General features: G+C 34.8%; 14 protein-coding genes and 1 pseudogene across 19 annotated transcripts; 6 read left to right on the plus strand and 9 right to left on the minus strand.

The window, feature by feature from the left end:
- Positions 1 to 29,957: 29,957 nt before the first annotated feature.
- On the minus strand, positions 29,958 to 44,232 carry LOC138316615 (sodium- and chloride-dependent glycine transporter 1-like; annotated as a pseudogene).
- A 3,449-nt stretch (positions 44,233 to 47,681) lies between these two features.
- On the minus strand, positions 47,682 to 51,200 carry LOC138316616 (uncharacterized). Its single transcript, XM_069258291.1, has 3 exons — positions 51,176 to 51,200; positions 49,178 to 49,468; positions 47,682 to 48,685 (listed from the first exon to the last, which is right to left on the minus strand). The coding sequence occupies exons 1-3, from the start codon at positions 51,198 to 51,200 to the stop codon at positions 48,255 to 48,257; spliced, it is 747 nt and encodes a 248-aa protein (XP_069114392.1). The 3' UTR covers positions 47,682 to 48,254.
- A 1,244-nt stretch (positions 51,201 to 52,444) lies between these two features.
- LOC138315260 (carboxypeptidase B-like) lies at positions 52,445 to 54,387 on the minus strand. Of its 2 annotated transcripts, XR_011207479.1 has the most exons (3): positions 54,308 to 54,387; positions 53,543 to 53,627; positions 52,445 to 52,906 (listed from the first exon to the last, which is right to left on the minus strand). XR_011207479.1 is itself a non-coding variant. In XM_069256145.1 (2 exons), the coding sequence occupies exons 1-2, from the start codon at positions 53,622 to 53,624 to the stop codon at positions 52,719 to 52,721; spliced, it is 270 nt and encodes an 89-aa protein (XP_069112246.1). In that variant the 5' UTR covers positions 53,625 to 53,733; the 3' UTR covers positions 52,445 to 52,718. The 2 variants fall into 2 exon arrangements, 1 of the variants encoding a protein (XP_069112246.1); XM_069256145.1 differs by lacking the exon at positions 54,308 to 54,387 and having other exon boundaries at positions 53,543 to 53,733.
- Positions 54,388 to 54,609: 222 nt separating this feature from the next.
- Positions 54,610 to 58,742, minus strand: LOC138316617 (zinc carboxypeptidase A 1-like). Its single transcript, XM_069258292.1, has 6 exons — positions 58,663 to 58,742; positions 57,732 to 57,881; positions 57,246 to 57,408; positions 56,661 to 56,762; positions 55,755 to 55,891; positions 54,610 to 55,141 (listed from the first exon to the last, which is right to left on the minus strand). The coding sequence occupies exons 1-6, from the start codon at positions 58,740 to 58,742 to the stop codon at positions 55,051 to 55,053; spliced, it is 723 nt and encodes a 240-aa protein (XP_069114393.1). The 3' UTR covers positions 54,610 to 55,050.
- Positions 58,743 to 59,243: 501 nt separating this feature from the next.
- On the minus strand, positions 59,244 to 66,805 carry LOC138315259 (carboxypeptidase B-like). Its single transcript, XM_069256144.1, has 10 exons — positions 66,690 to 66,805; positions 64,343 to 64,431; positions 63,439 to 63,656; positions 62,633 to 62,734; positions 61,975 to 62,076; positions 61,498 to 61,608; positions 61,147 to 61,231; positions 60,539 to 60,738; positions 59,979 to 60,063; positions 59,244 to 59,656 (listed from the first exon to the last, which is right to left on the minus strand). Exons 1-10 carry the CDS (start codon positions 66,767 to 66,769, stop codon positions 59,472 to 59,474), a joined length of 1,257 nt encoding a protein of 418 aa, XP_069112245.1. The 5' UTR covers positions 66,770 to 66,805; the 3' UTR covers positions 59,244 to 59,471.
- Positions 66,806 to 72,731: 5,926 nt separating this feature from the next.
- On the minus strand, positions 72,732 to 73,674 carry LOC138316618 (uncharacterized). Its single transcript, XM_069258293.1, has 2 exons — positions 73,288 to 73,674; positions 72,732 to 73,079 (listed from the first exon to the last, which is right to left on the minus strand). Exons 1-2 carry the CDS (start codon positions 73,672 to 73,674, stop codon positions 72,732 to 72,734), a joined length of 735 nt encoding a protein of 244 aa, XP_069114394.1.
- Positions 73,675 to 73,684: 10 nt separating this feature from the next.
- Positions 73,685 to 74,866, minus strand: LOC138316620 (uncharacterized). The gene has a single exon (XM_069258294.1). The coding sequence runs from the start codon at positions 74,864 to 74,866 to the stop codon at positions 73,685 to 73,687; it is 1,182 nt and encodes a 393-aa protein (XP_069114395.1).
- A 1,721-nt stretch (positions 74,867 to 76,587) lies between these two features.
- Positions 76,588 to 93,396, plus strand: LOC138315261 (ubiquinone biosynthesis protein COQ9, mitochondrial-like). Of its 4 annotated transcripts, XM_069256149.1 has the most exons (9): positions 76,588 to 76,688; positions 89,146 to 89,266; positions 89,741 to 89,886; positions 90,404 to 90,551; positions 90,972 to 91,056; positions 91,478 to 91,582; positions 91,699 to 91,854; positions 92,811 to 92,864; positions 93,148 to 93,396. In XM_069256149.1, the coding sequence occupies exons 1-9, from the start codon at positions 76,643 to 76,645 to the stop codon at positions 93,190 to 93,192; spliced, it is 906 nt and encodes a 301-aa protein (XP_069112250.1). In that variant the 5' UTR covers positions 76,588 to 76,642; the 3' UTR covers positions 93,193 to 93,396. The 4 variants fall into 4 exon arrangements, with proteins under 4 accessions (XP_069112250.1, XP_069112247.1, XP_069112248.1 ...); XM_069256146.1 differs by lacking the exons at positions 89,146 to 89,266; positions 89,741 to 89,886; positions 90,404 to 90,551; ... (3 more) ...; positions 92,811 to 92,864; positions 93,148 to 93,396 and adding an exon at positions 80,630 to 83,723 and having other exon boundaries at positions 76,603 to 76,688; XM_069256147.1 differs by lacking the exons at positions 76,588 to 76,688; positions 89,146 to 89,266; positions 89,741 to 89,886; ... (4 more) ...; positions 92,811 to 92,864; positions 93,148 to 93,396 and adding exons at positions 78,424 to 78,601; positions 80,630 to 83,723.
- A 5,112-nt stretch (positions 93,397 to 98,508) lies between these two features.
- Positions 98,509 to 118,171, plus strand: LOC138315262 (SUMO-activating enzyme subunit 2-like). Its single transcript, XM_069256150.1, has 18 exons — positions 98,509 to 98,687; positions 99,964 to 100,047; positions 100,746 to 100,816; positions 101,515 to 101,579; positions 101,855 to 101,955; positions 102,569 to 102,690; positions 103,370 to 103,437; positions 103,834 to 103,958; positions 109,585 to 109,684; positions 110,272 to 110,414; positions 110,910 to 111,003; positions 112,368 to 112,480; positions 113,176 to 113,331; positions 113,666 to 113,723; positions 114,133 to 114,171; positions 114,680 to 114,785; positions 115,791 to 115,912; positions 116,691 to 118,171. Exons 1-18 carry the CDS (start codon positions 98,544 to 98,546, stop codon positions 116,870 to 116,872), a joined length of 1,893 nt encoding a protein of 630 aa, XP_069112251.1. The 5' UTR covers positions 98,509 to 98,543; the 3' UTR covers positions 116,873 to 118,171.
- A 1,721-nt stretch (positions 118,172 to 119,892) lies between these two features.
- Positions 119,893 to 134,845, minus strand: LOC138315263 (diacylglycerol O-acyltransferase 1-like). 2 transcript variants are annotated; one of them, XM_069256152.1, is made up of 16 exons: positions 134,714 to 134,845; positions 132,395 to 132,482; positions 130,386 to 130,426; positions 130,059 to 130,144; positions 129,611 to 129,663; positions 128,122 to 128,224; positions 127,384 to 127,524; positions 126,771 to 126,836; positions 126,030 to 126,133; positions 125,804 to 125,842; positions 125,482 to 125,568; positions 125,173 to 125,285; positions 124,771 to 124,836; positions 124,259 to 124,346; positions 123,705 to 123,767; positions 119,893 to 123,462 (listed from the first exon to the last, which is right to left on the minus strand). In XM_069256152.1, exons 1-16 carry the CDS (start codon positions 134,818 to 134,820, stop codon positions 123,304 to 123,306), a joined length of 1,404 nt encoding a protein of 467 aa, XP_069112253.1. In that variant the 5' UTR covers positions 134,821 to 134,845; the 3' UTR covers positions 119,893 to 123,303. The 2 variants fall into 2 exon arrangements, with proteins under 2 accessions (XP_069112253.1, XP_069112252.1); XM_069256151.1 differs by lacking the exon at positions 134,714 to 134,845 and adding an exon at positions 133,683 to 134,509.
- A 197-nt stretch (positions 134,846 to 135,042) lies between these two features.
- LOC138315265 (TBC1 domain family member 20-like) lies at positions 135,043 to 157,308 on the plus strand. The gene is made up of 9 exons (XM_069256153.1): positions 135,043 to 135,226; positions 136,177 to 136,356; positions 136,770 to 136,850; positions 146,565 to 146,659; positions 147,070 to 147,161; positions 150,223 to 150,324; positions 150,881 to 151,022; positions 152,764 to 152,951; positions 153,419 to 157,308. Exons 1-9 carry the CDS (start codon positions 135,157 to 135,159, stop codon positions 153,600 to 153,602), a joined length of 1,134 nt encoding a protein of 377 aa, XP_069112254.1. The 5' UTR covers positions 135,043 to 135,156; the 3' UTR covers positions 153,603 to 157,308.
- A 41,965-nt stretch (positions 157,309 to 199,273) lies between these two features.
- LOC138315266 (inositol 1,4,5-trisphosphate-gated calcium channel ITPR2-like) lies at positions 199,274 to 260,764 on the plus strand. The gene is made up of 67 exons (XM_069256154.1): positions 199,274 to 199,385; positions 203,128 to 203,201; positions 203,412 to 203,536; positions 204,122 to 204,208; positions 208,264 to 208,341; positions 214,884 to 214,964; positions 215,301 to 215,398; positions 215,582 to 215,669; positions 215,807 to 215,894; positions 216,021 to 216,128; positions 218,300 to 218,445; positions 219,498 to 219,576; positions 220,003 to 220,097; positions 221,849 to 221,974; positions 222,453 to 222,503; positions 222,770 to 222,850; positions 223,084 to 223,269; positions 223,445 to 223,567; positions 224,033 to 224,137; positions 224,242 to 224,355; positions 224,678 to 224,755; positions 225,034 to 225,166; positions 225,739 to 225,848; positions 226,368 to 226,484; positions 226,915 to 227,050; positions 227,265 to 227,364; positions 227,682 to 227,736; positions 229,176 to 229,285; positions 229,747 to 229,846; positions 230,025 to 230,132; positions 230,440 to 230,576; positions 231,163 to 231,230; positions 231,408 to 231,463; positions 231,828 to 231,989; positions 232,792 to 233,030; positions 233,952 to 234,036; positions 234,905 to 235,092; positions 236,689 to 236,802; positions 237,095 to 237,266; positions 237,556 to 237,660; positions 239,866 to 239,937; positions 240,076 to 240,205; positions 240,382 to 240,520; positions 241,360 to 241,518; positions 241,829 to 241,985; positions 242,601 to 242,698; positions 246,592 to 246,694; positions 247,048 to 247,098; positions 247,697 to 247,915; positions 248,248 to 248,376; positions 248,516 to 248,665; positions 249,159 to 249,260; positions 249,603 to 249,686; positions 249,927 to 250,112; positions 250,348 to 250,453; positions 250,757 to 250,872; positions 251,006 to 251,175; positions 251,465 to 251,605; positions 252,085 to 252,246; positions 252,432 to 252,543; positions 252,819 to 252,942; positions 253,228 to 253,403; positions 253,782 to 253,934; positions 254,957 to 255,034; positions 255,208 to 255,327; positions 255,586 to 255,723; positions 255,982 to 260,764. The coding sequence occupies exons 1-67, from the start codon at positions 199,279 to 199,281 to the stop codon at positions 256,813 to 256,815; spliced, it is 8,622 nt and encodes a 2,873-aa protein (XP_069112255.1). The 5' UTR covers positions 199,274 to 199,278; the 3' UTR covers positions 256,816 to 260,764.
- A 2,093-nt stretch (positions 260,765 to 262,857) lies between these two features.
- Positions 262,858 to 267,045, plus strand: LOC138315268 (myb/SANT-like DNA-binding domain-containing protein 4). Its single transcript, XM_069256157.1, has 3 exons — positions 262,858 to 263,415; positions 264,417 to 264,609; positions 265,073 to 267,045. Exons 1-3 carry the CDS (start codon positions 263,091 to 263,093, stop codon positions 265,722 to 265,724), a joined length of 1,170 nt encoding a protein of 389 aa, XP_069112258.1. The 5' UTR covers positions 262,858 to 263,090; the 3' UTR covers positions 265,725 to 267,045.
- Positions 267,046 to 267,229: 184 nt separating this feature from the next.
- Positions 267,230 to 286,265, minus strand: LOC138315267 (sodium- and chloride-dependent glycine transporter 1-like). The gene is made up of 16 exons (XM_069256156.1): positions 286,188 to 286,265; positions 281,812 to 281,890; positions 280,591 to 280,753; positions 280,053 to 280,184; positions 279,479 to 279,643; positions 276,929 to 276,989; positions 276,395 to 276,527; positions 275,694 to 275,828; positions 275,372 to 275,475; positions 270,591 to 270,715; positions 270,105 to 270,217; positions 269,545 to 269,685; positions 269,208 to 269,307; positions 268,863 to 268,967; positions 268,322 to 268,479; positions 267,230 to 267,833 (listed from the first exon to the last, which is right to left on the minus strand). Exons 2-16 carry the CDS (start codon positions 281,848 to 281,850, stop codon positions 267,621 to 267,623), a joined length of 1,887 nt encoding a protein of 628 aa, XP_069112257.1. The 5' UTR covers positions 281,851 to 281,890; positions 286,188 to 286,265; the 3' UTR covers positions 267,230 to 267,620.
- Positions 272,240 to 273,809, plus strand: LOC138315269 (protein-tyrosine sulfotransferase 1-like). The gene is made up of 2 exons (XM_069256158.1): positions 272,240 to 273,036; positions 273,620 to 273,809. Exons 1-2 carry the CDS (start codon positions 272,240 to 272,242, stop codon positions 273,807 to 273,809), a joined length of 987 nt encoding a protein of 328 aa, XP_069112259.1.
- Positions 286,266 to 288,358: the final 2,093 nt, after the last annotated feature.

The following is a 288,358-nucleotide window of genomic DNA, read 5'->3' on the forward strand; positions in this document are numbered from 1 at the left end:
GGATCACCACCTATCGTATAAAACAGAGCGGATCACCACCTATCGTATAAAACAGAACGGATCACCACCTATCATATAAAACTGAACGGATTACCACCTATCGTATAAAACAGAATGGATCACCACCCATCGTATAAAACAGAACGGATCACCACCTATCGTATTAAACTGAACGGATTACCGCCTATCGTATAAAATAGAACGGATCACCACCTATCGTATAAAACAGAACGGATCACCACCTATCGTATAAAACAGAACGGATCACCACCTATCGTATAAAATAGAACGGATCACCACCTATCGTATAAAACAGAACGGATCACCACCTATCGTATAAAACAGAACGGATCACCACCTATCGTATAAAACAGAACGGATCACCACCTATCGTATAAAACAGAACGGATCACCACCTATCGTATAAAACAGAGCGGATCACCACCTATCGTATAAAACAGAACGGATCACCACCTATCGTATTAAACTGAACGGATTACCACCTATCGTATAAAACAGAATGGATCACCACCCATCGTATAAAACAGAACGGATCACCACCTATCGTATTAAACTGAACGGATTACCACCTATCGTATAAAATAGAACGGATCACCACCTATCGTATAAAATAGAACGGATCACCACCTATCGTATAAAACAGAACGGATCACCACCTATCGTATAAAACAGAGCGGATCACTGCGTATTGTGTGAAACTATCATTATGTTCAGTGAACGGGTCACTAGATGTAAAAAGACGAATTATTAAACTACATGTATATTTTACTTATAAAGAAGATCTCAACACAAGGTTGAATCAGCAAATCCCTATATTTCAAAGATTCTAATTTTTTAAAGATCATCGTCGGTAGTCGAGTTTACTTTCTAAATTCTAATTCTGATGTATGTAAACAGAAACAGCTACAGTTGTATAAATACATGAATATGGTCACAAGGACTTCGTTGGTGAAGAATCAACAAACTTATTTAAACTATATGATCTTCATCATTCAAAAAACTAATGCATGATACAAATTCATGGATCTATGAGAATGGAATATCTAGACATATTGTTTTTTATGTACATTTTGTGGTTTGGTTTGAATCGCATCAGTAGTTCAGGAGAATGACTCACCAACATGGCTGACGTAGTAACTATACACAAGGAGACCCGTATAAAAACAGGGATAGTGTTTCATCATTTCTACATCCCTACTGAACCGCTCAGCTCTTAAAAAATAGTGTTAATATTATATCACAATATTAACTTGGATTGGCATTTTCATTAAGTGAAAATATAACATATCTCACCAGGTCATTTGTTTGGTACATCATTAAGTGTAGCCTTATTTTTACGGTTTGGGTTTTTTATAACGTCCTATTAACAGTCAAGCATGTTGTTTAATGATATGGCAGGTCTGTTGGTGGTAAAAAGCCTGAGTACCCGTAGAAGAAAAAACACTGGATCAGTGGTCAGTCCCTGGCAACTGCCTTACATGGGATTTCAAACCCAGAAGTGGATGGGGGTTGTGGCAATATGTCCGAACATCTTAAAGACTCGGCTACCGCAGCCCCCAGAAAAAATAGAAAGAAATATAAATCGCCTTAATATTAATTAATGTGATATCCAAAGACAATAAAACCAGGACTGTATGTTATATTTATATTTGTTGTTTCATTTTGCTCGATGATAGTTCTTAAACATATTCGTAATACATACAGCAGAAAGCATTTTCCCGGTACGCACATGTGTGTGTTTTAATTATACCTGTTACAATTCTACAAGGTGTTCATTAAAATACCATTACCCCCTAAAGCGAAAATGAACGTCTTTTTAATAAACGCCATGACTTCTGTGTTTTTTTACAACAGCGGTTATCCCCTTAGATAAATCTAAATTAATATCTAAGCTCAAATGCTTTCTTACTTACCTATATCTTTAGAAGTATAAGACAGTCTCCAAATAATTGACCATGATAATTTTATCTTTTTAAATAATAATGTCAAACATAACAGACAAGCGAATTCATTGCTATTGAGAGAACTCAAATCATATATCCACAATATAATCAGAAATTACTTTGGATAACAGAAAACTGATCTGTCAAATTTATATGGTCAAGTGGAACAGTCTTTTTTTTTTTTTTTTTTTTTTGCCCCCTTTCTTCATCTTAATGTACTTTAATATGTTGTTTTTCATGTTGATGTTGATGTTTTGTTTTGTGTGTGTTAATGTATGTATGGGCATCTTAGATGCAGAAAACTTTTCCAGTCTGTTCACTCATTAGCCTGTTCATTAAGAAAAATGTTGCCTTTTTTATTCAATGCTTAACTAAGTGGAAAATAGTGGACCAATATCAATTTAAGATATCTTTATTCATTAAATGTCAAATAGTATAAGAATATTATCTGCGAACTGCCAGGGTTTAGGTCAGTTAGAAAAACGTTATGACTTCTTTAATTTCTTAAAATCAAACTACAGTAACTGTGGTATTTTTTGTCTGCAAGACACTCACTTTACTGCAGATCAAGAGAAGAAAATATCAGATCAATGGGGCTTTAAATGTTTATTCAGTTCCTATAGGACAAATGCTAGGGGTGTATGCATTTTATTTCAAAATAATTTTGAATTCAATATACATGATACACAGTGTGATAACCAAGGAAACTTATTAGCAGTAGATCTAACAATGGAAAAAAATAGATATACTCTCTTAAACATATATGGTCCTAATAACGACGAACCAACATTCTTTGACTCAGTACAAAACATAATAGACAAATTTAATAACCCACGTACCATCATTTGTGGTGACTTTAATCTAGTCCTAAACCCTGATACTGATACATCAAATTATAAACATACAAACAACCCTAGAGCACGTAACAGAATAATTAAACTGATAGAAGACTATAATTTGATTGATATTTATCGTAACCTCCATCCTACACAAAAAAAGATATACATGGCGAAGGAAAAACCCAATAAAACAGGCTAGACTAGACTTCTTTCTTATTTCAGAAAATCTTTTAAATCAATCAGAAAAAGCAAATATACACTCTAGTTACAGAAGTGATCATTCAATTATATCTCTAGATTTAAAAACTTCAAATTTTGTTAAAGGTAAAGGTCTTTGGAAATTTAACAACAGTCTGCTTTATGACAAAGAATATATTAACAAAATAAAAAAATACTATTGCTAGAGTTAAACAACAATATGCTTCACCAATTAATAACAACATCACTGATATATTAGATAAAGATTTATTATTTGACATTAATGATCAATTGTTTTTAGAAACACTTTTAATGGAAATTAGAGGTGCTACAATAACATATTCTTCACACCTTAAAAAAGAAAAAGACAAGAAAGAAAAACAACTTCTGTTAGATATAGAAAATATGGAGAAAAATGACGCATGAAAACTAAATGTACAAGATTATGAAACTAAAAAAAATGAACTCACAAATATCAGAAAATTAAAAATGAGTGGGGAAATGATAAGATCAAAAGCACAACTATTAGACGAGGGTGAAAAACCAACAAGATACTTTTGTAATCTAGAATCACAAAATTTCATAAATAAAACTATTAACAGAATAGAAAGAGAAAATGGAGAACTCATCATTGAACAGGAAAGCATTCTAACAGAGGTTGAAAATTTTTACAAAAATCTATACAAAGACCGTTCTGACTCTCTCCAAAATGTAAATTTAGATGAACTTCTTCAAGGATGTAATATTGATAGACTTTCAGACCAACAAAGTAAACAACTTGATGGAAAAAATAACAGAACAAGAACTTTTAATTGCACTTAAAAAAATGAAAAACTTCAAATCTCCTGGATCAGATGGCTTCACTTGTGAATTTTTTAAAATTTTTTGGATAGACATAAAAGCATTTTTAGTTCGATCTTTAAATTATGGATATGAAATTGGACAGATGTCAATTACACAGCGACAAGGTATCATTACATGCATCCCAAAAGGTGATAAACCACGACAATATTTAAAAAATTGGCGACCTATAACCTTATTGAATGTTACATACAAACTAGCCTCAGCATGCATAGCAAACAGACTAAAACAAGTTCTAGACACAATTATTTCAAAAACACAAACAGGTTTTATTAAAGGTAGATATATTGGAGAAAATACTAGATTAATTTATGACTTAATGAATTTTACAGTTATTAATAATATACCAGGGCTACTCATATTTATAGATTTCGAAAAAGCTTTTGACTCGGTATCTTGGAATTTTCTCGAAAAAGTCATGGATTTTTTTAACTTTGGAGATAGTTTTAAAAAATGGGTACAGACATTTAATAAAAACACATTTTCTGCCATAACTCAAAATTGTATTCTATCCAAACCTTTTAATATTGGCCGAGGCTGCCGCCAAGGCGACCCCATATCACCATATTTATTTCTCCTAGTCGCAGAAATCCTAGCAATTATGATTAAAAATAACAAAAATATAAGCGGTATAGGTATTGGAGAGAAAAACCATAAACTTTCGCAGTTCGCAGACGACACATCTCTCATCTTAGATGGATCAGAGAAATCATTTAATGAAGCCTTGCAGGTTTTAGACACTTTTGGACAAATATCAGGCCTGAAAATAAATAATGATAAAACAAATGTCATATGGATTGGAAGTAAGAAATTCAGTAAAGATGTCTACCACCATAGATGGAAACTAGTGTGGGGGGGGGGGGAACAAAATTCACCTTATTAGGTATTGACTTTTCTATAAATTTAGATGAAATTAGTAATATGAATTATGATAAGGCAATTAATACAATAGATAAAAATATTGTGCAATGGTCAAAAAGGGTGTTCACACCCATAGGAAGAATTGTAGTAATAAAATCCATTTTATTACCTAAATTAAATCACCTATTTATGTCTATTCCTAACCCAAATATAGATAAAATGAATACGCTGAATAAAAACTTCTTTCACTTTGTTTGGCAATCATCAATTGATCGAATAAAACGGGATACATTGATTAAAAATTATGAGGACGGGGGTTTTAAAAATGATTGACCTCCAGAAATTTATAATAAGTTTAAAATCAACTTGGCTACGAAGACTAATAGTGGCTGAAGAAAAAGAATGGATAAGTATATTTGAAACAGAACATTTTAAAATTTCAAAGTTAATAGATATGGGATCAGATTTTTTGAAAAAAGTTAAAACTAATAATAAATTTTGGGAAAATGTTTTCCAAGCATGGTCAAACATATCTGATTCTGACTTCATCACAACACTTGAAGAATTTATAAAATCTCCTGTATGGTATAATCCTCTTCTTAAAATAGATAATGTATCCTTTCTCAATAAAGAATGGTACGAAAAAGGTATAAAATTTATATCAGACTTTATGGATTCAAATCAAATGTTTTTGAATTTTGAAAGCTTCAAACAAAAATTTAATTTAGAATCTTCCAATTTTTTGTTCTATAGAGGAATTTGCGAATCAATCAAAACTGCGCTAAGATCGAACCAAATAGAAAAGGGAAAAAATTTTGATATAACTAGACCTTTTATTCCAAATCATATAAATATTCTGATAAAAAATAAGAAAGGATGTAAAGACATGTACAATTCACTTATAAATTCCGTACAAAATACAAATACAGCTGAATTGAAATGGACTTCAAACTTAAATATTGATATTGAAAATTGGAAGCAAGTTTATGAAAATACCTTTAAACTGTCAAAAGACACTACAATACAATGGTTCCAATACAGACTACAACATAGAATTTTGCCTGTAAACACTTATCTAAAAAACATAGGAATAAAAAACTGTAATAAATGTAATATATGCAAAACTGAAATTGAAAGTATTCAACATCTATTTTGGGAGTGTGATGAAATTAAAAGGATTTGGCAGATGCTTATAGAGTGGATACAAAATAAAATAAATAAAACTATTCAATTAAATTTAACTTCTATTCTTTTTGGTAAAAGTGAAAATTTGCAAACTTCTTATCCTCTCAATTTCATAATCCTCCACACAAAGTACTCTATTTATTGCTCATCCAGGAAAAATGATAAAATAACGTTAAATGAAATAAAAAACTTCCTTTTGTATAGATTTAATATTGAAAAAAACATTAGCCCAGAAAAACATGACTATTGACAAATTTAACAAACTGTGGGAAAATTGGCAAAATATTTTCAGCTAATGATTTCTCTGGAATAAAATCAATCACTTATACTGGTCCAACCATTTGATTTTCTTTATTTTATTAAGAAACCAACTACAATACTCTGTATTACTCAATCATAGTTTCTTATCCATAACTTAGTCCTGTATTATTTAAAAAAAATAAATGGCAACAAAAATGTTTATGTTTTTTCGCGTATCATGTAAATGTAATATATCATTATGCACATCCGTGATTACTGTGTGTGGGTGTATGCGCTTGAGGCAGAGAATATGTGTGAGAGTACAATGATACATGTACATTTGAGTATTAGAAATGTGTTTTTCATTAGATATTTACCAAGTCATTTGAGTAAAATATATAAGATATTTCAAGATAAATCATTATTATCTTTTTATTACTGGATAACTGATTTTGTAAGTTGTGATTGAAAATACATTGCCTGTTCAAATACGTATTTTAAACTAGTACAACAATACACTTGATATTAATATTGTGCTATTTATAACAATTATAAAATTCAATTCTAAAATCTTCCCTTAAAATGAAATATTTGTGTGTACATTCTTGCACGAATGTGGGTGTGTGTAAGGGTGAGTGTGTGGGTGGGAGTGTGTGGGTGTAAGGATGTGTGGGTGTGTGTATGTGTGTTTTTATGTGTGCTCGCGAGTGATATGTGATTGTGAATACATATATATGTGTACCTGTATATTGTTTTTTGTGACTGTGTACATTGTGTTGTAATGTAATTATGCAAAAAGAAAAAAAAAGAAAAAAAAATATATAAAAAAAAATAAAACCAGGACTCCAACCCGGAACCTCAGAACAATAGCCGAATGTTTTACATATTGAGGTAATTGATCACCGACGAATGGTCCAATTCAAGCAGAAAATTCTTGCGAGAGATTTTGCCCATCCATGGGTTCTTCAAGCAATGCTTTTACATTATTATAAATATCAGACATATACACTATCACTAGTTTTTACAATTATACACTCATTTGATGTTACAGTGACTGAACATTTAAAAGAGAATTTAATATGCTTCTTCTCTTTCTTACCATATATCCATCCAATTATGATACATTCTAGAGTGGCCACCATAAACAAACAGAAAGTCGACTCGTACAAGTCGATTAGTTGGAAGATACTCCGGCCTACGAACAACTAAATAATAATTTGAAATTCCTTACTAACACTGTCCAGTACGTGTCCATGTCTAAAACCTTTATAACACCATTTTAAACCATTTCTGAGATTTAGAAATATCAGCTTCACAGTGTATGAACGGAAGTGTATAGTATGATCATTAGTTGCTTTTTGTATGGTCACTTGTGAGTATCAAAGCGGGATGGTATACAAATATCGGCATTATTCGTAACTACAAATATGTGTAACATTATAGACGACCTCATAACATATATATTAACAAATTCATGAACATGATTTTGAAAATAATGTTAGCAATATATAAGAATCAAAGTGTAATCACTGAATTACGATCAAACCTGCGATGTGTTTTCGGAGGAAATTGCGTTTCCCCCCGTTTTTCCTGAAATATTAGTTATAATTGTAACTTATATGAGTAATTTGATTATTTATTTATTTACCGTTTCTTTATTTTACATCATTCGTAATTAGAAAGCGGCTAAAACATATCTTAAAATATGCATTCACGAAATAGTTTTGTAAAGTCGCTTGTTACTTTACTGTATAGTCCCTTGTTTTAATTTTTAAAAATTACTGTATAGTCACGTGCGGAGATCTCTCATTACAAATCGCTAATATTTCTAATTTAAGTAATTTTCAAGCCAAAGGAACTTACATATGATATCGTATAGGCCGCAGGATGTGTTCAGAATTGAGAAACATATAAACAAAAAGTGGAAAGTTGAGTAAATCTAGTTTTTTATGATTTGATTCATGAAAAGCTCGCTTTTTTGATCACGTGGTTCACAGGGGTGACAACGATATTAAATATGTACACACCAATCGATACAGACGGACGAGAGTAGATTAGATGCTCATCACTATCATCACTAATATTAATCAGCCTATATATGTTATTGGTTTTTTAATATGTGAGTATGTGTGCATTTTGACCACGACGTTATTAACAGGAAATTTGTTTGTTCTTCTTGTGCCTTGATAATGTGACAGATCGTCTCGAAAAATTGACATTATTTTCGTCCATACTAATGGAATTATTCTTTTCCCTATACGGTATATTTGAACCCAACATATATTTACGCGTGCGATTAGATTTTACTTATTTCGCTGGTGATAAGAAATTGTGAAAATCAATCGCTGCAACAATGGCATAACAGTAAAAAACAAAAGTTTAAATCGCGAAATTGAATCCCCGTGGAACAACGTTAGACACGAAAATATGAAAATAATTTTGTAAGTGAACAGCCATAAGAAATATGGAAATGACGTAAGTCATTTTCATTTATGATTCTAGAAGGATATTCTTTTAAAGTAATGACTGGTCCATGGAAATCCAAGTTATACCTGAAGTATCAACGTGGTGCATTCTATTGTATTTTTGTTGCATTTACTCCATCTAAATTGTAAATGACTATATCTTATCTGTTTGATAGTGTATTTGATAACTCTGTTAGACTGATTTGTTTAATTTGTTAGCTTCAGAGCCTTTTATCACTGAATATACATGTATATCTTCTTTATAAACAAGCGACTATACAAGTGTCCTCGCAAGCAACTATACATCGCAGTTTCAAAACAATGCAAGTGACTATACAATTTTAACTGATCATCCTGAAACTTCAAAATACGATTAAGTAAACGATATTGTGTCCATTAATATGTATTTATGTGTGTTTTATATTGTTGGATTCATTTATAAACCTGTGATGGTGCTTGGAATAATGAAAGCCAGAATACCTTAAAATAGTGCAAAATATTAGGCGAGTGTCTCAATTCTTCGATGATGAACAGCATATCAAATCACGAAAAGTGTCTGAAATGTTAATGCTGGTTAACATTCAAAACTTCATTAGGCACTGGTAGTTCAAATTGCTATCCATGACGCCGTTCGTAACTTTAGATCACAACAAAAACGTATTGAATAAATAAAATTGGCAAAAAATATCCAATATCCATCGTTTCATTTGTCTTAGCAAGTGACCGAGTACCACTATACAGACTCGCAACTACAAAATTTAAAAGATACTATACACTTCCGTTCATACACTGTGAGCTTTCTTATCATAGACTTGGTATTCGATTAACTATTTAAAGCTCATGCCACTTTTTATCACTCAAATATCAAATAGTGAAAATGGATAAAATGTGTTAATGAGTAATACATTTAACAAATACCTGTGTTGCAAATATGATGCTTGTCAGGAAAAAGAGAAAGAAGACTGCGATTAAGACGTACGTCTTACGTTTTCGTAATATTTTTAATGTAATTTATCTGTCAGTCCGCTGATAACTAATAAATATAAATAAATAATTTATTGGTATATGATAGATATAAGTAAAGAATTTATTCGTCAATCTATGGTTAACTGACTTCAAAATATCGGCGTACGTCAGAAGCAGGTATGTTTCATATCCGTAAATGACTTCATTTAGGTAGGTATATATGGTTTTTGTAAGGTTCGATATAACGCACTATATAGAACTGTTTTACTAGGATGACAATTATTAGGTTATAGATACTGGCCCGAACTATTAGTTGTAACCTTAACCTGGCTGTCGAGTCCCACCGTAAATAACATGACGAAGAACAATACAGCCCACAGGTGTGGAGCAGGTAGGCGGGTAAGAGCTTCAGGGTAGACCAGGAATACTAGGCCAGGACCTGGAGACAAAGTGATGTATAGTTATCGTCACACCCCAATAGTGGTGTCCCTTAACAATGGAATGCTAATCGTCAGCATATTTACATCACCGAATTTCCAGGAGTTAGGGTTACTATCACTCTCGTGTTATGAACCCCTGGACTATTAATTAGTAAAACTAAAGACATTTCAGGAGAAAACAACTGACCAAACACAGGTCTGGAGAGACTTCCTTTGAATATTTCAGAGAATGATGCCAAACTGCAAAGCCATATTCTGAAAAAGTGAACCTTTATCCGAGTATGGTGATGTGCAGCAAAGGACAAAATTACCTGTCTCCGTTTTGCTATGACTTAGTCCTGTGATACTAAGCCCTGGAGTATCGAGAATGACATATATATATACCTTACTTTAAAAATCTTAATTATAATTACTCTTTTTAAATAAAATAAACGTACATCAATAGAAGAAACAATATTTGTGTTATACATAAATACAATGTGTCAAATACTGGGAGTATCATAGAATTTTGCTATCATACAGGTGACGTAAGTGTTTGATGACGTCGCGACAAAATGGCGGCTTCCGTTATCACAAGATATTTTGAAGTTGAGGTTCCTTAAATTGTAGGTTGTGATAAAAAGTATTTTATATTCGTGGCCAGTCTCACACAAATAAAAGACACTTTTTATAAATTCTCATAAGAACTGAATTCTCATTTAAAATCCTATATTTTTATGTGAAATACAAACTTCAACAAGCCCAATGTTCACTTAATTAATCGAAATAACTTGAAGAATTAACGTGCACGTTGATCGTCATTTATAAACTGAAGGCGTTCATTATCTTGAAACTCGTGGTCTTAGTTTCCTAACGGAGGTTATACTTGCCTGATTCCGCAAGCTGCTGTATAGATACGTTCGCCTCACGTGCCAGAAATCCTAGGACTGAGAACACGACGAGACCACAAAGGAAGTTGGAGAATGTATCTACAGCTACGGTTACCATGGCGTCCCTAACAACAAAACAACCTCTTTTAATGGCACGTTGTAGAAAAAGATTATAAGGTATGGTGAAATTGGAAGTGACCAGATGATCATTCTGATTTACCATTTACTTCCTTTCATTTACACTCTGACAGTATTGAAGAAGTGTAAACAGAAGGAGATAGATCAGAATACCACAGGATATGCTCTGTTTCCTGTATATTTCATAAAATACACCAACACGTAAGACATGGATTAACATGTATCATTGTATTTTTACCTGAGAACATTGCCATGGAATTTATGAAAACTTCCCATCGTGACGATGCCACCCCATGCTGGTCCTAGGGAGTAGAAGACTTGTAAAGCTGCCTCCAACCATACCTACACAATATATAGGTATATATATGTGCCTTGCTTCGACTCCCTTTTGGTCTACAATGGTTGGTGTATTTAACAGAGAGACCTGCATCTTTGCTGAGCCGTGACATGAAATTGTTCAAAGTATTTTTACCTACAGCGCAATTATCCTACACATACAATCCATGGCTCAGATCTGAACAGTTTTTACTTCGGCTCATTGCCAGAATTATGAGTCCATTGTTAAGGATTTAATTTGTGCTTATGTATTTCTCAATAGTAGCCACAGGACAATTAGGATTGCCTGAAAAATATGAAGAGGAAGGAAAATGAATGCATTATTTACTTGACTCATACAAATGACAAAAGTCAATCCTAATGAAAAATGAACACGACGTAACATTGTAAACGAATTTGGTATTGTTTGTTATAAGCTACACCTTTAAATACGCTTTTTCAAATTTGAAATATTAAAACTATCAATAAAATCAACGTTACAGTACCTGGTTGATCATACATGCGTCCCTCCTTGTCATTGTCTCTTAAATCGTCGCCTCGATGGTTTTTTGTTTGCTGACTGGTGACGGTGACGTATCGTCTCCCTGTAGCATCAGTATTGATGTTGAAATCATTTTTCTGAATATCTCTCAGGTTCTCACGGCCTCTATTACAGAAATAGTATAGATATTCAAATATTGTCCGGTTTTGTAATCCCTCCGAGGTATTTGTAGAAAAGATTTCACTTGCGTAAAGCTTCTCCATGTCTTTTGCATCAATTGGAACTTTGTGTTTCGTATCCCCTAATCCCGCCTTTTTTAGGTTCACCAACACCGACTTGAACATTTCATTTGCTTTCTTAAATGCGTCGGCGTTTATAATATCCTCATCGCGCTTCTTTAAAAAGTACTTTTACAATCCATACCTGATTGCAATCATGGATTTTTTAGTGTATCGGGATCCATCAACTTTTTTCAACTCCGCGTTAAACTTTCGAAGAATACCGTTCACATGTTCGCTTGTTTCACCCTCAAGTTCACTGATCGTTCCAAGTGATTTTTCTCGGAGGTAATCCTCCAAGATGTTTACCGCAGTTTTGATATTCTGTTGGGTATTTGCACTGTCTCTTTCGTTTACCAACTTTGTTAGTGTTTCCTCGTCAAAGTTGTCAAATCGTGTTCCGTTTACAGCCATTCTACCAAATACCAGCCTTGTCGCTTTGCGATGGAACGTCAATGACGTCACATAAGCGTCATCTGACGTCATGAAACGTCGTCAGATGACGTCCAATCAAAATCGCTATAGAGGAAAAGTCCGCCAAATTTGAATGCAGGTAAATAGCCTTTTCCCACGGTAAATAGTCCAAATGACTATTTACCGGGGAATAGCTTTTTATGACATAGAAAATTTTAATAGCATTTCTATTGACTACTTTTTATATAGCTAAAAAGAAGTAAAGGTATAATAATATAAATAAAAGCGTGTTGTAACACATATGAAAAGGTATGAAATTAGAATCATATCTATATATAGAGGGTCTCTCTTATATGTATCTTGCGGATGATTGGTATAACAAGATCTACATAATGTCTCGCTACGGTCTTGCATTTTAACAAAAAATATGTGAATATACATTATGTTTAATATGTACATATATGTGACTTTCAATTATATTTTTCTTGTAACATGTTAAAATGCAAAGAGAAAACGGTTTTCTCACAATCATTCAATTCTTTAGACATTTATGTAATAATATTATATACTGTAATAAAAAGCGCGGGAAATGTTACATTCCTGTCGCTTTTTGTTTATCCCGATATCGTCAGTGGTACATTAGTGCGACCTCGTCGCTTCACTTCGGCCTGTTGTGAGTTTTTATGAAAATAAGAAAGGTACTAATCTGAACATGAAGTTCCTTCTGAATGTATTACACTTTTTCCCCTTTAATATCATATAAATTTTTCATATATACCGCACCAATACACAAAGTCCGCATAGCGTAAAATATACTGGTAGATCTGTTGGTTTTTTTTGTATCCGTAAAATTAAGTCCTATTCGTAAATTAGTCTCGCCCTATGTTGCCCTCCGGTTTTCTTAGATCTCGGCAGACAACGATACCCATGATAAGGCTAGGCCATCGATATTAAAGCGAATTGTCGGGCAAGTGACTGTAAAATCGGTAAAAATGGTATTAATATATCCGGTATAATTTCTTATGGATTAGAAAAATAAAACTTTCCGTCAAAATCGCTGTACATGCGAAGAAAATGATAATATCTATGGGAATCCTAAAAGTCCTCCCGACCGGCTATGAGTGCAGTTCAATCTTAACGCATGCGCAACATCCACCACTCTCCGTAGTGAACCAAAATGTTTCCGCCAAAACAACCAACTGACTCACCTAAATTGCGAAAGGAAAGGTAATGGAGCAGCGACAATCCCAACAACTGACTCGGTAAACATTACGACGCATGGAGAGTGTTAATACACACTTGTTATAGTGAAGAGAACAGTTCAAACGAGCACGCGGCTCCGGACCGCTACTGTACGTACCTAGGCCTACTACCCGGTACTCCCTGCTCAGCTGATAGTGAGTGAGTCTTCGTATTTTGATCATTATGTAAATAGTCCCTAGCAGTATTTTTTCATAAATGAGTGGTCACATATGGTCACATGTTTCATATCTGTTCCCCAATCGCGTAAAACGTAACCCTGGGGTAAATAGCGGTTCTTTCGTGGGGCCTCTTTAGGGGTAATGAATGCCCTGTATATATTTATAAAATGTACCGTTGTAATGCATGTACAGTTAGAATGTAACCGCTAGTGCATTATCAAGCTAAGATTTGTTTCAATTAATCTATAATATTATGCTACCGGCCAATTCATACAGTTCTGATGTATATATATTTATAGATTTTTAATTTGTAAATTTTTGTTCTGTACATGTTCTGGTAGTGTTATACACATACATTGTATGTAGGATTTACATTGTAGGTTAATTGGTAAAAATGTATTGTATATGTTCTGATATACACATATACATATGTACATGTAGGTTTTAGCTTGTTCTTTAGATATATTTGGAGGACACATACAGTATTATTTCTGGTCATAATGATAAATAGTGTTTGTATATTTATTACAACTGTACCTGGTTCATGTGTATATGACAAACTTTACAGAGTTGAAATGTACTGCAGCCATGTATCATTTATAATTATTCTGAATTTTTGTTGGAACTATAGATAATGAATTTTGTATCTTTTTTGAAACAATATTTGATTCTGTTAAATGCATCAGTGACACATTCACAACTTATAAAATGTTTTCTCTAAAATAAAAAAAAACCTGTAGAATGAACCTACATTTATTCATTTATATATATTTGAAATTGATCATTTCAATTTTTGTCATATTTAACAGATATAAAAAATTGTTGGTTCTTTTTTTCAGGCACCATGCATGCATAGTGACATGAATACAGAAAGTTCATCCCTTGGACCTGTATACAAGTGTATGTATACATATACATACAATTAGCATCATATGAAGACTGAAGAATGTTGATATAAGTGCTCTTGAAAGTAAACTTTTCCAATATGGACCTATAAGATCATGAACAGAACATTTAAACAGTATTAATTTATTAAATGTTCCTTTCAACTGTAATCATTAAATAAAATTATGATGCAATACTTTTTCATTGTTTAACTTTGTAGAAATATTTGTTTATATTAGTCCTCTAGATCCAGTGATTATAATTCTTGCATCCATATGCCGGCCCATTTGTTTGTCAGGGCTTGTGAGATAGCTTTTCAATTACTTTTAAAATATAAGGATTTTTTTTACATATAGCAATATAGATACCATTGTCTTAGGATTTCTAAATTCTACTTTACAAGAGAGTAGACTCAACATATAAATAAAACCATAAAAACTAGCAAGTTATCTGAAATGTTAAAAATCTTTTTGTCTGAACCAAAATTTCACATTTATTGTCTATGTGTAACTTGTACATAGACAATTTATGTATTAATACTGTAGTAACAGTGATTACAAACACATAGACTAAAATGTAGTATGTAGTACTATGTACATCTGTCTTTGATTTGAGTTCTAAACAAAAAAGTGGTACCTATTGGAAAGTTGTGACTTGGGCGGAGGGTGAAATACAGAAGAAATAGCTACACATGGAAAAAAGAAAGATATACAGTACCATATGGATTCAAAGTTGCTCCAAAATCAATGAGACTAAATAACCAAAAAAAAGCCATGTACACCCCAAATATGCAATGACCAGATCAGTGAAAAAGCACCCTTCCACTTCCAGTTATCTGTAGCTTTTTCTTCTATATTTCAACCCCCCCACTCAAGTTACAACTTCCCAACCTCATGATTCTTCTGTCTTTTAGCCCAACCCCCCCCCCCCCCCCCCCCCCCCCCCCCCCCAACACACACATACCTGATTGATTGTCATGTTATTTCAGGTTCCTATTCAGGTATTATTCCTAAAAACCAAAAAGGGTATACACACTGTGTACTCTCAAAGGAGGGGAACCACTTCATTCAAAAATGGAATTTACAATTTCATCTTAATTTTGAAATTTTCAATTTAATTATTAATTACTGGACTATTAAAACAGTATAGAACCCCTCGGCTACAGACAAAGTACTGTGGTACACATTTCTCTTAATTAATTACTTTTCTTCAACTCAATTATCTTTTTCTCCAGAGCACAAAAAGAACAGGAAACAACAGAAAAGTAAAGTAACATACATGTAGGCCTATATGTTTTCTGGAAATATATATGATGTGTTAATTCTCACAGCATAGGCCTACATGAATGTGAAGAATTAAATATTATCTATTTTTGAGAGAATTTCCTAGTTGTAATTCTATAGCAGCTACATGGAATGTACGTTTACATATATACATTGTACGATACATACATCATAAAAGTTTCTTTCCTCCCAGCTGGACATTCATGTCATCTCTCTCCAGAACTCAAATGTTGTTTACAAAAAAAAACCAACCAGAGACATAGATAATTTAATTAAATCTCTGCAAAAAACTACACGAATAATTGAACACATATATTGTACTTGTAAAATATCTATGTATAAGCTAATTTATTTTCACATCTTTGACAGCTACATGCATGGACGTTCTATGGAACGTTTTCGTGTGGTTTTTAAATGGGAAATTATGTTACGATTATTTGTATTTAACCTTCATGATTCGGTTCATGTAAAATACGACGAATGCGATGCTGCAATAATTGCCCCTTGCCGGGGCCCCATCTCTGCATCGGCCGAATATTTGTGTCGATTTCCATGTACAAGATGCTTTTATCGAAAAATGATTACAAAACATTGTCATTAATGTAAGAACACTTCATTTGCATCAAATGTATCATCTCAAAACAACAATTTGCATACCGCATTAGTGGTTTATCACACGAAACGAAACCGACACGACTGAGAAACACATGTCCATGTTGACATTTCCACGCAGCCTCGTTTTCAAAGAGTTTGGCGAATTTATATTTAGAACTGTGCTAAATTTACACGGGGCTTCCCCAAAATTTCAATGGTCAAAACTGGACACCGTAAGCAGAACTTGACCATCATTGTGGTATACAATGACTTTTGGAAGGCCAAAGAACGCATTTAGACTGGTTTCCTTTGCCCGACTATTCACTTTAAAGTAAGTGTTTGATTTTGGATAAACTGTCTGTTCTGTTTTACAACTTCTTTTAGAATGTATTAAAACACTCAAGATAACTGTTCAATTGTTTTTAAGTTACAATAGAGTGTATCACACTCAATGTGATATTGTCCGATTGAAAATTATTGTTATCATCTCCTGTTCTGTAGATACTGCACATGCATAAGTTATAGTACGGGTATACTTAAAGCAAATAGTCGGGCAAAGAAGGGCTAAAATCGGTAAAATGGTGTTAATATATCCAGTATATATTTCTTATGAAACAGAAAAATAAAATCTCCCATCAAAATTGCTCTGTATGCGAAGAAATTAATATTTATTATGGGAATCCTAATGCGTCCTCCCGACCGGCTATCAGTGCAGTTCAATCTTAACGCATGCGCAACATCCACCACTCTCCGTAGTAAACAAAACATGGCTACCGTAGTTTTGAACCAAAAGGTTTCCGCCAAAACAACCAACTGACTCACCTAAAATGCGAAAGGAAAGGCAATGGAGCAGCGACAATCCCAACAAATGACTCGGTAAACATTACGACGCATGGAGAGTGTTAATACAACTTGTTATAGTGAAGAGAACAGTTCAAACGAGCACGCGGCTCCGGACCGCTACTGTACGTACCTAGGCCTACTACCCGGTACTCCCTGCTCAGCTGATAGTGAGTGAGTCTTCGTATTTTGATCATTATGTAAATAGTCCCTAGCGGTATTTTTTCATGAATGAGTGGTCACATGTTTCATACCGGTTTCCCAATCGCGTAAAACGTAACCCTGGGGTAAATAGCGGTTCTTTCGTGGGGCCTCTTTAGGGGTAATGAATGCCCTGTATATTTATAAAATGTACCGTTGTGGTGCATGTACAGTTAGAATGTAACCGCTAGTGCATTATCAAGCTAAGATTTGTTTTAATTAATCTATAATATTATGCTACCGGTCAATTCATACAGTTCTGATGTATATATTTATAGATTTTTAATTTGTAAATTATTGTTCTGTATATGTTCTGGTAGTGTTATACACATACATTGTATGTAGGATTTACATTGTAGGTTAATTGGTAAAATTGTATTGTATATGTTCTGATATACACATATACATATGTACATGTAGGTTTTAGCTTGTTCTTTAGATATATTTGGAGGACACATACAGTATTATTTCTGGTATAATAATAAATAGTGTTTGTATATTTATTACAACTGTACCTGGTTTATGTGTATATGACAAACTTTACAGAGTTGAAATGTACTGCAGCCATGTATCATTTATAATTATTCTGAATTTTTGTTGGAACTATAGATAATGAATTTTGTATCTTTTTTGAAACAATATTTGATTCTGTTAAATGCATCAGTGACACATTCACAACTTATAAAATGTTTTCTCTAAAATAAAAAAAAAACCTGTAGAATGAACCTACATTCATTCATTTATATATACATGTATTTGAAATTGATCATTTCAATTTTTGTCATATTCAACAGATATAAAAAATTGTTGGTTCTTTTTTTTCAGGCACCATGCATGCATAGTGACATGAATACAGAAAGTTCATCCCTTGGACCTGTATACAAGTGTATGTATACATATACATACAATTAGCATTATATGAAGACTGAAGAATGTTGATTTGAGTGCTCTTGAAGGTAAACTTTACCAATATGGACCTATAAGATCATGAACAGAACATTTAAACAGTATTAAGTTATCAAATGTTTCTTTCAACTGTAATCATTAAATAAAATTATGATGCAATACTTTTTCATTGTTTAACTTTGTAGAAATATTTGTTTATATTAGTCCTCTAGATCCAGTGATTATAATTCTTGCATCCATATGCCTGCCCATTTGTTTGTCAGGGCTTGTGAGATAGCTTTTCAATTACTTTTAAAGTGAATAGTCGGGCAAAGAAAACCAGTCTAAATGCGTTCATTGGCCTTCCTAAAGTTCTCACATATTAATACGACAGCCAAGTTCTGCTTACGTTTCCCAGTTCTGACCATTAAAGTAAAGGAAAGTTGAAAGCATTGAAAGCGAGGCTGCGTGGAAATGTAACCACGGACATAGTCAGCTGGGAGGACGTTTTAGGATTCCTATACTTTAAATTAATTTCTTCGTACGCAGACAGATTTTGACGAGAGATTTTATTTTTCTATTTCATAAGAAATTATACTGGATACATTCACATCATTTTTACCGACTTTAGCCATCCTTGCCCGACTATTCACTTTAAAATATAAGGATTTTTTTACATATAGCAATATAGATACCATTGTCTTAGGATTTCTAAATTCTACCTTACAAGAGAGTAGACTCAACATATAAATAAAACCATAAAACTAGCAAGTTATCTGAAATGTTACAAATCTTTTTGTCTGAACCAAATTTCACATTTATTGTCTATGTGTAACTTGTACATAGACCATTTATGTATTAATACTGTAGTAACAGTGATTACAAACACATAGACTAAAATGTAGTATGTAGTACTATGTACATCTGTCTTTGATTTGAGTTCTAAACAAAACAGTGGTACCTATTGGGAAGTTATTACTTGGGCGGGGGGTGAAATACAGAAGAAATAGCTACAGATGGAAAAAAGAAAGATATACAGTACCATATGGATTCAAAGTTACTCCAAAATCAATGAGACTAAATAACCAAAAAAAAGCTATGTAAACCCCAAATATGCAATGACCAGATCAATGATAAAGCACCCTTCCACTTCCAGCTATCTGTAGCTATTTCTTCTATATTTCAACCCCCCACCCAAGTTACAACTTCCCAACCTCATGATTCTTCTGTCTTTTAGCCCCCACCCCCCAACACACACATACCTGATTGATTGTCATGTTATTTCAGGTTCCTATTCAGGTATTATTCCTAAAAACCAAAAAGGGTATACACACTGTGTACACTCAAAGGAGGGGAACCACTTCATTCAAAAATGGAATTTACAATTTCATCTTAATTTTGAAATTTTCAATTTGATTATTAATTACTGGACTATTAAAACAGTATAGAACCCCTCGGTTACAGACAAAGTACTGTGGTACACATTTCTCTTAATTAATTACGTGTACTTTTCCAACTCAATTATCTTTTTCTCCAGAGCACAAAAAAGAACTGGAAACAACAGAAAAGGAAAGTAACATACATGTAGGCCTATATGTTTTCTGGAAATATATATGATGTGTTAATTCTCACAGCATAGGCCTACATGAATGTGAAGAATTAAATATTATCTAATGTTTGAGAGAATTTCCTAGTTGTAATTCTATAGCAGCTATTGTTTACAAAAAAAAAAAACAGAGACATATAGATAATTTAATTAAATCTCTGCAAAAAACTATATATACACGAATAATTGAACACAAATATTGTACGTGTAAAATATCTATGTATGAGCTAATTTATTTTCACATCTTTGACAGCTACATGCATGGACGTTGTATGGAGCGTTTTCGTGTGGTTTTAAATGGGAAATTATGTTACGATTATTTGTATTTAACCTTCATGATTCGGTTGATGTAAAATACGACGAATGCGATGCTGCAATAATTGCCCCTTGCCGGGGCCCCATCTCTGCATCGGCCGAATATTTGTGTCGATTTCCATGTATAAAGATGCTTTTATCGAAAAATGATTACAAAGCATTGTCATTAATGTAAGAATACTTCATTTGCATCAAATGTATCATCTCAAAACAACAATTTACATACCGCATTAGTGGTTTATCACACGAAACGAAACCGACACGACTGAGAAACACATGTCCATGTTGAAATTTCCACGCAGCCTCGTTTTCAAAGAGTTTGGCGAATTTATATTTAGAACTGTGCTAAATTTACACGGGCTTCCCCAAAATTTCAATGGTCAAAACTGGACACCGTAAGCAGAACTTGACCATCATTATGGTATGCAATGACTTTTGGAAGGCCAAAGAACGCATTTAGACTGGTTTCCTTTGCCCGACTATTCACTTTAAGGGTTTGTCTCAAACTGTCTTGTCGTGGCGTAGTAAAATTTTTGTTCATTTCCTGACTGGGGTAAAAAGTAGGGCTTAAAAAATAGAAAAAAAAACTTTATCAATCACTTGGTTTTGTTTTTGTTCGTTTGTTTTGTGTTGTTTTTGTTTGTTTTGGGTTGGGTTTTTTTACTTCTTTTTTTATACATATACTGGATACCTAAAATGCACATGTACAAATATTATTGCATATTTATAAGAAGCGTTTTCCCTTTGCATATTATTTTCCCTCAAAGTCTTATTTTTTATTGACTTTTTTTGTATGGAGCAAGGTGATTAAACCGGTTTTATGTTTAGTGAAAAGGAGACAGAAATACTAAAGCAATATTATATTTTCTTTATTGGGTGGGAAATGGGTTGCTTTTCATATGTAAAATTAGTCATATTCTATGTTTCTGTCATGCCAATGAAAGATTGTTATACATAATGTCTACATCAAACTGTAGGAGGTCTGAAATACACACTGAATTAATGTATATTTTTGAAAACAATATTTATTACCTATTGTTAATGATTTGCAGGTGAGGGTTTGAAAATATGTAGTGTAAATTGTAGGGGTTTATCTTCAGATCCAGTAAAAAGACGTGACATTTTCGAAAAGTATAAAAATACTTACGATATCATTTTTTTATTGATACTCATTCAAAAACAGAAATAGAGAAAAAAAATGGAAATCTGAATGGGGTTATGAAGCTTGGTTCAACTCATACACATCAATGAGCCGCGGTGTTGCTATACTTTTTAATAATACATTTAGTTATAAACTTTTATCAATAACAAAAGATAGGACAGGTAATACTATTATGTTAGATATAAACATCACCTCAAGTAATAAAAATTTGACTCTAGTGGCAGTCTATGGCCCCAACGAAACAGATAGTGAATTCTATACTTTTCTATTAGAGCAACTTCTTCTTCGTGAAAATACATCTGTAATTTTAGGAGGGGACTGGAATGTACCACAGAATTATACAACTGACACAAAAAATTATTTAAATAGGAATAATGAAAAAAAAAACCAAAAGGAAATTGTATCAATGTATTGAGGGAGCATAATCACGATAAAAAATTATTTACATGGCACGGTCCCCACAGAAAACAAGCTAGGCTTGATTATTTTTTAATTACATCAGATTTAATTCCTTTTGTATGTAAAGCTGATATTGGTACAAGTTAAAGATCTGATCACTCGCCAATTTCTTTAATCATAAAATTCATTGACCAGCCTAAAGGAAAAGGAACATGGAAGTTCAATAACAGTTTACTAAATGATATTGAATATGTAAATCTTGTCAAAAATTGTATTAGGGATACTGTCGAACAATATGCTATTAATCTTGAAGAAGAAAACATTAACAATGTATCTTTATCGATAAGTGATCAATTATTTTGGGAAACTTTAAAATTAATGATTAGAGGAAAAACTATTGCCTACTCAACATTCAAAAAGCGTGAAAGGGATAAATTAGAAAATGAACTAGAGTTAAAATTAGGGAAATTACAGCAAGAGGAAAATAGGAACCTAAATGAAATTGAAGAAGTAGAAAATGAGTTGAAATTAATAAGAGAAAACAAAATTAAGGGCATTATACTGATAGCAAAATCAAGATGGAAAATTGAAGGTGAGAGAAGTTCCAGTTTTTTTGCAATTTAGAAAAAAGGCATTATCAAGAAAAGTTAATCCCGAAGCTAATTATAGAAACAGGTGAGGAAATTACAAACATACAAGATATTTTAGAAGAGCAAAAAATTTTTATCAATCACTTTATTCCAGTTCATATGTCAGTGATAATACTGTTAATGAAACATTTTTTGATGATGAAAATCCTTTCATAAATAAATTAACCAATGAACATAGTAATAAATTAGAGGGGAAAATAAATTACCAGGAATGTCTGAAATCACTAAAAAAATATGAATAACAATAAGGCACCTGGAATAGATGGATTTACTGTTGAATTTTACAAATTCTTTTGGGCTGATATCAACAGTTTTTTAATTAATTCTCTTAATCAAGCTTATGATGAGGGAATACTTTCTATATTACAACGCCAAGGTCTGATTACATGTATTCCAAAAGAAGGTAAATCTAAATTATATGTAAAAAATTGGAGGCCTATAACTTTATTGAATGTAGATTATAAAATAGCTTCCTCAGTTATTTCGAATAGAGTTAAAACAGTTTTAGGCAGTATCATAAGTGAAACACAAAAGGGCTTTCTCAAAGATAGGTATATTGGAGAATGTACACGACTAATATATGATATGATAGAAAATACAGAGAAGGACAATATTCCAGGTTTATTGTTACTAATTGATTTTGAGAAGGCCTTTGATTCTTTATAGTTTAATTTTATTTTTAAAACACTAACTTTTATGGGTTTGGTCCATCTTTTATAAAATGTTCCAATTTTTTAATGTTTGCCGTGGAGTTAGACAAGGTGACCCTATTAGTCCATATATTTTCATCATATGTGTTGAAATTTTAAGTTCAGCAATTAAAATGAATCCGAACATAAATTGTATCAAAATAAATAACTCAGAATACTTGATAAACCAATTTGCAGATGACACGTCTTTTACTTTATCTGAAGATCCAAACTCCTTAAATTGTCTACTTGAAATTTTGAATGATTTTGGTAATATTTCTGGTCTTAGAATAAATGTTGAAAAAACACAAGCAATTTGGATTGGGGCAAAACGGGGTTGTGGTGAGGAAATCCTTGCAGAAAGGAGTTTGAGTTGGAACCATTCAGTTAAATTCAAACTATTAGGTATATCTTGTAACCTTCAGTCGGTAAATATTTTTGAAGATAATTTTAGACAAAAGTTAACAGCTGTTAAAAAACTTTTACATGATTGGTCATTCAGAAACCTCACGTATATAGGGAGGGTAACTATTATAAAATCATTAGCATTACCCATTTTTATTCAAACTTTTACTGTCTTACCAGATCCTCCCAAAGAAATTATCAGTGAATTACAAAAATGCTTTTTTGAATTTTTATGCAATGAAAAGACTGATAAAGTAAAGCGCACTGTTATGTATGGCGATTATGATGAAGGAGGTCTTCGAGTACCACATATTGTGTCTTTTTGTCATGCTTTAAAAATGTGTTGGATCAAAAAATTACTTGATCCATTGAATTCCTCCCCTTGGAAAACTCTGTTTTTGGATAAAATTGAAACTTATGGTGAAGATAAAATTTTCAAAATGAAGAGAGAAGGTCTTTTAAGAATTTCAAATTCCCTAAACATTTTCTGGAAAGAGATTATAAACATTTGGGCAGATCTGTCTGGTGATGAACTCCCCACAACCCCTGACAAAGTTGCATCTCAGCCGATCTGGTATAATAATTACATAGAAATTGATAACAAGATAATATTATATAAACAATGGTGTGAAAAAGGTGTATATTTTATTGGAGACCTTGTTGAAAATAATGAATTTCTGTCATACAATAACTTTTGTATGAAATTTAATTTGAATATTAATTTTATTGAATTTTATGGAATTTTGAATGCAATACCTAGATCTTGGAAACATATTTTGTACCAAAATAATACACCACTGGACATAAAACCATGTAAACATATTCAATACTTAAAAAGTCATGAAAAGGTTACAAAATTTTTTTTATAAATGTTTACTGACAAAAGTTACAGAAGTACCAAAAAAGAGTCAAGATTCCTGGCAGGACATGTTACATGTCAATATTCCCAAAGAGTCTTGGTCTAAGTTTTACCTTATTCCAAGATATATTACAGATGACATAATATTGCAAAATTTTCAATTTAAACTTCTTCATAGAATAGTATATACAAATAACAAATTAATCCAAATTAAAATGAGCGAGACGGAAAGGTGCACGTTTTGCGAAGAGGGAAGAGAAACTTTAATGCACCTGTTTTGGGAATGCTGTCATGTACAATCTTTTTTATCATCTTTTTTATACCTTTTAAGAACAAAATACCAATTAGAAGTGCCTAGGACTCCAATTATTATGTTTCTTGGAATTATGGACAATGAATATGAAAATGTGATCATTTTTTTTATTCCTAATGATGAAATATTATGTATACATGTGTAAATTGAAAAAGAAAATCCCTACAATTAGAGATTGGAAAACACATATTTTTCATTAACCCTAGAGAATAGTGTCAATAAATTACCGTAAATAATAAGTGTTCTCCTTTAACTATATTGCTAACTAAGACCGTTTTTTTGTTTTTCAACCAATTTTGCTTACATTGCTATATCTTTCATGAAAATAATGTAGACCTCTTGTGTACAAATCAGCTCACTCTATAGATACAGCTCTTTTTATTGTAATTAAAATTGTGTATGACATGAAGGTGACATCAAAAAATTGAAAATAAAAAAAAATTTAAAAAAAAATTCAGAATCCAAGATTCTTATGCACTCTTGACAATAAATATTGTCATTAATAATATTAATACACATAAAATACTGCCATTTACATTAAAAATGCACTTTTTACATCTCCCCTCACTTAAATTTTTGTGTCCCTACAAAACACAACTGTACAGAATATAATAATCTTACACAAGGGTTTTCACACAAAAGATTCACACTCTCATATATATGGGATCTCTTTCTCTCCCTATTTAAAGAATAAATACAGCTAAAATTGTAACAGTTTCAAAATTCATAAATTATATCACAGTCTGATACCTTAAGTATCAGTGTAGTACAATAACTCACTGATATGTTTATGCTTTCCAGCTGACAGTTAATAAATAGTTAATAAATAATTTAAGTGTAATATTTCTCTACCATAAATTTAAAATGAACTTTTAAAGTTTCAATTGTTTACAAAGTTAGATAATTTTACCATTTTCTAATATAATCTTGTATCTTAATAGTGTTATCTGGACTTGGTCTAAAATATTCAGCAGAAACAATGTATCCTAGGAAGTTAACTTCAGCTTGAAATAGATGACATTCTTCGCCTTTGAGTTTTAATCCTGCCTCCTGTATCCTGGTTAGAACCTAATCTAATCTTTCCATTTGTTCTTCAAAGTTCTTCCCAAAGATAACTATATCATCCAAGTATATAAGACAACTTTTCCATTGTAGTCCATGTAACACATTCCATTAGTCCCTGGAATGTAGCAGAAGCAGTTGAGAGTCCGAACGGTATTGCTTTGAATTCATACAACCCGTACTTTGTGGCAAATGCTGTTTTTGGTATATCTTCTTCTCGGACTGGAACTTGGTGATATCCCGAAGTTAGATCTAAAGTACTAAAGAATGTTGCACCAGTTATGGAGTCTAAACAGTCTCGGACTCTTGGTAAAGGAAAAGCATCATTAGTGGTTACAGCGTTAAGCTGTCTGTAATCAACACAAGGTCTGACTTTACCATTCTTCTTCTTTACAAGCACAATAGGACTTGCCCATGGTGATGTTGATTTTCTGTTTATTCCTTGTGATTCCATCTGTTGAATAGCTTCCTGCTCTTTGTCTGCATACGCATGAGGGACTCGACGAGGACGTTCCTTTATCGGTCTAGCACTGCCTGTCTCTATAGTGTGTTCTATCATATGTGTAATACCCAGATCTGTCTCGTCTTTTGAGAAACTATCTTTACACTTATTTAGGAAGCTGGCTATTTGTTTTTTTTTCTTCTGGCGGTCGTCCGTTACTGGCTGACTGATAGAGTTCTTCTAGATGTGTTGGTACAGCCGTTGGTGTTCGTTCTACTGTCATCATCTTGACTTGCCTTAGCTTCTCGAGTTTCTGATCTCGTCTAGGCTGTGTAAGTTTAATTCTCCTAATTACCGTAAAGTTTTTTCTTTGTTCTACATCTTCCTCCTTCAGCACTTCACAACAGTCGTCTTATAAGCTCTGCTTGACCTATTACAGCATTCTGTTTAATCTCCACTGTTTCATCAAAAGGATTCATAAGGCGTACTTTAGAGGTAACATTTTCTTTTAAATCGGCTAGAGAGGCTGACATCAATAATGGATATCTTTCTGAAAAGTCTTCAGATTGCTCGATTATACAGTCTTGATTAGATAATTCATTATCTGTTTCAAATCTGTCTACATAAACATTAATGATCCTCTCACAACCTCCAGGCACTTCATAATCTTCAGCAGATGTAACCTTTCGCAGCGGCTGTGGACATCCAACCTGAATGCAGGCTATTTCTTCACCATTCATTTTTAGGATACCTTCACTGAGTTTAATATCTGCTGGTCCTTCCTCTCCTTTCATAAGAACATCCAGCTCCAGTAAACCCTCATCCTCTATTTCAGCTACAACTAATTCTTTCCTGAATTTAAGTTGGCCTAATTGAATGTCAAATTCTGCTCTGCCCTGCTCTCTAGTGGTTCTCCACTGACACCTGTCAACATGTCCGAAGGAATCAGGGTAGGTTTCCTCTCATCTGGTATCTTCTCATATACCCTATTTGAATGTACAGTTCGAGCAGCACCGGTGTCTGCTGTGAACATCACCTTGGTCCCCTGGACCTTACCCCTAACATACACGCCATCACTCCTTAGTACTTGACGCCCAATTATGTTTGATTCCCCATGTTTTCTCTTTAGTGTTGTCTCACAAGTTTTTTTCAGGTCGTCAATTGATGGTCTTCACTTTTCTGGTGGGTCTCCTCCTGGCCTATTGAGTCAACCCTCTCTAGTTTAAAGCTTCTTGTCGACTGTGCTGTTGATGTGATGATCTCTCTGAAGCAACTTTTCCGTCTGTTTCTCTCGGTAATTATAGTTTAGCCCTAGGATTAAGATTTGTGTGAGTCCTGAATCCTGGTCTACTTCTGTTGTCACTGACAGGACAATTCCTTGACCTCCACATGCATAGCATTTGATATATCTAGGTTGATCACCATCAATTTCTTTTGTTATATTCTTGAGCTTGAGTGGTTTTCTTCATCTCCTGTATTAGATTATGTATGTCTTCCTTTGTCATCGTTATCAATTCACAATAACCTTGTTTGACCTTGGCTTTTGACCTTAAGATTGACATGTATTTTCTTTATCTGTTTTAGGTGCTTGCTGAACCTGCCTGGTCGGTTTCTTCCGTCCATCTCTTCCTTTAGGATATTGCACGGTCTCCTCATATTGAATTACGAGAGCCACTGCCTCATCGATAATACGGGGATCTTTGTTGAGTTCTACATGAATTCTTGCCTTGTCATTCAGCAACCCAATGTAAAATCTCCGAAGTAAATCTTCACGTCTAGTTTCAGGTGATCGGTGCTTATACCCTTTATCATAAAATCTTTTCAATTCACTGGCATATCTTTCTACAGTTTCTTCATTGTTCTGTACTCTGTTTTCAAATTTGGTTTTGTAGACTTTGGTTGTCTCTACCACATCAAAACGGCTCTTAAGTTCTCTAGTAAGCTGATGATAGCTTCCTAAAGTCTAGCTGTCCAAGTGCAAAATCCCCTGCATCTCCCTGGAGTCTTGGTAAGAGTTCTTCTAATTTATCTGCGTTAGACCATCCCCGGAGTGAAGATACAGCTTCAAACCGGTTAAACCACACTTCCCATTTTTCTTTCCCAGTGAAAACTGGTAGCTTCACATTAGCTCTGAAATTTCTTCGCCTATGTCTTTTGGGTTCTTGTTCAACCTCAGATTCGCTACTACTGCTTGATGAAGAGGCGGTAGGTATTTTTCTGTTTATTCCCCACTGATTGGAACGTCGTCTTGGTGCTGATTCTTTTGTTGAAGAGTTACGCCTGGATATTCATTACTTGAACCAGATTGTAAAGCTGGTGTTTCTGGTCTCCCATTAATAGCTTCTCTAACTGCGGTCACTAGAGTTGATGTCATGTCCTGGAAAGCTCCCTTCATTATACTGATGAAACTGGAGGATACTGTTGCCTGATCACCGTGTACAGTATTTTGATTGACATCCTTTGGGACTGGAGTTGTCCTTGATCGGCTGCCTCTAGAGCGAAGTGGAGTAGACTGTCTAACTATGGTAACATCAGCTCTGTCAGTAGTGGAGGAGTGATCCAATCTACTGTTATTCTGTGCTTCATGAAGATGTACATTTTCAACTGTGTCTAGATACAAGTGTTATCCATCAACGTCGCTATCTGTCTCTGTCGCTCAGACTCTGAGTGAGTATCTTCAATTGATGAATCTCGTGCTCTCAGTTGTTGTCTAGTTCTGCCTGGCATCTTGATGCTGGACTACGGTTCGAATCACTGGACTCAATGGATGTTAAAATATTGAATCCCGGACAAGCCCCCAAAAATATGTAACGGTTTTCGCCCCTGGCTCAACCTCTTTACAATATAACATAGCTCTGATAGCTTACTACCCGCCAGATAATTAAACGTTTTTGTTTTGTGTTGTGTTACGTTGTAGTTGTAGAACAGAAGTTATTTATTATCACTTAAAGTAAAGTTTGTTTTTCTTCTAATTACGACTGAAAGGAATATAAATTATCACTTGATTACAAAACCGAATATCTATGTTCCTCTGTGTATATTATGTAATCGGCACTCATCATGTTTTCAAAAGAGACATAATAAATTGAGTTTGAGCCAACCAGATGAGCCGGTGCTGTTTCATCGCTAGGAATTCTTTCTCTATGCTCCAATTATTTACCAAACACAATAATTGAGATTATCAATGGATCTTTCTCTTTTAAAAGAAAATAATGTTATTTATAAGGATCAAGGAACATAATTTCATTATTCTTATATAACCCAGAGTAGAGCCGCCATTGCATGAAACATTAAGAAAACATACTTATCATCTATCAATCGCCATGAGTATATACGAAAACAAAAAGAGCGTAAGAGGTCGTGGAAAACGGTCTACAAGGTTGCTGGTATGACTTGAGGACATTGGGCTGATCTGACGAAAATCATAAACGTTTTTATAGTTTTATAGCCATGTGGTAAAATTTAAAAATGAAATATATTAGTGTCAGCTTAGACAACCCCTCACAAAAACCACGGTTTTAGACATTGAGACAGGTATAGCCTATAAAACTTATATAAAAAGTGTAAAGACGAGGTTGGTTTTATTTTTCATTCCAAATATATTTCTTTCAGTAGCAAACAGTTTCTAAAATATGATATAAAGTCTGTCAATAGAACAACATCCACACATAATTTCGTTGTCTCACAAACCACAACTTTTGCGCGATTTCGGTCCCTTCATTAAAAGGTCTTTTGATTAGAGGAAAATAGGCTACAAAATAGTTTAAGTTTGTTGCATATGTACAGGGATATTATATGTATATCCCTACATTTTGGATGAAAAAAATGCAATGCAATACAGTGAATTGAAAATAGATAGAAATAATTATGTCTCATTTTGTAGAGTTCCTGTTATATTGACTTTAGCCCTCTGGCAGACCGATTGTCTATATGTGTACACCGTATATGTATGACGCACATGCTCGTTGTTTGGACCCCAATCTGAAGATGGCTTTATTGCTCTTTTCAGTTTCTGAAACAAAACTTTTTTATGTTAAGCCTACGTCAATAACATTATCACAATCTATCTCAAAACAAATGACAATTTTTATTGTCATTGCAGTTTTATGATGATAGAAAAGAAATTGATTGAATATGATTTGAAAATTGCTAAATAAAGTGTAAATTGAACAAATGAAAATGAGAAAATATAAAACATTATAATATTTAACAAACACAAAAACAAACGTGGAGATGTGAAGTTATGGTCCAATCAGCCATACTAGATGAGTTCATGCTTACCTGTGAAAGTATTCCTTGTTGTGATATTAATTTCCACAGGAAGACGGCCGGTGTTGGTACGATGGAGACAAGACCTATAAGGATTCCTATGATACCAGTATAATCTGGGTATCTGTAACCTTTGTATACCGGCCGGTCAAAGTTCACCAACACAGCTATGAACGCAACCTGTAATGTCAATATCCATTAATAAAAGCATCGAACTCATTTAATGAATACAATGTATACCCCTAAGCTTTTAATTAATGCAAGATTAAGGTTTGCCAAATTAACAAGAATTCTTTTGTACAATATATGAAATCTTGCTTAAGCGGCTATGAACATTCAGTATTCAAATATAATACCAAAATTTAGCAAATAACATATTCCGTCTTTATATATTACAAAGATGTTGGTATTTTCGGCTAGGTTTTGATTGTGACGTCATTATTTCGTGAGGAAAACAAACGTCATTTTTATTCTCTGAATGTGTACTAAATGTGTGACGACATAATCCATATCTACCAGCACGGGGAGAAAACTATGTAATATGCAAGTACGAAATAAGTGAATTGATATTATTCATATATAAGATAATAAACCAATTATATAACACTATGAATCATTGTCTTACCTTTGATTAATACTAAGAAACATCTTAAAACATAAGATAATAAACCAATTCAAGATGTTTCTTAGTGTTAATCAAAGGTAAGACAATGATTCAAAGTGTTAAATTGTTAATAGATTCAGTAAGTCTTCGATAGATCGAAGTTGGATTGACCATCCTTCTCTCGTCGTAAGATTCTAAATTGTAGACAATGACCCGTTCCGATAAACTAGGCCTGGGAAATTCACATACCTGTGGTTAAGTTGATATTATCATATGCCTGGTTTTTAAACTTTGCCTTTTGTACATGTTTTCTTTGTTTGTTTGTTTGATTTTTTAACGTCCTATTAACAGCTATGGTCATGTAAGGACGGCCTCTCATGTATGCGGTGTGTTGCATGTATGTTGTGCGAGGTGTGTGTTTTGGGAGAATGCGGTATATTCATGTTGTGTCTTCTTGTATAGTGGAACTGTGTCTTCTTGTTTAGTGGAACTGTTGCCCTTTTTATAGTGCTATAACACTGAAGTATGCCGCCGAAGACACCAAGCAACACATCCCACCCGGTCACGTAATACCGACAACGGGCGAACCAGTCGTCCCACTCCCTGTATGCTGAACGTTAAGCAGGAGCAGAAACTACCACTTCTATAGACTTTGGTGTGTCTCGACCAGGGGACAGAACTCAGAGCCTTCCTCACAGGGGCGAACGCTCAACTCAAGGCCAAAAGTGAGGCGATGTCAAGGAAGGCATTAGGAAAGATAAAGTCAGTTAGGAAGAGGAGAAAACATAAGATCCTAAATTTAGTCGCCTTTTACGATCACGCAATAGGGACAGCAGGTACAATTCTAAGACCCTACCTGCAGGGCATGTACATGTTTTCAAGATTATATAAAGATCCTATTTATTCTTATTACGTTTTAGTCTAAATGCTGCAATAAAATCAACTGAACGGATCACTACCTATCGTATAAAACAGACCCGATAACTGCATATTTTGTGAAACTATAACTATGTTCATTGAACGGATCGCTGGTTAAGATGTAATAAGACGAATTATTAAATTACATTTTACTTATAAAGAAGAATTCAACACAAGGATGAATCAGCAAATCCCTATTTCAAAGATTCTAATTTTCTAAAGATCATCATCGGTAGTCGAGATTACTTTCTAAATTTAGGATTGATGCAAAAAGAAACAGCTACAGTTGTATAAATACATGTATATGGTCACAGGGATTTCGTTGGTGAAGAATCAACAAAATTATTTAAACTATACGATCTTCATCATTCAGCAAACTCATACATGATACAAATTTATGGATCTAAGAGAATGGAATATCTAGACATATTGTTCTGAATGTAGTTTGGTTAGAATCGCATTAGTAGTTGAGGAGAATAACTCACCAACATGGCTGACGGAGTAACAATACACAAGGAGACCCGTATAAACACAGGGATAGGCGATCCTGTCATCATTTCTACATCCCTACTGAACCGCTCAGCTCCTGTAACGGACGTATGTTCAATATAACAAGGAAAAATATATTGATTTTTAATTGTTATAATTATTGACAATTTTGAATAGAAACAATAAGTAATTTGAAATCATCAATTAAGAAATGCAACTTAAAATACATGTGCATCTGCTTTGTATGGTAATTCTATATTCACAATTTAAGCAATCAACTATATTCATACCATTGAACTATTGTTTCTATTCCCCTCATCTATGTTTTGTTTTGTTTTGATACTCAACAGATTAAAAAAAATATGACGAGGGGAAATTGTAATTTTAAAAAATAGTGTTAATATTATGTTACAATATTAACTTGGATTGTCATTTTCATTAAGTGAAAATATAACATATCTCATCAGGTCATTTTTTTGGTGCATCATTAAATGTAGCCTTATTTTTACGGTTTCGGTTTTTATAACGTCCTATTAACAGTCAAGCATATTGTTTAAGGATATGGCAGGTCTGTTGATGGTAAAAAGCCTGAGTACCCGTAGAAGAACTGCCTTACATGGGATTCAAACCCAGAAGTGGAGGGGTTGTGGTAATATGTCGGAACATCTTAAAGACTCGGCTACTGCAGTACCCAGAAAAATAGAAAGAAATATAAATCGCCTTAACATTAATTAATGTGATATCTAAAGACAATAAAACCAGGACTCCAACCCGGAACCTCTGAACACTAGCCGAATGTTTTACCGATTGAGGTACTTGATCACCGACGAATGTCCAGTCCAAGCAGAAAATTCTTGCGAGCGATTTTCCCATCCATGGGTTCTTCAAGCAATGCTTTTACATTATTATAAATATCAGATATATACACTATCAATAGTTTTTACAATTATACAAGCATTTGATGTTAAAGTGACTGAACATATAAAAGTGATTTTAACATATTTCTTCTTTTTCTTACCATATATCCATCCAATTATGATACATTCTAGTGTGGCCACCATAAACAAACAGAAAGTCGACTCGTACCAGTCGATTAGTTGGAAGATGTAAACTCCCGCCTACGAACAAAGAAAACATAATTTGAAATTCCTTACTAACACTGTCCAGTTCGTGTCCATGTCTTAAACCTTTATAACATCATTTAAAACCATTATTGATAACGAGATTTAGAAATATCTGCTTTTTTATAATAGAATTAATGATTAAACTAGACTTGGTATTCGATTACTATTTAAGGGTCATGCCACTTTTTATCACTCAAATATCAAATAGTGAAAATGGATAAAATGTGTTAATGAGTAATACATTTAACAAATACCTGTGTTGCAAATATGATGCTTGTCAGGAAAAAGAGAAAGAAGACTGCGATTAGGACGTACGTCTTACGTTTTCGTAATATTTTTAATGTAATTTATCTGTCAGTCCGCTGATAACTAATAAATATAAATAAATAATTTATTGGTATATGATATAAATAAATAATTTATTGGTATATGATAGATATAAGTAAAGAATTTATTCGTCAATCTATGGTTAACTGACTTCAAAATATCGGCGTACGTCAGAAGCAGGTATGTTTCATATCCGTAAATGACTTCATTTAGGTAGGTATATATGGTTTTTGTAAGGTTCGATATAACGCACTATATAGAACTGTTTTACTAGGATGACAATTATTAGGTTATAGATACTGGCCCGAACTATTAGTTGTAACCTTAACCTGGCTGTCGAGTCCCACCGTAAATAACATGACGAAGAACAATACAGCCCACAGGTGTGGAGCAGGTAGGCGGGTAAGAGCTTCAGGGTAGACCAGGAATACTAGGCCAAGACCTGGAGACAAAGTGATGTATAGTTATCGTCACACCCCAGTAGTGGTGTCCCTTAACAATGGAATGCTAATCGTCAGCATATTTACATCACCGAATTTCCAGGGGTTAGGGTTACTATCACTCTCGTGTTATGAACCCCTGGACTATTAATTAGTAAAACTAAAGACATTTCAGGAGAAAACAACTGACCAAACACAGGTCTGGAGAGACTTCCTTTGAATATTTCAGAGAATGATGCCAAACTGCAAAGCCATATTCTGAAAAAGTGAACCTTTATCCGAGTATGGTGATGTGCAGCAAAGGACAAAATTACCTGTCTCCGTTTTGCTATGACTTAGTCCTGTGATACTAAGCCCTGGAGTATCGAGAATGACATATATATATACATTACTTTAAAAATCTTAATTATAATTACTCTTTTTAAATAAAATAAACGTACATCAATAGAAGAAACAATATTTGTGTTATACATAAATACAATGAGTCAAATACTGGGAGTATCATAGATTTTTGCTATCATACAGGTGACGTAAGTGTTTGATGACGTCGCGACAAAATGGCGGCTTCCGTTATCACAAGATATTTTGAAGTTGAGGTTCCTTAAATTGTAGGTTGTGATAAAAAGTATTTTATATTCGTGGCCAGTCTCACACAAATAAAAGACACTTTTTATAAATTCTCATAAGAACTGAATTCTCATTTAAAATCCTATATTTTTATGTGAAATACAAACTTCAACAAGCCCAATGTTCACTTTATTAAGCGAAATAACTTGAAGAATTAACGTGCACGTTGATCGTCATTTATAAACAGAAGGCGTTCATTATCTTGAAACTCGTGGTCTTAGTTTCCTAACGGAGGTTATACTTGCCTGATTCCGCAAGCTGCTGTATAGATACGTTCGCCTCACGTGCCAGAAATCCTAGGACTGAGAACACGACGAGACCACAAAGGAAGTTGGAGAATGTATCTACAGCTACGGTTACCATGGCGTCCCTAACAACAAAACAACCTCTTTTAATGGCACGTTGTAGAAAAAGATTATAAGGTATGGTGAAATTGGAAGTGACCAGATGATCATTCTGATTTACCATTTACTTCCTTTCATTTACACTCTGACAGTATTGAAGAAGTGTAAACAGAAGGAGATAGATCAGAATACCACAGGATATGCTCTGTTTCCTGTATATTTCATAAAATACACCAACACGTAAGACATGGATTAACATGTATCATTGTATTTTTACCTGAGAACATTGCCATGGAATTTATGAAAACTTCCCATCGTGACGATGCCACCCCATGCTGATCCTAGGGAGTAGAAGACTTGTAAAGCTGCCTCCAACCATACCTACACAATATAATAACCATGTCCTACCATATTAATTATGGTTATCTGTGATGTAATTGGGAGTAATTTTTACATTCATTTTTTTCTCTGGTAATCTATTGAAAACTATTAGTTTTATGAATTGACTGTGAAAAACATTCAAAGGCACGGAGAAACATGCATGATGCTTTGTAAGCATTGGCATCAACACATAATGTATCTACTGTGTACAGTTCTTGTTTTTAAGCTATATGTATGTTTAGATGAAAACATATCTGAAGAGGTTTCTTAAAATATGTCGTAAACATGTTAATTAAATGTCACGGGTTTTTCGGTGATACAGAAGGTAGAGATGGGTAGGAGGTTTTTAAAGTCATAACACATGCGCATCAGAGCTGCTATAGAGAAACAAAGAAGCGTATGACGATTTTCAATAGTAATATTTTCAAGTCCATCGTTTATATAATAAACAACCAATCTCAATCATAACAAGTCTTTTTGTTTTTGAATGCATTTGGTTCAACAAGCCCACCCTCACGACCGTCACGTATAAATAAAATGATTTTTGGCAGTAATGCCTAAATTCATTTTGAGCACTTAGTTGACTTAATTTGTAAAATCGAAACTTATGCATTGTAAGTATTGTAATTCTCGAAATGTTGGTAAATTTTGGCGTGGAAAACATATTATAGGCTCTTTTTTCATTAGTATGGAAATTACGGCAAATATGTTTTAAGTGAACGTCGCATTGTTATGCAAATTTTATACAATTATGCATATTTTTCATAAAGGTATTAAGGCCTTTATTATCTCTGCGTTATATTACCTGGCTGTGAAGTAGTCTAGAGAAGTCTGGTGACAGGTAGAGAAGTACTCCGTCTAAAGAACCTTCAAGACACAGGCTTCGGATCAAGATCACCAGGAGGAGAATGAACGGAGTTGTGGCCTACATAAAACACAAGGCACTACGTAAGTATTACCTCAGACAAATATCATCTTCCACTGTATACTGTAAACGTGAATATTATCGCAAGTGATTCATTCCGCGATTTCACACATAAAACTTTTACTGTTTCGTGATAGATACACTTTCAGACTTTTAACAGCAAAGTTTATACATGTAAAAATGTTACGCTTGGGAGGAACTTTCGCGACAAAGCGACCTTCGCGTAATTAGCGAAAATGTTCCCCTCGCGTAAATGTTCATGTTTACAGTATTGGCCAAGAAAACTACGAAAGAATAAGGGTAATTGTTGTTCTGAATCAATAGCATCACAAACAACAACGAAATAAACATACATTCCAGTCTCAGGTAGCGGTAAAGATTAGGCACAAAAAACTACGAAATCATGGATATGCCACCGTTTTGTGGTGTGATGCCATCTACACTATAGTACCACTGCCTTAGATTATATTTATCCAGCATGGTGATATATTTCTTGTATGGAATGAAAACATGTACCTTTCCAGATGAAGTAACCCCCTTCACGATACAAAGGAACATGATGGTATACGAGAAGAATAAAGCCAAAACAATGTGCCATTGTGGAGCTCCTCAGACGTCGATTCCAGAGGATGATTTCAATAACTTGTACCTTGAATATATTTGAAATACATTTGCAAATATTAATAAGTAAGTAATAATACTTTAAGAATACCTTAACATTGTATATATTGTTATTTCCTTTTTGGTACTTACTTTAACTATTAAAAAACAACTGATATTTTGAAGTCAAAGTCGTGATGGCACTCCTCTTTATAGAGAAAATGGTAAGGATATTTCATCGATTATCTTCAAGGTTTCTAGTCTACTTTGTCAGAGCCAGAGGATGTGTTCAAAATACATATTCGTAAGACTTTTGGAATAAATTTCGGAAATGTTATTACAAGCCCATATATAAGCATATTTTGATGTACGCCTCTGATCATTGCTGGAAACCAACCTCTCCCTAGATCTAGCCTGTAACATGGCATGTTTACCTCCAGAACTCTGTCGCCGCTGTAGGGTAAAAGTCCAACTTTTCTTCCGATGTATTGTATGAGAACGAAGTGTTCCACTGACTCTTGTTGGACACCCCCGACCTCAATACCACACATTCGTCTGTATTCCAGTCGTTATCGCAGCTAGCCCAGGGGTGAGTTGGGTAGAAGGAATAGCCCAGGTATAACAACACCCAGGCCACGATCAATCCGTAGTACCACGAACATATGGCCGTCATCAGCACCATGGAATAGCCAATACCTACGTCATACATGTAATTATGTTATGGGGCATATTGATATTGTCCCCTTATTGAAACAAGAGAAAAAAGAATGAAGAGGCTAGACCTGGGTTCGAGCCTCCGAACACTATCCGGACGCTTTTCAGACTGAGCTACCTGGTCACCGATCATCGGCCCAGTTTAATCCAGTCACAGTACATCCTCCCTTTTTACAGTCTTCGCTTTCAAAGACAGATAAGACCCTCATAACATCACCGTGGGTATTTAGTTGGGTGGTAAATTTGTAACAGGAGTGAGGAAATGTAGCGACAAGACCGGGGCTCGAACCCGGGACATCCGAACGCTAGCCGGATGCTCTACCGATTGAGCTGGCCGGTCGCTGATGATCGACTTAGTTCAGTCCCGACACAATATATCATTAAACGTTTCTGATAATGCTAAACTACAGTTCCACAAAGTACATAAAGCCCACATTCATTATTTTGGTATCAAGTAAACGTTTTCCTAGCCGTATAGTGTACAAATGGAAATTTTAACCTGCCAAATATTAACACAATCAATGTAAAAGACGCTACTTATTATACAGGTTTCGGGATCAACAAGTTATAATTCGAAATGTACTATGGATCTGATGGTAGAAACATCGAATGACGACTGTTTATTTAATTATTTATTTTAAGTTTTACGTAGGTATCTACTTTATACATGTATGCATAGCCAAATATATATAACAAATTTCACGAGTTAAAATAACCGACCTGTGTTCATTTATTTATTCATGTCTTTCTATGAAATCAATAATGCGTATAAAATTCGATACTTTACCTGAAGTAATTTATCTTATTTTCCTATAAGTCAATGTTAAATTAGTTGTCAAATCATTAACATTACATAAACATGTTTGACATAATTATGTGTGTTGGCAATATGTTGATCTCCAAATAAAATTAAAACATTTTATTTGAGTCGATCGCCTAAATAGCTAGGATTTAACTTTCAAATTCTACGGCCAAATCGTTAAACAGTGCAACGGCGCAGCTATTCCGCTATATAGTATGCAAGCTTTGCACTTTTTCAAATATGGCATCACAGAAGATTATTGTAAAAAATAAAATTCTGGGTTTAAAGATCGTATACGTGTAAATACTTACCCTCGAGAAGTGGACAGAGTGACCAGGAGACTAGGGCACTTTTCCCAGAAAACTGACCAAGGCAAAGCTCCATATAGTACATAGGAAATCCGCATAACAGCGTAAATGTGAAGAAAGGAATGAGGAATGCACCTATTAAATAGACATATAATGCTTGCTTGTTACACCTATTTATTTTCGCGGAGAATGAATTTCGCGTTTTAATGCTTTTTTGCGACGTTTATATTTCGCGATTTATGGTCATCAGGGTCTTCTATTTAAGCAATAAACTGTTACCAGATTGGACATCCAGTTGATATGAAGCCCATCCGGAAGGAAGATAAATAGAATGGTGCCCGATATGAATATTTATCTTTCGGACGGATGGGCTTCATATCAACTGTATGTACAATCTGGTAACAGTTTATTACTTATGTTTCCATTACGATCATTCAAATTCAAAACTATGCACGTATATATCCTTTACGGAACAGCCATTTCATAGACCGCAAAATTTTAAAACCTTTTTTTAAATTATGACCCGCATAACAGTTTGACGCGTCATCGTCATAACAGTTAGGAAACTACAGGATGACTCGTACCGAAAATGCGTCTTGTATACAAAAAAGCTTTATTTTGCAACAAACTAACTTATCTATAGTACATGTTGGTTGTTAACGGGCATATATCTATATATTACAACATTTCGGTAAAATATACGTTTTAAACTCATAAAAAAATATTACAATACTGTTCCATGTCTAGTTTTTATGAGGAATCGCTCGCAAGTGACAGTCCACAGAATATAAGTGCGTTGAAACAACCCAACGGTACTTATGAAAAATGTTCAGTTCACACTTTCAAGTAGAGGCTTCAAGTGTATGATCTGCAGCGTGTTTCCATTTAGTCCGCTAACTACTTCTGTAGTGTTTGCCCGTTTGTCAGTATAAAAAAACCGTCTACTTTATGAAACTTCTAGGAATAAAGAATATAATCCTCGAATCTGAAATCTTTCTTTGTCTAGAAAATTTATGTCGAGGAACAGAATCAAAGAGCAAGACAAAAACATCCACCACACCAAGTTTTAGACACAGGGACCTGGCACGATTTTAGGTACTATAATATATATATGTATACTGTTAAAAAAATCGTTCCAGGTCCGTGGTTTTAGCGGCTAAATAATAATTTTTCGAGTGGGTATTATTACAATTCAATTAAATTCAACTTTTTTAAACACTTTTACTATTACACATGTAATTCGATAGCTAAACAAATAACAACAACATGAACACAATAAACATACAATAAGTGTCAAAATGGTACTACCGTTGGAAAGAGGAGTGATAATTTTCCATTCAAGATCATCCTTCATAACTAATATACAAAGTGCGTCACTAAGATGACACCATGTATGATGTCTATAAATGTTTTGTATGTAAATATCCCGTGCGGGACCTTGATTGGTTTAATAAAGATTGTCTATTGTCTATTGTCTGTATAGGCGTAAGTATACACTGCATACATTGTCAGTGACGCGGCGGAAACGTTAAATATTCATACGCTTGACCAGATTGGAGTTCATAGCGTGATATTGTCAATTTGGTTTTACATAGATCAAACGGGAAACTGTAGTAGAATGGAAATATAACCTATGGAGGAGAATTTCTCTTGGCTATAATTTCTGCTAGCCCGCGAAATTTAATCGCGCATTAAAAAATTGAGAAAATATAAAGAGGCTAAAACATTACATGAGACTATTTAATGCAGATACCAAATGTGGCAATTTCACAGCATTCTGCATTTGCATATTACAGCGTTATCGGCATTTGCGGGTCAATCTCTCCCAGAGTGCATTACGGTCCCCACAATTTGAAAAATGAAATTGTGGGGACCACAATGCACCCTGGGAGAGATTGTTTGCGGGTTGGTATTGATTGTGACGTCAAGTGTCTGCAAGCGTAACGTCATAGTTTTCGGAGAAAACGACGTGAATTGCACTCACAAAATAATGACGTCACAATGGATACCTACCCTCAGGGGAGCTAACTCTGAAATATGCAAAGACTGGGTATCATTGGAAATAAGGTCTAGGCTTACAAAACAACCTGTTACAGATATGAAATCGATTTCCTTAATTAGATTAAATATTGATTATACTGGATGATACTGCAGTATAACACATAATTCTTTTTTTAAACTTACACATTTTAATGCAACATCTGATGCCTTATAGACGACATACAATCGTCAAATTCTAAAGGTGACATCTGTCTAAGAAAATATGTGACGTCAGAAACAAAGTGTAAATGACTTAGTTGAGAATTTGTTTAGAAACGAACGTTAAATCTTGTAATTATTTAGATATTCAATATTACTATATATAGAGTCGAATCCCTTGTGGTAAGTGTAAAAAACGTTTACGACTAAGTATGATAAAGTCGAAAGTGTTACTATCTAGAAATGGTTTATAAACAACAACATCATAAAAGAAATCTTATAACGTCAGTAACAGTACATATTCTGGGATGAGCCTTCGCGAAGAATTTTGCTTACACCCTTGTATAGTGAATGGTAATTCTAATGAATTTATTTGAATTTTACAAACATTAATATTTTCATCGACTGATTAGAAAAAAATAAAACCTCTTGTATGAAGTTAATTTACGGTACGCCATTTTCAGATACGTGTATACACATGAGAGTGTTAAGCCTTGCTTATAACACAATGTCTTCGCCGAGATGTTGAAAGGGCAGGGGAACATGTCTTTTTGCCCCCACTCATTTTCGCCGACTGAAATTTTCTAAAAGGGTCCTCCTGCATATTTTACGTACTTCATTTTAGAATTTTTTCCGCTGCGCGGCGCTTTTTCTAAAACGTTTAAGCACATAATGTCACACCTTAAATAGTAAAAATTCATTACACACGAACTAGACTAAAAATGTTCATGAAGGGATTCTATGTACTATTTAAAAAACTGTCTCTTAAAAGATCAATTTGTTTATATGTCTTAGCGAGACAATTAATTCATTTTTTATGTTACACAACAATGTGCCGATAGTGTGAAGCCGGTATATTCAGATCGAGTAGGGTTGCATAATGTTATGACAGTTATCATTTCTAAATGCAGGTAGCTTTAAATCGAAAAACTACCATGTTAAGAACGCTTTATAATCATTAAAACACATCGTAAAACTCATCTTAGCCATTTTAAATCGTAATTTTTTTCCCGGGGGAGACCCCCAGACCCCCCTAACACCATAATCTCGCGATTTCGGGCTCTCGCAAAATCATCAAAATACACTGTAAAAATCATCTCAGCCATTCTAACTTACAATTTTTTTCCGAGGGTCACCCTAAGACCCCTAAAACACCAAAATCTCGCGCCTTGGCCAATTTGCGTATTCGCTAATTTCCTTTTAGCGACCCCACTGTCTATAAATGTGTACAAGGATTAAATTTAATGATATATGAAAAAAAAGTATATAAAGTATATATGGTTGTGTGTTGAATTAATCTCCTCCACTAGGTGCGGGGCGGGGGTGTTACAAAATATTAAGGGCCTTTGTCCCCCCCCCCCCCCATTACGTTTCATCTTCCTACGTCACTGAAGTGTATATAGCCGATTATTCATAGGCAGATGTATAAACGGAATGCGAAATTATTGTTAAACTAGCCTGCAGTGCTGTGAGTGTAACATATAACAGAGGTAATTATCATTTGAAAGACACCGCAATGATTTCCTAGCTTACATAGTATGCACAGCACTAAAAAAGAACTCATTAAAACTCATTATATATTGATCATATCACAAGATACAGGCAACAATTTAAATCACATATATGTTTAAAGACCCATTACCTTCCCGAAACGGCTTTTAATTTCTAAAATGCGAATGTAAAATAAAATACATCAAATGTTACTTTTCATAGCGCGGGTCTTATATTTCCCGCGTCGTCCTAATTACTGCGCGTTATATTAGCTGACTATCACACCGCCAAACGACAAAAAAAGCGAAATGAATTATTCACTGTTAACAAAAATTACGCATTTGTTTTTGTTGCAACTACATTTTAGGTCATCGATATATATTTTCTTGTGTTTCTTTTTTTTTTTTTTTTTTTTACTTTTATGATACTATATTTTTTATCGAAAAGGTAATGGGCCTTTATATCTTATGAAATTAATTAAAATGTTCAGACATTTTAATTAAAGATGCTCCATCGCCGATAGAGCATGAACGATACACATCATTTGAACAAAATCTGGTGTTTTTTCGTGTATATATGTGTCTAATTCGCACAAAAATACATATAAAATGATTAAGTTTGCTTAAATTAAGTGCATGCGCAACTAGAATTTTATTTCATAAAGATCATAATAACACGGAGTTTTTTACGGGACACAATTAATCATTTTTAATATCTTTATCTTGAAGTAAAATAAAAGCTCATACTTTTCAATGGTGGTAATGGTGTAAATTAAGTAACTTTTGTAACTGAAGAAAAATACTAATTCTTCCGCTACTGTTTTTGATTGGAGAAAAATACTATTCGTCGGCGGTGTAGCATGTATAAACTGCTGGCTCCATCTAGAAACCAGATTTGACATTATATCTGTATCTTGCTCGTAATACTAATTTTAAAATACCTCCTCCATTCTTCATACACACATACGGGAACCTCCAGACACTTCCAAGTCCGACGCTGTATCCGATCAATCCCAAGCTATATTCTACGTTGTTTTTCCATACCTCCCTTTGTGGCAGTTCCTTATCGACATCTGTTTTACCTGATAGCAAATCAAGTTGTACTTCCTCGACTTTTGTCGTCATTGTTATATATTCCGCATTCAAACACTGAATCGTGTCGCTGGATGTCATGTGTCTGCAAGCGTAATGTCATAGTTTTCGGAGAAAACGACGTGAATTGCACTCATTAAATAATGACGTCACACTGGATACCTACCCTCAGGGGAGCTAACTCTGAAATATGCAAAGACTGGATATTATTGGAAATAAGGTCTAGGCTTACAAAACAATAAGTGATAATCAGTAACAAAACTGAAGTAATTTCCTGTTCTTCATCTAACAATATTTCCTATTTGTCGCTGTGTCACTTATCAAACACTCCCAAACTGTTACAGATATGAAATCGACTTCCTTAATTAGATTAAATATTGATTATACTGGATGATACTGCAGTATCATGCACCAACCAATGATCTTGTAACACATAATTCTTTTTTTAAACTTACACATTTTAATGCAACATCTGATGCCTTATAGACGACATACAATCGTCAAATTCTAAAGGTGACATCTGTCAAAGAAAATATGTGACGTCAGAAACAAAGTGTAAATGACTTAGTTGAGAACTTGTTTAGAAACGAACGTTAAATCTTCTAATTATTTAGATATTCAATATTACTATATATAGAGTCGAATCCCTTGTGGTAAGTGTAAAAAACGTTTACGACTAAGTATGATAAAGTCGAAAGTGTTACTATCTAGAAATGGTTTATAAACAACAACATCCTAAAAGAAATCTCATACGTCAGTAACAGTACATATTCTGGGATGAGCCTTCGCTCAGAATTTTGCTAACACCCTTGTATAGTGAATGGTAATTCTACTGAATTTATTTGAATTTTACAAACATCAATATTTTCATCGACTGATTAGAAAAAAATAATCTATATTACGTAACCTCTTGTATGAAGCTAATTTACGGTACGCCATTTTCAGATACATGTATACACATGAGAGTGGTAAGCCTCGCTTAACACAATGTCTTCGTCGAGATGTTGAAAGGGTATATAACCGATTATTCACTTGATACAAATTTCTGTTTTCTTTATTCATTTATTCATATGCAGATGTATAAACGGAATGCGAAATTATTGTTAAACTAGCCTGCAGTGCTGTGAGTGTAACATATAACAGAGGTAATTATATGCTGTGAGTAAAACATATAACAGAGGTAATTATCATTTGAAAGACACCGCAATGATTTCCTAGCTTACAAAGTATGCATATCACTAATAAAGAACTCATTAAAACTCAATATATCTTGATCATATCACAACAGGATACAGGCAACAATTTAAATCACATATATGTTTAAAGACCCATTACCTTCCCGAAACGGCTTTTAATTTCTAAAATGTGAATGTAAAATAAAATACATCAAATGTTACGTTTCATAGCGCGGGTCTTATATTTCCCGCGTCGTCCTAATTACTGCGCGTTATATTAGTTGACAATCACATCGCCAAATAAAGCGAAATGAAATTTTCACTGTTAACAAAAATTACGCATTTGTTTTTGTTGCAATTACATTTTAGGTCATCGATATATATTTTCTTGTGTTTTTTTTTCTTTTAAGATACTATATTTTTCACAGGGGGCCAACTCAATGAAAATGGATATTGTCATACATGTTTTGTATTTGGTGGATGGACTGATGTATATATATAACAGTCATGTGATTTTTTTTTCAGAAAATACGAGATTTAAAAATTTATGAAAAAATCTGGATATTTACTATAAAACAGAGATAAAATTAATTAAAATGTTCAGACATTTTAATTAAAGATGCTCCACCGCCGACAGAGCATGAACGATACACTTCATTTGAACAATATCTGATGTTTTTTTCGTGTATATATGTGTCTAATTAGCACATATACATATAAAATGATTAAGTTTGTTTAAATTAAGTGCATGCGCAATTAGAACTTTATTTCATAAAGATCATAATAACACGGAGTTTTTTTCGAGACACAATTAGTCATTTTTAATATCTTTATCTTGAAGTAAAATAAAAGCTTAAACTTTTCAATGGTGGTAATGGTGTAAATTAAGTAACTTTTGTAACTGAAGAAAAATACTAGTTCTTCCGCTACTGTTTTTGATTGGAGAAAAATACTATTCGTCGGCGGTGTAGCATGTATAAACTGCTGGCTCCATCTAGAAACCAGATTTGACATTATATCTGTATCTTGCTCGTAATAATAATTTTAAAATACCTCCTCCATTCTTCATACACACATACGGGAACCTCCAGACAATTCCAAGTCGACGCTGTATCCGATCAATCCCAAGCTATATTCTACGTTGTTTTTCCATACCTCCCTTTGTGGCAGTTCCTTATCGGCATCTGTTTTACCTGATAGCAAATCAGGTTGTACTTCCTCGACTTCTGTTGTCATTGTTATATATTCCGCATTCACACACTGAATGGTGTCGCTGAACTCCAGTCGTCTAAATATGCGGAATAAAGTCACGCCTTATATACCGTAGAAAAATGAGCTGATAATCGGACAAATTAATTGAATTTGTAATAGTTATGCATGTGTGACATAATGACAAAACAGTTCATTTGATAGTTCATAAAAGGCGGGACCTTGAAGTGTTAAATAGCGATGTAACTGCACTATTTTTTTAGAATTTCAGTTATAATATGAATACATATACGTATACATTGTATAGTTACGTAACCATAACATGATAGAAATTATAAAAATATATGCATAAAAGTAAGTTTCCATATACAATATTACAAAAAGTATAAATAACATTCGGTAAATACTAAAAACATTATTCAACATTAATATGGATCAGCTATATCGGTGACTAATTACGAAATACAGAGATAATGCATAGCAATATTGGAAGTTCGCTTTTTGTTCAAAATGCTTCCAGAAACTTCCACGAATAAGATGCTAAAATTTAAGAACCTTATTGGGGTTTTTTAAGTTAAGAAGAGATTTATTCGCAAATCTCTATTGATCAACAGATAGTTGGTTCACAGTGTTAACTACTGGTCTTTACTTCGGTTAAGTATTATTTCTGTATAATAACCAACAGGACTGCTCCCCAAAATTATCCTTCTAAACTATGAACAATACACAGATCCATATATCTGACTATTAATCTACGTGTTTAGAGTATAAAACATTTTCACATATACTGGTTATTTATCGACTTTTGATGTAAAGGATATAACTTATAATTACCTACCAGAATGGCTATACATATCATATAATCTAAAACCCTTCATGTTATACTTCAAACAAATATGTAGTTAGTCTGCCGGTGTATGTGCGCTGGTATATCTGTTGAAATTTAACTCACCACGTGCAACACGAGTCGGAATTAGGACGAGTTCCGCTTGAGATGTGGCTTCTGTTAACTTCATTCCCTAGAGATATCCTAGGGTGCTACCGACTCCATTTTAATTTCCTCCTCTTTGTTGCCCATATATATATATATGGTTTTTTTCTCACGCTTTCTTTTAGCCATTTTGTTTACTTTTAGTGCGTAACGATGTGCATGCAATCTATTTTCAATTTTAAAATGGTCTAACACCATTGAGAGCTCTGCATTTTCACACAATTAATTGTTCCCTCTGTTTTTCTTGGCGTGTTTCTTTTCAATGAGAGTGTTCCCATTCAAAGAACGCTTCAGGAGTTTAAGTAAGGAAAAATAACACAAGACCTCAAATTTAAAGGTTCAAAATTAATTTAAATGTATATGTTAATAGGAAAATCTATCAAATAATGAAAACATTGTAAGAAAAGTTAATTGTCAAGATTCTGGCTTAAATATAACATAAAAACATTAAGATCACGAAAAAGAACAATTTCCCCGGAAGATGGAAAAGTCAGCTTGCTGTGGCACAAAAATGTAAAATCGCTTGTCAATTTTCCTCTCAATGAGGATGAACTTACAAGCACACGCGTGGTTCATTGGTCTCGGACACACAAAACATTCATGTGGAACATAGATATAGCAGTGATAGTTCACATCAAGTATTACCAATGATTGGAATCATGGCGTGAAGGCCTTGTTGACTAGATCTCACGTTCATATAGAAGTGTCCGTTGACCACGGATACACGGTATGACAATGTTGACGACGTCAGTGAAGACAATAAGCCCGAATACTACCGTCAGTACTGCGACTCCTATGTATCCCATGAACGTGGCCGTGACTCTGTCGTCGCGGGCGGATATAGACCGTCTTATTGTAGAAGACAATGTCTTTTTGTCGATCTTCAGTTCTGCTGTGATATTTTTGGTAATTGCTTCCACTATTTCCGGGTTGACTGTTAGGTCTACAGATGGCGGCCGGTTGAGTTTCCAGCACTCTGCACACGAGCATGTCGTTTGTGCAGGCGCTGTATAAAGTTGTGAGGTAATTTCCGATGTTGAAATCGGATATGGTGACGTAATATCCGGTGTTGTGGTGTGATCTGGTGTTGTGATCGATTCTTTCGTTGTCCCTGAAAAAAAAAATGTAAAATGCTGTAACCCTAACTGTAAACTTTTTAATCATATTTAGGATTACTCTCCTGGTATATACTTTCTAATATTCAGTATTTAATTAGGGAAACGATCGAATGAATGAATGGAATTTGTAATAAGCTATATATATTGTATTAACACATAGCCAAATTTCTAAATTATTTTTGAAGTTTGGAATTTTATGAAACAGAGAATGCTCACACTTCCGTTTACTAAATCCAAATTTTCTTCTATTTCCATTGCTTGATTTTTCTGAGGTTATGAATTACCAGCATTTCATTTCATATGTTTTACTTGATTTACTTGGAAAATATTAGGTGTTTCAGGCGTATATCACCTTTCCTCTATCATATCTAGAGAAGTTGAGAAGTGACGAAATGCTGCTATTATTGGTTATGATGAAATATGTACTCTGGTTACACCTATCACAGATCGGAAATACGATCTGTGATGTCCCTTATACAACTTACCTCCTACACACTCAAACGATACATTGAGGTACTTGGTAATATTTGGGCAAGGGTCTTCGAACACAGTAGCTGATGACAGTATTTTACAAGTATACGACGTTTCACAGAACACTTTTACGATATCTTGTGCTCCTGGCATAACACATGACGTCACAGATGAATTTCCGCCACAGGGTTCAACCTCCGTTCGACCGAAATTTGCATCAAGGATATGAATCCTGAGTCCGTCCGAACAATCCAAAGAAAGATATTCACCGTCACAGGCGATTCTAGTAAATGTTGAGTCTGTACCTGAGCAAAACCAGTAACAAAGTTTGAATATATCCCACACTTTTCAACGGATTGTGTTTATTGGGTTGCATTTGAATTTGTTTTTCACCAATTAATTACAAATAAGAGCTGAAATAATTTTAGCAGAACTGCCAAAGATCATATTCAATAATCGTAAAGTAAAGCAAAGGTATGTTTCCATCTAAACATAAATATTATCTTAATACAAGAATTTTATAGTGCATAAATCTGTGTTGTAACTAATTGTTCATGGTATCATTTATGTTTGTCCATTTGAATGATTTTCACATTTTGATTTACCAAACTTGATAAAAAAAATTAATAGATTACTGAAGAAAAAATAATATGTCGAAATTTGACAGTTTACAGAAAATGTCAAAAGCATTCTGTGTAGTTGTTCTACTCGCGATAGATTAAATCTCACTATAGTTGCGACCAAACTTACGCAAATTTAGATATTCACGATCACCAGAGAATGATAAGTATGATAACATTGACCAATGTGCGAACATATCTCCTCGCAAATTAGCACCAAAGAGGAGATAGCGGCTAATACATTACTTTATTGCAGATGGGCTAATAAAGAAACCCCGTTTAATATTATTTTATGATTCTTCAGCTTAAAATGTAAAACAAAATGACAACAGCTGGTTTGAACTTACTTAACATTCACCATGAGAGGAGAAAGACGACTGATTTACCCGTTGTTAAAGTGAAGGACCGGATGTACAAGATGGAACAACTTATTATTTTGCATGACTATGATTGTCGTAGCAGCATCATGAATCTTTATTTAATTATGCCATAGAAATACTCAAATTTAAAAAAATATACAGAGTAAAACATTTAGATAACACAATTAATGCTTTATTAGTCAATTTAAAAATCTTCAGGATCTTTTCATAAAATGTGTTACAGACAAAGTAGCATTTCCATAATTTGTCTGGAACACGATAACATTGGTTCATTAGAAAATAATGCTGTTTGCAAACTGGCAGCAGTAAACCTTTTCTCACAACATTCAACTACATAGCAGAGCATGATAAAGTCTCAAGACCTAATGAGAGTTAATCCTCCATTAACCGTTTCATAATTAACCAGATATAGGACTTTCTAGTATATATATTAAATATGATCAACTGTCGACAGAGCATATATAATATTTATCATTTGGAGAAAATTGCATTGTAATCGTGTACAAGTATGTATATGCATAAATAAGATATTTACCTTTACAGTGGTACATGATGATAAGGAACACTGTTATGATAATACAGAATGGTTCCATCACTAAGTTCTAGGCATGGCGTTCATGTAAGTATAATTTAACATCCAAACAGGTGAGATTAGGTCTCATTATAAATTCATTCACACTGACTGCATATTCCTTCTTTGATTACACACTTTATACCAAGAATGTGAATGCTCGCAAATCAATGTACCATATACACTGAAAGTTTCGATTTTATGTTGATTGTCATTGGTCCGACTTACAAACGAACACCAAGTACCCATGTGATTATCATATCAGCCTGCGTGTGGGTATGCTTGTATCTGCTTTTGCATTTCCATACGACAAGAGACGAACCCTCGGCATCAATTCTAATGATGTATGCGATTATTTGTGTTCAGTCTATTGAATAAGACTTTTAACACCAGCCTCGCTACAGCTGTTTCCTGTAATCACATGTTTGTGTTCTTTTTTACCTTTCAGTGAGTCTCTCAGCTTCATCCGACAGCCGTCAATAACAATTGACCTTAATTACACAAGATGGATATCAATCTTTCCTGATCCCGGTCTCAGAATGCAGTAGCACAGCCATATATCAACAATTGGGTATTGACATCAAACAATGGAATGCAATTCATTGTTATTCGCCTATTATAAAACAGTGACGAGCTGGAAGAATGTTTTGATTACAGGGGACTTGAAACGAATGGAACTCCCCTGGAACATCAGGTATATCAACTTTTTATTGTGAGTCGCTGGTAGAGAAATCACGGACATGGTAATTGACAATTGATAAGGTTAGATCACATCTATAGTGGTCATTGTCATGAATAATTCATATGTACTTCTGGTTGTTGTTGTTTTTTTTTGGGTTTTTTTTTGTAACAGGTGACGTATCATTCAACAGACTATTTATTTCGGGAACAATTTACTTTTTAGCACAGTATCAAACTGAGTTCTTTCTATTTTCTAGAATCAAAACAGTGAGATCGTTATAAATGATGACGGTAAGGAAAGGTGCAGAACAGCTGATACAGTCTCTACTTTATATTTACCTTATACTTCGTCTCCCTTTTAGAGGAGCAAAGGAGTCTTGATTAATTACATATACATGTACTAAGTGATAATATTCTATCGAGGTGGTAAGTAAAATGTATATGGTATTCAAATTGATATCAGTAAAACCATCCGAAAGCATTGTGGTCAATATGCGTGAGGGAGCAGTTGTAACCGTGGTCACTGTGCGTGAAGTAACTGTGTTCGAAATGAAAAAGGTTGTTTTGTACTTAAATACCATTCAAACTAAGAAAAAAAGGACGGATAAGAATAATAAACAAACAGATATGTCCGAAAAATTGCATAAACTTGTGTTTATACAATGCATCTATATTTTACGTTTCTATTTTGAAAATGTTCGGAAGCAAAAGTGTATGTTTGTCCCACACTCACACCCACGCCTTGCCCTTAACATTGCGCGCCAGTTAGTTGGTTGTCGTATTTCTAGAGAAGGAAATCAGGATGTGATTTCGTCATTGAAAAGCGCGAAGCTAGAAGGCAACTGTATCACTATGTACAATTAAAACCTGCATCACTTCAATGCACAAATCACAAGTTATTGTAACGAATAACATGATAACTAAATATAACATGACGTTATCTTCTCAGTTTATTATATCACAAAGCAAACTCTTATTGCATTTAAAACATTTTATTATGTTATTATAAACTTTAATAATCTGCTCAGGTAACAAAATATTAAACTAGGATGAAATAACTGTACAATGGGAATTTCTTTATACGCCACATAGTAATGACTTTTAATTATTATATCAATGTTTTGCTTTACCTCCGTGAAATCTAAAACAAAGGTTAAATTGCTCTTTTGCTTTATGATAAGTACATGTACTTCTATTCACATTAACTTTCAACCAACCAAACATAGCATCACTGTAACTTATCGTTTTGTGAAGCATTTATAAATTGTATGAATATTTCAGCATTTTGTGCCGTTTTGTTTATCTATGGACTCTCGGATATAGATTTAGCCAATGCTTTAACAGCCTGTAGAGTTTCCTCATCAGAGAGGATGATTTGATCTGCCGGTAACAGAAACCCGTACTGTCTCTCATCTCGGAGCTCAACTCCATAGGAGTAAACGGTACCCAATTCTCCATATACCCAATCTGCACTGCTACTACTAGCTTCATCTGCAAACAAAGTGCACATATTGAATACTGATGTTGATGATGACGATGATGACGATAACGATAATGATGATGATGATGAATGATAATGAATGAAGAAGATGATGATGGTGATGGTGATGATGATTGATAATGATGTTGAATGATCATGAATGAAGATGATGATAATGATGATGATGATGATAAAAAATGTTAAAATTTGTTTAGCAAAAAGGGATAGCGAAATAGCTATTGCAAAAACCATACCGGAACAATAATACATTAACAAAAGTCAACAACACAAAAGTTATCGAGAGTGTGTATGTGAACGTACGCAATGCAGAAAAACCTCAACATTGTGCAAATTTCTTAACGTCACCAATGAAATGCCAACACTTGAAGATGTTAGCATTACAAACGCTATTCTAGAACCACAACATACAAATCATATTTCAATACCCCAATGTTGTATTTTTTTTAATTTTCAAAAATCTGAAAAACGAATGGTGGGCCGACGCACGGACGCACGGACGTACGAACGAACGCACGGTGATTACCGTGGTACCTTAGTGTTCTTGGTTCTCCCATGTTGAGTATTTATAACCACTTTGACAAAATCACACTATTGATAATTACAGTAATATACAGTAATATACTCACAGATTATATTTGCGATACTGCCGTGTGTGTACGTGGTACCGTGAACGATGCTCAGTGCATCGCAAGCTCTCGTTGTCGCCATATCCTACAAAGATTAAGAAATAGTGAAAAAAAATCACAATAGAAAATCTGTGAATTTTTGATTTGTTGTTTATTCCAAGTGAGATTTTACAAAAACGAGTTTTGTAAGTTTTAACTTTTCCTTGCTTTAGAAAAATATTTCTTCTTCTCATTTCATAAAAAAAATTATTATAATTCCTCAGCATTTGATAACTTAAGTAAGCCAATAGTGTTTTATTTCAATATGCACCACCGCTGACAAATGGTATTTTTTCACTATCAAAAACAGGAGCAGACGACTTAGTATTTTTCTTCAGTTACAAAAGTTACTTACTTTACACCATTGCCATCATTGAAACGTTTGAGCTTCTAATTTTACATTAACTTAAAAAAATTTTTTTTAAATAATTGCATTCCGAAAAAAATCCGTGGCACTATATCCTATATGGAATGAAGTACTGATTGCGCATGCACCAAAGGAAAAATAAATTATTTTATATTAGCTTTTTGTTTTAATTAGACATATATATACACGATTCAACACCAACTATTGTTCAAATGATGAATATCATTTCTGCTTTGCTAGCGGTGGAGCGGTGAAGCATCTTTAAATATATTTGAATGGCGTTTTGGCTTGATCTTCTACCAAAAATACAAAGCGCCATTCACAGTAATTCCATAGGATAAAACAATAACAGAATATACCATTTCAGAAAATTGATTCTGAAGTATATCCCCATGGAGACATCCAATACTGGAAGTAACTATGGAAATCTATGAATCCTATTCAAAAATATCGAAAAAGATACGTTTCAGAAAAAGATTGGAGTAAGTTCGATCATATTTCTTGTACCAAATCACCATATAATCATGCCTATAAAACCTAATGGATAAAAGGAATTCTTGTTGTTAAGGAGCTATCTCTAACAAAATGAAACAAACCAATCGGATTTGGTGTTAATGGATAACACATACATAGAGATAAAAATATACTTACTACACCACTCCTTATCCCAGTTACGGTTCGGATCCAATCCCACACACACTCGCCTTGATCAGACCTTGTCTTTCTCCACAGTCGATCATGCAACAATATATTGATATTATAAAGATTTGAATTTTCAGTTATATTAATGTTCATTTATTTTATTCTTCTGGTTATCAAACTGAAAAACACTAGTATTTAACGATTTCATAGATTAACTATACATTTCTACGAATGATAGTAAAAACAATGATGTGTATATCTAACTCGAACTCAATTTTCTTGACTATCCCTTCAAAACGCATTAAAAGGAAAATAAATCATCAATCGTGTCTTGAAGCACATTTCCAGAAATAAAAAAAAACCTAAACTGTGCACCAATGCCTTGTCATTGAAACTATGTTAAATATAGCTGATGCGATGAGATCAGTACATACATTGCATCACTAGCATATAAAAAGTATTAAAACAGCATTACGTTCGTCCAGGTGTATACGTATCCGTCCACATTGAACACCGGAAGTATGTACCACTCAAAGCTGTCAATAAAATGTCTTTATTACTGTCGTAGGTGTCCAACATCTGTACAAAGAGGAGCGAAAACTATTAAAACGAAATGTTTTTACTTTTTTAACCAATCAAAGCAAAGCATCATTTTGATTGAATCTTCTTATAACACACCGGTACATAAGGAATCTAGGAATGTCCTTCAAGAGATCAGGTCTTCGACCGCTGGTCTTCACTAGATTTAAATGAGAGTACTGTCTAATTGATCATACAATACATAAATACCTTTATTCAATAAAAAAGCAAAATAGATGAATGGTTACTGTTATGAAATGGTTAAGGTATGCTGCATATCTTATCATGGAATTTTAAAGGCAATGATTTAATTGTAAAAGTAAATTAGCCGGACCGTATCCATGTTGGAAATTCATGTCCTTTACGACATAGGATCCATACTTTGATCGCAAAACAAGGATTTAAAGTGTTAAGATAAATATATGTCTTTGGAAAGCAGGATATCAGTCTATATATGGACTTTAAATGAAATACACATTACTTCGAAATACGAGCATATAGCATAATGAAATCGTAATAGGAAACATGGTAATTATTGAAAGAAAAGCCTTTTACACAGGTGTCAGAGAATACGTTTCCAGAGACTCAGAGACTCCTGATGCAATCAGAGAAAGTGTTAACTGTGCTGTCATATAGATAACGGTGGCTGGTGATATCCATTCCCTGGAGTGAATCTCTCCCTCCACCCAGAACGCTGGTTTAGACTCTATGGTAGTCTTGGTCTATAATAACATATTACATGTTGACAGATGTACATTTTATCATGTTTTGTGGAATTGCTTGATTTCATTAGTGCTAAAGGATTAATTTAATACTGAAATAAGAACATTTTTGTGGACATATTTGAAATTTCATTGTAAGATGCTTTATTTAAAAATAGTTCATGCACAAAAATGGTAATTAGGTAGTCAAGCACACCTTGAAACTTTCATTGAGAAGTCCATAAGGGTGATTTAACCTTGATTTCTTGATCGGGTGTAATTTTTTGCATTTTATCTTCTCATATTATCTAGTATACTACCTTTAAAACCGTCATTCATAAGACATACATGTACTATAATATGTTAATTCACGATTTTGATCATTTTTGCGAGATATCAAATTTGGCGAATTATGACGTGAATTTATTGAAATTAAAACCCCCGCGAATATCTGTAACTATACAGTATAACTTTAATTCACATGAAGAACTTGATAATTGACTTTGAGAAAGCAACTTTATGTTGTTTCGTTTTACTGATAGAAGTAGTTGGAAACTGTCCTTTAGACATCCATGTCACATTGACAGAAACACCGTGCATAAGCTGCTCATATGAAGGCATCGTGTTGAGAAACTGGCCTTTTGGTCGTATCATTCTGTGAAAATGTCCTCGTGATCTATGAGAATGCCAAATAACGTCCAATAAAACATTTTATAACACTTTGTCGTATTCTAAAATCTACTTTGGGATTTATGACATCACGTAATTATCTTAATCTGATAAATAATACCGTTATGCCATTGATTGAACGGCCCTCGTAGGATTTCGTTATTTCAAACATTGATGCTTTGTCGCTGTATTTTTCGGTGATACTCTTCATCCAGGATTCGATCTAACAATATAAATGTGTATCAATTAAAATGTTTAATCATGTATTTTTTAAAGATATGTATATAGTGAATACTTAATATAAAGCAATAAAAACGAGTCTAAAGCTTGTATTTTGTATAAGTATTCGGACTTATATCTAGTCAGAATACAATATTGAAGATGGAGCCAAATAACATGTCACGGCGCGCTTCTGTTGTAGATAGATATCGTATTATTCATGACAGTAAAACTAATTGCTAAGTTGTCATACACCATTAACTACAAAATACCTTTAAGACCGCAAGTCAACAATAACGGTATTAGCTTAATGTGTAATGGAAAGTTTTCTAAATCTAAATTGAGTATGAATATATTTTGAAAGGCATGGTTTTTGTGTAAAAGCCATATTTTGGAGGCTGAAGAAAGCGAGAATAAACCACTGACTTACAATAATTTTCTTAAATTTATATGAATAAGATTTGTCACTTAATCTCAGCCATTTTACCTCGCTAAGATTTTGATAGTTTCCGTAATCGAAGTCGGCGCCCACCCCCGCGTCTAGGTGAGGCTGTGTCTGGGCGTCGATCTTCTCCTGTACATCGTGGGTGAGGATAACAGGATGGATGCCCCACAACGTGAAGGAAGCATAGACATGCTGAAACACTGATGTTTAAAATACGACGATGTTTGAATACTGGGCACTACAACTGACGAAACAATGGAATATACCTATTTAACAGCTGGGTATACAGAAGTGCATTGTTTTTATTTCGTACATGAGACTTTTCCAATCTTTGAAAATTGCCGAGGCTCTGTCTAACAAATATACAGTTGAGACAGACACAAACCATCTTATTGTGGGTTCTGACGGTGAGGTAAAGAAATGCATTAAATTCTACTATCCAGCAAAGTTTAAATGAATGTTATATCAAATAAATAGATATTCTGTACATGGAAAATAAACGAGGAATTTGGAAACTGTATGTAGAATGTAGCTTTGGACCTGATCGCCAATAAATTAATTAATGATTGATTGATATATAGATCAATTAGATAAAAGTAATGGCCTGTATTTCCTTGTAGTGATTTCAGAGCTACAACATGTTCAGCCTTCTGAGGAATAACTCTAACTAACTTGTAGCTTAAAGGAAATTCAGTGTTATGTTGATATCATTTGGCATTTTTGAATTCTGCACTAAATCGTGGCCTAGTTATCCAATGCACAATTGTGATGTTATTATGAGCACTTCTCATGTGATATCTCTTAATTTAATTAATACTATCTTATTTACTTTTTCCTGCTTATCGCCTATGATCATGTGCAATGTTTGTCCACATTTTGTAAGCTGATAAGCTCCGTTCATAACAATGTAATCAGCTACCATCAGCAAGTTACATATATAGACCCTTATATTGCTTTCCAACCACCCTAAAAGCTTGTTACAAGCATCTGGTAACGAATTTTTATTTCACTCAGGTGTTGAATCATAGATAGTACAGTTGAATTTATTTTTTAAATGTTGAACTTCTGATTAAAGTCATTGCTGCGTGTAACATATCAAGAACGCACTTACCAATACATATCTTCAGTGTTATAATGTTATGAACCCTCCTTTTCTTGGCAGGTTAAAATGAACAAGATCAAATCAAGAAAATAAGATCAGAAAAAAATAAGACGTGTACGGAGCTATTTTAAAGTGTCCGATATTTCAGTACATTTACCTTCTCGGTACCTATGTCGGACATATGTCTGATACTGGCGATATGCCGGTGGTGATTGTTTTAGAATATCCGTCTGCCTCAATCAGCAAAACGTTCGCAGGAGATATATCAAAATGAGAGTAATGGGAAGTATCATTCTGTCAGGAAATTTGATTAGAGTTTCTGAACTGTATTTCATTTTGATAAAAAAGTTGGCTAACCCATCATATCGGACCTTTGAGCTGTGAACAAGGGCAAACACTGCCAGGAAATTTAGCACTAGTGAGTGTACCCTCATCATGGTGGACGTCTAGTCATGTTATAAATTTATTTTGTACTTATATACAGCACAGATAACATGTATTATAGACAAATAATATCATGTACATATATAAAGATAACAAATAAGTTTAATCATATTCCTGATATGAAATCGTTCGTAACGACTGGTTCACTAACGTCATGTGATATAATCATTCGCAATCGAAATATATTCCTGTAAATTCTGATTTGTTACATCCTTCAGGTGTAGAAAGAATCTCAAATTATTATTTGATTTACTTGGATTGGTTATTTTCATATATATATATGTATATCTAACAACTGCTAGACGTAGATATTCAAAACACGTGTCGCAGATATGAAGACCTATTGTCATAAAGTGTGACACCATCTAAACCAGCAGGCCAATGTTCTTGATATATTGATGTAAATTATTAAATTATATCAGCTGTTACACATGTCATATCGATTCCGCCTCTTAACATAAAGAATATTCAGCGTATTATATCACAAAGCAAACTCACATTCATCTATTTTTTTATTTTGTAATTATAAAAGACATTATACCCGTATGATCTGTCCACATTTATTCGAAGGTAAAATTCATTAATCACTTCATGATATACCTTTCCTTTTTAATTCAAGTTCAACCTATCAAATTCAATGGCCGTAGTTATGTCGTCATTTTTGTTCTTACATCGTAAAACCAATACTAAATAATTCGTCTGCTGTTTCTCTTGCGTATTTATTAGTGTTCGGTAATATATTTAGCCAATGCTATAACAGCCTGCATGGTTTCTTCACCAGAGGGGATGATCTGGTCTGCCGGTAACAGGAATCCGTGCAGACCCTTGTCTCGGAGCTCGACGCCATAGGAGTAAACAATATCCAATTTACCATATGTCCAGTCTGCACTGCTACCACTAGCCACATCTGCAAACATAGAAAGCAAAATGGATAATAGACCAAAGAGCAACAAAGATATACATCAAGAAAGAAAGAAAGAAAATAAGAAAGAAAGCGGCAACATATCCACGTAACCATAACGACGACAAAGCAGTATCTACATCACTTCGCATAAGATATTATATGCATCGAATGGACAAGGAATTTCTATCATTGCTTGCTATGCCTCTAATTTTGCGCTATATGCTAAAAATACAAAGTGATTTAGAGGCAGATTTTATTATAAGCAATACAGGAGATATGATAACATTCATTTAAACCAATACAATATACATGTTGCTATACTCACAGATTATGTTAGCAATACTGCCATGGTCGTACTTGGTACCATGAACGGCCTTCAAAGCGTCACAAGCTGCCTTCCCCGCAGCATCCTATGAAAGAGTCAGAAACAATATGAATGGCATGTTTGACATTTTTTGTTTCTTTGGTATTTATTTATACCAAATTCATGTATGTGATAACGCGTGCATTCCTTTGTGAACTTGGACAGCTAAAGGTAAATTATTGAAATTAATGGGAAATTACGGAAAGTTCACTGAAATTACCGTGATAAATATGTATCAAAATAAAAACGGACCTTTTGGGTTATAGAAGAGATTGGCATGAATCGCAAGTGCACCATAATAAAACTTACTGACCCCTATATATAGTGTTAGGGGGTCACCACGTGACGGCTCTACTCAATGTGCAATCGAATGAAAATAAAGTTCATTATTACTATATCATCATTATTATTATTCAGGTTGATAATAGCTGAAATAGCATAACGGCTTAAGTTTGTACTATGTATTACAGAATTTCGATAGCATGCATTGATTGTTCATTAAATAAAAGCCTTCAATGTACCATATTCGAGTAATCTTTTGGTAGCTCCTTAGTGTACCCCCAGGGACTCATCCAAAGCTCGGAATAACTATGGAAATCAATAAATCCTCTAACGTTTGGAATTCCTTTGATGTAGTCTGCTACCCCTTTAACCTCTACCTCTGAAAATGCCGAAGGACCACAGTACGTGTCGGTACACGGATTTTTACTGGCCCCTTCCTCTGAAGAAAAAGATAAAGAATGAGCACGAGACACTTTCGAATATTTTGCAATACATCCAAACAATAAAAAAAGGTTGGGAAACTATATTTGGTATAAGAGAATAAAAAACTTTAAATCTGATATCCGTAAAAAAAGTCTGCTACTACTATGTAGACTCTTAGCTACATTGTTTTCAGTATCCTTGAAATGAAAACCCCTACCATGTTTTTGCTTCAATATAAACATATATAAAAATATATATTCATGCCATCGTGACAACATCCCGGTTTCCAAAAAACCAAAGTGGTTACTCTTTGTAACTAAAGCCGAAAAGAAGAATAAGAAAACATATCCCAAGGAAATTTCTACAAGATAAAATGGTTTGGTGCTTACACACACACGTACAAGAGAGATATAGATCTACTTACTACACCATTCCATATCCCAGTTACGGTTCGGATCCACCCCCACACACTCGCCTTGCTTAGACCTGGTCTTTCTCCACATCCGATCCTGCAACAGCATAGTGTTATTACAAGTTATGAAAGTTTTTTTTTTGTTTTTTTTTTTCAATTTATATCAATTTTATTTTACACTATACAACATAAGCTTATACATGGCTTTGAGACGATTTTATAGATACATTTGTAAATAATGGTTCAACTGACATCGTTAAGAACATACTTTGTCGTGTTAAAATGAAATGTCTCCTTGTCTCCCTGACAGATCCATGTCAACAAATCGTCAAGTTAAAGAGAAAAGAAACTTGATAACAGTACCGTAGTCCAGGTGTATTCGTATCCGTCCACATTGAATACCGGAAGTATGTACCACTCAAAGCTGTCAACAAAATCCTTCATGTCTTTATTACTGTCGTAGGTTTCTAACATCTGTATAAAAAATTGGACAGACAATTTTGTCATTTATTTATTTAACGAAAGCAATACATCAAACATAAAAGCTTTTTCTCAGACCAATTTATAAGGAACAGTGGCCCTCATTCATCCAGAAAAGCGAAAATGTATTATTACTATATTAATCATTTAAACAGTCGGAAAGTAGTCCTTTGTAAAACGAAAGTTTCGATAAAGTACAATTAACTACATAAAGAGATCATATGCTATAACAAAATCGTTAGAGGAAACTGTAAAACATAATTAGATAAGTCACTGCCATCGGTAGAAAATATAAGCAATGACGCCAGAATCAGTCAGAGAAGAGCGGTACCTTTCTATAGACTCCTGATTCAGCCTTACCTGTGCTGTCATATAGATAACGGTGGCTGGTGATATCCATTCCCTGGAGTGAATCCCTCCCTCCATCCAGAACGCTGGTTTAGACTCTGTGGTAGTCTTGATCTATAAACATATTTATGATAACATATTACATGTTGATGTCATGTTATGCCAATTCATTTGCCATATTTGCATTCACCAATTTTAGGAATAAACCATTTATAAAAACGCCTTTCCTTATGTACTCTGTTCCAATTATAGTTCAGACACTTAAGTAGTGGTAATCAGGGACCAATGTTATACACTACAAGACACTGTCATTGAGATATTCAGAAAACTGTGTGACATTTGTAATCTAGCCTATTTCTGAGATTACATCAAACTAAGAAAGTGTCAAAGCATGAATTTACAATATCAAGATTTTTGTAAGAAAACATTGTATAATTATCTAACGTATCTATTTCGGAAGCCATGCCACAATGATTTAAATCTACATATTTCAATAAGAACTCGTCTGTTTAAAACTTTTTGGAATCAACATAATGCTTATATTTCACACGACGAAATTGTCACTGAAAAGCTCATGTTTTGCTTAATAATTGTCTTTGGGAAATTCATTTGATGATTATTTTTAATTTTGAAAGAAGACCTGTTGTGTTAGAAGCCACTGTCACAATACCTTTATGCCATTGATCGTACGGCCCTCGTAAGATTTCGTAATCTCAAACAATGAGGCTTTGTCGCTGTATTGTTCGGTAATACTTTTCATCCAGGATTCGATCTAACAACAAATATCCATTAAAACGTATGTTTTCAATCACAGAAACTCGGAGTAACTTAAATCGTACTGAGTTTTAACAATATTCATATATGTTCATCGTTTACATTATAAATACAAAGTGAATGTCAATTACATAAATATGCATGCATGCGTATTGAACGGGTACGGATATTTGGTGTGTCCAAGTCAGAATCCAATAGTTCCATATGTTTGGACTAGATGTAGGGCTTACACCGCTACTATTACAATGCAGATAGCAAGTTCATAATGAGCTGATAAATGCTGATTTGCTGATGGAAATGTTTATTCAATCACAAAATATGGATAATGGTGCCATTCAATGAGATTGTAGACGTCAGAGTTTGGTAATGGAAGAAAACAGAAAAACTGGAAACTGTTTCACATGGATTCGAACTCGCAACCCCAATGTGGAAGACAGGTTGCATAATATCGGTTTGTTTAAAAAAAATGGGAAAAGCAGTAACGACACACTTCATATTGTGATATTATTATTGGTGAAAAAACAGTTTGATTCTATGTTTATATTTTACATAATTATGAAGAATATTAGTAATAGACTGTTAACTTTTTTGCTTAAATTGCTAACGCAATCTGGGTTACCAATATGTTTTACGAAAGTACACATTTGTTATAGACGCATTATGTGAAAAATGTAGGTGTCAAGAGCAATTCAATAAACCTACCTCGCTAAGAGAGTGATACTTTCCATAATCGAAATCCACGTCCACTCCCACGTTTAGGCGAGGCTGTGTCTGGGCGTCGATCTTCTCCTGTACATCATGGGTGAGGATAACGGGATGGATGCCCCACAACGTGAAGGAAGCATAGAGGTGCTGAAACAGTGCTGGAGCTATACTGATGTCCACGGGTACACCGACTTGACGAGGTGGGATCCAGAAATCTACCTGGTAAAATCAACCAGACGATATTGTATACGTGGTCTACTAAAAGTAGTCTGAAGAACATAATTTCTAATCAACAGTTTTCACAGGAATGATATTGTCACGATTTCGCGGGACATTGATTTGATCACGAAATAACAAAAAAAATGTGCGTCCGTTTTTGTCTATAACTTCATAAACCCAAAATATATTGAAAATAACGCTTATGATTTAATTTAGATAACTCAATGAGGTACTAATTGGACTTTAATTTCCGTGTTTTTACTTATTTTTACAATAAAATAGATCATATGTGGTGCATTGATATCCAAATCAATAGTTTAGTTTGGCAAATTGGCTGTGCCGCTTTAAAAACGTTCTCCGTGTATGACGTCATAATACTCGACGAACAAATCTCAGTCTATACAAAAATAACCTAAAACATGTAACCAATAGAAATGAGTTTAGCATGTGAAATTAGATAATTGAGAAATAAATGAAGCACAATACACTTAATGTCATCACGCAAAAATCCTAAAATTGGATTTCTCCTTTTTAGTTAAAAACCTGAAAAATTGACCCGAAAAAATAACCTGTTACACGATACCAATTGACTAATGCATCAGACTCCTTTCCATAATTCTCCGGAAGTCCCTTTGACTAACGAATGATTTAAAAATGTTTAAGAAAACGAAGAAGATGAGACCTACCTTATCATGACCTGTCTGCCCCTGTAGAGATTTCAGAGCTACAACATGTTCAGCCTTCTGAGGAACAACTCTTACCACCTTGTAGCTGAAAAGAAAGAAAAAATGTATAATTTGTTACCGGTAACCATTTCCACTACAACCCCGGCACTATGTAGCCTTACCAAACACAGTTGATATTATTCAGTTCATGACTGCCAGTTGCTTATTTTGAAGTCATTAGCATTCGCGATCACCAGAGATGTCTGTTGAAAAGGCTGTTCCGTTTACGGTAAATACATTTTTCCATTACAGGAGAAAATTATTTTGGTATGTTCTTAAACTTCTTTATCAAATGTAAATATAAGCAAAGGGGAGAAATATGATGATATACATATTTGGGTGTTTTTCATTGTTTAGAATTCATTATTCAGGGTAAAATTATAAAAAAAAAAAACAGATGGAAGATGTAAACTAACATTTCAATGTTTGTTTAAAAGAAACCGCGACAAAAATGGAATCGACAAAACAACATACTACAAAACAGTAATGTAGATCAAGATATCTGTAAAAAATCTAGGTCACCTGCACATAATGCTAGGTCAAATTCTGTATGCACTCAATGTACAATTTATGTGTTATCACACCTATATAGCTTCGTGTTATCTTATTAACCTTTTCCTATCTATGTATAGCCTACACCAGGTAATGTATATATATATATATATATATCTACACCAGGTAATGTTTATATATATATATATATATAATAGCTTACACCATGAATGTTTACATATATACAAAAACTTACACTATGTAATGTTTACATATATACAATAGCTTACACCATGTAATGTTTACATATATACAATAGCTTACACCATGTAATGTTTACATATATACAATAGCTTACACCATGAATGTTTACATATATACAAAAACTTACACTATGTAATGTTTACATATATACAAAAGCTTACACCATGTAATGTTTACATACAATGTATATACAATAGCTTACACCATGTAATGTTTACATACAATGTATATACAATAACTTACACCATGTAATGTTTACATATATACAATAGCTTACACCATGTAATGTTTACATATATACAATAGCTTACACCATGTAATGTTTACATATATACAATAGCTTACACCATGTAATGTTTACATATATACAATAGCTTACACCATGTAATGTTTACATATATACAATAGCTTACACCATGCAATGTTTACATATATACAATAGCTTACACCATGTAATGTTTACATATATACAATAGCTTACACCATGCAATGTTTACATATATACAAAAGCTTACACCATATAATGTTTACATATATACAATAGCTTACACCGTGTAATGTTTACATATATACAATAGCTTACACCATGTAATTGTTACAAGTATATATACATAGCAATTTTTTATTTTCGCCGCATACATACCCATATATTGTTTATAGATAACTTAAAGTTTATTAAAAAATGCACATTTGAAATTATAGGTTGTAGAAATTTTGATCATATTATCAATGTCAATACATTTGTTTGTTGTGAGAGTAAAATAATAAAGGCACACTTATGAATAGATTTAACTTAGTATTTTGTATTACCTTGGAATGTCCAATACCGTATAAGATAAAACGTGTGTTAACAAATAACACACAAAATTCATATCCTAATGATTACTGTAAATATTACTACACACAAACATGATATGGCCAATACTCACGTTGGCGTTATCTCTATGATATTTGAAAACCTTGCAGTATCAAATTTTAAGATTTTAGCAAAATTTCCGATATTAATCTAAAGTGATACTTTCCGGTTTAAATGACTCAAAAGGTAATCCGAGAGCCTCTTTTTTGGAAGCTACTTATTTCAAGAAAAAACACCTAATTCGACAATTTTGATCTTTATTATACAACAAGTAACACTTTTTCATAACGAAGTGTATGGTGAAGATTTGTATTTTCATCAGATTGACTTATTCAACAATTTGAAATGATTTGTTTTCCAAAAGTATGGAACTATTTTAAAACTGTCCGACTTCCTAGCAAAAGTCATTCGCCTCTTCATGACCTATATATGAATTATAAGAGACTGTTGCCCATATACTGGCAATATGCCGATGATTTTTACTGGCTCTCCGCCTTCCTGCATTACTAAACCCGTCCAATATTTTTTTTCCAAATGTCTGAACAAGGTTTAGAGCAAAAAACAGACATCTATAGTAAGACACAACACATATCAATTAGAAAATCAAAGCAAAGTTGTGTTTACTCCCTCTCTTCCAGAACTTAAAAGAAAACATTTAATCGTATTTCATTTTGATTCGGAAATAGGCTTACCCATCATATCGGACCTGTGAGCTGTGAACAAGGGCAAGCACTGCCAGGAAACTTAACACTAGTGAATGAACCCTCATCATTGTGGACGTCTAGTCCTGTTAATAATCTATTTTGTACTTATATACAGTGAAGATAACATTATCATCGATAGATATTGCCAAGTAGATAAATAAAGATAACAAATAAACTTGGTCACATGTCTGATATCACATGGTTCAAAACGACTCGTGCTCTAACGCCATTTTGTCCGTCATATGATACTAATCGAACGTATGATAGTTCCTGTTATAATCAGTTTTACTCACTTGGAACTAATTATCATGATATAATAATACCACTACATTGAGGAATGTGATGGTCCGGAAAGAAACTAATAATAAAACCCTGAGCCCTTCAAGGTGCCGTCATTTGGCAATTGTTCTTTTTGTAATTATCATACTCATCAAATATCTTTTTGAAATGTCAATAAACTACATATCTAATATAAAAATTACGGACCTTTTATTCCGTCTACCCTGGTCAAATCTAGAAAAATGACATCTGACTACGCCCTCGGTCATTTTTTAATTTTAATAGTTATGGAACCTCAACAAAATTCATAATTGATAAATATGTATGTAACGTTACTGAAAACATTGACATGATGAAAATACCACTCGAAAGTTCGACATTTTCATTACAGGTTTTTTTTTCAAATGTAGGTACAATTCTATTTGTTACATTGTATGCAGTTAATCAGGCAATGTGTTTAATATTTTCTTTGTACAATTTTCTCATAAACGCATTTTTTTTAGTTTTCTTGTACGCCGCAATCAACCGTCAAATATAATAAATTTTGATGAAAAATCAACAACATAACTGATCCATAAGCAGATATGTAATACATCCATTTTTGTATTGCAGGGAAAAATATATATTAACATATCTACTGAATATCTGACAAACGTAAAATCGTCTAAAATATAATCATAAAAATCCAAGGATAATTTAGAAGATCCCACCACTAATCATAGTTTTGTAACACTATCCACTGGTACTCGGAAGTGAACACCACATAGTACAAACTTTGCATGCAGTTGACAACAACAATTCCTTTTTGTTTACTACGTTACCTCAGTGTTATATAGCAATTCCTCAGTTTGAGAACAATTAAATTAACATTATCTACACGGACGAACAAAATGACTATAGAAAAAATGAAAGTTTTGTAGTGCTGTATTCTCCATAATAAACATACAAGCACCTTAAATATTTAAATGAGGTATTTGTTACGATGATAACAATACCAAATTTCAATTCAAATCGAGGTGATTACGTAATGTAAATACCAGCACAGAAGGGTCGCTTATATTAGGAATGGCGATAACAGAATTCGAGAATTATGTTTGTGCAACAGTTATATATGTGAATGTACTTGGGTCATATTTCAACAGACCATCCGTTGACAGTTTGCCAAGGTCATTTTTCAACGGTCATTTTTCAACAGACCTGCCGTTGAGAATTGACCCTACGCACTGTCAATTTTCAACGGCATGTTCAATTTTCAACGGCATTCGGGGTCCGTTTTCAACGTTGAAAACTGACCCGAGGTCAATTTTCAACGGAGGTCCATTTTCAACGTTACACCGTCATTTGGCAATTGTTCTTCTTGTAATTATCATACACATCAAATATCTTTTTGAAATGTCAATAAACCACATATCTAATATAAAAATTACGGACCTTTTATTCCGTCTAACCTGGTGAAATCTAGAAAAATGACATCTGACTACGCCCTCGGTCATTTTTTTAATTCTACTAGTTATGGAACCTCAACAAAGTTCATAATTGATAAATATATATATGTAACGTTACTGAAAACATTGATATGATGAAAATACCACTCGAAAGTTCGACATTGCATTACAGGTTTTTTTTTCAAATGTAGGTACAATTGTATTTGTTACATTGTATGCAGTTAATCAGGCAATGTGTTTAATATCTTTGTACAATTTTCTCATTAACGCATTTTTTGGTTTTCTTGTACGCCGCAATCAACCGTCAAATATCATAAATTTTGATGAAAATCAAAATTAAAATTGTATGTTAATTGTTCAGAAGGTGATGATATGTATAATATTAACAATAAGCTAATATAGATTGCTTCTCTGAAAATTAATAAACTCGTTTTATATTCCTACTTCAAGGCCGTTGTTTATTTAATGATAACTTATTTCATTGTTTCTATCTACTGGGTTTATCCTTGATGTCGATAGGTGATTGAGCGTATAACATCTAGTTTATAACATTATCTATGATTTCTGAATCACTTACATATGAGTCGATTGGCGGGATATCGTTTTCCTCTATAATATTCGCCAATCCTTTACGCAACAAGGATAATTTAGAAGATATGTGCACATGTATATAAGTTTGGGTTAGTTTTAGGACATCTATATTTGAAATGTTATGGATTGAAGAAGCCTTTAGTTTTATCGAAGACGTTAATTTAACTAAATCCAAAACTTTGTCAGAAATGCAAACAACATTTCAGAACTGATCATCTTGACACATTTTATAGCTAGGCTAATCCGAAGATTTCTTATTTTACACCGGCCTTAACAAAATCTTACAATATGGGCCGATTGGTTCAGATTTTTAAAAATGTTGATTTAAAGTGAACAGTCGTGCAAGGATGGCTAAAGTCGGTAAAAACGGTGTAATCCAGTATAATTTCTTATGAAATGGAAAAATAAAATCTCTCGTCAAAATCTGTCTGCGTACGAAGAAATTAATTAAAAGTATGGAAATTCTAAAACGTCCTCCCGGCTCACTATGTCCGTGGTTACACAGAACTGGGAAACTAAGCAGAACTTGACCGTCGTATTAATATGTGAGAACTTTTGGAAGGCCAATGAACGCATTTAGACTGGTTTTCTTTGCCCGTCTATTCACTTTAACATTAGAAACCTTTGGATTATTAATCATTTATGGCTAAAATTAACTACATGTTCCAAGTAAACCTCGCTTGATTTTGTTATTGTAACAATTCTGTAGATGATGAAATGAAAAGGGAGGTAGTGACTAGAATATACATGTATTACTGCAACTTCTTTTCTAGCATAAACATGTATTACTGTAACTTCTTTTCTAGCTGTAAAATAAAATTGAACACCGGGTACATGTGCACGGAACAGTCGGATTAGCTATTTACAAAAGAACCATGTAACGTTCCTGAAAACATTGATATGATGAAAATACCACTCGAAAGTTCGACATTGCATTACAGGTTTTTTTTTTCAAATGTAGGTACAATTGTATTTGTTACATTGTATGCAGTTAATCAGGCAATGTGTTTAATATTGTCTTTGTACAATTTTCTCATTAACGCATTTTTTGGTTTTCTTGTACGCCGCAATCAACCGTCAAATATCATAAATTTTGATGAAAATCAAAATTAAAATTGTATGTTAATTGTTCAGAAGGTGATGATATGTATAATATTAACAATAAGCTAATATAGATTGCTTCTCTGAAAATTAATAAACTCGTTTTATATTCCTACTTCAAGGCCGTTGTTTATTTAATGATAACTTATTTCATTGTTTCTATCTACTGGGTTTATCCTTGATGTCGATAGGTGATTGAGCGTATAACATCTAGTTTATAACATTATCTATGATTTCTGAATCACTTACATATGAGTCGATTGGCCGGGATATCGTTTTCCTCTATAATATTCGCCAATCCTTTACCGCAACAAGGATAATTTAGAAGATATGTGTACATGTATATAAGTTTGGGTTAGTTTTTAGGACATCTATATTTGAAATGTTATGGATTGAAAGAAGCTTTAGTTTTATCGAAGACGTTAATTTTAACTAAATCCAAAACTTTTGTCAGAAATGCAAACAACATTTCAGAACTGATTCATCTTGACACATTTTATAGCTAGGCTAATCCGAAGATTTCTTATTTTACACCGGCCTTAACAAAATCTTACAATATGGGCCGATTGGTTCAGATTTTTAAAAAATGTTGATTTAAAGTGAACAGTCGGGCAAGGATGGCTAAAGTCGGTAAAAACGGTGTGAATGTATCCAGTATAATTTCTTATGAAATGGAAAAATAAAATCTCTCGTCAAAATCTGTCTGCGTACGAAGAAATTAATTAAAAGTATGGAAATTCTAAAACGTCCTCCCGGCTCACTATGTCCGTGGTTACATTTCCACGCAGCCTCGCTTTCAATGCTTTCAACTTTTCTTTACTTTAATTGTCAGAACTGGGAAACTAAGCAGAACTTGACCGTCGTATTAATATGTGAGAACTTTTGGAAGGCCAATGAACGCATTTAGACTGGTTTTCTTTGCCCGACTATTCACTTTAACATTAGAAACCTTTGGATTATTAATCATTTATGGCTAAAATTAACTACATGTTCCAAGTAAACCTCGCTTGATTTTGTTATTGTAACAATTATGTAGATGATGAAATGAAAAGGGAGGTAGTTGGCTAGAATAACTTCTTTTCTAGCGGTAAAATAAAATTGAACACCGGGTACATGTGCACGGAACAGTCGGATTAGCTATTTACAAAAGAACCCATCAGCCGGCAATATCGCTATTGATAATTAAAAATAATAATAATAATAATAATAATAAAACAATAAAATAAAAGCATTTAACGACATAAAACATTAGTTTGATACATAATTATATTTGGGATGAAAACGGAACCTTGTCAAACACCTCTAATAATGAGCAATTTTAATTTGAAATTGATCATTTATATGAAGCATTTCTGGACCATTTTGTTTTCAAATGTACTGCATGGGTTGAATTTGATATTGCTATAACGTACATGTACATATTATATTGCGTTTGAATTATATTGTTCGTGGAACACGACAATATTAATTTTTTTTCAACTTTTTCTTTTGTCTATTTCGAACGCGCCTGTAATGTATGGATAGTGATAAGATACATATATACTTCGCTGATACTTCGCTGATGGCGGCCTCGTTGAAAGTGTACACACTTGTAGAGAGGCATTGATGGTATTATTGATCTTGGTGGAGATAGGGGTTTTTCCCCCTCCTACACCGACTTTTGAGTTCCGGCTACGCACGCACAGATATTATAGAGTTATTTACAAAAATTTTAAAAGTATCACTATTAACAAAAAAAAAAAAAAAATATCTATAAATTCCAGTCATAGGGACTGAAAATATGTATCATTTTAAAATATTGGTGTCAAATGAATTGAGGGTACCCTATGTGTATACGTACTAGTTAATAGATTTAGTTTCATAAAATTATGATCTATCTATAGGGTAGATTGATACAATGATATATAATGGGGAACACTGATACAAGTGGCGGGGCAATCCCCAAACAACTTGTACTACTTAATGGTAAATGAGTATATAAACCTGAGTAGACTGGCGATCAGAATTGGTCTATAGGCTGCATATGTGTTTAATAGAGTCTCTTTTGCAGTTTCCTTAGACCAAATCTATTTTAAAGTTACACTACCGGCCTCACTAAGGATGTTCACTTAGGACAAACTTGTTGTTGGTCTTCCAATATTTGTTTAGCTGAGTCTTAAAGCTGTTGATTGACTTGGCGTTTACTACCTCGTTTGGTAATGCATTCCAGTGGTTGACGACTCTATTGGAGAAGGCATTTTTTGTTGTATTCAGCCTGACCTGTCTCTTGAACAGTTTGTGGGTATTTCCTCGGGTTGACTGGTATGGTCGACTACTAAACATTGTGTCTGAGACTATTTTATCATGCTTATTAATAATCTTGTATAGTTGAATCAAATCACAACGTTTTCGTCTATACTCCAGTGTAGGGAGACCCAATGTTCTAAGTCTGTCTTCGTAGGACAAGTCTTTGATATTTTTAATCCTCTTTGTAGCTCTCCGTTGGACATTTTCGATTTTGATGATATCTTTTTGTAGGAATGGTGACCAGATGGTAGTGGCATATTCTAAGTGCGGTCGTACCAGGGATTTGTAAAGAGTTCTGAATATATGTTGGTCCATGTATGTAAATGACTTAAAAATTACTCCCATGATACGATTTCCTTTTTGTGCTGCTATGTTTAGCTTGTTCCGAGAAGTTCAGCTTCTCATCTATGATCACACCTAGATCCTTTTCTGTTGAGACTTTCTGGATAGTTATGTTTGAGGATTCGTTCCGGATGTTGTATTGGGATGTTTTCTCGTTGTTACCAATCTCCATATGTTTACATTTGGTAAGATTGAGAGTCATCAGCCAGTTCTCTGCCCACTTTACCATTTTATCTATGCTATTTTGTAGTTCTTGTTCTGCTACCCGGAGTAGATATTTGTTTGTAAAGTTTGGTGTCGTCAGCAAACATTTTAACGAGGCATGGCACAACTTCTGGAATATCATTTACATAGATCAGAAACAGTACAGGTCCCAGAACACTTCCTTGGGGAACTCCACTTGTTACAGGTAGACTATGGGAACATGTTCCGTTAACAATTACTCGTTGTTCCATGTCCGTGAGAAAATTTCTTATCCATTGGAGTACTCTCCCTTTAATACCATATTGTTCCAGTTTGTGTAGCAGTAAGCTGTGACATACCTTGTCAAACGCCTTGCTGAAGTCCAGGTATATCACATCGGTATTGTGCCCTTCATCCATTGATATTGTCCAGTCTTCCAGGCATTCCAGTAATTGAGTGGTGCATGAACGTCCCTGTCTGAAACCGTGTTGCTCTTTTGTGAATAGGTTGTTGGTATCCATATGTTTGACAATTTCGTCTCTCACTATTCTTTGTAAAATCTTGCTAGGTACTGAGGTCAGGCTGATTGGTCTGTAGTTACTTGGGTCTTTCCTTGAACCTTTTTTGAATATTGGGCAGACGTTGGCTTTTTTCCATGGGTCTGGGAGTGTCCCTTCTTGGATTGATTTGTTGAATATAATAGTTAGTACACTTTTTATTTCATTAACTGTTTTTGCCAGCAGCATTGGATGGATATTATCTGGATCTGGTGATTTTGTTAGGGTTGATTTTATTGATGGCTTTTTCAACTTGTGTGACAGTCACAGTAATCGTCTCAAGGGGTTCAGCATAATTTCTGGTTGAAAGGTGTGGTCTTTCTCTGATTCTTTCCTCTGCAGTAAACACACTGGCGAAGTATTTATTCATAGTGTTGGCTATTTCTTCGGAGGTCGATGTTAGCTCTCCTGATGGCATTGTAACATTTCCAATCGTTGTAGCTGTGTTAGTTTTAGTTCGAACATATTTCCAGAAAAGCTTCGGATTAGTTTTTATTTTGTCAGCCAGGTCTTTTTCGTAGTAGTATTTGGAATGCCTCAGAGTTTGTGTAGCTCGGTTCCTAGCCATTTTATATTCAGCAAAATTGTGAGCAGATTTACAATGTAGGTATTTGGTCCAGCATTTCCGTTTTCGTCTAACTGCATCCTTTGCTGTTTTGGATATGTATGGTTTTGAATTTCTTTGGCTGTAAGTTTGATGTAGTGGAATGTTCTCCCTAATATCCCTATCGAGTTGTTGACTGAAGACTTCCCAGGCTTCCGATGCATTAGAACAGTTCTCAATGTCTTGTAGTTGGATGTTTGTAAGATTTTGCCTGATAGTTTCATAGTCTCCTTTATGAAAGTTGTATCTTGTTTTAGTGTTGTCTTTAGGGTTGCTATCAACATACACGATTAGGTCAAATGCTAGTACTAGGTGGTCACTGGAACCTAGACTTGGATTATACTCAAGATTTTCCACCATTCCTTCCTCATTTGTGATGATCAGGTCCAGGATATTACTTACTTGGCCTTCTCTATATCTAGTCGGATCCTTTACGTGTTGAAACATGTAGCAGTCCTCGATAGTAGACAAAAATTTGTTAGCAGGGTGGTTGTTTCCGACTGTTGTTGACATAGTCTCCCAGTTGATCTGTTTGAAGTTCAAATCTCCTACTACTAATATATGTGTAAAGTTCATAGTATACAGCCTGTCAAAGATTTCTAGTATTTTATTGTTGTTCTCTTCTGTGTTATTTGGGCTCCTATAGATATTCCAAATAAGGAGTTGGTCTCTATTTCGTAGATTAATGGTGCAGGATACTTGATCTTCTAGAGGGTCTAGCTCAACGTATTCCGAGTTGATGTTACTCTTAATGTAGATCACTACTCCTCTCTTCATGTTGCTAGCTACATAGTGGTGGTAGTTTTCTATCTTGTAGTGGCGATCATCATAAGTATATGATGGTGTTTTTTGAAGAATCTCGGTTAGACATATTATGTCAGGGTGACTAATCCGTATAATGTCTTCTAATTCAGCTTTTTTGGTTTGTGTTAGTGTATCACAGTTTCGAGTACATAGTAGTTAGTTTCCCACATACTTCATTTTGAACATCATCTTGGGTAAAACTGGTAAAACAGGTATCCTATAATATGGTCTTTTGGGAACCTGATTCGGTAATGGTATCGTTGACCGGGTCATCGTCCGAATCAATTGCATATGCTAGTGTTTCCTCTTGGTCGTCCATGATGGATATTTGGGAAGAGTTGAGAGTTGTATCATTATATACACTAGCTGTAACCATTCTCAACTTGGCTGACCTTTGGCTGGGCCTTATAGGACTTATAAAGTCTACTGATTGTAGTGACCTAACGTCATCCACGGTTGTTGATTTCTGGATGGTTGAAGGGGTTTTGATGACTAGGGTTTCGGATAGGACCTGTGGCGGGGCTATCCCCAGACAGCAGGTCTTTCTCCTTAGATTTTTTGTTTATCTTAGTTCCAGAGGAGCTTGAGCTTGAGGAGGACTCCTTTAAGTTTTCCACAGTCTTTCTTGCTTTGAATTTTGCCTTTCTTTCCTCACGTTAGATACCTAATCCACCTCAATGCTGTGAAGCTCTGTTTGCTAGTATAAATAATAAAATCAAACACTTATATGGCGGAAATTGGCACACTTAAAGTGGCCTTTATGATTTATTTTTCATTAAGATATGGTTTTTTAAAAATTCCAGAATACTTATTAGAAAATACATGATGTGGACCGCAAAGGTGAGCGGCCAAATTAAGCTTTACATACATAAACATGTAATTATAAAAATATGAGTACGAATTAAAAGAAATGTCAAGGTGAGTCAAGGTGAACAAGAATAAATTTGACAACGGGTGGGAAAGGGAAGGGATTTTCATTTTTGGTGGTACTGCACGTGCAGATGTGTTTTACTTTCACTTTCAGTTTGAAGCAATTCAAATTGAATTTTTACTACTGATTAGAAATTATAACAATTCTTTTCCTTAAAATCAATATGGCGTCGTCAAGATGGGTTCTCAGGAGGAAATGTGCTGTGGGGTTCAAGGGATGCTGAACAGGGGCCAAACTTTATCCTGCGTTGACCAATGACATTTGACCTCTCACATATGCCCGGATGTACAGTGTCCCTTATCAGGGAATGGGGCGGAGCCTACTGATCTATATATATATAATATATATACACGTATGACGTCATTATCATGTTTCATAACAAGACAAACAAACATAATAAAACACATATAAAATTAACAATTCAATAAAATTATGCAATCTTTACAAAAATCTGTTTGTTCACAAACTTTTATTTTTGCCTTGTTTGCATGACACAGAAGATACCTAATCCACCTCAATGCTGTGAAGCTCTGTTTGCGAGTATAAATAATAAAAATCAAACACTTATATGGCGGAAATTGGCACACTTAAAGTGGCCTTTATGATTTATTTTTCATTAAGATATGTTTTTTTTTTAAATTCCAGAATACTTATTAGAAAATACATGATGTGGACCGCAAAGGTGAGCGGCCAAATTAAGCCAAAATGTAAATTTTTTCAACTTTTTCTTTTGTCTATTTCGAACGCGCCGGTATTTCGGTTACCCTCTGACACTTCCGGAAGTATCTGGAGTTTTCCTATACATCCGCTTTGAGAAGATGGCCGCACCATGCTCAAGATGCAGAGCTGTAATTTCGAGTTTGTGTAGGTATTACCAAAATGTCTCTTTGTAAGCATTAATAATCAAGTTAACTTTCATATGTATTGCAGCTAATTCCGTACGGATAGTTTTTTCGTACGTTTCAGTTGTCATCCAAAAGTGATGAAATAATAATATGCCACTAAAATCCTCGTCTCTCGTCTCGTCTCGGTATCAACAAAAAGGGAAATATAGATCTGTGTCTTCACTAATTATATTCTTCCATGCTCCGATCTATCAAAGTCAGAAAAGAGCATATTATCTTAGCTACTCATTAGTGCTTACATGAAAAGGAAGACGATAGAAGGCTTTTCGGTTATTTATGTAACATACACATAGGTCCTATGTAATTAACAATATGTAGTACACGCGCCGTTAGTCACGTAATCATTAGAAAGCTCTATTGAAGATGGATGAGTGATCTGTTTTCTTCACTTTTGATGTAAGACTTGAATTCCAAGGGGCACCAATAGGTACATCCTCGATATTCCAGACTTGAGGGGTTACTATCACTGTCATAATAACTCATATGCACACATGGCTTATCTCATTGTTTAAACTGAAGGCAGTTCATGAGATAAAAAGCGGACCAATCATAAGCCTGCAGGGATTTTCTTTGAACATTATGGAGAGAGTGACGCCCAATTTTGTAGCAACATAGTCATCCACAGTGTATTGTTATTCTTTTGACACATCAAAGGACGAGTCTTCAGTTTTGCGATGACATTGCTATATTTTCCGGAAATTATATTAACCGAGACTTTGGCGGGAATTTGCTGGGCACGAGATCTCGGTACTGCGCCGAGACTTTCAGTTTTCTACCGGGCCTTGAGAGGTGAGGGTTTTGTTTTTGAATCCTATGTAATTTTTATATATATGTCGCCCATCCTTTCCCTAATTTGCTGTTATCGTATAGTATGGAAATGCATTAACATTACTGTGTGTGTATTTTTCGCTGTCAGTCGATATTTTTGCTATATTTTTGAGTTTGAAATACATGTCTCGATTTTAGATGGGTTTCGATAGTAATTAAAAGTCTTCACTCTTGTGTTGAGAGACGTTGGTAGGCTGGAAAAGAGTGGGAGCCTCCTGTGTTGAGTTTCGGGGTTAACCGTTAAGGAGATATTTTGAGAATCTTCGCTGGAGAACGGTGTTTGTGAAATTGGAGGTTAAACTATCGATAATCGGCCTGGTGTGTAGCGCCACATGCTCGGTCTTTCATTGATGGGTAAGTGTTAATTCTGATAGCGAAAATGTGAGAATATTAGCAGCAAAACTGTCCATTACACACTACTTCCCACTGAGCCACGCGGGTATTTTCTTGTTGTCGCCTTTACACATGTTAAATATTAATAAACTGTAAAATGAATTTGATGTCGTCCATTGTCCATACTCACTAGTATCTTTGAATATTGTAGCGACATAGGAATATGCAAGCTAACATTGGGCGCCAAATTGTAACGACTTGTTTTGCTACGACCGTAGTCATTAGCATAGAGTAAGAATGATACAATTAATTTGTTTTGCTCTGGGTTCGACTGCCATGTTAGCTTGCAAATTCCTATGTCTCGCTACAATATTCAAAGGTACTAGTGAGTATGGACAATGGACAAACTCAAAAATATAGCAAAAATATCGACTGACAGCGAAAAATACACACACAGTAATGTTAATGCATTTCGATACTATACGATAACAGCAAATTAGGGAAAGGATGGGTGACAAATATATAATAATTACATAGGATTCAAAAACACAACCCTCACCTCTCAAGGACCGGTAGAAAACTGAAAGTCTCTGCGCAGTACCGAGATCTCGTGCCCAGCAAATTCCCGCCAAAGTCTCGGTTAATATAATTTCCGGAATATATAGCAACGAAGCGCACCGCAGCTTCGTTACAATCTTATGTAATTATAAGGTATTTTAGGACCAATTTAGAATCGGTAATAATATAATGATAGGTGAATTAAAACAACTTTACAAGATAAACAATTAATGTATTTTGTATTAATCTATAATATATAAATTAAGTTGGTCTATATTTTGCCATACCTCTATAGATTAATGGCATGAAAAACAGTTACTGTGTATCATAATGTCAAGATATAGACAATGAGGTTGCATGTTGATTTGAAAATTTTATGACAAATCAACGAAACCATGAAACATAATTATATGTAGTCTGAAATATTAGTTATAAGCATTATATGTAGCCTGAAATATTAGTTATAAACATTGATTGACACAACGTTTTTAAATATCATCAAGGTTATGAAGAATACGTATTTGCAAACTTTTGTGAGAATCTGCCATGCACATTGCAAATAAAATTTGTTTGTCCATCAGTTCTATGAAATAAAAAAAATAGTGACATCAATTCTTAAAAATCATTAGATACTTTGTGGTATCTCAGTATATACCATGTAGACTCTGTACACAGACAAAAGAACAACTGCTCTTTTGCTTGCAGTTTTGTGGCTTTAACAAATTTAAGTGAGCATCTTCTGGAAGTATAATCCGATAATATATAATTATAACCGTTCCTTCAAGTTTCGTTATCATAGAGCATGATGATCAATGTCCATTTGGCCTATTACTAGTACATCATGTCATGAAATTCACAATAAAATGCATTTTGAACTGAATTAGTATAGTTACAATAAAGTTCTATTTCAAATAGGAAGAATACAATCCTACTACTAGTTTATTAAACTGACTTTTAACTGAGTTATATACTTTAAGAGAATTTAACGTCAGACTGATTGAACCATCTTTGAACCATTATCATATTTAAAATTATGACACCCATATAAGACGAGAAACAAGATTAATGGATCAGCTGGATGACAAAGTCGTTCCACAAAGTCGCGTTTTCAAGCTTCCGCCTTCCAGTCGACCTTTTTTTGCAAATGACAAACGATAACCAAAAATTTTATAGTTAAAATCAAATTTAATTGACTTACTACAGTAAACCTTAGTTGATTCTACATCAAGATACAACACATTGAAGATTATACATTAAAATATTGTGGGGGGACTATTTTTTATTGATTTGAAATCTGCTGATCAATGCGCGAGAATTGTTGTATTCATAATACCGGTATATTCATAATATATTCATAGTGTTTTCATAGACAAATATTTGTTTCCGTCAGTTGGTTGATTCATATCATGACGAAACACTCAGAATGCAAATATAATTTATTGTTGGTCTGGAGTATACATGATAGCGATCACTCAGGTAGTCAGTAGTCTACAACTCTTCATTTAGGTACTCAGGATCATCATTTCTGAGAAATTCAGTTATTCACTGATATTCATAACTATTGATAAGCTATTGACAATTAAGCTTCAAATTCACATTTTACTTAAAATAAATGTTAAGGACTGATATTGACATTAACTTTAATGGCAAATGCTGTTAATGACTGCACCAGCACTACAAAAAGAACTGTCTGGAGGAAGACATGTACCCAACTTTTCAATGCAAATACATGAAACTTATTGTTATTTGTGGACAACTTTAATTTTAAGACATTTTGCTAATACTCGTACATTCAATCATCTACATAAATATTTGCAGTGCAAAAATAATGTGTTAGCCATATTTGATTCACATGCAGTTCAATGAAAAAATCTTGCTGAGATGCTTTTACAAATTTGTATTAAATTTAATAGTTAAATGAAGTGTATAGTGGATACTGCATACTGTTAACTAATTTCACTAATTTTAACTTTTTGAAATTGATCAATCCATATTACATATTTTAGTACAGAACAGGGAAAACATCCTGTTTTAACTATACTTTTTTTTCAAATTCTAAATTAATGTTATATTATCCAATTTATATTTTGTACTCCATATTGAAATTTGACCTATATAATTGTACCCATGTGTTAGTGTAAATATTGCATCCAGCAAGTTTTTTTTAATTTTCTTTTGCAGTTTGAAAATTGTTTGAGGAAGACAGATCATTCTGATTGAGACGGTTTAAAACAAATTAACAAAATGGCTGAAGAATGTGAGATGGAACACACTCCGGGAAGTATTGACGACCAAGCTCAGGCTGCTGAGGAAACACTGCGTCTCATCAAAGAAAGTCTCAAATTCTATGACTCTAAAGGTTTGAAGAAACTTATCCTTGAAGAAAAATTGTCTGATCAGTCAATATACTGGGAAGTAGCCACAGAGCTAACTAAACATCTAACTGCAGAAAATCTTGAAAATTATACTGTGTTCTTCGAGTCTTGCCAGAGATGTTTGAATTACCTTATCCGCACTGGAAATGCTAAAGAACTGTTGTTAGCATTGCTTGAGCAGACTGATACTTTCAATGACGACGTTAAGTGGAAGGCTCTTCTCGAAGGTATACAGCAGACACTTCTTAAGCTACCATCCAAGAGATATCATTCACTGGACATTGCCCTGTCAACAGTTCATGCACATATAAAGAGTCTGCCAGAACCGTCAGACCATGAATTAGAAGGAGAGGAAAACAAATTGCTAGAACTTGACCCAGAGGTTCAGCGAATCACTGATGTGTTGCTAGGCTTCTTGGTCTTTGTGGAACCGTTTGTGTCAGAAGTGTCCCTGAACAAAGCAAATGTAGACAGAGAGAAAAGCAAGCATCAGATTGCAATGTTAAGGAAGTATCTTCTTTTAACACTTAACCATCCTCTTGTCTTCCTTGATCTTGCTTTCTGTGAAAAGCAACAGGAAAGGAAAGCTAAGGGATATGCTCGAATGTGTGTTGAAAAGACAGTAAACTTTCTTTGTGAACTCTGTCCTGATTTTTTCAAGACAATTATGCAATGTTTGGAAGAAATACAGCTTTCAAAATTGAATGCAAAGAAGAGTATAGAGAAAAAAGAAGAGGATGGAGAGGAGACGACTGATTTTATAGACAACTGGGCTGAGTGTAAGGATGAGGGATTAATTCCACTTCCCAGTCTTGCCTGCCTGTCCTATCTGATACTGGCAGAGGGACTGGGCCAGGAACGCTTCCCAGCTGTATACACTCACAAGTACATTCTTGAGTTCAATTTACAGTTTGTGTTACTACTGTTCCAGAAGCAGGAGTCTTTGATTGTCAGTAAGGGTGTAAGACTCCTGGAAGTCCTTATCCGAGGGATAGCTCCTGCCACATTCACAGTGGAAGATCTGGACAATCCCAACTACACCAAGACGCTAAACTGTCTCATCAATGTCATGATCCGCTGCCCAGTGAAGGAGGTCAGGGGTTCAGCTGTTCAGATATTCTCAAATTACATCAAAATGTTTACTCTACCGGCCCGTGTTCAGATTTATGAAATGATTTTCAACACTTGCAGACATGCGGGTGTTGTTGGATATAGTATCCAACTAGTTAAGGACCAAATAGACGCCACTCTAAAACAGGAGCACCCTGATACAGATTTCCTTGGATTAAATCTGAAAAGGATGTTAATGTTTGTGTCACAACTTCCGGAAGGAGCAGAGTCAGATCTGCTGGAAACATCTGATCGAGTCATTCCCACGCTAAATCTAATACGGTACTTAATTCTCCGTGATCCAATCTCGTCTAACATTACAGGGATTTGGTCATACTATGAGGAGTTGGAGAAGAACTTTTTCGGTTCACTGAGACTTGCATTGGATTTCTCAAAAAGTCATTATAAGTTAGAGTTACAGAACTTCAAGAAGGGAAAAGCATCGGTGGAGAAAGGAATGGAACTGGGTGTTAATATCAGTGTGGCAGGGATGCCAATGCCGAAGGTCCCTCGTAGTCAGCAAATCCAGATAGTAGAATCAGCACTCAATACATTCGACCTGATTGACAGTCTGCTCAGTAGGATTGTGGAGCTGGCTGACAGTCAACTGAAGGCTTCGAAAACAGACACTAAAGCCTAGAACAGCTATCATTTCTCATAAACAAAATTATGAATATAATAGAGACTGCTCATCAGTTGCTTATTTTTAGACCGAACATGTCAATTAATTACCAAGTCTACTAGATTAGGCATGCAGAAATTTCTATTTAGCCTATTAAAATCTGTTAGAAAGATGTTTTATGTAGTAAGTGAATGGTCACTAGCACACAACGTACATATAGCCTATTGTTCACTCCTCAATCATATTTTATATTAGGAATGTTGCAGGTCATAGAGGACTGCCTATATAAAAATGAAATATAGAACATGGGTCACATGTAATCCTGAGAATGATGTACTTAGTAATTTTGGCTCTTTGAAAATGAGCAAGAAGTGATTGAATACGTGTAAGATACTGTTTGACAATAATACCGCTTGATCCATGCAAAATAATCACTTAAATTGACAAAAATCGGTTTTAATCGTACCGATAGGTTAAAGAATATTGTGCTTCAGTTTAGGACTGTTTAGTACTATTTTTACATTTTCCGTAATTACTTATCAAAGATAAATATAATTAAATTCCAGATACCTGGCTCTAGGATCTTGAAACGATCTTAGACTTAAAATTAGACATAGCCAATCAAATATGATGTAATGTTTTGTGACATCTGTTTTGATTTGCTAAGTCTTTACTTAATGACTGTTTCAGACTGAAGTCCATTTCGTGAACATGGGGCCTGGTACTAGTGTTATTAATATATCTGGATTTAGAATCTTTTTTCGTGGTAATAAAGAACACAAGACATAAGTTTTGAAAAAAATGAAGGGAATTGAATAAGAGAACATGAAAAACAACCTTGATTTGTTGATTAGAAACCTAACAATACTGTTAAGAGGTCTTGTATCAGAATCATGTTGTATTTGACTGAGGAAGTTTAATTTCATACAGTACCAGTTATATTTACAAGCAATACCACTTGATAAAAAGTCAAATGTGATTGAAAATCAAATCACTAGAATTTGTTTCCAGTTAAAACAAATTCAATGTACAATGAAACACACGAAACATGATGGTAATCATGATTTAGTGGAGTTCTTAACGTTAAGATAAAACATGCATTTCCTGAATTTCTATACTGTGTAATACTATGTACATTTTGCATGGTCATTAAAAGAGCTAAAATTTACTTCTGCTGTTTATCTTTCTATGTAATGTCATCCATTTGGAACAACGCATATTTCAATCGCAGTTTGCTTCATAGTAATACATTTGTCTATGTTGCCACATGTGTCAAATTAGGTTGCAGAAACCTTCAACCACTTCTATGTAACCATAAAGAGACCCGATACTTGATCAACGTATACGTAATGGTAAATAAGGTCACAATGTGTCAAACTCTCTTATGGACTAAGAGGATATTTTGATATTTGGTCTATAATATACTACAGCAAATGGCTATAAAGTGATTGGCTATTACCTGATATGTTTTAAAGTCTAAATGATCAAAAGTGTAAATCAGCTTTCTGCTTCGTACGTTTTTTTTTTGCGAATTTCGCGAATGTTTATCTCCGCGAATTGATATCCCTCTTAATTATTTTGAAAGGCAATTTCATTAGATTACATTCCGTGAAACTTATTCTTCTTTCAAATGAAAATCGCGACATCGAGTAGTCGCGAAAGTAAGTTGATTTGCAGAACACCTTAATGGAAGAATCTAAATGGCATTTTGTTCTACTTTTTAAGAGGTCAAGAAGCGCAATTCTTTACATAGAGACTGCTTTTAGAATGTTTTATGAAACATACTACTTGCATACTAGGTCAGTTTTGCTCTTGACTTTACTTGATTGCATATTAATTATTAACCTTTGTCAATAGACTGGAGTTAAAATAAAGAATCATCAAAAAAGGGGAAAATGTCTAGAAAAATGGAAATCCAGCCGATAAAGACACTAAATATACTGTATATATTTGGTAATATTTGCGGGACTTTTAATTTCGCAGAATAAATTTGCGCAAGTAAGTACCTGGCGATTGTTTTTCAAACGCCATGGTCTTGAATATTGCATCCTGTCATATGAATGCCTCTTTCAAATAGCCGCGAATAAGTTCTACACTGTTAAAAGCGAAATTTTACACTGGCGAAATTATAACAAATATACAGTACATTATGTACTTATAATTCATATAAAAGGAGTACTGCTTTAACAATCACTTAACTATTCAAATAGACTATTCAAATATACAAAAGACAGCCATACACTTTTAAAAGCAAGCAGCTTTTTAGCCCACCATCATCAGATGGTGGGCTATTCAAATCGCCTTTCGTCCGTGGTCCGTCGTCCGTCCGTCCGTCCGTCCGTCCGTCCTTCGTCCGTCCGTCGTCCTTCCGTCCGTCCGTCCTTCCGTCCGTCCGTCCGTTAACAATTCTTGTTACCGCTATTTCTCAGAAAGTACTAAAGGGATCTTTTTCAAATTTCATATGTAGGTTCCCCTATGGCCCTAGTTGTGCATATTGCATTTTGGGACCGATCGGTCAACAAGATGGCCGACAGGCGGCCATCTTGGATTTTGATAGTTAAAGTTTGTTACCGCTATTTCTCAGAAAGTACAGAAGGGATCTTTCTCAAATTTCATATGTAGGTTCCCCTAGGACCCTAGTTGTGCATATTGCATTTTGGGACCGATCGGCGAACAAGATGGCCAACAGGCGGCCATCTTGGATTTTGATAGTTAAAGTTTGTTACCGCTATTTCTCAGAAAGTACTGAAGGGATCTTTCTCACATTTCATATGTAGGTTCCCCTCGGACCCTAGTTGTGCATATTGCGTTTTGGGACCGATCGGTCAACAAGATGGCCGACAGGCGGCCATCTTGGATTTTGATAGTTAAAGTTTGTTACCGCTATTTCTCAGAAAGCACTAAAGGGATCTTTCTCAAATTTCATATGCAGGTTCCCCTAGGGCCCTAGTTGTGCATATTGCATTTTGGGACCGATCGGTCAACAAGATGGCGGACACGTGGCCATCTTGGATTTTGATAATTAAAGTTTGTTACCGCTATTTCTCAGAAAGTACTGAAGGGATCTTTCTCAAATTTCATATGTAGGTTCCCCTAGGGCCCTAGTTGTGCATATTGCATTTTGGGACTGATCGGTCAACAAGATGGCTGCCAGGCGACCATCTTGTATTTTGATAGTTAAAGTTTGTTACCGCTATTTCTCAGAAAGTACTGAAGGGATCTATCTCAAATGTCATATATAGGTTCCCCTAGGGCCCTAGTTGTGCATATTGCATTTTGGGACCGATCGGTGAACAAGATGGCTGCCAGGCGGCCATCTTGTATTTTGATAGTTAAAGTTTGTTACCGCAATTTCTGAGAAAGTACAAAAGGGATCTTTCTCAAATTTCACATTTAGGTTCCCCTAGGGACCTAGTTGTGCATATTGTGTTTTGATACTGATTTGTCAACAAGACAGACGGCCATCTTGGATTTTGGTAGTGGAAGTTTGTTACCACTATTTCTCAGAAATTATTGAAGAGATCTCAAGCAAATTCCATACATAGGTTCCCCTAGGGCCCTAGTTATGCATATTGCGTTTTGGGACCAATCAGTCAACAAGATGGCCGTCTGGCAGCCATCTTGGATTTTGATAGTTAAAGTTTGTTATTGCTATTTCTAAAAAAGGTACTGAAAGGATGTCTCTCAAATTTTATATGTAGGTTCCCTTAGGGCCTTAGTTGTGCATATTGCATTTTGTAACTGATAGGTCAACAAGATGGCTGCACGGCCGCCATCTTGGATTTCATTGTTGAAGTTTGTTACCACTATTTCTTAGAAAGTACTGCAGCGATCTGTCTCAAATTTTATGTGTAGTCGTGTTTGAAAAAGTTTGAAAAGCAGGGAAAAGATCCCTCTTTCCATTGTCAGACATAGATCATTCTTTGGTGGGCGCCAAGATCCCTTTAAAAGCAAGCAGCTTTTTGGTTTTGATTGCTGATTGAAAAGCGACTATATTTGAATTGCACGAAATAAAACAAACCCTAGGGTTAAAAAATGATCCCAAAATCCCAGAATTTTCAAAGTTTATGGGATATACCTCCTTTGTACTATTCAGCAGATAGTGCAGTTGATAGTTTGCTAAAGAGGTTCTCTTCTTATCGTAATTTGCTAACATTACTTAATGATAGCTGATAGTAGTTGTTCTGAATGTTTGATGAAAAAAGGTAATCTGCTTAATGATAGCTGATAGTAGTTGTGAATGTTTGATGAAAAAAGGTAATCTGCTTAATGATAGCTGATAGTAGTTGTTCTGAATGTTTGATGAAAAAAGGTAATCTGCTTAATGATAGCTGATAGTAGTTGTTCTGAATGTTTGATGAAAAAAGGTAATCTGCTTAATGATAGCTGATAGTAGTTGTTCTGAATGTTTGATGAAAAAAGGTAATCTGCTTAATGATAGCTGATAGTAGTTGTTCTGAATGTTTGATGAAAAAGGTAATCTGCTTAATGATAGCTGATAGTAGTTGTTCTGAATGTTTGATGAAAAAAGGTAATCTGCTTAATGATAGCTGATAGTAGTTGTTCTGAATGTTTGATGAAAAAAGGTAATCTGCTTAATGATAGGGCCAGAGTATCTCGGGCTAATGAAAAAGGTAATCTGCTTAATGATAGCTGATAGTAGTTGTTCTGAATGTTTGATGAAAAAAGGTAATCTGCTTAATGATAGCTGATAGTAGTTGTTCTGAATGTTTGATGAAAAAAGGTAATCTGCTTAATGATAGCTGATAGTAGTTGTTCTGAATGTTTGATGAAAAAAGGTAATCTGCTTAATGATAGCTGATAGTAGTTGTTCTGAATGTTTGATGAAAAAAGGTAATCTGCTTAATGATAGCTGATAGTAGTTGTTCTGAATGTTTGATGAAAAAAGGTAATCTGCTTAATGATAGCTGATAGTAGTTGTTCTGAATTTTTGATGAAAAAAGGTAATCTGCGGAACTAAACTGAAAAAGATGCCTAGTATGAATTCCTACAAAATGTTTTCAAAAACTCAGTTTGGTGAAATCGATTAACTTCAATTAATTGTTTTTAGCTTCACAAATAAATAAATTATGTAATCACACGGGACACAAATTATGTAGATGGAGAGATTTTATATCCATACACTCGTTTTGGTTCTCAAAAACATACTGTCTTGTATAATTTCTTTAGGATCATCGATCAGAACCGGTGTAATATCAAACGTAATGTCAAAGTCCATTGTGCTTGTGCAAATATTGGTGAATTAAAAGACCGGCGCATTAGAAGGCACTTCAGCAAACCGGAAAGCTGAAAAAGACATGTGTACAGTTACCAAACATAATTCCTGTGAAGGCGACTTGTAGTCAACCCAGTAAATGTAGGCCAGGTTCTTGGGACACCTTCTTAGATGCTACTTTTAGTTTAATTTGAGCCTTAGTTTTGTCTGCACAGGACAAGCATGTTCTTTTACTGTATCTCTGCATTATGTTTTTAGCTCACCTGGCCCAAAGGGCCGGTCAGCTAATGTCATTTATGTCCTTTAAAACGCTACTAGTCCTAGAGTTCTGCATGGATTCAAACCAAATTTGGCCAGAAGCATCATTGGGGAAAGGGAAAGGAGTATGTATATTTTGGCTCTGACCCCCCAGGGGCAGGAGGGGCGGGGCCCAATAGGGGAAATAGAGGTAAATCCTTTAAATCGCAACTAGTCATAGAGTTCTGCTTGGAATATAACCAAATTTGGCCAGAAACATCCTTGGCGAAAGGAGAACAGAGTTTGTATAAATTTTGGCTCTAACCCCCCAGGGGCAGGAGGGGCGGAGCCCAATAGGGGAAATAGAGGTAACTCCTTTAAATCGCTACTAGTCATAGAGTTTTGCTTGGAATGTAACCAAATTTGGCCAGAAAAATCATTGGGGGAAGGGAAACAGATTTTGTATAAATTTTGGCTCTGATCCCCCAGGGGCAGGAGGGGTGGGGCCCAATAGCGGAAATAGAGGTGAATCCTTTAAATCGCAACTAGTCATAGAGTTCTGCTTGGAATATAACCAAATTTGGTCTGAAACATCCTTGGGGAAAGGAGAACAGAGTTTGTATAAATTTTGGCTCTGACCCGATTGGCAGGAGGGTCGGGGCCCAATAGGGAAAATAAGGTAAATCCTTGAAATCGCTACTAGTCATAGAGTTCTGCATGGAATGTAACCAAATTTGGTCAGAAACATCCTTGGGGGGAGGGGAACAGAGTTTGTATAAATTTTGGCTCTGACCCGCCGGGGGCAGGAGGGGTGGGGTCCAACAGGGAATTAGAGGTAAATCTTTAAATTCCTTCAGAAAAGAAACAATGATCCTATATTCAGAACATTACTTGGCATTACAAACCAGGTGATCGATACAGGCCCTAACGGCCTCTTGTTTAGATAATGCACGTGTTCAGCTAAATGAACGCTGCAAATGGCACTATCCGTATACAATATTGTATAGGAAGAAAATTGTCGCGATACATATGAATCCGAGCCTTTGCTTTTTGTTGGATAAGTCATTGTTGTTCTGTTTCTAAATGCTATTTATTATTGAGCTAATTACCGTTTCAGTGTTCCGAAGACTGACAGCGGTAAACTCACGTTACCTGTCGACACTGTCAGGTACCGACACAGAGGGCAAATCCTTTAGTGGGAGTCGAACAGAGGAGCCTAATAGGGATAATGACAACGGGTAAGCGTGATCATGTTGAAATCGAAAGCATTTGCTGGATATCTCTTAGTTCGTCTATATGCTCTTTTACCTAGTTTGCCTAATATGATTTATATCACCTTAGATAAGAATACAATTGCTTGAATAACCATTCTGGTATACACTATTTAATGCACTATAAATCACTTCATTTTCGCGTATACACTACAAATATTCATTATTTCCGGTAAGCGTTATCTTTTACATATTCGTGAATATATAAGTTCGATCAGGGGTTCCTACTAACAGTGGTGTAATTATATAAAATTATTCGTGTATTATTTGAATTCACGTTAGAACTATTGCGAACGTTTATTTCCCAACATTGATTCCATAGCTGTGTGTATTACAATACATTATTTGATAATTTGCCAATTTTAAAGTAAATGACAAAATAATATTTTTGAAAGAAATGTCGTGTTTAAAATCTGGTCTATTCTGGATTGCAATTTCCAGTGAACCATTCAACACGACCCTTGAAGATGATTACCATAGCGAACAAGAGGAGAGTGAGAATGAGGCAGATATCAAAAACAGAATTCTGACGGCTTCCATGGCTTTTGTGCCGGAGCATGGCTGGACGAAAACAGCTTTAGCAGCAGGTAAGAAGGTTAGAGGAATTCGTCAACTTTGATGAAACTTGCCTCTTTAGTTGATCATGTTCGCGCTTCCACTGACTTTGATACTGAACATATCTGTCAGTTGGGATCGGTGAAAGTGACAACAGAGACTAGGGACACCTGGCACGTAAGTTGCTGATTGGTGCGCCTTCATGAAAGAGTACCAATTAGTACACTTTTGTCATAGTTGATATTAATCCAGTATCAAAATCAATTTATAGCAAGAACACAAATATAATGTAGCTGAAAAACGGATTGATGTGAAAACGCTTAAAAAAGAAATGGTAAGACCAGATGTCCATAAAGAGTTACTAAGAGAGTACTTAGTGTACTAAACAAAAACAGATGATCACTCATTATGTTACACAAACCAAATTATCCTGACATGTTTACTTCTTGTTCTTGTTGCACTCCTTGCTTTGAAAACTCAATTTGCACACGTAAGCCAGTGTACAAGTGCTTTATACAAGTGCTTTACTAATGCTGGTTTCTTCCATAGGTGCGGCAGCGGAGGGTTTGCCGTCAGTTGCCCACGGGATGTTCCCCCGGGGAGGGGCCCACCTAGCTTCCTTCTTCTACCAGAACTGTAACAAGGAGCTGGCAGCCAACTTAAAACAGGAGGTGGAGGGTCGGACGGAAGAGGATGAGTAAGTACGGAGAAGTGTTTGTTATTAAGAACTAACAAAAGGTACATTGTATATAGAAATCAGAAAAGAAAAATTCTTTATCGTTGTTTGAGAGCTCGGTCATCGATTGTGTAATAATACTTCTACTGTAAACGGTGATATCTTCGGATTGTTCGCGATTTGTATGAGTAAACATTTCACGTCGGTGCTATTTTCATGATAATATAACTTCGGGCCTTTGGAAATACAGTTTAAAAATTCACAAAATTTTAAGAGCGGTTGATTTGTTTACGATGAAAAAGCCTTCTCGTGGATATTCGTTTATGATTGTCTTTAAAGTCAAGTAACGTTGATAATACTTGAGCTTGTAACTCAAATTGATTACGTAAAATACCAAAACTGTCTAATTACGGTGATGTGAGTGTTACGTCTTTTGATCAGGAAACCATCGACAAGAATCTTTATTACTAACGCCGTGGAGACCAGATTGAGGATGAACATACCTTACTTGGACAACTGGCACCAGGTACGTACTATGCTGATTTATACTATATACAATGTACATGGAAATGGCTATAATCAATACAACGTACCGAGGTAAATATGACAAACCCATCACTTAAGTAATATTTTGCGTATATTATTTTCGTTCACCGCGATTTCATTTCGCGTTTTCGTGTCTTCGGGAAGATTCAATTTCGAGGTTTACACTTAATTTACTGTATTGTGCTTGTAGTTAGCAATCTTTCTCGGCTATTGATTTTCTAGAATCTTAATCGCCCGCGAAATTTATTTGAACACAAAAATATGTTTGTTTACAAAACATGTATACGATACTTATGATATGTCTCAAGTAGTATTCTGTATTTAGTAATTATAAACACGATTTTTTTAAATGCTGCTATGCTTTACATCGTACATTGTTACAGTAGCTCTCTTGCTTTCAGGCGATGGCAATACAGGCCCTACCTGAGAACCTACCATATGCTTGGTCAAACTTGCTCCAGCTTACCGATGATATCTGGTATTACGCTGGAGACCGATCACATGACGTAAGTAATTAGCGATACTTCAATCAAGGTTATTTTCTCCAATTTCATTTAATAATTACAATAGTGCATCAGTACTGTCAGCAAATATGCTTAATTCGTCTGGTTTACATTTCTAGTTTAACTGGTACACGAAGCGTGTGAGTCTTGCTGGTGTTTACAAGTCGACAGAGGTCTACATGATACAGGACAAATCCGCCAATCTTCAGGACACGTGGCAGTTTCTGGATAACAGAATCGACAACCTGGTTACAGCTGGTGAATGTGTCCGGAGTGTGAGTACCACAATTTATTCATTCTACACCATAGATTCTTGGAAGAGAATAACTTTTTTTCTTTTGGAGAAACTTAACATAACCTTCATCATTTAGTAATCAATGCCAGTAAATTTTAGTTCTTTCGGAAAATTTTGAGTTTATAAACTTTACTATCGTGTGTTTTTCTTGCCTTGCTGGCTGGTAGATTCAGAAACAGAAAAATAAAAGGACGTAAAACAAACAATAACACAACTGTGGTCTAATATATGAAAAATTAATACTACATGAGAATATTTTTTGTCCAATTATCAAAAATGGGTATATTAAATTTTGACCAAGTTATCTGGTTAGCTCCTGCTAATTGTTTCAGCAATTTCTATTAGTCAGCATTACCCCGTCGCACTCTTCTGATCATACTCCTGTTACATTATCTGGCCTGGGCTAGTATGTTGGTTATTTTAATCGTTCAAATTCACTGGTGTTGTTATGTGTTGACTTGGTCATTCGGAATGCATGACGTAATTATTTCAGGAGGATATTGTATCTGTATCTTTTCCGTACAAATCACAATATGGATGTCTTCAAAAAGCAACCGCATGACTTCTTTCTAATTTAAAAGTATCTGTTTACACACTTTACGTTCTCCATTCATGCTCCATTGTTGTCGATGGCGATTGGTTCATCTACTGTTTTAAGCCATTAAAAGAAATACTTTTCTCTGCAAACAATCAAACATTGTTTCTCCATTTCCATTAATGATGATTGGTGGTCTTCAATCTTCGGAACAACTCGTTGAGGCACTTTATCAGCTTTCAGGTTGAATGAAACAGATATTGATACACGTATTCATGTACATTTGTGTAATATGTTCAGTATAATAATTAGCATATGAAGATGCAGACCACTGCATTGTTAATTTACCAACAGTGATCCATAACTGAACAGTTTTTTATGAACTATATTTTACTTCACAGGCAAAGAGTGTAACTGGGATGACGGCAGAAGGTCTGACAGGAATTTTTAAAATGGTAAGATGTTCATTAGATTTAATTTGATAGAGATTGAAATGTATTTCCCGAAAGCTAACACCTAAGCTCAAAACTGTTTGGTATATTTCAATGAAAATCTCCTGCGTCTGAAAATATCTGTTGGGCAATAATGCATTGGTTTTGCCACTGTAGTTGTATGATTAAGTTGGGTTTTTCGGGGTTATCTGAAAATATGGTTGATTTGCTTTGCCGATCACATACTCTTTGTTGTGGATTTAATCCATGTAAAAAGATTAAAGACAGATTTTATTGTCAATTTCAGGGACAGAATATCCTGGGTATGAACATCAAATCCAAATCTCGCTGAAGCTGATCTGTGTATATTTTGTTTCAAGAAACGTGTGTGTTGCAACAAATGTATAAACTTCTATCACTATTGAGACATAATGTGTATGTTGTGTATAGGAACTCTCACTTGGAATGTGCTTATCCTTGTAAAGACAGTTTTCTTTAAATATATCCTGTGACATTTAATTATTATTGTTGAATAAAAATCAAAAGTGAACAAACATATTGTCATTTAGTATATTTTAATAAATATGATAACAAAGTGTTTAGTAAGTATCACAAAAGAATATGCGTTTGATATGGATGAAAACTTATATACAGAAATGTTACATACATTTATGATTTAGAAATTTGCGATGTAGTCAAATAATAATACATTTTGTCTAGATCAAAGACCTGGCCATAAGAATACGGTACCAAAAGTGAAAATTTTGATATATTATTCTAAGTAATTTAACATGATTTCAATTTTTACTTGTATTCCTAATGTCATTTTGCATCCAATTGTAACAAGATTGCATGCACTGTCTAAGAAATATTTATTCATCCTACTTAAATAAGCGCTAGATAACTAGCTTTCGTGTTGCCAACTTATACGTTTTTGCGTGTGCAATTGATTTCTGGAAAAGAATTTTAAGAATTTTGAAAATACTAAGAACTTAGTCTTATAATAAAAATATTTTGTGTGCTGTATTATGGCCACTGACTGTAGATTTCGTTTTTTTATGAGCCCTTCTACAGTTGTTCCTCCTTCGATTCTGCTACATCACAATCCAAACAATGGATATTTTGAAAAATCGACGGATATCGTTATTTGTATGACTTCAAGATGCATCATCTAGAAGTCTTTAGTTCAAAGTTGATGCTTAAAATGGTGTTTTTGTCCGCATTTATGAACTGGTCTACCGTTAGTTCAAAGTTGATGCTTAAAATGGTGTTTTTGTCCGCATTTATGAACTGGTCTACCTTTAGTTCAAAGTTGATGCTTAAAATGGTGTTTTTGTCCGCATTGATGAACTGGTCTTCAGATTCCATAAACATATCATTCCTACATTTCCCTAATGTACAAAAGTCCAATGAAAACGTTCTAGCTTACCAACTTCTAAATGTAAGTATCACTCGGGACGCCCATAGCCTCCCAGTAGTAATAACTTTTCATATCTCAGCTCAGAGTTCCGAGAGTTTACATCTACTGTGAGCATTTGCATTACAAGCAACACGTTTGCTTCTTTTTTTAAATTGTTGACTTAATAACCAGTTAAAAAGTATAAATGACTTACCAGTAAAAGCAAACATATGATCACATCGTGTTAAATTTCAAGTATTTAGTTCTGTTTAACTTACAGATATATAGGCTTGCATGAACACAAGCAGAGATATCCTAGTAGATTGAGATGCTAAGGCATGTCTTACTTGGCTCTTACCTGAAGCTTATAGTTGTCAAAAGACGATCGTAGCGATCACAACGATTACAGGCAACTCCTCATTGGCCATTGTGGTATATCTCATTGTCTACCCTCAAGTGCAGACGATGACACACGTGTTTTACAACATTAATGCTTAAACATTGTCAGAGATATGGATTTAACTTGTATGACGAAAATCGTACTGAATGTTATAGGCCTAACAATGTGTTCTTGAAATGGCATACATTTCTTTATGTTTTTAAGAAAAAACACATAATCTTTTTGGACGTTTTCCAATTTTGCGAATTCACACATGACGAACCTTAAAACTTCTTCATACGGTGATCAAATGTGGGGAGACAGAAGCCCCTCTTACGTAAGGGGGTCAGGGTGTCTCACCTAGAACATTAGGATATTCTAGATACATTAAGGCACTTTTGAATATTAAAATTAGCTATTTCTTAGATAAAAATGGCAAAATATCCATTCAAAATTATGAAAAGAAATGTGATTGGATTGATTTAGTTTATTAAGGACGGTAGTGCAAGTATGTGGTGTCTGGTGAGTGTGAAGTGAGTTGTGTGTGTGTGTGTTTGGGACACTGTGGTATATGTTGTGTCCTCTTGTATAGCGGAACTCTTGTTCTTTTTATAGTGCTAACCAAACACTTTTGACAACGGGTGAAACATTCGTCCCGCTCCATTAATACTGAAAGCTAAGCAGAAGCAGAAACTACCACTTTTATAGACTATGATGTGTCTTGACCAGGGCAAGAACCAAGATCCTTCCTCACAGGCGTGAGCGCTCTTCGAACTGTAGACCAAACGTGAGGCAGTGTCATGGGAGACGTTAGGAAGAATAAAGTAAATTACGAAGAAGAGAAAATGTTCCCCAATTTAGTTGCCTTTTACGATCATGAAATAGGGGTAGCAGGTTCATGCGATCACTCGTTGCTCTTCTCAGGTGGGCTTAGTATGTCAATTCTGCACCACCCAGCAATGGTTTGAATTCAATACAGCATGAAAACAAAAATCGTTGCAATGGTAATTGTAATCAAAATCCTTTGACAGTCTCATTACTACGGAAGCCCATTGGTGCCAAATTATATATGAAAAAATAAAAAGGAATTGCAAATAAGCGCAAGTCACTACCTGATGTTATAAAGACTGATGTGGAGTCAATCACTCAATTAAATATTTCGCCAGAAAGGCGCACAGAAGAAGCTGATGTAATTGAAAATTTCAAAATCACCTTGACCGGATATGATACATTATAGAGTTCTTAAAGAGACATGCGATGTTATATGTTATCTTTTATCATTTATATTTTAAACTTCTATCGCCACTAGGAAATTACCGGTGGACTTGAAATGTGCTAATTTTTGTTTGTTTGTTTGATTAATTAACGTCCTATTAACAGCTATGATCATGTAAGGACGGCCTCCCGTGTATGCGGTGTGCTGCGTGTATGTTGTGCGAGGTGTGTGTTTCGGAAGACTGCGGTATATTCATGTTGTGTCTTCTTGTATAGTGGAACTTTTGCCCTTTTTATAGTGCTATATCACTTGAGCATGCCGCCGAAGACACCAAGCAACACACCCCACCCGGTCACATTATACTGACAACGGGCGAACCAGTCGTCCCACTCCATTTTTGCTGAGCGCTAAGCAGGAGCAGAAACTACCACTTTTATAGACTTTGGTGTGTCTCGGCCAGGGGACAGAACCCAGAGCCTTCCTCACAGGGGCGAACGCTCAACTAAAGGCCAAAAGTGAGGCGGTGCCAAGGGAGGCATTAGGAAGGATAAAGTCAGTTAGGAAGAATAGAAAAGATAAGATCCTAAATTTAGTCGCCTTATACGATCATGCAAATGTGCTAATGTAACGGCAATATTCAAAAAAGGGGATCGAAAGGAGGCTTAAAATTACAGACCAGTAAGTCTGACCAGTGTGTGTCTGTAAGATATCATAGGGAATAAATTAATGAATCATATGAATAGGAATAATTGAATTTATTTAGGAAAGCTTAACTTGGCTTCACAGACATTAGATCCACGGTTTCCCAATGTCGTGGATAGATGGACAGATATTTCGGATAAAGGTGCATGCGTTGATATCACATGCTGTGACTTTATGAAAGCGTTTGATAAAGTCCTTCGTGGCCGACTAGTACATAAAGTCGGAAAATATGGCATTGGTGGTCAGTTTTCCTCCTGGAGTCCAAGCTTTTCTGTTTAGAAGAAAGCAGAGAATCGTAGGGAATGGCAAAACGTTGGAGTGGAATCCAGTTTTAATTAAGCTGCATATCTATATAAATGATATGCCCGATGTAACAAGTACCGGAACAGACACCTATCTTTATGAGAATGACACGAAAGCTTTTAGAGTAACAAAAATGAAGAGGATTGCAAAATATTACAACAAGATATATTTTTATGAAGTCAATGGTCAGATATTTGACAACCCAGACAAATGTAAACTGATGATAGGTTTGTAGATAGAGACTGGAGGATAATACCCAAATTTTAAAACGTGTTGACTCGGAGAAGGATAATGGTGTTACGGTCCATAGATGATAAACTTACTTTTGATAAACATAGATCTGTGAAAAGGCCAACAAAAGAAAATTATGCCATAAGAGTATTGCAGAGGAACATGGAATATATGGAACAACACAGTTTCAAACTTTTATACACGGCATTAGTTAGACCTTATATTGAATAATATGTTTTTCCAAATAAGGACACCAGTCTTGAGCAACATATAATATGCTGCTCAAGACTGGTGTCCTTATTTGGAAAAGCATGTATTACAACAATCGAAAACGTTCAACTTCGAGCAACGAAGCAAATACCAGTTTGTTATATACGTAACGTTTGCGTAAACTCCAACTAGTCTACCATCGTTAGTGTTACGTAGGTGGTCACGTGCACGTGGCGACATGATTGACGTGTATAAAAAAATTCTGGGAAATAAGACAGGGAAGTAGCAGAATTGTTTTCGATTAACCAGGGATCATGTATAAAGAACATTCACGGTTGTGTGTGAGAAAGCCGGACTCGTTTACACTGAGAGCCATATATACTTGGAATAGTCTCCCATCAAATGTTGTTCACTCTAGGAGTCTGGACAATTTGAATATGAACTTGATAAAAATCAGCCACAAAAGTATTTTTAAAAGATTTTACAGAAAAAATAATTCTGTAAACTAAGAACTGACTATTTAGGTTTATAGATCCTGTACATGCTTCAAGTAGGTTATCAGAATAAATCTTTTAATGAAGGGATAGATGTTTATTTTACAAAATAAACATCTATTCCTCATATTTACAGTTTTTCAAGTAAATGAATATTGTCAATTCCCGCGGCAGTTGCATATTTTTTTTTATTAAAATACACATATTTTTTCTCTTCCGTCATCGTCAACGAATTCGATTGAACAGCTGATTGGAATCGAGTCATTCATATGTTCCCGTCAAAAGTGGGGTCATGCTCCCACGTTGCTACGCCATCAACTATTCACGTAACAATAGAATCGCCGCGCGTGTTGTGCTAACATTATACACTGATAATGATAATACTACAAAGCATGGCTATTGAGTCCATCCATGTCAGTGCAAACTATAAATATTGTATTATAGAGATATGATACTGTACTCAGAGACATGGATAATTTAATATTACTATCTGTCTCTGCTGTTGTATATGTTTTCTATAAACTTGGGATACAAAAAATATCAAATCAAATTTAATGATGCCATTTATAATTAAGATGCTACGCTGCCGACGAATGATATTTTTGTCTGTCAAAAACATGAGTAGAAGACTGAGTATTTTTCTTCGGTGACAAAAGTTTCTTACTTTACAATTGTAAATCCGGAATGTTTGAATCCGTCATATTAAGCCTATTAGTTTGTGTGAAAAAAGCGTTTCGAAGACCGAGACTGGGTTTTGAAAACCGAGAAAATGGCGGCAGCTATGCCTCACGTTTTGTCTGCTGAACTTCAAAAGCGAGTAAACGAATGCAAACTCTTGGTTGTTGGAGCCGGTGGTATTGGTTGTGAACTTTTGAAAAACCTTGTCCTCACAGGATTCAAAAACATTGAACTTGTAAGGAAGCAAACCTTGTATTCGTCCGTTGTTACCAACCTCGTTCACAGTTGTTTTGCATCATTCAATAATTCATGGTCTAACTTTACGCTGTATCGAAAATGCAAAATTGTACTTAAATGTATATTTTTATTTTAGACATAAAAATATATTGATCCCATGAGTAGATTTTCACCTAAAACAAAATAAGTGTTTGCGTTGATCACTCAGTGATTTCTTTGGGTGCATTTGAGGCCGAATAAACTGGCAGATCTAGGTGAATTTTGCTGTATTTTGACTATTTTCATAATTTCATGTGATCATATTCCCGTAGAAAGAGAAACCTCAATAAAATGAATATATTTCAGCGAAGAAAAATAGAGTATATTCCCTATTCAAAAGGTGTCATCATTGAATAAAAGTGTAGTGAAACATTGAACCTCTTACAGAAGCATTATGCTTCTTGTGCACTAAAAGCATTAGTGAACCATGGGATCGTGTAACAGTTTTGTAGTGTGGGTTTACTCAGAATCACTCCTGGGTTCAGTAATATGATAAGTACAGTAATTATGTTACAATGATAAATCTGATTTATTTCAATCTGTTCTACAACTACCCATTCTTGGTAAAGCTTACTACATGCATATACTTTCTTTAATAATTTGACACATTACAATTACATCAACTGAAATCCCTTTAGAAATATAGAACATTTGCTAAATCATTTATTTTTATAATTATTTATGACCATATGTAAAGACGCAAACAGTTATGACTGGTATATATATAGAGATTATATAAATCTTACATGAGTGGCTTTTTGTTATAGGACATTTTGTCAAACAAGTTCAATAATTTGCCTAAAGGCTCGTAGCATAGCAAATTATTCAATGAGTTTGATAAATTTCATACCACATTGTCACAAGTGTAAGGTTCTATTTATTTTATCACATAACCTTTAGTAATAGAAATATAAAGTAAATATTAAAATTTTGTCTCAATATAAAGCATTAGAAATCTGTCTCTGGATTTGACGTTTCAGTTTACTGAAATAATATTGCGATGTCATATATATATATTATGATGTCAAAAACTTGACGTCATGTCACATAATAATGGAGTTATTACATGTGTCTAACAATATTTATGACATGCTCGTATATGACATGGCTGGACAGGCCAGTTATATGATAAGTAGTGTTTAGTAGGACGTATGATATATAAAATATTTAATTTGAAATAATTGTGGGTTTTTAATGTCATTTGAAGTCAATTTTTCCCTGTTCTGTGATTTCAGATAGATTTGGATACCATTGATGTTAGCAACCTCAACAGACAATTCTTATTTCGGAAAGAACATGTCGGGAAATCAAAATCTCAGGTATGAGGAAAATGTTATAGTATATATGGAAAGGGGTTGGCAAAATGTCTGTATGATGTCAAGTTGACATTTGAATATTTCTTTTCTTCTTTCAAAATAGTGCAAAATGGACATGTTTTTCATATATATAACTTTTTCCTTTTCAATTTGCAATTTATTATAGAAGAAAAAATCAAGACATATTCAGATTTTTCTTATACATTATATACATACATTACATTATATCCATGGCAACCAGTTGACCCTTTAATTTTAGTAGATTCTTCTGAAGCCAAATCATTATTTTTTAGAAAGGAGAGACAAAACAGAACCTATACACAAACAACATGTGCTCCAAATCCAGGAGTCAAACATAATTTCTGGGAGTCAAAAACATACTCTCAGTGGTCTATACTGGATGTGCTGAACGTGTATATTTATGTGCTCTAGTCTAGGCAGTATAATATCATTGTGTTGAATAATATTAATGCCTTGGAAAATTTAGCTGAAAGACTAAGAAATTATATTAAAAAAGGAAAGTAAAACATGATATTATAATTACTTATTTTTCATCATTTCTTATAACCCATGTAATGTTTATAGCGTATAACTTAGCAAAATTTGAAGAAAGATTTTGAATGACCTGCTGATGAATAAAAAAATATAAGGCCCCAAAAGATTTGATACATAACAACTTTATGTTTCTTACTATGAATTAGGTGGCAAAGAACAGTGTTTTAACCTTTAATCCAGACACCAACATTGTAGCCTATCATGACAACATCACAAGGTATGTACCCACACATTGGATAATCCTGTATTCTGTGTTAACATATTTGCTCTTTATGGCAGATATTGATTTTTTCATCGTTACCATAAAAACTTGTTAGTTTGTAAAATTATATTTTTTTCTATTAAAAAAATCTGACAATAACAATTAATAATCAATACCTACCTCCAACAGCAGATATCTCGGCAATATGCAAATACAGAATAACAATTTACTATCTGTTCATGCCAAATGCTATTAGGTGAAGGACAACTGGTTCACTGTAGTCAACTGATTATATACATGTATGGAGTGTTCTGCTGATTGTCTTTGTCGGGTCAAAAATAAAATATTGTTTTTGGAACTGACCATTCCCCACCCACAACCAGCTCTTAGAAATTTTGCAGATCTAAATTTGAAAATCAAAATTTAATGTTTGTTAGTTTTGCTTTGAGAAGGTTTCCGATTCAAAAGTTAGCTGTTCATTAAATGTTTTAAATTGCAGTTGCTGTTGATAATGTTTGACATTCAGTACAGTGTGGATTATTGAACTTTTCTAGAAAAAAAAATTATTTTGGAAATAAAACTTCCACTAATGGTTATAGGCTGCAAATGCAATATATTCCATTTTATATTTACCTCTATATAGTCTCAATATTTTAATGTAGATTGGTAAATTCAGTAATTTTGTTAATTCTTCACTTTTGTTTTATTTACAGCTCAGATTATGGAGCAAATTTCTTCAGAAAGTTTGACATTGTCATGAATGCTTTGGACAACAGAGGTAGGTTGATTGATTTGATATGTGTTTAACATATTTCAAGGCATTCATTTTATAGCTAGAGCTAACTACTCTTGTATCTTCTATTGTGAATTCCATATAATGTGACTGTGTTTGTTTCGTGTGTGTCTTGATAAAGCGGCAGACTACCTTGAAAATTTGACAATCAATGTTGTCTACACAGTTGGAATTACTTTCTTGTCCTATACAAAGTATCATTCATTGTGATACAATATAAGGAAGGCTATCATTAATTTCCTGTTGTGTTCTACTTAAAGCTGCGCGGAACCATGTGAACAGAATGTGTCTGGCTGCTGATGTCCCCTTGGTGGAGAGTGGTACAGCAGGCTATCTTGGCCAAGTTACCGTCATCAAAAAGGTCAGCATGATAGAACTCCAGTGCTAACTTTGGGGAAAATTGGGTCTGTTTCATTTTGGGACAAAGATTGATAGTAGACAGATATTATGGTAGGAGGTATTGGTCAAAGTATAGGAAAAGGTTCAGTACTTGTACTATAAAATGTCTTTAGAAGCTGATCTACTGTATCTTTTATTTGCTTTCATGACCAGTCTTTAGAAGTGATTGTTTTATAATTGTAAGTGCGACCTCCAGATTTTTTTCGTGGAAATAAAAGTTGATACTGATGAAAAGTGAAGATAGCTCTGCAGTATTTTCTAATGATGAGATACAGATGCAGGGATCATAACAATTTTTCTTGGTATATTTATGGATTTTATCCATGGATACTTTTGGAAAATCTAGTCGTCTTAAAACAAAATTTTGGACTGTCTGTTGAAAAAAACTGATTTGTAATTTGCTTTCCACCTTATTTGTCAGGAATTATTTTTGTAACGAAGTAACCATATCCATTTAGTATGGTTTTACGAACAATAAAGAAATATACTAAATTTTCAAGAGTATTTGTGTGTAATTTGGTTATACAAACTGCTTGGTTTTGACTGTTTAGGCTAAATGTTACTGTCTATTGTAGAGTTTAACAGAATGCTACGAGTGTCAGCCTAAACCACGACAGAAAACATTCCCAGGATGCACCATTCGGAACACTCCCTCTGAACCAATCCACTGTATTGTATGGTCCAAACATTTATTCAAGTAAGACATTCTGATCTCATAACCTGTGTTCTGTTTTCCTCAGGTCAAGAATTCAGTGATTTTCACCTTGAATGAGAGAATTTTAACATATCTAAATTCCATAATTACATGGAAGGCCGTCCTTACGTGACCCTAGCTGTTAATATTACCCACTGTTGGTACTGATTGCAAATTTCTTGAATTTTCCCCTAGTTCAAAAATACATATTTATTACCTTAATATGAATATAATATTATTCATCATATCTAGAATATTTGCGATCATGGATAATTCTTGAAAATTGCATACTGCAGAATTATCTGCCCTTATTACATGGATAGGTATTTAATGTAATGTCACGTGTTTGTGATTGTAACATCTTTCTTTTCAGAGAAAATTATGTGAGTTTTGCTTTATAACATGTAATGACATCATAATGGATACCTACCAGCAAGGGCATTTGAAAAGCTGGTACATGTATGATGTGTTTCACATTGTGACATTCTTCTCTCTCCACATTGATAATGAAGTTGAAGTTTTGATATAGAGAAGTGTTTGTCCAGAGTAGGTAAATAATAGTAACATTTTAATATGTTTAAAATCTTCTACAGTACAGTATTATACCTTGAATGTTTTCCCACATAACTTTGAAAAACGTTTATGCATAAATGTAATGAAATGTTTGTTTTCTGATTATCAGTCAGCTTTTTGGTGAGGAGGATCCCGACCAAGATGTCTCCCCTGACACTGAAGATCCAGAGTTGGCAGGTGGGTCTTTAGATCTGTCAGTATTCTAGTGTTTAATTTCATTATTTCTTTGTTGTCAGAAATGTTCAAATATGTTTCTTGTTTAATTCTATTTATAATACATGTATCTTTATTGTCAGAAATGTTCAGATGTGTTTCTTGAAACATTATCAGTACACAGCGTTTTTAAATCCAGTACTGATCCACAAGTTACTTTTAATAGCCTAATTCATTATCAATTTACTAAGAATTTTTTATATTTGGATCTTTGACCTTCACAAAATTTGCTCGGGCACAAATTTGACATCCAATTAAGGACTGCTTCATCTGCATGTTTTAAGTATAGATTCTACACTAGTCACCGTGATAGCTGATTGGTAATGGGCATGCATTTATACATGGATACATTGATTTTAGGTGATGCAGGGGAGAGTGCTTTACAACAGAAATCCAATTCTGATGCAGTGGGTTCCATAGAGAGGAAGTCTACGCGCACATGGGCCATGGAGTCAGGATATGACCCACATAAACTCTTCAATAAGGTACCTTGTATAGAGAATGAGTTTCAGGGAGAGAAAAAAACGTTCTTTATTGTCCTGTTGTTAGCTAGATACATTACCTCATGGCAAAAGAGTGTTTCTCATTCCATCATACATAATTCTGTCTTTGTATGTTACAGAGTTATGTCCCTTAGGGATAGAATTCATTGTGACGTCATTAAATTCTTTATCACATCATTTTTTCCGAAAAGTATGATGTTATGCTTGCAAACACATGACCTCACAACTAATTGCTTGTTCAATTTTCAGCTCAATAATCAGAGAGTTGTCTTATTATGTCTCATTTATATAGAAAACATTAAACATTAAACTTGATCCTCAGTCTTTCAGATTAATATAGACTGACATACGTTATCAGAATTTCTTGTGTGGGTAATATAATGGACCACTGCCCTAATGCAAGTTAAATACATTGGTTCCCGTGTTTGTATTATAATCATCATGTACCAATTGATCCATCCACTCAGATTTATCTGAATTAATTGACCAATCACCAGGTGTAATACAATGTCGGAGCAAACATTGTAGCAAACACACTACAAAATGCAACGTCACATGCGCTTTGATTGACACCTAACGATCTGTCAATCTGGATCTGACTATAAATAAATTCATTATGCCAAAAGAAGTATACTTACAATAATATTTTACTTGTTGGTTTATCCGGATTACCCGGCACCGGATCCTCAGATATAACTATTATATGTTACATCCGGGCATGTATCGCGGCTTCCTGTGAATACAGTAATGGACGACAGCATGGTTCGTTGGTCTCATTTATAAACAACAACAAGAACATCACAATGGCGACGAGGAGTGTAAGAAATATGAATCAATTTGAATTGTAATAACTTCAAAAGAATATCACGCCGGTCAAAACCCCGTGTGATTTCTTGTATTGACAATTATCGAACGTAATATTTGTAACCACGTGCGTACACTTTTCCCCCCCTATTTACACATGGCGACCAGTTTACCTCAATTCCCGTCCTTTATAGTACATGGGGAAGTTTCGACATCGGTAAGATGGAAAAATGGAAGGAGAGACTAGACATCCTTCTGGTTGCAATGGACGTCATTGAAAATAAAGAAAGAAAAAAGGCATTATTGTTGCATTACGCAGGGGAGGAAGTACAAGATGATTTTAGTACGCTACCACTCTTAGATCCCCCAGAAGGCGGGGACCTAGACGTATATAAACAAGCTACAGAAGCCCTGCAGGCCTACTTCACGCCGAAAAAAAACCGCGAATATGAAAGATATAAATTTCGCCAGGCTAAACAAAAGGAGGGAGAAGATATTATGACTTATAATACTAGACTACGAAAACTTGGGGAGAATTGTGAATTTCTTGACCTTGAAGAAGAAATAAAATCCCAAATAATTCAGTCCTGTTCTTCCACACGTTTAAGAAGACGTGTCCTAAGAGATGATGATATGACACTGGGTGATATTTTGAAATTAGCACGGTCACTAGAATTGAGTGATGAGCAGACAAAAGAAATAGAAAACAAGCCTGAACAGATCAACACTATAAGAAGGAACCAAGGCAGAACCAGAGATACAAAAAGGGGTAATAAAGAAAAAGGATTCACGAAGCAAAATCAAAGACATGGTAATGGATATCAGAAGACAAAAGATAAGTCAGCAGAATGTTATCGGTGTGGAGGAAGCTATCCCCATCAAGGACAATGTCCAGCAAAGGGTAAGAAATGTAACAATTGCCAAAAACTGAACCATTTCAGTAAAATGTGTAGATCTAAGAAGAAAGAGTTGGTTCACAAGGTAGAAAAAGGTGCAAACCACCAATATGACAGTTCAGGATCTGATGATGAATATGTATTCCATGTCAACAAGAGGAATGCTGGACAACCAAAAGCTGCTGTTATCATACACGGTATGCCGATGGACATTATAGTAGACACAGGTGCCACTGTCAACATTCTGGATGAAAAAACATTCCAGTCAATGAAGAGTAAGCCTAAACTACAGAAATCAAACACAAATTTATACCCATATGGATCTGGTGAGCCTATCGATATAGTTGGAACATTTGAAACAGAAATAAAGTCCAAAGCACAGAAGACAAGCACACAAACTACAATTTATGTCGCAAGAGGAAACTTTGGTTCACTTTTGAGTTACCACACAGCCATAGCCCTATCAATAATTCCAACCATTCGTGTTGTTTCAAAGTCTGAGACTGACTCAATTATAGACGAATACAAGGATCGGTTCGAAGGGATTGGCAAGATAAAAGATGTCCAAGTAAAGATACACGTTAATGAAGAGATGCAACCAAAAAACACAACCTCACAGAAGAATTCCCTTTCACATGAGAAAAAAGGTTGAGGCTGAAATTAAGCGCTTAGAGGACCTGGATATTATCGAAACTGTTGATGGCCCCACCCCATGGGTCTCACCAATTGTCGTGGCCCCTAAACCCAAAAATCCAGAAGAAATAAGGATATGCGTTGATATGAGGTTGCCAAATGAAGCCGTACAGAGAGAACGACATATAACCCCAACCATCGATGACATACTGGTTGATTTGAATGGGGCAACAGTCTTTTCAAAACTTGATTTAAACTCAGGCTATCATCAGATTGAGCTTGCTCCGGAATCAAGATATCTCACAACTTTCACCACGCATGTAGGCCTACGCAGATATAAACGTTTGATTTTTGGCATATCATCAGCGTCAGAGAAATTCCAAGCTACACTTCGTGACTGCCTCAACGGAATTGATGGTGCTAGGAACATCAGTGACGACATCATCATTTTTGGGAAAGACCAAGAGTCACATGACAAACGTTTGCGCAGTGTCATGCAGAGATTGAGGGAAAAGAATATAACTCTCAACAGGTCGAAGTGCGATAAAAGCGAAATTGAATTTTTCGGCTATGTCTTCTCAAGTAAAGGAATCTCAGCAGACCCAAAAAAAGTGGAAGCTATCCTCAACGCTGAATCACCAAATAATGAAGCAGAAGTTCGTAGTCTCCTTGGACTCGCAAATTATGTCTCAAGATTTATACCTAACTTTGCGACAATCACCGCTCCTCTACGCGCACTTACCCACAAAACAGTAAAATGGAACTGGGGAAAGGCAGAGGAAGAATCTTTGGAAATGTTGAAGGAGAAACTAATTGGTGAGGCCATGACCTATTTTGATCCAAAGAAGGATACCAAGATATTTGTTGATGCAAGTCCCGTAGGACTAGGAGCCATATTAACCCAGGATAACAAGGTCATACAGTATGCAAGCAAAGCATTGACTGACGTGGAGAAAAGGTATTCACAGACAGAAAAAGAGGCCCTAGCGATTGTATGGGGATGCGAGCATTTCCATCTCTCCCTCCTTGGCTCACCGTTTGTGCTGGTTACTGATCAAAAACCTCTTGAGGTGATTTTCAATAACGCCAGCAGCAAGCCTCCTGCTCGTATTGAAAGATGGAGACTAAGACTACAACCATATGATTTCAAAGTAGAATATAGGCCAGGAAAAGATAATCCTGCAGACTACATGTCGCGACACCCCACGGACACATTCAACGCAGCTCGACACTCAAAGGTTGCTGAGGAATATCTTAATTTCATTGTGAACCATGCAGTGCCAAGGGCAATGACTCTGAAAGAAATTGCTGAGGCAACTAGCAAGGATGATACTATCCAGGAAGTGATTGAGAAAATTGTGTCTGGCAGATGGAAAGAAGATTTTCGGAACTCTGCTGCAAGACAATTTGTGAGGGTGCGCGAGGAACTCACCGTTACTTCTACATGTCATGGAAGTATACTGCTACACCAGTCGCGAATAGTAATTCCAACAACACTTCAGCAACGTGTAATTGACATTGCTCATGAAGGTCACCAAGGAGTGGTAAAAACTAAACAACTCCTAAGAGAGAAAGTTTGGTTTCCAGGAATTAACGACATGGTAGAAAATCTATGTAAATCATGTATTCCCTGTCTAGCCAGTACCCGATGTGACAAACGCGAACCGTTAAACATGACGTCACTACCTGCAAGTCCGTGGACACACGTTTCAGCCGATTTCAGTGGACCGTATCCAAGCGGTGAATATCTACTGGTAATCATAGATGACTATTCACGTTTCCCTATTGTCGAAATAATTGGATCGACGTCAGCAAGGTGTGTCATTCCAAAATTTGACAAAGTTTTCTCAGAGTATGGAATACCAGAGTGTTTGAAAACCGACAATGGACCACCTTTTCAAAGTGATGAATTTAAAACATATGCACAGAACACTGGTTTTTACCATCATCGTATAACACCACTATGGCCAAGGGCAAACGGTGAAGCTGAATGTTTTATGCGCACAATAGGAAAGGCGATCAAAGCTGCACGAACTGAAGGACGCAACTGGAAGCAGGAGATGTACAAATTTCTCCGAAATTACCGCGCTACGCCGCATTCTTCAACAGGAATTTCTCCCGCACAGGCACTGTTCGGACGAAAGATGCGAACTAAGCTTCCAGAGCTAGCAACAAAACTACCAAAGGTTTTAGACATTCGTCTTCATGATGAACAATCAAAACAAAAGATGAAACTGTATGCTGATCAAAGAGCAAGTCACTCAAAGATAGAACCCGGAGACCATGTATTAGTGAAAACAAAGCGAGAAAACAAATTTTCTACGCCATACGATCCTACTCCATATGAGGTAGTAAACAAAAAGGGTACACAAATCACTGCACGGAGAGGTACTGGTAATGAACATAAGATCACAAGGAATTCGTCTTTCTTTAAGAAAATTGAAGGAGGAAGAGGAGTTATTGCTGTTCCGGAGGATTTGGATACAAATCAGAACATGGATGAAATGTTTGAGAACAACAGACTTGATGATGAACATGCTGAGCAGGCTGAAGATTTAAAATCTAAGACACAAATTGACATTCCCAGGTGTTCCCAAAGACGTAGATTTCAGCCGCAGCACCTGAAAGACTTTATTACTAATTGATGATGTTTTTGTAGTAATAATAATGTAGGAATAATCCTCGGTATTTACCTATAGGCAGGTAGAATACCTAAGCCTATTAGATTAGAATTTAGAGTTAGTTTTTACAGTTTAGTTTATTTGTGTTTTGCTACAATTCGGTGTTTAAAGTGTTAGAGACTGAGTTCAAGTGACATTTACCTGTTATAGTGATCTATATAGTTTCAGTAGTTATATTTCAGTACATGTATATTTAAGTTCAAGATAATTTGAGAACTTTCAAGTGACATTTCAAGTGAAATTTCTAGTCATAATTCGTAAAGTCAATTAATGTCCATCCTGTTCGTTATAGTTTCTAATATAGAAAAAGGAGGGATGTAATGTCCATATCCGGATTACCCGGCACCGGATCCTCAGATATAACTATTATATGTTACATCCGGGCATGTATCGCGGCTTCCTGTGAATACATTAATGGACGACAGCATGGTTCGTTGGTCTCATTTATAAACAACAACAAGAACATCACAACAATAATATTTTACTTGTTGGTTTAGTTCCATAATAAAAAGGAAAGAGATAGTCAATGTGTATTTATTTCATGCAGATGAGAGTTGTGTAAGTATTATTTTATTCGTATTTTTCTTTCTATAGCTGTTCCGAGACGATATTAAATACTTGTTATCAATGGAGACACTGTGGAAAAAGAGAAAACCGCCAACTCCTCTAGACTGGGAGAACCTTCCCGATACAGGTATTTCTTATTAAGTATTACAAGGATGGTAATCAAGTTGATATTGAAAAAAAAAATAGTTTTTGAAATCTCTACAAAGCATATCAATGTTAATATGAACTCTGGATTTTATTTACCAATATGCAGTTTTAATATGTAAAACAAATTCTTCCGAGTGTCCTAGCTCTTCAAATATCAAGCATCATGCAAGACATCAGTTGACTCACTGACTACCGAGTGCAGATTTGAATTAATCTGTGCTCAGTACTCAATTAGAGATAAACAAAATCAAAATGATATCAAGTTTGTAAACATCCTAATTATAAAAATGTGTCTTATTATATTCTGTCTATAACTCATCATTGCTGCAAGACCCCTTATTTACTACAATCAACTATGGTTCCCCACTTTATCACAATTTCATAGTCATAAATTTTGATGATATTTCAATATCATTATGTCTATATAGAAAATTGCTTCTTAGGATTTGTTATTGACCTCTGTGTTGTGACACACAGATATATGAAACAGGCATCAATGAGAAGTTGTTTTGAGTTAATATCTGGTAAATTCTCTGAGATTAAGCAATTGTGCTTTTGCTTTGACAGTTGTCAGCGCAGAAGAGGCTGGAATCCGGGACCAGAGGCTCTGGACTCTAAAGGAATGCTGTTCTGTCTTCTCAAACTGTCTCAGTGGCCTGAAGGAAGAGCTGGCCAAACAGGGGGAAGGGGGCATGCTGGTCTGGGATAAGGTAAATAGAGGAAATCAGTGGAAGGGGCATGCTATTGGGGAATAAGGTGTCATAGGGAAAACTTGGTGGGGGAGGGGCTTACTAGACGGGTATAAGCTAAATATAGAGACAAACTTGCATGAGGAATGTGCTGCATTAGTCTTGCATAAGGTAAATATTGGGCTTATAACAATGGAAACGAGACATGCTTCCCAGCAACAAAAGTGTAAATATTCTTTACTGACATGCACATATATAATTAAAATGACACCCAGAATTTGATTCATCAATTGATTGCACATAGGTACGGGGAACTTATCTGAGAGACTAACAAATGTATATTTTTCCTGTGGAGTTTGGTTTTCTCTCATAAATCCTCAATTGTTTCCATCCTGACCTAGTGTAATAAATTATTATGTCTGACTGTTTTTCCAATAATGAAATGTAGTGAAATGAAGGGAAATGTTCTTCCTTTGTTCAGGTATGATTGAAGTTATCGTTTTGTTTTTTTTTCAGGATGATGTCCTAGCCATGGACTTTGTGACTTGTACAGCAAACATCAGGGCATATATATTTGGTATTGCACAGAAGACCAGATTTGATATTAAATGTAAGTAGTTGAAGCAGTTGAATCCTGGTTCTGATAGCTATTCATTAAAAACAACCCATAAACATTGTTGTTTCCATGGTAACACAGGGCTCAACATTAACCATTGCCTGACTGCCCGGGTCAGGTCAGACCTCCTGTTGGGCAGGTCAGTTACGTCTGTGACTTGCCGGACTGGGCAGGTGGAGATTTTAGTGCCATTGATACTTGTTTAGGCTGATAGGTTGATATCCCAGTCATTAAGATAAAATTACCATGCAACAAAACCTGAGCTATGAAGCTGTCTGCACAGATTTATCGGTATAATAAGTCATGGTCAAACAGATGTTTTACACTCATATAGTGTAGACGACAGGATAATTCAAACGCTTTGATGACTTAGTCATAATAGAATTTGATAGAAAGCATGGCAAAGATATTGATAACAAATGGTAGCTCGAAAGCAACGATATGGCAATGGTAGAAATCAAAAGTTTACCATTATATGTAAGATTAATTATGCATTACCAACTTTTGACTGAAAATCAAGAAACTTATATGTTCTGTTCCCTGTGCCGGCTACATGCAACCTAGTGAGCACATCAAATCGATCTTCCATATTTTTCTCAATGGCTCATTTTTTACCCCTAGAATATTGTAGCTTAGACACCTATTCATCTTGTAAAGTATCACTGATACTGTGTGGACTAAGAATAAAATATATCAAAGCAAATTAGTAGTCTCAGGGGAGTTATTAGGTCTGGATGGTTCCTGATAACTATCACAAGGCTGAATGAACGGTAGGAACAATTTATCTTAACATGACATATTTTGTTATAAACTTTAAAGTTGCAATTTACTACAATGTATCATTAATTCTTCAATATGCTCATAGAAAACTCAGAAATTAAGAAAATCAAAAGGAATGGTAAATTAATCATAAAAATAGAGAAATTTTATGAGTTTTCATTAAATTTTATTGGGCAACTCAAATTTCCAGTCGGGCAGGTAGGTTTATGTGGTCACCTGCCCGACAGGACAAGTCCTTAAAAAAGTTAATGTCGATCCCTGTAACAAAGTGACACAATACATGTATTCATACTCTACTGAGTTGCATTACACAACTTTAGATCTGTTATAGTTTTGAATCAAATGCAATTGTTCTGGTATGTTTATTTGAAGATGAAACACCAGTTATTGCAGAAAATGACAGAAAATACTTTTATAAGCTATTGGGTCTATAGCTGTTTAGCTAATATGAGAGCCTCTGGATGACAAAGAATAAAATAAAAAAAAAAGTGTTATTGTCACCCATTACTTAGGACATGTAAAAACTCTTTGTTTAATTTATGGAACTGTTGTTCTATATTTGATGATATTTCCTGTAGCTATGGCTGGTAACATCATCCCCGCCATCGCCACAACGAACGCTGTGATAGCTGGTTTAATAGTAATGGAGGGACTGAAAATCCTCAAGGGAGATATAGAAAAATGTAAAACGGTAAGTGCTGTCTGTGAATGTACAGTAAAACCTGCCTTAACAACCACCTCTGTATAAAGACCACCTGCTTAATAAAACCTTTTTTCTAGCATTCCAGGCGCCCAATTTCAACACAATTCAATCTGTTTATAAAGACCACCTGGCTTATAAAGACCATTTTCCTTTGTCTCTTGGGTGGTCTTTATAGAAAGGTTTGACTAGACCTAGTTTAGCAGAAACTTATTTTTATTAATGCTTTTCATGCCAAATGTTTTGTACTAAAATATTGCACTGATCTCATATCTGATGTCATAGTATAGGCCAAGAATTACTTTGAATGTGTAAATTTATCTAAAAAGAAATGTTAATCTATTAATAAAACTATGTTGAATGCTCCTCTAAAAACACATTGAATGCTATGTTGGTATACATTATTTAGATATTTGATAAGAATACCATTAACAAACTTACTTTCATGATGATTCGATATTGTGTTTCTATACCGAAAGACATTTGATTTTGTCATTGACAAAATCCAAATATAATTAAATCTGTATTAATTTACTTGTAGATAATACGTTGTTGTGAAGATCAAATATCATGAATTCTTATTGCTCACAAAACAAATTAATTAAAAGTGATTTGCATACGAAAATAAGTTGGTGTACCATACCATCAAACTAAAACATAAATAATTTTGTTTAATTTTTATGAAGGTTTACCTGAACAGACAGCCTAACCCCAGGAAGAAGTTATTAGTGCCGTGTACCCTAGATAAGCCTAACCCTAAGTGTTATGTGTGTGTGGCCAAACCTGAGGCCACAGTCGTGTTAAACACAGAGAAAATCATAGTCAGGACTCTTGAGGAAAAGGTAGGAGTTAATGGCTCATTGCTATAGAACATAACACATTTTGGATTTGAACACCTTAAAACATTGAAAATAAATATAAAGGGTGCTTATAAAGATCAAATTTTGGCTAATATTTCACCAAATTATTGCACAGAGTAATTCGTTAATCACTTTGCAAAAGAAACCAAATAAAGAAATCTGACGGTTCTTCTTTTATATATTTTTTAAAGAGAAGACTATCCCTTGTTGTGAATCTGATGTTCTCTAAACATAATTGCTTTACTTGATCATGAGACTCTATCAGACATGGTAATTGATACATTGTAGATGTTTGCAATTTACTGTTTTGTTTCAGGTATTAAAAGCAGCTCTGGGTATGGTGGCTCCTGATGTAGAAATTGATGATGGTAAAGGTAAGTTTTAAATGTTTGACATATTGTGCTATTACCTAGAAACTATAGTCACTGTAAACCAGATATTACAGGGACCAGTGTATACAGGTTTCCACACTATATAGGTTTTGATTACTATAGATTAAGAAAAAAATGTCATGCAATTACCCTAGGACAAGGGCTGGTTTTGTTATACTGCAGAAATAATATTAATCCATTAACATCTGGAATGAAATTGTAACTGTGCATTGTAGAGTAAATCAACAAACTTCTGCTAAGGATTAAATCTATGCTCAACCCTTCAAGCTTCAGCTGTATTGCAGATGGTATTTATTGTGGTTGCAAAATGAACACACATTTCAGATTTTGAATTAACCATGTCTATTCTTGAAATTATAGAAATAAGCGTACATCTTCTTTTTTTCTTCAGGAACCATTTTAATATCAAGTGAAGAAGGAGAAACAGAAGGTAAGCCTTTTTTGTCAATGGTAAAAAAACAAGATGAAAAACATTTTTATCTTTTGAACAAAAATATCAACAAACAGTATTAAATATGATACTTGTGTAAAAAAAAAAACCAATTAGTATAATAACTGTAATATCAGTATTTACTTCAGCATTAAAATATTTTCCTATGGCATCTATGGTCTATATAGATGCCAGAGGTTTGCAGACAATCTTCATAATGCACGCTAGCGTCAACATAAGTGACGCCGTAATGATCACGTTTGGGGTGTCAGTTATACCCTCATATACTTCACTTGGCTTTGGTTAGTTTATATAGTAGAAGTGACAAGTAAATGTAAATATAATACATGTACTTAACATTTTAATATTGTATGCTTGACTTGAACAAACTATTCCAAAGAAACAAAATTCAGGAAATGAAGAAAAAAAGTCCAACATTATGTAGGGCCAAGAGATTTTAATATGATTACTTCACGTATCTGATATTGGTGTCTTTGCCTCTCAACAGAAACTGCTGACAAATTGCTAAGTGACTTTGGTATAAACAATGGTAGCCGACTAAAATGTGATGATTTCCTACAGAACTACAGCCTTGTTCTCAATGTGGTTCACAGGTAAGCACTGAGAAAGCTAACAGGATAGTAAGATTTGTTAGCTTTCATATGAAAACAAAATAGTTTTTTTTTTCTGCTGTCATCTGAAATGATGTGTTGTACAATGTAGATATTGGACAAATTAATTACTGGGAAGAACAAATGTCCTAATGGTGAAAGTTGTATTGGTAGATAAAATTTGCTGAAAGACACAGTTACTATTACATCTATCTGTATTTGGTAGATAACATTTAGTAAAAGCCAGAATATTTCTTATATTTCCTTTATGTCATGCAGAACTTGCTATTTCATTGATATTATTTAATTTACAAAATGTATGCGGTTTTTGAGAAAAACTAGATTTGTATTATCATTTTTAGCACACCATCATCAGATCAAATTGTCTGGCCATCCACTCGCCATCTTTAATTTTAGTAGTTATAGTTTGTTACCACTATTTTATCAGAAAGTACTTTAGGGATCTTTCTCAAATTTCATATGTATGTTCCCCCTAGGACACTAGTTGTGCATATTGCATTTAGGGACCAATCGGTCAACAAGATGGCCGGCCGGCCTCCATCTTTTATTTTAATAGTTAAAGTTTGTTACCGCTATTTCTCAGAAAGTCCTAAAGGGATCTGTCTCAAATTTCATTTGTAGGTTCCACTAGGACCCTAGTTTTGCATTTTGGGACCAATTGGTCAACAAGATGGCCAACCAGCCACCATCTTGGATTTTGATACTTGAAGGTTGCTATTTCTCAGAAAGTACTGAAGGTCATTCTTAAATTTCATATGTAGAGAATCCACATAAGCCCTAGGTTTGCATAATACATTTTTGGAGCGATTGGTCAACAAGATGGCTGACAGACCGCCATCTTGGGTTTAGATAGTTGAAATTTAAAAACCAGAGAAAAGATCCGTCTTTCAATTGTGAAACATAGATAATTTTTTGGTGGGCTCCAAGATCCCACTGGGATCTCTTTTGAAAGAAGATAGACATAGTATGTTGCAATATTTGTTATAGAGAAAAGCTTGATGAGGAAAAAGAGTTTGAAATAGTGGGTGATATGTCTGAACTACAAGCAAAAGAGGAAGAGAAGAAAGCAGACAATGAGAACAAAGAGGAGAACCAATCAAAGACAAATGGTAACAATTATCTATTTTCCATGAAAAGCTCTACTGTAGACAGACTTGATTCAGTTTGTTTGTTTTACAGCTGAGGTCGCGGTTAAGGTCAAACTGTCATCTTAAAACAATCGGCTGTCATGGGCAACTTTAATACAATTTCTTGAATCAGAATATATTCTTGCTATGATATAACTGATTAATCTACTGAGTGTTGTATTCAATTGTTAGTGTTGTGGTCAATTTAATTCTCATGTCTGTTTATACCGTACACAACAATTATTCCTATTCTAATTTGAAAAAAATTAAGTATTGCCATTCATACCTCAAAATCAAGCAAAATTGCCTACAAAATGAAGGAAAACCAGACATCAAAGAAAACCCAGATGATTCTTGACTTTGTGTTATTATCGCAAATCATGAGTTACCTAGGTACTTTCAAACAAACATCACTAAATTTACAAACTCATTTACCATATTTGACCTTACAAGTGCCTTCATCCCTATTTGCACCAACTCCCCCATTTTGAGGCCTCGATTTCACTTACCTCAAGTTAAATTCAGACTGATAATATGAAAAACAATAGTTTTTTTGTTGGAATTCTTTTCCAAAAAGTTGTATTACTGGTACTTGTGAAGTAATTTATGAAAGGCTAGTCCAAAGGTTCTATTAATCGCCCGTTATTTTTTATTTATCTTATCAAATTAAGGATCCTGCTTAAAGAGTTGACTGAAGTAATTTGAATTCTATGATATCATGAAGTTCCACCACTAATCATTGACAATTAATTTCTTTTAGATGTGAGTGATGACGAAGACTTGATGGTCGTCGATGGACCAGAAGATGAGGAAATGACCAGTAAACAGATGATGAACAGGAAGAGGAAAGCTGAGGACGACCTAACAGAAACAGGCACACCCAAAAAAATCAAGGTTTCCAACAACCAGGAGGCAGAGGACGATGATATTGTGGTTTTGTGATAAACGTGATCCTATATCTCTAGAACAAGTGATAAGGAAGGCAGCAGTGACGGTGATGCTAATATTGGCACCGTTACATTGCGGTCAGACCAATTATTGGACTTCTACTGTAAACCAACAACTAAACCACATGTGAAAATCTAATAATGTCATGGTTACATTGATGTGGTCAGACCAATTATTGGACTTCTCCAGTAAACCAACAACTAAACCACATGTGAAAATAAGTTGGATTACCCAGAACAGTATCTAATATTGTCATGGTTACATTGCTGTGGTCGGACCAATTGTATTTCAGTAACAATGAAAAGATGATCAATTTTCAGGGACAGACTCTTTCATTACTTCATTTTCACATCACTTTCATCAATTTTGCCATAGTATACACTGTATTTTTAAATTATTCCTGACTTAAGTTATGTAAGTACTGAATTCCTGTATGATAATAATACGAATAATCACTTGTCTGACTATCATTTGCTATGTATACAGCTGAAATTCATAATTACCGGTTTTATGTTGTTATTGACATACCCTTGCCATATCAAAATTGTTTTTGTTAATGTAGACAAACTATTTGTTTTTTAATTGCATTAATACTGGTATCTTAAGAGGTGTTGCTTGATAAATGTACAATTGCTTGAAATTAAACAAACGTTATGAATTTGAGACACACTTCAGAGACCAAATTTGAATTTTATTAGTTATGCTATAAGAACTTGTATTACGTTAACCTCTGTAAATTTTATGGTAATCATATCTCTACATAATCATATGCATTGAACTGCATTCAGTTGGCAATTATTGGAGAAAGAATGCCGACTGGACAGCGGCAAATTTAATGAAGCACACTAGTGCTTTGTGTTCAATTTGCCACTGTGCAGTTGGCATTCGTACTCCCTTTAATTGCCAGCTGATTGCAGTTAAATGCTTATATTTACATTTGATAACAATTTTATGACAAAATAGATTTTGCATCTATAGACTATAATGAATAAAAAATTCATTATCGTCAAAGCAGTCATTTGAACAGCTCATAGACTGAAGAATGCCAACTGTGCATGGTAAGGTTACATAGTAGGACTGCAGTGACAATTTAAGTACCCGATACAATGTACATGTATATGATTCTGGTTCCTGCTTCAGACCATACTACTGTATTTTTTTGTAGTGCTGTAGAATAGTTCTATAGATTATGGTGAGTCCTGTATATTTGTTACATTGTAATGAAGTCACTGAGGTCACCTTTTGGTGCAATAATTTGATACTGCAAAATAAATATGAATTTTTCTACAATAATTCTTATTTCTGTATTATATACCAGTATATTACAGTCTATATATATGCCATCTTAGACTTGGCAACACTGCATGTACTGTTTGTAGTGTTTTCTAAGTCCATTTATATACTGTAGTTCATCTGATTCCATGCTTAATTTATCTATTTTACAGACATTGAAGGTCAAATTTTACTAGCATATATTTATTTGGACCAGGATTAATCTTTTGCAAATTTGTTATATTAGTTCCCTTATTGTTTGCCTATTGATTTATCTCCTCTTTGATCAGGAATCAATTTCACTTACATTTCTCCTTTAATTTACCTATAGATTAAAAATGACTTGTCATGTATTTCTATTAATTGATAACTACCTGGTGTATGTACCCCTAGTTAAATTCAAGTTTCATCTGGCCAGTTTTTGAACTTTACAATCATGCTTTGATGCCTGTATTTCAATTCTTGCATCCAATTTCACACGTTTCTCCATTTAATGTTTCATCATAAGGGTGGACTAGAAAGAAATGTATTAACTTGTATACAAAAACAGTGGTGCCATGAATAGGGGAAATTGAAAAAAGATTTGGAGTCAATCCCCATTGAAAACAATATAGATGAAGTAGTAACAAGAGAAAAGAGTATTATAAAATTGTCCCATATCAACAAATCACCCATCGGATCAAGGAACACATGATTATCACTAGGATTACTGAAAATGAAGCGATTCACAAGCTCATACATTTGGGTTGCACTCGAGTGTCGAGTAAGTGTGGTGTGTGATTAATCTATATTAGAAATGAAATACTGAGAACAACACACCAGTGTTAACAAATATGGTGGCTTTGGTATTATGTATCGGTGAATTTCAAGAAGCGATTCATTCTAGAGTTATTTGCCGAAACTTTATTAAAATTTCTGTTAGCATGTTTCTACTTCTGTGAAAGTTTCATATTCTGCGTGTTACCTCAACATATTTATATATCGAAAGTAATTTTCATCATTTAAACACTTTACTTATGGGTTTAATTTGCCTCTATCAACCATCTTTGTGACGTCATGATGTTCATTCCCAGCAAAGTGGCGAGTGTGTTCAAGACCCAATTACACAACACTATGGTCGCATTTGGGTCATTTGATTTGCCAATCCCACACAAGGGTTGCAACACCTAGTCAAATGCAGCATCCTTAATATTTCAAAAGTTACTATTACTGTCGCCAATGAAACTACCGGTAGACGGATTAGCGGAAGGAAGCATGTTTTTTTAGAAGAGATGAGTGGGCCCAGCCGAGTTGATATCTTCGCAGTCAGTACCAGTATGCCATCAATTTAAACTGTACTTCCATTTGTCATGTCGTCATGGTATTTGTTACCTTATTCTCACGTACCAGTGAATCGGATACTGACACATCCTTTGACAGTCATTCATGGCAAATCTTATGTACTGATCCATTTTGAATCTTAAACAATTCCATGTACTGTAAACCAACTTTCTGGTGTGGCTACTAAATTTCGACATTTCCATTTCAAAACAGGTTTGCAAAATTAACATTCCCAAATTAAACAATTGTCTGGAAATTCCAATCAGAAACAATGATGTAAATCTTAATTCGTGTAGATAAATTTTTCGCAAATTTATTTGGATCGCAAAATTCACAAAAGTAAATCACACACTACAGAAAGTCTGTCTACAGTATCATAATTGTTATGTTGATGTTTGTGTGATGAAAATAACACCAATATCTCTAGGTTGTTTCAACCAATATTATTTTAATGAAATTACACCATCACATAAAGCTGACAGAATCTAGCTAAATAATACAATGTGAAGGTCATGGCAAATCTTAGAAATTATGTCGCACGATTTGAGTAGAATTTAATACCTACATAAAAGAGTTACTACAAAAATAGCACCTTCTTACAAAAATATTTCAGCATTTAAATGTTTTCATTCAATAAATGCATAAAATATCATTAATAAATGTATATTATGATTTATAATAGATGAATGTTTACAAATACAGTAGCTGACATAACAAAAATACAACCAAAAAGGTCATCTAATTACCTTTTTGTTTACAACAAATTATATCAATAGTTTATGCTAAAGCAATTAATTTTTAATTGACGTACGGAATGTAAACTATTATGATAATCATGAGAGAAAACCAGTGTAATATGTTCACTATAAACAACCCCTGTGACAAACTAACAACAGATGTACAGGGTTTTGAGTTAGCTTTTATACTAGAAAGAGTTGATCTAGTTTCACATTTTGTCTCTGAACATCTATAGCTACAAGATTAATATATAGTTGGAGACAAAATAACAAACGTGGATTTATTTGTATATACATAAATGTGATATCACAGTAAGTAAGAAAATATTTACAAGTTTTAAGTAAACTATGTATTGTTACGCAATGTACGGAATTTCCATCATGGTATTGATAGTTGCGTATGATGAACAGTTTAATTTTGTTCAATTAAGTAGCATGAGGTTCATCAAAAAAGGACCACGGGAGGCCCAGATGAAAAATCTGAAAGATGAACAAATAAATCTTTATACACATGATTATCAAAATGATAATGAAACAATTGAATTCGGACTGCATACTTTATGAATTTGATTTTCAGCAAAATTTGATACAAGTGTATATTTTGTAAGTAATTTACATAAATGCCTAAACAGTAAAATTATTTAAATTAAAGCACAACAAAGTCATAAAAAATTCCTTGCAAATTTCACTCTTTACACATTTTTATTATTGTATATTACTGAGTTCTTGCAGTAAGGTAAATGTGAATTGATAATTGTTTGATCATTATGTCATATTCCTCAGAGAAAACAAAATTATTCATGCACACAAAACTACTCTCAAGAGAAGATATTTATGTAATATGCAGAGAAAGCTGTTAATTTTAAATAAGAATTAACCATAGCAGTCACATGGTACTGTTCATCAAATTAATTTAATGATCTGTGTAATTTATTTGTGAGGTCAGAGGAATTTCAGCAAAATGTGTCACCACATATTTGAAAGCAGCTGGAAAAATTAATTCAATAAATCAGAACTCATAAAAATCAAATATCCACGAATTTGTAGTACTTATCGCAAGTCACAGCAAAATACAAGTTCAAACAACAGAATATACCACATACCAGTAATATTAAATGTACCCCAGTAGACAGAAAAAAATTAGCAGGTAATATACACACAAAATTGTTAAGTATACAAGTTATATATTGATTAATATATATAATACAATTATCTTATTTCAAACAAATTGAATAATCATTGATATTGATATATTATGATGAAAGATTGAAAAGATAAAACATTTTTACAAAATCACATTTCTACTGTCAATACTATACACATAAATACTAAAAATATACAAAATTCAATAGTAGATATATATTTATATATATTTAACAGGAACATGATAAATTCTATGTACAAGTAGAATTATAGAAAATCTGTTCCTAAACCTGAGTATCGTACAAGCTAGATAAACACAAGGCCTAATTAATTCTCATATACCTTTATTATTAAATTACTTGATTACTGCATTGAAATAAAAAAAAAATACAGTTTTAATTTGTTAATTAATCATGCTTCTAAGTCTGAATGCATTTTAGATTAATGAATACTCCTTCTGCTGCTTAGACAATTTAGTCAAACCTATAGATGCTCTCTATGCATACAGTATTTCTTAATATTTGCAAAACAAAGTTGTTTATTTACACAAGTGTTGTTAACCTTAACCACTATCAACAACCTTTCCCTTGGGGATGACTTTTTTAAAGCTATTTACTGTTTCATGGAAGATTGAAATTATGAAAATCGTACTTTGCATTCCCTTCGAAAGTTTTGACACACATGATAACTATTTAGGAAATCATTAAGTTTCATTTTAGAAAGACCTCATGATTGCACGATGTCACTTGATTGTCTTATAAATCAATATCATATCAATAACAACTAAAAAACATTATCCAGGCCCAGTCAAACTTTCACCTGTTGGACAGCAACATTGTAAAAAATTGTCCAGCTAACTAAAGAAAATTTACATAGAAACCTTACACCAATAAATAATTGTTTTGTTTTGTCATTATAATTTTTCTCAGACTACCAGTTAAATTTATTATACCTGTAAAGTTTTGAAGCAGTTGTTCCCAATGTTTGTTTCAGGAATTAACACAAACAACACGAAAAATGAATTAACAGAGCCGAAATCCTACTACCAAATATATAAAAAATTGTTCTAGTTTATAGCTAATAAATGTTCCTCTTCAAATTAGATTTCTAATATTCTGTTCTCTGGGACAGAAGTCAAACTTAAATGGAGATACAGTATATGAGATCTTCATGCATTTGCATTGTTAGTGTCTTAGCAATAAATCAACATTCATTAGATAAACACTAAATTATGTAATATCTCGGACTATTTTTCTTTCATTCTTCTCTACTAGTGTACAGCAGTCAGATGCACTTTATATGATAACTTTCAAAACAACTCTTATTATACGTCATAGTCCAGAAGCAGTGTTCACTTTTATTGTAATTGATTTTCCTTCTTCAATTGCTGGTTCAGTCACAAAGACATATTTAGTGGGTGTTCTAAAGTTATGCATGATCTCAACATTTTGTAAGGACATGAATGGCCGAATGACCTAGTTGTATAATATTCAACCAAATACATGTATGCTTAACTTTATTTTTATTTTTTCAAATTTTTCTTTACCACAAGAACATAGCATATCACTTACGGTAATGAAGAAATATAATCAAGATTTCAACATGGAAGAAAAGAGCAAAGAGAACACCAAACCTAGGCTATCATGGATATGTTGAATGAACTCACACATACGAATACATAACTAAGTTATAAAGTACCTTACAGTTGGTAACAGCAGGTTTTCTCTCACATACATTATGTAAAGCTATAATGTTGACTGTCTTACAGACATTGAATAATAATTATAATAATCAGCACTCTTCAGACAGAACCAAGTCTGTGGTCAAATTGTCTCGCATTCTGAATAAACAGCAGTTAATTCTTTACAAATCACATTAACTCAGGTCTCATTCATACAATTGATAAAGGAATATTTGTCTTTTTTTACATTCAGACAGTTTCCAAAAGTCAAGCTAAACAGTCTGATTTGCTACCGGGGCAAAGTGTATCATATAGTAATCATGGACGTAGCAGAAAATGGCGATAGGCTGGCCTAGGATTAAAGACAGCCATACCACCATATTGGCATATTTCCCATGGATGTATTTGTTCACAAACTGTGCCAAGGGGACCTACAAAAGAACATAATTTCTTACAAATCTTTTTCTCATCATGCGATAATATCAAAGCTATTAATAAATTCCACATTTAATGTAACATCATACACAAATCCTAGGTAGTCGATCTGCGTAAATGTGTTATCAGAAATTATCAGAAAATATTGTATTTGTGCCTGAATACAAGACTTAATGCTTACCTACATTTGTTATAATAATAACTTTCATCTCTATTGAGTATAACAAGGATGACTTACCTGTCCTAACATGGCGAGAAAAGCCCAGACCCGAAACATTCTCAGAGGGACGCTAACAAGGTACTGTAAAGATTGACATACATTTTTACAATATGCGCCATATATATCCTATTCTACTCGATAATTAAGCACCCATGGCCCTTAAAAAAACAAAGAAATGAAAGGGCCCTACCAAATTTGGGCTAACATATCACAAAATCTTATTGTACAGAGACATTAATCAATTTGCATAAGAAATCAAATAGTCAAAGAGAAATCTACACTGTTTTCACAGTTTCAGTCTGTATTTAAATCAAGGTAAATAAAATTGAGGCCTCAAAAAAGGGGAGTGGCGCTTATAGGGACATGGGCGCTTATTGGTTTGAATGCAGTATCATGTAATAGTTACTGTTTGCATAATATATAAGATAACAATTTTAATAATTCTTATTGCTGAACATATATCCCAAATGAAAGATACTGTAAGTACAGTTAATTTCACCAAACTTTGTCTCTTTACAAGCTATCTAAACTCTACATTGTGTCATCGAATATTAAAATTATGTCATATTTACCTCATGGAAAAATGCGGACATAGCGAAAACCAAAACAGAAGCCAGCTGTTTTGAATATCCTCTCTTTACCAGGGGTTTGTACAGGTGTCTGTAAGACAAATAATTCTTATTTAAAACTTACAAACGTAAGTTGTTTTTCGGTTTCTATGATAGATCTATGAGACATGTGCTGTCTAAACTGGACGTCTGTCAGATTTTGATCTCCAAATAAAGGATTTAATGCATATTTTCTAGAGAAAAGCTTGAAACATTGACCACAATCTTCAGAGTCAGTTGAATAGGTAATTTTTTGTAAATCAACTTCAATTTCACACTATTATATTGCTTATCTGGATTCTGTTACACAATTGTAAAGTTGACAACTCGAGCTGAATTAGTCCAGTAGAAGTCCATTCAAGACCGAGTCGACTGTATTGTTGTTTAACAAATAATCTTTTGACATCAGATGTCCAGTGTAGTGGAAATGTGTTGCTTATTTGTGTGGGCACCAGATTTTAGAGCAGTTTAATTACCTGACACACCAACGGTGTACTGGAATGTTCCAAGTCTGCCAGAACTCTGTAACGGACTCTGCATTCCTGTTACAGAGACACAATGCATTGCTCTTAGACTAAAATTTTCAGTAATTACAGTAATATTTATATAACAGATCCCTGTTTTACATAGTTGTAGAATATGAAAGACAATATTTATGGTTACCATAATTCATTTGAATAACTACCCAAAGTCCTATAGCACTGTAAGTAGAATCTATTCATCTTACAACAAAAATCTGTCATCCAAACATTCTTTACCATTTTAACCATTACACAATCATAAATTCTTAATAAATTCAAGAGAAACTATTGACTGAATATCAAATCAGCAGTTCATGGGTTTGGTTACCCAGATAGATGGTAGCCATGACAACTTACCACCAATCCTTGTAGAACTCTCTGTCACCGAATTTCAGCAGCTCTGCTGACACGTTCAGACAGGAATGAAAGCCCCAGTAGAAAAATATCAACCAAATCAGGTGGTTAGGTACCTACAAAACAAAAACACTAAATCCTAACTTCTAACTAGGATTTGATAAAGTTTCCACATGATTTCTACATAGATTTATCCCTTGTTATGGATTATACAAGAAACATTGAAAATCTTTTGCATAAACTAGGTATGGAAAGAAATGTTTAAACAATTAAGATCTATTGCAACTTCGAATAAAATATTTTTGTACTTACTGCCAGTTTTAGTAGTCTTTCAAGGACACGAGACATTTCCATGTCATGTAATGGCCGCATTGAATTTTGTACGGTAGGTACAATCCACTGCAAAACATTTAAATTTCATTTGTTATCTCTAACTAAACAAAATGCATTGTAGTCCTATTACTTCAAAAAGATTTTATCAACTCACACTTCTTAAAAGCTACTTATCATAATTACAAATTATCTCCACCTGCTTTGAAATTCCATACTTGGAGATTATCTCACCTTACTTTGAAATTCTAGAATTAAAGATTATCTCCCCTTAACAAAACTAAAACATCTTTTTAACGCTTACCTGTTGGATTAGGCCGAGCATCAACTGTGACAAAAATAGCTGGAAAATAAAATAAATATAAATTAATAATATTTAAACAACCATACTTATTCTAACTATTATAAATCTACCATACTTGAATGTCTTTCCTACCCACAATCTATTAATTATTGTTTGTTCCTGTTTACATTTTGATCATCTTGTAGCAGGAGTACTAGTTCATATAGAAATTTTATGAAAAGCTTACCATTTCAACAATTCTTTTGATGAGGAAACGTTTCCTTATTCTCAGCGAACGGGGAAAGTTCAGCTCATAGCACAATGTAGGGGCCACCATAAAGTACCACAAATCTGAAACAAAGTCATGTCTCTATCTATATTATCAATGTTTTATCTACTTATAAAAAAAAGTTGGTAAAAAATTGCTGGAATTTAATGTACATTTATTTTTTTACATACTTTGGAATATTTACAGTTTACGCTGACATGGACTCAAAAACCATGCTTTCTAGTATTATCATTATCAGTGTATAATGATAATACAACACCTGCGGTGATTCTATTGTTATGGGAATAGTCATTGGCGTAGCAATGTGGGGTCATGACCTCACATTTGGTGGGAACATATCAATGACTCGATTCCAATCAGCTGTTCAATCGAATTCGTTGATGATGATGGGAGAGTAAAAAATATGGGTATTTTAATAAAAATTATGCAACTGTCGCGAGAATAAATAATATTCATTTATGTTAAAAACTGTAAATACAAGGAATGGATTTTTATTTTGTTGAGGTTATTAGGGTATAATGATAATGGAGCACGTGTAAATTATGTAACCCCGGCAATTATCACGGTAGAACAAATAAATAACCATTAAAGGGATTTTTATATACTCCATAAAATACTTGACCTTGGAAAACAAGTTAGATTTGACCTTGACCTACACTCTACATATTTTCAGATGACCTTGATTTTAAGAGTACTTACCACTTTGTGTAAGGTTGTCGGGGTATGACTTGATGATGGTAGCCACATGTCCATTGACACCAAACTCTGTAAATGAAATTAAGTATTTTTATTGATCTAACTCAAAATAAACAATGCCTATACCATTATCAAGAATATCTCACAAGAAACGCAGCAAAAATGTCAAAAGCACAAAATGCCAATGAAATTCACATAATAAACTTTTGATATAATTTTAGCTTTTTAATTATCTTAATAACATTATGTAGAAAACCAATTAAACACATGGGAATAGCAACTCCTGGAATCTACCAATCCAGGTTATCGCCTTTTAAAAACTATTTCATCAGCTAAACCCATTCACCCCTACAATTTCTTATTCTATCTAGTCTATTTTGTGTTTCAGAAGATCTAAACGTGTCTTTAGGGGTAGATATGTTAAAGGACCTTTATCTTTTAATCATTGTAACATCATGAAATTATGGATATACATATTTGCTGCCATGGATTATGACAAAACTATGAGGATAAGAAATGTCCTGGCCACACCAATACTACTTGATTAGTTTAAGTCGGTTTGTACACTGCTATATCAAGAAAATGGAAGATTTTGACCAACAAATATTAGACTTACTTGGACTTTCTGACATAGACCTGCTACGTCTCATTTTCTTTCCGTCTCCCTTTTTCTGGCGGCACCATTTGTTGACACTTGCATAGGACACCAGTTTGAGGAAGGAAATTGTGTATATTGCACATGTTACACACGAAAATGCTGCAAAGAAAACAAGACTGGTCACTACGCGAGAATCAGATTTTGAAAGAATTACACAGAGCTTCAACCAGATGTACAAACCAACAGACCACATACTAGCTGGTTATTCACACCGGGTGATATTTTCACGATTTCATGTGTCATTACTACTGTGACATCACGAAAATTGATTGAATCAAAGATACCATAAGCCAGATTGCAAAAGTTAAGAATGGCTTCATTTTCTCATTTCATGATCAAATTGCAAAAAAATGGCCTGCAAATTAAGGATAAATGAAACATACTGAAGTCAAGGAGAGAAAAGACATATCCGTACCATTATAAAGAGACCAGGGTTGTAAAAATATTTAAAATGGGGTCTGGCATTGATAGAATTCATGTATCTGAGAATTGTACGGCAGTCAATTGGTAACCGTGGCAAACAGTGTGGTTACAGAAATTTATTTTACTTGGGGACATCACTATGCATAATCATAACAGACAAGAATAGTTACCGGGCATTTACTTGACTTTTGGCATTGTTATTATGGATACAAAGATAACCAGGTATAGAGTTTAAAATCTTAACATAAATTGTTACCATGGTAACGATCGTACCTGGGAATGGGTGGAGATAGAGGATCACACCGGCCGGGATGATCAGCAGCAGACTTAGATTGGTGGCGTGTACAAGGAAGCCAAACCTCTCCGAGATATAATCCTATCAAATACAACACAAAGAAATGTACATAGTGTCATGTATTGTAATAGTAGAGGTGCCTGTCATTCTATCAATGTGACCATTTCATTTCATCAATATTTTATGCTCTAAGTTAAAGAAAATAATTGCTGAATCAAACATTTAATCATAATGACAAACGTCCTACTGCTCCTTTTACTAAGAACCAATAGCTCAACCAACTGTCAAATAAGAACACAAGCTTTTTATTTCATTTGCTTTTAAATCAATGAATATATTTTTTTGTCATTTAATTTTCCACACTGCATATTCTTTTAGTTAAGTTCAATGCATGCAAATAAACTTTAATGATATTTAAAAAAAAATAACTATTCAGACTACAAACCCTATCACTGATAATCATGTACACTATGAAATACTTGTGATAGCTTTGAATAAATCTGGCTTCACATCAAGTGACTGTCTATCTTTATCATACATCATATCTGTCTATGGTACCTATCTTGATCATGCATAATCTATCTATATCATATTAAGTACATAAGTATTTGTTACTTAACTAAAGATCAAGAGACCAGGAAGCAAAATACTAGTGAGAGACAAAACCTGGCAATAGATGGAGTCATGTAGGCAATAAAACTGGTACATGATTGTCTAACCAATAATCCCTGGTATATCTGCCAGATACCTTAGGATTATCGGTAATCAGATAAATACCTTTATTTGAAGATAAGTTGAAAAGGTTTTATACAAAAATCTTTCAACAGCTTATAACTCAGGCATCTAAAGCAACATATTTTTTAAGCCAGATTATAGGGATAACAAAAAGGCTTCCTATTGATAAGATATCATCTTAACTATTTCTAGGGTAATACATTCTGTAATAGTTGTTGATGTGACTCTTGAATGGAACCAGATTTATAAAGATAAAATCATATATTGCTTGTCATCTTTTACGGTACATCTTTCAGTCACCAAGTTCATATTTTGAATTTCCTTGAAATAAAAACATATATAGAAATCAAAGCTATTTCTGTTGCCCTCAGTCCATTTACATGTAATAATCATATCTGCACTACTCTAGATATTTCTATATATATTATACAATAACCAAATATGGAAGACAATCAACAGTATGTCATATGTATGCTGATAGTAAAATTGTAGTATACAAAGTATAGTAGTTTACAAATAGGTCATACCGCTGCAGGGTTGATTTATACAGCTCAGATATGTGTATAAGTACTTGTATATCTACCTGGTCGGATTGAGTCTGAAGGATAGACAGGAAGACAATCACCTGAGGTGAACTTTATGAGGCTGTCTACCTTCGGGTTCAGAAAAACCAGATAGAAGGTCAAGGTCAATTCAGATAGATAATAAATCAAGTGCCACTTATATGCTTACCTTAGATAGCAAGCATTCTGTGTAGAAAGCTACTAATGTAAAGACCCCAGCACCTACAAATCAAATATCTCATTATATATTTCTCAACACAAATATACATGAAACTGCAAAAATAAAAAAAATTGCATGGATTTCCAACAACAATATGACTGTTATCCTAATTGCATTGCATGCTCTAATTTATATTTTTCATTTCTTTAATTTGATTATTAGTTAAAAAATATCAATTCAGTGATTTTGATTTTTTTTTTCAACATTGTTATATTGTATCTACCTGTATGTGTGGCATGAAATATTGATTTCTCTTGAATAAAGCATATAAATATAGCACACCAAAATATCTTAAGCCTTGGCAAAAATTCAGCAAACTGGTAAGTATCCTTACTATCAGTGAATTATACATATTGTTTGGTGTGAAATGATTGACATTTTAAAGAGATCTACTTACCTAGGACAAGACAGATATTTGGCCAGCTGTATGGCTGAGACAGGAACAACTGTATGACCTTTAATGGATCTATCAGTATACCATATCTGTTTAAAAATAAATTATATTCAAATACTCTTCAGTCATTCGATAATATAACCACTAAAATTCTAATTTTCTTCAGTGTAATTTAATCTAACACTAGTAACAGTAAAGCAAATGAGTACTTGGGTAGCATATACAATGTATCTCGATTTAGGTTAATTGTTCCTATTTTTGGGTTAATTGTTACTATTTTAGGATATTTTCATTAACTATTTCCTGCACTCCTAGCATTTTTGTACTTACTTTAAAATATTTTCCAAGAAGAGTCTTGTATTAGCCAAAACCTATGAAGAAAAAGGAAATAATCAATAGCGTAATTTTATGGATAAGTGTGATCAAATGACAACAGACTTATTTTGATAATTAGTTTACTGTACATTAATTTTGTCTTATTTTGAAATAGATCCTATGATTCCCCCCCCCCCCCCCAAAAAAAATAAAATAGTTAAATATTCCATGATGATGTATTATATCAATTAAGTGGACAAAGTATTGTCGAGTGGTAATCGGATATGCTATCACTACATATAGTTCACCAAATTATATCTACATAAATATTTGAGTTTGATGTCCATATGTATGCAAGTGCATGACAGTCTGCGTTAATTGGTTGATAGTTCTATCCAGAAACACCAATCACCAAAATCTGACATATCTTAATTAAACAACCACAGCTTTATTAATCATAAAGAGTTAAAATCTAAACACAAAGTCAGGTATATTGTTATTCTTTATTTGAATTGACAAATCCACAATTTTGAATTAAGTTTTTTTTAATTATATTTCACAACTAGTAACATTACGATTCAATTATTTCTAAATGCATTGGATATGGATCTAGATAACAGGAACTGTTTTGATGCATAAACTATTACTAGATTCTACATAATGTTACGAAACAGGGAAATTTCCTGTCAGCTGATCCTTTGTATGTACATGCGTCTTTGAAACTAAGTTCAAGGACAACATTGTAAAATACCCAGCATTAACACTGATATATCAACCCTGCAGTATTGGCACTATCCAGGGTATTGTGGGTGATAAAGGTAATACATTTCAAGTTCAAGTTCAATGAGATAAAAGAGAACTTGAATGTTGGCCAGGGGTTCAATGTCTAGTCACATATTTGAAATTTGAAATGATGATGCAAGCTTTTCATTTATGAAAAACTTAAACAACAAAAATCAACATTTTAATTAAATCAGTATCGAGAATTGCTTTTAATAATTGTTAGTGATAGATAATATTTTGAAAATTCTAATGGATTTATAAACAAAAGTTCTTAACATTATATCAATTTAAGTTCTATTTTAGCTTAGCAAGTTGACAATACATGCAGAGATTATGTCCGATGTATAGACACAATTTTAAAATATATACACAGCACTTTAGCCACAACCTTCACCTTGGCAGTGACACATATGCATTATTAGTTATGATAATTCATACAGGGCCTTTACCTTGATACTTTTATAAATATATAAATGCTTAATGCATGGTTATTTAGTTATGGTTCACCCATACATTTATATATCACCTGTAGTTTATTGAAAAAATATCAATTTGTCTGCCAACTTTTGTGATCTTTTGGTAATGAGATCGCGACCACCATGTGTTTCCAGTAAAATATTAATTTAGTACAGAGAGGACATGCATGACCCATGCAAAACTGGTATGTTAATTTGAGGTTAATGTTAGACTTTTCACTCTCAACTTCCTACTTATTATCCCTATTTTCTGTGATTTAAAATAATCATACCACCAAAGCTTTATATTAAAAGGCAAAATGTTATTTTCTCTATTTTAATATTGAAACTTTGGGTAAATTCCCTCCCAAACAATAATGAGAGTAATCCGCGATGCAGAATAAAACTTTAATACTTCACCTAGTTGCAATTCATTCATATCTATATTATGATTTATATTCAAGGATAAAACACCCCTCACTTTGCAGATATCTGCATGGTGTTAAAATCACAGTCCTTCATATGATTTTTAGTTTGCACTATATACACTGTATATCCTATTGTGAGTGGCAATTTCAATCAGAAGGGGAGATAATTTAGGGATCCAACATTTAAAACAAACTATTGGTAATTATATCTTTTTATGTCTAATCTAAACAGAAAATGAAATTATAATTACAAATTCAATGAAATTGATAAATAAGTAACCAATTCATATTAATTAATAGTATTTAATACCTCATAATACATATTCTTTAAACAAATAGTAGAAATTCTGCAACTTACCAGCAACAAAATACAAAGGTTCAAGAGGCCTCGGTAATTGGTAAAGCCACTGGCAGTACTAAACAGAGAGTCAGCATGTCTGTGAATTCTGTTGAGGAAAAAAAATCATATTTAAGAATAAAGTAGATAATCAATTTTGTGATTAGTACTTAATTTCATATGTTGCATTGCTCATGATACAAAACATTAATTTATAAAGGTTTTTTTCTATAGCAATAACAGTTATTAGTATGCATTGTGATTAATTACATTTTTGTGCAATACTATTAGATATAATAATGCAACAATTAAGTGTCACAATCATCTAAATATTCACTGGTATATAGCCCATGCCGAACTTCTTATTGAGGTTCTGTAGGTTATAGTGGCCTAGAAATCTCCAAATATGTGGGGAGTGATCAAATTTTCATCTTTAATATTCAAATTGCACTGTAAAAAAAGGGTTTAAAACTTTCATTTTATAAGGTATTATAAGGTCATACAAAATGACAATTATTTTAAGCTAATAATCTAACTAGATAGCAAACACCCTTGACCTCTGACTAATTAAACAGGATGCACATGAAAAGGATGAATATCCTAAATTCAAGGAGCTGTAGGGATGCACATACGTGTACTTATATGTTATAATACAATACATAGTGAATTTAATACTAAATAATATGTAAGTAAGTCTACTTTGTTTCATAAGTTACAACCTAAAGTAGTCTAGTATATAGGACATTTTTCTGTGTTTTTCAATCAGACTTATTGATCATCCCTCACCAGGTTAATCATGAATACAAAAGTCTAATTTGAATTTGATTTTGATTTGTGTCATAAAAAGTTGTCAGTAGGGTTTGGATATACAAGTTTTACAACCTTGTGATGCCCTCTCCCCTTAGCAATGTAAGCTTACCTCAGTAATTTTTTATTGAATATAAATGTTGATAATACAGATTTGGAATTCAACTCCACTTTTTTTTCTTTAAGCTCTTACTTAAGCAACTTAATCTTTTGTTTAATAAATTTTCTTGATCGTAAATGAGACTTATTTATTTATTCTCAAGCACGCTTTTCAGAAGATGCCGAGCATTAATGTACTAAATTAAAACTTGTTAATGACAATTAAGCTACAATCAATGTATATGAACAATACAATATTTTGTCCATATCTTCAATCGATACAGCTCCAATTGCATGCATGCTATTTTTAAATACCAGTAAAGAAAAAATATTCATGAGCTTTCATTCTTACAAGAATGCAATTAACACTTTATTATAATTTACAGTACTTAGTAAAACTTACTGATCTTTTTTAGATTTATCTTTAGTGTCCATTGTATATTCAGGCTCTTCAAGAATTTCTGATAACCAGATTGGCATAAAATGCTTGAAGACAGATGGAGAATATTGAATGTCTGAACATTTCTGTTCATCTGTAACACTTTGTTCACTGATAGCACTACTACTTGTGCTAATGTCAGAAATGGCAGAATCACTAGAATGTTTTCTTGGTCTATTCTTTCTTTGATTTAACTGGCATTTACTACAACAGCCAGTTTCCTCATTCTCTGATTCATATTGCGCACTTTTTTTCGAACAGACCATTTCAGTTCTCTCATAGTTTTCATGAATTAATTTCTGAATTTCAATGCAGTCTTTAGATTTCCTGAAATGAATTGGGCCACCGATGGCTTCAGGTTCAGAGTGCCCCGAGTCCGATTCCACTGAAGCCTCATCTGCAATAGGCTGAGCTTCATCTCCTTCGATTAACATAATGATAAAATATGTTTTCTCTAAATTCACAACAAAATCCTTCTGTAGTGTTGATGATTAACACTAGTATAAATCCATATACCAATCAGATTTGGGATAAAAATCCAGAATCAAAGTCACAATGGTTTTAACCAAGTACAGATTTGACTGTATACTTGTCACACTGAGCTATGTGAAGAGTGAAGAGTTTTACTTTACTGAGCTATGTCAAAGCAACAGACTTATATATGAGACCAACTACAGCAACAGCTGCATGCTTTCAGACTATGCTATTCCGTGAACAGGTAATGCAGGTTTTGTGGGAAGCACTCAACAGTGAGTACGTACCTGTATACCCTTTGACCTCTTAAGTTACTTAACATATAAATGGCATGTAAACACTTCGATCACATGCCACAGAACGGCTAGCCAATGAAACGACGGCATTGTACTAAGAATTTCCAAAACACGACTAAACGTCATGCTATATCACGTGGAACACGCATGAACTCACACGATAACAACACGTCGATATGCAGACACTGTATGCATAGATTACAGAAATAAACAGGGAAAACTCACGGTTTGTCAGGCTGGTTCGATCTTCTTTCTTTAACCTCATTTTTATTCATGTCTTCTACATGATTACAACTTATAGTCCGCCGCATTCTCGTCTTTGGACTGGCCATTTTGTTCCCGGAAGTGAATGAAATCTGTAAACAAACCGCTCAAATCATTCAAAAATAAATAAAAAGCACTTTCTAATTAATAATCTTATGTATTCCTTGAAAATAACAATTGCTTAATTATTTTTTTTAAATATTTTGAAATTCATGTTATGAACGAATAGAGTATAAGATCCCATAAAGAAAATGTGTCGGCTTTATTATTTTTATGGATATAAGCGACGAACCGTCTGCTACCGAAGCCATATCCTACAACGTAAACGATTCAGAAAAAAGTATGAACACATGAAGCTAAATGAACCATATTGTTATCAGATATGTTGAACTCTCACTACTGGTATGGGTACGTTAGATAGCACCGACACCAAACATGATGTTGATAAAAAGACCGAAGACGATGGATGCAAAAGTAAGATATATAGCAATCATCAAATCAGTGAATGTAAATCACAACCTGAGTTACTCACGACTAAAACGAACAAAGTCAGAAGCACTTGGCCAGCTGGCCACATACACAATCCTATCATAAATGTAAAGAACAGGACACGTAGGCCTACTGGTATGTGATCATACCCAGAAATCAGTAACTGTAACAATCACAATAAGATTTTTTTTAAATGTAAATACATTTGTATGATCATTCAGCTGACTTGCGAAATATATTTACATATTTTAATTTAATCATATCAAAATCGACCAAAATATTTTATCTGCAGAGCCATTTAGTAATGTATGAACTTAATCTGAATCATACTTGAACCGTTTGTTGCTATTGGGCTTATATCTGCGACCTCTTCAGAATTAATATAAGTGCTGATCAATCGAATCACACTTATGGGGCAACATCAATCTACATGCATGTTAACAGTATCATTTGGTAATAAGCCACTCCCCTAAAATCAACTCGATTATCATTTCTTTCTAAGGGGTGTGGATGGGATTGTCATTAGAAAAAAATAGTAGACCTATCATAAAGTTCCCAAATTATTTTTACGTAGCAAATATTGTTGTATACATTATAAATTTCATATTTTATTGAACCACATTTCTGTTCATAACTGAAACTTCGGTTTAATCCAATGATACTAGATTACAATAATGAGAAACTTAAGTTTGACAATATATACATGTAAATGAAAAGTGTCTCATTTTGTGCATTGTAAGTTTAATAGTATAGAATTTGATTATTGATATATTGACACAGAATGACAGATTCAAACACATTTTTTCAAAATCCTTTATTTTCCAAAAACTAAAATAAAAATTTCAGGTTGACTGAATTGATCTATAATGAATTAAGATTTTACATGTAGGCCCTATGTATTTATATCCAAATTTATCATCTAATTTTTTTAATAGGTTTCAACAGGCGACACAAAATCAAGCTTATCCAAAAAGCTATGGATGCCAGCCCTGTTGATACCAGGCAACTCAAGAACCTTGCCATCATGTGGGGAGGACTTCTTAGTGACGATATCCGTAAGCAGGCCTGGCCTAAACTTCTAGGTGTAGATGTGGATAACATTACACCAAAACCAGGTGAGTTAAGGTACCTATTTCAAGAATTGTATAGATTTGGTTCCTGAAGGTCTATATGATCTGAAATTCTGAATGTACTAGACCTTTGAATTCTGAAAAGATGCTTTGATGTGTTTAATACCAGGTCAATAGGGCTCATCCCAGCTAGTTTATTTTCAACAAAAGACTACAATTCAAGTGAAGACTGACTTCTGGTCAGACTTGTTGTAATTATTTGTAGTTTGATTTAGGGTAAGATTTTCATACTTTACTTTTAAATTAATTTGATCAACGTGCAGATAAAAAATACTGATGCATATTATTATATTTTCAATTTTTGTTAATTTGATAAAATGTTTTAGGGATTTTTATTGTATTATTGAGAGTTGCAATGGAATATACATGTATTAAATTATATGTACCATTTATTACAGATATAGAAATACTGCATGGCCACAGAGACTACAATCAAGTTGTACTGGATGTTAATAGAACATTAAAAAGATTTCCACCGGGTAAGTCTCCCTTTTTGCAAGATTTGATAATACAAGTTTTGATAATGACTGAGGGGACCTGGGTCTGTTGGCAGTGTGCAAGTTATGAAGATGTACTTGACATATTATTAACACTAACCCCCACTTGGTTTTTTACTGGGTACTGACCATATAAGGGTTAATGTGGTTTTTTCTCTGGATACTCCGGCCTTTTTCCGCCACCCACTGATCCAGACATGTCCTTGGCTGTGAATAGGTTTTAAAACAAAAAGAGCCCGAGCTCAAGCCATCTACAGTACTTCACCTTTGCAGGTAATGTCTTGCATCCAAAATTGATAGCCGATAAAAAGATTTCTAAAATGAACAGAGATGTATACAGCTGGTTACATAGCTGAATCTCATCAATCTCAAACCCATATTACTCCAGTATCTATATCTATATATGATACGTTGTAGAACCTGTTTCCGGTTTTAACACAACGGTAGAGAGAGGATCTTACAGGGCATGTTTAAAAGCCTCCAATGTTGGGGCACATACTACCTTTTCCTCTAAGTGGTTCCAGTCAATGACTGTACGCACAAAGAAGGAATTCCTGTATTGCTCACAGTTGTGTGTCGGTACCGTGAGGGGTTTTGAATTTCTGGTGACATTTTTTTCAACAAAATTTGTGGTGATGTGATTTTCGTAATACTTAGCTTTGATGTTTCTTTTGGGTCGTTGTTTTGTTAAGTACTGATCTGGGGGTATTGATGGTAGCATCCCCTCCACCACTTTATATAGGAAGGTCAGTCTCTGTTGTTCACGTCTGATCTGAAGTGATGGTAGTTTCAGATCCTCTAGCATTCTTGTAACGCATCCTTCCTCCCTGGTCTTGTAGTCATTGGAAATGAATCTGGCTGCTAGTCTTTGTATTCTTTCAAGTTTGTCAATGTCTTTTTTGATATAAGGGTCCCAAATTATTGCACCATACTCAAGGATGGAGCGCACCAGTGAAATATATGCTATTTTTTTGCACGTAGTTGGGCAGTGTTTCAGGTTCCGTTTTAGAAAGCCTAATGTGGAGCTAGCTTTTTTTGCTATTTTTGTTATATGAGTGTCCCATTTCAAATCGTCCGAAACAGTAAGACCAAGATATGGATTGTTTTTTACTTGCTCCAGAATGTGTTCGTTTAAGGTGTAAAATTTGTGACTTTTTCCTTTTATGTTCATGATGTAGCACAGTACCGTACCTTGTTTAATTTAGAATAATACAAAAATACTGATAGATTTTTTTAATTGGTTGTACATTGATAGCAGCCCTGCCCCGATTAAGAAAAAAGGTTTGGTTGAAGTTTGCCTTTATTTTGGCTATTTAAATTGAGCCTAAATTGATCATGTTAGATGCGACTTCTGAAATTGCAAAAACTTCAAATTTAACTGGATGCTCTGTATGAGTATATCAATTCTGATTAGACTTACTAGAAAATAATTTATGTTATTTTCCCCGGTATCCACCTCTTGTACTCAGTAATGTCGTCATCTGCCTGGTGAACTAATAAAAGGGCCATAATTGTATAATTTGCACTTTAGGAAGTAGCGGGATGATACATGGTGTTATCAGACACTAGATAAACTACTGGTCTGATGTGTCTAGACTGAAAGGTCCATATTTGGTGATCAGACTGAAGGTTGTTTCTATATATCAATACTTACACCTACTTTAGTGCAGTTACGTGTGCATGCATGTAATATACAAGGTCAATAATTGTAACTTATTCTAAAAGTACTCTATTTTATGGTCTTTTGATTTTTTGTAGGTTATAATGCATAGAAATCGAAAGGAAAGTTTTGTAAACAATTACCCTTGATTTTTAAAACCAACATGTTACTAATATTAAACCTGATTATAAACCCTGATAAAGTCTCAAATTTATTTCTCTTTTATCTTTCATTCATTGAACAAGATAAAAAGCATGATCAACCTTGATCTTTCAAATCGCAAATTTTAATGCAAGAGGCTCAAGGTCATGACTCATGGTATACATAGTAGCTATACACTAGACTAGAGCATGCTGAGGTGGAAGATACCAAGTTTGTTGAGTAATTGGCATTGACCTTTATATTTATTATAAGGTCACAGGGTCCTTCATAAAATCCTAACATTTATTTCTAGAGTAGAGGCGATTTATTGCCGCTATAGCAGTGCTCCAGTTAAGATGCGTACATGAGAAAAATACCCATTAAAATTTGTCAATTACCTCTAAAAATGGAATGAACAGGAACTGATTATACGTACAAATATTTACATAATGCAACGCAATCATTATGAGAGCTTACGTCCAGAAATAAAATCAAAGGAAATAGGATAAAATCAGAAGACTTCCAGTCTGCATCAACTGTGCTCTTGTTCCAGATAGATAGTCGCACAATTGCTGGTTTGTCATTGATTATATATACATGTATATATAATTACTTTATGCAATAACCATATTATTTTTTCTGATATATCTCTGTTTCTTACATATCTCTGTGATGTTTTGGCTTCTCACAAAAGTCCGAGTTGTACCCCCTCTTTTTAAAAAAAATTACCCACTCATCCAAAAATTATGATTAGAACTGGAGATCTTGGCATGGGAAGAATACGGTTATAATTAGTTACTGTAGTTCTAAAATGATTCTTTTACTAATTTTTCAAAGGTGTATAGACCATAACTGACATCGATTGCATTATATTCCTTATTTTGTCTTTGACAGATCATAACCTATGTGAGCACTATATATATGTGGTGAAGATCATGTTCTAGATAAGTTCACTCATGAGAACACTCTCAGGACTGTCTGCCCATGTGTGATACATTAGAAATGTAACAGGAATGTAGACAGTGAAGATAAAGACGTTATAACAATCCAAACACAGTATCATCATGTCTCCTAGATGGACATTGTATTCATGCCCTCCTGTATACATTGTACCTCATGATCAGCTACCACATTTTGCATCAATATCATGAATAATGCACATTGAACTTCATAGTATGTAATTTTAAAATTTGTAATTTTTCTGATTAACGAAAGGTGCAAAGATGATGTCTTGCATTAATTGCATTCCCTATTTTACATATCTGACAGATCACCTGAAATATAATCCAAAGTAAGTTATCATACTATGTTACATAATTACAAGGTTACAGGATACATTTGGACTATATTTTCAAGCATTTTTGTCGGTGACGTACATTTTTGAAAAATATGTTGAAATCTTGTGTGATAAGTGTGACTTACCAGGTGAGCACTATGTGGTAAGAATCATGTTATAGATAAATTTGTTCATGAATGAGACCATGCACTCATAGGACTGTCTGTCCATGTGTCATAAAATAAAAATCAGAAATGTAATACTGGTGGGTATGTAGACAGTGAAGATAAAGAAGTTATAACAATCCAGACAAAGTATCAAAGTAGATTTCATCATCATGTCTCCTTGATCTGTATATATATACACAGTGTAACTTCCCAAAACCGAACCTTCACAAAATCGATCACCTCTAGAAACCGAACATGGATGTCGTGTACAGAGACATGTATATGTAGAATTATTTTGAAATAAAAGGAACATGCATGCATTATATGTTTCGATTTATTATTAGGGAAGCATTATACTTATAGCCCGCTAAACCTGCCTATATTATTCGGCTTTTTTTTTGCCTGATGTATAGTTTATATATTAGGCAAACAAAAGAAAAAAAGTCTAATAATATAGGCAGGTTTAGCAAAATACATTAAACAGTACATTAACCAATATTTTAAAAAAGAAAGGAAAGACAGTTTTGATTAGTATAAAACACATTTAACAACCACAAAGTTTTTATCAAAAATTACTTTCATCAGTTTACATGTAATACTGATAAAAGTGCTCTACAGTTGTGACAAATCTATTTAACTGCTGCAGTAGTCACAGAAGGAAATAAATTACAGTTTGACACACTATCACAAGGAGACATTGGCATTTTTATTTGCATTCCCAAAACACGTACCCCAGACTCTCCATTGAAACCCATATTATACATATTCCACATGCACTTACTATATACGCACCCTCAGCATGCACTACAGAGTCTATGATATCCTAAAATGATAATGGATAATTAACTGGTATTTATCTTTATTAAGTCAGTACATGCATTAATTGTAATTATGCAAATATGAAATTAGCATTAAGAAGTTCAGTTGAACAATGAACATCATACCAAGTACAAAAAGGTCATGATGCACTGGGCTGCAATTGCCTTCCCATTTGGTCTTTTCCCTGTACATTTTCGTCAGCTGAATTTGGCTGTATTACAGTAAATACTCTTTTGATAAGATTTGAAAGTACAGTCTTATACCTTGGTAAAGATAATGTGATTTAAAAATCAGTCTATCATTATGGATTGAGACCTTGATTCAAGTTTGTTGTTTTGAATCCCAGCTGTTTGACCTTGACTCTGGGTGTGTGATGGGTTGGACATCTGGAAAACTGCCAAACAATAGCCTTCACTTGAGGTTAAGTTCAGTCTTTAGACTGGTTTGTGGCAAACATCTTCCAGATATGTCCTTCACCTTTTTTGGTTGTTCTGTCCCTAAACAATAGGAAATATTTTACACTATTTTTCCGGAAAAAAAAAAGTTTCTTAAAAACAATCATATGTAAGAAAATTGGTATCAATGATGATGTGTACAACACAAAGACAATGCATGATTCTCTGTGTAATCTACGTTAATAATAAATATAAATTTTGCTGCTTTTGCCGTCTGACAAAGTGCATAGTCAATGAATGTGAAGTACAATAGGACAATGTGGCCAAAAACTGAAATTTAAGACGAAAATTAACATTTTTTTGAATTAAATTATTCAGAAGGTGATAGGTGATGATGAGTGTAGTATAAAGGGTAATAATATAAGGACTAACAACTTTTTGTGATTCTACAAAATTATCAATCTCATTTTACATTCCTACTTTAAGAATTAAAAACCGTTTTGGTTTAGGTATGTAGCTTTAAAAGATATTAGTCTATTTGATTATGAAGGCTTATAACACGATGAAATAATTCTTTTTAGGAAAAAGATAGCTATATATACATTGTATTACATTTAAATCTAATAAAATATCCCACGATATTAACACTAAAAAACAGATGTATATGGTAAGGCCAGACCATATTAAGGAAAATCTTACATGTATAGCATAGATATCAGTTTGATAAACGTATCGATATATTTATACCTTAATTAGCAATATTTAAATAACTGTATGTTAACATATATATTCAATGAGTAGTCCATTAATTAGTCTTCAAACATTCTACCATTAAAATCATTCACCTCTGATAAATTAAAACAAAGAATCCATGTGATCTTTCTGTTAAAACATTCCATAAACATCTATCAATGACTCAAATGATTCAGTGAGATAGCACTTTAAATATAAAGTACATACCGTAAAATCTTTCACATATTTTTCTGTGCTCAAATAAAATTTGAAATTCAGGGTGTGCAAATGACAGATTTTCAAATTTACGAGGAGGAAAAGTAAATTCTTAGGAGCTGTTGTTTTTTTAATATTAAAGTATGGATATAACATAGTTATACCACAGCCTCCCAAAACACTCATGAACTAGTCACACATTTTCATGATATATTGACATTAGCAATATTTAAATAACTGTATGTTAACATATATATTCAATGAGTAGTCCATTAATTAGTCTTCAAACATTCTACCATTAAAATCATTCACCTCTGATAAATTAAAACAAAGAATCCATGTGATCTTTCTGTTAAAACATTCCATAAACATCTATCAATGACTCAAATGATTCAGTGAGATAGCACTTTAAATATAAAGTACATACCGTAAAATCTTTCACATATTTTTCTGTGCTCAAATAAAATTTGAAATTCAGGGTGTGCAAATGACAGATTTTCAAAATTTACGAGGAGGAAAAGTAAATTCTTAGGAGCTGTTGTTTTTTTAATATTAAAGTATGGATATAACATAGTTATACCACAGCCTCCCAAAACACTCATGAACTAGTCACACATTTTCATGATATATTGACATAACTGGCAGGCCTTTCAAAACGACATTTTGCATTTCATGAAGTTTTTAAACAAAACAAAACCATAGAGTGAGTTTTAGACTGTTTGATTAAGCACTTGTTCTGTTCTGGCTGTAGGTTGAAGACTTTTCTCCACATGCTATGTTGTAGATACCATGTGAAGTTGTAATATTAATGAAAACAAATTTTGTGATGAAAGTATTCACAGATAAAGTAAGAGTTTATATACATGTATAACTAACTTGATAAGTAAGTTGAAGACTAGTACAGTTAATAACAGATATATTTATATCCTTTTAATGTGATCAAATTTCTTCATTTTAATGTAACGTTAACCCCATCAATTTTTTGACTAATTACTAAATACTATATACCGGAGTATGTACTTAATTACATGTTTTCTGTTGGGATGATATATTTTGAAACTTTGATTAAATGAAAATGGACAGTTATCATGTAATGTGTATACATCAAAATGCTCCAATATACCAAGCTGTAATTGATGATTCATGTGAATGGTCTGCAGCACGTCTGCTAACCACTGACAGGTAGCTCGTCTGTTAACCAGAGGGTTTGCCATACCATTGTTTCCTGTTCACATAATCTATGGTGTAAACACCTTTATCTATCTGTCCTTGAATTAAATACTTAGTAAGTGAGAGAATATGAGTTAAATCCTTATCTTATTAAGATTTGAATTTATAAATGATTTCCTGAATGGACTAGATTCTTTGCCAGTCCCTGGTCATGTAATTATACGGTGAGCGGTTATCAGTACATGGATTCGCGGTTATCAGTACATGGATTCAATGACCTTGAGACAACATCATATAACTGGACATCCATCCTTGACTTGTTACTGAACTGGTCAGTCTATGGCCTTATTCAGTTTATATACCTTGATAAATACGTATTCAATGTATTTAACATGGTTGTTATTTTAGTTCTCTATTAAGGCACCAGGTAAAGTTCATTGGCTTTTGACCAGATCTCTCAAGTACGTTACTGCTGAAAAATGAAAGTATATTTTATACACCTTCTTTATAGATAGTACCACCTCTTACCCTTTCTTGTTCTCAGTATAAGATGATAATTGCTACCTTTACTTTAGTATACATACCAGCTAGGGGTATATTAAATAAATAATTATAATGTTAAAGATATTTAATGAAATATTGCGCACAATTCCACAGGATGTCATAATATGGCTGTAAATCTTTCCATTTTACTCATAGAGGAGGATTTTGTTTATAAAGAGAACTTTCAGAGGTGCCCCAATTTTTCAATGTCTTTAATGAATTATTTTAACTGTGATTGCAAATGACATGCAGGATTTTGTCTTAATTGATTTTGGGCTGAAAACATGTGATTTCTAACATGAAATTTTCCACAACTCAAGCTTTAAATTTCCTCAAATCAACAAAATTCAACAAATAGAAATTAAGATCAACTGTCTTTTATTTCTTGCACTTACATGTAATTGGAACAATTCAAATGAAATTATGTTGAAGGTCAGTTCAAGCATTCAATTTGAATTTTTAGTAGCCTCAAAAGAAATTAAAGTTGGTTTAAAGTACGAAGTTTGATTATTTACCACTCATATAAGTTTTGCTAGGTTGCATCTAATTATAATTAGCTATTGTTGTAGTGGAAAAGACATCACCTTCTGACTGATGTTTCCGTTACTGCAAGTTCCCTCTACAAAGGTATGGGAAACCAAATCAGGTAAGACAGACCATCGATGGAAAAGTCAGTCAGACGGTGATATCTTTTCCGCTACAACAGTAGCTACATCTACTCTAAGTAAGAGTTCTGTCTGCATGATAATCTATATAAATGTACCCAAATAGTTGTTGTTCTTTCTAGGTTTGGAAGAGGAACATCAGATGTCATTACAAGATAAACTATATTTTTAAATGTATGTTGTTCTATTAATAGGTATGGAGGAGGAACATCGGATGTCATTACAGGATAAACTAGATATTTAAATGTATGTTGTTCTATTTATAGGTATGGAGGAGGAACATCGGATGTCATTACAGGATAAACTAGATATTTAAATTACGTTGTTCTATTTATAGGTATGGAGGAGGAACATCGGATGTCATTACAGGATAAACTAGATATTTAAATTACGTTGTTCTATTTATAGGTATGGAGGAGGAACATCGGATGTCATTACAGGATAAACCAGATATTTAAATGTATATTGTTCTATTTATAGGTATTGAGGAGGAACATCGGATGTCATTACAGGATAAACTAGATATTTAAATTACATTGTTCTATTTATAGGTATGGAGGAGGAACATCGGATGTCATTACAGGATAAACCAGATATTTAAATGTATATTGTTCTATTTATAGGTATTGAGGAGGAACATCGGATGTCATTACAGGATAAACTAGATATTTAAATGTATATTGTTCTATTTATAGGTTTTGAGGAGGAACATCAGATGTCATTACAGGATAAACTAGATATTTAAATTACATTGTTCTATTTATAGGTATGGAGGAGGAACATCTGATGTCACTACAGGATAAACTAGATATTTAAATGTACGTTGTTCTGTTTATAGATATGGAGGAGGATCATCGGATGTCATTACAGGATAAACTAGATGTTTAAATGTGCGTTGTTCTATTTATAGATATGGGGGAGGAACATCTGATGTCACTACAGGATAAACTAGATATTTAAATGTACGTTGTTCTATTTATAGGTATTGAGGAGGAACATCGGATGTCATTACAGGATAAACTAGATATTTAAATTACATTGTTCTATTTATAGGTATGGAGGAGGAACATCTGATGTCACTACAAGATAAACTAGATATTTAAATGTATATTGTTCTATTTATAGGTATGGAGGAGGAAATTCTGATGTCACTACAGGATAAACTAGATATTTAAATGTACGTTGTTCTGTTTATAGATATGGAGGAGGATCATCGGATGTCATTACAGGATAAACTAGATGTTTAAATGTGCGTTGTTCTATTTATAGATATGGGGGAGGAACATCTGATGTCACTACAGGATAAACTAGATATTTAAATGTACGTTGTTCTATTTATAGGTATTGAGGAGGAACATCGGATGTCACTCTAGGATAAACTAGATATTTAAATTATATTGTTCTATTTATAGGTATGGAGGAGGAACATCTGATGTCACTACAAGATAAACTAGATAATTAATTGTATGTTGTTCTATTTATAGGTATGGAGGAGGAACATCTGATGTCACTACAAGATAAACTAGATATTTAATTGTACGTTGTTCTATTTATAGGTATGGAGGAGGAACATCGGATGTCACTCTAGGATAAACTAGATATTTAAATTATATTGTTCTATTCATAGGTATGGAGGAGGAACATCTGATGTCACTACAAGATAAACTAGATAATTAATTGTATGTTGTTCTATTTATAGGTATGGAGGAGGAACATCGGATGTCACTCTAGGATAAACTAGATATTTAAATGTATATTGTTCTATTTATAGGTATTGAGGAGGAACATCTGATGTCACTCCAGGATAAACTAGATATTTAATTGTACGTTCTATTTATAGGTATGGAGGAGGAACATCTGATGTCACTCTAGGATAAACTAGATATTTAAATGTATATTGTTCTATTTATAGGTATGGAGGAGGAACATCGGATGTCATTACAGGATAAACTGGTAGACCTCATTATGAGAGTACTGGTCAAACACCCAGAGCTACATTATTATCAGGTTAGTGCTTCACCCCTGAGATTTCAAAATGGATTATTCGAGTCTTTGAAATAGAAGAGTCTATATTAGTCCTCAGGGGTGAATGGGTTAAACCATATTAAAACACTTTCTTTGAAAAATATTCCCAGTCATACTTAAAAACAAGAAAGAGAAAAGTACCAATTAATTATGCAAAATTTGAAAAATACACCAATTATTATCATGTTGATAAGTATGAAAAAAAACACCAATTAATATCATATTAATTAAAAAGTATGAAAAAACACCAATTAATGTTGATAAGTAATACAAATGTATTTTTATAGATCATCCTGATAATGTTCTAGTTCAAAGAAAAATTCTAAACTTGACATTGGTGTTAATGACAAAATTTTCTGATGTGGTTTTGATGATAATTCTACTGTTGACAGGGTTACCATGACATCTGTGTAACATTTCTACTGGTTACTGGAGAAGACGTAGCGTTTGCCCTCATGGAATGGCTATCTGTGAACCATCTAAGGTCTCTAATTATAACACCTTTGCTATAAATTGCTTAACAACATGTTTTGAATTTAAAATCTAATATATTTGCTATGATTAACTCTTAACTCACCATAATCATCCCCATTTTATTAGGTCATCTGACCAAAGGTCAGGATGACCTATTGTCATCGTGTTTCGTTGTCGTCGTGCGCCGTCTGCCGTGCATCGTGCGTAAAACTATTGATATGTTTAGCCTACTCCTCCTAAACCCTTGAGTGAATTACATCCATATTTGGTGTGAAACATCCTTGGGGAAGGACAATCATATTTTATATAAATGAGATAGGTCCAACCCCTTGGGGCAGAGGGGCAGAGGGGCAGGGCCCTAAAAGGGCAAATTTTCTTAATTTTAGCATTAAAATCCTACTCCTCCTTCATCCTTGGAAGGATTTCTTCTATATTTGGTGTAAAATATCATTGGGGAAGGAAATCATATTTTATATAGATGAGCCTGGTCCTACCCCTAGGGGCTGAGAGGTGGGGCCCCAAATGGGGAAATTTTCTTAATTTTAGCTTTAAAATCCTTCTCCTCCTTCATCCTTGGATGGATTTCATCCATATTTGGGGTGAAACATCATTAGGGACGGACAATCATATTTTATATAAACGAGCCTGGTCCGACCCCTAGGGGCTGAGGGATGGGGCACCAAAAAGGTTATTTTTAGCTTTAAAATACTACTCCTCCTTCATCCTTGGATGGATTTCATCTGTATTTGGTATAAAACATCATTGGGGAAGGACAATCATATTTTATATAAATGAGCCTGGTCCGACCCCTAGGGGCTGAGGGTAGGGGCCCAAATGGGGAAATTTTCTTAATTTTAGCTTTAAAATCCTACTCCTCCTTCATCCTTGGATGAATTTCATCCATATTTGGTGTGAAACATCATTTGGGATGGACAATCATATTTTATATAAATGAGTCTGGTCCGACCCCTAGGGGCTGAGGGGTGGAACCCAAAAAGGGCAAATTTTCTTAATTTTAGCTGGCACACTTCCTGTTTTAGGCTTCGGTCTCCGATCTCAATGAAAATTGGTCTATAGGGGTTTTAATTGATGCCGAACAACATGCAAACATTTTCGTAAAGATTTTGGTATTCCAAGATGGCCGCTGGCACACTTCCTGTTTTAGGCTTCGGTCTCCGATCTCAATGAAAATGGTCTATAGGGGTTTTAATTGATTCAGAAGGAGGAACTTTAGGTAAGGACAATCATATTTTATAAAGGACCGCAGAGCTAAGAACCATGGGGATAGTACGGCGGAGGTCCAAAATGGGAGCTTTGTTGAAATTTGGCTTTAAAATCTGACTCCTCCTTATATTAATCCTTGAATGGGTTACAACCATATATGGATGAAGGGCCAAGTTTGTTCAACAAATGACATTTACCTATTTCAGAAACTTAACATATTCAACTAAGGAGTTCCTTGTATTGTTTATATCAATCGTTAACCAATACGTATACTTTATACTGTGACTTTGTTGTTTTGTGCCATGAGTCAGATGACCGTTAAGGCCCATGGGCCTCTTGTCTTATAAGGTCATCTGACCCTTCGGGTCAGGATGACCTATAATCGTCATGTTTCGTCCGTCGTCGTGCGCCGTCCGCCGTGTGTGTAAACATTTCATATTTTGAACTTCTTCTCAAGTTCTACCGGTGCGATTTAGCTGAAACTTACATGAAATGATCCTTACAAAATCCCAACAAAGTGTTGTTATTTTTTGGGTAGTTCTGAAGTCCAAGATGGCCGCCACAGCCGCCATCTTGAAAACACATTTTGAACTTCTTCTACCGGTATGATTTAGCTGAAACTTACATGAAATGATCCTGACATGGTCCCGACAAAGTGTTGTTATATTTCGGGTGGATCCGAAATCCAAGATGACCGCCACAGCCACCATCTTGAAAACACATTTTGATCTTCTTCTCAAGTTCTGCCAGTGCGATTTGGCTGAAACTTACTTGAAATGATCCTGACATGGTCGACAAAGTGTTGTTATTTTTCGGGTTGATCCACAATCCAAGATGGCCGCCACAGCTGCCATCTTGAAAAGACATTTTGAACTTCTTCTCAAGTTCTACTGGTGTGATTTAGCTGAAACTTACATGAAATGATCCTGACATAGTCCTGACAAAGTGTTGTTATTTTTCGGGTCGATCTGAAATCCAAGATGGCCGCCACAGCCGCCATCTTGAAAACACATTTTGAACTTCTTCTCAAGTTCTACCAATGCGATTTGGCAGATTCTTGCCTGAAATGATCCTGACACAGTCCTGACAAAGTGTTGTTATTTTTCGGGTCGATCTGAAATCCAAGATGGTCGCCACACCCGCCATCTTGAAAACACATTTTGAACCTCTTCTCAAGTTCTACCGGTGCGATTTGGCTGAAACTTGCATAAAATGATCCTGACATGGTCCCGACAAAGTATTGTTACATCTCTGGTTGATCCCAAATCGAAGATGGCTACCATGGCACTATATCTAATTAATTTCCCATATGTTAAGGCCCTTGGGCCTCGTGTTTGAAATCAAATTTGGTGAAAGAAATTGAAAATGATCCTGACATTGTCCTGACATGGTCCTGACAAAGTGACACCATATATAATTAATTTTACTATTGCCAAGGTAGTCAGATGACCGTTAAGGCCCTTTTGGCCTCTTGTTTCAAATGTTTCTCTTTTTAATTTTCGATTATTGGTGTTGAAGTCACCAGTTTGTGTTGTATAGTCGTAATTAGCTCCCAAAATAAAAGCAATCTTAGACGCACATTCTGTTCTGACAGCAACAATATATTGCACCTTTTTTTGAGACTGGCCACTGGTACCAGTTGCTAGAATATTAAAACCATACCTAAAATTTGGCTTGATTATTTTTGTCTCAAATGCAGATCTGATCCTAAGTATCAAACTGGGGGAGATAATCTATTATAAAACTCTGAGAATAGAATAGAATAGAATGAATAGAAAGTCTTATCAACAACTTAGGGTCTGGTGGCCAGTCTACCCTTCTTTAAGCAATAGTTATTTATTTTCCAGGGACTTTATGGATTCCAACATGGACAGGACCAAACACATACTAAACTACCTGTATCCTATAGTGGGCAAGTCTAAACCACAACTGAGGGACTTTATGGAGGAGTAAGTGAGACATATGTTACCTAATATAAAGTCACCACACACAGGTGTATAACACATGATTCAGGATCGTTTTACTGAATATTGCTGTCTGGGTTGACAAACCAGAGTGTCTGTCGTACCAGTATATTATATATATACTGATTGATTTGATGAATTATTGCCACATAACGTAGAGTAAACAGATTTTTTGGAAATTAGATTTTGACATTTACATCCATAAACTTAATGTTTTATAGATCTAGACTTCATGATTTGTTATTAATAATACATGCATCATCAAACTTTCTAATACTTACATGTAAAGCATATTATAACAACAGAAAACTTAAGAAATTTGCTTCATTTGAATTATTTGCAAGTGTTAATTGTACAAATAAATGCTAATTGTTATGATCAATTTATCAATTGACCTGTTTGTTCCAATTTCTTACTGCTATTTTAGGATATTGTCAGAAAAATAAATTCTCATTAGCTTAGATAATCAGGTAACCATTTTTTAACAGGTCAGAGGTCATATTATTTACTTGGTAATATAAGCTATTTATTATGTAAATAGGTCGGAGGTTGGTTCCGTATTCAGTCTCAGCTGGTTGATCACATGGTACGGACATGTTCTAGATGACCTACGCCACATTGTGCGGTTGTATGACTTCTTCATCGCCTGTCACCCTCTTATGCCCATATACCTGGCAGCTGTTGTAAGTATATTGTTATTATTTTCAGATAGCTACAAGCATATTGGATGTATGTGTATAGTCTTATGTCAGTAGTCATTTATTGGGCATTGTAAGCTATGGTGACCGAGTGGTTACCATGGCCACAAGCCTTTCACCTCTCTGTTGGTCACATGTTGGAATCCCACATGGGCCATGCCAGTTGCCAGCTACTGACCACTGGGCATTGGTCTGGGTTTTTTTCTCCAGCTACGTATACACTGACTTTATTTCATCCTTGTCCAAAACTTGGCATGTGCAATAAATAACTCTTACCTGATTGTTGGGAAGGCGTTGAATGAATCAAACCAAATGTATTCTAATCAAATGTTGTAGATTTTTATTACAAAAGTGTAAGGGGACATGATGTTAGTTCTGTGTCCTAAAATATTTAGGCAAATGAGTTTGTTTAAATAATTTAGCTATTTTATATATTAAAGATTTAAATGAAATAATTTCTTTTCAGCAACCAACTAGCCTTGGAATACATTTATTAATATTTGTAATATGTTGCAATAAAAGACTACTAGTTATGTTTGTTAAAAAATAATGATTCTGAAATTACTGTGTCTTAAAGATGCTCCACCGACAGAGCATAAACAATACTCATCAATTGAACAATAATTGGTGTTTAATCGTGTATGAATATGTCTAATTAACACAAAAAATAATATGAGATAATTTATTTTGCTTTTGGTGCATCCACAATCAATAATTCATTTCATATAGGACATAGTGCCATAGAATTTTTTCGGATGCAATTAATTATTTTTCATATTTTTGTCTTGGAGTAAGATGAGAAGCTCAAACTTTGCAATGGTGGTAATGGTGTAAAGTAAGTAACTTTTGTAACTGAAGAAAAATACTCGTTTGTTCCTGTTTTTGATAATGAAAAAATATCATTTGTCAGCGGTGGAACATCTTTAAATGAAATATAAATGTTACCGAGTCAGGTCAAAGGAGAAGGTACGTTAAGACTAGAATATGGCCTCAAAATTAATTCTCCAGTAAAGAACAACATATTTTGCCATATAACAGCTGAAAACATTTGCTAACACATTACATCTCGAAAATATCCCGCATGTGCCAATTATGTTCACTATGACGTCATCAACATGCAGTTTCCCGCCATTTTTCACAAAACTCCTTACTTTTTGAGTGGTTTTCTCTAAAAATGAATGTGGCCGCCTTCGTGGAGCAGAAAGAGATTTTCACATGTTGTGTATCGTGTATTTACGCATATCCATGCAAAATGTAAAGTTGCTCCAAGGTGGCAGCCAAATCCATTTCAAGCCTTTTCTAACCTAAAGATGATGAATTTCTAGCAAAATTTGGCGAGAAGAGGAACATCATCAATTTGATGACGTCATAGGTGGGACACTTCGTGTACATGGTTATAAAAAATTATGTTTTGATGAATGGCAAGTATGAGAGTATTTATTGATATGAAGTTAATGGGGATCAGAGTTTGAAAAATTAAGGCCAAATACTGGTCCTATCATATCTACTCCTTTATTTTAGATATGATAAAGGCATTTACACCTTATTTTAAATTGAAAATCAATCAGAAAGCAAAATGAGCTAAGAAATAGGGCTGCTGAAAAACAGTATTAAATATCAGAACAAAATATCACTGATAGAGAATTAAGACAGGTTTGTTGTTCTAGAATCTAGTGTACTGTGAAGAGAATTCAGTTTTAATAGTGAGGTTCTGTTTTTGTTGCAGATTGTGTTGTACCGTGAGAAAGAGATTATGTCCAGTGAGTGTGATATGTGTGTGTTACATGGACTGTTATCTAAGATTCCAAACAATTTACCGTTTGAGCTTCTGATCAGGGAAGCAGGCGATCTGTTTATCCAGTACCCGCCCACTCAGCTTGCCAATGAAGCTATTAAATCCTACAAGAGGAAAGCGTAAGTATCTTTCCACCAAAGAAAATGTCCTTTGCTCTCTAAAATTATCTATTCAATACAATAAATCCCTTAATTATGCAGAGTTATCTCCCCTCTTCATCGTTAGTTGGCTTAAATTGTTTCATTACCCTCTTGTGAAATTGGTGTCATTTAGTTAATAAAGCAAAAAACTATTTTAACTATGTACATAATTTAACCTGCTGACTGAAACTTTATTCTGCATAAAGGTAGAAAACTTTTAAATTATATTATATATTAGCATGTACAAATTTAATGAAATGAAAGCAGAAATTATTGCTTCTTTAAATTACTACATCCATAACTACATGTGTGTAGGAAGATGTCTCTTAAAAAAGGAATCAGTATTTATAAACAATGTATAGATAATAGTTAACATTTTCTTATGGGAAAAATATTGAAATGTACAAGTTATCTCCCTTTATATGTTTTCTCCTGTGTGTCTACAGGTTGGTTGTTACCGGTAAGAAGTCCATACAGAAGTATGCGACACGGAGAGGCGGAGAAGGTTCCTGGTTCTGGCGCTACTTAGCCCCTGATGTAGGAGGTGGTTACTTTAGGGTCACAGCATTCGTAGTGGTGGCTCTACTGTCGTCTGCTGCCTGGAACATGTGGGCCGCACGCGAGTGGTGAAGAGGATGGTTATAGAACTTTATTCACGATTGTTAACTTTAAACCTGTGATTTCTAGAATATATTATTGTATTTCGTGAAGTTGTTAAGTTATAGTCCATGGCCTACGTCAAGGTCAGTTGTTATCTAGCAATGTTCAGTCCAGTATTAAGGGCTTGATTATGAACTTTATTTGCAATATTGTTTTTGAATATTTGTTTCTTTTTTTTGTGAGTCATCTTTTGGAAGTCATGTGCTTACACAGCCCCTGATATATCATGATAGTACCACTGTCAACATCAGCGTTGAAATGACCTTAATTTTTTGGCAAATCTCAAAAGGTCTAGAACAATATGACATTTGGCTACCAGGGGATACACACACATATGTGTCTCGGAGAAAAAATTTAAAACTTTGTTAAAAGACATATGTTAAAAGTCTTAATGGTATAAGAAAGGAAATGTCCTTTAATTACCTTGATATATCAAAATTCATTTGATAAGAAGAAATGAATAAAAGTCATCTAGAATTGGTGCAGGCTCAGATTGTTCCTAGTGATACTTGTATTTTTGACATAGATTTATCTACAAAATGATGTGTTGTGTTTCTGAGCATAAGACTACTGTAAGTAGTAGAAGTGTTTAAAGTGTCTGATATTATGCTACCATCCCCTAGCTTCCAGATTAATTACGGCTTTTTCTATAGCTTAATCTTCTCTGGGTTACAGTCAGTGGTAGAAAGGCTTGAGTATATAATATTTCGTTTTTACATATTACAGAGTTATCTCCCATGTGGGGAGGTATCGATTGTGACCTCATTACTTTGTGAGAACAAATTACATTCTTTTTATTTTTTTTGAAAAATATCATGTTACTCTCACAAAGACATGAGGTAACAATAAATACCTACCCGCAAAGGGCAGGTAACTCTGTAATATGTAATTACAAAATTCTTGTCCTTAATTGCTTTCCACTTTTGGGTCCCAATAACTCAGTTGTGAAGGTATTAGATATACTACTATTACCCATTAGCTGTGAGTTCGAGCAGTTGCAAGATGGGTACTAATTGGGTGTTGGTTGGTAGTTTTCCCTAGATTTTTACTTTGACAGCTAGCGTTTTCCTACCACCAACAGCTATCCATGTTTAAATGGTTACCTCTTTAAGTAACGTTGATGGTACCTCAGACAAAGCCATCCAAACCATGTTATATTTTATTCTTTTGCAAGTAATGACTATTAGTGTGTGCCATTTCTTGTGATTTTCTTAAATTAAGTGGATTTCATGTAGGCTGATACATGCTTTTATTTTTATTTTTTCATTTTCATGAACAGCCCATTTTCCTAAATAATCATACAGTTCCAAGATCATGGTGAGAAACTCCATTGTTAATAGTTTTTTGTACTAAAGAATTGCTTTTGAATCTCGATGATTGAAAACATAAGATCATGTTCAGATTGATGACACATCCAAACTCACTCACTTTATTATATTATCATTTTATCAATTACCATTCACAAAAGTAACATTAGCTGGGTTTTTTGGCTACATGTAAATTAATGAAAACACATGTACATATTATTGTAACAAATCAGTTTCTACAAAAATATGTATACAAAATAATGTGTTAGATTTGTGTGGATGTATCTGAAAATGTATGATACGGGGGGTACATAAATTATAATAAAACAATGTAATTCCTTGTTAACATACACATATGTACAGGACTAGGTTCATAGTCAATGAAAAGATTCATACAGGTTCCATTAGAATTTCATGTACCAAGGATATGGGAATAGAATGATCAAAGGACTAAATAATGCCTGATTGGAGACTGTTCTATACACTGCAAACTCTGATTTACAAAATCATGGATATTGATCTAGATATGTAGGAATATTTTGATAAAAATACTCCTGTGTTATTTATTTATGTTTCTTGTGGAAATATTTGTTCATTGCACTTGCTTGTATAAGGCATGAATTGAAAGAAGTATGAGATGTATGATCATATGTGTATGATATATATATAATTATATCATTGTTTATTTTAGCATCATATTTAATTGCTGTCCATTGCAACATTTTCGCCATTTTCATGAAGCATTACCAGTTTCATAAGGTATATCCTGTCTGTATTGCAAAATCTATATTTATTAATTTATTCATAATTACAAGCATTACCTAGCCTATAATTCTTATTTAACATTTGTACTTTGATGGAAGGAGTTTGTCACTGTGTGATGTATGTGTGTTTCGATAGACAAAAGTATATATTTCTGAAAATTGTGTTTGAATGAAAACAGTTATTTTAAACTCATTGACCCTGAGGACACATTTGAACTCTTCTAATCCAAAGACTAAAAGTGTTCATAATGAAATTCAAGGGGTGAACGGATTACTATGGTAAGCAGTGGAGACAATCAGACATCTGGATACATATGTGTAGGCAAATTAAAAAAACAAAATCATGTCTAAGGCTAGTATATTATGTTATATTTTTCTTTTGTAATTTTCATAGCTATGTTTGTTGATTAAAATATCTATTACACTTTTGCTACTTCAATCATTTCAGATTTTACAGAGATTACTGGTGATGCTGATTTAGTATAGATGAAATAATTTTGATTGACAAATACATATCCCTAGCTTGTAGGCCTAGCCTGTCAAAAGCATACTAAACTTAAAAGTATGTATCACATTTGTTATTGTGTATCATTACTGCAAATGTTGTGTATTAATGGACATGTGAAACATCTTGGAATCAATTTAAATACATCATAAAGTAGTTATAGATTTAGATAATGGATTTAGATAAGTTAAGAGTAATATCAACACAAACTACCTGATGATTTTTTTTTTTAAATTTTTTTTTACTTTTTTTTCCCTCAGCTATTGTATGCATTTCTCTTGTTAGTGATAATAGGGCTCTGAATACCACTAAACTATGACGATGAATCTGTTTATAATACCGGTGACAGTGATGTACTAGTAACATTGAATTATTTTTCATTATCTTTCTTCAGGTTACTACAAGTCAGCATAAAGATTTACATGACATAGATTTATAGTGTTAAATCGCGCCACTTTTAATAAGTATCTAGGGCCTTTTGATATGACAAAAAAAAATGAAAAAAGTTTGAATCTGAATTGAAAGTGTATCATTGCATATAGGTGCATAAATATACATTCATCACACAAAATGATCATAACTTGTGATTATTTTTTATGTCACTTTTTTAGAAGTATTTGATACATGAAACTTAATGATGGCCTATGATAAAAAAAATATGCATTAGATATTAGAATAGAATATGATATTATGATTATATGGCAGGACAGAGATACAGACAGGAGGATAGAAGGAAAAAGGATTCTGCTAAAATGTAATGATGATACATTTCAAATATTTATAAAAATCATCCATTGTTTTTAATATACAACTGAAGGAGGTGTCTTCTAGAGATTTCTGGATCCTATTTGAATATCCAGAAAATAGCAAGTGTAATTGAAAAGTGTTGTTTTTTTCTGTTGAAAATTTTGAAATGTATGATGTTTGCTTGAAGCTTGATTCACAGCACTTTCCCAAATTTATCTGGTACTAATTAAATGATAATCATTCAAAGTGAAATGTGCTTCATAAGCGTGGTTACACTCTGGCTTTGGACCAGTAAATGGGAACATTATAATGTTGTAATATTTCATGTGCAATAAAAACTGTCATTGATTATATTTCATAGTTATGTTTATTATTAATTATATAATCCTAAACATATACCTGATGAACAATCATTTATCATACAGATATGTCGCTCATGGACTGTGTTACATTAGCTAGAGAATATGACCACATCCCATAATTGGTCAACAAGATGGCCGACAGGCTGCATCTTGGATTTTGATAGTTGAAGTTTGTTAACGTTATTTCTCAGAAAGTACTGAAGGGATCTGATTCAAATTTAATGTTTCCCTACAGGTTTAGTTCTGCTTATTGCAGTTTGGGACCAATCGATGAGCAAGATGGCGGCTTATATTATGATAATCGAAGATTATTACTGCTATTTTTCAGAATGTACTGAAGGGATCTGTCTCAAATTTCTTGTGCAGTTCCCCTAGGGGTCTAGTTGTGCGTATTGCATTTTCGGACAGGTTAGTGAACAAGATGGCCGAACGGCCGCCATTTTGGAATTTGATAATCAAATATTGTTACCGCTATTTCTCAGTATTGAAGCGATCTGTCTAAAATGTCATGTGCAGGTTCCCCTAGCACATTAGTTACGCATATTGATTTTGGGACTGAGATTGTGAACAAGATGGCCGACAGGTATTTGTCTTGAATTTTGATAATTGTTTGTTTCTGCTATACATCTCATAAAGTACTGAAAGGGTCTTTCTCAAATTTAACATGTAGTATGTAGTAAAAGTTTGAAAAGCAGAGAAAAGATCCCTCTTTCCATTGTCGGACATATATCATTCTTTGGTGGGTTCCAAGATCCCTCTGGGATCTCTTGTTCATGTGTTAATGACCTTTTCATTCTTTGTGCTTCACTTTCAGAGTGAACTATCCACTTGTGTGGTCTTGTAATATCTATTCCATTATGAGATTTAGGCTTTTTGAACAATTTTATCCCAGAAAACAATATTTCTGCAATTATGCAAGCTTGCATAAATATTTCAGACACTCTAAACTCACCTCTAAAATTCTGGAGCATATGTTAAAAAATAAAATTGTACAATCCCAAAGGTCTCATTATGACATGGTCCATCAGGGGATTGTATCAGATCCTCATCGTAAAGAAGTAAGGAAAATGATCTTTATTTCAATTTTCATTTTCAAAGGGAGGAAACCTCAGGTCAAATTGACCTTAGTTAATCTTCAGGTCACTTTTATATCAATTTTGGTAAAGAAAATATTCTTGAGAAGATTTTTTTGCTTCTTTCTGGTGAATTTGACCTTGAAAACAATCATCAGAAGTAAACTGAAGATCATTTACATGTGTATCATTCAGTACTTTGATGCACCAAGAATCTCTATAACAAAATATATTGAATTATATATTTTAACTTAAGCATGGTAGGTTTTTTCAGACATTTTATTGTACATTACTTTCCCAGATTATGTAGGATACAACTGAGGTAAATTTGCATTAATTTAACCTTTACAAGGAAAAAATGTTGTTTGCAATATTCCATGTTCTGATAATGAGTTTTTAGCCCACCATCATCAGATGGTGGGCTATTCAAATCGCCTTTCGTCCGTGGTCCGTGGTCCGTCCGTCCGTCCTTCCGTCCGTCCGTTAACAATTCTTGTTACCGCTATTTCTCAGAAAGTACTGAAGGGATCTTTCTCAAATTTCACATGTAGGTTCCCCTAGGGCCCTAGTTGTGCAAATTGCATTTTGGGACCAATCAGTCAACAAGATGGCCGACTGGCGGCCATCTTGGATTTTGATAGTAAAAGTTTGTTACCGCTATTTCTCAGAAAGTACGGAAGGGATCTTTCTCAAATTTCAAATGTAGGTTCTCCTAGGGCCCTAGTTGTGCATATTGCATTTTGGGACCAATCGGTCAACAAGATGGCCGACTGACGGCCATCTTGGATTTTGATAGTTAAAGTTTGTTACCGCTATTTCTCAGAAAGTACTGAAGGGATCTTTCTCAAATTTCATATGTAGGTTCTCCTAGGGCCTTAGTTGTGCATATTGCATTTTGGGACCAATCGGTCAACAAGATGGCCGACTGACGGCCATCTTGGATTTTGATAGTTAAAGTTTGTTACCGCTATTTCTCAGAAAGTACTGAAGGGATCTTTCTCAAATTTCATATGTAGGTTTCCCTAGGGCCCTAGTTGTGCATATTGCATTTTGGGACCAATCGGTCAACAAGATGGCCGACCGGCGGCCATCTTGGATTTTGATAGTTAAAGTTTGTTACCGCTATTTCCCAGAAAGCACTGAAGGGATCTTTCTCAAATTTCATATGTAGGTTCCCCTAGGGCCCTAGTTGTGCATATTGCATTTTGGGACCAATCAGTCAACAAGATGGCCGACTGACTGACGGCCATCTTGGATTTTGATAGTTAAAGTTTGTTACCGCTATTTCTCAGAAAGTACTGAAGGGATCTCTCTCAAATTTCATATGCATGTTCCCCTTGAACCTTAGTTGTGCATATTGCATTTTGGGAGCGATCGGTCAACAAGATAGCTGACCGACGGCCATCTTGGATTTTGATAGTTCAACAAGATAGCTGACCGACGGCCATCTTGGATTGAACCCTAGTTGTGCATATTGCATTTTGGGAGCGATCGGTCAACAAGATAGCCGACCGACGGTCATCTTGGATTTTGATAGTTAAAGTTTGTTACCGCTATTTCTCAGAAAGTACTGAAGGGATTTTTCTCAAATTTCATGTGTAGGTTCCTGAAGGGGTCTAGTGCATTTTCGGACTTATCGGTCAGCAAGATGATCGACTAGTAGCCATCTTTGATTTTAATAATTGAAGTTTATTACTGTTACATATCTCAGAAAGTACTGAAAGGATCTTTTTCAAGTTTCATATATAGCATGTAGTAAAAGTTTGAAAAGCAGGGAAAAGATCCCTCTTTCTGTTATCAGACATAGATCATTCTTTGGTGGGCGCCAAGATCCCTCTGGGATCTCTTGTTCATTTTGTGAAGACTTGTAATATAAGTGCCCTCTGACCTTTTTGACCTTTACCAAAAGACGCTTATACATGTACAGGTGCTGGATTTATCTCCTACTGGATTACTAGTTTGGGGACTGTAATTCATCAAAATGTCTTGTTGTGTTACATTTATTATGTTATGTTGTAAAAAGCTCTTAAGCAATAAACATCTATATAGAATATCAGTGTATACCACCGAGATATATTCACTTGTTTTAAAGTGTCCCCTAGGAGTTGTAATGTCAAAGAAACATGTCAGATGATGGCGCCATAACATAGGTGTCAGACGATTTTACATCTATGGTTGTCAGGGATAAAAGTACATGTGGTACGACCATCACTGGGTGACCTACAGACTTCTTGTGTGATGAAGGGCTCTTCCAAATCAGTATTATTTTTGTTAATTTGGAGAGAACATTTGATATCAAAAAACCATTGTGAATCTTGCTAGTAAACAAACAAATTACTTCTTAAAAGTATTGATTTTTCTGATTACAGAATAATATTTGTGCATTCTTAAATATTTTCAACTTAGATTCGATGTATGAAAATGGTAAGCGAGTGTTGTCTTGTATTCTTGAATTTGTTACGCACTAGGAATTCTTCCAGAGTAAAATGTTCCTGTTGCTGTGAAAGTATAGTCATTTGTGGATGGACCGATGCTGCTGTCCTTTTCTTTACTATGAAAACATGCATAGGTCAATTAAGTCATATACAGAATGACATTTTATTCCTTTCATGTAATATATGTGGGTGATGAAGTTCGTTGACCAGTACAGATGGGTTTGTATCTCCAATCTGCACCAGGATGCCCCGGTTAGATTTACTGACACCACACACCAACACTACATAGGTCCCTGTTAATTTTTAGATTAATCAATTATCCATATTTCCCTGGTGGTACCTAACGAGAGTTGTAGTAACATGGGCAATACTTCAATACATTAGCGCAATATACACCTAATTTATCTTTCCAGTGGCGTATAGGAAGCGCTTTCTAGAAGGGAGGCTGTTCAAACGGATTACCATTGGAGCTGTCCCCTTATCAGGGACTAATGAAAGAGATACATGGCACAAAACACAAAAGACTGATGTATAAAATCAATTAATGAATAGTGTATTATTGGTAAATTATTGAAGCTCACTGAAAATGGTAAGCAGTGAGGGGGCATCTGGTATTTTGGCGGGAAGAGGGTTTAATACTCTATGCAGACATGAAGGCGCGCGTGCCAGGACACCCCAAATCCAGCCCACACGGAATGTTAAGGAAGTCTCGCTGGTGACATTCATACTAGTGAATATGATTTATTATTTAAACCATAGAGACCAAAAACCCATCAAAATAAGATTCAATGAGAAAATCTAACTTTAAAAGAGAATCTTGCGAGATCGTATTCATCGCAATTATCTTGCTGAAAATTGACATATTCCGGCGATACTTTGTTTAAGTGGGGTTATGGTTGCGCTGATCGCAGTTGTTAGTTCTTCCCGAAGGCTAGAAGTTCCAATAGGGACCAAAAACATAAAGCGTTTCCCAGGGATATTAAAAACGTTGTGATTAGTCAAATAGTATTAAGTTATTAATAAGAACAGATGTATCAAAAGCTGAGTCGCAGATTTAATGCGGTTTTCTCGATTGTTTTTGCAGTAGTCACCTGCTATTTGACTTGAATTACCCAAGTAAAATTTCTTTCAAAAGAATGATCATCCCAGAAACTTTTCATTCTACCCGGGTAATTTTGTTACCACCGCTCTGTAGGCATTTTTGTGGTGAAAATCTTTTGTATATATAAGTAAGTTTAGACTGGTTTTCTTAGCCCGACTATTCACTTTAATGATGTGTTTGGATTTCATTCATAACTTAATAAAATAATAAAACAATGAAAGTTTGGTGGATTCCTACAATTAAACGATACACCACATTGTACATTCCTTGCTCATTTGTAGTTATGACATAGACTATTCGAATAGGAATATACATGTGGGTTAATTGCTAATTTCCCCTGGTGTCGACTTTGATCCTGAGGACATGAACACGCGCGCGCGTGGACAGAGGCTAGTGTTTTGCGTGTTCAAAAACAGCCCTTAATGTAATTATTATAATTTGGTGCTTGGTCCCACGTGAGCTCCAGTATATGTGTTTTAGGTCAGATATCGACATAATAAGCATAAATAGAATCCGTCTATATATACCATGAATTTGGAGTATATATTCGAATGCTTTATTGCCTGCATAATGTGATCGTAACCTTTCCTATTCCCCCTGGGTCTTCAATTTGAATATTTCATCATTTGACACAAAAAACATCTAGATAAATTATGCCATTTCCTACTCACCCACTCATTTAGGCTATGCGTGTTCTATCAGATATACAATGTCCTAGCAAGTCTTATGATGACTTATTTCGAAGTTTTGTAAATACAAATGTAAATTTTAATCTTATTACTGGTTTATTCTTGTTTAATATCCTAACATCCAGAGTCTTGAAAAGAGGCTTGCGATGGTGTTTTGGAAGTGAAAAATCGTCCACGGTTATTATCTTTGAGCAATTTCCCAGCGTTGTAATGCTTTCTTATACTACTTGCGACCCATCGATGGAGGGCACTCAGTTTACACGTTTAACTTCCAACAAATATGGGTCCGAAAGAAACAGTTTTTAGTAAATATTCACCCCAAAGGTATTTTTTTCCAAAATCGCGGATTCGTTTTAATTCGCCATGAAGTTGAAGCTATTCTTAACAAAATATTTTTTTTAATTTCACGGGAAAAACAATTTCTTCAGAAAATGTCACTGTCTGTGGTCACCTTGAACAAAACAACCAGTCGATAATAACACCTATAAGCTACACAAAGTAGTATAGGTAAGTTAATTTTAATGAACCTTTATAGAATTGATAACACGTGTTTGATATTGGAACCCAGAGTTTCTATCCCAATGTAGAATTGATAATAAGTGTTTGATATTGGAACCCAGAGTTTCTATCCCAATGTAGAATTGATAATAAGTGTTTGATATTGGAATAAGTGTTTGATATTGGAACCCAGAGTTTCTATCCCAATTGATATTGATAATAAGTGTTTGATATTGGAATCCAGAGTTTCTATCCCAATGTAGAATTGATAATAAGTGTTTGATATTGGAATCCAGAGTTTCTATCCCAATGTAGAATTGATAATAAGTGTTTGATATTGGAACCCAGAGTTTCTATCCCAATGTAGAATTGATAATAAGTGTTTGATATTGGAATCCAGAGTTTCTATCCCAATGTAGAATTGATAATAAGTGTTTGATATTGGAATCCAGAGTTTCTATCCCAATGTAGAATTGATAATGAGTGTTTGATTTGGAATCCAGAGTTTCTATCCCAATGTGAATTGTATTGATAATAAGTGTTTGATATTGGAATCCAAGAGTTTCTGTCCCAATGTAGAATTGATATTGATAATAAGTGTTTGATATTGGAATCCAGAGTTTCTGTCCCAATGTAGAATTGATAATAAGTGTTTGATATTGGAATCCAGAGTTTCTGTCCCAATATAGGGGAAACACGGGGACTGTACACCTATACTGACACTATTTGAAGATAAATTCCCTCATGCTGACTGTATAATGGGCCTTCCCTGAAGTGTATACTAGTATGTTGTATGACTAGTTACGACACTGTTAATCGATGGTCTATGTATAATACATGTCCCCTGTTGGGTTGTACGAAGCTACAGAGCGGTACTTGTGTTTTGTCCTTATATGTCCTTTGAGGAATGGTCACTTACTGACGTCATAACAACTGATCAGGGATACTCAATGGTAATTGTATAGTCAGAAAATGGTAACGAGAAAAATTCCGTTCACCCTATAACGACTTATCACTTGGCCTACATATAATAATCGGACATTGCATATGTAAGTGAGAAAAATAAATCGATCAACGCATTACTAAAGATAATTTTTCATATATGACGCGAACTTTACATGTCAAATTTAAACATATTTTCGATTATGTTCCTCCTAAACACATAAATAACAAATTACCCACATTCAGAATATTAGATGTAATTCTAAGATTTATTTTTACACATTTTTTTAACAAAATAAAATTATATACATGTTATGCTTATGATTACCTACATTTTTACTGGATATATGTCACATCTAGCGTTCCTCAGGGATCTTTGCTAGGTCCGTTAATTTTTTTCGCAATACGTGCATATAACGACGCCGTCGATTGCCAGAGATTTGTACTAATTAGGACCAAGAGTGATATTCTTGGTTCATGTGTCAAGCTTTTTATTCAACAAATGCAATACAGCATATATCTTCCATCTTCTCACCCATAAGGAGTTTTCATTTAGATTTAACTTGCAATAGATATTTACCCAATTTACTGAATATTTTAACATTTTTACTTGAAAACAATTAGATTAATTTATAAACACTTCGATGTCTGTGAAGTAAGACTTTAGAATATAAGACTCTTTCATATATGGATACGAAGGGTAGGGATATTCTACCCGAGGGTCACAAAATGTTGTAAAACCCGAGGCTTGCCGAGGGTAGAATATCCCTATCCTTCATATCCACTTGTGAAAGAGTATTTTTCTCACATACATCGACGTTTAATTGCAACTTTACTGCTACGACTTTCCGCCATTTTGAAATGAATTCAAAAAAAAATCACACATGCACATCGTTTCTCCATGCATGATAATTGCGTGATACTTTCAATGCAGATTCTATTGTTTGTATCTTTTAAAGTAAATACAGCGTAGTTTCTGGAAAAAAAATGTTAAGATTGTACCGAGAAAGGAGTAGATATGATAGGACCAGTATTTGACCTTAATTTTTCAGGCCGAAAAATATTAACTCTGATCCACATCAATTTCACATCAATAAATACTCTCATACTTGCCATTCATCAAAACATAACTTTTTATAACCATGTACACGATGTGCTCCACCTAAGACGTCATAAAATTGATGATTTTCCTCTTCTCGCCAAATTTTGCTAGAAATTCATCATCTTTAGGTTAGAAAAGGCTTGAAATGGATTTGGCCGCCACCTTGGAGCAACTTTATTTTTTTGCATGGATATGCGTAAATACACGATACACAACGTGTGAAAATCTCTTTCTCCTCCACGAAGGCGGCCACATTCATCTTTAGAGACAACCACTCAAAAAGTATGATTTTTCAAGGATTTATGTGAAAAATGGCGGGAAACTGCATGTTGATGACGTCGTAGTGAACATCATTGGCACATACGGGATATTTTCGGGATGTAATGTGTTAGCAAATGTATTCAACTGTTTTATGGCAAAATATATTGTTCTTTACTGGAGAATTAATTTTGGGGCCAAATTCGAGTCTTAACGTACCTTCTCCTTTGTAATTTTGTTGACACTGTGACGTCATGAGGCTTTATTGCAATGGTAACCATGCAATACAGCTTCAGGCGACATGAGTGAATTGCCCTAGACCAGCCAGTATTTCACGTGTAGGTATGAGAGAAATACAGTTCTTATCTATCTTTCAGGATAGGCTGGACAAAGTAAAATGAAATGTACTTCGTGTTTCATATCATTAGGCCTATTATCACAAACAATGTTCAAGATTTTCTTTCGCCTCTTGGAATGACACATCCTCGATATTCCAGGGGTTCCGATCACTTACGATCTCTACACCCGTAGACTATCTCATAGTAAAAATGAAGGTAGCTCAGAGGAAAAAAATCTGAACCAATCACAGGCCAGCAAAAATTTCCTTTGAAGACTACAGAGAGAGCGACGCCCAACTTCAAAGCCACACAGTCAACCAGAGTGTACCGTTATATCAAATGACTAAATTACCTGTTCAGTTCTGTTGCCTCCAGTTTTACTATGAGATAGTACAGGGGTGTAGAGATCGTACATGATCGGAAACCTGGAGTATCGAGGATGCATTAATAGTACAATGTAGAGTATGATTTTTACCAATTTTTGATCTAGACCCCTAAAATGTCTATAAATGGTCAATGAACACTCTGGTGGATCCATAATTATATAAACTGTAACTAATTCTCAGATCCCTGTGTCAGGAAGCTCCATACTGTTGTTGTTGATATTATATCCTCAGTTAACTGACTTTGGCCTTATTTTGTTAATTGCTACTTTACGCTTTTGATTTCTTCGATTTGACAGACTGCTATCGACGCATCATAAAGATGATGTAATCGTTGTCACAAGTTGCAGTGTATACCATTACTTCAAAACAAATTATGAACCACTTACTCTATGGCTTCAATCTTTTTTCCTAAACTGAGAGCTATGGATGGGGCAGATTGATGTTTTCCTGAATACAATCTGGACATTAAGGTCACCAATACCGGGATGGGCTGGAGTTATGCAGATGGTTCAGAATGGAAGTCATCCTGGAAAATCAGCAATCACATTTCTTCTCATGATTGACATGAGCCCGAGTGACATGACACTATATTTACTGAACACTGGAATTCGCATGCAAGTTGGCTAAGGAGAACGGAACGACTCCAATTACTACTTTCGACCAGCCTCTCTACTAGAAGGCATACACTATTATTGCCAATGAGCCCCAGGGAAGTGTTATCAAGACCGTCGTCCTTCGCCATGGAGGATTTCATCTCCAGATGAGTTTTCTCGTAGCTATAGGTACCGAATGCTGCCACACATCTTGAGCGGGAAGGCCGTATTATTTCTCGCGCTTTTGAGACTGTCACAGAGAAAGGTCACCCCACAGAAGGACACATTCTTCATACAGCTGCTGATCTTAACGACAGTTTCACCATAAGATCGAATCACTGAAAGGCCGATGAACAGCCAATCTATGGATTCGTTACACTGATATGGTGCAACTCCCCAAATCATATATAAGAGCAGAGAGAATAGGGGATTGGAATCTTCATCTGAAATGTGTCCACGGCATACTGCCATATTTTGTAGGATACAATTTGAATGCAAAATCTGCATACATATATCTTGCTACAATGCAGAACCTCGATACTACACATACAGATGTTTGCGCTTTATTCATGAATGACTACCATGTTCTGAAAGAAGTGATAGATATTGGGTTGGTTCTTCAGACCTTGTCATTGAGCAGGAATTGATGAGGAGTGTAAAGACAGCTGGAGGCTTGACAAAAGGATAGGCAATTGGGGAGGTCCAGAGAGCTAAATAGCTGCTGTCTATGTCAGCTTGTGCTGTTCGTTTGTTTGTTTGTTTGATTAATGAACGTCCTATTAACACCCAGGGTCATGTAAGGATGGCCTCCCAGGCATGTGGTGTGGAGCGTGTGTGAAGAGCGAGGTGCATATCTTGGAAGACTGCGGTATGTTCATGTTGTATAATGGAACTATTGCTCTTTTTATAGTGTTATATCGTTGAAGCATGCTGCCGAAGACAACACACACCTACCGGTCACAATACACTGACAACGGGCGAACCAGTCGTCCCACTCTCTGTATGCTGAGCGCCAAGCAGGAGCAGAAACTACCACTTTTATAGACTTTGGTGTGTCTCGGCCAGGGGAAAGAACCTAGAGCCTATACCTCACAGGGGCAAGCTCTTAACAGAAGGCTAAACGTGATGCGGTGTCAAGGGAGACGTTAGGAAAAACAAAGTTACCTAGAAGAAGAAAAAAAAGAGAAGATATAAGAGCCTAAATTTAGTCGCCTTTTACGATCACGCAATAGGGACAGCAGATATAATTCTAACGTCTTACCCGCAGGACCAAGCTTGTGCTGATAAGAACAATACGATGTAAGCTTTAAGTGGGACGTCAGGAAGAAGCGAGACTGTCGCAATATCAATATCATTCTTCCAGTGTTGAAGGAGCGAAATCCATTTTCAGATGACCCAGCGCTTCGTAATTTAGAAACCGGTGAAACTACAGAAGATGCCGTGAACCAGGATTCAACAAGAGAAGTTGGAAAGGCAATAAGTGATGAAATGATTGACCGTAACATTCTTTGAACATTCCTTCAAAAGATCGAAACAGGTTGTTACTTTTTGTAAAATGACAAGTGTAAAAGTCGATGGATGGACCCATAGCTTCTATGTTAGCGCTTTATTGTAGCTTCATGTCACATGTATGATGATCCTCCTGACTTGTTCAAATACGAACTGTATGGATTCCCGTCTTCTTTGTTTGATTCTGCGGGCTTCTCGAGACAGGCACATAAACTAGCCCTAACTGATCCAATATGGAACATGGGAAACTGTGGCGCGGAGTCAATCTTTGTTTTTTTTATTTTTATTAGGTCATCTGACCCGAAGGGTCAGGATGACCTATTGTCATCATGCACCGTCCGTCGTCGTGCGCCGTGCGCCGTGCGCCGTCCGCCGTCCGCCGTGCGCCGTCCGCCGTGCGCCGTGCGCCGTGCGTAAACTTTTTATTCAAACGACTTCTTCTCAATAACCGGAAGGCCCAGGGTACTCATATTTGGCCTGTAGGTTGCTGGGATGGAGGGCTACCAAGTTTGTTCAAATGAATGACCTTGACCTTCATTCAAGGTCACAGGGGTCAAAAAGGCAAAAATCTTTAAACAACTTCTTCTCAAGAACCAGAAGGCCCAGGGTACTGATATTTGCCCTGTAGGATGCTGGGATGAAGGGCTACCAAGTTTGTTCAAATAAATGACCTTGACCTTCATTCAAGGTCACAGGGGTCAAATAGGCTAAAATCCTTTAAACAACTTCTTGTGAATAACTAAGAGGCCTAGAGACCTGATATTAGGCCTGTGGCATGCTGGGATGAAGGGCTACCAAGTTTGTTCAAATAAATGACCTTGACCTTCATTCAAGGTCATGAGGGTCAAAAAGGCTAAAATCTTTAAACAACTTCTTCTCAAGAACCAGAAGGCCCAGGGTACTGATATTTGGCCTGTATGATGCTGGGATGAAGGGCTACCAAGTTTGTTCAAATAAATGACCTTGACCTTCATTCAAGGTCACAGGGGTCAAATAGGCTAAAATCCTTTAAACAACTTCTTGTGAATAACTAAGAGGCCTAGAGACCTGATATTAGGCCTGTGGCATGCTGGGATGAAGGGCTACCAAGTTTGTTCAAATAAATGACCTTGACCTTCATTCAAGGTCACAGGGGTCAAAAAGGCTAAAATCTTTAAACAACTTCTTCTCAAGAACCAGAAGGCCCAGGGTACTGATATTTGGCCTGTAGGATGCTGGGATGAAGGGCTACCAAGTTTGTTCAAATAAATGACCTTGACCTTCATTCAAGGTCACAGGGGTCAAATAGGCTAAAATCCTTTAAACAACTTCTTGTGAATAACTAAGAGGCCTAGAGACCTGATATTAGGCCTGTGGCATGCTGGGATGAAGGGCTACCAAGTTTGTTCAAATAAATGACCTTGACCTTCATTCAAGGTCACGAGGGTCAAAAAAGCTAAAATCTTTAAACAACTTCTTCTCAAGAACCAGAAGGCCCAGGGTACTGATATTTGGCCTGTAGGATGCTGGGATGAAGGGCTACCAAGTTTGTTCAAATACATGACCTTGACCTTCATTCAAGGTCACAGGAGTCAAATAGGCTAAAATCCTTTAAACAACTTCTTGTGAATAACTAAGAGGCCTAGATACCTGATATTAGGCCTGTGGCATGCTGGGATGAAGGGCTACCAAGTTTGTTCAAATAAATGACCTTGACCTTCATTCAAGGTCACGAGGGTCAAAAAGGCTAAAATCTTTAAACAACTTCTTCTCAAGAACCAGAAGGCCCAGGGTACTGATATTTGGCCTGTAGGATGCTGGGATGAAGGGCTACCAAGTTTGTTCAAATAAATGACCTTGACCTTCATTCAAGGTCACAGGGGTCAAATAGGCTAAAATCCTTTAAACAACTTCTTGTGAATAACTAAGAGGCCTAGAGACCTGATATTAGGCCTGTGGCATGCTGGGATGAAGGGCTACCAAGTTTGTTCAAATAAATGACCTTGACCTTCATTCAAGGTCACGAGTGTCAAAAAGGCTAAAATCTTTAAACAATTTCTTCTCAAGAACCAGAAGGCTCAGGGTACTGATATTTGGCCTGTAGGATGCTGGGATGAAGGGCTACCAAGTTTGTTCAAATAAATGACCTTGACCTTCATTCAAGGTCACAGGGGTCAAATAGGCTAAAATCCTTTAAACAACTTCTTGTGAATAACTAAGAGGCCTAGAGACCTGATATTAGGCCTGTGGCATGCTGGGATGAAGGGCTACCAAGTTTGTTCAAATAAATGACCTTGACCTTCATTCAAGGTCACGAGGGTCAAAAAGGCTAAAATCTTTAAACAACTTCTTCTCAAGAACCAGAAGGCCCAGGGTACTGATATTTAGCCTGTAGGATGCTGGGATGAAGGGCTACCAAGTTTGTTCAAATAAATGACCTTGACCTTCATTCAAGGTCACAGGGGTCAAATAGGCTAAAATCCTTTAAACAACTTCTTGTGAATAACTAAGAGGCCTAGAGACCTGATATTAGGCCTGTGGCATGCTGGGATGAAGGGCTACCAAGTTTGTTCAAATAAATGACCTTGACCTTCATTCAAGGTCACGAGGGTCAAAAAGGCTAAAATCTTTAAACAACTTCTTCTCAAGAAGCAGAAGGCCCAGGGTACTGATATTTGGCCTGTATGATGCTGGGATGAAGGGCTACCAAGTTTGTTCAAATAAATGACCTTGACCTTCATTCAAGGTCACAGGGGTCAAATAGGCTAAAATCCTTTAAACAACTTCTTGTGAATAACTAAGAGGCCTAGAGACCTGATATTAGGCCCGTGGCATGCTGGGATGAAGGGCTACCAAGTTTGTTCAAATAAATGACCTTGACCTTCATTCAAGGTCACGAGGGTCAAAAAGGCTAAAATATTTAAACAATTTCTTCTCAAGAACCAGAAGGCCCAGGGTACTGATATTTGGCCTGTAGGATGCTGGGATGAAGGTCTACCAAGTTTGTTCAAATAAATGACCTTGACCTTCATTCAAGGTCACAGGGGTCAAATAGGCTAAAATCCTTTAAACAACTTCTTGTGAATAACTAAGAGGCCTAGAGACCTGATATTAGGCCTGTGGCATGCTGGGATGAAGGTCTACCAAGTTTGTTCAAATAAATGACCTTGACCTTCATTCAAGGTCACGAGGGTCAAATAGGCTAAAATCTTTAAACGACTTCTTCTCAAGAACCAGAAGGCCCAGGGTACTGATATTGGGCCTGTGACATGCTTGGATGAAGGGCTACCAAGTTTGTTCAAATGAATGACCTTAACGTTCATTCAAGGTCACGGGGGTCAAAAAGGCTAAAATATTTAAATGACTTCTTCTCAAGAACCAGAAGGCCCAGGGTACTGATATTTGCCCTGTAGGATGCTGGGATGAAGGGCTACCAAGTTTGTTCAAATAAATGACCTTGACCTTCATTCAAGGTCACAGGGGTCAAATAGGCTAAAATCATTTAAACAAATTCTTGTGAATAACTAAGAGGCCTAGAGACCTGATATTAGGCCTGTGGCATGCTGGGATGAAGGGCTACCAAGTTTGTTCAAATAAATGACCTTGACCTTCATTCAAGGTCACGAGGGTCAAAAAGGCTAAAATCTTTAAACAACTTCTTCTCAAGAACCAGAAGGCCCAGGGTACTGATATTTGGCCTGTAGGATGCTGGGATGAAGGGCTACCAAGTTTGTTCAAATAAATGACCTTGACCTTCATTCAAGGTCACAGGGGTCAAATAGGCTAAAATCCTTTAAACAACTTCTTGTGAATAACTAAGAGGCCTAGAGACCTGATATTAGGCCCGTGGCATGCTGGGATGAAGGGCTACCAAGTTTGTTCAAATAAATGACCTTGACCTTCATTCAAGGTCACGAGGGTCAAAAAGGCTAAAATATTTAAACAATTTCTTCTCAAGAACCAGAAGGCCCAGGGTACTGATATTTGGCCTGTAGGATGCTGGGATGAAGGTCTACCAAGTTTGTTCAAATAAATGACCTTGACCTTCAATCAAGGTCACAGAGGTCAAATAGGCTAAAATCTTTAAACGACTATGTTGTATTGTACTAATAGTCAGATGACCGTTAAGGCCCATGGGCCTCTTGTTTTTTAACGTCCTATTAACAGCCATGGTCATGTCAGGACGGCCCCATGTATGTAGTGTGTAGCGTGTGTGAAGTGCGAGGTGCGTGTTTTGGGAGACTGCGGAATGTTCGTGTTATGTCTTCAAATACACATGTCACCAAATCAAATAATGATGAAATCAATTGATATAATGATAAAAGAAAATAATACCATGACAAATGAAAATAAATAATGGTAGAAACAAATCATATATTCTATCCTCATTATAGGCGACTTAATATGGTATTTTATCTTTTCTCTTCATCTGATTTCTACCAAACGATTCTCTTGAAACCACATCACAAAATGTTGGCCTTGAGTTGAGCGTTCTCTTCCATTGGGAGGGAGGCCTTGGGTTCTGTTCTTTAACGACCGAGACACGTAGTAAACGTTTGTCCGTCGTCAGTATAATGTCACCGAGTGGAGTGTGTTGTTCAGAGTCTTCGGCGACTTGCTTCAGTGAGATTGTTATGTTAAATGGGAAAGATCGAGTTCTACTATAACGAGGCGCAATACGAACACAACGTATGTGAATCGAGTACGCGTGAATCTTTGAAATAGTTGGACTTTTGCCGTTTTACAGTGCTATTTCACTGAAGCAAGCTGCTAGAGACACAGAATATGCACATCTCAAGCCGGCCATATTGCCCGTTGACTGTGCTATCTCACTGAAACAGAACACGAACGCCACAGCTCGGTTACACTGACAATAGGCAAACCAGTCGTCTCATTCCCTTAAGTTTGAGGGCTAAGCAGGGTCAAAAACTACCATTTTTATATTATGGTGTGTTTCGGCCGGAGGCAGAAGCCAGAACCTTCTTCAGAGGTATATGCTTAAGTCAAGTCAAAAGGAAAAGAAAAAAAGATGATATCCCAAATTAAGTCCCCTTTTACGATATCGTGCAATGGGGTAGCAAGTGCAATTCTAACGCCCTACATATAGGGTAGACATACATGTATGTATGGAAGACCGTTTAGTTCTGAAATCACTTTAGTTGTCGACAGGATGCTAATTACTCTTGTGAAACTGTGTTTACTGAAATGTTCGTGTTTAGATACCACAAAAGTTTCATTACTTATTGTCACCATTATTTTCTTGAAGTGGAAGATCTAAAAATACAGTTAAATAGTATTAATGTTGGGATAACAGGCTCGCAAATCCCTTCATCTCAGGCGTTTGTCCGTCCTAGGGTGACAGATTCGGTAGCAGATAAATATTTCCTCAAAACAAATAATGCATTAAAAACTTAGCAATCTTGCCGCAACCGCATGCCCCCTGAATCTGACAAGTTACAGGTAGATGAACAAAGTATGACACTTCAACCCTAACCCACATAAATGATTACGATCTGGTATATTACCATATATCTCATACTGTAATTGATTATTTCTAACTGATGTGATCCCAAGTACTTTCAAGTGACAAGTTTAAAGGATAAACAATAAAATACAAGGCGAAAAGAGGAGAATTACGGTTGCTGATTAGCGTGCATTCAGTTCGTTGTTTTTTTGTTGTGTTTTTGGTATCAGTATTACAATATGTATATATGGTTTCCTTTATTCTGGGCATGATGCAAGAAAAAAAAGATAAAGGTAAAAATGAAAGAATGGCAAAACCAGCCAGCAATAGCCCAAAGTAGACAAGGGCTTGACTGGTCTTCATTCAAGACAAAAACACGTTTTTTTTGTTTCAAACAATTTCGTTTTGATGAGCATTAAATAGAAATGTACCTATTAAATGAAACATCACTTTAAAGTACACTGCTGTATCTCCCTTAAAAGTATAAAGATTAAAAGACATATTACTAAAGCGTTGTTTTCGAAACTATAAGCTCATGCTATAGACGTTGAGTATGCACGTGGTTTTTGTCTCGGAATCGCCCACTCAACCTATCAAAGATTGTCATGTTTCTATTTATATAGTAAGAGATATGACATCATAATTTCCTGACGTAAGTTGATATTCGTTAGATCACAAACGAATTACAATAGAATGATGACATAAGTCAGTCCAAATGCTCCTTAGCCAAATTCCGCTTATAATGTAGACTCTGCCACGCGGTACACGAATTTGCACTATTTGTAAATTTGCTGACTTACAAATCTGGTGCAATATTTGATTAATAGAATCGTTCAAGTCTGTCAAGTGGACAGGGATTTCTCTTACCCCAGACAAGGATATCCACAGTTTTACCGGTGTGATATTTTTCTATCTCAGCCTAGGGTAAATACAAGCTACACGAGATCTTTGCACGTGCTCAATAATTGTATGACGTCACGACAACAGTATCATGACGTCGTGGTAATAGTATCATAACGTCACGACAACAATGAAATGACGTCACAAAGACTGAAGATGACGATTCATTGAGGTAACATCAGCCCTCGCTTGCATAAAGTGACACCTTTATCAGAGACACAAAGTGGTACACGGGGTAAGATAAAAAGAATCATTCACCCTGTTTTGGATGAGACAGAAGATCCCAATCCTCGGGATGATTCTTAAGCTGTCAAACACTCGGCACAGCCTCGTGTTTGACAACTTAAGAAATTTACCCCTTGGGTTGAAATTATCCTGTCTCACCCCAAAGGGGGTGAAATATTCTATTAATCTCAACCTGAATGAACAATTCTGACATGTCAACCTAAGGCTTTCCTAGTGTTGACGGCAAAAATATTTCACATTATTTTGAATTGAACTGGCAAAACCCTTTCTCAAAATGATAAGCAATCTACGCGAAGCTCAACCTAACGTAAGTATTGATGGAGAGACAATGGTTTATTGTTTCTGTGGATTGTTCATTAAAAGAATCTTACATGGGCCTGTCAGGTGGACAGGGATATCTCAACCCGAGTGGAAGATTTTGGCTAATCAACCTGAGGCTTGCCGAGGGTTGATGGTCAAAATCCTTCTCGTGAAAGATTTTGACCATCAACTCGGCAAGCCTCGGGTTGATTAGCCAAAATCTTCCACTCGGGTTGAGATATCCCAGGCCATCTGACAGGCCTATGTAAGATTCTTTTTCTCCCATACTTTAAGGAGTAATGGTGAAAATTCAGTTAATACGAACGTCGCTGTGCGTAAATATGGTCGCCGCATGTATTGATGACGTCATTGTCTAGCGCGTGTGAGCTGTCTTTTCCCTACCCCGGTAAAAGACAGGAGTACCATTTCCCTAGCAACCGCGGGATAACCCTGTCAAGTATGGGAGAAACAAATATGTAACTCTTAACGAAAGAAAGATCAATAACAGTTTATAAATAATTCTAGTTTTCAAACGATTGCTTGAAGCAATTTTTATTCTTCTCCGTTTCAAATTCTTGTTTGATAAGGTTTTACAGGCAATGAATCTCTATCATGACATGTGTATATGTCCAAACTTTAACATTGATACCCGTTAAACATAGCAGTATGATGCATATTTATCTTTGTGAAAGCACTTTTAATTGAATTGTTTGACAGTAAATGATTTCAATCGTTGAAGTGTTGTTATTTAAAAAAAATATCTACAACAGTGCAACAAAAAAGACAGAAATACTGTGCAGTATGCTGAGACACAATAATGGCATGAATATCGATGAGAATTCTAGCCAATCATTCGAGGAATACCCAAATGAACATACTTAAGATATGCATTTCCCACCAGAATAGTAAATTGAAGCGAAAAGAGGAACGTCTTTCGCCAGCTGGCTAGATACATCTGCACTTACACATGTAATGTGAAAACGCGGACAGTGTGTGTATAAGGACAGCGACCGCCGTGGCCTTTTTGGACATAACATCGTTCTCTCGCGAGATTTGGTATTTAGGTTAACCCTGCTTGACCGGGGAAGACTGGTCTATCACTTACAACACGACCAATCCAATTAGAAGGCCATTGATTAGGTATGTAAGAGAGCGGTTCAATGTTACATATACGGAGTAATTAGGTAGGTTTATTTGTATGTAACATCTTATCAACTGCCATGGTTATCTATGGTTAAGATGGAATCTGTTAATGGATAGAAACAAGAGAAAAAACACATCAAAACAAAAACAAAAAAAGTGAAATTATATTAGTACATTTCGACCAAGTTATTTTCGGAAAGAAGCCTTTCCCTTTACTAGATGCCCCTTTCTAAGTGACCCTATTTTTTATTGTGTGTTTAGTTGTTAAAGCAAGTTTTGTTTTGTTTGTTACACTAATGAAATAAAACAAATTATATTTATTACAATACTGATCCTTTGTTGTATAAACCTATACTGCTACCTTGCTGTATAAATCTATACTGCTACCTTGCTGTATAAATCTATACTGCTATCTTGCTATATAAATCTATACTGCTACCTTGCTGTATAAATCTATACTGCTACCTTGCTGTATAAATCTATACTGCTATCTTGCTATATAAATCTATACTGCTACCTTGCTGTATAAATCTATACTGCTACTTTGCTGTATAAATCTATACTGCTATCTTGCTATATAAATCTATACTGCTACCTTGCTGTATATATCTATACTGCTACCTTGCTGTATAAATCGACATTACTGCTACATTGCTGTATAAATCTACAATACTTATACATTACTTTATAAATCTACATATATGTGTACTGATACATCGCTGTATCTATACTGTTACATTGCTGCACAAATCTACATACTGCTACCTTGCTGTATAAATCTACAATACTGCTACCTTGCTGTGTGTACAAATCTACAATACTGATACATTTAAGCATTGATCGTCTTTCAGTTGGCATTCATAGCCAATATAAATGCAAACTGGACAGAGGCAAATTCCATGAAGCGCTATGAATGCCAACTGAAAGACTTTCAATGCTTATATTTACATTTGGTAACAATTTTCTTTTGAAATTTCAAAGAATTTTGCATCTATAATAAATTAATCATTTGCTATCGTCGAGGATGGAACAACCGTTTGAACAGCCGGTTTCCGTGATCGGTGACACGCAATTGTGACGTCAAAATGATAATGATGTCATGTTAAGCGATTTAAGTTCATAGTCTATATGACTGCCAACTGCGCTTAGTAAGATTACATAGTGGTACTTCAGTGAAAATGTAAATATTGCTGTATAAATCTACAATACTGATACATTACTCTATAAATCTACAATACTGATACATTGTTGTATATATCTACAATACTGATACATTACTGTATAAATCTACAATACTGATACATTGCTGTATAAATCTACAATACTAATATATTGCTGTATATATCTACAATACTGATACATTACTGTATATATCTACAATACTGATACATTACTGTATAAATCTACAATACTGATACATTGCTGTATATATCTACAATACTGATACATTACTGTATAAATCTACAATACTGATACATTGCTGTATAAATCTACAATACTGATACATTGCTGTATAAATCTACAATACTGATACCTTGCTGTATAAATCTACAATACTGATACATTGCTGTATATATCTACGATACTGATACATTGCTGTATAAATCTACAATACTGATACATTGCTGTATAAATCTACAATACTGATACATTGCTGTATAAATCTACAATACTGATACATTGCTGTATAAATCTACAATACTAATATATTGCTGTATATATCTACAATACTGATACATTACTGTATAAATCTACAATACTGATACATTGCTGTATAAATCTACAATACTGATACATTGCTGTATATATTTACACTTCCTTATTGCGGTATAAATTTACAGTGCTGTTAATTTGCTGTTTTGTCCTGAATATTCCAGGTTGCCGTATGAATTTACCGCACACCTTTTAAAGGGCGTTCCGAGCGATATAATCCATATTGGCATCACGCTATTTCTCCGCGTTAATGTTTAAACAAACAGTTTTTTGGATTGTTGTGTCACTTGCTACGCTTTATAATTCTCGCCATATATATTTAACATTGAGTTTCAATTTTATATGTCAAAATATTGTATTGTCAAAAAACACGTATTATTAAATACTTTCATTTATATGCAGAAAACGTAGTTATTAACAAATGGATCAGACAGTATGCTAGGCCTAACCTTGTCATTTCCGTAATACATTCACGTTTTCGACTATGGCTCTTTAAAATATGTCATCTCTAATTGCGCCAGGTGTTTGGAAAGTTTTGTGTGTGGGGTCATGTATTACAGGGGAGTCCCAAGCTTTGTATCACATTCACAGAACATCGGCCCGCAGTGACAGTGATACTGGGACGCTGGTGTTATCATGGTCGATACTAGCTGCCTAACAGTGTAACTTAGGACTCGGAGAAGGCTTCTTTGCTGTCAGTTTCCGTACATGGTGTTGTAGGGAAGCCTTCGGATAGACACGCCCACCCGCTGATAATTCAATACATATATGCTACCTGCTAGATTATCTTGGAAGTGTTGGAAATTTACTTGGCAATAATCCAAACTGCGAAAAAAATTGCTGAATGTCAATATAGTTTTTTTTATCATCTGCAACAAATAGTCTAAACTGAAACATGACAACTACGTGAGATGTGCTTGATGGATTTATACGGCAAATTAATGGGACATAGAGAAAGGTGTTCAGGTAAGAGAATTTCATATCTGTCATTTAATATAATTGTAATTATTCTGTGATCCTAGATTGTGATGCTTTCCTCATTTCAGTTGAGCTAAAGCATTTGAATCTAACAAGAAAAAGAAAAAAAGAACATCTGGATGGAATGAGTTTATTTACTACTTTATGGCATATTGAATCCAAAGACGAGAAGGATCTATCGCAATTACACTGATAAAAGTTATTATGATAAAAAGAGAAAATGACATGCATGCTTGAGCAGTCTAATTAAAAATTGAATGTGCTTCAAGTGGTGCGTATCATTTCCGGACTGACATCGAAGGTGTGATGTATATTGTATAGTAAACTTTGCAACTGTTAGACTGATTGGCGTTTCAACTCAGAGTGAGATGTTTGATATTAACAATGCTTCGTGCAGCTCTCATCACCTGTTACATGCCTGATACTAAATTGTTTTAGCGATCATAAACAAAAATGGCAACATTTGAAAGTAACACGAAAAGATATTAAGGCATCGCAATCAAATGAAAACATTATAGGTTTTCTAAAAAAAAAAAAAAAAAAGAAAATAAGGAGAAAAAAATATATTTGATTATCTCCTTTTTCTGGATATCATTTGGTTGCAGTCACGAAGAATGAAACGAAATACACCTATAGATGTGAATGTTTAACCTAAAATCAAAATATTAGCTGGTTAAACATCCATATAAACAGAAAGTGGTTTCGTCATTCTGAATCGCGTAAATGATTGGTATGTCTAAAATGACACCTTGTAAATACTTCAGACAGATCAATAACCTAGCGGTTGTAATCAAGATGCATAGTGTTATGTACTGGATGAATTAATACAACGTAAAATCGGTTTATTCATAAGGTGTCATATTACTTATTTCTCCAAGTGCGGCTAACTAAGATAAAAAGAATTACACTGAACCTCACGCACTACAAAACTGTAATAATTTGAAAACTAATATCTAATATGAATCCATCGATACGACTTCTCACATTAGAGCCCAGTTTTAAAAACGTTTACACAGAACATTTGAGTAGCCCTTGAAGACAGCAGTAAATAGCAGTTTCGGGTTTAGTTATCTATAGTGATATACCATCATATGTCCTGTATAAAAAATGTGCACGATAAAGGATGCAAAATTACAATGTCCACAAATACAAATAGGATAAGCTAATGCTTCTTTGAAGGCAGGACATATTTTGATATCCACCAAGATTTGTGTTTGAGATATTAAACTGGGAAACGACACAAGCTATAACGGAACCAGTCACCACTGATGCCATGGCTTCGTCCGTCCCTAAACCATTTATTCTGTAAAAACATTTTTCCCATTTCGAAAATCAGAGATTTCTATTTTACGATGGCTTTCTGTTCAACCGTCAATAGTTAACTTCACATTGACATACTTTAGCTAAGCTGAAATTTATGCATCCATTGATAATGGTGTTTGTAAGTCCTAGTTGTTTCTATATAAAAAGGAACCAGTTATAGCATCACCACGCCTTCCGTGACACAAGATTTCGCTAACAGACAATACCACGATTTTAAATGATACATTAGTCAAAGATTCTGGGCAACTTTTATTGTCTAGATAACGATTTCATTGGGCTTCTTGTTATCACTGATATCCACACCTAATGCTGTTAGATGTTAATACTGGGGTAAAAGACTGAGAATTGAGTATTGGGAGATATTAAATATGATTATACAAAAATATATTTGTAAAACTTATCCAATGTTATCCAATTCTTGTTATGTACGATTGGATACCGCTCATAAAATACAACGTGTTGTTTAGTACCTTTTCCTATATCAAACCAACTTTACAAACACATGTAATCATCCAATTGGACATCGGTTTGGTTTATATATTCCTAAACTTCTTACAGTATTAAACGCCTGCAGTATATTCATGTCTTCTTGTGATAGCAGAATCGCCACCTTCCTTCATGAATGTCATTAAAATCACATCGTCCGTCTAATACTGCTATTGGGTACTGTTTTATACCCATTTACTCCGAGTATCTACGCAGGCTGCGTATTGCTTCATAAAAAACCCACTTCATGTTGTTCAGCGTTGCACATATTCCCTTTAACAGCCCCCTGTGGAAGTTACATATCTTGCATATCAGGCATTTACCTATCTGGGAATCTCAGGCAAATTAAGAGGCATTGCACGTTGTAGACTCTAACTGTTTTATCAGTAAATATTTAAATGGGTTTTTGAGATTATTGTTATGTAAATGTAATTAAATTAACCGATTTAAGGCTTTTGTTCATATCACTGCAACTCTTGATCTAAACAGTACAATCCCATATACATTTATTTAATCAATTCACTGATCTTTTAATATGAACAGATTAAAATGTTTGTTTCCTGGAATTCAAATCAATATTCGTCAAATTCATCTACAATGAGTAAATAAAAATGTCTAATTCAATAAAGAGAATTTGGGTTATGATGCTAGCTCTTCTGACTAAGTGAATGCATTTACAAATGAAACGGTAGTCGGTTGTTTACCAGTAATAAATATGCTATACCAGACCATTGGTATTATGGTTTTAGGACGAAAACTAAACTTTTCTAGATAAGGTTTTGCATTCATTCAAATTCAAGCTTGATTTCACATTTGCCAATATCTTTATTTCCTGGTGTTACACATTTAAAATAAAACTTGACGTAACAGTGGTAAATTGATTTCTATGTAGGTGTACAAAATAAATAAAAAACCCAAATATTCAAACGCAGTTTTATCGGAGGCTACAAGCAAAATAAAAATCTAGTGCTAATTAAAACAAGTATTATAATGACAGGACCAGATGCTCCTAAAGAGCAAGGTTTACTATCGTCACTCGCCATACAAACCTAGAGTAAAGTTTTGATAGGCCACCTGAGCAAATGACAATAAATTTATTTCTAAATGTAGTTTTATATCACAGTTAATGTATCTACATTTATAAAATTATTTACACAATATAAAGTCAGCCACCGTATAATAAATTCCGGGTTTCATTTATTATGACGCATAATATTTTGTTTATGACATATGACTGAGCCGTCTTATCATTTCGTCTTTTTAATTCCTTAAATGAGTCTTTGCATGCATCTTGCTGTCCATACACGTTTTTTGAAAACAGAAGATGACACTTATGATAGCCATTTCTATTAAGAAATGAATTATATAGCTATCAGAGAATGATTACCGATACATTTATCAAAATAAAAACTAAAAAAAAAACATTAAAGAAAAATAACAACAAAATATATCGTAATCTTAAATAGTACTATACTCTTCTTGTTAAGCCTTAGTATTCTTCTTGCGGGCAATATTGATATCGAATCGTTAGCGTGAAATTTGCGTCCACGTAAATTACCTCATTACCAATATATAGACTAAAACAAAAGAGAACTACATAACACGATGACGTGATGATGAACGATGTGGCATATACAAGCTGTCTGAGGTATAACAAATAAAGAAATGATTTTTCAAAAGTGTTATTCAAATCAAAACTCATTCACACTTTATAACGTACGATAAGTAATAAACATATTAAATGTATCATGTTACTACTTCTTATACCTGACAAACATAAACAACTATGACAGTGATAATTGAATCATAGACATTTGTTTTGTTTGCACCTTCAAATATCGATATGCATTCCTGTAACGCTGTAGGCTCAAACGATTTTGTCTGTATCCAACTCATGCATTATCGAGTCTTGGTGAACACCGAGTTCTGTGGAGAAATTGATCAAAGTGAGAGTCACGGATCGTAATGAACTATGACAAAGGACTAGTGATGTTAGTAATACACCCGGGGGATTAACTGTTACCGAGCCGACCCACGGGGCGTAAAGCTTCGCTAAAATTGGAACAAAGTTTCTTTTCACAATAGCATGTCGGTCGAGTCAATAACAGAATCCAGCTTTAAATAGTATTGATTGTATAAACACTTTCGTTATACCTTCCAAATGTAGAATTAAAGGTTAAAACGGTGAAAGATAAACATAAGCGAATAAGTCTGGGTTATTTTTCTGATATAAATTACCAAAACTGCCCTTTGTCATTTAAACGTCTTCATATTTCTTTTGATTTGTTAAGTATTTCATAGGGCTTACCAGATATCGAAAGAAAATAAATCTGGTGTACAAAGATGAGCGGCTTCTTTCCGTATGAATTTTATTCTAGTAGATTTTAATAGAACCTTTAATATAACTGTATAGATTTCATTGTTTTCTGTCAAAATGCAAACCAAGCAAAATTACAAAAAATATCATATTGGATTTTAAAAGATTACCAAAAAGTGCATGTTTCAAACAGAGCAAATGTGACTTCCTGTAGCTTTGCTACAATCTTGAGGACTTTGATAGTCTGACAACAGGCTTTGGCACTTAGGATCCTGCAAACAATGGCATGCAAAAATCACGCTTTAGACACGAAGTCAGTAATAAAACCAACAAAAACGGCTTTTTTAATGCATTATACAACTCAAACATCGACAAGCTATAGGCTGACCAAACAACTACACTTCTCAAATACCAATTGAACGCAATAAGAAAAACCAAACCTCTTTATTACATCATATGAAAAGTGTTCCAGGACAATAAGTGGACAAAATTCAGGAAACAAAATTAGAGGAAGATTGGTCAATACTTTTATATTGCTTATTTTCATCAATGTTTTATCAAGCGTTCTCACAATTTATTTAAAACATCAAAAATACACAAGAATTAAAAAAAAATAGAATAAACAAACTGATGATACGACAAACAGATGATTCTGGAAATGTTGTCTGAACCAGGTTATGAGGTTATGTGGTCTTTTGTATAAAATGAAACACAATGTGATATTGTATGTTACTCTTCGGATGCATTTTAGAGACATTCATTAGCAGTGGGACTTCTGGCTTTCGAGATTCTGGACCACTTCTGTACCATAGAAATTCTATATAAAGTCATGTATTGACGTCAGTATATAATGACGTGACGTCAGAATTTGAGGACGTCGAGACAAAACGGCGGCCTCCGCTGGATTTTTGCAACTTAGGTCGACGTTGACATTCTTCGAAATGGATTATGTTGTAGTTATATGATAAGAAGTATCTTAAATTTGTTTTCATTTCACACCAGGTTTTACGAAACTCGTCTCGAAGTTATGATTTAAAACATCTTAGACTTGTTTGTGAAATGACAACTCATGTACGATCCTATATATATCGTGTTGTTGCGCTACTTATGAGCCGTAAGGCTTGTTGTATTGAACAGGAAGTCAGTGGTGTTTATCATTAGTAATGAATAGTCCATTGACCTGTCAGTTTACATTACAGGTAGTTCGGTAACATCTGTGTTTATATAACACAATATCGACCTATTACACAGAACACATAAACAGTCAATATAGATGTCAATAGACCATACCAATATTTATTTCGAACTGGAAGAGAAACATAATGAACATGGTTAAATATAGAGACGAAGAAAATGCATTCCAATATGTTCTACTATAGGCTATTTATTCTATTGAGAAGGGTGGACGTATTTTGAAATTCCAACTCCATATCCAATATGTTCTATGCAATACAAAATATCACTGAAACGATATTGAAAATCAGAGAATGATAGTTGTATGTAACATAGGCCGGCCATCTGTCAAACTGACCACGAGATACCAAAGCCTTTCTCTCTGATAACAAGACAATGGAGAGATACAATTGTGTTTTTTCTGTATAAAATCCGTACACTTCATCAAGATTCGGTCTGTCAATATTCCAACATGAATGGATAGTCTAAAGACGGATTGCCGGATGACTAGTTTTATCATTCATAATAACGACTAGCCGGTTATAACACCATGTTGCTTTAGGGAAAGAAGTTGTCTGAAATAAATAAAACATGACAATAAAAATCCAAACTATAAAACTAAGAAATAGTAAAAGGGAATATTTGTGGTCAATCTGAAAATAATCACCTTAATGATATTAAAATCAATAATTATGAAGTTCTTCTAAATTGCGACATTTCAGATGTATTGTGTTTTGTATCAGCGGAGGTGTTAGGAAGGGTAATGACAGCATTAGGACATGCTCAAATAAATTGCATCTAGGTAATTGAAGAGGGGTTTGACCAGGACGAAAGAAATCTGTATGTAAAACTATGATGGAATATCTTTGCCAGGATCATCAGATATGAAATAAGTAACAGCCTATGTATTCTTAGAAGAGTTGAAGTCAGTTTCCGTCCATAGAGACCTATTGATGTAATACCTATCCCCGTGTCTATGTCGTATTTGGCTCCAGTTTCAGAGACGCTGACCAAGAGACGCCAAATATCCGACATTGTGTGATATTAAAGCGGCGATCATGTTTCTTCTGCACTAGTCATAACTTACTTAAAATCAAATTCCGTGAAATAAAGACGCCAAAAACAGGCCTTTTGTTAATTGTTGGTAGGCATTTATAGATTTGAGGTTACATGTGCCAGCTCGGTGTGTCGTGTACTGACCTAAACGCGGTCTTACTAGCATGTCAAATTCATCTCTAGCCTAGCATCAACTTGCACTGGCAACAAGTCAACTCCCAAACGTGGCAGATTGGAACATACCAGACCGTAAACTTTCCCCACAACTGTCTTATATAACGGCCATTTGACACATCATCCTGCCAAACTAATGTTTCGGGAAACGGTGGTGTCCAGAGACAGTAGATCCGAAAAAGTCGCTCATAAATATTATGGATACATTCTATATCAGCAGAATAGCTTATCGGTCTGGAGGCACTTTACTTATTTAAATAATGAATAGATAAAATATATGAGGAAATTAAACAGGATAAGGATTTCAAAGGCTAACGAAAAGACCATCATGAATTAACGAGATCTTATTTCCGTGACCATCGACTAGCATGTGTTTGAGTTATCGTTTTAGACAAATATTATCTCCCGGCTAGTATACTTCTGGTTTTCCTTACTTTGTTCCTGCTGTTGTTGTCTTTTGAGCGACATTTTGCTTTTCACGTTTATGCATAAATCATCCAATGGTCTTCAAGAATGGTCCTATAGCTTGTCGATGTTGGAGTTTCCTATTTGGATGTCGACGTAAGTAATTTAAGCCATAGTGTTATCTCACTGAAGGCTATCGCCGAGAACACCGAACAAGCACACCCCGCCTGGTTTCATTTTACTGACAACGGACAAATAAGTCGCCCCACTCCATATTTATGCTGAGCGCTAAGTAGGAGCAGGAACCATCATTTTTATAGACCATGGTGTGTTCCGAGCAGGGGACAAAACCCAGAGCCTTCCTCACAGGAGCGAGTACTCAACTCGAAACCAAAATTAGAGTGGTATCAGTAATAAGGAGGAAGTCAGTAACGAAGAAGAGAAAAAGTGAAATCGCCTTTTACGATTACGCTATAGGGGCAGCAGATAAAATACTCCTAACGCCCTACCTACTGGGGATTTGTTTTATAAATGACCTCTGTTGCAAATATGACGTTGAGCGACATGTAAGAAGCAAATCAACATTAGACATTTTACTATACACATATATAAATGAAGCGCTCTGAAATAAGACTATGAAATAAGATGGAACTAAACCCAGAAAATATCAACCCCGTAAGATATTGATTTCAATGCATACAGTGTTGGATCAAGTTGTTATAATAAAATTACATCAATGTCACTATATTGGAGTGAGATATTGATCAATCTTTTTAGAAAAGTACATATAACAAACTACTTTTTATATCCAAATTTGATTACCGATATTTGTGATAGCAACAGGCATATATCACCCATTGTTGATTTCCTACAGTTGTATCTGAATTTATTTTAAACTACAGCGAGGTAAGCTTTATCAACTTTTATCAATAGTTTCTGTTTTGTCTACCATATAGCATCGTGAGATATGTTTAATTGAATGAGGACCAAAGAAAATCCATTTGGTTGGAAAGACGACCTAAAATTTACACGGGGGAGAAACTACTATATGTAATTCAAAATTAAACAGTGATTAATTACAATATGCAACATCATGTAACAAAGTATTCAACATGCGACATCGGAAATATGCAGAAATTTGGATTATTTACACTTTTTGATATTGTGTTGGAGTGTTTGAAGAAACGGAGATATTTATAACACAAATAACACTTGCTACAGTCACCTGGAAATGGCAGGTACGGTGCACTCATTTTCTTATTGAGATTGTCATTATTGGTGACACAGCATATCAATTGTTACCTTGAAGCGAACAATTTCCGCCATTTTAATTGCAACAGCAACCATGTTTGTGACGCAGTTTCTCCCCGTGATTTAGTCAAGTCGGGATGGGTTCGTGACTCTTCTGATTTTAGAATGTTCCGACTGCGCCATCCGATCTCGCCCGTTCATTACGAGGAAGTCCTATATTTTGTTTGGGATTTGGATTTTTCCAATCAAACACTCTCTCATAAAAATTGCATGGTTTATTGTATAAACGTTTTGTGTATTATGACAATAAATTAAAATATGCAGTGTGTTTGTGCAGTTGCTATTAAATATTAACTGTCGAGAAATTGTCAGTAATTTGCATATAACACTTCATTAATCATGAAATTGCATCCACTGTTAATACATGCATGATGACTTTAACGCCTTAGCATATCCGCAATGTGTAAGCGTGTGGATCACATTATATAGAGATTAATGTGTTTAAAAGACACTATATCATAGCGTAAAGGCTCAATATAGTGGCATGCTTATGCTCGCATGTTATATATATCCATTAGGATCAAATGCGGAATACAGAATACAGTTTTAAAAGAGTGCCAGCGACCTGATTGCATGCAAAAGGGCATTAAAGCCGCATACCGAATGCCTCAGAATGCAAAGTTTGACACAAAAGTTAGTACTTTAATGCTGATACTTCAGGACAGGAAGCTTAGCTTTCGGCCAGGTCTTTATCCACTACAAAAGATCCTTGTCACCATAGAGTAGATATTGCAAAGACGGTTTCCAATTACAGTATAACAATATATTTATACTACAGCATCTTCACGGAATCCAATGTGTGATCTAGTTAGTATATATAGTGCCACATCACCCCTTTATGGAATGCTTTAGATGTAGGTCACATGGGACTAGAATATATTCCATAACATATATAATATATTCCATAATATATATTTTATGATATCAAAGATAGCTATACTACTTACTGTTTCTGGCCCTGCCTTCGATTCTAATTAAGTCTTCTGACTACCAGCACACGTCGTTAGTTTAAATTTAAGTAAAGCTTGGCACAAAGCACTGGTTTGAATACTTTTGTTATGGTTGTAATCCTGGCCTTTGCTAATTATTCATTTTTCAGTACTAGTATACTGTAAAGCCGGTTATTTGGTTATTTTCGCGAACCAAAAATTTCACGATTTGATCTAATGTTGAGAAAATCTAATTTGAGCGGTTTCAAATTTTCGCGATATGGATTTAAGCGTATATATCGTTCAACCATTTCTCAATATTTCGCGGATCGAATTTTCGCGATCATAGCAATGTCCCGCGAAATCGTGAAAATATCGTGCCCTCGAAAATATCCGGCTTTACGATTTTCGTTTGATCTGAAGACAATTTTAAGCCATAATTTAAAAAAAGAAGTTATTCTTTCCAATATGATATTTCAATGTGCAAAACACTTAAAGAATGGCGCCACCATTATTAAAAGTTATAAATAATTAAAGCTAATCCAAAAGAATAGATCAATTGTTACAGCTGTGGAAAAACTATTAGTATTATCTGTGCATGTCGTCACGTATATAACATATGACGCCCATCAGTTTACATTATATCTGAAGAGCGTTGCATTCTTTTAAATGAATAATCTCGCCAAGGGCAACTCTAGGGAAACGTTAGTGCTAAACTGTGTCACTTTGGCCTACACTGTCAATTACGTCATCGCAGAATTACGTGATTAGCAATATTACCTCTTTTGTCTCCAGAAAACTAGTTTGACACACAAGTCAGCTTGCATTAGTTGTGTGTGATGTAAGACTCAGCTCTCACATCTTAATACTATACCAGACTATTAGATGGCTCCAGTCTGAATGTAACATTTGAAAACTCCCGGTGATCATTCTGCCAAACCCGAATATCCGTTAATCTGCTATTGTCGTCCGTTTCAAGAGTTCAGCACAAATACCTTATCTCCACTAGTTCACTTTTATGAAAAAGCCCTTTTATAAAATGGTATATACATGCTATCACTTTGATCTCTGTAATCCGTTAATTTATATATACTGCTGGTCTCTAATCATTGCTGTATCTAGTGCTGTATCTAGTGCTGTAGTTTAGTGCTTTGGTCAATTATATGTACGTTTATATGTATGTAAGGACTGTCCAACATGTATGTGGTGCCGTCATACGTGTTTGAAGTCCGAGATGCGTGTTTTTAGAGACTGTGGTATAACCATGTTGTGTCTTCTTGTATAGTGGAACTCTTGCCCTTTTTATAGTGCTATATCACTGAAGCATGTGGCCGAAAACAACACGTTTAACGTGTTAAGCTCTGGCGGTTACCCTATTTCTATGATTTTCAAACTGACAGATAACACTTACTGCTTTCGACAACAAAAGTGGGTCAGTTTTGCTCTGGAATTATTTCTCACTGACAATTCAGTTGCTCTCTTTGATATTTATACACCAAAATGTGTTCAATTACTAAAGGTGTCTAAAATCATAACTGTCCCACAGTGTTTAAAACTGTACTTATTGTACCCATTATATTATAACAAAGGTCTATCTTCTTTCTTCTTCCTAATGTATTGCTTTATTAGGTGTCTATGACAGCAAGTTTCGGTGTGACAGCACTATAAAACACATAGGAGTTTCACCATTACTAGAAGACATCACGAACATATCCTAGTCCACAGAAACACACCATTATTCGTTACACGTACCACATTGCAAACTGTGGAAGCTGTCTTTAAAGAATTGACCTGTTAATAGGACATTAGGCGAGATAAAGCCAAACAAAATATGATATCCAGAATATAACTGTTGTCATAGTTTCTAATAAGAAGTGTGTCGAAGTTTAGCTAGTAGTTAGACAGACAGTGCTAATACTCGTGCGTGTTACAATTGTCACGCTGACGACCTTTCGTGCCTTGTAACAGTTTTCAACTGTTCGCCACATACAAGTCTGGAAGGTCTGGCGAAAGTTTCCCTCCGACGCACACAACGACAAAGTATTCCCGTAATACGCTGATAATAAGTCATATTGATTTTGTTTCCGTCATTAGTTAATATAATTCTAACTTTATAAGGCAAAGTAATTGTTTATCAAGACATTTCGTGTGAGTAAATTGTTTGGGTGGTGTATAAATTGATATTTATGACATTAAGTATTTTCAACTAGGTCTTCAGACACACGAAGTTGCTATGGATTTATGACGAATACAGTCTACCGGTAAATTGTTAGGAATGTAGACCACATGATGCAGGGTTATTCGAAATATGGAAAACTAAAGTGGCTGATTAAAAAGAAATGACGTAGATACACATACGATGACTTTTTACTATACGTATGGTCAACAAAAGGTTCAAGACACATTGGGAATGGTAGCGCATAACCGAATTTGTAAATTCAAATTTAGAGACAGTATCGATATTCAATATTTAATAGTGGTTCATATACCGGACATTTATGAAAGAAAAAAATAAATACTACAGGTTATTCATGATGAATATTTTAAATTTGTGAATGATGATAGAATTCGTGGGACAACATCAGCATTATTAAAGAATTAAATAAAACACACACACAAAAAATAAACCAAAAACAGATTTCCATCGAATGATCTAGATAAGAGGCATCGTCATAAAATACTTAATGTCAGTCATGTTAATTGTAAACTGTAATTCTCGTAATGCTAACATAGAAACGATTTGATTTGCTGAGGAATTGGATGTAAGATACATAAAATCACCATGTCTTACAACATACGGAACATTTCTCATTACTTGTATAATGTCCTCTTGATGTGCCATTGTCCTTTAAATGGTGACGTCATAATTGGTGACGTCATTATGACGTCAATGCTTTTAAGCAGAATCAACTATTCCTTCATACTATTCAAGCAACAAAAATTTTTGATTGTATGCCTTCATATACTATAACAATCTTTTTGTTGCTCATGTATGTCAAAAGCTATCTCTTTTTGATCAAGTAACATGAATTATGGGATACCCTGTACAGAGACATGTAATTAATGTAATCTGCGGAATCTTTACCCATTGTCATAATTATAGTATCATATTAAAGGACAAATATATCGCGTCGTTTCACAGGAATACTTCTTTTCTGCCTAACACTACTCAAGTCAAGACTAGATCTTTTCTCGCTCTTCCATATTTTCATGGCTTCTGCTGTATATTGTTGCTTCCATATTCTCCAGGCTCGTATTGCCTTGGTTGATACACTTTATCAGCACTCTAATTTGCCACACCAATTTCATGATTGCTAGGAAATTCAGTTAAAACGCAATATAAAAATAGTATAATCGTGCTGGATTTTTAATGTAGCAACATAACATGCCAGGTTAGGAAATTAGTGTGGGTTTTTTCCTGCAGCACACATGACATGTATGCATTCACAGCATTTACTTTCCACACATCAGCGATTTTATCATCGGCAAGCTACTGATGACTAACCGCGTTTGTCAGTTTATCACTGCTGCTACTTTTTCGTAATGTAATAAATACTATTTAAACTGACCGGTGTAAGACACTTGTTTGGTATTGACCATTAGTAGGTGGATTTCTCAGGGAACTCTGGCTTTACTCCACCTCCTAAATTTGATATACCACTTTAAATGATCGTAACAGTTAATGTGACGTTAAACAAATTAAACTCTATATTAACTCTATGTATTGCTTTAAGTATATTTATTCAAATTAATGCTGGAATTAAATTACAGCCAAGATATTTGCACAATGAGAGTGTGTTTATGTGAGTTTGCAACTCGCTGTTAATGTTTAATTCATCATTAGATTTTTTTAAATAGTCTAAGCAATAACAATATTTCTGTCAATGTGAGTTGTAGTACTGGTTGGGTTTTTTTGTAATACACCTCTGTTTTGCGTTTGTTTGTTATTTTTGTTATTTTTTTTTTTTAAATTTAAAAAAAAAATGTAATAACCCCTTACAAGGAAAAACGTAAACATTGTTACGTTCTGAATTACTCTCTTCTTTGATGATTAATTATTTGTTTTTATTTTGTCATCATGAAATCATAATAACAATCTAGGTTAAGTTACTTTAGTGTTCAGATCAGATTTTTGATCATATATTGGTGTCTGTAAATACGAAATTTATTGTATGTAGACTTTGTAGACTGCAAATTGGTAATCTTAGACTCATTTCAAAGTAAAACTGGCGTAATCTAGAGAATATCTTTATAATTGGTTCAAGCCGCTTCATTGTGCAAGTTATTGCTTTACGCCACCCTACTTGTACTTGTTTTAAGTTTGTTCATCTAAGCCCTCGAGAGATGTTTGTTTAATTGTACTGTTGTCGTCCTACTATGCTTTACTACAGTATATATATAATGGGTTCTAAATAAAGAGATGCAACAAGGTTCTTTACTAACCTCATTAGAACTTCATTAATAGGCCAGGTCGTCAGTAGCCATGACAGAACAATGCAGAGAATGGTACACTATAAAATACACGATGGGCCTTGAGGCGCCTCTAAGGAAGTGGGAGAAATATATAACACAAACTGTTGCACTAACAGTGCAAATGTGTGGATACTGTAGAAGCTATGAAATAACATATTTCTGTATCATCCCAGACGAAAATTCGATTATTAAATATTCTTACATGTATATATATAAACTATCATCAATTATGTTTACATGTGTATATATCACTTGTGGGTTTATCAAGTTAATTTCGTTGAAGTTTGTTGAGTACATCTAACAGTAGACTGGTTATATCATTTAAGTCTATGATTTCCAACAAATGCTAGGTTGGCATCAGTATGTGTCATTACAAAACAGAAGAAGTTCTTCGTACTTCTGAAAAATATATTTCTGCTTCGTAACGTCTCCTTGGCACTGCCACACCTTCAGCCTTCGGTTGAACATCCAACCCTGAGTTTTGTGCCATTGCAGATACGTCCCATAATTATAAACATGGTCGTTTTATGTTCGAATTTATCGTATACTGTGATTGTATTGTTCGATGTATTTCGTAGTTTACTGCAGTGAAATAACACTATACAATGGGATTGGTTTGGTTTGCTTAGTTTTACGTCCTATTAACAGCCAGGGTCATGTAAGAACGTTTTAGCTTTCATAGTGGAGGAAACCCGGAGAACCTGAAGAAAAACTACCCACCAGCGGTCAGTACTTGACAACTACCCCACAGGTGGAGGGTTTGTGGTAATATATCGGGACATCTTAACCATTCGGCCACCGCGGCCCCATATGAAATGGGAAAGAATTCACTATCTTACAAAGAGACAACACAAAACATACCGCGGTCTCCCAAAACGCATGAGCTTATGACATGCAACACATTTTATACAGATGACCATGTACGTAATATGTTGTTAATATGACGTTAAGAATGATCAACCAACCAGGCGCACTATCATACCGACTATGGACAAACGATCTACTTGATACATGCTGGACACTACGCAGGAGTAGAAACCACTACCACTGTTATGGGCAAAAAAACAACACATTAAAAACAGATGCACCAAGAATACAAATTTCGCCGTGGGTAAAAACGCTATCTTTGCTAGAAGTAGAATACTTGTTGATAAATGTGTCCAAATAGAAATGCTGTTCGACAGGTAATCCTAACTAGGATGTTTCCATTGCGACTCACTGAACTTTTTCTTCCAGCTCGATGTTACTCGTATACGAGATCCTATTCTTTGGCTATAAATCATGATAACCAAATTTGATTCAGCAGTTGTAATAGTACATTCCAAAACTTCAGCACTGGTCTATTGAAAATCAATGGGCTGTTTTGTCTGTTATACCCCTGTATGTTTTGACTAGGGGACAGACCCAAAGCTTCCTTCAAAGTGGCAATCGCAGTACAGTGCTACAAGAAAGGCCAAAATTATGGCAATGTCCAGAGAGACATAAAAATGAAAGTTGGTTAGAGTTTTATGTCTTATAGTATTTCAATACAAGTGACAGCTACAACTTGTCCTATGTGCGAGTTTTCAGGAGGTTTGTTTAATATATACATGATGTATGATTTAATTAGCGTTATATCCCTACAAGCTACGAACCGATATTTCATAATATGATTACCTTTCCTGCTGTTTTGGCCATGTGGTGACATATGGATTGCTTTTTAAAACCATGCTGTGTTTAAGCGGTTATTCATATACTTTCGATTTGTTAGTCACAAAACAGTGTTACTATTTCATACACATCACAAATTTAATATGACAGCTTGATGAATCATAAATTCCAGTTTTTGTTTGTTTAAAAGTAAATAAAGTTTGACAGCTTATTGCTGATATCAATTAAATATCTATGTCCTTATCTAATCTCTGTTATTTAGAATATAACACATATTAATAATATCAAGATAATAAATATCATCAAAATAAGAACAAAACTTGGTCATTCTCATGTATTTTCATGTTAATATTACTTGGTCAACAGCGAGTTTGTAATATTTTGACCGTCATATAGCCTGTTGGTTTGAAATCGCTATGAATATTATCAAGTTATATTAATGTTATCGTCTAACCATTTTTGTCAGTTGTTTCTACATTTGGATGGTCAGTAGGGAGAAATTGGTTTGAAATCATATACCCTTAGCAACAGTCGGTTTGATTAGCTTTTGCAAATTATCTCTGTTATATTCTTTGCTAGCCAAGATTTCTGATTACGCTACTCCTTTGTGGAGTGTAACGTTATCAGTAGCCTTGGCTTGCGGAGATGCCCTGTTATAGACTATTAATTATTTATAAGACCTGGGTAAGATTTATGAATGTACATTATATATCTTATGCAGAAGAGTAGTACTTAGTGGATATCCTCCAGACTACTTGCAGTACCGTAAACGGTGTGTACAGTCATTTAGTAAATGGCATAGACATAGGGTATTGTCATTCTCTCGGTAACGCTAGATTATTCGGGACTTTACACGGGAAAAGTCAAAATAGGCTAGAAATCTATTTTTAGTTCATAAAATTCCCCCGTTAGTTCATGAAACTAAACAATTTTGAGACAAAAAATGCCGATTTTTGCAATTCCGAATATCACATTATGTGGTATAAATTATTTCATAATAACAAACAAAGGATATCAATGATTACAAAATTCATCGGCACTTTTGAACTAGCATTGTTGGTTTTCTTTGATTATATTTCATGCTACGTTGTTAAACGTAAGGACGTATAAGGACGTAACAGGTTACAATAGAACTTGACTAACCTAAAACAATATCCAACTACCACTCAGTTATAGTCTTCTAATTTTCGTGATTGATTAGTTTGTCTGTAAAGAAGCTTTAATTTCATCAATTCATAATTAAGATTTCGGAAATTGCCGTCAATAATCAAACTAATATTGTTAACTCCACATTATCGAAACGTACGTCAAAAATCCTTATCAAACTGGTATAACAATAATTAATTTCAGGGGACAATTAAGTTGTTGCATGTATTATCTTTTTCAATACTCATCCAAGACTAACTTAGTATTGCCGAATCCAGCAGCATTTAATGCATTGTGCCGAGTGTTATATCTTGATAGCACATTAACCGACTTGTTGCAATGCTAGGAATACCAATCAATGATAACCAGCGATATTTCCCTAACCCACATGCTTACAATACATGTCTACAAACGTGTCTGTTTCCTCACTATCATCCTCACTGGGGATTTCCTTTTAATGTGCAGAGACAGTTTAGTCTGCCTTTAAAGGTCATGGGTTAAATTGAAAGGCCGAGAGGCCGGGTAAATATGAACACCAACCTCGACCGTTTTGATCTTAGGATATCTATTTGAAGTGTTCTAGGTTAAAACCTTACCGTTATTTTGGATATCGAAAATGTTCTTTTTGAAATGAAAAGAGCCTGGACACTACGATACAACTTTCGGAAATGTCAGTTTCATGAGTAGAGGTCGTGGACGGCATCGGACTAATACGGATTTACTGAAATTGTCATAACCACACAATCTGAAATTATAAATTGTTGAATATCAAAACATTATGTTAGGAAATGATTGATATATAAGCTGATGTTAACAGTGCCCTAATATCTCAAACCTTTTTAAACTAAGACCCCATTTGTATTTTGATAGGTTGGATCTTTTAATCGATTTCTTCCAATTTAACCAACTCTCAATTATTGGTCCTTTGGTCATCCCAATAAGAATGTATGTCATTGTGATGTTGGTTCATTGGTTGAGCCTAACATCCTATTAACAAGTGTGAATGTCAGTATGTGCTTTGCTTTTTCGTGTTATGTACTAGTGTGACCTCTTTTATAGTGCTATTGTAATGAAACATGTCATCAAAGACACTCAGGCCGGTCACAACGTATTGACAACGGGCAGGCCAGTCGTCCCACTCCCTGTATGCTGAGCGCTCAGCAGGCGGAGAAACTATCTACTTTTATATATTATGGCGTATCTTGGCCGCCACGGGACATTTCTCACATGGGCGAGTGTTCAGCAAAATACCAAAGGTGAGTCGGCATCATTTGCAGACGTTAGAAAGAGGAAGAGTCAGTTGGAAAGAAAAGAAAAGAAGTAAAAAATCAATTTTAGTCGCCTTTTGCAACGGGAACAGCAGGTGCAATTCTAACGCCCTACCCGTTGTAATTAGACTCTCGTTGTTCTCTCAAACTTTAACACCCTGCAGGTAGGACGTTAGAATTGTGCCTCATGTCCCTATTGCATGTACGTAAAAGGCGACTAAATTTAAGATATTATTTTTTTCCTTTCTCTCCAACTTGTTTTCTTATTCCTCTAACGCCTCCTTTGAGACCGCCGCACTTTGGGCCTGGAATTGAACACATATTACTCTGGGTTCCGCCCCGCCGAGACACATCATAGTCGGTAAAAGTGGTTATGTTTGCTCATGTTTCGCGCTCAGCCTAAATGCCCTGGGATGGTTGCCCATTGTCATTATATATAATGTGGCAGGATGGATTCATGTTGCAGCCAGGTGAATCTGGCTGTATGCTTTAGTGAGATAGCACTATAAAATGGACAAGACGTTCCACTATTGCAAAAAGACACAACACAAACATACCGCAGCCTCTCTACATACATTCATACAAACACACTAAATACAGGGGAGGCCGTCCTTAAATGCTCTTAGCTGTTACTGAAATATTAATCAAAAACAAAATTATGCGACAGGCAGAAATAAAACTAGATACTGCAAATCTTTAGTGGAGTGTTATTCTGACTTCGTTTACCCTACGAGAGGTTCTACAATATTGTTAGAGTTCAATATCCTTTAGCTACCGACACCATTCTCTCAGAATCAGCTTTATTATGGCATTATGCGATATTAATCTCCTCTTTTTCGTTAGTATTCGGGTCGCACGATCATTAGGATTGTCACCTTATATCTTTGGGAGCTGTATGTCTGGTATAATTATCTGCGAGTGTGACCATCGATTTCAACTTGGTTTTGATTTGCGAGCAGCTTCGTGCCAATTCCCCCGATTTACTTGTGCTATAAACAAAGAGAGAATTTCATGCAAACAGCAATCACAGATGGGTCAGTACCGTGTTTAAAAGTACATTCAGGAAAACAATGTTTTAAATGGTAACGGACAAGGAAGTCGCAGACGGTTGTCAGAAGTAGTACCATTATTTGTTACGGGTCGGTGGTACACAGACAGACATTTGAAGTAGTAGACTTGTAATATGTTACGGGGTTGTAGGGTTATAGATTTGACCAACCACAAAATGAGTACATAGGTTAATAGATAGTGAAGTCTGTCTGTCAAATGCAACACGGCTGTTTCCACAAGATTTATCATTTTCTTGCTCAATCTATTGATTTCGGCGTGTTTTAAGTAAACTTTGCCTGCTGGCGTTTCTTTTCAATAAATCATGTGAACGGAGAAGGAGAAAAATATTAATTCCTAAATAGACAATGTGGACATATCATGCTGTTGATTTATAGTAACTGGGCCGGCCAGTACTCAGACCAGCTAAAACAAAACATTGACTCTCTTTGAGAAGATGTACATTCATCTTTTTGGCACAATATGTAGCTTTCCGAGAATAGGTGATTTAGAAGTAAAATGTTATGGAAGTATCCATGTAAGTATTGTTGTGCCTACAACAAGCTTGTACATCTAAGAAAGTAACTCCATCCACCATACATATTTTGCTTAGTACTGCCAGAAGAAAAGAAGTAAAAAAACATGTCCTGCGGCTTCTGTAATCCAACTTATTTCCGCGTGCGATTTAGTTTCGCGAATGTCGCGGTCAGAGTTGAAATCATGAAAATTGATTGTCACGAAATTGAATGAAAATTGAATTTGAAAAAAAAAACATCTAATTTCCCAGTGATGATATATAGATGCCAATGAACTTTCCTCTTCTCTACAGATAGTGTTCGTCTTGAGTATGCTGCTTCTCATGATCCCATACATTACAATATTGGATAATACAATAGCGTTAGCTGTAATTGTGTCAAATTTTCAGTGATCTCCTAAAAGGAAGATACAGAAATAGGAATAGCAATTTGTGTTCGACATACAGCATTAAAGGGATAATACATTCTAAGAGTACATTAAAAATTGCTCATATATCAGAAACAAACTAGTTATAATGAAAGTCAGATTAGATGGATTTACTGTGATAAGCTAGAAAAACCCATTGTGGTGAAATAAGTGTGAAATGTTAAAACTCTCTCGCTGTCCGCCTTTACACATTGTGGTCGGACGTCTTATGTCGAACCCTGGCGCTTGCCAGTTTGGTAAAGCAATTTTTTTCTGAATCTAATGAAAAGCTCTTACAGTATTGGGTGCTACCTTAGTAGGTGCATACAGGAGTATATGTCATCAAATCCTCGGTGGTTATGTATTGCATTTGTTAAACTTATGTGACATTGGCTCGGGGCACAGCGTACATGTACAATTTGGATTTTCAACGGTATCAGTTCAAATACTTAACAATTCATCTATATTTTTAAGTGTTTCATAAGGAATGTAGAATAATACATTAATGCTATAGCTTGCTTCGTGGGTATGTAACATAATTATCCTCTTTGTCCATTTAAGTTATAACCATCATCATTTGATTTACAGATGACGTATAAGCAGCCGTGACGTCATGATGATGCTGAGTAACACGGCTGCCGGCGAGTACCTCAATGTGGGGGACTACGTCGCGCTGTACTCGGTGGAGACAGAAGGATATGTATACAGCGTGCAGTCAAGGTCAGTACTATTTTTTTACATCCATATTTATTGAATTAAAATATTGTGTCTATTAAATAGACAATGTACCATCGAAAAAATTGTGGTGAAACAAAAGTAACTTTCTCCAGTATTTTCAAACGGTCTTTCACAGAATGAAATTAAAGAACATGTTTGCTATCTGCTCTCTACATTTTGTCATTCCAGTAAGAATCGACTTACGCGTTACGTTTTGAGAAAATACAATGTTTTGTTCAAAGTAACTTGGTTTAGAGCTATAAGAACAATGTACACAGTGTATGGATGATGATTTATAGACTTCCTCTAATGTAAACAATCGACCTTCAGCAAACACTAGTTAATCCGTCAATGTAAAAACATGCTATTGAGTTTTGCATGTTAAAGTAAATAAAATCAGGCTACAAATGTGTCACGGACGCTTTTAGGCATATACCCTCATTCATAAATAACAAAATATCTCCTCTATAAGACCAAGATGGTGTAGTAATATTGAGCTCCATATGTCACCATGTGTAGATGTATATATACAAAGGAAGGCACATTTACTCCGGGTAGTTTTGGTATTAAAATTGTTTCATGACCCATCAACCGCCAAGGTCATTAAAGAACGACAAGCCTTATCGAGAAGAATAGCCAGGCGTTTTTTACGTGGTTTCTCATTGTCAGAACAGGAATTCTTGTTCAATCTCTATGACGCATACCGCCAAGGATGTCGAAAACCAAAAAAACCATGATGACAGTTCGTAAATCAGATGTTCTACTAGCATCAAACAGAAGCTAGCATTATATAGACTTTGGTAATAATATTGCAGGCGACCAATGGCTCTAAGCACCTTCTGTTTTTGTGAACATCAGAATGATATACAAACGTACATGTATGTCGAAATCATGATATACGCCTTTTATTTCGTTTTTTTTTTTTTTTTTTTTTTTTTTAAATTTGTAGTATAACAGGGACTTTCTACCAACTCATAATGAGGAAAAACGGTATAAAGCTAGTATATTAATAATCCGAAATAAAAGGCCAATATAAATTCAAAGTAAAATCAAAATCATTTCTATGGAATATATATTCAGCCACTATAGGGCCTTCTTCAGTCCGAAATAACACTAACCTGTCTACCAACTGTCATTAGTTTTTACCTTGTTGGCATTTCGTTTTTGATTCCTACAAGCTTTGACCGTTGTTCGTTGGTCATATTTTGATAAACTCAACTTTGGAAAGGATGACTAACGGTATTTCCCTGCGTTCTCAGAGAAATAATTCTGTTACTACTGCAATGATGCGTCATAGATTCCCATTTGGGCTATGATATGATGATATCATAAAAAAATCTTAGCTGAAAGTTTATAAAAACCAAAAATAACTTATATTGGTCTATATACTTATAAAAGCCCACTAATGTAAGAGAAAATGGTGTCAGACGGTTATTATATATATAAACATACCTAAAGCATCTATCGTATGAGGTTTGTCTCCATTTAGACGATTCATAAGCCTTTCTAGGAGGTAATTCCATGCCAACTTAGAGGGTTTTTCAGGGGATCCGCCCCAAATGAATCTGATGCATTTAAATGTAGACATGTAACGATAACTCCATGTAAATGTGTTATAAATCACCGCTAGGTGTCGCGAGGGATCTATATCAGAGTCGTATAGACGACGCCTCGTAAAACCCAGGCAAGACAGGATTGCTTCTCCTCATAATCATACGGCTTTCCATAGAGATAGATAACTTAGACATTTATCATTATCCTGGTTGTAATGTCCATTAACATTTGTTCACCGCCCTTATTTTGAAGAATGTTAAAACTAAAAAGTGTACACTTAATAAACATCAACAAACAAATAAGTAAACCAAAACCATAAAACAAAAAACAAAACAAAATACAACTATTTGTATTTCCAAACAAACCCACATTAGAAACGATTGAAAAAATAACTAAATGTTAAACCAGCAGGTATTCGCTTTCCTTTTAAGTCCGAAAGGAAAAATCAAGATTTTTTACATCCATCTCCATAACAAAGTTAGGGAGTATAACTGAAATCAGCAGTCTGTCTGTCTGTCCATGTGGAAAAATATATGATTTTTCATTGTTTGTGAAGTCAAGTGCATGGTGTGACAACTGTGACCAAGATAAAACGAAATCTTGGGAGCTAATGCAAATAATAAATCTTTAACCACATATCAAAGTGTTTTCATCATCTGTTAAGATGTTGTTGCCGAAGATTAATTATTCGGTTGAGATCACTGAAAGAAAGAAAGCCAAGATCGGAAAATAGAGTACAGTGCAAGAAGTAATGTGCATTAGTCAATTAGTCAATTTGACACGAGAACAAAGCGGGTTATTTTTAAAGATTTCTAAATACGAATAATGTTTTAGTAAGTTGCACTTGGTATTACATGGTTTACATGGAAAATCTTAGCTATTATCCATTATCCATTCCACTGTTGCACTAAGATAATCTACAAATAGCATGTTATACAATTTATTTTCCCATGGTCAACTGCATACAGTTGAAACGTCCCCGGATTGCCATCGAAATACGGTTAACTAATAGCTTCATTAATATTTACAGCACCCGATCGAAATACGTGCATATACGTACGTTTGCATCTATCGACAGAGCGGCTCTTTCGTGAAAACAAACGCATCTGTATTTGTGAAATATTTAGATATATTTATGACTGTGAACGAGTCGCTGATCTTGTGAATGATGATCACATTAGTTTCTCTATAGATTATAGATAAACCACAAAGATCTTACGTAAGACTCATTCTCACTACGTAAAAACAATGGAGTCTTGTCACACGAACTGTGGAGACCCTCGAGAAATCATGCCAATAAGTTGAGTAGATTTATTTATAAGGGCTATACAAACAATAACCTCAAATGAATTTTGGAAATCCTTAAGGTTGTGGTGTTATATAATCGTTTTATCACTTCATTGGATGCAGAAATAATCGAAGGAATGCTAAGAGAGGGAAAATAAGAAATTAGTGTGTAACGTGTATGATATTTGTACCAGAAAATACAGAATACAAAAGATAGGAAATGTGTATTTGTAAGTAATAAGGGTAAAACAAAAAGGAACATTACCACAAATACCCAATCAAATTTTTTACCAACACACTTAGATAAGATCGCATTCTTTACATTGCTTTTTGGATCCAGTTTCATGCTGAACACTTGCGTCATATTTTCACATTCTTTATTGGTAATCTTACGATCTATCTTCTTAGTCATAACAAAGTATGCGGAGGTTGTCTATGCCTTACCAATAACCGGTTTGACCACTGACTCTTAAACTTTTTATCTATTGGCGAGAAAGACCTTTTTCAGGGATGATTCATTAGACACTATTGTGTATATAATTCTGTCTTTATGACATTTATATTTGTTACAGGCGTTTAATTATCGTTTAAATTTTGATTATTCACACGTACAATACAATGTTTGGAAATGTTCAAGTTATCTGTCGCCTATTGTATATCTAGAATATTTTATCCTGTTTTACACTGTTCCACTACCTGCATATGTTTGCGTCCTCACATGTATCAAATAATAACAAAGACTTCATGTTATCTTTTCTATTTACGTATTGTAATGTAGGGCATTTAAGTAAAATACTGTAATATGCGGTACTATTTTGCATTAGTTTCCTTTCAGTCTGATTTTATGCACCGCTATTAAACTAATCATATATAAACTATATTTAGACATTTTCTGTCGTTTCAGCTCCGTTCACAGTGGGTTATATATCAGCCACAACCAAGACCGAGAAAAGCCGTCCAAAATCCCTAATCCGCAAGGTAGGTGATTCATAAACAAGGCTTTTCTTTTCCAACCACGAACTATGTCACGTTATATTATGAAGTTTCAACATGTGCTTATCATTTAAAGTATTTACTTGTTAAGATAATCAATAATATCGAACAAAAAATAAAAAGGATTAAAAATAGACATATTTACCTTTTATTTTCATGATACAAACTTTATACTGATCTTTGAATTCCTTGCAGCTGTCGTGTTTGAAATTGGTATTCAAAACCGATACAAACTAAATAAGAAGTACCGGAAATGGATGAACCAAGCAGCGTCCACAACCGACCTGACAGAGGACAAGGGACTTCTAGCTCAGGCCAAGGTAGTTAAAGTCACCATTATATAATCATATAAAAATAAGGTTTCTATAAACTGTGTCATGTTTTGATCCTTGCCAGGACCATATCATTCATTACTGATACAATATTCAAATTATAATCACATTTTTTCAAAGGAACACGACGGCAATCTTCAACTTTAAGATATTGTACTAATCGATAATGATGAGGATCTTGCTTCTGAATGGGTCGCATTGTGATATAAAATCTATCAAACGAGTTCAGATTTTGATGCTCTATGAGGATTTAAGTAAATGGCATATCTAATGATTTACAGAGTTTGATGGTATTACAGGGGTGTAAAAGTCTATCTATTGTATAACTTTTATAAATGATAATATGAATAAAACCTTTTCTTTCGCCAGTAAAAATTAGGTAAGGATGTGACGTTTCCGTTATAGAGACAATCATCATGAATCATGCAACGTCGTAAGTTAATTATGACGTCATAAAAACATACCGTAGCATCATACAAGTGTGTATCACACTATTTATAGCATGACCGTATGACATGACTGGACGGGTCAGTTTTGTGATAAAAATACAAATGGAATGTTTTGTTTTGGCAGTTTGCAGCAGACGCCGAGAATGCGGATAATGCGGCGGAACAAAAACGACAGATGGGCAAGAGAGTTCGGTACGGGGACATCGTACAGGTAGGTAAGAGAGTTCGGTACGGGGACATCGTACAGGTAGGTCAGAGAGTTCGGTACGGGGACATCGTACAGGTAGGTAAGATAGTTCGGTGCGGGGACATCGTACAGGTAGGTAAGAGATTTCGGTACGGGGACATCGTACAGGTAGGTAAGAGAGTTCGGTACGGGGACATCGTACAGGTAGGTCAGAGAGTTCGGTACGGGGACATCGTACAGGTAGGTAAGATAGTTCGGTGCGGGGACATCGTACAGGTAGGTAAGAGATTTCGGTACGGGGACATCGTATAGGTAGGTAAGAGTGTTCGGTACGGGGACATCGTACAGGTAGGTAAGAGAGTTCGGTACGGGGACATCGTACAGGTAGGTAAGAGAGTTCGGTACGGGGACATCGTACAGGTAGGTAAGATAGTTCGGTACGGGGACTTCGTACAGGTAGGTAAGAGTGTTCGGTACGGGGACATCGTACCGGTAGGTAAGAGAGTTAGGAACGGGGACGTTGTACAGGTAGGTAAGAGAGTTCGGTACATGAATATCGTACAGGTAGGTAAGAGAGTTGGGAACGGGGACATCATACAGGTAGGTAAGACAGTTCGGTACGAGGATATCGTACATGTAGGTAAGGAGTTCGGTAGGGTACATCGTACAGGTAGGTAAGATAGTTCGGTACGGGGACATCGTACAGGTAGATAAGAGAGTTCGGTAGGGTACATCGTACAGGTAGGTAAGATAGTTCGGTACGGGGACATCGTACAGGTAGGTAAGAGAGTTCGGTACGAGGATATCGTACAGGTAAATAATTGAGTTCGGTAGGGTACATCGCACAGGTAGGTAAGAGAGTTTGGTACGGGGATATCGTACAGGAAGGTATGAAATTTCGGTACGGGGACATCGTACAGGTAGGTAAGAGAGTTCGATACGGGGACATCGTACAGGTAGGTAAGAGAGTTCGGTAGGGTACATCGCACAGGTAGGCAAGAGAGTTCGGTACATGAATATCGTACAGGTAGGTAAGGAGTTCGGTACATGGATATCGTACAGGTAGGCAAGAGCGTTCGGTTTGGGAACATCGTACAGGTAGGTTAAGGTCATAACATATATAAATATAAGTGCGTTAATGATATATAGCAATAAGGTGGTGTCAGATTTGAAAGGGAGATCGGTACGGCGATATTATAATCAACGTCATAATGCAAACTGTTCGAGATAGGTCAATATGGTTTACCATCAAATAGATGCTGTTGAAACTCTTTTATGTCAGATAGATAATCAGAACAAATCTTCAGATCATTTTGTTGATATTTTAAGAAATGGAAAAAACACTCCTGACACATTCTGTGAGGACGCATGTTATAATGAGATAATTGATATGATTGCTAAACACAAAAGCGAATCACTTTTTCTGGTCCCGTAGCGGACATAGGGCGCGTTCGCTACGGTCATATTGCAGATTTGGGGTTCATTTGTGCCAAACCTTATGCAGATGCAAAATAAATGAATTTCCTGGGTCCTCGTTAATTGCTATTACGAGATGTCTCGCCAAATCTCGCGATAGAATAATCTATTTTAGGGGATTTGTAAAACGCGGTTCTGAGTTCCTCAGAGAGCACTTATTAACCGTTTTATTTCGCAATTGATTGTCGAGGAAGATTTAGACTCTGGCCTAATGGATGGGAGAAAGCATTGATCAGCCTCTCCCGAGGCGTCGCGGCGTCTAATTTAGACTACAATTTCCCACGCGTCACGAGTTTTTGTGTAGTTTTATTAAGAATGGAATTAGGATTAGGTTCTCATTAGAGGTTATTAGAAATTACAATGAAAGCAATACAAGTAATAAAGCCATGCTCCTAATTTGTTTTCCTATTTCATTCATGTGATAAATATTGGAGACAATTTGGATATACAAATTAATTACTAATTTGCGTTAAAGATGCTCCACCGCCGACAGAGCATAAATGATATTAATCACTTGAACAATAATTGGTGTTTAATAGTGTATTTATATGTTTAATTAACACAAAAAATAATATAAAATTATTTATTTTGCCCTTAGTGCATATGCAATCAGTACTTAATTCCATATAGGACATAGTGCCACGGAATTTTTTCGGGATGCAATTAATTGTTTTTTGTAAGTTTAACTTGAAGTAAAATAAGTAGCTCAAACTTTTCAATGATGGTAATGGTGTAAAGTAAGTAACTTTTGTAACTGAAGAAAAATACTAAATCGTCTGCTCGTGTTTTTGATAGTGAAAAAATATCATTTGTCAGCGGTGGAGCATCTTTAATAAAAGAGAATAACTTAATTTGGGATAAAAGCAAGTAGGAACATGTAACTCATTGAAAATCAATATTCCCAATTATAGAATCTTTAACTGTTTTATATGTGCACTCTATCGAATCTTCAAAATAAAGAATGAGTTGTAGGATTCCTTGTGTATGTGATCGATTATTTCCATGGCTCATTAACCCGATAGCCTCCAGACACGTTTGTAGTAATGTGTTCTTTCTTTACCCTTTCTGTAATCATTTGATAGCTATCGTACTATTCAATTAATAAAAAGAAAATATGTAATTAAAACAATATATTCATTCTTTCATTATCATACATACACAAAAACTTAATACATATACACAGTATTTTATCTAACCCCGAAAACTCTTTCATTCCAATTCAATTCTTTTATTTCACTGAACCTTACGTTCTTTTTAAAAAAAACCGCGCATTAATATATACAGTGCAACAAAACTTAATATACAATCACATAGATATTTAACACACAGACATACATACATAGTACCGATACACCCAACACGTGCACGACCGCTACGCTAGAACACATTAACTCAAACATCAAATGGCAATTAATCCGTTACGGTTGTATAAACAAACAGAATAACTAATTAACTATAGCTTAGAAAGACAAAGCAAAACTTGGTTAAACTTTTTCAATTAGTAATCTTATCAAGGTGTTATTAATTTGTTACTGCTTTGGTGTTGAAAACCGTGAAAATACCTTTGTATTTGGAGCTTGATGTTCTTTTATGATACAATGTAAGTCATTATTCTAGTCACCACATTCAATCAATAGTTGACTTACGTTTCGCTCTAAAACTCTCCAATATGGTAGCCATTCTTTATTGACCTTGGCGAATGGTATCTATTCTATTTACCTCGATTAATGTTCATGCCCTTAGATTTTTTCTCAAAACCATCTCACGGTGAATATATTACTTCAGCACTGGCATTACTTCTAACTCCCACTTCATTCGAATAGTTCCGAATTAATGTGCATGTTCTTTGGTTCTTTTCCCCATGGAAAGCACTGTATAATTGCGTATATTCGCCGGTGTTTTAATTTCGCTAACTTCAATCAAATTCCCGAAATTTAATACCTCGCTAATTCTATCATGGCTATTGAGATAATTCGCGAATTAAACCGTAACTCGCGATTTTTTCCGGGAAAGTTAATAACTATACAATTATAATTTATCATATTTTGTTAGTTGCATTCTAATGGTACATAAAAATTCAACTACTTCTCTGATTGTTATAGTGATGGCCCATAGCGTCACTGCCGAGTCACGGTAGAATGCAATAACTGCCAATTAAAATAAACATCGTTCAATATGTTCAATACGCTGTGCCCTTCTATGATCCTTTCTAAAATATATAATGTTAATTATCTTCCTTATATCGTTGACATCTGTGGGTCAAAATTCACAAATTTGGAATTTATTTGCCTTCTTTAATCAACATCGTTTAGATAACTGCAACGGAAGATAGATGCAGTATGGTTAGAGTGTCATGATTTCAATGGCGCTTCTTTTTTTATAAAAACTTTCCATATGGGTACATATCTTTTACCACTTCAGCTAGAATCTAAATATTATGAGTTTGATATTTTAGTACCCACAATTATCGTTACAGAAATGTTTCGTAAATGTAACTGAAAATCCTTTGTGTGTTTAGACACAAAAACAACTCCACATAACTAATTTACGAAACCACCAGATTAATAACCAAATTTAATTTTGTGTACTCTTCTATGTTTCAGCTAAAACACGCATTGACAAACAAGTACATCCATATGTGTACCTCTCAAACCAGCCAAACAGACAAGAACAATATGGTGGTAAGTGTTATTAAGTTAGTAATTAATGGTAAGCCTATCTGGAAAGTGCCTAAATATTGCTTAATGTCCATTTTTACATTTTGCATATAGCATTTTGTAGTTTCTCAACTTCTACAAATTTAATTTGATCAAAACTGAGAGGAAAACGAAAAATAATCTAAATATAAAACAACAAAATTTTCTTTGGATACTTCGAAGAAGAAAACAAAGTTGATAGACTTTATTTTTCAGATGTAAAACCTACCTGATCTGGACGTATTGTCAGAGTTAAATATAATATTGAATATTGTTTTTTATTAAATGCTTTTCCAATAGCGAAGATGTTACCGCGTATGAACACATTATCTACAACAGTATTTATTCCTGCAATTGTGGAATACAGACCAAAAACTATCCTTAATTTTTATATAAGAAAAAACATGATTATTTCCGAAACATTTTAAGGTAGATGTTGAAAATTTGTATATTTTGAAACCAAGATGTACATCGGCTGAGGCCTATCTGTCATGAATTATCCAGCTTAGGTCCTGGTATGAGGTCAGGACAGAAAGGTCCCAATTGCATGTTGGATAGAACAGGGACATTGATCTTGGGTTTGATGCCCTGGAGGCCTTAACATCCGTATAACACTCACAAAAGATTTATTAGTTTTTGATAATGACATGATTTATTAGTTCTTTGATGCATGCAAATGACTTAACATGCTCTTTGATGGAAATGAATATATGTTTGTAATCACATTAATAAGAAACATCAGTACACACATTCGCTGTGCCGGGTCTTTGTATATTCGGTCTCCCACCCCGGGGACACTGGGGAACCAGTACAGCAACTAATTATCGCCAATAATGACTTCTGGACTCAACGTTGAAAACATATTTTTGTTGTGATATACTAACAGCCATGTTTGATTATAACCCGCTGTTGTGGATTAATCATTCGATTACACACTTTGTCGTCTGCTAATGAAACACTAGTATGTTTGTAGGACGGAAGTCTATGATCAGCGGGTTTGATAGTCCGACAAACACAGAACACTTCTCCCTTAAGTTGATGTTTCAACCCGAAATAATAATCACTCTCTAATTGAATTGCAAGTACTGTCCGAGAAGCGGAAAGCACGTTATGCGTACCCGTCCACCAAGTAGAATAGTATGTGCCCCGCCCAGGGAAATCTTACGTTTCACGCTATGGGACTGTTCTGGCTAATGTCACAGCATAGTACAAACTCCCTTAATTAATCCCGTATCGATGTTTTCCTACTTCGGGCATGTTTATTGTGCCACTGTACTGTATATCTCACGGTTAGAGGACATTTGGTCAGTAAACCCCGGGGATGTATGGAGCACAGCCGTTCTGTTAATTTCAAGTTAAGGAGTAACGCACCGTCACACCGCAGAAAACCTCATCATGGCGATTGCACGGATAGACAGACGCCATGTCACAAAACATCTGAATTACTCAAACGTCCCGGCGTGTTAGTTAGGCCATATTTGGCATGTAGTCAATTAAAATATCTAGGTAGTTACATCGATGGGTAAGGTCTACCGACAAAATAATCAGCATCATCATCTTTTATCGCAGCCCGGTCTCATTGTAGTGGGAATTGAATAACAGCAGATACACGTTTGACATGAAGCAATTAATTTTCAGTTAATGAGATTGTTACCGGTACAAATTGGTCCAGGTGATGCTCTGTGTCATCAGCAGTGCATTCGTGTTACCAACAGAATAGCTCTGTCTCCGTGGATACAAGCGTGGGCAACTGTCCAAAAATAAGGCGGAATTCCTCGGTCGAGGTATCATCGTATTCATGAATACTTCACTATGCAATATATCAGAAATTGATTAGATTATAACCGCATTGTCAATTTGGCATTTTTCCGTTTAGTTCTTTTAATGGTAGTTTCTAATATTTTCCCTCTAACGTTAATTACATTTTATATTAATCGATGCATTATGCAGGTAAAATGTATTTAAATTGGCGATACACAACTATAAAGATAAAACAGTTACTCCTCATGTATTTGCCTTCTACCTATAAGGTGTATGGATAGGAATTGCTAAATTATTATGCGGTTGGTCTTCGTTTGCAGTTGTCGAGTGGATCAGTGGTCTGCGATTCCGATACGCCGATATCTTACTAGTGCCTCACATGTACACTAAATCGCAATGTGAGAAAACCAGTCCCGCATCGAACGCAACTGAACAACAGCACGTGTGTTTATTCCAGTTCTGGTTATGTGTATATAACGATAACACACCACAATCATACAAATCTGCCAAATATGACAGACATTTATCACAAGTATTTAACAATATAGCTTCCAATAACATACTAGTACTTATCTTGTAAAGACCAGGCTGCAATTACTGCCAACAATAAGACGAAATTCATTTTTTAATGTTCATGGTCTTATTGCCTGTTTGTACTGATATTTACATATAAGATCAAGTGATGTCTTTATTGTCCGATGGTTGGCTTTATCATATTTATATCTCGTCACAACATATCGTGTTTTATGGATATTTTAAGTCGTTATGTATTGAGTCATTTTATTATACATGTACTTGATTATCTAAGTTTTGAAATACATGGGGTTTCTCCGGGCATTTCGGGTTCCTTCCACACTAAGATCCCTCGCACGGTTAAATCCTGGCCATCGGGAGTGATTTGCACAAGTTGTATAACTTGTTTCGCAATCGATGTAATATATATATATATATTAAGAATTTTAAGATATTATCTTATGAAAGGTACTAGAAAACCCCACGCTGCACAAATGTGTATCATGAATAGTTTATTTCGATTTTTCTTATGACTACATCACTATTATAGTATAAAAATGGATTAGGACATACGTTTGATAACCGATATCAGCCGATCAATCCCTCGAATATGAGTAGAAGAATGTGTTGAGTTACAACATGGCTAACTGAATATTGAAGAATAATTTTTACTCGCGCTGAAATACTTTAAAACATCAATGTTTTCGAGGTGATTTATTTTCATGTATTCAATCCTTACGACTTTTTCGTCGTGAATGACTTTCGGGATCTACATGTGTTTGAATTTACTCAGTTGCAGAATACGCGAAATTGAATTGCACGCGTTAAATAGTTTATTGTATCTTCGTCCTCCCTAAAAGATTTCATTATCAGCTACATCAGAACTTCAGATACTATCCATTGAACCATGCGACGGTATAATGCTACCACAAAGGCATATCGTCGAGATCTAAAAGTCAAACCTATAAGGCATAATTCATACATCGGGCGATCAGTGCTCATAAGATCATTCTCATTAAATGTGCTTAAGGTTAAAAACGTAATGAATGGAGTCATTTCTTATCTGTCTCGAACATGGAAAACGTGTACCTGTTTCCAATTATACTGTCAGTTATTTGTTGCTAATGCAGTGACTTGTTTGTTACAAATCTTATTATACTGATTGAAATGTTTTCGTTTGTAATATTCTTAAATATTAAAATAAGATTAATCCTAGTACACGAATATCTATTTTATCTCTCGCTCTACAACACAAACTAAAAGTGTTTTAAATATTTCAAACCTACGGTGTCGTATTAGGGCCACTATGTAATTTTATTTATCTTGTACGTACAAGTTAGTATCTTGTACGTACAATTTAGTATATTGTACGTACAAGATACTAAGTTGTACGTACAAGATACTAACTTGTACGTACAAGATACTAACTTGTACGTACAAGATACTAAGTTGTAAGTACAAGATACTAACTTGTACGTACACGATACTAACTTGTACGTATAAGATACTAAGTTGTAAGTACAAGATACTAAGTTGTACGTACAAGATACTAAGTTGTAAGTACAAGATACTAAGTTGTGCGTACAAGATACTAAGTTGTACGTACAAGATACTAAGTTGTACGTACAAGATACTAAGTTGTAAGTACAAGATACTAAGTTGTAAGTACAAGATACTAAGTTGTACGTACAAGATACTAAGTTGTAAGTACAAGATACTAACTTGTACGTACAAGATACTAATGTACGTACAAGATACTAAGTGGTAAGTACAAGATACTAAGTTGTACGTACAAGATACTAAGTGGTAAGTACAAGATACTAAGTTGTACGCACAAGATACTAACTTGTACGTACAAGATACTAAGTGGTAAGTACAAGGTATTAAGTTGTAAGTCCAAGATACTAAGTTGTACGTACAAGATACTAACTTGTACGTACAAGATAAATAAAATTACATAGTCTCTTATGATTCTGGCTCTAAAACTTTCTGTCATACTCTTATTCTGTATGGTTACCTTATTGGCAAAGGCTGATTTGTTTACTTTAATATGGAATTTCATGATTCTGGCTCAAAACTTTCTGTCATACTCTTATTCTGTATGGTTACCTTATTGGCAAAGGCTGATTTGTTTACTTTAATATGGAGCAATTCTGATGGCTCCTGTTTTGAAGATATACCAAAGTCTATTCAACATTGCTTTCTACTCCTGCTTAGTAGTTGTCTGAATAGAGACGATTGGTTTGCCCCTTGTCAGTACAACGTTACAGATAGAGATTTTCTTATTTATGTTTTCGACTTCACCATTCAATGAGGTAGGACTAGGAATGTATTTCGGGTAATCAACAAAAAGGATCCTGAAATCCTAAATACAAACGAACGTATCTCATATTTCTTATATTCATATTATTTTGATAAACTTCAAACCAACATGTTTTCTCGACGACCCAATTTCGCATTTACATGCCGGTTTTTTTACTTGTGGCTATTTAATTTCTCGATTAAGAGTTTGTACATTTAGTGCAACTGTTCCTGACGTCAGAATCTTTCCTGGCGTTTAATTGTCGTGATTTGTACGCAGAATTTAATCTCCTCACGCAAGTTAGTTAGTAAATCGACCAAAGGAACCATTGTATTGACGTCACTGTTCTCTTCGTTTCAAATGAATGTCTGTCAAACAGATAGCCGCCATGTTAATAACTAAGCGACACGATTTGCGCATTATCTGATGTAACCATTCATCGCCTGATTAGCATGTAGGGCGTGAATTTGTAAATTGACTCCGCTTTAAATCATAACACTGCTTCATCCATACTGTTAAGTAGACACTGGAACGAGCCAAAGCCAAAGAAAGTGGTTCGTAATAGCTGTTTTCTATTTCAGTGTTAAAAGATAAACAAATGCAAGTGTGAGGGTAATTGTTTTTCGCTTGTACATTAGATCGTTATTCACAGGTCATGAAAATCTGGTGTAGCTTGAAATTGATATGTCAATTAACGACAGACAGTAACGTGTGAAAAGGATAATAAGGCGAATGAGCATTGCATGACAATTAATACTGCAATAATTAATAGATTGGTCGCAAAATCAGTTTGGATATGGTTTAGTAAATATAGCAGTTATAATAAAAGTGAGACAAAATTGCATTATAACCGAAGCATTAAAATGTTTGTTATAACCAGAAGTATTAAAAATATTTGCTATAACCGAAGCATTAAAAATGTTTGTTATAACCGAAGCATTAAAATGTCTGTTATAACCGAAGCATTAAAATGTTTGCGTATTGTGACATCCGCATTTTAAACGAGTATGAACAACGGAGGTACTACTATTTTAGTGATACAAATCAAAATATGGAGGAGCTTGTTATCCTACAGTATGTATTGTTTTATTGTCAATGACTTCATTTCAATAGCGGTAAACAATTAATCTACAAATGTATCATATGCCTATGGAATGTTAAAGGAGATTGAAGATAAAATGTAATTCCTTTTAAATACGTTTTGAACTAATGAAATCTCACTTAAGAATTGTATCTGAAGTCACACATCACAAGAGAAGTGGCACTGAAAACAAAAATATAGCCTTATTTCTTCAATCAAGAATTACACTAGTGCAATATTTATATAGAAATCAACAGCAATATATGGCATTGAAAGCGCCAAGAACACTTTCATAAGTAGACAGTGTATTTAGGAGTGAAAAGCTGTACTAAAATAGTTGGGTTATCTTCTACACTCATCACTTTACTTTAGCAAATCACCGATAAAACAGAGTGACAGTCAACTCAGACAGAAAATATGTATATATATTAACTTGTTTTTAATGAGATGTCGATTTAAAGATGCTCCACCGCCGACAGAGCATTAATGATATTCATCATTTGAACAATAATTGGTGTTGAATCGTGTATATATATGCCTAATTAACACAAAAAATAACATAGAATAATCTATTTCGCCTTTGGTGCATGCGCAATCATTACTTCATTCTATATAAGATATAGTGCCACGGAATTTTTTCGGGATGCAATTAATTATTTTTCATATTTTTAACTTGAAGTAAAATTAGAAGCTCAAACTTTTCAATGGTGGTAATGGTGTAAAATAAGTAACTTTTGTAACTGAAGAAAAATACAAAATCGTCTGCTCCTGTTTTTGAAAGTGAAAAAATACCATTTGTCAGCGGTGGAGCATCTTTAATGAAATTATATGCCTATCATATGAGTGACATCAATTACTTTTCCATGCCAGATTATGCTTCAAGATTTCAACGCCAAAAACGCTCAGTTTCGAATTCTACCTCAATACAAAGTCAAGTCGGAAGGTGAAGTGGTAAGTACTTAACTATTGGAAAATATATTTACTGTAACCTAGAATCTAGTTTTTTTGTATAATTCCATCTGTATATTGTGTTTAATTATTGTTTATTATGTCTTCAGTAATCAATATTGAGCAACCCTGAAGAATGTCTTTGATACATTTCTTTGTATGAGTATATTGTTTCATGCATTCTATTATTGTCGTGAGTAATACTTTTGGCATAACCATGGCGATGGCCAATGAGATAGTGAAAATACAAAAAATCATTCGGTAATATAGATACACACTTTATAAGTGTTACTTTTCTTGCCATAAAGATATTAATAATATTTTCTTTCTTTCTGCAAGGTGCAAATCTATGACCAAATTGTGTTTGAGAGTATCAAGTCTCCAGGACATTTCTTCCATGCCAGCGCTGCTTATCAGATTGACCATTTCACATACGGGTAGGTATGAAAATGATGGTCAGGGGAAAATATATTTTCCGTGCATTAAATAAATAGTTGTTTAGAATATATTCCTGGATATTTTTACAGGTCTGTGTTCAATCTTGGTGAAGAGCGGTCTATATTCCCGGTTTCTAATATATATGTTTAAATAATTTATCGATTTTTTTTTAATTTTTACAGGTCAGAGGTTAACTTGGGTGTGGAGCGGTCTGGATTTACGTTGGTTCGATTTCACAAAGGAATTGCGGAACACGACCCTTACGTTAGGGTAAGTCTCAAAAATTTGTTAAGATCTGAAACAACGTTTATTCAAAACGAATTGAGGTAAACAAACGAGTTATAAATCGTTATGTGTTCCTTTTCCTGAAATGAAGTTTAATATGTCTTTGATATTCAATGTTTCAGGGAGGATCTGTGATTCGACTGTTCCACAAAGAATTGGAGGCCTACCTTGTTGCAGAGGGATTATTTGACGAGGAGGTCACAGAAGACGGTTAGTTTAGACTTTGTAGTTAAACACATTACATTTTAAAACATTGTGCTTTATACAAAGTCTATAATTCTTATTTGAAATAATGAAAACTTGTCGACATTATAGAGCTTTACCTTCTTTTTTCAGTTCACTTCCGGATCCGTGTGATGGACCAGCACAAGCCTCGCACACTATCGCCACCTACATCCGGAAACACATTTTGGCAGATAGAGGCTGAAAGTGGCATACTTAATGGTAGGCCAGAAATGTGTTAACTGTTTGCTTTTAACGTCATTTAAATATTATCATATTTATGTTATGTCACAGAATATAATTAACTTGCTTTATGACTTTGAATGTGGGGTTAGATTTAGAAATTACGTTTGAAAATCTTTTATCGCAATTTATGAAAAAAAAAATCAAAATTAGATGCAGTCATTATCTTCGAAATTAGATGTAGTCATTATATACATTTGTATCTTTCAAGATTTTAATTGGCCAACTCTTTTTTGTTTCGTGTTCTCCCATTATCTATTATTGTTTTACAGTAAAATTGTTGACGTCATTTGTTTGGCAAAAGAACAAATACAGCACCTCGTGGAACGCAAAATCCATGTTGTAGTCTCATGTTGATCTGCTATGAAAACGTTGCTTACCGTATGAAGAGCTCTTTAGAACTATCAAGGACTACTTTTTGTTTTTGATATATAAAAAGTGATTATCAGAGAGAAAATTAAAATATCTGTTACTCTGATCTGTACGACAATACATTTATTGTAGTTCTGAGCCTTCAAAGCAGCCTTATATTTTGGAAATGATTTGAAGTAAACTCAACTTAGTAAAATAATCTATTAATCCCCAGTTTTAGCGATTTTAGGATCTATCAACCGAACCCTTTATATTGGAATGCGAATATGTCAGAAATATGTATATGTATTTTTAAACAGCAGGACTTTAAAAAGATCAATCCAAGGGCATGATGCATTGTGGCACAATGGTGAAGTCTTTGATCCTACTGAATTTACCACGTAAATGGATTCCATAAAAGAGATGTGATCTCATACGGCAGACAGCACATTAAGTAACAAACTCATCTATGTCTACAATCATTAAATATATACGTACTACTAAAGTTCATATCGTTCAAAAAATTCAATCATTTGTCAGATGCAACTTAGCTGAACTTGCTGTTGCTGGATTGACGAATGCAGACATTTCGTCTAATTTTGGTATGAACTCTTGCTAAGAACAAGTATGCCGTTAGTCATACACTACATAGTTGTATAATAGAGGTTATGCAACAAATGAAATTGTAAATTTTATTTTTTATAATCAACCCACAAGCAACAATCACGAGTTAAATAACTTTCCGCTTGTAAAATATTATTTTATTTCTTATCACCAAGCAAGGAATGTCATGCATTGATTATGAAAAAAGAACATCTTTAAAACTTTTCAATATTATCAGTACAACAAAATCATTTCGATCATTCTAATCCCATTGCCTTATTACATGTATATTTTTATCAGTGCATATGTATTTTCAACTAGGTCTAACGTTTTGTTTTTATTTGACTTACTATTTAATGTAAAAAATACGTTTGCAAAAGATTGGAAAGAAAAAACTACGACTTAAACACGTTAGTACTAATACTGAACGTGCCGTGTACTAGGAGAGTAGTATAGATAACCTGTTAGAGACAGCTATCTAGTATTGTACTGTTGTGTATGAATCCTAAACCGAATAAAACAAAGGATGGGATATACCAAGCCTGCTAGTTAAACCGAATTAACGTTCGACAATAGTACTTTTCGCAAATAAAAAAGGATTATTTATTACATTGCAATATCCACTTTCGTAATTTTTTCATGTTTGATTTTCTTCAAAATTAAGGTTATGTACCTTTAAGTGTTTTTTCCTAAGCGATATATGCCTTTCGTAGATTCTATATCTCTGTTACGGTATACATGCACCGACTTTATTATCCTCGTGTTTTGTGACGCTGTACTACAGTCTATCCTTGCAAAACAATTCTCTATTCTATATCACGGCTTTTGTATTGATATTTTTGTATTTTCGTTGTAACAGAATTATATGTTTATTGTGTGTTATTTGTATGAAAACGTTTTGTAGAGTCATTAGCGTACTATGTATTATTTCTGTTGGACTGCATCAAGTCTGTCGTTATCCACTTTGGTGTAAAAAAAATTGGTAACGCTCCAATATTCATTTTTCACGGCACGATGGTATTGTGATAATGCCATTAGCTATTTTGTGTGCTATTTGTTTCATTAATTTGTGTGCTAAATGCATGCACTACGACAAATGGTACACGTATTTGTTTATTTTGTTCTTTAAGCCTGTGTTTCTATTTTATAGTTTATCATTATTTTTGTTTGAAGCTGATTTTTTTATTTTACTCTAGGCGACATCTTGCGGTGGGAACAGCAGGTCCGTCTACGCCATATGACCACCAGGAAGTATCTGTGTATTGACGCCACAAAGGAAATCTCGCTGACGGACGAGAGCGAGGACCCCAGGACAGTGTTTCGTCTCTACTCAGTCATTAGTGTGAGTGGCGTGGTATCTATGTCACATGATCAACCGGCAGATAAAATGGGTATATCAGTGAGAATAACGCCGGATAGTAGCATGTGTTTCCTCAAATATCCATTTTATTGTTTCACATCGTCCTAGAGTTCACGGTTCTTTTGTTTTCAACGGAAAACTTGTCGATAACATCTAACTTATTTGTTTTAGTAGCACTAGATGTAAAAAAACTTCTTGTTTTATTTTCTAATTAAAACATCATTAATTTAATGGACGTATCCCAGCATATCGAATTACCTCCCTTATTTACATCTCACGGAATAAAATCTTTTGGTTAAAATACAGCATTATCGCAATTTATTGTCATTATTGTAAAAATATCGGTTAAGTATTTTACAAAATTCACTCACTGAAAAAGCTAGCAAATCTAATTAACTACTCCTGGATAATGGAAACCCAATTCTGCAAGATATTCATAATTGTTTGACATTTTTTGAATGGTGCCAAATCATTCTACAGTGCATATGAAACGATATGAACCTAAGAACCGATGGAAAATTTCCGTATACATCTTAGAATGAGTATTAACCCTTGAGTTCGCATGAAAAAATACTTCATCATAAACATTCATCAATCTTTGATAACGTCATTCTGTTTATTTAATCACATATCATGCATCGCAATTTTCGTTTTTTTATTTAATTTTCTAAGAATGAATTGCTGAAATCATTGTCGAATTTACGCCTAGGATGTTTTCGAGAATCCCATATTGTTTCATAAATACAACATGCACGTCAAAACCGACATGGTTCGATATATTATTTTTGATGTACGGGCAATGGCGAAAGTTCTTGAGATGACAACTCGTTGCAAATTCCATTGAATATGCGTTCGGTGACCTAAAGGCTATGCTACATCATACATTTTATCGAAGAGAACCTATGAAATATTATTATAAAGCCTTAGGATTTGAATATAATTGCATAATGGCTGGATTTATAACCCAATGCTTCCTTCTCACATGGCAGTAAAAGAGTTATGTTTTTGTGATTTGTAATGTTCATTTTCTTCAGGAGAGAGATGAGATAAGATTTGAGAGTTATTGCCGTATAGAGCACGTACTGACGGGGTTTTGGCTCCACGCACTGAAAGGTACATTGATATCATACATTTCCTTAACTAGCACTCTATATTATATCCAGAAGTCAGTAGACAGTGATTTGGTTGTTGTTTTTGTGTGGTTGTATCAATTTCATCTCCATCAATGATTTCACATAAATATCTTTCAGAAGTTCATTCGGATGATTTCAACGGGGATATCTTAGATTTTACAATCCTTCTTAATTATCTGCATATATAACCACCGATATCAGTCAACAATTATTTCCAAATTAAGACGTATTTCAATTAATGTTATTTACGAGTTCATGATAAGTTGTATAAATTATTTCTTTAGCATATTATTCATCACAAATGTGTTTGAGAATCTTTTATGAACACGATCCTTCTGATTTTGTTGTGAACATGATCGTTCTATTTTTTTCATTGAACATGAACCTTCTAATTTGTACTCCTCAGACGAAGATTATATCCGGAAGAAGTTCCGTAGTATGGAGAGTTGTGAGGACCAGAGTTTACGGGGACTGAGGTGGGACTCCGCTCAAGTCAGACAGGTAAGTCTGACATAAATACCTAGTTACTATCGAGGTTCGGTGACGTGTGCAGGTCATTTTCATACACCAGTCTTCGAATCATGGCTGTGTTAATGCTATATATAATATTCATTGTGTTGGTATTATCTCATCAAAAGCAGGAATCAAAACAATTTCAATTTTCAAACACAAAAGAAACCTGTTAAAACGAGACCCAGCAATATTGAATGGAGACGCCACATGAAGTAAGAAAGGCAAATATTCAGGTGTTCCGGGATGATTGTCGATAGTACGCTAAACAAAGATATAGGTCATAGGTCATTACCTTTTCAAAATGAATGTGAAGAAAACACCAATGTGTATAATTATTGTTTCCATAACTTGCACTGATTATCGGGCAGTCTACATTAGTTACCCCAAGTACTAACCAAATACCAACCCTATTTTAAAGTGATGTGCTATAATATACCGCGGGGATTTCATATCGCAAAATACACTCTCCGAGAAGATGCTTCAAGAACAGGGCCTGTAGAACTTTGTGACTATAAATTGCAATCGATTGCCGAGAAGATATGAAAAGAAAATGTGCAAGAAAGAAATTAAAAATAAAATCTTGTTACAGAATGAAATATTGAAATAAAGATTAATCACTGTACAAATTCTTTATGCATAAAAAACGCGAAATAATTTAGCTAGGATAAATTGGCTTACAGTATTTAATACAATGATTTATCTCTATATTCTTCATATTATTGAATTACTAAATTCAGCGATGCAATCTGAAGTTTTTTCCTATTGATTTCGATAACAGAACGAACGTAGAAATACAAGGCAACCGAAATGTAGGATTTTTTTTTGTGATTAATGATTTGGATAACAAATATCTTTGTGTGACTGAGATTCCACCTTTTTGTCGTTCAACATTACTAGGTAGTTTAAAATGTAGCATATCGATAGATGATTTTCTTAGAAATCACGATAAAATAAATATCAAATTTAAATAAAAATGTCATCATATTTGATTATTCAAGGACGTATATGAGATTATAAATCCTTGGATTATAATATTGAATTGTGGTACAATCTATTTTGATGACTTGAACACGAAGCTTACCGTCGCTAGGACAAACAGATAGGAGACTGGCCGGATGATTAATATACTGTATAACGGAGCTTTATTGCGATATTGACAAATTCATTGCAAACTAGGGCTATATATCTGATGTTTACGACATCCAATCGCGGGGGAGTTATGTCACATAAAAATGGCGATATTCTGTTAAGGGACAAATAATTCATTCGCTTTCTCTAATCGTCTAGGTGCGTAAATCATGGGTAATGGGGTCTATTGATTTTACTAACAACGGACTTCATCCTTATGTTATTGTAAAAAAACCAATACATAACATCATAATATTGAAACCTATTTCAGAAAGTATCAGCCTTTTTTATTTCGTTAGATTTGATTGCTATTGTTTGGTTAATCCAGATTTCCATGGCACGTCCTTGTATGGCCCACAATTGAACAATGATGATACAATACAAAACAAACAAGGTCCAATATATTTATTTTGTATTTTATATACAGTCTAGAATGTTTATAGACACCACCCAAGGGAGAAAGAATAAATGTCCTTATAGCCAAGTGATCTTTGTACACAGGTCAAATTTATTGATATTGACCATGTGGGACCCTTAAAATGGTGTTAAGCATGTGTTCAGCATCAAAGGTATCAAATTTTAGATCAACTGTATGTTTGTTTTCCGAACAGGTAGCGGCGAGTGGAGAGAGTCAGTATGACGACGCCTTCACGATTCAGTTTGTGGAACAGATCCATCAGGATGAGTTTAACTACATCAGCGGGATGGTACCCTTCCTCCTCAATCTGATTAAAGATGTGAGTACGACACTGTTATAAATCTGTTACAAAGACAGATTCGAGGAATTTCTGGGATAATCTAGGGATTATTCATCAATGCCATCGTACGAAATGTGCAAGGCAATCGTAAAAACGTCACATCTATCATTCAATGCAAAAGGTGTTACAAAAATGCACGATAAATCAGACTTCTTTAAAAATTCCTTCTAGGACAGACCGTTGACACAGGGGTCATAATAGTGTCCGTGCTGCAGAATCCTCATCTATATTTAGTAGTTAATGTAGGCAAACCGGTAACGGGTGTATTACTGCAAATGTGTTTCATATGTACAACATCATCATGTTTTATGTTAAAAATGCAACATATTTGTGAAATGTTAAGTTACACGGTTGATACTTTTATTGGGACATTATTAATATGTTTCTTGCCACTTCCTAGTAAATTACAACATTAAATAACATTGTTAATAGCTATTAATTTTTCCGAAATTTTCAGAGAGAAGAAAGACATTTCCTTAATGCCAAAAAGACACACGTAGTGCTTACAGTAAGTATAGATGAGCAGCTTCCCTGAAGAGTGTATTTACCTGTTCACGCACTGATTATTTATAACAGTTATGTTAATATAACTTTCACATTTAATGAACATTTTGAAATCTGATGGAAATATGTTAAACTGTATAACATATAGTTGAGTTTTGAAATCTGAAAGAAAATAAAACTTTCAGCGGTTTATGAAAACAAAAATTGCTAATTTGTCCTAGCTTTTGGGAAATAAAATGGAATTATTATTTCTTCGTTTCATTTTCACAGGCAATGGAAGGTATACGAAAATTCATGATCGTGAAAAATCTTCCAAGTAAAAACAGACAAAAGCTGATGAGAAATTTACGTGTAAGTAAACAAAAAGTGCAAAATCAAAGATAAACGTACCAAAACTTAAATTATTAAACTGATTGTGTAATTATTTTAGTCCAATAACGGTTTTGAATGTCCAAATAGATTCTTTTTTAATTTTCCACTTGATTGCTTGAGCATGATCGACGTACCTACGCAATAAGTCACCCATATATTTGTAAGGTTTGTATTAGCTTTGTACTCTGTCACGTGCGTTGTATCCGTTCCAGGTGATTGACCTCCTGGTGAAGATCCTAAAGTGTCCTCTGGACGGTACGGCTGACGAACAGAACATGATACAGGTGTTTAAGGAGGCATACGAGATCCTGTATACCTACATGATAGGCAAGAGCAGGAAAAACGCTCTCTACTTCGCCAAATATATCGAGTTCTTCCAAACACAATTTACACAAAAGGTAAAAATTTAAACACAAGCAATTTTTATACTTTTAGCGAAATTTAACCCATTATATATTTTGTTAACAATTAACTCATTTGCCTTTGAAGACACATTTAGACTATACTAAATCAATTTTGATGAAAATTGTAACTTGCATTTTTTTTGTTAATCTCACCTTTCCATTACAACAGGGTGGTATAGGACTGAATGTCGCCCAGATGATTGTGGAACTGATACGAGACAAGAGAAAGATAGTGGACAGGATAACTCACGAACAAATCAATGAATTTGTCGGTCTTCTACAGAAAACACAGGTTAGAAACGTTTAGAGAATGTGTGGGAAAAAGTTAAAACATAAACACATTCATCAGACGTAAAATAGATAAAGTTCGTACTCACTGTGTTATTTTCTCATCTAAATATTGCAAAACTGCGCATTATCGAACAAAATCTGTATGACAATTAACACGAAGTTACAGGATGTTAAAGTAAAAGTGTATATTTTTGTGGTAACCATATTTCTGGGCTTTGCTAGTCAAGATATTTGCACTAGATTTACGATTGTGCTATCTAGATCTTCTATATAATGCTGAAATAGCAACTGATAATTATTGTGCTTACCTGTCACTATCAGTTTTTCTATTGTGATGGCACCAAATAAAGTTCGAAATTATATACGTTCACTGTATTCTGTTCATTGCATTATCTTATATCGATAGAAATATGACCATTTCTAATTATGATTCTTAAACTTAAATTGGGTTGTTTTTGTTTTACAGAATTACCGTTTCCTTGACTTAATGCACGTATTGTGTGTATGTGATGACGTAGCTATTCCAAACAACCAATCATACATTGTTCAGCGCTGGATGCAGGAGGAGCAGGTAAGTCACATGACATCCGTCGTCCATATTTAAAGCAATTTGGAGCACGTCATCATTTTTCCTATCAACCCTTATCAAACGAAATATTTTCTTTGCTACCTCAGGGGAGAGGCATATATCTGACAGCCCGAGGACAAGACATCAACAGACAGCCAAATATCCTATACATTACGACTAACGGGGGTAAAACATGGGACTCACTGCACACCTTCGTCGACGTAAGTGATACATTTACTGTCAACCATAGGTTATAACTCCAAATAGGTGATAAATTTACTGTCAATCACAGGTTTATAACTCCAAAAAAATGTAACTGTAAAAGTGTGGTACTATTTTTGCGCAAATGCTCAGGAAAGCTAGGGGATTTACGTGAGATTCTATGTGGTAACGATAAGATACCCAATATTTATATTAACTGACCTACTTAATTACATTTTGGTTATACATTAGTTGTGTACGTATATGACAGTATCCATACGGCAACGGATCTACATATTTGTATGATGATAATATTACACTAAACTTATAATTTTATAACAGCCCAAGGCGGAGGGTTACGATAAAGACAAACACGACTTTCTGATACACCAATTGGACTTGTACAAGGCCCTGTGTCACGTAAGTTCAATTTATATTCTCTGATATATTGGTCTGGGAAAAACTCAGATTATTTCATCCTGGTTTTGACGCTTGCTTAGATAGTGCAAATCACACATGTGAAACTTATAAATTTTTCGTAATTGCAGATTTATTGAATCAATAAACTTAAGGTATGTATAGGTTTTAATTTGAATGTAAAGGGTAAAAACAAAGATTGTTTGATGACCTCGGAGAAGATTAATTTATTTGAATTTATGCTTTGTAGGTTTTATTAACCAACTTCTCGGTATTTACAGGGTAGGAATGACTACTCCATCAACATGATTACGAAGGAGTTAAGGTACCTGACTTGGGAGGAAACCTTCCTGTCCCTGCGATCGGACATATTACCTGACGCAATAAGAGCGAAATACTGCGATCTTACAACAAGTATGAATACAGCTTCTGTCAATAATTGGTTAGGCATGCATTTATTAGTATAACGTCCTATTAACAGCCAAGGTCATTTAAGGACGTGCACCCGGAGAAAACCATTGATAAGCTATCATGCAGTGTCTGGCAACTGTCCTGTATGGGATTCAAACTTAAGACGCAAAAATGGGGCGCTTTTAGAAATATGTCGGGGTATCTTAACTTCGTAATTCCTCGCCCAGTATGGCCTCAAAATCATCAACGAGTTATCTGTTAGGTTAATTTTATACTAAATTATAATTTGTGTATTGATTTTAATCGGGGAAACATGTTACGCTTCACTGAAATGCAACATTTTTAAATTAACATGCTAATTGTTAAGTTCATGTATATATATATATTACATTTTGCATTACATATGTTAATAGTATTTTACTGCTTTGTTTAATATTGAAATATCAGTAAGTATGTCAATTGATGCATGACTTGTTCAGAATATATCTTTTACATACTTCAATAATTGCAACGTTGTTATAACACATATCTCGTACTACAAATGTTCATTAAACGTTTTTTTAATTAATTTTCAGGTCTGTTTGTCGATGTCGGAAACAACTACTCAGTATTAGATCACCCGAACATCTGTTTCGTGTACGAATATGTGGGTTCAAAGGACGAAGAAAAGAGTCAAGGAGACTTCGTATGTTCATTTCCTATAACAATACAATTTTAATACCGTATAGCCAAATATTTTCATGGGGAGGATATTTTCGCGATATCTCTATTCATCGATATGATGGCGAAAATCCAATCCACAGAATGAAAAGAAATTCTTTAAACTGTTAATTGATGACTTTCCTTTTAGTTTAATTCGCAATTTAAAAACAAAATAACCGACTATACTCGTATGGTGGTTGATAATTGCAAAAGCATTTAACACTTGATTCGATGTTGTTTAATTTCTAACGTAAAATTAAATATCCACTATTTAATTAAATATTGATAGAGATTTGACAACAAAATACATCATTCAAATGGTGTTCGGCTGGCGTACTTGAATACAAAGTTGCTATTTTTAAAAATAAGTTATACACGTATTACACATTGATACACAGTTCTTGTGAACGTTTGAACTATGTTTATTGCAAAATGCCTTTAATGTTATTAAAACGGTGGAGGAAAATCAATCATCGCTGTACTTTTTTTCCTAATCAAACAGGTTGTCAAAGAATTGGTTGCTATTTTCCCTGTCCTTAGAGACTGGATTGCAGAATTCTTACAGGAAAACAAATGCATGTTTGCTGATGACATCGGGCACAACATGCTTATTGAGCAGGTGGGTAACATCAAAAGAATAATTCTCGTGAATAACAAATAATTATGTGGATGCAGTTATTTAAGACAAAAATACTAAATGAATTACATTATGTAGCATACATTGGCTTCTCTTCTTTGTGTTCTTTTATTTTTAGATAACTTGTAATTTGATTAAACAGACCACTAGCGCACTAATTAAAAGTTGAATGGTCTATCACTTTCGCTCTTTTTGTCATAGTGGAAACTGTTTAAGTGTTATACATAATTTTCTCCGTCTGACTGAGTTTTAAACTTTCTAATTTTACCACTTTTTATCAAGTTACAGCACTGGAAGTATCTTTAATCATAAAAGCAAAAAATCTTTTTAACGTGTACACGTGAAAAATAGGCTCGAAAGATGCCGAATCATTCCAAACTGGATGTCTAACAGTACATGTTTGCTTGTGAAGGTCCTCCGACTGTTGTACCACCTGGTAAAATTCGGGTATTACCTTGATGCTGAGGACGTCGAACAACTACTACCTCCTATGTTAAACCTCCTGGACGGGAGCCACGACTTCCCTTTCAAGAAGGACAGAGAAAAGGGTAGCTGTTGCACACCATTTTTTAATCGTTGAAGGTTCCAAACATATTTTTGTCTTATACTTTCGCAATCCAAAACAATTGTCGGTCCTGCCTTGTGTTGCTTTTGGGTACATTTTCAGTAACATGGTTTCGAAAATTTATCATTTTATAAAATGTAAATACTTGTAAATTGGAGTAGAAAAAGCCGTGTTTTTAAAATACTATGGTATTACAGGGTTTTCTAAGGATGCCATGAAACTAGTCCATCAGTTTCAAACGGTTGAGCGATTCTTGCCAAATCCAGAAACAGAAGCCATCGTTAATGCGAAATTTCAGTAAGTAAACAAATCATTTCATATTTCATTGATTTTGGTAAAGCATACTAAAATCAAACAATCTTCATGTTTCATGTAAGGCTATGTTTTTTCTTCATTATTATCGATCAAAGAGACTTGCATTGCATTATGCACTTCATATATTAAGCTATCACTTCACTACAAATACAAAAACTGTGCGAAACTAATTGAAATTCAATTTGTTCAATAAACTTTATATAATTTTAATAAAACTAAGTTCATATAACCTTATTAAATTTTGTTGAATTCAACACTTTATTTTGACGCTAACTTGTATAACGTTAATAATCTTGTAGGGTCCTAGAAGTTTTGGATCTCCTACTTCTGTACCAACGAAATTCAAGACTACAGGTATTTACTTTCTGACTTATGCTTTGGTTACAATAATCAACCGATATCCGGGGATAGGAGGTAATCGGCAGAACACCGCTAGTTTTGGCCTTTTTTCCGACATCGGACAACACTGGTCAAAATAATTGTCACACGTCATTTACATAAAAATGAGACTGTGTGGTAATCGTACAGCGTCTGTTTCCAAAGGGAATATTTGGGGCCAAGGAGGCAGTGAATACCAACCGAATGTCTGATGCTAATCGGCCGATTATCATATGATGTCTTACGGATATCGAACGATAGTTGTACCAGGCCTGGTCATAATGGTTTGGTCACATTCCCTTCCGATTAGGCTTAGGATGTACTCCTGTCATGATTTTAACTAAATCTCTCCGATGTCCCGTAGATTTTCATAACTGGCCACATATCTTTCATAGATCGTTTAAGTATCGTTCGATATCCGATCGGGAATCGAGCGGCAATCACACCGTCCGATATTTGGCCGGGCCTGGTACAAATATCGTTCGTTGTCCATGAGATGCCTTGGCGATATTCGTACGATATCCGGTGAACAGGTCGGTTATCGCCCGGACATCATATGATAATCGGCCGATTGACAATTGATTTTTGGTCGGTAATCACTGCCTCGCCGGCCCTTAAAAATCTCTTATAGACGCCTTACGATTACGGCACGGCCTCCTTTTTTATATAATGGATGTGTGACATATTTTTGATTAGTGTTGTCCGATGTCGGAAAAATGGCCAAAGCCAGCGGAGGACTCCCGATTACGCTCTATCCCAGGATATCGGCCGATCATTGTGGCCATAATATTAAAGACATACAAAATAAGTAAAGCTAATTTAAAAACGTTGCTTCTTAATTTTATTATGTTGAATCAAGCAGATATGTATAAAAAAAACATTGTTCAGCGTCGGGGAAAAAACGGGTATATGATGATAACAATAGCAGAAATATTAAAACTCATCACAAATCTATAATAACCGTTAACAAGAATTTCTGGAAGATGCACATCGCAAATTAACGTTTGATGTAACACACAGCACATATATGAAGACTGTAAACCAACTTACTTTCGCGACGACTACATTTGATGTTTTTGTGCCGAAGAACGTTTTAGTGGTTTTTATTTCGAGATTTACAGTTTTAAAGCTAAATTGTAATGATTATCTTATTTATTTTAATATATGTATTTATATGTAATCGTTCGTAAAATATATGATACATAATCGCGAGCAAAACATAAATTGGATTACAGTATTAACATATAGTTATTATATAAATATAATATAAAAGAGTTTGTACATATCTATTGTTAACTTTTTCGACAAAACTATACGTATACGTAATCGTTGCCTAATTAATAGACGGAAAATAGTTGCCCATTAATATATAAAGGAGAATAAAGTATTTAACGTCGTGTTTTCTTCTAATGCAGAGTTTCGTATCGAAATTCAAAGTTGCGGAGAAATGTTGTGGCCAGAAGAAATCTCAGAATGTACTGGTTTCGATGCTATTTGACGATTTTGATCCCCACGACCAAACCAAGTAGGTGTTTATATCATTACTTTGTCTTTTTGTGCTGACGCAATATTTACCAAACCAGGTATGTACTTAATTTAACGTAATAAGTGTAACAGGGCGAGAGTAGTGTACCGTCAGCCCGGCTCGAACCCTCGACCCCGACAAAGACAAAAGGAATTTCCCTCTAGCATGAAACAGAATGCGAATGTACAGTATGTAAATTACAATCTGCTACATAAGCATATGTCATACTATTGTAAGATACATCTTATAGGTAACTGAAGATTATATCTAACCTTAAATGAGGTATTGGAAAATAATACTTGATAACCGATTTTTTTACTTCAAATTCTTCATTACATTTAATAGGTAATTTGTTAAACATTGGATATTGAATGATTCCCTTTTGCGTTATGTTATCGCAAAACTTCTTGAGTTGGTTGATTAGTGTTATATAAATCGATGACACTTTTTAACTTTTACAGAAAAGCCCTAAAAACTCAGAAAAGAATAATCAAGGAATTGCGAGAAATGTTCAACAGGGCGGCGATCTTCGATGTAGAAACTTTAACCCGTGTACTAACGGTAAGATTTACATTTCTTTTTTGTTATCCACTTTGTACACCTATATTGTACAATTACTACATATCGATATTTCATGCTAGAATATTTAGCATTTGAATATACAGTACGTGTGGTATTTATCTGCAATTATGTTTTACATTGTCTCAGCCTTTAAATAATGTATTTAATATATTTTCAGGATTTGTCAAAATACAAATACAACAAGATGATAACAAAGTCCCTAAGCATTCTAAACAAAGTGTACTCGTCAAAAGATAATGTATTTCGACTTTCCAAGAAAGCTCAGGTAAGTTTATAGTGTAAAGGTGACAAAATATTTTATAACACTATCGTCGCTATTTGGAGAACCAAAACAAGAAATGTTTGTCTTCATGCTTTAGGGAAATATTATCTCACTTTCAAATTCCACTCTATCGTGACATAATTATCCAATCCATACCGAACTGAATCCATGTTTTTAGGGAAGGGATGTTGTAAGCCTTGACCATATAACCTATATATAACTTAATAATGAATCTGTAACAACTGTACAATACTATGCACACCGACCATCTCATGTGCATCAGATTGACACATATATTGTTGTTTTCTAGATTCTGTTGACCCAAGATTCAGCAAGAGTACACAGGGAGGTGTTGAAGAGTATGCCTATTCTGAGGAGGCTAGCGAAGGCAAAACTTGATGAGCAGCAGAAGAAACTGATGGAGACAATATTAGATGACCTTGGCGAGTACGTAACAATATCCAAGAGGGTAGTCTAAGCAAACGCTTTCTGTTGTATAACTGAATAAGATACTTAAAGCTGGCAATGCAAATTTAAAAAATATACCTTCTGGGTGATTCCTAGACTAGTTTACAAGAACGCCCATGAATAAAATGGTCGTTCACTTCCTTGGTACGATATAGTCAATAACAGGGGACGTCTCCATAGCAGTTGTATTTTATCTTAACACGAAAGCTTTTTAACTTCCATTGTCAGTTTTTAACTTCTCTGGTTCTTCTTGACCAATCATCACGTGAAACGTCAAGGGACAGTAAACGAAATGTTTAAAGTTTAAATAACAAAACAGCAGTCCTGACAGAATAGTCTTGGTTGATTATCTTAATGGTTAACTTTGAAAGGTCTCATTGTGCACATTGATGATGTATAACCACTTTATTAAGACAACATTGGAACTGTTATGACAACATTGGAACTGTAATGTTGCAGTAATAAAATGGTATATGAAGTTCAAAATCATTACATTATCATCACTTGATAAATCCAGGATTTATGTTTAGTATGCTTACACAAGTTAAAACATTCTTGGTTTCAGGTTCTGCCATCTACCAATGACGCCAGATGAACCACATCCCATGAATCAAAACATCTTAATAAGTAACGGTGAGTTTATCTACATTTCCTTAACATCTAAAATTATCTAAAACAATACATTTGACAGAAGAGCATTTTCTCGAGATTTGAAATGTAAGAGTTATACATATACCATTTTCAAACAAGAGCACAAATATCTTCAGATTTTAAAATAAATTGACGATCTATTCATTATATTATTTGCAGGGATCCTGACCATACTCTTTGACCTTCTTACTCAGGATATCGATACGAAACTGATGGTAAATTAGCACAAATTCTATTATTTATTTCATTAATGGTGTGTTAACGTTAACATTTGATATCTGGCTCAAAATAATTAACAATTCACACCAATTCAAATGAACTCATTTGCTTAATTTCGTATTGAGATAAATTATAAAAATCATTGAAGATTGTAGCAGTTTGGAAAATGTTTATTTTTCAAAATGTTGGATCCTCATATCCGACATTAATTTGAGCATTTTTTTATGCAATTACTGATATTTTCGGATTTGTCGTCCTTTACAATCAGCTTGTTCGTAATGACATAATTGACGAGACAAGATGGACAGAATAATTTGTAAAAATGATACGTATTTTATGTTATACTGTTTCAATTCTTAGGAACTTTATCGTGGAATGAAAGATGTATTCAAAAAGACGTTTCATCTGGTAAAGCTCCTGGCCAGAGAGAATGACCGTGTCCAGTTCCACCTGTTTGACCGTTTGGACATTCTGTTGGATGTCCGTGTGGTAGAGTCTGACCTGGCCATAGCTCTCAAAGAGGTACCATCTATAAATGTCTCAGCTAAACCATGTATCTGATTTGATAAACAAGGTAATGTAGTCTAGAAGCAAAAGTACGTACCCTACATTTGACCGAAGATCATTCATGTCGGGTATATACTTAGTGCATGTACTTCTCTCTCGACGTCTTTACAGGTTGCGATAAATGAAGTTTTCAATTTACTACAAAGGTTAGGAAAACGCATATATATATATATGTCTTTAACAAATAATGTAGGATGAAGAGTCTTACACGGAAAAGGGAAACTAGTTAAATGAAAAGAAGTATCATTTAATGGTTGTCATTTCAGAAACGATTTTCGGAAAATATCATTTACAGACACTTACTTATATTTAGGTTTTGTTGAACGCCCTTCAAATGGTCCCTTCACTGATTCCCTTTTTATTTGTATTTCGCTGTATATAACATAGATAAACCTTCATATTTTGTAATGTACAAACCTCATTTTAGGGGCCACGGTGGCCGAGTGGTTAGGATGTCCCGATATTTTACTACAAACCCTCTATCTCAGGGCTGCAAGTTCCAATCCCATGTGGGGCATTTTCGAGATACTGACCACTGGTCGGTGGTTTTTTCTCCAGGTTCTCAGGCGTTTCCAGGCGTTCCTCAACCAGCATGCCTGGCAAATCCTTAAATGACCCTGACTGTTAATAGGACGTTAAACTAATAAAACCAAATCTTATTCCAACGATACCTTCCATACATTGTGTATTTGTATTATGTGAAATATATTCATTTGATAAGTGTTGTTATATGAAAATCTGAATATAATCATTGCAGGTGTTTATGGGTAATCAGAATACCTGTCTGAAAATAAGTCCCCGACAAATCCAGAAGATCGTGTCACGAGCGGCGGAGTTACAAGAGCGCGCGCCAGAGTTCCTGGATCTTCTTGGAATGATAGTGAAAGTCGTAGGGACAGACCTGACACTCAAGCGTAACCAAGCTTACGTGATGAAGTATATAATGCAAAACTACAAAAAGGTCGCTTATGTCCTTGACTTTAGTAGAGAAGAGCGGTAGGTTAATTCTACTGTATTTTTGGTTTAATATCACTCGAATGATAATTGGAGATTGGAAATGTTGTTTTGTTATCCGAGTATAAATATCCATTCTTTGTTGTTAAGATATCCAGAAAATGATTTTTGTTGTTGAAAACTAAAAAGAAAATGTCGAAGAGAATAACACCTTAATATATAAAACTAATCTTGAGAACATCTTTAATCGATATACAAGTCGGGAATCAAGTTCTTTATATAATGTATAGTTAGAATTTGTGTGTCAACGAGAAAGTTCGTACTGGAAATATCGCAGTATGCACGATTCTTCAAATGAATGATAAAATGAGCAAACCTCCATTAGATCGAAATAGATTGTGACGTTCATAACCTGTGCTTATGTAAGAACCCGATATAAGAGAAGATATATAGAACTTGATTAGATAGATTATTTGAAGTTACCTTTACACTCTATCATCGTGGTCGTGTGCCGATGACCAACATGGTCATGCAGAAAGTTATTTATTAAATATAATCTAATGATATTGATAACATTACAGGGATGTAGTAAATCATAGTTAAATGGATTAGAGGAAATCATCAAGATAGCGATCTGCTGCGGTCATATTATCGCCATGATTTATGTTGGTTGTAAATGATACCGGAAATATCAAGTGGCATCACCACTACTCTAAATTGGCGAGGGAGGAACTTAAGTGGTATAAAAAATCCATGAAGAACGCAGTTGTACTTATACCATATATCAAAGTGTCAGTATCTAGTGTTTTTAGGTCGCTCAATATGGTATATACCCATGGGAACTATAACCTTCCGCTCGGATATGATTAGACCGATAATTACGGCTTCTTATTACTAATAAATAAAATAGTGATAAAAGTGGTGTAATATGTGATGGTTTTTTTTTATTGATTTTTATGACAGTGAGAAGATTTTAACCACTCCTAACCGGATATGTACATTACGATACTACCTCTGTTTACTTGATCTGCTGGCTATATGTGCCGAGGTAGGTATGATGAACTATGGAATGTCATCCCATAATGTCTTCCTTACATGTATTACTTAAAAGCCAGTGATTTTCTGTAACCTTTAACAAATAACACACGAGTGTGAAATGAATTCCACATCCAACAATCATTCAATCATTGATGACAATTAATGATTACTATTAACGTTGTTTCTCTTCGCTTACTGCAGCCCACAAAAATATAATTATTATGACCATACTGTTCAAATTCGCCATTCTCTCAAATATCGTAAAACAATTTATTCCAAATGGTTCTTATCTATCACTTTAGCTTCTACATAATCGATACTCAAGGGATACCTTCACTGTCAAAATATCTAACCCTGGGCTATGTCATAGTAAATCTGAATGTATTTTTAGGAGAAATGTTCTGGCTAATGACAGGCTTAAAGAGACTTCTTATACATATTACAAATAAGCAATGCCAAACTTCAAAGCCAGATATTCGATTAACTGAACTCTCTTGATATTTACCAAACACTGCCCTGTCTTATTGATATCGTCTACACCAGTTGTCGTACACAGAGTTTTAAGCTTTGTTATGAAATAGTCGAGACTTCAAGATCACAAAACAGTCTCAAATCTAAACCGATCTTTATGTAAGACTTAGCAAACACAATTGACGTTGCAATACGTTACGTCACATTTGATTGGCTAATCAAAAACTGAGGTCTAAAACCGATATAACTGTAGTGATTGGATATCTACTGTTTAATACCTTTGAATCCAAACATCGCTGACGAATTCAAAAAGAAGAAATAAGCTGTATGTTTGTTTTCGAAATCTAATATTTTTGTTTCATTTTTATACTCTCCTTTCTAAATACGAGAAATCTTATTTTAAACAGGGCGAAAACATGTTTATTGAGTCCCTGTGTCAGACCATCCTACCCATGGATGACCTTCTGTGGGTTCTCAACAAACCTAAGGTGGACGGTACCTGTAAGAAACCCTTCATCCGCTGTCTACACCACATCTACATGAAGAGTAATAACACCATGGTGGACACGGGTTCGGGCGAAATGTCTCACAACGAGTAAGTGTACTGTGGAGTGAAAAACTTCTGTCTGTCAAGAATTTATATATAGTTTCTGATATATTACCCTTCTTCATATTTCTGAAATCCTATTCTACGTTATTGATAGGTCTAAGGGTTCAAATACTTATGTTAAATACTTTTAACATTGCGAAAATTCATTTGTTATATTAATTCACAACTTGCATAAATATCCACGTTTACAGTCTATTGTCGTAGGTTTTAACCCAATTATGACAAAGAAGGAACTTGTTCTATCTTTACTAGACTACATCTCAAAATTTGCGCCCCTTTTCGGTTTAAGTATATTCTGCCGTATTCATTCCCTTTTAGAAATCATATGATTTCCGTCTGGCTGTGGCTCAAATAAATATTTTGTGTCGATCGCTAAATAAAGTACAAAAAATGTGAAAATATATCAAAAGTTTCCTTGGCATGCAAGTGCAAATTTGAGAAGATATATCATTTTCAAGTACATGTTATTGGCGGGCTATTACTTTTGATTTAGAATTAATAAGAGTAGATATTTTAGAATAGTTATGAATCAAGTTTTCATACACACTATTGTATATTTCTATGCTTTTCGTGCTCTACTGTTGTCTACTTTAACTTCTGGATAGTAATATTAATTCTTTTTAATTCACTCTTTACCTGTGATTGTTACTGTGTATATCTTCTTATCACTTTTCACTATAACTTTCCTCTGACAATATCACTCCTCACTGTTACCTCACTGTTTTTATTGCAGACTATTTTTCAGAGAAAGATGTAGTACCTTAATGTTTCAGCGGTAAACTTGTGTTGTGTGTGGTCAGAACGTACAGTGACGTCATTAGTTTATCATTTTAACCGATAGAAATCAAAGCAGTATTATTGTATGACATATTAAGTTTATATCGCAACAAGTTAAAGGCCAGTTTCAGTTAGTTATGTCAAAAGAAATCAGATATTCGCAAAACTGATTTAATCTTCTATAATTTGATAATATTGACATATTTGGTATTGATCTTGCGCTGATACAAATATTATTCTTTTCGAAATATACTGGAAAAAAATGAAAATAAAATTTTCGAACACCTATTATGTATATTGAATTGCAAATAGATCGTTAAATTATGCATGCATAATTGGTTAAATATCTAGCAGTAAAAATGTATTCCCCATTTTGAAAAAAATACGTCATTTTTTCATGGTGTTATTATTGCAGCAAAATGTGTAGAAATACCTTATTTGTTAGATATCTTATTTTTTTCATCTTTTATCCTATTTGTTTTATTTTAGTGCTTGTAGTGCTATTGGTGGTAAATACACTATTTGGAAATACGTGAGGGTAGAAGAATAAATAAAATGAACATCAGATATTTAGGCTATGATTAAAACATGTTGCATATAAAAAGAAAAACATGTATTTTTCTCATTTCAAAATTTCAGCAAAGCAAATGTTATACTCTACAAAAGATGTTGATTTCATTTCTTACTTTCAGAAATATTAGAGATGTCTAAAGAGTATTTGAAAGTTATTGACTGAACATAAAATTACGGATACTTAATTGTAAGATGAAATGATATGTAGGTAAATGTAGCCTTGTTTTATAGAGACCTCTGGGAATACTTGTCAAACCTGTCGATAGATATGAACCGACTAACTGATAGCATCAAAGAAGATCCCGACAAAATTGCCATTCATCTGAAAACAGCGCCAGAGAAAAGGTAAATGATTGTAATTTTCATATGACTTACAGTTTGTTTCAAATATCATTTTCATCAATTGTCTGCATCAAGATCCAAATCCATCAACAAGCTTAGCATTCATTTCTTGATCTGTTGTATTCTTCTGCAAAAAGTCAGTTCTATCAAGGTTAAGATCATCTGAGTTAAATTATGTACATTAAATGTATTATCAATGATGCAAATATATTCTTTAGAACATCATCCGTGATTTCCATGGGTTACTACTTACAGGTAGATAATACACATTTTGGTTTTTGTTCCCTCACCACAGCGGGTCTGCTAGTGCCACTGACTTCGAGTCCTCTGCCTACGGGAGTGTGTTGTACTTCCTGGAAGCAGTACTTCCGTTCCTGGAGTCATTCTATCGCGATTTCTATTACCCGGACCAAACCACATTTGGAAACGAGGTCGACGAAACAGATCATATGGCAAAAGCGGTTGTAGTAAGTTTTTTTCTGTTGTTAATTGAGCTTTCCCTATAGTTTACAACAACCTACAACGACATTGTAGAATACAAACAACCAACCATATCTATTAAAAAGACACAGGAGTTACAAAATACTTTTATATCATAACAAAGCAATCCTCGTTCAATTCTTGTTCAAATGAAATACCTTAACGAAAGCAACGGCCTAACTTTAAGCGTTAAAATCTGTTACAGCAATTGTATCGTTGTATTTGTTTTGGTTTTTTACTTGATCTGACCAGCTACTGTGACCTTTCCTGTTTCAGATGTTCTGTGAGATGGTTGGGCCTCTTCTCTACAAACCTACCCATATGAAGAACATGGTGAATTGTCTAACAGTCATTGTACCCATCTCAAATATGCCAAACTCGGTAAGGATGTTATTTGTGAATATGTTATCATCTGTATGAGTAGAAATAATTGGAGTATTGACAGTTAATTACCTTATTCATTGTACAATGTAGTTATATTTGCAGGGCAGACTAGATCATCGCGCTATTTGGCTATATTGAATACCGTATAGCCGGTTATTTTTGCAAGGATGACATTATCGCGATTCCGCGGCAATTTGCTATAATCACGGAATTTTAAACCACACATTGTTGAGAAATTGTTCAACAATATATACCATAAATACACTTATAGCCAAATCGCAAAAATGTAAACGCACTAAAAGGGACAATTCAATCTAAGAGAACATTAAAATTTGTACATATATCAGGAAAAAACTCAGTTCTAGTAGAAATTAGATCAGTCGGTTTTACTGTGATATGCTAGAAAAGCCCATGGTGGTAAATGCGTTTGAAACTTTCAAACTCGCTTGCTGTCCGCCATTACACATTGTGGTCGAACATCTGTATGCCGAACCCTGTCCCTAGCTCGTAGAGCAATGCAACTTTTGTCTAGAACTGCTCAAATCGCTCTGACAGTAGTGGTTTACCTTATTAGTTGAATTGTCCTGCATCAAATCATTTTATTACCTCCTCAGTAGTTATGTAGTTCATCTGTTTAACATGCGTGACTTTGACTCGGGTATGGGTACAGAGTACATACTGTACCTGCTTAATCGTATTGATCTACGATTTGTAATTACAACGGTATCAATTAAATTACTTAACGATGACGTGGAATTTGTCAATATATTGTGTTAAATGTTTCATAAGAAATGTAGAACAATATATTTATGCCATATTTTGCTTCTTGGTTATGTAAAAGAATTACAGATAAGTGAATTGTCCCTTTAAATGTAATTTTCACCTTTTTAGTTTAGAAAATTTTAACACGCGTAAATACCCGGCTATATTGTGATTCATCAATTAATTTTCATTGTTTACCCGTAGTATAAGCGCTTGGTGTTCATTTTAATTATATATATTATATTGTTTATATCTATGTCCAGGCAGTGTTGACCATTCTACATACAATAACGGTAACTTTTGTTCTTTAGGTTAGACCTTTGCTTCCAGTTCCCAAGATCCCCACTATTTCACATGCTAGCTAGAAGTGACTTACGTATACTAATAAACATTTTATCTCCGCTTAGCACTAACATGAAATGCACGTTTAGATGTGAGCTTTTTTTGAAGTTTTCTAAATAATCTTGAAAGTCTTTCCATATTTTCTCCAATTATCTACCAATGTGCTTTTCCCTGGTTGACAATTAGATATATATCATCAATGTACTTTAAATAGATCTTGTTATGTTTCTTCCTGGTTGTTTGATCCCCAACTCTATGTAAATATATCCTGATTATATTATTTATGATAAACAAGGTCAAAATGTTTGTTAGTTAGTTAATTTTCCGTCTTTGCAAATTACAGTTAGCTCCATTGCGGGTAGGTATCGATTGTTACGTCATTATTTTGAGAGCGCAATTCACGTCGTTTTCTCCGAAAAGTGTTGTTACCTTCGCAAACACATGACGTCACAATCAATACCTACTCACAGGGGCAGATTACTCTGTAATATGCAATTACAGAATGTTTCCATCAATATTTGCGGCTGCGGGAAGCCATATTCTTTCATGTGCGATTAAGATTCACATATATTGCGAACAGATTGTGTCCGCAAAGCACCATATGAGTCTTAATCAGTCAATTGCCACCCAAGTGTTCTTATGAATGAAATAACGAAGATAAGTTGGTTTACATAATCAAATGCATTAATTTACCGATGCGAAAATTTACATATATGATTATTTACTGCATCTGAAAAAAAACAATGTATTGATTTTGAGCATAGATGTATCGAAACATAATTGCACGCAAGTCATAAGTAGTTGTACAGTAGCATCTTCTTTAACAAGATATATCAAGTCATCAGTCCCTACATGTGTGTTAATTTGGTAAATAACCAACATGTGCGTGAATTTGGTAAATAACCAACATGTGCGTGAATTTGGTAAATAACCAACATGTGCGTGTATTTGGTAAATAACCAATGTGATAATAGCATTTATGAACAGACGCGATCACATTGAAAAATAGGAAGTATCCTTAAGATTGCGGTTTAATATGATAAGTGTTTTTTTTCGGTTTTGGTGTTTTGGTAATGTTTGTGCGAATGTGTTGTTCAGAACATTGACCACGTACTGGACCGGTTCTCCTCCGGGATCACTGTAGAAGACACCTCGAGTGCCGTTCGCAGGGTAAGTACCGTCTCACGCCATTCCTCGAACTCCATCACCGTTGATATATCTAACCCAATGTCAGTTATTAGTCTTTGGTGTTGCTGCAAAATACGTAAAAGATTGCATTTCACTACAAAAATGTGATTTCACTTTCAGGGAAATATAGAGTATTATGCAGATGAGGTTGAAATCAACTGCAAGTTCCGCACATTTGCCAAGAATGTGTCCGTGGTTTTCTTTGGACACAACAAAGTGCAGGCTCAACTGAAGGTCAAGTCCAACAGAGGTAAGTCCAAATTTGCAGAATTAGATAATACGATAAAATTTGTAATTGCTTTCACTGAAGGAGCATTACAATTGCATTAACATTGTAATTTTAAAACAAATACAAACAGAACAGTAGCACTTTTTTCCAGCTAATACAGTCATATTAAGTAAAATTATCACCCATTCTTACGACAGAATACACAGAGCTGGGCGGTAATGAAGAAATACCGTTAGGCGAGGAGTTCCAGAGTCACGTCAAATGCTTCGTTAATGCAAGCGAGAAAAAGGTGGACAAAAAGTTTGAACCAGCAGCTATCTTGATAGAACAGCTTCAGTAAGTACTGAGTCATTCTAAACTGTGTTTGTTATTTTAAACTACTTTTCGGATATGTCAAGATGTTTCAATTGATTTAAAAGTCATTTTGTACTAAATCGAATCTTGTTGAAATAAAAGTGAAAATAAAAAGAATAAAAATTCTATGCAATAGACGACTTTTTTTCACAATTCGTATTTCCCGCTTTACAGTTTATGCTTTGTTTATATGATTGGTCAATTTATATCACATGATCGTCATATACGTAACGGACATGCGCATATGTAATTTTTTTTAATTATTGTCCGTCTTTGAATGTAATTTTGCCCAATATGAAAAACATATATGTGCCAATTGCAATTATTACTAACCATACTGGTAATTGTCGGTGTTACTTTAATATGATGTGTCGCTCTTCAGGCCGCACCTTCACTCAAAAATCTTTTCCACAAATAATTTGAATTAAGTTAAAATAAATATTTTCGGCCACCTTCATGAAAGATGAGCCAGTTATCTACCAAAACCCATTGTTGTTCTGTTTATATTGATTATTCATTTTGAGTGAACAGAGCTTGCTGCTTTAATATTAGGACCTTTAGAATTGAGGGATACTAAGGAAGTGGTCTTTTGCTGTTTGTATACGGATAAGGGGGGAAACGCAGGTAGTTTTATTAAAATTATTCGACGTACATGTAGTTGTAGCGTCTTCATAAGATACAATGACGTTTTTGTATACATTTTGAAAATCACAATTTTTCTGTCGTGTTCTTCCTTTATGGATTGATCAAACAACAAAGACAGGTACTACTAAATTACGGCGGGTTATTGTTGTCTATATTGTATTGTACTATCTCTATAGCATATCGATGGGCCACAAGCGGATGAGTGAGGCAGCCAGACAGGAGATGGACGATCTAAATATTAAATGTTTACAACTTCTACGAGCCATTGTACACAATGAAGAACGCAAGATGCCGGAGGACTGGGAAACGAGGACTACAGAACCAAAAATAAAAAAGTTTGCAATATTTCACATTATTTTACTAGTAATCGCAATCTAAAATGTAACTAAATAAGTGCCTGTAATTTTAAATGAGGTAATAAGCAAACAAGTTATTTAACATTTTATAAAAATGGTTAGTTCCTGAATCTCAAAATTGTTTCCTCGCTTGAAAATTTCATAGTGTCAAAATGCAACCGTTTAAATAATAAATATCACGTATTAAATACCAAGTAAATGAGGAATTTCGTCCTTCATCATACCTTTCTCCAGGTGATATGCATTCATTATTTGTACTAAACCTGCATTATAATGTGAATGACTACAGGACCCTTAGGCTGATAACGGGGATACAGAACCTGTACGACCGGAAGGGAGCAATGAACAAGTCACTGCCACATCTGTCCACACGGAACGAGGAACTAGCCAAAGAAGTACTGGGCTTCCTGTGTATACTGCTGTTTAACGCCAATACCTCTGTACAGGTAAGGAATGTCGAATGTTATACATAATCAATCATACATAAAACTTGTCAAATCGATGGAATATGATACTGTACGTGTAATGATTTAAGCGGTATATAATTCTAGCGCCTTTCGTGCTCACGTCATCGTGCTAATTTAAATACAGCGTTAATACATGGGCATGGAGAGATGTAGCGCTAATAAGTCAATACCCCCTCAGAGCGTTAAATTGGCTAATTTAAGTACACGTACATTATAAACTTTACCGTAATACAGATTTATACCCTACCTAACCAAATTTCGAACCAAACATCGATTGGGTTTCCTAATTGGTTAAATATGACTTACTTATCTATGTCATTCTCGTTTGAATACAAATGTTTTAAAATTAGAAAGGATAATACAGATACAAATATACCGATGAATGATTATAATATTAATTACTTTTAATTTATCATTTATACGGATCTTTTTCTTAAAAGACTAGTTAAATTTGTTTTGCATCGATAACACGAAATTTTATCATTGATAAGAATTTTTTATAGTTAAAGGTGTTTTGCATCGTTATTTCGAAACATTCATAAGAATTTTTCCTAGTTAAAGTTTTTTTTACAATTTTTGTAAATTGTGTTGCAGCAATCTATGCTGAACTATTTCTTGTCGACAAGGGAGGAAGTATTCTTCATGGCAGTCCGAGATAGAATGGCATTATCTACCAACTCCATTAAGGAAAAGTAAGATTTACGTTAGATCAATTCATTTCATTACGAGATCTGTGGAATATATATACCATTCTTTTACATGTGAGACGCTTTTACAACAGGACATTTCTTCGTGTACCTAAGACGTCCATAACTGTTGATATACTTTTGAATAGGTGATATTGTGTAACACGTTAGATTTTCTTCAGTGGTAATGCAAAACAAAACACTTTCCAATTTAAGCCTTATTATTACATAAATTAGGGACTGGGGATTCTAAACTTACATCCAAAGTTCTATTCAATTTTATCATGCGCTGAATATGGTACATGTACATCAATGTTCATATCCGTTTTGTTTAGCTTTTTACATGTCTTGTTGAAATAATTACTTTCTACGATAGCATTCGGTGCCGAAATACAATTTAAGACATATATAAATAAACGACTATATTGATGATTTCCTACAAAGAAGGATTCTACATGATTTGCCACTTATATTCGTCGTATACAAAATACTTTAAGAGTTTGTTTAAATGGAAATGTTTTGCAGCCAATCACTTTGTCCACCCCTCACGTTAAAGTTTGCCCAACCCCTGTTATAATCTCCGCATCGCCTGTGACCTTGATAAGGAATGCGCCATTTGACCTTTTTTATCCCTACTCCCTTATACTCTACATCTCTGTTTCTGCTCCCAGTGTTAGCCCTGTATTCACCACAAACGAATGATATAACTTACCTTTCTCCTAACCGTTTGTTCTTTTCAATTCTTATGGCACTCTATAGTTCTATGCTGTTTTCCTAACCACTGACTGCAAGATAGCTTTATCGAGTACCCTTATTGATATATTGGTAAATTAACCTTCAATAGAATAAAAACTTTTTTGGAAATTGTCGAGGCCCCTTTCCTTTCTTGGTTGACACTAGTATCTTCAGCAATTGCCTTCTGATGGATTCTCTCTGTTGTACTTGGCTATTTTTGCTACCTATTCTATTTTCGACCCGCCCTTTTAATTACCCACCCGGTATTCCCATTCCCACTTTGATCGCTTTGCGCTCCAAGTTAAAGATCACCACTTTAGCCCCGTCCTTTAACCCTAGAACCCTGTTTCCTCTCTGTTTTTGATCCACCTCTATTTTGTCCTCTCTTTCAAGCCTGAGATAACCTCTCCCTGTCAGTGTGTCCCGCCTCCTTTTTCTGTTTGTCACGTCACTCTATTTTTACCCAACCCTTTAAATCTCATTCTACGACCCTCTGTGTTTGCCTAACCCTTCAATCCCCTGGTTACACCCTCTCTGTGTTTGCCCTGCCCTTCTGTTTTTGCCCCGCCCCTTATATCCCGTGATACCGTCCCCTGGTTACACCCTCTCTGTGTTTGCCATGCCCTAATGTTTTTGCCCCGCCTCGTATAACCAATGATACCATCCCGTGGTTACATCCACTATGTAGGTGCCCCTCCCTTTTGCTTTTGCCGCGCCCCTTATATATCCCATGATACCACCCCTTGGTTACACCCACTATGTAGTTGCCCCTCCCTTTTGTTTCGCCCCGCCCCTTATATTCCGTGATAGCACCCCTTGGTTATACCCGCTAGGCAGTTGTCTCTCCCTTTTGTTTTTGCCCCGCCCCTTGTATCCCGTGATACAATTCCCTGGTTACACCCGCTCTGTGTTTGTCCCACCCTTTTGTTTTGCCCCTCCCTTTATATCCCATGATACCATCCCCTGGTTATACCCTCTATGCAGTTGCCCCTCCCTTTTGTTTTGCCCCTCCCCTTATATCCCATACTACCATCCCCTGGTTACACCCATTACGTAGTTGCCCCGCCCTTCAGTTTTTGCCCCGCCCCTTAGATCCCATGATACCATCCCCTGGTTACCACCCTCTCTGTGTTTGCCAATCACGTTTGAACCTGTTGTGTTGTACCTACTAACCCTATATATTACCTTTCACGGTTGTGTACACAGAACTCTGCTGAGTAGGTGCGTTTCTCACAGTCCATTTTTACAGTATTTTGTTTACCTCCTTAGATCTGCTTCTAGATGCGCATGCGTGTCTGCATCCTGATTGCATCCGGTGTGTTCGAGTGATTGTCAATCCGCATGGACGTTTTAAATGTTGTTTCAGATTGTAATAATATCTATTTCTTTAAACGAATGATTCGTTCATAAGTAATTCCATGAACGATGACGTAATTTATTTTTGTATTGTGCAATTCTGAAATATGGAAAACTGGATGTATGATGTGCGCAAAATTTAACTTAAAATCCACTTTTCGATTTTGCTGTTACGCAATGTGAACAATATTGAGTGATATGGACGTAAGATTCAATCAGGCACCAGACATTCCATGTAAGTTATTTTTGTTTGAATTTATTTTGTTCTGAGAAGTCATCAACATGGTAAGATAATCACCAATTTAAAATGTACAGCTTGTTCTAGCTTTTTCGCAGTTTTAAAGAATTGACAATTTTTATATTTTTCAAGTTCATTCCAAACCTTAATATCTGCACACATTTTATTTTAGACAACTTATGTACACTTTTGGGAAACCTTAGTATATGAAATTATTGATGTAATTTAACAATTATGATGCCAAGAAGGATTAAACATCAACAACATCAAAGCTAATAACCTAATGGCTAAATGGCAATGTATACTTATTTTTTTTTACAATAGATTCATCGATATACTAGCAACAAGTCATTTCAGCAATATAGTCTTACGACAGCAATAGTTACATAGCTAGATACATGAATATATATGTGATATTTTCTTGTTATTGAATGCAATAACTAGAATATATTTGGTGTCCCAATGTAGTATCCCTCCTTTTATCCTATTTACATGTATGTCTCGCTTTGAAGAAAGACCAGGCAAATTATTATTTTCTTTAGGTGTAGAATTGCCCTTTTTACGTTATGAAATATATTGTAGATTCCCTTTTTGTATAAAAATCAAATGCGAAAGTTTTTTGTAATATTTCTGATCTGAATTTCGTGTCATGTGAGGGATAACTGCATACATTTATTTATAATTTGTAAAATATCCATGCAAGTAAAACTCTGTTGATACTAAAAAAACTAAATCCATTAAATAATTAGTGTACGTCTGTGGTGCACTTTCTATTGATATAACCTATACATAATATAATGTAGATATAGCAAGAGTTTAGATGCATGTATGAATACGATTTATCTTCTTTAGATAATACTTAACATTGTTATTAGGATAATTGATTATACCTAGCACCATTTTTTATAGTTCATCTTCCTTCGATCTCGTAATATCACTCGTGTCAATGATAGATATGCATTGCATGCCAGTGATATTAGTGTTTGTGAAATCAGAATCGAAATTGCAGATTACATCTTCTCATTTATCGTAATACTTTTTGTGTAAACATTAACATTTTAAGACAAATGTAATATTTGTGATGACTGACTTGTTTCATACTTAATGATATCGTTCTTAATTCTTTTTACAAAAGAAGCTGCATGAGACACGTCCATTTACTAATAATATGATATACAATTTGTTTTATTATTCCTTTTTTCCAGCATCGTCCTCATTTTTATTTTATTTCTTAGTAACAAGAATCAAGTTCTCTGATAGAATATCTATAAAGTTATTGTTTAAATGATATTTCAATGCTATTTTGTTTTCTATACCAACGTGTATTCGTTTCAAGATAACAGTAAGGACAAAAATAGTAAAAAGAACAAAACAATTGTGATGAATATGTAAAAACATATTTTATTTTAATTTGGTGTCCAAGTATACTTACGTTTGAATACTTGCGTTAGTTTCCAACAGATCATACAACGCTGAGACATCTACTAAATAAATATAATAATTCTTTTCGCGGCATATTACGAAAATATGTTACATACAAATCCCTCTGATCTTGATGTGTTCGTTCTAGGCGTTCTCTCCAAGCCCAACAAGATGCCAAGAAGAAGGATGCTACCGATACGTTCGGCACTAAGCTAAGGAAAGGTTTCCCCGTCAGTATCATGGCTCTCAAGGTAAATACACACATTGTGACAGTCTAATAATAATATAAGCATATCTCAATGAAATGAAAACAGTTGGTGAATATAACACTTACTGAAGTGTGATATTGTCATTACGAAAAAAAAAGACAAAAATAAGAGTTATACTGCTTAAGTTCGCTTTTTATACGAAATATGAAAAATCTACAAAACTTTTCATGCACAATGTATTTCTCAAAATGTCAGACTCCATACGTCTCCATACTGAAGAGTAGCAAATTTATATATGAAACAAAGACACGGGTATAACGATGACTTTTCTTGGCTGCAAACCATTGCCATTTCTAGTTACAGATAATATTTGTCTTAATCCTTTCCACTTTCAGCAAATCCAGGCTTATGAGGATGCCCTTCGTCAACAGCGTCTATCGGGATGGGTAAGTTATAACAACGAAACAGAAATAAAATGCACTACAAATAAAGAAACAATCTGGAAGATAGAATGATCAATTAATTTAAACATAATTTTATTCCCATACTTTATCTCGATGAAATTTAAGCGCTAAACCAGCTTCAACCATGTCTTCATTTGTGCGATTTCTATATAGTATAGGATTTTTATGTACATGTATATCAATTAATTCCACAATAATTAACTGTTTTTAGTTATGTATCTATAATATCTTATCAACTGCTATCGTTATTTTTGGACGACATCGTAGATGAAATGTGTATTGAATTTTATCATAGTGTTTGTTGTCTTTTGTTGTTTTTTGGATGTTTTTGAGGGGGTGAGGGTGTTTTAATGTCAATTAGCACAAATACACAAAAAACAATATAAATATATTCCTCGTTTAATGTTTGATGCTTAACAGTAACTTTGGCATAATATTGCCTTTGATGCAACTTGGTTTAAAGAATTAAACATCTTATAAATCATACAAGGTTAAGATAAATGGGTTTTGTCTTTCGCTGGATCTTAATACGCGTATTTATAGCTTCTTTAGGATTTATTGGTTTTCGGTTTTTTTTTAGTCGAGGCGACGCCCACCTAGCGTAAAATGTAAGAAGAAAAAGAAAGACAAGAAACCAAAAGCTCCAAAGGAGAGAAAGAAAAAACCGTCTAAGGTGAAGGATTCCTCTGCTAATGGACTTAAGAAGGAAGTATCATTTGCATCGCCACTATCTAAGGAGGACCAGACGCTCCTTGTAAACCAAGATATGGAAACAGAGCTAGTCGCTATAAAGATAGAGGTAGTGTAGATTACTTATGCATCTGATTCATTTTGTAAAAACAATATACTTCTTATAATATTTATACATATTAAGACCGTTAAATCTGAATGTTGCATCTAGTTCATTATATTGATTATATTAGCTTTATGAAAATCCGACCTCTGTTTAAGCTCTTTATTTCATTTCAGTTGAATCTTATAGATTTACCTTCAGTGTCAAGGCCTTTCTATAAAATAATAACATTAAATATAATGATTAGATGGTCTGGTTAATCTCCAAATTAGTTTCCCTAGTAGCGCTGTGTCTTAACACTATTTTTAATACACAATTTTGAACGGAATATTTTAAAGGACCCACCTGAGCCAGAACCACAAAATACAGAGGATGATTCGCCGTTGGAGTATAGGAACGATGGATATATTGAACTTGTACTCAAAGTCATGGCGCGCATGTGTGATGGTCAGAATGCGCATCTACAGGTATTAATCTTACGTCATATCCGGTTTCTAATATGATTTCATTTCATGTTGCATTTATGCTTGTACCATTAAACACTGTTCAGTGATTTTACCAATGGATTTGTTGGTTGTCTTGTTATCGGTTAACGTTGGATTACAGGATTACCTACGAGAACAACCGGATAACGTCAAGTCCTTCAACATTATAGCCGAGGTGACAAGGTTCTTGAATGTGGTTTACTCCAACATAACGGGTAAAAACATCGACCTGGTCATCCAACTCTTCGACACGATGAACGAGTTCACAGCAGTATGTATAACCATTAGGGAGAGGACTTATATAAGCATAGCCTGCTGCTTAATCTCTATTACATCAAATTCTTTAATAAAAATATTTTGAAATGAAATGTGTAACCATCTTTAATTACTCACCTACTTGATAGTGTTCATTTTTAACCTTTTCAGTTATTTTGCGATGCTTGCTTACCACCAAATGTCGTAGCGCTTAATAGCACTTTCAAATAAAATTCTGATAAAGACCATCCGAAGAAAAATATTTTATTTTTTTTGTAGTCTTCTTCGTGTGACATTCAGCCATAAAATGATAATCACATTTCATGAGTATATCATTAGCCACGAAATGCTTAAAATACCATAAAAAGAAACTAACTTCTAATCCGAAAAATGATGACTCATTTACTAAAACGACTTATCCAAGGATAAGGGGAGAGAATCCTGTTTAGAAACAACTGCATTATTAAGTTAAGCATATACTAACTACATCACATGTTCTCTGTTTACAGGGGAATCAGGAAAACAGAATCGTCATTTACGACAACAAAATCATCGACTACATTAATTTTATCCTGAGAGCTGGTGACATTGAGTATTGTTCGACAGAGAAGGTAAGCAAACCGCTGGTGTTATGATGGTCGGTATACCGTATGTTATCGTAATTTTATTATGGAAATTACATATTTATAAACAAAATACAGTTTAGTTAACATACTTACCTTTTGGTACATTGTTTTTAAAATTGACAAAAATATGCGGAGATGCAATCTTTTCCCCGATATTCCAGCTTTCAAAGGCTGTCATAGTTCGATAGTGGTTCAAAACCTGTTCGAAGCATCAAGTAATGAAATCATAACTCAAATGTAAATATGGGTAATTTAGCCAAATAGATATGTCCCCTAATTGTGCAAAATTATTCAGAATAAGTACTTTAAACTATATTTTCCTCACAGATACTTGGTTTAAGAGAGAGTATCGCCAACTTGATTCTGTCGCTGATAGAAGAAAACGGACATGGTGCATCAGAGCTGACAGTGGTAAGGGAGGATTTGGGAGAAAGATTTTACTAGAAGTTTCATTTTATATAAAATATATAAATCTGAAAAATACAAGCACAAATGTCTTTAGTCACAAAGTTATCAACCACGAAATGCGATACAATATCATTACCGTTAAGATACATATTCTTAAAACTGTTCATTTACGTACTAAAACAAACAAACCTAACAAAAAACAAATTTTGTTCTTTTCATTATTTGTTTTATTTTCATTCACAGGAAGTAAAAGACACTCTAGACAAGAAATCGGTACTCCAGTTACTCACGGAATGTTACGAGATGCATCAGCCTGACAAGAAAAAGTTGGAAGAGTTGAAGAACATCACAGCAGGCGAAGTCGTGGTACCACAGTCCATGATCAAATCGTTCGCCTTTGCCGGGGGCAGTTTTCTACAGGGTGTCATGGTATTGTAAAATTATGATATATAAATGTTTTAGGTACGAAAGACGAACACAAATCTTTCTTATTCTGTAAATATGTTTATATACAATGTTATTTTATTCATTACTGCAACATCGATTTATCAACAATTGTTTTACTGAAAATCGGTGGCTAACTAGAAAATGACCATCTCGCAAAGGTCCTTTGTAAACTGATTTTTGCGCTTGAAATTCTATTGGTTTTTTTCTAAACTCATAGGGTAACCAGAAGGACGAGATGGCCGATGTGTACATGGATGTCGGTTTCCGGTTGTATCTTATACTTGCCCGTATGGTAGATGTCGATCCCAAACTAATCGACCACCGTGAGTATACCTGATAATTATGTAACAGTTATGATTTTCTTGATGCATTTTCTCTCAAATGGGCTCATTCTAACCAATGGGAACTCCTTGGGAATTCTTGAAAGAAAGTGTTTTTTCCGTACTTGCCGGAAAGACCCGAAGATGTCCGATTGGTTTTTAACATGTCCATAATGTGTTGTTACGGCTGAATTATCTAATTATCCGTTAGAAACGATTGATATTAAATCACATGTGTACTGCTCAGCAGCATCTTTTAAATGAAATTAAGCTTTTAATTGGTACGGCATATTTTTTAATCGCCAGTGAGGATGCAGCCCTTACAATTGAAGGCATTTAACTTCTACAAGAAGAATTGTATGTCTATAGAGCTAGTCAAGGATGACGAACTCCAAAAGGTCAACTTCCGGGTTAAAAACAAGGTAGTGTATTATTTCAATACATAAGTGACATATATCTGGTATTTTGTATGAAAATAAACAGTAGAATGAATATATAACAGAAATTGTGATTCATATATCATTTATTTCTATTTTTGATAAAAATTTGTTTCAGCGAGTCTTGCGAGAGGAAGTCAAAGAGAGTCTCAAATGGAATGTCGACCGTTCATCTCCTAGTAACAAAATCCGAGATGTCATGGAATGGACGAAGGACATCATGAAAGACATAGCTTACCAGAGGAAGATTCTTAGTAATCCGATAGCAATAGGACTGACAAAAGGCTGGTACGTAGTATATATCCTCTTAGATATGTTATTCAATATACATAAGCCTAGCAAAAGACTAGTCCAGTAAAGATATGTCTAGCTGCATCCACCTTATCAAGGTCGGCATTCACAAAAGGTTGATCTCATAAAAATATATGTTCAAATTTGAAGTTTGAAAAGTAAAAAAGCAAAGACAAAAATCCAAAAGATTTTGGATGAAATTCAGATTCGTACAAGTAGTTTTGTGGGGCAAGTTAACAGAATCTACGATCAGTTACTCAAAAGCTTAAATGGATGTCTGTTAAAGGTTAATATGGAACCATATGGTGACTATCCTGAGTTTTGCCATCAACATCCTGATGCTGGTCACCTGGCAGGCTAAAGCGTCCTTGGCAACCCCCGGTCTGATGACGGATAATACTACCGCGATACCGCCCAGTTTAGTCGAGTAGGTGTTATATTATCTCCTGTTCTGGCACTGAGAGATTCAATGATTTAGTATTGTAATCGATGAATTGTTTTACATTTAACGAGTACCTTTATTTCTAAAAGAATCAAACATGCCGTGAAATTATTTTAAGTTAATGACTTACTGCACTGTCAGGGAGGATATATTTTCGCACTTTTGCAAGACATTGCTATCATCGTGAATTGTTACGCGGAATAATGGGAAATGGTTGAACCATGGATACTCTTAAGGTTATACTAGCAAATATTAATAATGACACTCACTCAATTTTCTCATTTGCAGCAAAATCTCGAAAATTTTGCCCAGTATAAAAAAATCGGCTATACGGTATATTGTTAAACTGATTTTCCTCCGATATATCAACACGAAAATTTATTCCATAAGAATAAAACTAGCTTCCAATAATTTATCTCTACAGGCTTGTTACCTTAATCTCATTTACTTGTTATGTTTTCCAGTCCGATACCCGTTATAAAGACACTAACGGTAAGCGAGTACGAGATGGCTATCTACACCCTAGGAGGACTACATAACTTCTTCACCCTGCTCGTCTTCATCAGCTACTTCGTCGGCAACCATCCCAGAATGCCTCACTTCCGTGCCATATTCACTTCTTTGCGGTAAAACATATTTTGCACACAAACCAATGTCAATGAATCAGTATAAAGTGTTTTTGCAAATTCAGATATTTGTCTTATTTCGGTACCTTTGATTGACATTACAAAGTTTATTTCCTTTGAACAATTTCTTAAACAATTAAAACCAATCATGATATTCTATTTTAGTTGTGTGATTGTGATTGCAGAAAAACGTGCTCACGCAAGAAGAAAGATGATGAGTTAGAAGAAGACAAAAAGAAGAAACACCAGTCAAAACTTGACGCCAAACTTTTCAGTTTTACTACATTTTACTATATAGTAAGAACCCGAAAATACAATCTGCATGTTTAAAATTACTTGTATTATGGAAGTTGCTGCGTCATACGTTAGCGTACGCAAATAACTTTTTTATGAAATCTCTCCGCGGTTTATCCGGAGCACAAATGAGTTCAAACGTTTGTTCCTTACAGATAAATATTATGCATTATGGATGTATACTGCTACAGACAAGATATTGTTGCTCTGCAAATATTTCCTTTTTAAGAAGTTAAGAATCGAGAAACCGTGTCAACAGTTTGTTTTTACATCTACAGGCATTCCTTGGCCTTTCGGTAGGTGGCACTGTCTACCATGGGTACTTCTTTGCATTCCATCTTCTGAACATCGTCAACAACAACCAACTACTCGGGGGAGTAATCAAGGCCGTCACACAAAACGGTAACAAATGATAATAAAAACTGTCCCAATAAAATACATTAATATAGCATCGACGGTTCATCGATAATATTCCTCGCAGCACAATTTTTATCACCATTATATGTATGTTTTATGTATACACAGAAACTTTGTTCTTATTTAAAACATACTTGTTTACATATTATCTCCACAAAAAAAAACGATTTTCCTTTACTAATCAACGTCAAATATAGGAAAGTCATTGTTATGGGCAGATTAGTCAATGGTTATAATAATGATGGTATTTTTTTGTATTTCTGTTGCTAGGGAAGTCGTTGCTATGGGTAGCAGTCCTGGGTCTGTGTGTGTTTTACCTCTATGGTATAGTAGGGTTCGCCATGATGAGGAGTATGTTCCAACCAAGTGACTATCTGTACTGTGACACGCTATGGCAGTGTACGATCACGGTTGTTCGGTACGGGCTGATTGGAGACTTGTTCGAGGTAAGTACGATTAAAAAGTTCAATCCCTTATGTTAGATACGGACTTAAAATAGCATACACCATTTATTTTCATTATAATCCCGTCGTCAAGGAACCAGCAAGGTAGTTTTTAATGAAATCTAGGTTTATTCTTGAAATCATTCAAAGATTTCATTTAAAATTCACTTGATATCAAATCTAATATTTAAACATAACTTAGCTCAAATATGTAAACTACATAATAAGGCATAGCAATACTGAGGTAATAACGGGTTGTGATATTTCTTAGTTCACGCTCCCAGCATAATTCCCATGCAGCTATAGCATCGACACAAATGTTCGCATTGCAATCAAACCACGCTTAGCATCCCCATAAGCGTTTTATTTTTTCATGAACAGGTAATGAAGGCACACAGGTTGGAGGCCACCTTTCAGAAGTTTGGCTTTGTCGTTCTCTATCACGTCTCCTTCTTCATCTTCATCACGACGATTGGTCTCAACATCATCTTCGGCATCATCGTCGATACTTTCTCCGAGCTAAGGGATCTTAAGGTCAGAATTATTTTTTTTTATTTTTCATTTTTTTTTCATTCAAACATAATATTTCATCAAAATATAAAATCAATGATAGGAAAAGCGTTTCCTTTGAATTTAACTTTTTATAGAACGAATACATGTACCCGGCGTACTATACCTTTCGGCCGGGTACGAAATGGTCCCTATATGTCATAGTGGAGCACTGCCTCAGAAAATCACTCGGGCACAATTTTCTTTACTTATTTGTAGGTTTCAAATTAATTTAAACTATTATACCTGCATTTATATACTATTTTGTCAAAAAAAACATAACGATCATTCTTAATATCTACTTTACCGCTCATAAGACGTCAAATTTATAATTTGTAGACTTGCCGTATAGTTTTCTTCGAAAAAACCATCATATTTATATGTGAAAAAAAAATAATTTGATATTTCATACGGTACAGTTTTATTGCCTAGTGGGTAAGTGATATCAAACAAGTAAGATAAAATGCATACAGACGTTTTAATAATGGTTTGAATAAGCATTTCTTTGCTCCATTAGCAGTAAAAAGCACCAATTGTAGCTCTAAAGACGACACCATTATCGGTCTAAATGTCTTTATAGCAACAATATTGCAGCTAAACTTTCTGGTATTCATCAGAATTTATTGTATCTTTCGTTGAATTATTGACATTTGTATTTTAATCTCCATAGCTTTATTCATTTGGAAAATACGCTGACACTGATGGGAACGCTTAGACATTACCATGCCACCATTCATATCTTTCAGAGTTTCATCCTGTCGTTTCACTCCGTCAGCCAGACGGCAGTACTGATTGAGGGAAACGAAGGGAAGTAACTCGATAGATCGGAATACCATTCCAGTGTTTCTGCCAAACAAAAATCAGACGTTATATTACATTTTGAGATAACAACATACTGTTCTATCGTTGAAATAACATGTTTATAGTATCAAAGCACGTTCAAAACCGCGTATCATCATATGTTCAAATAAGTGTTGGAACGTTTTGATTAAATATTTGTATTACAGTGGACAGCCGAGGCGGATATGAGAGACACGTGTTTCATATGTAGCAGAAACAGTTACGATTTCGAACACCATGGCAAGGTATAGTCGATTTTTATTTCATCATTAAATATGCTCGTTTAGTAAGAATAATATATAGTGTACTATGTACATGTATACATATCTACAAGTATGTTTGGGTGCATCCTGATCTTAATGAATAACGAAAACACGAAAACATGTTATAACATTTTATACGATATTGCTTTACACAGGGGTTCGACCACCACGTGCGACATGAACACAACATGTGGGCTTATATCTTTTTCTTCATACATCTCAACGGGACCAAGATCAATGACTTCACAGCCCTGGAGCTCTACGTTCACAAACTGGTTAGTGATAGTGCTTAACCAAACGTTGTCGCATGTCAAATATGTAATTGTTACACACAAAGTATGTATTTGATGTTCAAAACCGAAGTTTTTCGAATCAGGGATATCATATGTTTTATAATACGTATGCTAGAATCCTTAATTAGCTAACTCAGCAATTAGTTACAAACACAAACGTGAGATATTTTATTAAACAGATCTACAAAATACACATTACATGGGTATAATTATCTTATAACATTTCTTGGTCTGTTTAAGCTGCTGAAGGAGAATTACGATTTCTTCCCATTGGACCGCGCCCTGTCACTGTCCGGGATGGGAAAGGACTCAACGGAGACAAAAATAGACGATCTTTTGTACCACGTGACATCCATAGTGGAGAAACAGCGCAAGGAGGTAAGCAAGCAGAAATACCTCAGGCATATGTAGGTCTTGTAACAAAAGAGGTTGATGATAACTATTCTTCAAGTGTGACTTTGATTTTATATAACATCTTAGTCCTTCTAGAGAAACAAATTCCGAAAAGTAAACTCGAAACAATATCCTGTATTTATTCGATTGTAAGAAAAAATCTCATTTATGCGTCTCATATTCCTCACTTGCTTATTATTAAAGCGTCACAAAAAACGAGATTACGTTGCTGTGTATTTACAGGAGCTGGAGAAGAAACGGCACGAGGAGAGAGCTCGCCAGAAAGTTTGGGAACAGAAGCATCGCCTCGGATCATTCCGTAGACGAGCAAAGCTTCCAGCTCCACTAGAGAAAGATCCTCTAACTGGCCTCCCGCTTACTCCGAGTCATCAAGATGACCACCAACCGCCCGGGGCAGCACAACAAACCAGCCCAATGCCTCCGTCACAATACTTGAAACCAGTTTTCCCGCAGCCTACAGGAATTTCCGGCAGAACGACACCAAGACGGTTCAGTGACGTAGGTCTCGTTACCAGTCTACTGGGCCAGCGGGCGGATGCATACACTCCAATGCCGTCTGCTCTGTCGAGATTTGATAGGCGACCCTCCGCTAGCAGCAGAAGCGGAAGTCCGTCACGTCTTGATCATGAGCCTCAGCGGTTCCGGAGACGAAGTCCGTCCAGATACGAAGATGACGAACTACTACTTGGCAGTCCAGATCGCCTAGGTGACCGTGGTAGAAGTCCATCTAGGTCGCGTATGGGCAGTGAGAGTGACCTGCGAGGAAAGAGTCCAAGCCCGCTTTCCCGTCGTGACACCATGACTAGTATGCTGAGTCCCCGTTGGGCAGACAGTAGATCTACCAGCCCAAGAGGAGCAACAGTTTTCTTCCCAGATTCAGATCCGTTTCCCCCACCTCCGCCACTAGCAACGACGGACCGGCGTGGAAGCGACTTCCGGCTTGAGACCGTGGAAGGACCTCAGTACTCTCAGGACTTTGACTATCCTGATTATGAACAGGAAGACGACAGTTATTTGGACCGTCGGAGAGACAGTAGGAGAGATTCACAATACTGAAATAACGTGAAAGCATTAGAGATATATGAAATTGAATCGGAATAATTAGACAAAAAACTTAATTGCAATACAAGGCAGCAATTAACACAGGACGACAGTAGTCCCTGTGTATGACAGAATGTTACCCAAACGTATGGACAGTCCATGAGGACAACATTCACTGAAGAGATACGGAAACGATTATGTCTTCCATTTAGTTTATTGAAAATGTTATAAACCCATGGATGTTTGCTGTATCGTTACAAATCAAAAAGAAAATTCTTGTGATTATGGTAATGATAATGGCTGGTCAAAAGAGCTACAGTAATAAATGACATTTGTCTATATAAATTCCCATTCAGTGTAATTAACGGTATTACTGACTTGCGACTACATATTCGTGTTACAAACAATTACCCATGGGGGTATAGATAATTGTCTGGGAGAATAAGATCGTTACATGTGAAAACGATTGGCAATAAGATTATATTCAGTATCACTATATCTAGCAAGTATTGATATGTAAATACAATGATATTTCTGATTAATTGCGGATTTTCACTATACACTACATAAAAAATATGGCAATTTAAATCAGATTGGCGAGTGTTATATCCTATCGTTTATTCACTCTTGTGAGAATGTATCAGCCGTTAGATAATTACGTGTGAAGGTAACGATAATTATGAGAAGATAGTTTGGGTCATTTATCTCCCAATATGATAGCTATATCGTTCTGTGTATCTGATGCGTGATTTTTCAAATGTCCAAATATGTACTTGGTGAAATATTGGTGTGGTATTTGTTTTTCTTTTCCTTTTTTAGGTCATCTGACCCGAAGGGTCAGGATGACCTATTGTCATCATGCACCGTCCGTCGTCGTGCGCCGTCCGCCGTGCGCCGTGCGCCGGGCGTAAACTTTTCATTCAAACAACTTCTTTCAATAACCGAAAGGCCCCGGGTACTGATATTTGGCCTGTAGCATGCTTAGATGAATGGCTACCAAGTTTGTTCTAATGAAGGACCTTAACCTTTCATTCAAGGTAACAGAGGTCAAAAAGGCTTAAATCTTTAATCAACATCTTCTCAAGACCCAGAAGGCCCAGGGTAGTGATATTTGGCCTGTAGCATGACCTTAACTTTCATTTAAGGTCACAGGGGTCGAATAGGCTAAAAATCCTTTTAACAACTTCTTGTGAATAACTAAGAGGCCTATAGACCTGATATTGTGCCCGTAACATGCTTGGATGAAGGGCTATCAATTTTGTTCAAATGAATGACCTGGATCTTCATTCAAGGTCACAGGGGTCAAAAAGGCTAATCTTTAAACAACTTCTTCTCAAGAACCAGAAGCCCCAGGGTACTGATATTGGGCATGTAGTATGATTGGCTGAAGGCCTACCAAGTTTGTTCTAATGAAGGACCTTGGCCTGTATTCAAGGTCAAAGGGGTCAAATATTAAACCACTTCTTCTCAAGAACAGAAAGGCCCGGGATACTCATATTGGGCCTGCAGCATGCTGGGATGAAGTGCTACCAAGTTTGTTCAAATAACTGACTTGTCCTTCATTCAAATTCACGGGGGTCAAATAGACCTAATCCTTTAAACAACCTCTTGTGAATAACTAAGGGGCCTAGAGACCTGATATTGGGCATGTGACATGCTTGGGTGAAGGGCTATCAAGTTTGTTCAAATGAATGACTTTTATCTTCATTCAAGGTTACAGAGGTCAAATAGGCTTCAATTTCTAAACAACTTCTTCTCAAGAACCAAAAGGCCAAGGATACTCATATTGGGCTTGTAGCATGCTGTGATGAAGGGCTACCAAGTTTGTTCAAATGAATGACTTTGACCTACATTCAAGGTCACAGGGGTTAAATGTGCTAAAATATTTTAAACGACTTCTTGAGAATAACTAGGATGTCTAGACACCTTATATTAGGCCTTTTACATACTGGGATGAAGGGCTATCAAATTTGTTCAAATGAATGACATTGATCTTTATTAAAGGTCACAGGGGTCAAATAGGCTTAAATCTTTAAACGACTTCTTGGGAATAACTAGGAGGCCTAGAGACCTGATATTGGGCCTTTGACATGCTGCGTTGAAGGGCTACCAAGTCTGTTCAAATGAATGACCTTGATCTTCATTAAAGGTCACAGAGGTCAAATAGGCTAAAATCTTTAAACAACGTCTTCTCAAGAAACGAAATGCCCGGGATACTCATATTGGACCTGAAGCATGCTGAGATATAGGGCTACCAAGTTGTTTTTTTTTCAAATGAATGACCTTGATCTTCATTCAAGGTCACAGAGGTCAAATAGGCTAAAATCTTTAAACAACGTCTTCTCAAGAACCGAAATGCCCGGGATACTCATATTGGACATGCAGCATGCTGAGATGTAGGGCTACCAAGTTTGTTCAAATAAATGACCTTAACCTGCATTCAAGATCACAGAGGTTAAATATGCTAAAATCTTTAAACGACTACATTGTATTGTGCTAAAAATCAGATGACCGTTAAGGCCCATGGGCCTCTTGTTTTTATTCGCGGATATTTATGAAAGCAAAATAGGCGAAAATGCCTACATCTCGAATAATTCCATTTCTACCGTACATCCTTGAGAGAGCTAACACTATATGATAACTGACTAATTCTAACAGATGCGATTCCTTTTTGGGCGTGTATTAAATGCACAGCATATAGCTGTGATTAAAAGTATTCGTGTTATATTGTTGTAATTATATACAAAAATGTACATGTTATTTAATTGTTGGCACAGATGTATTATAAATTCATTAGATGGGCATAATTTAACTCAAGGATAAATCTTTTGTTTTTGTTCTTGTTACTTTTGAAAAGTCAAGTGAAAGAAATATCATGCACAATAAAATAAGTCCTTGCCAATGTGTTACACGATTTACGAACTGAATGAAAACATACACATGCGATCTGCTTAAGAGAGCAAGAGTGTATGTTACCAATTAAACCTGTCATTTTCAGCTAAGATGATCATTGGTCATTTCCCTTCAGTTGGAAAAATATTATCGGTTTGAGTTTGTGACTCACAGACAATCATTTCTGGGTCATTTTCTCATTACAACTGATTGGTTATGTAATGTATATATATGAAAGTATTATAGATCTTATATAAATGGTTATTAATCATCACAATCATTGTAAATCGTGCCGTTTCACCCGCTATATTTAATCACCGTTATCTTATGTCATCAGTATTCCTTCAATGAGAAATATTTTCTTATCTGTGTTAAAACAAAAAAAAATGATATTGTGGAATATTTACGTCACATATGATTTTTGAAACTAATCATGAACGGTATTCTTTATTCAAAAATGTGATATTCGATGTCCGATTTCTCAACTTTCAAATGCCAAAGTAGAACAAGGGAGAAAACTCGCACTGGGACTACAGCAACAACACTATTTAAAGAATAAAACGTAATGCTTCGTTAATTCACCTTATTTGTATGCATTAGCCAAGAAATTCTTCCATAATTTAAACATATGTGAAAAAAATTATACGAGAATTTTATATCGAGTACACGATCGCGGAAAAATGGCTTATTGGTCATATTTTCAATTTCACTTTGTTGTAGATGTTACATGTATATATATCCGAGTAAGTCATTACATTTACATATGTGCCAGATGTCATCCATGTTTGTTATTTTCCTATAAATGATATTTACGTATTTCACAAATTCATATGGAAAATATAAAAGGTTTCCTTCTTGTACGATCTTTCTGATCACACCATCTTGTCGATTGAATATAATGAAATGTATACTCCGTAAAACACATGATCCGTATGCTATCTGTAAGTATATGTATAAAACTAATGGTGTGTATGAGCACTGTACATTTAACAATATGTCGTATGAATCAACAGCTATCAACTACTTGAGTATCCATTTTTGTCCATTTCTGAATAAAAAAGTATATATACTAGCTTCGGTCTTTAGCTTTTTCTTGTTGGAGATCATGTCATCATGGCCTTTGCCGGGTCAGATGTCTCGCTTTCCATCACAGGGTCTACAGTATGCTGTCTACGTAGGTCGGTGTTTTTGTCTTCATCTCTGGCTTTCATCTAATACCAAAGCTTGATACATCTCTTAATGACTGTTAATTAGTGTAGCAGTCAATTATCATAGTGATACCAGTAAACATGAACATAAGCGTTCTCTGTTTCGCTGACGACAATCGCATGTATTCTAAATTGGAAAATGAAATTAACATGCATATTTTTGTTACTTTAAAACGAGTTTGAAAGTTTTATGTTTGTAATGTTTACATATGCCACTATATAGTCAACGGGAGGGGAGTTGCTTTCAAATTAAGGTAAACGCAACGAGGTATGAATACAAACCCAAAGTAGGATCGGACTACTTCTAGCTCACGCTTTGGTAAAATTTTAAGTCATATATCTAAATAAACTTTAATTACTTAATTGACATTTTACCTTTTCACTGATAAAAGATTTGCTTTAAATTAATTATAAACTAAAAAACTAAAAACGATTTCGGTCTTCTATTGGTCTCAAGACTAATGTTTACTGTATGAAGTGTAAACAAAGTTTCCTCGTTGTCGGATTTCAAAATAACAATAAAGAGTTGTTGTGAGATCCAATTAAATATGTATTTGACATCAAAACAGAATATGTGTTCATATGTTGTAACGGTAATAAACAACAAAATGAATCGCTGGTCTGGGCTACAACCGGGGGCTTTCCTCAGAAATGTTCGGGGAACTCCATAGTTACGTCAGTCAGACACCATGCAAACACTTGTCTATCATCCGTACAATAAAATAAAAGTCATGACTATGTAGAATTTAGTCTATATCGCGTTCGTAGACCGATCCATACATGACAAATATGGAGTAGCTCAACGGTCATACCATCAACACTCAACAGGCTATATCACAGTAACTTTCCTCGGTTAAAAATCAAATATGGCGGCTCGCTCCACTTCGGACCGCATCTCTACCCTGACAACGATACATGCCGGTAGTCGTTCCGCCTCAATTATCTCAGTTTTTATTTGAAATAGACATTATTGATATATGATCAAATTGGAAAAAAAAATATTTTAAAAATTATTGAAAGGTTTCATTAATATATATCAAATCAAACTGCAGCTATAACGTTCAACAATCGGAACTATATCTACGGCCATCCTGACTACCGTAGTTACCCAGCTTAGCAACCAACATCGTTTTAAATTTGAACACGAACATGTAAAAAATAGCTTAATTTATGTAAATATATAGATTGAACAGTGTTTTGATTGCGTTAAAGGTGGTATGTACGCAATGGGATACAGACATATTCTACATGTAGCCCTAACGCGCTACATTGAATATGTCTGTATTCCATTGCGTTCATACCACCTTTAACGCAATCAAAACACTGTTCAATCTCTATTTGTAATGATAGTGTTTGTGATTTCTTTTGCGAGTCCTAACAAAATATTTACAAACACAAGGAGAGCATGACGTCATCAGGATATGTGCTCAAGTTGTAAAGTGTTATATTTAAGTGAATATTTACAAAAAACTGTCACCCATATATATATTCTGGACAAAAAGGGTAATATGGACAGAAAAAAAAAGAAATAGCATAATCTCGAGCATATTTTTCCACTATTAATGATTCTAAATGAGTACCTGCATGGCTTGGATTGTCTCTATCCACAAATTCTCCTAGGCTAAGCGAAGTCATTTTACTTAAATGGTTTAGTTAAACTTGTAAGCTCTGGAATTATAAAGTAAGCCTACATATAACAAATATTCACCTTACACCTGTACGGCTTAACCGATGTCGTATTCGGAGTCGAATGTCACTTTAGATAACCGACGCCTTCATTCCTCTTTATTCATTGCAATACATATAAAAACGCCCTTCTGTAAAATATATATAATTTCGTCTGCTCAACGCTTACACACACCCAGAAACCACTTCAGTGACGATATCGAGCGGAGATAGAATTGGTCGTATAATTAAGTGCCCTACTTCGAACGAAAGCCATAGGCCTGGAGATCTGGGGCCTTGTGGGAGCGTCGTCTGCTATGGAGCATCACTCAACTGTATGTGAGACACACTACAGTCAGCTAAGTTTATTTATAGAACTGCCCTGTAAGTGCCTCCCAGCCGGCTTACTTATCGACGGCTTAGCGATGACTAGAGAGAGAGAGCTAGCGAGGTCATACCGCGGCGCGGGCATTGGGAACAAAGCACTGAGTGGCAGACACAGTATATCAGACTAGTTTGTCTATAATGCATGCGAACAACATTTTAGATATTGTCCGAGTTACGCCAAGAAACAGAAAACCACAATGGACTCACAAGGAGACTCAACATCTGATTCGGGAATTTGACAAACGGAAGCTAATTCTGAGACCTAAACCAGGCGAGGTTGTGTCGTCTGCTTCCAAACATCGTGCATGGGTGGAGATAGCGCAGGCTGTCAACCTCACAAACCCTCATGTTCACAGGACCGTGTCTGAGGTCCAGAAGAAATGGCAGAATCTTTGTTTACGTACAAAAAAGGATAAAGATGGCATCCCTGTCGACAGTTTGTTGAGCACAGTGTCGCGGGCAGGTGAGTACGCTCTAGACAAACATCGTCTGCTAAGAAACCACTTAGCTTGATCGTGACGCGGATACCGTAGTAATGCTATTTCATGTCTATAGTGTAATATTGTAGACTATCAATGGAAAGTATGATTTTGGTTTGTTTGTCAAATTAAAAATAATCGTCACATAACTAACATGTACATGTATCATTACCTCTCGGTGGCATTCCAATGGCATTTTTTCCGTTTAGATTTGGATTTCAACGTAAATGACTTGAACATTTTCAGGCCACTACGATACTAATGGCACATCGCAGTTCTAGATATTTTAATCAAAAGGTCAAGGAAAGTGTCATACCTTTCGAAAGGATTCGTTCATTTCTTGATTTTAAGTAGGCCTAATCCAATCTTGCGTATAGCGAACATTTTCATCGGCTTAAAATTTTACTTTATCAGCTCAAACTATTCAATGATGGTGTAAAGTAAATAACTTTTGTAACTGAAAAACATACTGATTTGTCTGCTCCTGGTTTTTGATTGTGAAAAAATCCATTTGTCAGCGGCATCTCTACGGACGCCCTCTTTTTATGTAATGTGTTGTGTGTAACCAGGACGTCCCTAGTGTTGTGACTCAAATCAACCTTGAAATAACAGTCATACATTTGCCAAGTACTTGGATATCTTCTATGTGGATAGTGGTTGACATGCACTAATGTATTGCAGCGGGATGAAACGGTTTTCTTAAGAACTACTCAAATCATGCTTACACTGGTATATTTGCTATTTAGCTGTTTTATCATTGCCAAGCACGACTTTAACCGTAACAAAAGTATTGAGGCATAAATCAATCAACTTATCTGCAAAATACTTAAAGATAAAATTCACATTTGCGGCTCGGGTAAAGGCATCGCGTACAATAAGTACCGTTACGATAAGTAAAAAATAAAATATTGTAAAATATGCTACAACGAAGGTTCCATAATTCTCATGCTTTGAATTTTAAAATAAGTGTGTTTTCCTATTATAGAACAATCTATTCTCGATGAACACCAAAGCCAGAATCCGCCAGCACTCTCTATACAGCCGCGACAAATGCTGATGCAGCCGTACCATTCCTCAGAAAACAGTGGAGGAAACGGTTTGGTTCCCGTAAAGATAGAGAAAGTGGATGTTGTGGACGAGATGATGCGAGCAAACCACGTGGATACAGCAGGCGACAGGTAACATTAAACAACATTAACAAAATGCTTGTAAAAAGGTAAATATAGCGATCAACAAACACTGCGTGCAATTAAGTACCTGATGTCAACAGGAAACAACACACATAATACAAAGGACTAGTTTTGTCAACAAATGCACAATGAGTACATGGCCTAGAGGTGGATACTGCAGGCTAAACTTTGGGCCAAAGGTAAATGAAAGCAAGACAAATAGGTTACTATCAGTGTGTAATATTAAGGTGGGGAAATGCAAATTAACGCTTATTTTCATTTTAAATTAAAACTGAAATCTTGTCTTCATGAATTTGTTAATCAGTTTTATATTCTGGATGATTTACTAATATTTAACCTGCTAGTGTTATTCATCTTACTACAATCTAGTATTTGGTATTATGTAATTTTCTGTTGTTTTTATTTCTCTTATTTTACAAACATTTTTATGAACTTGTTTTTATCTCTACAGTCGTCCAGAGAGCACCAGATCTCAACTCAGCTACGGTGACGTGGAATTCATCGACCCGGTTACGTCACAGCCCGAATACGATATGTACGCTACGAGTTCCGGTATCGTACACGCCGCACATGACCCGGAGTCTCTCGGGTCTGTTCCTAGCATTATACCGACAAACGAATCTCCCAGAGGGCAAAAGCGGAAGCACAGTAACCCGGATAACACTTTGGACAATTATAATTACACTATGGGCGACACAGACCTAGTGGATGTGCGGAGAAACTTGATGATGGCAGAAATGCAGAAATATAAACTAGAGTGTGAAAAAATTAGGACTGAAAAGGACAAACTGCTCCTTGAAACGGAGAAAATACTGATGGAGAAAGAGAAACTCGTGCTTGAGCTACAGACATTACGAGCCACCAGTGAGGAGCTAAGGATAAGACAAAATAAATCTGTTTCTCAGCTAGAGAAGGAGAGGATGTCGTTAGAGAATGAAAAGTTATTACTAGAAATCGAAAATATGCGAAGTTTGCACAAAGCTGCCGTGGAGAAAACACAACTGGAGAAACAGAGATTTTCATTAGAAAATGACAAACTGAATATAGAGATTCAAAATCTCCGCGGGTCCAACAGAAATAACACCTACCAAGCAATGATTTAGATTTGCAATATTAAGTTTTTAAGTTTTGATTTTATGAATCTTAATGTATTTTACGCAAGTATTTGTTATCTATCAAAATATAGTCTTCTTAAAGATGCTCCACCGTCGACATAGCATAAATGATATTCATTATTTGAACAATAATTGGTGTATTATCGTGTATATATATATCTAATTAACACAAAAAGTAATATAGAATAATTTATTTTGCCTTTGGTGCATGCGCAAGCAGTACTTCATTCCATATAGGATATAGTGCCTCGGGATTTATTTCGGGATGCAATTAATTAATTTCATATTTTTAACTTGAAGTAAAATTAGAAGGTCATACTTTTCGATGTTGGTAATGGTATAAAGTAGGTAACTTTTGTAACTGTAGAAAAATACTAAATCGTCTTCTCCTGTTTTTGATACCATTTGTCGGCGGTGGAGCATCTTTAAACGAAAAGTATAACAATATTAATAAGTGTTCTACATTGTAATTTTTTTTTTTCTAGCGTATAGCATTCGGAATACCTCATCTGATTCTAATTCCAACATCTAGTCCCGAGGAGACGGTCGAGGTGTTCCGTTTGGTACCTTGGGATACAACAGGATGCCAGAGTATATCGGAATTATGATGTCATCGTTTATCCCATAACTAGGCATGTGTCACAAAGGAAAAATCATCTGATAAATCACATAGCAATTGATTATCGTTTACGTTAACACATCCAAGTGTTTAAATACCTCCGTCGACTCTCATTGGTCATTTTCAATCTGTCTTTATTTCGATTGGCTTTCAACATTGGTCTACTTATAGCGCACTTTCTTTTTAATTGTGCTTATCTAAAGTATAAACAACAGAATGTTGACTGTATTTGGACAATATATTTCATGAATGTGACGAGAAACAACAGATCACCACGGTATATATAGAGAGTTAAAGTTATGGGATAAACAAGTTCCCCATCACGTGACTGTTGTTTACCATGTTTATCTGAACTCTCGTTAGTTAATTTTCAAATTTTGAAATGACACTCGCTCTTTTCAAAGTTTGACAATTATGTAATTCGAGTTTGATAAATATGATAAACAACAGTCACTTGTCGGGGAAACTCTATTTATATCAACTTGTGGTGTCGATATGTTCATTTCATTCATGTGAGAGTAAAGATTCTTTCGCCAGATGGTAAGACATTTTTAAAAATTCCATAGTGATATCCAGCAATAGTCATGTATCATGCAAAGTTATCATTATTGTGACTACGAATAAGACGGACTTCATACCACAACAACTGATATGATGTAGACAATTAAGATAGAAGAATGTCCTATGAAATGTTTTAGTTTGTTTTCTTTGTTCTGCAAATAACGATTAATACTTTGAGTTTGTAAACGAGATGACTTTCGCGGGGTTTAATTTTGCTTTTAATCCATATCAAACATGCATGGAATTATCGAGGTCGGTCGGCATCTAACACAATTATCACTCTTAATTAATTAAGAAATTAATTCTGACATAATTGTTTTTTGATTTATTTTATTAACGCAGTCTGTGATGTTATTTTTTTTCGCTGCAAGTCATATGGACTAGTAAACCCCGTGATTTCACTTATCTAAATGTTTAATCACTAGTCCAAATTAATTACACAAAATTCATGAATGCAAATTCTCACAAAATGATGCATCCGGACAGAAATATTTGCATACAGAATGCACTCAAAATGCGTTGTAAAAATATAGTCTTTATATACCAACTTTAATCGCATGGGGAACATCTAGTCCAATCGGACTAGTTCATTACAATTGGCACTAGTCCGGCTGTAAAATTATATAAGTACTAGTCATGGGCATCGGTCTAGTGCTTAAAGTCGCAGATGTAATAGCGTATCATTCATAATTTACATCGCTTCTTCACATATGTGTAGCCTCTTCATATCCCGGTGGTGACAAACCCGGGTCACCTATAAATCCATTGTTATGATTTCCTGTTTTATAACTGGAATACGATGTTCGGTTCGACATCATGATCTTCAGAGCCGACTTCTTTTTATAACGAATCCCGTCTCTATTTGAATCATCAGCTGGTCCCCAGTCTGGCAGAGGTTTGATCAGCTCCGTCAATACCTTCGTAAGAAGAACAGTATTTATTCATTTTGTTTTTAACCGTATTTGTTATAGAGTATTAACCCGTCTCTTTCCACAAGTTATACAATTACTAAGCAGTGGACGACGGACAGGTGGTCGAAAGGAACGCAGTTTTGGTAGTGGCAGTGCAAGTTTTGTCTCGCCATTTCCGACTGTAATGAGGCTTATTTTAGTTAGTATTTGCGCATCCAATCCGAACATATGGACTAAGATTAGGAACAAAACATATTACAAGGTACAATGTACTTGTGTTTTCTTATGTAAAAAAACTTAGAACGTTTGATCATTTGATAGGTATTCTTTCACTTCCTGGGATGTATGAAATATCAAAGTTTTCGCATAGTCAAAACAGCGAAAAGTATTTCACGATAAATGTTTAAAAAAGAAACATTTACATGCAGCCAATGAAATCTTTAAAACGTAAAATTGTGTCTGTAATGAATAACACAGTATTGAGGGTTACTTACATGATATCCTCCATTTGTACAGTAGTAGAAGAGGAACCAGCCCGGAATAGCCAGTATAGGGAATAATGTAACGAGCCACCATAACATCTCTCCCCAGGCCGGGTAGACATACCCCAGGAGTGTGATCTTTTCGTACTGTACTGCCTTAAATACGATTACTACCTGTAATTACCAGAAAGGAGAACTCTAATTAAATATCATTATTGTCATCCTCTTCGTCGTAATCATTATCATCTTCATCATCATCATAACGTAACGCCAAGAGAGCGGAAAAAAATGCATATGTATATGATTTTGCGATATTTGCAAAGCTGAGTCGATCGCCGAAATAGCTTTCATAAAATAATTTCTAGTGTACATAAATGTCAAATCAGTATCGCGCAAATCACAACATTAACAGTAAATAGAGCGATAGTGCGAAAGAAATATTAATGCTGTACAAAGTCCACTCGATAGCTATTTTTCCGCTTTCCTTGATAATTAAAATTCAAATGGGTACAACTTCTCTCTAGTAACACCACCTAAAGTAAACATAAAAGACCTACGGACAGGACGAGAGGCGTTTTTCCACACCAGCAGTAGGCCCAGTAAGCCCATGGTGTCCGCTTCATCATCAACTGTATATCCTTGGCAAAATTAGAGTACCCTGCGAAGAGCAAAGCCATTGGTTTACAAATATGAAGATAATAGTTTTAAGGGATTTTCTGTTGTTGTTTTTTAAGACATTCTATGCAGTCAAAAAAAAGATAGCATTTCTTAGTGTGTTTTTTGAGTGAATAGTTTAGATCATGCGGAATGTTTACGTCCCAGCCTAAAAGCAACCCTCGTGGCATAATGACGTTTCTTTTAGTTTTAAGACTTATATTGCACTAATTGTTTTACTTACCATATATCCAGTTAATGACAATACACTCAAACAGACCCACAAACAACAAGGGGAAACCACTGACTGCCGAGTCTACAAGCTCCAATAGGTACAGGCCGCCCTGTGTAATAGTGGAGAGAAAACCTTCAAACTCTAAAATGGTGTTATACATATTGATGTACATGGACACAGTTTCATAATTATAACATAGTCTTACTTTAATTATTTTCAAAGGAAAGCATAACAGTAGGTTAGAAATATCCATAATTTATATCAAAATCCTTAATTATTAAAGAGAATATTTCTTTTAAATTTATTTCACTTTCTAGGGTAAAAAAAGGTATTATAATAAACTAACCCTTGTTGTCATTGGTAATGCCAGTAGATAAAACAGTGCGGCCACACAAATCCGGAACATGAAAGAGTTTTTCCAGCTCTTCCGCAGCACATGCGCATACTCGTCAATGAATGATGACATAACACATTCCATAATGGAGAACTAAAATATGGAAATAAGGGTATCATTCAATGATTTATCGATCTTCATAGATGTATAAAAATAAGATATAGTCAAACCTGTCTATAAAGGACACCAAATTGACACAGCAAAATATACAATAAAGAAAGATATACCTTATACAAAGCAAAGAAATCCATTATAACATTGTATGCGAATGTACCGGAGATGTATGAAAAGGTGTGTAATGCAGTAACAGTTACTGCTCTTTGCATGGAACACATGTACAGCTTTCGCCGTACTAATCAATACCTCAATAGAGACAATAGTAACCATCAGCTTCTATTTAGCTTTTGGACGGAGTTCAAAATCAATCAAATGACGATAATATTGCTAAAAAGCGAATATTCAGCATCAACGCAATCATTAAACAAACAAAAAACAAAACAAAAAAGTTTTACCTGTGAACTAAAGCCTATGACGAGTAGCATGAAGAAGAAAAGGATGGCCCATACAGTTGGCGCTGGCATATTGGCGATAGCTTCTGGGTACACGACAAAGGCCAAACCACTGCCTGGAACCATGCATAGTCTCAGTGTTCATTTTTAAGGCTGAAACAACTAAAGTAACATAAGTGTCCTTATTCTTTACCTTCAAGGATAACCATAAGCAGTTACAATACAAGCAAGATATTGTGTTCAGGAATTGTATGTGTCCCTTTATTCAAACACTGAACTTGTACCTCTAGGGCACCAAGAGTGGTAATATTAATGAATATTACTTAATTAACATGAATACATGGTGCAGGGATGATAATATCCGAAAAAAGTTTAGGTCATTTTATTATTCTAAATCTCTTCAGCTATTTCCATACCCTGCTATAAACAATAAATAGCTTTAAAAGAGTCAAAGCATTGTGGATAACATGTTGATTATGTAAGAGTTACCTCCCGTTGCTACATCCTTAACGTCGACGCCCTTGGCATTCGCCATGAAGCCCAACACCGTGAATATGACGAAGCCAGAAAAGAAACTAGTGAGGCAGTCTATACAGGGAACAATGAGGGCGTCCCTGTATCAAAGGAAATCAATACGCTTATAAATGTCAAGTGTTAAATAAGTTTGTATTTTTCATTCCTTCTTAGAACACCTTCCTCTTCTTTTCAAATCAACAACAGCTGTGGTACAATAGTATTGTAATACGCTAGTATACATCTGTTTCATCGGTACTACAACAGTCAAATCTCTGATTCGAGTTAGGCACTAGGGAGGTCCTGAGATGGTTCAAAAGTTCCCGTGGACATTCATATTACGGAGAGACATTGATTTGACTGTTTCTCAAGTCTCGGAGAAGAAGGAGACTACGGCGCGCATTTTAGCGCATGCAACAGTGCTAACAGTTGCACACCTGGTAATGAATCAAAGGGAAGCCGCATTCACATCAGTAAGCAAATACTTAATATATGCTTAAAAAGAGTGTCGGGTAATTTTATTTTATTAATTCTAATTTTATTACGGTGATAACGTAATCGAAAACTGACAACATTACACGACAGAATGAGTTTGTACACACAAAAAAACAGAAATTTATCTAATTGTGAGCATTAACAAAAAATAGCAAAATCAGTAATACCTCTAGCTATGGTAATCTATTGTCGGAGGAGGTTTTCCTTTTTCGACAGAAAAACATTGTTTTAAAGATGCACATTTTTAGAGCACAATATACTAGTAGTCAAGCAGTTTGTTCTATTATACAATTATTTATTCAATTGTTGGTTACATTAGCTTTTCATGAAAATAATACATTCTAGCATATATTCACATAAAACCAACTACAACACAAATCATTAACTATTCGAATGCAAGGCACTGAAATATAAATCATAACATGATATTTACAAAGCAGTCCGGTAAAGAATTGTATTTACATTGTAGTATTCGTTCAAATGACTTACAATATGTAAACCCAATTTGTCGGTAGATGTTTAGCAACGTGTTACATTTTAGTCGTGAACTTACTTATATCAACATTGATAGCATTACATCAATTATGTTGTCTTTTCAAAACTAACTGTTCCTGTAATGACTTTTTAATAACAACAATTATGAATAAAAACACCTTTGATACATAACCGCGAATTTGAAAAATTATAACAAAATTGCCATTGAAACATAGACTTCTTGAAATTAAATATAAAAATTTCTATCCGTACTAATGCAAACGTCTGTAATATCAACAAACCCCCGGCTACTTCTTAAGTAATACTGAGTTAATGTTGGGGTGGCCTTTGTTGTCATTCGTGCATTGTCAGTACGTGGAACACGCCCCGGGGTACATTTGCTCATAACGGTCCGGGCAATTTGCAACGCTTTTATTAATGCAATGTTAACATTGTCATAAGCATACAGGGTATTCCATTGCATACTGATATGTAGTTATGAAGTACATTAATTCACCTAAAGTGATTTCAGGCAAAGGTCAATTCGGACGTAGACGCGATCATATGAGATGTAGAAGAAGCGAACTTCTGCATTCTAACTAACCCACAGTGATTTCAGACAAAGTTCACACTTGGATTTTATTTTGTTGACAGAGATGCGAGCACAGAAAAGAAACAAACTTTTCCTCGCCATTGTGCTCTTCATTATATTTTATTTATTGTATACACACGATAGACATGACCTTGATAACGACGAACTGAACAGTAGACCGAGGAGGAGTCCATTTTCAGCATCAGCGGACGCGAAACTTCCACTGATTCTCATTGGAGGAATGCCGGGAAGTGGCACCACCTTACTTCGAGTTATGCTGGACGTACATCCGGATATCCGGTGTGGAGAGGAAACTCGGGTAATCCCGTATGTTCTCGGAATGCGATGGGAGAAATGGGAACAATCAATGAAAGAAAAAAATATTCTTGACCGAGCTGGAGTGACAGATGACGTATTAGATGCTGCTATGTCGTCATTCATACTCGAGATTATCAAAGGGAGTGGCGACCCTGCACCTCGTCTGTGTAGCAAAGACCCTTTAGCATTCAAAGACGCCGAGTATCTGGCCAAAATATTTCCAAACTCTAAACTCCTTTTGATGGTTCGAGACGGCCGAGCCGTTTGCCATTCCTTGAGAACCAGGGAATTGACTGTTACAGGATACAACAACAGCGATGTCCGCGACTGTCTGAAGCGCTGGAGCAATGGAGCGGATTTTCTGGGCTTCCAATGCAAGCAGGTTGGACCGGACAGGTGTATAGCGATCAGGTATGAAGAATTCGTACAGTATCCCGAGGAATGGATGAGGATCATTCTCGACTTCATAGACGTGCCCTGGAACACCGCTGTCCTCCAGCACTCCGCATATGTGAGAACCAACAAAGTGCATTTTGCTTCAAAGTAAGTCGTACAGTCATACTTATTCCAGAACTGATCAAAACACCAAATTAAAGAAATTGTTACATGTAGGCGACGCCTCTTTTTTGTTGCTATTTTTCTGGAATTTATAGGCATACCTACATGTAGATGAAGGATCCTTAACTATTACGAACATAACCGGTATATGTGTTATTTTATCTAGTGGCATTGCGCTTACAAGCTGTCATATGTCTTTCCCATAACACCCTTGAGGTTACAATAAGAAGTATATCCGCATAGAAACAGTAGTCCATCGTTATGTTTAAATGTGTTTTAAAGCTTGAAACCATGGCTTGGTTAAAACTGCTCAAAAGGTTTGAGATTTGTCAGTTAATTCGTGAAACTTCGTTAATTTGTGATTTTGTCTTTAATCTTTAATCTTATGTGATTTGACACTTCAATATCGATAGATTAAGCACCAGGTATTGTAAAAATGTTAGTTGAAGCAATCACCCATATCATTTGTATGAATTCTATCTGACGTATTATAATGATTGTATCAACATATGTTTATTAACTCGGCGATATTTCAAGTTTTTTTATTTCTTATATTTTATACCAACAGTAAGAAGAAGACAGCACAGCTGCAGAAACCTGTTAACACAGCGGCTCTAAATAAATGGGCAGACCACCTCCCCGAAGACGTGAAGCGTGACATGGCCAAGATTGCACCGGCATTGATTAAGTTCGGGTACGACCCCGGGGCAAACCCTCCGACCTACAGATACGACAAACCATCAAGAGAGACACTTTAAGACTTAGAAACTTCGTCATATGGTGTGCATGAACATTCCACACCAGTGTTCGCTAGCCTTCTTGTGATTGTGAAGGTGTAAAAAATGCGCACATGGACACGTATAAAAGTTGATATTGGCATTGAACAAGTAGGACATGATATTTTGGTTTAAAAGTACAGAAGATTATATTATCTTGCCGCATCTTTCCAACATTTACAGGTAAAATGCCAATCACCATTCTTGACATACATGTATTGTGTAGTGGGTGCAAAACACGATTTACCGTCATTAATTAATGGTTATTTGTATCATATTGCCGATGCACCAGCTAGTGTGTTAATACATTTACAACCGCCAATGTTCAAAAAGATGACAATCACGGAACGCAGACAGTGAGCTTGCAGTTGTATGTCTAAGATATGCTACCATGCTAAAAATATTAAACCATACTAGATTAGATAGTATATGGGTCTATATGTTGTGTTTTAATGATTACTTTTATGGCTACCGGTTTGTTTACTGGTTGATTGTATGGGCGCTACTCAGTATGAAGTATATGTAGCAGATTTGTGCAATGTCGTTTTGGTGTGTTGCTGTTGATGCGATAAAGAACAATTTTGAGGGAACAAGACAACTTAGTATCGTGTGTTGCAGTTCAAGAATGCGCCCTTGGATACCACGTGTTAAGGCTCGTAATGACTAGCGAAGTAGCATAGTGCACTGTAACAATTGTTGGGAAAGGCGTCTTACGCAGCAAGGTTATCAAAAATAAATATAAAGGTGTCGATAGATTGGTGGAAATATAACGACTTGGATTGTTCCCAGGTGGTAGACACTTCCAGTGCGTACGGCTAATTACCCGCAGGCCATTGACAGTATGTAGTTGTACACGTAATATTGATACAATAAATTATTTCTATAAATGATTTATTTTTTTATTCGTCTTCAACATTGTATTCCCAGGTCTCGTCCTATGAATACAAAGAGCTTAATATATCTTTTTTAACAATTATGGTGGTATTTAGAAACCGTTTTCCATGACGCGGCAATATGTCACTTTGAAGTGAAGTAAGAGATGCATACCGCCAGAAGCGTTGATGCAATCCAATCTAGATATTGCTTTGTTTTAAACAACAAGAAATACTGTTTTCATTTATATGTATGGACAACTTCAAACTTTTCAACAAAACCGTTCGTAGATGTAATTAAACTCGTTTATAAAGACCGACTTATTGATTAATAGAAAAATGGCCTTTATAACCAAGTGGTCTTTATACACAGGTCATATTGTAATTAAGTTGGCAATCTGGGTTGAAAAAGGAAGACTTTTTAAGCGAATTATCTTTATACAAAGTATGTCGTTAAGACAATTTTACTGAACAAAAAAACTTTATTTTTATATGAAACTGTACTATTATGTCACCATTTCTTAGGATTCTTTTGTTATGACATCTTTGGTCTATAACGATGCTAGAACTTTGCAGACATATAAGTATCATCTTATATATATATAGGGTGTATATTTGTTAAATGCAAAAATGGCCCATATTGAGTTACTGATGACAATGGATATCATTTACCTGAGACAAAAGTTGTCGAACTTATTGAAGCTGGACATTAGAATAAGTCCGCCGGAGCATGCGCTCAGAGAGTAGAATACCTGAGTGGCCGCGTCGCTCCACACCTGGCGAATAAATAAATCCATAGTTAACAAAAAAAAAACATCTCAAAAACTAAAAACATCAAACAAAGGCAAATGAAAATATAAGAGGATAAAAACAATAATTTCATTACGTTTCATTTTTTTTTTGAAGACGTCCAACAGCAAATGTTGAGAAAAAAATATATTGAAATCATAAAAATGATATCCTGTCATTATTCTTTATAAATATCGTTATTTACCGTAGAATCCTGAAGCCGCTCCCAGGTAGGGGTTAGATAGTAATATATACCATCCTTAGCCCCGGGAAGTGTGGCCCCGCGGATCAACAGAGCTGTTAGCAGAAGATATGGAAATGTCGCCGTGAAGTACACTACCTGGTATCAAAATTACAAAAAGGCCTTAAGTAATATCTATTACATTGTACACATGTGATCAATAGACATTTAAATTTCACCTTCTACTCTTTCAGTAAATTATTAAACGATCGAATTTACGATGTTAAGACAGCAATAATTCATATCTGTCAACTCTTCCGGATTATTCGGGAGTCTTCCGGAATTTCAAAAAGAAATTTCCCGCATTTGCTTAATCTCCCGGAATCTCCCGTTTTCCCTCATTTAAAGGAGAAAAATCCAATATCCCACCAAGTAAATCCTCTTTCAAAAACCCAGGTAATGCTGTCGCACTATGTTGTTCGAGACTAGGCGATTGATTAGTGTCACCCCAGTCGATAATTATTGCCAGAGCAGTGAGCATGGGCCTTTCAAACTCGTGTCTGGTTTAGATTTTGGATGAGAAGAGTTGCGTTTCAGTATAACCTACTAGCACTATAGCATTCCATGTATAACGTTACAGTATAACGTATAGTTATTCAATGATAACAACATTGGAGTTGTTGGGTAAATCAGGCTTTAAAGGAGTGTAAGTGTTGGGGACACACCTTCCCTAGAGATTGGATTCCCTTTGAGAGGACGACGAGCACAACAAACCAAGCGGCTAGGAGACAAAGAGCAAGCTCCCATTGGATACCTCCAATGTCCTCTAATCCGTCCGACATATTTAAAACAGATTCACTGAAAATAAGAAGAATAAAAGTAAAAGAAAAAACTATTTTTTTTATTTGTTCTGTTTTACGTCGTGTTTCAGATTCATTTAAAAAAATGACAAGTCAGGTCTTAAAATCGTGCTACAAGTTTTCATATTTGCTACCACTTGTGTACGTAAGCCTCACATTCATGACTTAGAGATAAACAATAAATAATGAGGTGTTTGTGTTCAGAGTTACCTAAGGAAGTATAACGGGTATTTTGATTTCGATTGTTGTTTATATCACTTGTCACATCATTGACATTGAAGGAGTAGTGGGGAAAAAAGCTTTTCAATGAAGAAGTATACCTAAAATAAATCTTAAATATAACATAAAGAGCAGTTTGGGGTACGTTTACTTTTTTATTTGAACAGATTTTGAACTCACTAGAAATATCTCTCGCTTTTAGACTTCTCCAAAACTGTAGAAATGTTGCTAGCATTCTTTCCTGCAAATGAAAATCAACTATATACATTAACACATAACATTGTTATTTTTCTTTTCTTTATCATGCAATCCATTGCTACTTAATATGATTATTAGCAGGGCAACCTAAAGTGTTGAAAGCCAAGCTTAAACCTGCACCCTATCACGCCCCCTTGATAGTCCAGTTATTTAATCTATAAACCTTAAAAGCCCAAGTCTAATTTCCTTTCAAACCGCCTTAAAATATTAACTATACTGCCATTTCCCCAATTGGCATGAATTATCTACAGATTGTATCTGAGCACAGATCACATTAAGCATCGGTAGTTCATATACTCCCCCAAGAGTAAATTGCCACACTATGTTTTGGATGATGTCGCCTCTTCTTCTTTTGCCCATTTAATTCACAAAGAAATATCTTTCTTTTTGTACATAGATAAAGTTGAGATCTCTCTAACATGACACAAAATACGAATAAACGATCCCCAATAAAAACTTATTGATTTGAGTCTCACTGTTAATTTATGCCTACTTGTACATTTGGGACAGAAACATGCTTAAATCTACGCGACATGGCGGCTCTTAACATGAGTGAAGTGGATGTTTAAACGTCACACGATACCCTTGGAGACAGAAATAAAAACGGAGGTAACGATTTTACGGATATATGAAACAACAAAGGCGATACAGAGGGGCCCAATATCAGTGCAGTGAGTACATGTTTTATAGACCCTCTTAAGCTGTAGAATATTAGTCCTTAGGATGGTTAAAGTTTGATATTTAAGAACATGCTGTCCCCAATGACAACCCATTCAACGTAAAATGTCACTGTTCGCAAACTAGCAGTTTTAGTGTTCGCCGCATTGTGGAGCAGAAATGATTTAAAACTGAAGAGCATTAACCCACACAACAGTACGTACAGTAGTCCTAAAAGGTTTTGTCTTACAGGTAAAGATTTCTACAGAACAGCCATATGCAGTTTCCTCTTCTCAATCACTTCACTTTTTCATTAACGTGTACTTATGTTATTTGGTTAATTAAGTTTCGTTTTGTTTTACTTTTAGAGTACATATTTAGTAGATATCCTGTTTTAGCGCTTTTTGTGCTAAAAAATTTTTTTTCTAAAATACATGTATGATTGCGCTGACAGCGTTTTCTATATAATGTTAGTATAGCTATTATTGCGAAAGCGCGAATTCAGCACTACGCTAACAAGTTCAAAATCAATTATGGGGATTTTTTTTTGTGCCAAAATAAGTACATTTACAGTATAATACTGTAAACCAAATCTCTTCCGCGGATACCTATTTTTGCGATCTCCATTCAAAAACAAGTTCGCGAATATTAAAATTTGCAAATTTGAATGGAAATTTCTATCAACATTAATGGTATAGATATCACTTCGCGGTGATAATAAGTTAATTTACAGTACTTAACGCGCTATAAGTTTGCTTTTATATCTTTAAAACAGCTGAGGTAATTTAAGGACGAACTCCCCGACGATGCGAAGATTTCATGTGTCATGTTGTGATGATACGTTAATCCGTTTAAGTGCTATCTCGCTGAAGCATACTGTGAAATACCAAATAGTACAACACTTTCGGTTACATTGTACTGGAAATGGGAAAATCAGTTGTCGCATTGTCCTGATAATGAGAGCCTTGAAGGAGCAAACTCTGACAATTGTATAGACAATGATGGGTCTAAGTAAAAACCTAGGATATTCCTCAACTGGGCGGCCAATCTAGGCGAATGGTGAGGCAGTGTGTTTATAACATTTGCTCGGTATTGTGCTTTCTGTTGCGTTATAATAATGGATGCGGTATATTATAAATTAATTGTTCTTGTATTTAATCCAACTATCTGTAAAGTGGTGTACTGCTTCCCTGCAGATTGATTACAGAAACCGTTCATGGAGATTTCTATTACAGTTGATATATGGTGGAAGTACCGATATTGTACATTGTACCACATGATGCAGCAGTTTTCGTTCCGCTTTTGTTAACACAGAGATGACAAGTCAAAAGTTAAATTATCCTACCATTGTCAGTGATTATCATACTTAGTACTTCTTACAGTGATCATCATTCAAAGATCAATCGCGTGTAGTGACAGAAAGAACAAATGTCAGTCTTTCAATCGTTATTGTATTATGAAGGAGTAGAAATTATCCAAAAAATGCAATAACATTAAAAATTATTGTTTCTCAGTGTGAGAAAAGCGCATAAAAAATGCATTGTTTGAAGGTAGATATATAATGCATATAAAGTTACCAGAAATCAGAAATCCCAAAAGTGTGATGCCCAAGGCAAAGGTGATGTCTTTTATTTATTGACAAAACATTGACATAACTTCATTTGCGTTCATAAGCGAGACAATGATATGACATATAGTGTTTAAGAGAAAAATCCTTAAAAAGTCTATTCGTATTGAAGCTAACGTAACGCCATGCTACATTTGAAAACATGTTTACTTACATAACCCGGCCGAACATAACTAAAACGTAAATACCTGCAATAACGGTTTCATTCGTACTGTTAGATCCCGCCACTGTTCCCAGTGCCCATGGTAACGGGTCCGTCATCGACGCGAAGAAATAATAAATGCAGTAGGCGATGATGACGTTGTAGTATAGACCGATGAGAGCGGAAGATATAACAGAACAATACCCGAGACCTGTGCAATTAAACATAAATGTCATAAGTTATCATAATGATATCTGTACAATATACAAAAATGTCATAAAATATCATATCTGTACAATTAAACATAAATGTCATAAGTTATCATAATGATATCTGTACAATATACAAAAATGTCAAATAAACATAAATGTCCTAAAACATTATATCTGTACAACAAACATAAATGTCTTTTTCATAAGGTTTCATATCAAGATGTTAAATTGGTCAGCTTTTTCGTTGAAATAGAAATGCATCAGCGAAAAAAGAAATATTTAATACGGCTTAAATAAGAATGTTAATGTAAAATCCAACCGTATGTACAGTATTATCTCATTTTTTATCAAGCTTGGTACAAGAAATAAAAGCAAAAGAGCAATATGGGATTCGTCTTCTCTAACTACCTTTGAACAGCGGGTTGATTTTCCATATAGCCAGTGGTCCAAGACTGGCGAACTGGCCGAAACACAACTCCATGTAAAAGAGAGGCATTCCTACAAACAGCTGCATGAACCAGTAAGGGATCAGGAAGGCTCCTGTAAAAAAAAACAAAAAAACAGTGGTGATCAGGAAGAGAACCCCCATGACATTCATGTCAGAGGTGGTATATAAGCATAACGCGGCACTCGCCAGCTGTCTTTTAGAAGTTGCAAGTGATTCTTAGAACATATCTAAATAAAGCATGTTTTAAATATTCCCAGACATGCACAATTTATAGCAAGATTAATAAAAACCAGTTATTTTATGAATATGACAGATTTTGAAATAATTTAGTTGCATAAGCACTTAATGGTTTTTTTTAAACAAAACATAGTTGGCTTACGTTGATTTATCATAATATTTTCTTCGTTGCATGCAAATGAGATGATTTCATAAATATGACATATTTATATATTTGCAGTTTGTTTTATTATTATTATTGATTGGCTGATGACTACATACCGCCGCCATTTTTATATGCGAGGTAGGGAAACCTCCACACGTTCCCAAGTCCTACAGCATATCCCACACACGTGAGGACAAACTCGAGTTTCCCTCCCCAGTTACCACGCTCCATCACCTTCGGGTCATCTGTCACCGTTACAGTCCAATTCTGTTGTTCTTGCTAGAGAAAATTGTAACTGGCATTCAGGAAACGTAAATTTACCACATATAGCTTCTTCCGTGACTCGTTTGTAAGCGTTTACTTGATTGGTAACGAAATATAATACTCAATTGTACATGCATCATAGTATTTTAAGGAATATATTTTCATATTTGTTGAGGTTTTGAGGGTAAAGTGATAATGGAGCCCGTGTAAATTTTATGTAACCCACGTGTAAATTATGTAACCCCGGTGAAGTTGGGTTACATAAAATTACACGGGCTCCATTATCAGTATACCCTCATTACCTCAACAAAATAAAAATATATTCCTTATATTAACAGTTTTTCACTCAAATGAATATTTTTCTCACCCATCATCGTCAACGAATTTGATTAAGCAGCTGATTGTAATCGAGTCATTCATATGTTACCACCAAAAGATGTGAAATGACCCCATGTTTCCTGTCACATTGCTACGCCATTGGCTATTCGTGTAACAATAGAATCGCCGTACGTGTTCTACTATCATTATACAAATGACTAAGAATCAACGATTTGAATACAAGTCTAGCGGGATTTCAAATAAAAATTGAATGGTTTTTATTGATCTTGTTCTTCATGTTGTGTGATTTTTGTATTCCGCTTAATACTAAATTAAACAAAATATAATTATTCGACCGCAGTAATAATAATGTAATGATAATCGTTATGCCTTAAAGTAATAGTTTTGATAACACGTATAAAATATGTTTAGGAAAAACAAGTGCTTGAGCTGCTTACACGGATTTTGATTATTTTAATGAGGTTTTTAACCACTTAATAATAACATTAATATCGACAATCTAACATTAGGAGCTATTTGCCCACTGGCTTATATATTAGTTGATACTATTTCTCTGTTGTTGTCGAAAATGACATCAACAATGGGAAAAACGTGAAGCATTTATGGATGAGATGAAACATGTAATGATTGCTTTGGTATTTCGAAAGCATTGCGCCATGAAATATACAGTAGGGGAACTGCGTGGTAACAGAAAAGAACCAGAAATAGTATGTACCTCTGGCAATTCAACTTACATTATCTTCCTGGTCTTCATCTGATTTCATAACAGTCATCTTTGATTCTACCTTTACGGCTTACACGGGAGTGTTAAATCTGTAAAGAAGAAAGCAACCTTCGGTTTTAGTACCGCTACGTGTAACTCACATATCAGTCCATACAGCGCTTTGAATAAACCGCGTATCATGCAATTTTCGCGAGTAAACAATTTGACAATTTTCACTCAAATGGAAAACAAAATGTATTCAAACTGTTGTTATTTTGATAATGTGATTTTTAAACTATGCATTATCTTTAGAACGCAATTAGCCATACTAACAGTCCCTCGATATCGCGAATATAGCAAATCATCGCGAAAAATGCCCAGTTATACAGGATTCCACATAGCCGATTATTTTGGTGGTGATTTTATTTCGCGATTTCGCCGGACATTGCTGTCATTGAGAAAAATTGTTCAGCAAAATATTGAGTAATGTTTGCATCTTTAAGAATTATAAACGATGAATGCCAGATCGCAAAATTTTAAAATCGCTGGAATTGAATTTTTAATTCCGACGACAAACTTAAGAGCGCTTTTGACCACCCATGGATTCTACCTATTTGACCGTTGTTTGGGAATTTGTGCCAAGTCCCTGTGATTAAGAGAGTACACTCGTACCTGTTTGTAATAATCTAATGACGTCACCGTAGTTTTTATGTCTATGCTGACGTTATGTTATGAAGTGTCGTTAAAGTGTTATATTGTTTTATATTGTTTGTTTTTGAGTTGTAAATGTTTGTTCTGAAAGTTATATTTTAGCTATAAATATCTTATGTTACAAAAACCTGTTGTAGTACAGGTGTTTATAACACAGCTATATAAATCTTTAGGGGAGTAGCAATGGATACAAGCGCAATACTTTATTATGGGTCATAAGGAGATAGTCTGATATATTTATAGACCTATAATCCATAACAATGCATTCTCGAGTACCAATTGTGAACTGTTTTTCATCAGAAACACTATACTTTCTCACAAATACACAGTTGATAATGTAATATCTTAAAAGCTGCCTTGATAAAGCTATCACAAAAAAAAAGAAATTGATTCCTTAAAATTGGCACTCAAAAAAATCGGAATTGAGATCGCATTTACAGCTTAAGTAGTTTAACTAACAGAAATCATGGCATGTACCCCCTCCCGAAAGTAACGAGGAAACTTTCGTTTCTCGTCAAGTTTCCCATCAGATGTCTGTTATACGTGTATAACAAACAATGATTACTCGTGGTCCCCAGAGGTTCGTAATAACCGTCTTGTAATGTATACAGCAAGAAGTAATTACTGGCTCTAAAACAGCAATGCATGTCATTGCAAACCTATAGGTGATAGAGTGATATTACTCTATTAAATCGGTTAGCGGCACTTTTGAAATATACATTTATCATCATATTCAGTCGATACTGTAAACTTTCGGGGGTGCTAATTTAACGATTTCAGTTTCTAAAAGAGAGCTTGATTTTAACGGGAAAATGGTTGAATTGAAATTTATGTACCTATCACTATGCTGTGGCTATCTACTGACTTTTGTATGTCTGCAAAATTCGCGAAGAAATATTCGCAAATCACGACAAGTTGGATTTATTGACTATTTACTGAGATACATACATGTACATATTTAAACACTACTTTTCCAAATGTTTTGCTCTATTCGCATGTCATTATCTCTACTCTCAAACTCTTGGACCTAAGCGTGAAGTACAGAGGAATACATAATGTAGGTAAATACGGTAGATAGTTTAAGGTAAGGCAGTCTGTTTCATTTCCGTTGCTGAAATTATGTTTGAAATAATAATATATAGATATAGCTTTCCAGCTGCTTGTATAAAAGATCCACGATATATTTTCACATTTCAGCTACTGCAAACAGCTGTTTCGTCCTTCAGGGAACATTTAGTGCCCCAACTTAAGGATGAAAGTATCGAAAGTCTATCACATTTCCGTGGCTAAAGCATTCCTAACTGTGCTCCTGAATACAAAGCTTTTAAAATAAAAAGTTACTTGATTTTTATCAGTTTGGTGGGGTTTTATTAATTCCTAATTTGTGGCGTTCTTTACATGTATGTTAAAACACGTACGCCATATAATTAACATTAGACTATATAAAACATTACTTTAAAATGTTTTCTTCAGTTAACAAGAAGAATTCACTTTAACCCTCTTATTCATTCAACTTCAACAATTGTATTGCAATATGCGTAATAAGGTACGATATGCATTAAGGAAAAACGAGCGGTATATTGCATCAAGCTATTGTATTATCCCGCCTCAGACAAGAATCTTGTATTCCTATTGGTTAAAATGACGTCACGTGATATCAAATATATAGTCGTATTAGGTTAGTAGAAATCGTATCGGGTTTGGACGATAGAGTTATCGTTCTTTGACCCTAACGTCATTAGCAACAAGATGGCGGTCAAGTAACGCTTCGCGACGACGGCGCTCAACGAGACGGAGACAAAATGTTTGAATGACAGCGCTGATGACCACTTTTAAAGCAAACCGAAATCGGCAACACTTCTTTAGGATTATTTAACAGAAATGGACCATGACAACACATTCGAGTCTTCAATGATGTACATCAAAACGAGAGGCTCTATGTACACAAATTAATTTTAGATTGTTACACCACACTGTCATGCTAGCTATTAAGTTCAAATTAGCGTATGAAATACACGTCTTAATAGATGAGAAACGAAAACTTGTTTGGTAGAAAACAGAAAAACGTTTCCTCTTTACATAATTCTAGCATAATGATATTCATTGAATGTCTTCATATTATTCTCACGTAAACAATGTGTGTGGGATGGACAGCACGGCCGTGACAAATCGACAGTTAATTGGTACTTTAGTTTTACTCTCTCAAGGTAGGGAGATACAAAATTATCAGTTTAAAATAGAAGAGAAATCTGGCTCTCCTGGAGGCTATCTAATTTCAGTAAGGTCATGAAAGCAACGTAGTGGGTTAAAAACTTTTGACCTTAGTTTTAAGAGGATAAACTCATTTCAAATACATTATGTAGGTTGTTATTTTTCATGAAAGTCAATGGGAAAGGGACAAGGGTGGAATTGTTTTACCAGATATAGGGTAATTTGGTATCTAGTGATTCATCCTCTATAACATGATTATCGAAAGAGTATATCATAGAAAAAGAAAAGGATGATAGTCTGCATTATCTTTTACCTTATATCTTTTTATTAAATCAATCAGCTAAATCAGTGACGGTTTATTATCGTCTACAACAATTAAGTTTAGTGTATATTGTTAATGCACACATCCTTATCTGACGAATGTGTTCTAGAATTTTAGTAATTTAACGGAAATTTTATTCATTTTCTATTTTGAGATTTTTCTTAACATTTTAGAGAGTGTATTGAGAGAAATACGCATTCACATTTTTTGTAGATGTACTGCAAGCACTTATTATATAAACTACTTTTTGTTTCTGAAATGTAGTGGGCGTTTATTCAAATAAATCGCATTATGTGGTTTGATAACACTTAATGCGCTACTGCAAAAAAAATGCATTTACAAACAAAAATTAAAAGGAAAAAAATAAAAATGTGGCTTTGGTGGTTTACACAAGCTGTTTTGCTGATTGAATAGTAATGGTATTTTTATTAACATTTGATAGAAACACACATATATGTATACTGTACTGTATGTTGATTTATTATTATAATTTATCTCGATCCTTTAAGACATCTTACATAGAAGTATGATATCTTTTCATATTATCAAGCTCAACATTAATACAAATACAATACACATACGTTAAACACATGTATGCTTTTATGTGATGTCGTCATAACCTTTACAATTGCTGCACTAATCAAAGCCATAAATGATTAAATAGCAATTCTAATCAGATTGTTGCAGTTTCAAATTTGAAACTAGAACTGTTAATACTTTGTACGTCTGATTCTGCTGAAGTGCAACATTTTCTATGTCGAAATATTTACACACATCATTTTCAAACCAAGCATAAGATATAAAAATCCATGATCGAACAAAATGTATTTTTCAATTGAAAACGCAAAGTTCAACAGTAAATTTATAACGGTTTTGTATTATTAATAACATTGATACAAAAATTGGGTAGATATTATAGTTAAGAAAACATACTTATAACTTTATCTAAAACAAACGGTGAGAAAGTGTTTGAAATAGTAATTCCTGAAAAGAATGATATACAACACTAATTTTTATTGGCAAAAATACATAATTGCATTTTCAATTAACAATGACGATATGAAAAGGAGAGGAAGCACCCGATGATATAAAGTATTAACATGATATATATTATCTACAATAACGACAACCTAATAAACCTCTAAAGTAATATAACGAGTTACCTGTGTCACCGCGCGCCTGGTGTCCCCCTCCTGTGTGCCGTACCTCACATGCTATTAACTATTACCCAGGATTTTATAAACAGCTATAAATATTGATGGTGATTACATGTGCACACATGTCTTAGAGCCAATCATCATCTAGGGTGTTGAATTTCGTAGTCATGTTATCTCAGGTAATATTCATGAACAAATATTTCTAAAAACCAAAATTAATAAAGCAAGAAAACAATATGTTAAGTAGTACAACCAAGATATTTGCAATTGTTTCATTATAAGCGTCTTAATCAATGACACATTTTATTCCCACGTTGAAAAGACGAACTTGTTAGCCTTTTATGCTAACGTAATACAGGTTCAATTTCAGGTGTCTAGGCCATTCAAAACTTGACAAGAAGATTTTAGGTTTTTGGTCTATTTGAAAAAAACCACTTTTATTTGTTTCATTTTTTGAACATTACTTGAACTTTAGCTGTTGGTTAAAGCTTAATGAATAATGTCACGAAAGAAAATACGAGGTCATCATGTTCAAATTGAAATCATTTTGGGATAGTCGAAAACAACTACAACACAGCAATGTAAACATAAGGAAATAGGATATATAGAACCCGATGTTTTACAAAATAGGTCCCATAGTATCATCCATAAACCTTTCTCGCGGTTATTAATTTTAAATAGGCGATACTTTTTGACGTTACATAATACGGAGATATCAACAGGTTTGCTACTAAATTTTAACTTCAACTTAATTGTATCCATGTACATATTTATAGACATAGTGGGAAACAGCTTCGTTGTTACACCATAACTTGTCTAGAAATTGTCAGATTTATGATCATAGTTAATTTTACGAGAGCAGATGGCCACTCACTATATGTATAAAATTAACTAGCTTCTGAATCACAGCCTTGACAGGACACACACGGCACTACCAAATGCATCGAAACAGGTCGCTCATGGTTAAAGTTCGCCCAAGCTAGGAAGGTTTTTGGCGCTGGGGCTGTCTCGCTGGTTGGTTGGCTTCAGGACACAACCTCTTCTCGAGACTTCATCCAATTATCCATTTGAAAGCCTGGCAGAAGTTAAGGAACATATATATTAAGTAAAGAAACTTTCCTTGACTTCTGTAATGATTTTCTACGGGAAATTGTAAGTTAAGGAATTTCCTTCAGGTAAGGAAACTGGGCCTTGCTCCTTTATCAACGCGGATATAGGAACAGCTGTGTTGCTTGTGCGGAGGGAGATGTGGTTAATCTGCCCCATTGTCTCGCTAGTGCGATACGTATGTGAATAAAAAGAAATGAAATGAATGAAATTAATGCAGGTGCCGAAGATCGTTATTTTTTCTTTAATAATCCTGATTTCTAACCGACATAAGAACATGATATGAACAAAACCGTACAAGAAAAAAATGAAACTAATTCACATATTTCCGTGTTTAATAGTAACATTTAACTATGTCATTTTATTGACATTGATGTTGGCATTAATGCTCTAAATAATAGTCATTACTATAAGTGTTAGAGACGGCAGAATTGATACTCTATATGTTACTATCACTATAGTAACATTCACCCCTGAACTATATAATTGTGAAACTAAGGGCATTGTAAGAGAAAAAACTTGACCAATCACATGCTTCAGAGGTTTCCATTTAATATTTTCAGGGACCGACGCCCAACCTCAAAGACAAACAGTGTACCGTTACATTGTATTTGACTCCTATGTACATCAAAGGACCAAACAACATGTCTCTCCTGCTGTCGCATACAGAGCCTTCAGTTTTCCTATTATATAACTCAGAGTTGGATACAACGACAGTGATAGTAACTTTTGGAATATCGAGGGTGCAGTGACGGTATAATAGGAACAAACAATGGAGATATATTCGAGGACCAATGATTAATCACTTAAAGTAAAAATTGGAGTCAGAAATTAATAGGAACATCCAGTAACCATCATTTTAAAAAGTGTCCAACATTTTAAAAATCTAAGAAAGAAACAAGTATTAAACACCACGGAATAAAGAATGTAATTGAGAAAAAAAAGACGTTAAGTCCTATGAACAGCTAAAGGCATTTAATGGCAGCCATCCAAGTATGCAATATGGCATGCATGGATGTTTGTAAGTTTTGGAAAGCTGCGGGATATTTTTTGTAACTCCTATTGTAGGC

Source organism: Argopecten irradians, chromosome 2, assembly GCF_041381155.1.
Source record: "Argopecten irradians isolate NY chromosome 2, Ai_NY, whole genome shotgun sequence".
Taxonomy (NCBI): Eukaryota; Metazoa; Mollusca; class Bivalvia; order Pectinida; family Pectinidae; genus Argopecten; species Argopecten irradians.

Bases quoted from the DNA above. Each gene is read 5' to 3' on its own strand.
- LOC138315269 (XM_069256158.1), top strand. From the start codon at position 272,240: ATGCGAGCACAGAAAAGAAACAAACTTTTCCTCGCCATTGTGCTCTTC. The intron at 273,037-273,619 runs GTAAGTCGTACA...TTATACCAACAG, and splicing joins AAAGTGCATTTTGCTTCAAA to TAAGAAGAAGACAGCACAGC.
- LOC138315267 (XM_069256156.1), bottom strand. From the start codon at position 281,850: ATGACTGTTATGAAATCAGATGAAGACCAGGAAGATAAT. The intron at 280,754-281,811 runs GTAAGTTGAATT...AATTTTCTCTAG, and splicing joins ATGAAGACCAGGAAGATAAT to CAAGAACAACAGAATTGGAC. The intron at 270,218-270,590 runs GTAACTCTTACA...GCATGGTTCCAG, and splicing joins TAAGGATGTAGCAACGGGAG to GCAGTGGTTTGGCCTTTGTC.
- LOC138315268 (XM_069256157.1), top strand. From the start codon at position 263,091: ATGCATGCGAACAACATTTTAGATATTGTCCGAGTTACGCCAAGAAAC. The intron at 263,416-264,416 runs GTGAGTACGCTC...TTCCTATTATAG, and splicing joins GAGCACAGTGTCGCGGGCAG to AACAATCTATTCTCGATGAA. The intron at 264,610-265,072 runs GTAACATTAAAC...TTATCTCTACAG, and splicing joins GTGGATACAGCAGGCGACAG to TCGTCCAGAGAGCACCAGAT.
- LOC138315265 (XM_069256153.1), top strand. From the start codon at position 135,157: ATGGGTACGTTAGATAGCACCGACACCAAACATGATGTTGATAAAAAG. The intron at 136,357-136,769 runs GTGAGTTAAGGT...CATTTATTACAG, and splicing joins TAACATTACACCAAAACCAG to ATATAGAAATACTGCATGGC. The intron at 147,162-150,222 runs GTCTCTAATTAT...TTTATTTTCCAG, and splicing joins CTATCTGTGAACCATCTAAG to GGACTTTATGGATTCCAACA.
- LOC138315266 (XM_069256154.1), top strand. From the start codon at position 199,279: ATGATGATGCTGAGTAACACGGCTGCCGGCGAGTACCTCAATGTGGGG. The intron at 248,666-249,158 runs GTATGTATAACC...CTCTGTTTACAG, and splicing joins CGATGAACGAGTTCACAGCA to GGGAATCAGGAAAACAGAAT. The intron at 255,724-255,981 runs GTAAGCAAGCAG...GTGTATTTACAG, and splicing joins TGGAGAAACAGCGCAAGGAG to GAGCTGGAGAAGAAACGGCA.
- LOC138316618 (XM_069258293.1), bottom strand. From the start codon at position 73,674: ATGCTGCTGGCAAAAACAGTTAATGAAATAAAAAGTGTACTAACTATT. The intron at 73,080-73,287 runs GTATGTCACAGC...ATGATATTCCAG, and splicing joins TCAGCAAGGCGTTTGACAAG to AAGTTGTGCCATGCCTCGTT.
- LOC138315260 (XM_069256145.1), bottom strand. From the start codon at position 53,624: ATGGCGACAACGAGAGCTTGCGATGCACTGAGCATCGTTCACGGTACC. The intron at 52,907-53,542 runs GTGAGTATATTA...CTTTGTTTGCAG, and splicing joins CAGTATCGCAAATATAATCT to ATGAAGCTAGTAGTAGCAGT.
- LOC138315259 (XM_069256144.1), bottom strand. From the start codon at position 66,769: ATGATGAGGGTTCATTCACTAGTGTTAAGTTTCCTGGCAGTGCTTGCC. The intron at 62,735-63,438 runs GTAGGTTTATTG...ATTTGTTGTTAG, and splicing joins AGTATCACTCTCTTAGCGAG to ATCGAATCCTGGATGAAAAG. The intron at 62,077-62,632 runs GTATTGTGACAG...ATATGTTTATAG, and splicing joins GTACGATCAATGGCATAAAG to ATCAAGACTACCACAGAGTC.
- LOC138316616 (XM_069258291.1), bottom strand. From the start codon at position 51,200: ATGAAGCTGAGAGACTCACTGAAAG. The intron at 49,469-51,175 runs GTAAAAAAGAAC...GGTTTTGCTCAG, and splicing joins GCTGAGAGACTCACTGAAAG to GTACAGACTCAACATTTACT. The intron at 48,686-49,177 runs GTAAGTTGTATA...TTTTTTTTTCAG, and splicing joins ATCGTTTGAGTGTGTAGGAG to GGACAACGAAAGAATCGATC.
- LOC138315263 (XM_069256151.1), bottom strand. From the start codon at position 134,152: ATGTTAATCGAAGGAGATGAAGCTCAGCCTATTGCAGATGAGGCTTCA. The intron at 132,483-133,682 runs GTAAGTTTTACT...TTTCCTCAACAG, and splicing joins GATAAATCTAAAAAAGATCA to AATTCACAGACATGCTGACT. The intron at 130,145-130,385 runs GTAAGTACAAAA...ATTTTTAAACAG, and splicing joins TTCTTGGAAAATATTTTAAA to ATATGGTATACTGATAGATC.
- LOC138315261 (XM_069256146.1), top strand. From the start codon at position 80,693: ATGGCTGAAGAATGTGAGATGGAACACACTCCGGGAAGTATTGACGAC.
- LOC138316620 (XM_069258294.1), bottom strand. From the start codon at position 74,866: ATGAAGAGAGGAGTAGTGATCTACATTAAGAGTAACATCAACTCGGAA.
- LOC138316617 (XM_069258292.1), bottom strand. From the start codon at position 58,742: ATGATGAGGGTACACTCACTAGTGCTAAATTTCCTGGCAGTGTTTGCC. The intron at 55,892-56,660 runs GTATTATTTATC...ATGTTATTATAG, and splicing joins GTTCAATCAATGGCATAACG to ACCAAGACTACCATAGAGTC. The intron at 55,142-55,754 runs GTCTCTGGAAAC...ACAGTAATAAAG, and splicing joins ATTGCATCAGGAGTCTCTGA to ACATTTTATTGACAGCTTTG.
- LOC138315262 (XM_069256150.1), top strand. From the start codon at position 98,544: ATGGCGGCAGCTATGCCTCACGTTTTGTCTGCTGAACTTCAAAAGCGA. The intron at 98,688-99,963 runs GTAAGGAAGCAA...CTGTGATTTCAG, and splicing joins GATTCAAAAACATTGAACTT to ATAGATTTGGATACCATTGA. The intron at 100,048-100,745 runs GTATGAGGAAAA...ACTATGAATTAG, and splicing joins TCGGGAAATCAAAATCTCAG to GTGGCAAAGAACAGTGTTTT.